Here is a 258,160-nt window from a genome sequence, read left to right as displayed (position 1 = left end):
TATTGCTATATGAAGCTAGTCTGTTTTTGTTTTGTGTGTCTTGCGCTTAATGATTAGTGAATTGATCTCAATTTGATTCATTGCTTTGATTGAGCAGCTCTTTGATTCTTATAATCTTTAGTTGTTTATCAGCGATTCTAAAATCTTAATCCACCACCAGAGTGACCTTTCTTTAATATGTGATAAAGATCAGACAGTTGAAAGGTAAAGAATTTAACTTTGATATTAACACTACAGCATGTTGTTTTAAATAATCTGCTCTTCTGATTTGATCAGATGCCTAGACAAACATGTTTCGCGAACAAACTATAGCAGATTCAGAAAATGAATTTTTTTTAAGTAGGGTGATTACTAAGACAATTTAATAAATTTTATTACCATTTATATCAAATACTTCCTAAAATAAAACTAAGATTTGATAATGAATTGTAGACCAGCAAATCCATGAGCAACATTAATACTTTTAGTCTCACAATTGTTCATCCTAAAACAATCCAACATGATCCAACAAAACACACAAAAGAAACTGAATAAAAAATAAAATGAACTGCAAGACGTATACTCTGCTCCTGTGATTAAGGTGATGTTTTAGAATAGAAATTTCATTTATTTCACAATCATCTTGTATATTTAATACTAATCCAGTTAAACCGTGCATGAACACTTGGCCACTGGTCGTATCTTCATTGCAATAGTCTTAAGGAAGTAGTTCCAGTCCTTCCAAGTTCGCCAAATCACATGAACATTTTCAAACTCGATGGCACCATGAGGTGCATACATCCCAGTGGGATTGGCCATGTGGCAAGCGTTATACCAGAATCCACCCAGAAAGTGCTGAGCACAGTTTTTCCCACTGATCCTGGTCTTTGTCGAAGGTTGTGAACTTCATGTCTGATTTGACAGACTGTCGCCTAGAAGAAGAAAGCAGAAAAAAGCATTGCAAGTTGAAAACAAGAGTCATGCTTTTTCTAAATGTTTTATTCATTGTTGGATTGTTATTGAATTAAAAGTTGCAAAGTAGAACAAAAACATAGATTTATAAATGTATTTAATTTCTTACCAATTCTCACATATTAGCAATGTGGACATTGTTGAAAAATGTTTCGCCGTGTACATCTTAAATTTAATATTGTACCTAGTTTTTGTTAGCATATTTTTGTACATTTCAAACCACTGTTCAGTTTCACCTTGAGTTTTATATTTAAGAACATTTTATTTGTTATGTTAACCTAGACTCTCCCTGGCTTCCTGTTTTAAAAAATAACCTTAATACTAGTTATCCACATTTTGTACAGTTATGTAAGCTCTTTTCATGTCAAGACATTATAACAAGCCATTCTACCTAGATATATTGAAAAACAGACCTTATAGTGTAGAACAGATTACAGGTCCTTCTCAAAATATTAGCATATTGTGATAAAGTTAATTATTTTCCATAATGTCATGATGAAAATTTAACATTCATATATTTTAGATTCATTGCACACTAACTGAAATATTTCAGGTCTTTTATTGTCTTAATACGGATGATTGTGGCATACAGCTCATGAAAACCCAAAATTCCTATCTCACAAAATTAGCATATTTCATCCAACCAATAAAAGAAAAGTGATTTTAATACAAAAAACGTCAACCTTCAAATAATCATGTACAGTTATGCACTCAATACTTGGTCGGGAATCCTTTTGCAGAAATGACTGCTTCAATGCGGCGTGGCATGGAGGCAATCAGCCTGTGGCACTGCTGAGGTCTTATGGAGGCCCAGGATGCTTCGATAGCGGCCTTTAGCTCATCCAGAGTGTTGGGTCTTGAGTCTCTCAACGTTCTCTTCACAATATCCCACAGATTCTCTATGGGGTTCAGGTCAGGAGAGTTGGCAGGCCAATTGAGCACAGTGATACCATGGTCAGTAAACCATTTACCAGTGGTTTTGGCACTGTGAGCAGGTGCCAGGTCGTGCTGAAAAATGAAATCTTCATAAAGCAGATGGAAGCATGAAGTGCTCCAAAATCTCCTGATAGCTAGCTGCATTGACCCTGCCCTTGATAAAACACAGTGGACCAACACCAGCAGCTGACACGGCACCCCAGACCATCACTGACTGTGGGTACTTGACACTGGACTTCTGGCATTTTGGCATTTCCTTCTCCCCAGTCTTCCTCCAGACTCTGGCACCTTGATTTCCGAATGACACGCAGAATTTGCTTTCATCCGAAAAAGTACTTTGGACCACTGAGCAACAGTCCTGTGCTGCTTCTCTGTAGCCCAGGTCAGGCGCTTCTGCCGCTGTTTCTGGTTCAAAAGTGGCTTGACCTGGGGAATGTGGCACCTGTAGCCCATTTTCTGCACACGCCTGTGCACGGTGGCTCTGGATGTTTCTACTCCAGACTCAGTCCACTGCTTCCGCAGGTCCCCCAAGGTCTGGAATCGGCCCTTCTCCACAATCTTCCTCAGGGTCCGGTCACCTCTTCTCGTTGTGCAGCGTTTTCTGCCACACTTTTTCCTTCCCACAGACTTCCCACTGAGGTGCCTTGATACAGCACTCTGGGAACAGCCTATTCGTTCAGAAATTTCTTTCTGTGTCTTACCCTCTTGGTTGAGGGTGTCAATAGTGGCCTTCTGGACAGCAGTCAGGTCGGCAGTCTTACCCATGATTGGGATTTTGAGTGATGAACCAGGCTGGGAGTTTTAAAGGCCTCAGGAATCTTTTGCAGGTGTTTAGAGTTAACTCGTTAATTCAGATGATTAGGTTCATAGCTCGTTTAGAGACCCTTTTAATGATATGCTAATTTTGTGAGATAGGAATTTTGGGTTTTCATGAGCTGTACGCCAAAATCATCCGTATTAAGACAATAAAAGACCTGAAATATTTCAGTTAGTGTGCAATGAATCTAAAATATATGAATGTTAAATTTTCATTATGACATTATGGAAAATAATGAACTTTATCACAATATGCTAATATTTTGAGAAGGACCTGTATATCTGAGGGAGTGCCCTACCACCCTGCAGAGAAAGCTCACTTGAGCCGCTTGTTCTTTTGATCATGACCCAAAGTTCTTGCCTTTAGGTGAGGGTAGGAACGTAGACCGACCACTTTTTGGCTCAGTTCTTTCTTCAATTCAGTTTTATTTATATAGCGCCAATTCACAACATATGTCGTCTCAAGGCACTTTACAAAGTCAGATTCAGTTTATTATGTAAATTGGTTAAAAGTTTTTCTATCTATGGAAACCTAGGCGATTGCATCAAATCAGTGACTTGTAGGATTCACCCCTCTTGGATGAGCATGTAGAGACAGTGGACAGTTGCTTGCATTGACTTTGCAGCAATCCCTCATACTGAACATGCATTTAGCGACAGTGGAGAGGTAAACTCCCTTTTAACAGGAAAAAACCTTCAGCATAACCAGGCTCAGTGTGAGCGGCCATCTGCCATGACCTACTGGGGGTCTGAGAGAACATAGCAGAGACAAAAAAAACACAGAAGCACTGATCCAGTAGTCTTTCTATAGGAAAGAAAAGTGAAACATTAATGGTTATAGTTCCTTTAGTGGTTTCATCTAGGAGAGAAAGACAGCTAAGCAGATGAACTCTGAGCCAGTTTTCAAGTCTAGAGTATGAAAGAGAGCACATACAGTTAGTCACAGTAGAAGCTCAGCCAGTAGCCATTTCTAGGAGAGAAACAGGGCCAAGTGTATAATCTGTATAAGGTAAGCATTAAATTGGTGGCAGCAGCAGCTTGGCCGATGTTCCCCTCCAGGAAGGTGCAACAGCTAAACACAGAGCCAAGTCAGATGTAGCTTCTAGAAAGAGAAAAAACAGAGCGAGAACATAGAGTTAAAAGTTGAAATAACAGCAAATAACACAAAATTGGAGAGTAGTATGAGAACATAGCAGAGAGAGTGAAAGTGGTCATTATGTCCTCCAGCAGTCTTAAGCCTATAGCATCATAACTACAGAGATAGCTCAGGATAACCTAAGCCACTCTAACTATAAGCTTTATCAAAAAGGAAAGTACTTGTACTCGTCGTCTTCTGCTTTATGGGTCGGCGGGGGCAGCAGTCTCAGCAGAGACACCCAGACGTGTCCCATTCCTAGACACCTCCTCCTGCTCCTCCGGAGGGAGAGACATAGTCCCTCCAGCGTGTCCTGGGCCGTCCCCTGGGCCTCCTCTCGGTGGGACGTGCCTGGAACACCTCCAGAGGAAGGCGTCCAGGAGACATCCGTTATAGATTCCTGAGCCACCTCAACTGACACCTCTCGATGTGGAGGAGCAGCGGCTCTACTCCGAGCCCCTCCCAGATGGCCGAGGTCCTCACCCTATCTAAGGGAGTGCCTGACCACCCAACGGAGGAAGCTCATTTCAGCCTCTTGTATCCGGGATCTCGTTCTTTTGGTCATGACCCAAAGTTCATGGCCATAGGTGAGGGTAGGAACGTAGACCGGAATCTCACCTTGCTGGGGGGGAAAGAGCCTGACTCTCCCAGCAGTGACTCTCTTCTACTCTGGAGTGGCCCACAAGGAGAGGCGGCGGGCTGGGGTGGGTTTGCTTGTTGCCCCCCAGCTCAGCCGTCTCGTTTTGGGGTTTACCCCAGTGGATGAGAGGGTCGTATCCCTGCGCCTTCGGGTTTGGGACTGTCGTTTGGACACCCGGGTGAAGAGCGGGGCTGAGCTGTCCACTGATCACCAACTGGTGGTGAGTTGGATCCGCTGGAAGAGGAGAAAGCCGGACAGACTTGGCAGGCCCAAGCGCATAGTGAGGGTCTGCTGGGAATGTCTGGCGGAGCCCTCGGCCAGGGATGTATTCAACTCCCACCTCCGGGAGAGCTTTGACTAGATTCCGGGGGATGTTGGTGACATAGAGTACGAGTGGACCATGTTCTCCACATCTATTGTCGATCCTGCTGCCTGTAGCTGCGGCCGTCCATGGCAATCCCCGAATCCGGTGGTGGACACCGGCAGTAAGAGACGCTGTCAAGCTGAAGAAGGAGTCCTTTCAGCTCTGGTTGGCTTGTGGGACTCCTGAGTTGGCTGACGGGTATCGTGAGGCCAAGCGTGCCGCGGCCCAGGCTGTGGCAGAGGCAAAAACTCAGGCCTGGGAGGAGTTCTGTGAGGCCATGGAGACTGCCGGTTGGCCTTGAAGCGATTCTGGCAAACCATCCGGCGCCTTAAGAGGAGGAAGCAGTGCTTCACCAACACTGTTTACATTGGGGGTGGGAGGCTGCTGACCTCGACTGGGGACATTATCAGGCGGTAGAAGGAGTACTTTGAGGATCTCCTCAATCCTGCCACCACGCATTCCCTGATGGAAGCAGAAGCTGGTGACTCGGGGTTAGACTCTTTCATCACCCAGGTTGAAGTTACAGAGGTGGTAAAAAAGCTCTGTGGTGGCAGGGCTTTGGGGGTGAATGAGATCCGCCATGAGTACCTCAAGTCTCTGGATGTTGTGGGGCTTTCATGGTCGACACGCCTCTTCAACATTGTGCCTCTGGACTGGCAGACTGGGGTGGTGGTCCCCCTTCATAAGAAGGGTGATGGGAGGGTGTGTTCCAACTACAGGGGGATCACACTCCTCAGCCTCCCTGGTAAGGCCTACGCCAGGGTATTGGAGAGGAGAGTCTGGCCAATAGTCGAACCTCGGCTTAAGGAAGAGCAGTGTGGTTTTCGCCCCAGCCGTGGAACACTGGACCAGCTCTATACCCTCTACAGGGTACTTGAGTTTGCCCAACCGGTCCACATGTGTTTTGTGGACCTGGAGAAAGCATTCGACTGTGTCCCTCATGGTGCCCTGTGGGGGGTGCTCCAGGAGTATGGAATTGGGGGCCTTTTATTAGGGGCCATCCGATCTCTGTACAAGCGTAGCAGGAGTTTGGTCTGCATTGCCGGCACTAAGTCGATTCTCTTCTTGTTTCATGTTGGACTCCGGCAGGGCTGCCCTTTGTCACCGGTACTGTTCATAACATTTATGGACAGGATTTCTAGGTGCAGCCAAGGGCCGCAGGAGTCTGGTTTGGGGACCAGTGGATTTTATCTCTTCTTTTTGCAGAAGTCCTGCTGGCCCCCTCTAACCAAGACCTACAGCATGCGCTGGTGCGGTTCGCAGCCGACTGTGAAGCGGCTGGGATGAAGATCAGCTCCTCCAAGTCCGTGACCATAGTTCTTGACCGCGAAAGGGTGGCTTGTCCTCCCAGGTTGGAGGGGAGTTCCTGCCTCAAGTGGAGGAGTTCAAGTATCTCGGGGTCTTGTTCAAAAAGGAAAGTTTTAAGCCTAAAAGTAGACAGGGTGCCTCACAGACTAAAACTGGGACCTGGTTCCACAGGAGAGAAGCCTGATAGCTAAAGGATCTGCCTTTCATTCTACTTCTAGGGACTCTAGGAACCACCAGTAAACCTGCAGTCTGAGAACGAAGTGCTCTGTTAGGAATATATGGATGAATCAGATCTCTGATGTATGAAGGAGCTTGATCAATAAGGGCTTTATATGTGAGAAGGAGAATATTAAGTTATGTTCTTTAACAGGGTTTTTCAGCGTCACTCCTGGACAGGATGTTTCAAATTTTGGCAATATTCTGAAGGTAAAAGAAGAAAATCCTGGAAACTTCTTTAATATGGGATTTAAATGGCATGTCCTGATCAAAAATAACACCAAGGTTTTTTACTTTATTACCAGAGGTCAGTTTATTGCCGCCACATTAATTGATTGACTAAGCAGTTTATTCTTCAAAGATTCTGGTCCAAGCATGACAACTTCTGTCTTGTCTGAATTTAAAAGCAGAAAATTTAAAGTCATCCAAGTTTTTATGTCTTCAAGACATGCTTGTAGTCTATCTAACTGGTTGGGCTCATCAGGACTCATGGATAAATAAAGCTGAGTGTGTCTGAATTTAGAAGCGTTTAGAAGTTCCTTCACTACAAGGAACCGGCACAGCGTTCTCATTAATGCAGTGGCCGCACCAATGTGTCTGTCGATCTCCTGCCCCATTCTCCCCTCACTCATGAAAAAGACCCCGAGATACTTGAACTCCTCCACTTGAGGCACGTGCTCCTCTTGAACCTGAAGAATGCAATCCACCCATTTCCGGTCGAAAACCATTGCCTCGGACTTGGCAGAGCTGATCCTCATCCCACCTGCTTCACACTCGTCTGGAAACAGCCCCAGTGCATGCTGTAGGTCTTGGCTACAGGAGGCCAGCAAGAACACGTAATCTGGAAAAAGAACAGACTAAATCCACTGGTCCAACAAACAGGTCGTTCCTCCCAATCACACCTCTCAAGATGTCACTGTCGTTGGAGTCTGTCAGCACAATGACAGTTCCCAAGAGAGACACTGTCCAGCACCCTCAACATGGAGGCCAAGAAGGTCGGGTTCCCTGCACCACTGCTAGGCCAGTAGGCCAAAACAATAGAAAGAGACCTCTAACCGACCCAATGTGCACAGATAAGCAACCCTCTCATTTACCGGGGTAAACCCCAACACGAGACAGCTGAGTTGGGGAGCCACAAGCAAACCCACCCCAGCCCACCTCCTCTCCCTGCGGGCCACTCCAGAGTAGAAGAGAGTCCAACCTCTCTCGAGGAGCTGGGTTCCAGGGCCCAGGTGAGCCCAACTATTTCTAGCTGATATCTCTCAACCTCCCGCACAAGATCAGGCTCCTTCCCAATTACTGAGGTGACATTCCCTAGAGCTAGTTTAAGCACCAGAGATTGGGTTGTCGAAGTCTCCACCTTCGTCTGCTGCCCGATCCTCTTTGCACCGGTCCCTCACGGTTTCTCCTGCAGATGGTGGGCCCGATTGGTGATGGCCTTGTGTCCCTCGTTTGGCCTTGGCCTGGCCAGGTCCCACGAGGAGTAACTCGGCCCCCAGGCACTCACCGTGAGTCCCGACCCTAGGCCTGGCTCCAGGGTGGGACCCCGGCTCTACCGTACCGGGGAATATCACGTGTCTCATTGTGGTAGTCCTCAACAAGGCTTCTGAAACGCTCTTTGTCTGACCCGTCACCCAAAGCCTGTTTGCCATGGGAGACACTAGCAGGGGCATTTGAGCCCCGGACAACATACCTTCTAGGATCATTCGAGCACTCCACCACATTAAGATGGTGATTCACGGAGGGTTAAAACTGTGCTTTCATCAAATAGTATTTTTGATTATTAGAAAATTGGGCCAACTTATAGGAAAATTAGTAAGAGTTTTGCCAGGTTCTTAGATAATGCTGGGATGCTGGGAGATTTGTACAAAAGACAAACAAAACAAAAAGTGAGCCCCTATTTGGGAAATATTTTAAGCTCAACTCTGGAATGTGATTTAGAGCAGTAAGACCAACCAAGAACATCTATAAGAAATCTTTCATACCAAACACAATGATGTTGCCCAACTGCTGACCATTATTTAGACTTGGTGCCCGTCGTTTGTTGGAGATCTTGTTGTTGGGACCCAGCCATGGATTTCAACGTTAAACTCCGGTACGAACTCTTCTGGAACTTTTCAAAATAAAGTGCATTAACCTTCTTCCGGCACAGTCAGGAAACGGAATAACTGCGGACTGTGACGCCACTACCCAACTAAAAGCACAGCTGTTGCTACATCCGCTCTCTTTCCACACGGCCTCTAGTGGGACCGGTCAGGAGAGGCCCATCGCGCTAATGTCTTTTGCTGGCAAAAAGACATAAACCTTTCAAACTGGATCCAAGAGTGTCATAAGATCACGCGATCATATGCAAAAGTTAAGTAGGAATAAATTGCTGTTTGTGTACCTGGTATTCATTCATGAACGGGTGTAATTAAGGTACAAGCATTGCTTGAGTGATCTGAATAACAAACTCTACTGCAACAGATGAGCTTAATTGCTCAGAACAGCGAGACACTCTCGATCTGTGGAGAGTTTAAGTTTAGCTACATCTCTCTATCATACCTAAATTGCATAACACAACAGGAAATGACAAAAGGCTGATCTTGCAAAGCTATTCATACCCCTAAATATTTATTTTCATTGTATTTTATGTGATGTCTGGTAAAAAAATCCACTGAAGTGTGTTGTGGTAACGAGACAAAAATGTGAAAAGGTTTAGGGTGTGAATAGTTTTTCAATATTTGTACCCTGTAAATGGGCCACTCACAGTCCATCTCCCCCTATCAGTTCCCATGTTGCAGTAGACATGCAGTGGTGTGGTTGGACCTCCTGGGTAGATTGTGTAAACCCCACTGGAGCTCTTGTTGTCATGTTGATAAATGTCATCACAGTCAATCGGCAGGTAAGCCTGGGAATTTGACTGGACTGAGACTGCAAGAAGCAGCTGAGCTAAAATAAATGTCACCTGGAGAGAAGAAAGATTTTACGTTATCTTTATGAACTTGCCAACTTTTACTGCTCATCTCCAAACCGTGCTTCTTCTCCAATTATATGATTTTCACATTCCTTCTGGGTATTTAGCAAAAATAGGTGCAGCCTAAAGCAAAAGCAGAAAGGAACAAACTCTTACATCAGCAGGTGCACTCAGTTATTACACCACCTGGGGTTTCCCTGGAGGAAAGGCTGTAATAACAAAAAATCTCTGGAGCCTAAAGATTAGACAGCCTGCTTTAATTAAATTATCTGATCCTAAACTCTAAAATATCTTTTAAATGTGTCCCCAATCAACTGTCTCCCGTGCTGTTTGTTTACAGAGGATTTCCAGTCTGACAGCAAGTGACCAATGTTCACTCACTGAGGTTCCTGCTAATGAGTAACTAACAACAACCAGTGACACCATAACACCAACCATATTTGATTACATCTTTTAATAATGAACTAGGACAGTCTGGTTTATTTTATACTATAAAACTATATAATAAAACAATATTAGACAGTTAATAGAAAAAAGTTTAAGCTTAAAATTCACACAATTGTTTCATTTTAAGCTAAAAATTGAAGCCATTTAAGAAAAATGCTTATCGCATCTCCTAGTCCTCTAAAAGAGTACAGTAGTTCTCCCACTGTTGCAGCATTTATTTATTTTCATGTGAGTGAATTTAATGTTCTAAATAATTTCTGTGAATCTACTGTAAAAATGTCATACCTGGAACATCATTCTGGAGCAGCTGGATGAGCTTCTCAGTCTGTCTGTCTGTCTGTTGAAACTGATAGTAGTGGGAAAAAGGGCAGTTTTAAAGAGGTACGGGGTGTGTCTGTGGAAAATGCAACCTGCGTAATTTTCTTAGAGCATTATAAACTTAACAAGCCTATTGTTAAGATGGCGCCGCAGATGGTCGCCTCAGCGTGTTGGTGCGCATTGTTTTGTTTTGTTTTTTTGCTTTAAAACGGTCTTCTGTGATGGTACCCGGAGCTCTCTCACCAGAGAAGAACTCATGAACATCAGGGCTACTACACCAGAGGAGTTATTTCCAACTTTTCTGCCAACTGCTCTGGAATTTTTGGACATTCTGGTCAAAGGTGCGCTCACCTTTGTTCACGCGGTGAAACGCCGGAAGAGAGGGAAACGGGCTGGGGTGCTGGTACGACTTCGCCAGCGTGGACTATGAACACCTTTACCTGGAATATTTCTCTCTAACGTGCGCTCACTTTCCAACAAAATTGAGGAACTACAACTGCTGTTGGGGAAAAACAGGGACTTTTATTCATCGGCAGTTTTGTGCTTCACGGAGACGTGGCTGTGTGGATTAATACCGGACTCTGCGCTGCAGCTGGCAGGATTCCAGCTCTACAGAGCGGACAGAGACACGGAACTCTCCGGCAAAGCGAAAGGTGGAGGAATCTGTTTTTACCTCAACAGTGGTTGGTGCAACGACGTGACAGTGATTCAGCAGCACTGTTCTCCAGACTTGGAATCCTTCATCATAAACTGTAAGCCTTTCTATTCCCCCCATGAGTTCGCTTCGTTCATCCTGGTCGGTGTTTACATCCCGCCGCAAGCTAACGTGCAGGTCGCACAGCGCATGCTCGCCGACCAGATACTGAGTGTGGAGCGGACCAACCCGGACTCCTTAGTAATCGTTGTTGGCGACTTTAACAAAGGTAATCTGACCCACAAACTGCCCAAATATAGACAGTTTATAAAATGTCCGACCAGAGAGGACAACATTCTGGATCACTGTTACACCACCATCAGAGACGCTTATCACGCCGTCCCACGTGCTGCACTGGGCCAATCCGACCACATCATGGTCCACCTGATTCCTGCATACAGGCAGAAACTAAAGCTCTGCAAACCTGTTGTGAGGACGACAAGGAAGTGGAGCAGTGAGGCTGTGGAGAATCTACAGGCGTGTTTAGGCTGTACAGACTGGGATGTGTTCAGGACTACTACCAACAGTCTGGACGAGTACACAGAGGCTGTGACTTCCTACATCAGCTTCTGTGAGGACAGCTGTGTACCATCATGCACCAGGGTGAGTTACAACAACGACAAACCCTGGTTCACAGCTAAACTCAGAAGGTTAAGACTGGATAAGGAAGAGGCCTTCAGGAGTGGGGACAAAGACATATACAGAGAGGCCAAGTACAAGTTTGGCAAGGCAGTGAAAGAGGCCAAACGACTGTACTCTGAGAAGCTCCAAAACCAGTTCTCAGCCAACGACTCTGCGTCTGTCTGGAAAGGGCTCAAGCAAATCACCAACTACAAGCCGAAAGCCCCCCACTCCATCAACGACCGACGCCTCGCCAACGACCTGAACGAGTTCTACTGCCGCTTTGAAAGAAAAAGGGACAGTCCTGCAACCATCCCCCACGACACCCCCCAACAGCTGCAGCCACAATCCACCACCCCCACCTCCCCAACCTCAAGAGGGGCCATGGCACCTCCAACCCCCACCCTGAAGTTCCCCCCCACCAGCCTCCTACCCACGCCGAGGACGGCTCTTTCCATCCAGGAGAGGGACGTCAACAAGCTCTTCAGGAGACAGAACCCCCGGAAAGCTGCTGGTCCGGATTCTGTCTCACCAGCCAGCCTGAAGCACTGCGCTGATCAGCTGTCTCCAGTCTTCACAGACATTTTTAACACCTCACTGGAGACATGTCATGTGCCAGCCTGCTTCAAGTCCTCCACCATCGTCCCTGTTCCCATGAAGCCAAGGACCACAGGGCTTAATGACTTCAGACCCGTCGCCCTGACCTCTGTGGTGATGAAGTCCTTTGAGCGCCTTGTGCTCTCACACCTAAAAGACATCACCGACCCCCTCCTGGACCCCCTGCAGTTTGCCTACAGAGCCAACAGGTCTGTAGATGATGCAGTCAACCTAGCCCTTCACTTCATCCTCCGGCACCTGGACTCCACAGGAACCTACGCCAGGATCCTGTTTGTGGATTTCAGCTCTGCCTTCAACACCATCGTCCCAGTTCTGCTACAGGAGAAGCTCTCCCAGCTGAGTGTGCCCGACTCCACCTGCAGGTGGATCACTGACTTCCTGTCTGACAGGAAGCAGCGCGTGAGGCTGGGGAAGTACGTCTCTGACTCCCTGACCATCAGCACCGGTTCCCCCCAAGGCTGTGTTCTCTCTCCTCTGCTCTTCTCCCTGTACACCAACAGCTGCACCTCCAGTCACCAGTCTGTCAAGCTTCTGAAGTTTGCGGACGACACCACCCTGATCAAACTCATCTCTGATGGTGACGAGTCTGCGTACAGATGGGAGGTGGACCATCTGTTGGACTGGTGCAGCCAGAACAACCTTGAGCTCAACGCTCTGAAGACAGTAGAGATGGTTGTGGACTTCAGGCAGAACCCAGCCCCATCTGCCCCCATCACCCTCTGTGACTCCACAATTGACACTGTGGAATCTTTCCACTTCCTGGGAACCATCATCTCCCAGGATCTCAAGTGGGAGCCAAACATCAGCTCCCTCATCAAGAAAGCCCAGCAGAGGATGTTCTTCCTGCGGCAGCTGAAGAAATTCAACCTGCCAAAGACTATGATGGTGCACTTCTACACAGCCATCATTGAGTCCATCCTCACCTCCTCCATCACCATCTGGTACGCCGCTGCTACAGCCAAGGATAAGGGCAGGCTGCAGCGTGTCATTCGGTCTGCTGAGAAGGTGATTGGCTGCAGTCTACTGTCGCTCCAGGAACTGTACACCTCCAGGACCCTGAAGCGGGCAGGGAAGATTCTGGCTGATCCCTCCCACCCCGGTCACAGACTCTTTGAGACTCCCCCCTCTGGCAGGAGGCTGCCGTCCATCCGGACCAAAACCTCACGCCACAAGAACAGTTTTTTTCCATCTGCCACCAGCCTGGTTAACAAAGCCCGGAAACCACCCTGACACTCTCCCTTTCCCCCCCACCCCCCCCTTTCTTTGCAGACAGGACATCTGTAACCTGTAACTCTATGCGTTACATTAATGCTCAGCTTGGACTCCTGCTTTACTTGCACTGCCATACTTGCACAATGATCACCTGCACTGTTGTATTGCTCTTGCATCTTATACTGCTCTATATTTACTCTCACTCACTTAAAACTGTGCACATATATTTATATTATATTGTAGATATGTTTATACTGTTTAATTTGTATTGTATTGCACCGACTACGCCAAAACAAATTCCTTGTATGTCCAAAAACGTACTTGGCAATAAAGCTTTTCTGATTCTGATTCTGATTCTGATTCTGTGTTGAAATCAAACTTCATACTGCAAAAACGTTTAACAATTCTAGGCTTAAAAGAAAGTCAAAAATAAATATATTAAAATGATTGGTTAGAAAGGATGGAAAAAAGTAAAAAGTAAATTAAAAAAGTTAATAATAAAGTAATAAAAATCACTAAATATGTACTGCTTTAATAACAATAAAATTAAGAGCAATATCAAGTTGTGGTTTTTTTTATGTTATTTTTCTAACTTAAAATTTGTTTCAATATTTAGCACAAATAAATAAATAAAAGTTTGTCATTTGTGGAAAATCCAAAAATGATTCAGCTGCTGATTCACTAGATTACTTATCAACAACAGACTGAGTGTTTCCATGGTGTAACAGATGTTATTCAAGGCCATATGCTGTAAAATGAAGCATGTTGTTAGGTTAAATATACATGGGGCAGGGAAGGGAGGGGGCAGAGGGAGCAGAGCGTCATGTTACATAACTTCCAGGAGAAGTTGAAGATAGCCAGCCATCAAAGCCGTGCAGGGGAGCCAGATTCAGAAAAACAATAATTATTTGGGTCAGGCTGACTCTTAATTTTCCTTCAGCTTTGAGAGTCTTGCTGGTGCTTCTCAAAGGCGAAACAAACAGCCAAATTCCTGGTCTTTCGCCAGATCCGAGCGAACAACTTTCTCCAAGATTTATCCAATTTCACCCCTGAGTCCAGAAACCGCAACCTGCCTGCGGTCCTAAGGATCACATCCAGTCTACGATTCAGCTCACGCAACATCTCAGTCTGAGTGTTGATCGCTCTGAAGATCCCATCACACATGCCAGGCAACCTCACAATTGCCAGAACAGCTGCTGACATTCTCCGAATTTCTCGATATGCCAGGTAACCGCTGACTCCAAAAAGCAGAAATCCTGATATCAAACATCCAATTATATACATATCTTCCACATCCTCGACTGACATTATTGACAAACACACAATCCTCCACTTCTGCCAGGAGTCCATTGTGTATCCAGAGAAAAACGTCCCATCCGGGCAAGTGGGCTCTCCCGACCCCTGTTTTCTCGTTGAGAAAATTTGATCAATTGCATTGAGAGACCAGCTGACCAAATCCATATTTTGGAAGAATTTGGAAGATATGCAAAAAGAGGCTCCAAAAAAAAAGACAAAGCACAGGCACATAAAAAGGTGCATTTGTAACATCTGTATGCTGTTGTTTTGTACTCTATTGAATGTTCAACAGAGAAACAGCCTGGGGGAAGAAACTGTCTCTGTGGCGACTGGTTTTAGCGAACAGTGCTCTGTAGCGGCGGCCTGAAGGTAAAACTCTAAACAGTTTATGTGCAGGTTGTGTGTGGGGTCTGCAGAGATTTTAGCAGCTCTTTTCCTGACCCTAGACCTGTATAAGTCTCTGCTGGGCCTTCTTTCGAACAGTGTCTATGTGTGAAGACTATCTCAGGTCCTCAGAGATGGTGGTTCCTAAGAACCTGAAGTGGTCCTCGGCCGATACAATGTTGTTGAGGATGGTGAGGGGGGTGTATGGGGGTGGTCTTCTCCGAAAGTCCACCACCATTTCCACAGTCTTGAGTGGGTTGAGTTCAAAGTAGTTCTGACTGCACCAGTGTACCAGCCGATCCACCTGCTGTCTGTATGCAGACTCATCACGGTCCTGGATCAGTCCAATGACAGTGGTGTCATCTGCAAACTTAAGGAGTTTCATGGATGAGTTTGGTGAGGTGCAGTCATTTGTGTACAGGGAGAAGAGGAGTGGGGATAGAACACACCCCTGGGGGGCACCAGTACTTATTGATGTGGATCGGGAGAAGATGCTCCCCAGTCTCACCTGCTGCTGTCGATCCGTCAGGAAGCTGTTGATCCACTGACAGGTGGAGGCTGGGACATTGATCTGGGTGAGCTTCTGGTGGAGGATGTCTGGTATGATGGTGTTGAAGGCCGAACTGAAGTCTACAAACAGGATCCTGGCGTACGTCCCTGGACGGTTGAGGTGTTGCAGGATGAAGTGTAGGCCTAAGTTGACAGCATCATCTGCCGACCTGTTAGCTTGGTAAGCAAACGGCAAGGGGTCCAGCAGGGGGCCTGTGATGTCACACCAATGCATAGCAATGGTGTGTTATTGCTGTATTTACACTCTCTCCATCCATATCTAGTATCTACATTACGGAATGTAGTTTGAACCTCGAAGAGGTTCTGATGCTGGTGGACGATGTAATGAATTGTGTGGGTACACCCAACAACCAAACATTTAGACTTCTCCACTTCATCTTCGATATGCTTGAGCTTGGACTACAAAATACACAACAAAATGTATTTAAGGGCTAAAAAAGTGTATTGTACATGATATGTCACCTTTAAATACACTGAGGCAGGGTAGGAGAAATGGCAAGGAAACCAGAAGAGCTAATTAGATGGTATGAGTGGCAGCTGAGGAGAGAGACAGGGAGAGCAGCTGAAGGTGGGAGAACTAATTAACCAGGTGGAGAAACCAAAGGAAAAATCCAACAGAAACCTAAGCGTATATAAGTCTAGAAGTAGAATAACCAATATCACAAAAGAATGTACTAATAATGAAAACACCTAAGAGCACAGAGAAACAAAGAAAATAAGTCCTAAAGAAAATAACAAAAAGCAGAGAAATAGTGAAAACACACACAGAAAAGAAATTCAAAATCCAAACACCTAAGGATAGTGACACTGTTTGGTTGATTAGGATTTGAATTTGTTTTTGTGTTTCTTGCTAATCTCTCTTAGCTTAATTTTGGGTGATAGTATAGTTTATTAATTGATTAATCTAAAATAGGATTACTTTGATAATTCATGTCTTTTTCTCCAAATCAAGGGTTAGCAGATTTATGCAACATATCTGCAGTGGCTCATAGCAGTGATGGACACTTGGTGAAATCCCAAGCTTTTGTTATAAAAACTGATTAAACCATGACAAAGCTTTCAAAAGCCGTTCACCACATATAATGTGACATTAATCCTGTACAGTTCAGAAAAAGCTGTTAAATTAAAAAGATACAAAACCTGGATGCATACTGTAATGGGAAGATATAATACATGGCTATCATTTGTGCGTGTTTTCCTTACAAAGATTGAAGTTACGAAACTGTAAAAGTACATCTGTGAAAAAAAACCTCAGAGAGCTCAGAGCACATATGCATGCTGTCATGTATGTGTCCTCCCCCCTGTTTACACTTGAGTCTTTCTGTATCAACATAACTTTTTGAGAAAACAAGTTTTGTTATCTTGAGAAAATGACATGAGAAAATATTTTCAATAAATTCCAATAAAAACAGCTCTTGGCTTCTGTTCTCGTCTATTGTTGAGCTGTATCCTCATTGTAATGCCCTTGACTCTGGATATCCTCTATAAACTGTGCTGCCTCTGATTACTTTGCCACCTGTTCTCAAAGATGCGGGATTCAGACACATGACTTGGTATCAACTCAGACTCCAATCACGGATGTAATGATTTCAGACTTGATTTGATGAAATCATACAAGACTTGGACCTCAATTCAATTCAATTCAAATTCAATTCAATTCAAAAATACTTTATTAATCCCAAAGGGAAATTAAATGTTGTTGTAGCTCATATTATGAAGGTTTCCTCAAAGAGCCGTTGTAGATGCTGATGGCTGTGAGCAGGAAGGATCTCCTGTAGCTCTCCGTCTTACAGCAGATCTGAAGAAGCCTCTGACTGAAGACACTGTTGTTGTAGGACAGTCTCATGAAGAGGATGCTCAGGGTTCTCCATAATGTTCTTCATTTTATGAAGAATCCGTTTTTCCACAATGATCTCCAGAGGTTCCAGAGGAGTCCCCAGAACAGAACCAGCCTTTTTTATCAGCTTGTTGAGCTTTTTTAAGTCCCTGGCTCTGATGCTGCTTCCCCAGCAGATGATGGTAAAAGAGATCACACTCTCCACATCAGACTTATAGAAGATATGCAGCATCTTGCTGCAAACACCAAAGGACCTAAGCTTCCTCAAGAAGTACAGTCTGCTCTGTCCCTTCTTGTAGATGGCTTCACAGTTGCATCTCCACTCTAGTCTGTTGTCCAGGTGAACACCGAGGTATTTATACTCCTCCACCACCTCCACTTCTTCTCCCATGATAGAAACAGTTTTTGACTTATTCCTGTTTCTCTTAAAATCTACAATCATCTCCTTTGTTTTAGTCACATTCAAAATGAGATGATTGTTTCCACACCATGCCACAAAGCGGTCCACCACCTTCCTGTACTCAGCTTCTTGTCCATCTCTGATCCACCCCACGACTGCAGAATCATCCGAGTATTTCTGCAGATGACAGGAGTCTGTCTTGTACTGGAAGTCTGAGGTGTACAGAGTGAAAAGGAATGGTGAGAGTACAGTCCCCTGTGGTGCTCCTGTGCTGCTGACTACCTGGTTAGACTCACAACCATTCAGTCTCACAAACTGTGGTCTGTTTGTCAGGTAGTCTTTGATCCAGGAGATTGTTGAGGCCTCCACCTGAGTCTTCTGGAGTTTCTGACAAAGCAAATCAGGTTGGATTGTATTAAATGCACTGGAGAAATCAAAGACCATGATCCTCACAGTGCTACTGGCTTTGTCCAGATGACAGTGGGTTTGTTGAAGCAGGTGTATGATGGCATCTTCAACTCCAACTCCACAGCGATAAGCAAACTGAAGGGGGTCCTGATGGTTTACTGTTTGCTTACTCAGGTGGGCCAACAGGAGTCTCTCTAGGACCTTCATGATGTGAGATGTCAGGGCAACAGGTCTATAGTCATTGAGGACTGATGGGTGAGTTTTCTTTGGTACCGGAACAAGACAGGAGGTCTTCCATAACACCGGAACCTTCTTCTGGGCCAGGCTAAGGTTGAAGAGGTGCTGCAGAATCCCACAGAGCTGCTCTGTACAGGCCTTCAGGACTCTAGGGCTGACATGATCTGGACCTGCAGCCTTATTCCTATTCAGTCTCTCCAGTTGTCTCTTCACCTGACGTCTTGAGACACACAGGTGGAAGGGGGAGGCAAAGGAAGCATCAGAATCTTCTGATATGGTTGAAGGTAAACATGTAGAAGCAGAAGGGTCTAGGGCTGAGGTGGAAGATAAAAAATGTGAGGTGTTACTGGACAGCTGTGGGTCCTGTGGGTCAAAGGAAGATGGAATGTCTGTTTGGCTGTGAGCAGGAGAGGAGGATGCGAAGCTTGTTTCTGAACTGAACCTATTGAAGAATGTGTTCAGTTCATTGGCTCTGTCCAGACCTCCATTGGTCTGATCATCCTTCTGCTTGAAGCCTGTGATCTTCTTCATCCCTGTCCACACATCTCTGATATTGTTTTGCTGGAGCTTGCTCTCCAGCTTCTTCTTGTACACCTCCTTGCTGTCTCTTATCTTGACTTTAAGTTGCTTCTGTATAATCCTCAATAATTCTCTGTCTCCCTCTCTGAAGGATCTTTTTTTCTTGTTAAGCAGGTCCTTCAGGTCACTGGTGATCCAAGGTTTGTTATTGGGGAAGCATCTCATGATTCTGGTGGGGATGATGTTATCCACACAGAAGTTTATATAGTCGGTTACACACTCAGTCATGGCATTGATGTCCTCTCCATGTGGCTGGCACAGTGCGTCCCATTCTGTAGCCTCAAAGCAACCTTGCAGAGCTTCTTCAGCTTCCTGTGACCATTTTCTCACAGTCCTCTTTATTACAGGTTGCCTCTGAACAAGGGGCTTATATTTCGAGCAGAGAAAAACAAGATTGTGATCTGATTTGCCTAGAGGAGGTCTTGGTGTAGAGATGTATGAGTCCTTGACATTTGCATAAAACAAATCCAATGTTTTGTTTTCTCTGGTAGAGCAGCTGACAAATTGTTGAAATGTTGGAAGTGTAGCAGAGAGTGAAGCATGGTTAAAATCACCAGAAATTGCCACAAAAGCATTGGGGTTTTGTGTCTGTAGCTTAGCAACAACTGAGCTGATGGCATCACATGCAGTGTCAGCAACAGCGGAAGGTGGAACGTAAACTGTTGCCAAAATAACACTGGTGAACTCTCTGGGTAAATAATATGGACGAAAACTTACTGCCAACAGTTCAATATCTGGACTGCAGAGATGACACTTCACAGTTACATGTCCTGGATTACACCATCTGTTGTTCACAAGTACTGCCAGTCCACCTCCTTTACATTTGCCGCTCCTCTTTAAATCTCTGTCTGCTCGTATGGTTAAAAAGCCCGGCAGAGAGACGCTGGAGTCGGGGATATGATCCTGCAGCCATGTCTCAGTAAAACACATGATACTGCATGCCCGGTACTCTGGCTGGGTCCTTTGTAGTGCTTGGAGTTCATCCAACTTGTTTCCCAACGATCTCACATTGCCCATCAAAATCGACGGAAGAGATGGTTTGAACTTCCCCCTTCTCTCTCTTCTCTTAGCTCCTGCTCTGCATCCACGGCGTCTCCTTTTCAACTCATCAGGGATTTAGGGTTGTAGCTGAAGTATTATTTGAGCTTTTGAGATATTAATCAGCTGTTCCCGGTTGTAAGAAACAACCCCGTTGCCATGGCAATGCATCATAACAAATGTCCAAAAATAGAAAGTATTAAGAAAAATCCTCCAAGCTGCACAGCATCCGACACTGGAGTGGACAGTCATCCAAAAAAAATCAACTGTATCCACCACAAGAGGAATAGTTCCCAAAAAAGAATAAATCAGAATCAAAAGTAACAGAGCTACTCCAACCTGCTGCCACCTTGAGCGGCGCAATTCTAGAATATTCTTGTATGACTTCAACAGCAGTGACTTGTGATTAAATGTATACTTGAGTCCTTTGAATTAAAATACTTGATATATTAACCCCAAAATGGTAATGTCATTTAAAAGACTGTCCATTATGCAGTTCTTTAATGTCAACTTCATTCATTTACAGCCAATTTACACTAACAACCCTGTCTTGCATTTTATTGATGTATACTGAACATATAATTAGTCTCATAGCATAATTGCCAAAGTCGTAGTTGACGTTTTCAGAAAACAAGAAAAAAACACAATTTCCAGCAAGTACATTTTATTTTTCATTGAAATTGTAGCAGTAACGCAAAATATGACTAAGGTATAATGCTATGAGGCTAACAATATGCACAACTGCTAAAACTTTGACTTATAGTCATCCATCCACTTGATTGATCTCATAGAGCGTTGAAGTATCATTCACAGACAGACAGAAAGTGATACAGCAAAAGTAACATACCCTGTGCTAACTCAGCAAAATACTGTGAATTTCACATGCTTGTTCCTCATAAACATGCAGCACTCAAAACAGTAACATAACAAAAGTGACACATACTGTAAACATGTCACAGTGCTAGATGTTCCACAAAATCAGCTTCATTCACTCATGTTTAGACCTGGGTAACAGGCAGTTTTTTATATGGCAACATAAATGACAAGACAGTGGGACAGTATACAACACAGCATGTAATCAAGAAGCAGAAATGTCCAGTCTCTGTGCTTTAAGCCTGATTTGAAATAGTCAGAGCATGCAAGGCACACACTAAGCAGATGTTAGCGCCCTATCATATCTTATGAAAATCCATTGCAATGTTCAGAAAAAAAACATTTACTCTTCTGTTTATGTGAGATGATTGTTATGTGCTTTATATGATCTAATGTCATCTGTGTGTAATTTCTCTCTTGTAGTTGCTTAATGTTGAGCTTATTTTTATTTTGCACAATTTATTTTTATTATGGACAAAAATTCTAATTATTTTCTCTGTTTAGCAGTTGCTTGGTTTAAAAAAAACTGAAAATGCAGTATGCTCAGAGCTTCCTAGTCCAAAGTGACACTCATGATGCTGCCCCCACCATGTTTAACAACTGGTATTGTGTTGTTCCGGTGATGCACAGTGTTGTTTTTGTGCCAAACAAAACTTGTGGACTTCTGGCCTAATAGATAAAATGTTGTTTCATCAGACCATAGCACATTCTCCTAGAAGGTTTCTAGAGCATTTTGTCAGGCCTGCATGTTTCTCTTGAAGAAACATGCAGGCCAGTCCATTTGGCAAAGTCTTGCAACTCCTCCAGTGTGACTGTTGGCTGACTGGCAGCTTCCAGAACAGTTTCCATCTTCTCTTACATTCATTTAGGAGAAACATCCAGTTTTTGTAATGTCGCTGTTGCTCCATACTGTCATCATGGATTGTATATAGTCGTCACTGTGCCATGGTGTATATATAATGCCCTAAATTGTATAATGAGATTATTTTGATCCTTTACAACCTCTCTGCAAACTTTTGTGAACAAAATGTAAATAGGCAAGGACAGCTGAACTTTATTTCAGGTCAACCAGATTTACTAAACTTAATGGCAAGTTTAAACCTAAAAAGGTAGGATGCTAAACTCCAATCAAAATGTGCTTTAGCATGGCCTTAGTTTAAGGGGTTGTAGACTTATACAACAAGATTGATGCAGTTTCTGTTTTAAAACTCCCCCCCAAACTTATTTGTTTGTTTTTCCGTTGAGTTATGCAGGAAGGGTGTGTTATGGTGCTGCATGGTGGGGCAGTTGGTAGCACTGTGGAATAGCAACAAGAAGGTCCTCAGTTCGACTCCCGGCTGGGGGTCTTTCTGCATGGAGTTTGCATGATCTCTCTGGGCACTCTGGCTTCCTCCCACAGTCCACAAAACATGACTATTAGGATAATTGGTCTCTCTAAATTGCCCTTAGGTGTGAATGGGTTTGTGCATTGTTGTTTGTCCTGTGTGTCTCTGTGCTGCCCTGCGATGGACTGGCAACCTCCAGGGTGTACCCCAGCTCTCGCCCATAGACTGCTGGAGATAGGCACCAGCTCCCCTGCAACCCACTATGGAAGAAGCGGGTATAGAATATGGTTGGATGGGTGTATTATGGGCTCATTTCATTACACCCCAAAAAATTTGATTTAAGGGAGATTTTGATATCCATTGTGCAAACTCATCTGCATATACACATAGAAACTCCCACATACGTATGTTTTGTTAATACCAGTCAAAACCCTAGTTCATCCCCGTTACCTGTGAAGCCAGTTCTTTTTAAATTTGGTCACACTTGAACATTGCTTAAGATCTGTTCTTAATTTATTCTACAGCTTTAGTCGAGAGAGGCTGGCGCTCTGAATTAAAAAAAAACCTGCTGAATAAAATAAACTTGGTGGAGATTCAGTAATATATAAATTTGTTATATTTAGTGTTGAGATCTGTTTGATATCACAGAATAGATGCTTCAAAATCCCTTTCTGTTCCCCAACATGCAGCCTGGGTTCTTGTCAATAGGCTGTTGATGGCTCTGCTGGGAGAATTTAAGCCAGAAGCAGTGTGATACTGTGAGCAATTAATTGGATGTTGTGCGCAGACCAATATGATTAGACGTGTGAGGAGCTGTGTTACTGAACAGTTGATTGTCCTCTCTTGTTCCCCTATCCTTTCTGATCTCCCTGTTGGAAGAGAAGAGTCAGTAGTGGCTTGATATGAACAGCACAGTTATTGATGTCTCATCTAGAACAGAAAGGGGAAATCAAAGCCACAGGTCATCTGAATCATAAACTGTGAAAAGGTCAATTAAAAAACAATTCCTTGTCTGTTTAGCATGCATCTCTCTGCTTGTGTTTAGCTTCTCTGCTCAGCTTCTGCCTGTGAGTTGCTACATATGTGTCAGACAGGAAGGGTTAAAGGCTTCACTGATTGGCTTGTTTTGCTAGGGTGTGTGAGAGAAGGTGTAAAAAAGCACTACAACTATTTATACTGCTTGAACATTTTCATATTTCATCACAGTACTGGCAACATAGTTTACCAGGATTTATGTAATAGACCAGCACAAAGTAGTCCATAGTTGCAAAAGGGACGGAAAAACCGTACATGGCTTTAATGAGTTTTTACAATTAAGTGTTGTGTTGTTTCCCCTGATTTATTTTCAGTATAAATCCAGCTGTTCTGTGATGGAGTCAGAGGTTTGTCAGAGTACATTTGTGAACAAACAGCATCAAATAGACCAAGGAACATAACAGATACAGTTATGGAAAGGAGAGGCTGCCAAGAGGCTCATGGCAACTCTGGAGGAGCTGCACAGATCTTCACCTCATTTAGAAGAATCCTATAATATGACAGCTGTTTGTGGTGGACTTTACACATTTCTTTCTGGAATAGTGGCAAGAAGAAAGCCATTGATGAAGGGAATCCATTAGAAATCCAGTCTAAAGTTTGCCACAAGGCATGCAGAGAATAAAAGAGGAACAAAGTGCTCTGCTTAGATGAAACCAGAATTTAACTTTTTCACTTACATGCCCAAAGTTATGTGAGGCAGAAAACTTACACTGCACATCGCCAAGAACACACCAGCCCAGTCAAATTCATGAAAGTTAATGGTTTAAATGTGAGAAATGTAAGGCGCATGAATACTTGTGTGTGTGTTTTAGTTTTATGAGAGCACTATGACAACACTCAACCATCTTCTGCTGTCTAGAATGTTGAGGAAACTGCAGCAGTTCTAACTGGAGCTTCTGAGTGCAGTGTTATTGGTTCCTCTTTCACTATTTGCTATATTTTATAGTCAGGGGAAGTGAGAATAATCCTATACTATGGCGCTTATAGTTGGAAAGAAGACTAGTAAACCATTGCAGGACACTAAAGTGACTCTCTTCCCTTTTTAGAAGGCCATGTGTCCTTTAACATTACGTTTTTGTACTCGTTTATAAAGTGTATAAAAAACACTGTCATACCTGGTTCTTGTATCCAATAAAGTGCATTGAAGCACAGGATTGGTTTAACATCCCCAAATTGTTTAAATCCAGAGGTGGGTGTTGACTAGTTACATTTACTCGGTTACATTTACTTGAGTAACTCCTGTAAAAAATAATAATCTTTAGTTTTGTCATTGCAATTGTAAATTACAACAAAATATGTCCTCTGCATTTAACCCATCCGTACAGGGAGCATTGGGCTGCCACTGTGCAGCAACCGGGGAGCTTCCGGTTAAGGGTCTTGCTCAGGGACCCAGAGTAGCAGCACTCCCCGGTGGTGTCCTAAAATGTACTTTTAGGAGTAGTTTACTGCACTGTACTGTTGGGATCCCAGCCATGGGTACAACATGAAGGGCCTGTAAGAACGTTTCTGGAACTTTCAAAGTAAATCGCACGGGGTAATTAATGTACAAGCGTTGCTTGACTTTCTCTCTGAGGTCTATAGAAGCAAATTGTGTTCCAGAGAGTTCCCAGCAGAGACCCTGTCTCTACAACGCCGAGTGGAGCAGTTTTCCCGGTCTGAAGGAAGGACAACAGGACTGCATAAGCATGGCTACAGCAGTAACGTGCAGTTTGGCCGGCCCAACAGAGCGAGCCACCCCACCCCACAGCTTCGGAGGTTAGCTGCAAGTTAACCCTTTGTTCACTGTGAATGCTTTCTTCAACTTTGTCGCCCCGGACAACTTTTCCTCAGCACGGTTCATGTAAGAGGTTGTGTTTTGGGCAGAGAGAAGTACTTTAGAATTAAATTATCTAAACATTTCTCGTTTTATGACGTTTGGCTTTATTTTTGTGTGAAACTCAGCCATCTTAATGGTAGCAGATTATCTGCTCAGCACATGCGCTCAGTTTGTGTGTTCTGTGTTTGTTTTTTTCTTTTGTTAAAGTTGAGACAAACTTTATTGATAGGGTGATTTTAAACACAGATCGGCCAAAACACGCCGTCCACGCTTATGCATTTTAACCCCTTTTATTAATGGTGTTTTAAAGGTATGTGTTTGATTCTGATAATAAGCTATAAGCTTCTTTTGTTAGCTTTAACTGCTAACAGCTAACAACACATGCTTGCCTGCTAAAGATCATTTACCTAAAAAGGTTGTTAGTTTTCAAGCTAGGAAATAATATTTCCCTAAATATTATTTTACTAAACTTGATAACTAATTAAACACCAATTATTGCCCAAGTTGGTTCCAAGACTAACGTAACTTCATTTCCAGATTCTTCAAGATAATCCTTGGTTCTCAAACATATACATTGCATCGTAATGTTGCATCACTCTTTCGGTCATGGTTTTCAACCATCTTTGATCAACTTGTTTATATTGTCCATTAATCTTCGTTATTCTTTAATTCTGCTTGGTAGTTTAGTTGGATTGTTTTAGCATAGTAAAGAGTTTGTTGATTGAAATATGTTTGACTTGAGTTGACTTATTTTTGTTAATAAATTCTTGTATTTTAAGAAATTGTGGCAATTCATTCCATGTGTGTGCAGAGTTTTGCTGTTCAATAATGTCAGAGCTTGGCTCATCCCTTTCAATTTTGTCCTAATGACACCGCCTTACCGGGCTGGTATTCACAGGACAACCCTTAACAGACCGAAATGTTATTTAATAAAATATTAGAGTATTAATATTAAATAACATATTCATAATCACCACAGTACTTTTTACTTTTACATTTTGCAGCAAAACTACTCCTAGTTTAGTACTATTTCTGGATACTCTATCCACCCCGAGTTACTTCACTAAACAAAGAACAAGGACATTTATGTAAAAAAAAATGCACCGGACAGACACAGACCTATACAGTTTGTAACAATAAGACATCTTATGTTTAAAAACGTCATTGCTCTGTTGTAATTCTGTATTTGCTGAGCCTGCTGTGCTAATTGGAGTTCAAGTGAACATACAGTAAGGTGGTATCTATTTTTGTCCGTCTAATTACATAATTGTTCATAAATTAAACCAAATTTTTAGATCACACAGTTACTCAGTGATTGAGTAGCCTTTTTACCAAAAACATTTGTACTTTTACTATTACTAGTATGTTTATAGGTTTTTACTTCTAGTTCAGAAGAAATATATTAAGGTACACCTATTTAAGGTACACATATTTCATTGCTTGTTAACGCAAATAGCAAATTACTCAATCACATGGCAGTGGTAGAGTCGAACTGCAGGTAAAAGTTACGTCAAAACAGGGAAAAACAAGCTTTAAGGATTTCATGCATTGCAATGTTGTTGGTGCCAGACAGGCTGGTCGAAGTATTTCCGAAACTGCTGATTAACTGGAGTTTTCACACATCACCATGCCTCGTTGATGTCAGAGGAGAATGGGCAGACTGGGTTGAGATAATAAAGATAGCTTTAATAAACAACTGTTACAACCAAGGTATACAGAAACCATATCTGAAAGCGCAAAAGATCAAACTAGGAAGCAGTTGGCGCAACAGCAGAAAATCTGCCCACTAAGAACAGGAAACTGAGGTTACAATCCTCTCCAGAGCTGGATAATAACTGGTTTGAAAAAAGCTGCCTGGTCCAATGAGTCTTGATTTCAGCTGTGACTGGTAAGGTAAGAATTTGACAGAAAAAACATGAAAACAAGGATCAATCCTACCTTGGATCAGACGTTCAGGCTGGTGATGCAATGATGTGGGGGATTCTTGGTACATTTTGGGCTTCTTAATGCCAACTAAACATTGTTTACAAACCACAGCTTAGCTGAGTAATGTTGCTGGCCATGTCCATCTCTTGTGTCCATGACCACACTCTACCCATCTTCTGATGGATGGAGACTTCCAGCAGGATCATTCACCATGTTACAAAGATCAAATCTTCTCAGACTGGTTTGCTGAACATGACAATGAGTTTATTTGATTCCAAAAGCCTCCACAGCTGCCAGATTTTATTCCCCTAGGGCACATTTGGAACGTGGTGGAACAGGGAATTTGCTTTATTGATCCAAAGCTCACAAATCTGCAGCAACTATAACACACTTTTACATCATTCTGGACCAAAATCTCAAGGATTTTTATAAGTATAAAAATAGTTTTGTATAGAACCCAGTGAGCCCACAATGTTGCTCCATTTCTTTGCACCACTGGATGGCACTGCTCCTCCTCATGCAAAACTCCCTCTTGCCTTCAGCTCTCCCTCCCCATGTGCAAAGTGCCTCTCTATCTCTTGTCCTTTCCTTGTGTCTCCTCGTCTTATGTGGAGGAAGATTAGAATTGCCAGAGACCACAGCAAGGATTACCAGATCAATATCAAAGACAATCTTTTCCTCCCATCTCTTTTACATGGTATATCTCCCCATTTCCTTCTCTTTAGCTGCCACTCTGTTGCTCTCTGTGGTTAATGTGTGTTTTCACCCTCTGCCCTTCAAGTCACTCATTGCCTCTGGCTGAAGGAAATGAAGGGGATGTTGGTGGGGGTAGGCGATAGCACTAACTAGGGAAAGAAGGAGGCAGATACAGCTGTGAGGGAGAGATGGAAAGGAGATTTAGTTTCCTTTCATTTCTCTGATTCACTGTGACCTGCTTCAACGCACAGCCATAATATGCAGCACTGATACTTTGCTACAAAATTCATAAGAGGCTAAGCTGATCATTGAGAATAGAGTAATATATCCAAAACCACATATTCATACCTGAATGAAAATTATTTTTTAAAACATATCAGTTGTGATTGAAGACTCTTGTTTGTCCATCTGGTTAGTACACAGCGAGGAGGTAAATCCAATCTTACAGAAAGAGGATTTGTCAATAAACTCAGCAGCGAGAATATGGTGATGTGTGTGTGTGTGCGTAAGGAAAAAGGGACATGGAGAGGAACTCATCTTTTATGGATGAGCATTTGTTTAGCACCACTTGCAGCTGTGCTGCTGTTATGTCCCACCTCGGTCACAGTCAACTTATTGATAAAACCCCTCACTGCGTTTAAAATGGTGAAGATTCACCACACAGTACATTATATCCAAAACATGGATTCAAAAACAAGACTTTCAGAAATAAATTTTATAGTGGGTTTTGTGCCCTGTGTGGAGAAGTTTGGTTTGTCTTTGAGGTGCACTGGGTGTGCTTCTCCTTTAGCATGTGACTGGCTCCAGGATCAACTGGCCTTGACAGCAATGAAAGGGTAGGAAGCTCTATTTACTTATTTACAAATGTGCCAAAAATGTTCAAGGCAAAATTTGATTTAAAATAGTTTTCATTTAATCAAGAGGCTTGTTTCTGATTGGAAATGAGACAGGCATCTCTGAAAAGATCAAAACAATTAGAAACAAATCTGTTTTTATTCACAGTTTATAAACTAATTACATTAAAAAATTATTTATACTTCTCTCAATAATAGATGGTATTAACGCAAACAAACCCGCAAACAAACCCTGCTTACCAGCTTTTTGTATGTGTCACTGGTATTTTGGTGATTTACCTTTTATGTTGGCCTCCTTGCCATCACCCTAATCTTTAGCTCCCTCCACAGATTCTCAATCAGATTCAGGTCAGGACTCATTCCCCCAAGGGTATAAATAAAGTTGGACTTAACTGCATTTATTTTCATTTATTGAATTTTTGTTTGTTTGTTTGTTTGTTTTATATAATGATGATGATATTGTATATTTTGTCATGTATTTTATGTATATGCATCAAATTATTATTGTTATTATTCTGGGTTAAAATTTTTGCTAATGCAATTACTACCACTGATGTAATATGATACATATGTTGACCCCTTTAGATACAAGCCCCCTCTGCATCTGTACACCTACATACATACAAAAATGGACCAACACATAAAAAGAAATAATCTACAAACACATAAAACAATTTGACTTTTATTGTCCCCACATGCTCTCTTCCACGTATCAGAATAAAAAGACATGTGAACAAAAATAATTAATTTTATTACTTTTGCTTGGGATCAGAGTTATTTCGTTGAATGGCCATGTTTACTCGACTGTTTTGAGCCTGTGACTAGATCATTTCATGTGCAAATGGTGTGTATGTGTGTTTTAATGCATATGCGCTTCAGCGACCAGCTTGTATCTCAGTAGGACGCAGGAAATGTGTGTTAGTTCAGGAACACTTGATTGCAAGGTACAAGTGCTCTGTGTACCAGCAGGTGAGCAACATGTACATATAATAATAAACAAACACACACGTCCTCACAAAACACACACATACACACATTTTCTGCTTCCCGCTACTTTGAAAACCAACCATACGAAACCCTGTCAGAACCTATGACTTCATCAATGAGTCCAAATATAAAACGCTGAGTAATGCATGAAGCTGTCTATTTATGGATGGATTGGTTCTTTATCAGTTTAAATAAGTCTATGGTTTAATGTTTTACTCTATGACACTTGGAATTGTTTTAGATCCATAATTGTTCTCATAGGGACAGAACTGTACATGTTCTACATGTACAAAGATAGCATGCTGTAGAATAAACTAAAATAAATAAATACATTTATAAATAAAGATTTGAAAAAATGTTTGTAAGTTTTGCTTATCAAGGTTTTTAGGAACATTTAATTAATACTCCACGCTTTTCTGTTTCCAGGGGGTATAAATATGATGCGACAAAGGCTCCTATTTCCTTCAGCCAGTCTTTAAAATAGGAAAGAAATTCAAGTAGAGGTGTGCTAATGTTCCGAAATCAGAAAGTAGCTAAAGGAAAACTGCTAATTGCCCAAAATAAACCATCTCTACAGTCAGAACAATGATTAAAAGGTTTAAAATAACTGGAACAGTGAAAAACAAGGCTGGACAGGGACCCAAGATGATTTTACCAACATGCACCATGACAAGGATGGGAAAGAAGGCATAAAATCTTCAAAGCTCAGTGTTAGATACCTTTTAGATGCTATGCACATGCAAAAAACGTTTCTATCCAACCATCACAAAGATAGCTTTAACTGGAACTTTCTGCTTCACCACTTTGGAACTTTCTGCTAAAATTGAACGTTTGGGATCTGGTGCAGAAAAGCACCTCATGCTCACCTGAGGCCTACGCACAACAGAGGCGCCACATCAGAGCACTTTTTTTGGCACGTGTCAAATAATAACACACATTGGAAGGATCAGAACAGACCTCTGGGTTTTCACCAAATCCAGTCATCCTTTCATGCCAGCAGGCTACCATGAGAAGTTTTTACCATTTATGTTTTGTTCAGTAGAGGCTGATTAATACAGGTTTAAAGGGGTTTGCTCTCTTGGAGCATCAGCTGGCAACTAGACATGGCCAGTGTGCTCTGCATCATAGAAAGTACTAGAGGTGTAGTTTTTGACATATGTCTGACGCCGCTGATGTGCATTATAAACTCTTTTAAATTCCACGCATCCATCGTCTTTTACTTTTCCGAGGTCAAGGAAGAAAACCCAAATATTCCTCGAATATTCCAAATATTCCGAAATTCTACTTATGGAGTACAGCCACTCTATGAAAGTAGCTGATTCCAGCCACTTGTATCTGGGATCTTGTTCTTTCAGTCATAACACATTCAGACCTGAGTAGCACCTATATTACTGGGGGTGAGGCCCCAATCAATCTCTCCATCTCCTGCTACATCCTAACATATTTCATGAAAAAGATACCAAGATTCTTGGCATCTTCAACATGGTCTCTGCTGCAAAAATAAAAACAGGTCATCATTGTCTCTTTCAGCAAGATAATGATCCAAAACATGTGTCTAAGTCAACACAAAATGCTTCACCAGACAAAATCAATCTTCTTTCTTGGCCATTTCAGTTTCCAGATCTAAATCCTGTTAAAAATAAGTGGTGAAGCTAAAGGAAAGAAAACATAGGAGATGACCCAGAACTCTGGATAGAGATTGTGCAAGGAAGAATGGTCAAAGATTCCTGGAAGCTCCAAGACTGGATGTGGAGTTTGTAAAAAGAAATATTTCTTAAATCGGTAACTTTTACCCACTAAATAGATATATTCAGATAAATGAGGTATCAAATGTGAGAGATTATGCACCTGCAAAAAATTCGTTTATTTTATTTAGTTTTATCTTTTCAACATTTTCCTCAGCAGGACAGCATAAATTGCATTAATAAATACATTTATTTGTTGAATGTATTCATATAGATTTTACAATGATTCTATTGATATATACAAGCTGATTAATCTAAAGTAAAAGCATTAATATATGGTTTGAAATTAGTAATAATACTGTATAAGGAATGAAGAAATTACATTCAGGCTCAAGTGAGGATGAAGCATTTCTGGGATCCTGTCATATCAATATGAGTTAAAACACAAAGAAATGTTGCAAGTATCTAAAGTCAACAAACAAATAAATAAATAAGTCGTATTGTTTATTTATCTATTTTCTGTAATATCCACATTTTGTGGGTAAACAAGCAGAGTCAGGAGAATTCAGAAATGACAAGAACAGTAAAACAAAATAAAACAGAGAAACCAAAATGTTTCTTTGTTTTATGTTAACCTTAAATAGATTTACTCATTTACAAAATAAAACAAGCAAAAAATGTTAGCCTATGTATCCAGCTTTGTTTTTGTGCTGCAACTGTTTCATGTTTTTTAATCTGTAAAATGCATATGCTGATTTGTTTGAATATAAAAGTGGCAAAACACAAAACTTTGCAGGTAAGCATTTTTTTAAGTTCTGAAAATAAGGAGGAAATATGCTCCCAGAGCTGAGTCATGCATGAACAAACAATGTTTTGCCTGTGTGACTTTTACTTCAAGCAAAAGTTCATAGTTTTTTTTGAGAGATTTCATACACTTCAAAACAAGAAGTTTTAGCATCCTGTGAACGGCTTAGGGCTGCCTTGCAGCCTGCCGTTGGGTTTGTAGTTGGATAAAAATAACTCCTCTTTTCCACACAGGTTCAACAAACACTGGGCTTCACTTGCTTGTAGGACAGAGATATTTTCAGAATAGGCCAGCCCCAACGTGATGAGTGGATGCAATGTTGGGCTTTTAACGTTTCACAGACTTGAAGCTACAATTTTAAAAACAGAAATTAAGCTAATTTTAGATTTTATGTTATAACACAGATTTGATGAAAATTTAAGCAATGTTGAGAGTGAATCTGCACGATAGGTAGATGCAGGACACTAGGGCTTAAGTCTGAAAATTTAAAGCGTAATTCAAGGAACTGCTGGACTTGAAATATCCTGACCTAATTTAGACCACTTTCAGAGCCAGTGTTTTAAGTCTCTACTAATTTATCAACAACATTAAACATACATGAAACAAAACTCCTGCACAACAGAAGTGATGCTATAGAATAAATCAGAATTTAAAAAACTAAAATTAGAGGAAAAATCTGTTGATTTGCTCCATGATGGTCTAAAAATTCACTTTCATTTTCCAGTTACCAAAAAAAGAATTAAAACATATTAAATACACTCAGTACTGACAACCTAAGGCCTGGATGAAACTACTCCAGATTTTTTTACCTTAATGTTTCTTCCTCCATTTTTTAAAAATATATTAACACAGTCTCTATTAGTCCTCTAAAAAACATTATTACTGTGCATGTGGCACTTTTCGATATGATCCGTTGCTAAAGGTGCCATTAGAACGGAAGCACAAGATAATAAATATGTATATCTTACTATTCTCTCAGATTCCCCATGACCCGCTTGCTGCCCATCACGCTTTGCATTTTTTCAGAGGCATGACAGAATTTGCTTTCAATCAAACAAAGCCCATGTGGAGTTATTCTGTGGCGTCTTCTCTGCCTTTAGCTTGACTACCTGTTTGCTACCTTTAACTACGGCCAACCAGAAAATTTGAAGAAAATGCATCTTCACAAACTGGATGTTTGTTTTATAGAAGCCAACGTGAAGAGAAGAAAAAACAGCTCTAATGGGGTAAAAATGCATTGGAGACCTGTTGCTGGTCAAAGTGGCCTCCATGTTTAGCTTTGACTAGAGCTGTGAGAAATGTTACATCAGAGGAGGCATTGTGGGAGGCACACGCCCATACAAAACATAAAAAGAAGCATCAGTCAAAGTAAGGTGAGTTGTATAGTGTCTGTTTGTGACAGGATGAACCTGTACGATACTAGTTCTGAAGGCCATGTTTGGGCTGTTTGGGTGTTTCCTGTGAAACAGCAGGTTTTGGGGTTAAGGGCGATGCCTCAACTCAAAACTTTTTGATGCCCAAAGCTGAAGCTATTTTTGAATTCTTCTTTTCTGCATCCTGAGTGGATTTGATTTGCATTGGTTGTATACAAGGCCTTTAATGATTCAAACACAACACAAAACACGAAACAATAGGGATGTCACAAGATCATGCCCCAGAATATCAAGAGATATTATAACAGCATATTTCTCAACAAAAGGAAGTTTGGCTTGCAAAGCACTATCCAGTTGCTGTTGGCAACTGACATCAAATGATGAAGTAAGTGTAAACAAGAATATACAGGTGAGTGATTCACACTTGACACCACTGTGTATCTATACTTAAGACTCATATTTTGATGTGAGAAGTGAATCAGTTCTTGAGTTGTCAGATGTGTTGATGGGGTCAATTAATAAAGCCCATTTCTCCATCTGGACGACAGCACCAGATGGAAATGTAAAAGCCTCCACTCCTTTTACGTTGTTTGTGTGGTACTGATGAAACTTATGTATCATCGTAGAAAAAAGAAAAGGTGACCTAGTGACGGACAAGACTTTGCTCAATAATTGCTAAATAAGTATACACAAAGCTAAATAATTCTACATTGAGCAGAGGTGCATGAAAACAGTTTTGTATTTACAAAACCCTTATTCTATGTCTAAAAGCATAAACAGAGAATGTGTTTAAACAATATTTAACTGATTGCTCTCCACATATTCTTTGCAACAGGTCCCATTTACAGAATTGCTGCTGGAAAACTGACAAACATTTCTGAATGTGTAAGTTTTAATACATTGATGTGGTACTGTGAAAGAGCGCTAGTAATGCTAGAGCTTTTTTTCTTGCTCTGCTCTCGGTGGAGGACGCACACGTTTTCTCTCCCTCCCTCTTGCCTGCTTCTGCATCTGCTTTTGTCTGTGTTTTTCTCAGAGCCTCACTTTACATATCTTCCAAACTTGCAAATTATGGATTTGGTCAGCTGGTCTCTCAACGCAATTGATCAAATTGTTTTCACGGGATGACAGGGTAAAGGAGAACCCTCTTGCCCAGCCGGTACATTCTTCTCTGGATACACAATGGATTTCTGGCAACAGTGGAAGAGTTTGTGCTTGACTACAATGTCGGTTGAGAAAACGTTTATACATTTGGATTTTTGATAACAGGATTTCTGCTTTTTGGAGCCGGCGGTTACCTGACTTATCGAGTGAGTAGCAAAACGTGGACAGCTGTTCAAAGCATCCCAAAGCTGCCTGCGATGCTGGATGGAATCTGCAGAGCGATCAATGCTCAGACTGAATTGTTGAGAGTTAAGCTGCAAGCTGGATACGGTCCTTGAACAGAATTGTAGTCTGGAAGCGGCTTTTGGACTCAGAGGTGAAAGGATTTAATCATGGAGAAGGTTGTTCACACCAGAACTACGGGAAAGGAAATTTGGATATTTGGATTTGCAATTGAGAGATAACAGTAAAAACTCTTAAAGTGGTTGGAAATCCACACAACGGCTTGAACCAGAACATTTATTGTTTTTCTAAATCTGGTGCCCCAACGTGGCCATGGCAACTTCTGCTAGGTGGCTATCGACAAAATATCTCCTGGATGTTATGTAAACATGGCGCTCTTTCCCAGCACTCCCGAACAGCTGTGACCCAGATAAGACTTTGAGGTTGATTGAGAAAACTTCCATCTCTCTCCTCAAGGACAATCACACTCTATCTGTGTTGACAGTCTAATTCTTGCACACACACTCAGTTATTTATTCGCACTCCCAGGATTCCACCGCACTCTTGCAAAAACTTTTCTTCTTGTGTGTTGCTTAGCCCTGCACCTAATTGCGTGATTTCATTACTTTTTCATAGATTTTTAGTTTTAACAGAAGTATTACCAGTGAAAACCAAACATTATTAGTAATAGAAAATTTGGACTATAGCTGCTCTTACACCAATGACCCAGCTTTCTTAGTTAGACTACAATGGACTGTTATTACTTAGTTCAACTTCAGTACCAGTAAAAGCAATATATTATTAGCACCTGATGTCTATTGAAGCTGTTTTGTACCAGTGACTCAGCTTCCCTAGTTACAATTCAGTGGAATGATGAGATTATCAATATTATCATCTTCTTTTAGCATAAGATGCTTTATTATTAAGAGTGGCTTGGAACCAATTTCTACCAGTAAATCCGGAAGGATTATTAATTATTATTACTCCCAAGGATTATTAGTGTCATTTGATTTGTCTTTCTGTGTTTGATTTTCTGTATAATTGTAATGTTTTCCTCATGTTCAACGCTTTGAGTGCCTTGTTGCTGAAAATCGTTATATAAATAAACTTGACTTGACTTGACTTAATGCATTTGAATGTTAATAGATGTTGTCAATGTTATTCATGTACAGCAGTGGATTAAATCAAGCATGCTTTTCAAAGTTAGAATTTAGTGGGTGGTTGGGTTCACAGGCACTTTAAGCCTTGGTTCATTATTCCTCACTTGTTTTCATTTTCTGATGGATATTTTTATTAAGACACTCAAAAACTCTTCCAATTTTATTTCAGTCATACAACTGAAAGAAATCTAAGCTGAGTTAAGTCCTATTAAGGAACTGAAGACACAACAGAATCTCCAATAGCTCTCAACTGTTTCATTGGCTTGCGGTGCAGCAAGCATGCACAGTCGAACACACAAACAAATCTGACACAGCTTTGCTGATCTGCACGTGTGTGTGAGAATCTCATTGATATGCATGAGTAAAGGCGTGTTATTGGTCCCTATAAGCTCGTTTGGGCCTAATTAGGTAGAGTAATGAGATAAGAGGAATAGACTAGAAGGCGATGCTCTGATGGATGTGGGAAAGAGGACAGCATCTCAATGAAGTGTCTCTGAGGGAGGGAAAGAGATCAAATTAAAGGATGAAAAGGGAACACGGGAGAAGTTAGTCAGGATGGAGTAATGTCAGGAATCGATAATGCGAGCTGAATGGGAACCTCAGTTTATGTGTCGTTAAAGTCTTTGACAAAGTGGTTCATCTTGACTCTGCTGGAGCTTCATTGTGCTCACTTAAACTTCAGCTGTGTGCATAATCACATTTTTATTTTGCATGTCTGTTTCCATGGAAGTCACTTGCAGATGAGCAGACACATGCCCAAGTAAAGCACTTGATTAGTAGTAATAGCTTTTGTAAGACCCCCTAAAAAGAAATAAACATTTCTCCAGCTATACCAATGCTAAGAATAATAAGGAAGCTTCCATAATAAACTAGACATATTACCAGTCAGTCTCACAAACCCACTTGCCGCTAATTTATAGCAGCACAGCTCACATGTCAAGATTGTAAAGTACTTACATCTGATGTCAACTCAAACAAATTGCAAAAAAGATCAATCTCTGGTGTCCCAACAAAACCCTAAAAACCTGAAAAATCTCACCACCAAACTGAAAAAGATTGAGAAACCAAAATATAAACTCTTTGGGTCCCCTGTATCGAAGCTTTCATAGATCAGTTTATAAGCAGTTATATTGTCTCTGGTAGGCTACCTATCTTTAGGTTAGTATGGTATCAGTGATTTGTTGAAGACCAGATCGATAATACAACTTATAAAAACTCTGGTCATATGAAGTGTCTTGCAAAAGTTTTTATACCTTTTTCTACATTTTGTCGCATTAATTCCACAAACCTCAATGTATTTTATGTAATAAATACTCAACTGTAAAGTGGATGAAAAATGTTTATGGTTTTTTTATTTTTTTATAATTAGAAACTTGAAAAGTATGCATGAATTTGTGTTCAGACCCTTTTATTCCAATGCCTATATTATAAAGCCCATATTTTTGTTCCTCCTTTTGAAATGTAACCTTAGTGTAAATGAACATTGTTATTTGAAGACATTGGTAATGAAACAGCATTATGAAGAGTAATGAACACACTAGAGATTGACTGACATTTAAAGCAGGGTTATGTTTTAAAACAAAATCCCAGGCTCTGAACATCTCACAGAGTTCTGTTTCATGCATCATCCGAAATGGAAAGAATATGACACAACCGCAAACCTACCAAGAGATAGACATTCACCTAAACTGGTAGGCAAGGAGAACATTAATCAGAGATGCACCCGAGAGGTCTATGGTAGATCCACACCTCAGGAGGGAGGTGTGGATCCCACCTGAGGTGTGGATCTCTGCACACTTCAGGTGGGAGACAGTACAACTAGTTATGCACTCTACAAATCCGTCTTTTGTGGAAGGGTGGTAAGAACAAAGCCATTGTTGAAAGAACACCATAAGATGCCCCATTCAGAGTTTACTACAAGCAATGTATGGGGAAAAGATGCTATGTCCAGATTAGAGTAAAATTGAACTGTTTACATGCAAAAAATTAGGGGGACAAAAACAAACACTGTGCGACCCATGTACAGAGGCCTAAGTCCTCGACGCAGGCTGTCGCGGGATTGAATCCTGGCGACTTTAACTGCAAACCCTTCCCCCACTCCCTCCACCATTTTCTAACTGTTAACTGTCGAAAAGTAATAAAATAAAGGCCACTAGTGCCGCAAAACAACATAAAAAAAAGATGAAGGGCATATCAATTGTTAGAATGGCTCAAGGAAATTCCAATTTTATGCTTTTAAAAAATTTTACTATATATTTAAATTTTACCCACTTTTGCTAGTTATGATTGAAATAAATGTTGGAACAAAATTGATTAAGTGTTTTTGCAACAGTTACACTGATTAAGACATATGCCTGAAGTATTGCAGCTGTAATTGTAGTGGGAGTTGGTTCCACACATTATTGATTCAGGGAACGTTGATATAGCAATTGACTGAGCTTTTACTGTGACTAACTCTATGTGCTCTCTTTCAGACTCTAACCTTGAAAACTGGCTCAGAGTTTATCTGTTCTTTCTTTCTAGGTGAAACGACTAAAGGAGCAACATCCATTAACATTTACTTTTCCTTCCCATAGAAAGGACTCCTGGATCAGTGCTTCTTTGTTCTTTTTGTGTCTCTGCTGCTCTGTTCTCTCAAACCCCCAGTCGGTCGTGGCAGATGGCCGCTCACACTGAGCCTGGTTTTGCTGGAGGTTTCTTCCTGTTGAAAGGGAGTTCTTCCTCTCCACTGTCGCTACATGCATGCTCAGTATGAGGGATTGCTGCAAAGTCAACACCAGTGACTGTCCACTGTCTCTACATGCTCATCCAGGAGGAGTGAATGATGCAAGTCACTGACTGGATGCAATCTGCTGGGTTTCCTTAGACAGAAAAACGTTTTATCCAATTTGAATAAATATCTAACCCTGACTACACTGTTCAATGATTAGGATTAATTGGAATGTATGTACCTGACTTTTGTGAAGTGCCTTGAGACAACATGTGTTGTGAATTGGCGCTATATAAATAAATAAACTGAATTGAATTGAATTGAATACATATGCAAACATTGCTTCTCAAATTTCTGTTTGAAAAATATTTTTGAAAATTAATCTTTTCCTTTGACTTCATAATGATGCTGTGCTTTATGTTGGTCTATTCCTTAAAACCCCAATAAAAACATAGAGGTCTGCAGTTGTAACATCACAAAAGTTGGAAATCTTCCAGGACTTTGAATACCTCTGTAAGGCACTGTACCTGCACCTTGAACATATTTAGATTAAACTCTCCTCTGAAATTACATCCCTGTATGTCTATTGGTAAAAATGTTCTAGGTTTTTCCTGGTAGCAGGTTAAGTCTTGCCTCGTAAAACACTTGTGTATTTAGAATTCTACAAGACTCTACAAGAATCTTAGCATATGTGACCTCAAAAATTAAATAACAGTGTTCTGGAAACTCTGCCTCATTTATTATTTTGAAATGCATAAAATAAATGGATTGTATTCAAAGCATGTTCTGAACTATACCTTTATATGTGATATAAATAATGAACAATGAAGAATGTGAAAGGAATTCTCAAGATGTCTTTACACTGGACTAATCCTTCTCCTTCATTTTTATTGATTGAACCAACCTACCTACATTGTAACTGTTTAGTAAACTGTCATGGATAAGATCAAATCTGTGGAGAAAATGTAATTATTTTTCTTCAAAAATAAAAGTAAACTGTATCAGTTTTAGTATTGCACATTCACACAGTCTGCATAAAGATGAGGGCTCACAGACTTACTGACTCTCAGTTTCCAGTACCAGGGAAGTTCAAGAAACTCACATCACACCACACCCAATCCCTGCCTAAATCTTTCAAACTTCACATCCTCTTTTGTTGCGTAATGTGACTCTGATGGCATCTTTTTAGAAAACATGAACTCACTGGCCACTTTGTTAGGGTCCATGTTCACTTGCTTGGTAACACAAACAATGTATCAGCCAATCACAAGACAGCAACTCAATGCACTTAGACATCTGGATGTGGTAAAGATGACTTCCTGAAGTTCATCACAACTGGAAAGAAAGGGGATGTAAGTATCTTTCAATGTGATGTGGTTTATGGTACCAGGCGTACTGGTTTGAGTATTTCAGAAACTGCTTATCTGATGAGTTTTTCCACACACAACCATCTGTCAGGTTTACAGAAACTGGTCTGAAAAAGAGAAAATATCCAGTGAGTGGCAAATTGAGAGGACAAAAAAGCCTTGGTGATGTCAGAGGTCAGAGGATCGTAGACAGGCTGGTTTGAAATGAAAGGAAGGCAATAGTAGGTCAAATTATCACTTGTTACAACGAAAGTACGCAGAATACCATTTTTGAAAGTGCAACACATTGAACCTTGAAGCAGATGGGCTATAGCAGCAGACGACCACATGGGGTACTAATAGCAGGACACAGAAGCTATTATTCCCACGAGCTCAAGAAAACTCGACAGTAACAGGCTGGAGAAACCTTGGCTGCTCAAATGAGTTTTGATTTCAGATTGTTTGGTCATTACTTAGTATAAACAACATGAAACCATGGATCCAGCCAGACATGTATCATTGGATCAGACAGGTGGTGGTGGTGTAATGCTGTGGTTGGATATTTCCTTGGCACATTTTAAGTATTATTTAAATCCCACATCCTACCTGAGTATTATTGCTGACCATATCGGCCCCTTTATGACCTCAGTGTACCCATCTTCTGACAGCTACTTCCAGCAAAGTAAAGCACCAAGTGCCAAAGCTCAAATCATCTCAAAATTGTTTCCTGAACATGACAATGGATCTGTAGCATGTGGGTAAACTGTGAGTTTGTGTATAGCTGTGTAAATTTCATCCATTAAATTATATTTCCCTTTCAAAAAGTGTACACCAAAGGCAGAACAGAGAAAGGAGATTGAAAGTGTTTGCACAAAAGGAAGATGGAAAAAGAGATGTTTTTTCTGGTGAGATTGATTTGCTTTTACATTGGAACAATTCATCACTCTGGGACAACACAGATACAAGCAATTCATTCATGAAATGGAAAAAAACCTATTGTATCAAGATGTATCAAGACTTTCTGGCGCAACCTATACAGTACAGTATGCAGTATATAAAGCTAGCAACATACTCTTTAATTCAGCTTTTAAAATAATTAATCAACATCTCATCTGTTTGCATAAAGCTTTTATATGCAGGACATTATGGGATTATGTGGCAGCGCTCCACTGCTGGGCTGTTGAACGCCTTTACCCGAGATTGTGGGAGCACCACAGCCAATGGACAGTTTTAAATGTGGTCTTAAACTTTTCTTTATCTTTGTTGGGAGATTATGTGATAGACCAACACAAAGTAGAACATGGTGAAAAGAAATCAATCAATCAATTAAATTGTGTTTGTATAGCACTGGGCCAAAGCGCTTTCCACTAGTGCAAGAATAAAAACACAAACTAGAATGGAAACAAATAAAAACAAACAATTTGACAACATTAGTAAAATCAAGTAAAACAAAACAAAACAAAAATCAAGGGATATATGGCCTTAGTTTATTTTACATCTACAGATCTGAAAAGTGTGCATTTGCATTTATATTTAGACCAAAATCTGATACCCTTAAAATCCAGTAAATCCAATTGCCTACAGAAGTCAACAAATTAGAAGTCATCTTGTGTGTGATGTGATCTCAGTGTAAATACAACTGCTCTGTGAAAGCCTTAGAGGTTTGTTAGAGCCCCTTTATGAACAAACAACATCGTTAAGACCACAGAAACACCTGGCAGATCAGGGGTAATGTTGTGGAGAAGTTTAAAGTAGGGTTAGGGTGATTTTATAAAACAATATCCCAAGATTTGAACATCTTTCAGAGCACTGTTCAATCCATCAGCTGAACTGGCCCCACAGATTGTCTACCTAAACTGACAGGCTAGGGAATAAGATAATTTATAAGAGAGATCCGTTGTACCTCTGGTGGAGAGTGCACAGCTGGGAGAATCTGGAAAGCTATAAGTCATAGACTCCAGAAATTTGGCCCTTATGCTGAGAGAAAGCTATCCTGTTTGCGGTTTGTCAAAAGCCATGCGAAGGATCACACATGTAGAAAAAGGTGCTCAGGAAAAATGATACCAAAATTCTATATTTTTGCATGCAACATGCTATATGTGGCAGAAATGCTATATGTGGCACAAAATCCCCACTATGAAACAGGTCAATGGGGTCAGGGAGGCTGGTCAGAGTTGATGGCAAGATTGATGGATACAAAGCAATCCTGGTAGAAAACCAGTTGGAGGTGGCAAAAAACCTGAGGCTGCGGTGGAGGTTCACCTTCAAGCAGAACAGAATATGGAAAGGTTCAACCAGTTTCATTTTGTACATCGTCGTACCTAGCGAAAGCAAAGATCAAATCAAAATGGTTCTGTTTAGCATGTTTGTCCCACTGAACCTCATCAGTTTTTGACAAATAATATTTTCTTGGACCACATAAAATTGTGCTTGATTAAATAATTTAAGTGTAATAAAATAAGTTTTTTAAACTCTGCGTGTTCATTTATATGAGTACAAACCACAAAACCACTTGACTCCACTGAGAATTTATTGAAGACACATTTGCTTGCACAGAGTCACACTAAGGCCCACATAATATTGCAGAGGAAGAGTCCAGATCATTCAGTGCATACATGTTTTATACAATGGACAAAGTGAAACAAAATTACAATCATTGATTAAAAAAGGTGGGGGGTGGAATCCGTGGGTGAAACTTTAGAGTCTACCCCGGGTTATCTTTCATACCGGCTGGTCAAACTGTCTCCTGGTATTCAGATCATTTATTTATGTCAAGAACTTATCTTATGATGCCCAGACCCTGTGCCAGAGTAGGAGCTTATCAATCTGTGTCAGAACTCTGTCTCATAGAATGCGGCTGGCAGCTGTTTTGGCCTCTGAATTATTTATCTCACTACAAGTATTCACAGCAATTGATACACGAGTATCAGGAACAGAAAAACTAAAAGAAAACATAAAATATTAAACAGTGAGTCAAAGATTGCAAAATTGCCACATTTTTGAATACTTTTTCTCACCTTTGAGATAAGAGAAAGGCAAGAGAACATGACTGTATAGCATTTTACCACCAGCAGTCACACTTTTGATTGGTGTGATGTTGATGCTACGCTCATTGTTTTTCTAGCAGCTGCCATTAAAACACTTTTAATCAGCTTAGTTATCAAATGTATCTCTAAGCTTTAGATTAAAATACAGAGGATATGACTCTTTAAAATAAGCTCTGGACAAACTGATTGGATGTTTCTTGCGTGAGTTAAAATGTGAGAATCACGGGTATTGGAGGAAAGATTTAGAAGATGGAAAGCAACAACTGTTCTGTCCTAGGTCTCAATACAGGCTCTGCGGCTTCAATGTATGCTGCAATAATTTGTTGTGTCCTCTAAAGGCCAAACTGGACCTATTTGTATCCAGGTGACCATGATGAAAACCTTGTTATTATCATTCATATGATGGAGAAAGTTGCTGTCTTTATAAATCACTGACTATGCCATAGAGTTTGAGCTGTGTGTACAACCAGTAGGTTACAGCCTGTTTTATACTAAAGTATGTGGTCATAATCAGAGCTCAAATGTGGTACTGCAGTTGTGGTGTGTAATTGTTAAGTGGAAATAAAAAGGAATTAATATGATAGAGTTTATTTCACCTGTTGGGACCACAGCCATGGGTACAACATGAAAGGCCAGTATGAACTTTTCTGGAACTTAAAAAATAAATCGCATTAACCTACTTCCAGCACAGACAGAAAAAGGTAATAACAGCGGACTTCCCGTGACGTCACTGTCTGAATAAAAACCCCGCTTTTGCAACAAACTAACCTCTTCCACGCAGGTCCCCGGAGGAATTGGACGGAGGGACACAGCGTGCTAATGTCTCTTTGCTGGCAAACAGACATTACTCTTCAAACTGGATTCAAGAGTGTCATACGATCACGCGATCATATACACTAAGTTAAAAACTCACAACTCATAAAGATTTCAGCAGAACAAGAATGTGGAAGTATATGGAGCTAAATTGGGGCCATAAAGTTTGTTCAAATGAAAAAAATTTGAACCTGAAAAATAATAGTTTGTTCAGAAGAAAACAATTTGAACCAAAAAAATAAGTTTGTTCAAAAGAAAAAAATTTGAACCTGAAAAATAAAAGTTTGTACAAAAGAAAAAAATATGAACCTGAAAAATAAAAGTTTGTTCAAAAGAAAAACATTTGAACCTGAAAAATTATTTTTGAACCTCCCCCCAAAAAATTTGAAAACTGGAAAAAAAGTTTTTTAATTGAAAAAAAAAAACAGATGTGAAACTGGAAAAAACAAGTTCAAAACTACTTTTCAGATTCAAGTTTTTTTTTCGAACTTGCAGATTTTTTTTTCGGCTTCACACTTTTGGCCTTGTTTTGTCGTGGGGGGCGGGGCCTCAGATCACGGGGGTGGGGAATCATGACTGACAGCTCAACACAGTGGCTGAACAACATATTCCCAGCTGTTGCATTCAGGGACCGTGGGAACTGGAAATATCTGTAATACATCATCGATATTCTATATATATGTGTTTGGTTTTGAAAGATAACATGCTTCACCCATAGAGGCAGCTTACGTGAATACACGACGCGCATCTCAGAGGAGAAAATATGATCTTGACAGATTTGCACAGCATTTTAAGTCCGTGTTGGAGATTTCCCATGCTCTCAACATAAAGCAAAAGAACCGCCAGACTAAGCGGCAGGAATGAAACCAGATGCAAAACGAGCCGGTATTTTCCGAATATTCTTGCATAATTAAGCCTGGACTTGTTTTCACATGGACTGGACTCGGGTTTCGGTTTCTGGTGCATTTTTGATTAAAACGTGTTTGGGCTCCATTTAGGGAAGTGACTCACAGCCAGGCAAACTGGCATACGGGGCAACTGAGGAAATCCCCGGTGGAGTTACAGCCTGATATATATATACAGGTCCTTCTAAAAAAATTAGCATATTGTGATAAAGTTCATTATTTTCTATAATGTAATGATGAAAATTTAACATTCATATATTTTAGATTCATTGCACACTAACTGAAATATTTCAGGTCTTTTATTGTCTTAATACGGATGATTGTGGCATACAGCTCATGAAAACCCAAAATTCCTATCTCACAAAATTAGCATATTTCATCCGACCAATAAAAGAAAAGTGTTTTTAATACAAAAAAACGTCAACCTTCAAATAATCATGTACAGTTATGCACTCAATACTTGGTTGGGAATCCTTTTGCAGAAATGACTGCTTCAGTGCGGCGTGGCATGGAGGCAATCAGCCTGTGGCAATGCTGAGGTCTTATGGAGGCCCAGGATGCTTCGATAGCGGCCTTTAGCTCATCCAGAGTGTTGGGTCTTGAGTCTCTCAACGTTCTATTCACAATATCCCACAGATTCTCTATGGGGTTCAGGTCAGGGGAGTTGGCAGGCCAATTGAGCACAGTGATACCATGGTCAGTAAACCATTTACCAGTGGTTTTGGCACTGTGAGCAGGTGCCAGGTCGTGCTGAAAAATGAAATCTTCATCTCCATAAAGCTTTTCAGCAGATGGAAGCATGAAGTGCTCCAAAATCTCCTGATAGCTAGCTGCATTGACCCTGCCCTTGATAAAACACAGTGGACCAACACCAGCAGCTGACACGGCACCCCAGACCATCACTGACTGTGGGTACTTGACACTGGACTTCTGGCATTTTGGCATTTCCTTCTCCCCAGTCTTCCTCCAGACTCTGGCACCTTGATTTCCGAATGACATGCAGAATTTGCTTTCATCCGAAAAAAGTACTTTGGACCACTGAGCAACAGTCCAGTGCTGCTTCTCTGTAGCCCAGGTCAGGCGCTTCTGCTGCTGTTTCTGGTTCAAAAGTGGCTTGACCTGGGGAATGCGGCACCTGTAGCCCATTTCCTGCACACGCCTGTGCACGGTGGCTCTGGATGTTTCTACTCCAGACTCAGTCCACTGGTTCCGCAGGTCCCCCAAGGTCTGGAATCGGCCCTTCTCCACAATCTTCCTCAGGGTCCGGTCACCTCTTCTCATTGTGCAGCGTTTTCTGCCACACTTTTTCCTTCCCACAGACATCCCACTGAGGTGCCTTGATACAGCACTCTGGGAACAGCCTATTCGTTCAGAAATGTCTTTCTGTGTCTTACCCTCTTGCTTGAGGGTGTCAATAGTGGCCTTCTGGACAGCAGTCAGGTCGGCAGTCTTACCCATGATTGGGGTTTTGAGTGATGAACCAGGCTGGGAGTTTTAAAGGCCTCAGGAATCTTTTGCAGGTGTTTAGAGTTAACTCGTTGATTCAGATGATTAGGTTCATAGCTCGTTTAGAGACCCTTTTAATGATATGCTAATTTTGTGAGATAGGAATTTTGGGTTTTCATGAGCTGTATGCCAAAATCATCCGTATTAAGACAATGAAAGACCTGAAATATTTCAGTTAGTGTGCAATGAATCTAAAATATATGAATGTTAAATTTTCATCATGACATTATGGAAAATAATGAACTTCATCACAATATGCAAATTTTTTGAGAAGGACCTGTATATATACAGGGGTTGGACAATGATGGGAGGTGGACCATCTGTTGGACTGGTGCAGCCAGAACAACCTTGAGCTCAACGCTCTAAAGACAGTGGAGATGGTTGTGAACTTCAGGCAGAACCCAGCCCCACCTGCCCCCATCACCCTCTGTGACTCCACAATTGACACTGTGGAATCTTTCCGCTTCCTGGGAACCATCATCTCCCAGGATCTCAAGTGGGAGCCAAACATCAGCTCCCTCATCAAGAAAGCCCAGCAGAGGATGTTCTTCCTGCGGCAGCTGAAGAAATTCAACCTGCCAAAGACTATGATGGTGCACTTCTACACAGCCATCATTGAGTCCATCCTCACCTCCTCCATCACCATCTGGTACGCCGCTGCTACAGCCAAGGATAAGGGCAGGCTGCAGCGTGTCATTCGGTCTGCTGAGAAGGTGATTGGCTGCAGTCTACTGTCGCTCCAGGAACTGTACACCTCCAGGACCCTGAAGCGGGCAGGGAAGATTCTGGCTGATCCCTCCCACCCCGGTCACAGACTCTTTGAGACTCTCCCCTCTGGCAGGAGGCTGCGGTCCATCCGGACCAAAACCTCACGCCACAAGAACAGTTTTTTCCCATCTGCCACCAGCCTGGTTAACAAAGCCCGGAAACCACCCTGACACTCTCCCTTTCCCCCACACCCCCCCTTTTTTTGCTGACAGGACACTTGTAACTTGTAACTCTATGAGTTACATTAACGCTCAGCTTGGACTCCTGCTTTACTTGCACTGCTTTACTTGCACAATGATCACCTGCACTGTTGTATTGCTCTTGCATCTTATACTGCTCTATATTTACTCTCACTCACTTAAAACTGTGCACATATATTTATATTATATTGTAGATATATTTATACTGTTTAATTTGTACTGTATTGCACCGACTACGCCAAAACAAATTCCTTGTATGTCCAAAAACGTACTTGGCAATAAAGCTTTTCTGATTCTGATTCTGATTCTGATGAAACTGAAATACTTGGTTTTTGACCACAATAATTTATTAGTATGGTGTAGGGCCTCCTTTTGCGGCCAATACAGCGTCAATTCGTCTTGGGAATGACATATACAAGTCCTGCACAGTGGTCAGAGGGATTTTAAGCCATTCTTCTTCTTGCAGGATAGTGGCCAGGTCACTACGTGATAGGGTTAGGGTGCATTTTTGCTGCAAGGCAACAGTGCTACCAACTGTGCCACCGTAAATATATATATTTATTTATTTATTTTTTATTTTTATTTTGTAATAAGTACCACTGTTTGTTTTAGTATCCCGAGCTTTTTTTTCTGATCTCCTCTCTTCATTGTCAGCTCAGCTGGCCGCCCTGCACGTTCATGTGTTACATATCAGCTGTTCGCCAGCGCGCAGCAGAGCTGATCTGCCTGACTGGAGCAGAGGAGAGGTTTGTCCGAGCTGCCCCACCCTGTTGGCGGTCAGACCTCTCGGAGTTTCTCTGATCCTTGGTCCCCAGTAGCGATCACACTCTATCTAACACTGACTCTTAAATGAACAACTCTCAAACAGTTTCTAACTTTCAGCTACTTTAATCTAAATTAGGCAGAGGAATGATTACAGAGATCAGCGCCGAGGCTCGTCTCGGACTGTCGCATCTGTGAAAGGATGAGGAAGAGCCCCGAAAGAAGGTGACATGTAGTTTTATATCTGGCACTCCGATGCAATGGATGTGCCCTCCCTCAGTGTTTATCAGTAGACTATGTGTCACCATTGTGGTGTCTATCTGGTAGGTTGTGTAGTAGCTGGTGTCCATCCTTAATCTAAGTGTGCTGCTGCATTCTAATCAAATCAGTTACAGCCTGCTCCACCATCAAACCCAGTGCCCCAGCCACAGGTCATTCATGACAAACCTTGGGCCGTTTATCCTTGTAATGTGTGTCGATGAGGATTCTTGTCCTATTCTAACAAAAAGGAAACATTAGAACTTATGCTTTATATCATTAAGGTATAACTGGCAAAAACTGCTATGAGTCATATAAATAAAGGTTATCATTAACAGGTTGATATGACATAGTTTAGGGCACAATGGTCCAGAAAAATATCAGCGCCCCAGAAACTGTCGCCTCTTCCGTACTTGATGTCGCGCTCGCCCTGCGTCTGTGCAGGGCGATGGGCCGGTGGTTCAGCTCGTGGGTCGGTGGTTCACAGGCTAACTTGAACCACCGACCCAGAGCTGAATCACCGGCCCAGCGCCCTGCGTCTGTGAAAGGCGGTTATTAAAAACTAAACATTCACAAAATAAGAAATGCCTAAGCCAGCGTTCCACCGGGGATTTCCTCAGTTGCCCCCGTATGCCAGTTTGCCTGGCTGTGAGTCACTTCACTAAATGGAGCCCAAAAACGTTTTAATCAAAAGTGCACCAGAAACCGAAACCCGAGTCCAGTCCATGTGAAAACAAGTCCAGGCTTAATTATGCAAGAATATTCGGAAAATACCGGCTCGTTTTGCCTCTGGTTTCATTCCTGCCGCTTAGTCTGGCGGTTCTTTTGCTTTATGTTGGGAGCATGGGAAATCTCCAACACGGACTTAAAATGCTGTGCAAATCTGTCAAGATCATATTTTCTCCTCTGAGATGCGCGTCATGTATACACGTAAGCTGCTTCTATCGGTGAAGCATGTTATCTTTCAAAACCAAACACATATATATAGAATATCGATGATGTATTACAGATATTTCCAGTTCCCACGGTCCCTGAATGCAACAGCTGTGAATATTTTGTTCAGCCACTGTGTTGAGCTGTCAGTCATAATTTCACACCCCTGCAATCTGAGGTCCCGCCCCCCACGCCAAAACAGGGCCAAAAGTTTGAAGCCAAAAAAAAAATCTGCAAGTTCGAAAAAAAAACTTGAATCTGAAAAGTAGTTTTGTGCGATTTGTTTAAAATCACTTCCAACACTAAACTTGCTCAAAATCTCAGGAAATTATATAGAACATAAAAACAGAAGGAAAAAAGTTTATATATTAGTCAAATAAAAGATGGGCTTTGCAAAATGCCTCAATTACTACATGTGAACTGCAGCCCCACAGACAGGTTGTAGTTAGAGTTGTGAAAATCTGTACATGTGTAGAAATATCTAAAACAAACAGAAAAACCTCTTGGGGGTATGCCTTAAACCCAACAACAATTTAGAAATTTCAGGCCCAATGCCTTATTTTTAAGTTGAACCAGTGTGGGCACAGCTATGAAAATGGGAACAAAAGTGCAAATACCCAAAACAAACAAAGTTGTTTGGAAGTATGCCTTAAACCAAACAGGAAGTTGACCACTGTGGACCAAAGCCGCCATTTCGATCCTAGAGATTTTGACCTGTTGGCTTCAAGCTTGGTCAGAGTAGAAATGGAAAAATTGATCAGAAACATTTTGTTTCATATAAGGATGTAAATTGTAAAAAGTGTTGGCCCTGATATAGAACCTTGAGGGATGCCTTTCTTGATTTACTTTTTTTGGGAAATTCCAAGTGAATCCCCACCCCTCAGGCTCAGAATAGTAAATTATAGTTTTAGCAGCAGGGTTCTTGTTCATCAAACCAAACATTCAAACCTATTGGACAGCTTCATGATGATGTGTTTGACTGAGAATGAGAGGTACCTTTATTGTTGGGGAATAATTCTAACTGGTTGGTTTCTCCTTTCCATTGTGTTTCTAATTCTAGGACAGCAAAGGGAACCCAGGTGGAGCCTGATACCTCTCTTTTCTGTCAGATCCCCATATCCCTTCTGTTAGTCATTTACACCTGACACCTCCTGAACTGCTCCTCTGCAGGTCTTTCAACTTGCATCCTTGTTTAAAGGTTCTCTACATCATTAGTTACCATAATCACTAGCAATCTGTTCACCATTGAACTCAGCTCTGCATCAACACCCAACCTTGAGTTGTTAATCCAAAGCTTACACTTTTCTCTTTTCTCCTCCCTTCCTCAATTCACTACTCCTCCCTCTCCTGTCCCTTTCTTTTAAGTACCCTAAATTATTCATCAGGAATAATATGCGCCCAGGAGACAAAAACCAGATAGCTGAACAGATTCTGAGATTAATAAATAAAAAGGTAGAAATGATATGTCTTCGTATTTGCCCCACACAGAGCAGGGATGTGTTTGCCAATGCATTTGTGTGCTAGCCAGTGTATCCCAGGAAGGAATTCCGGCAGGTCTTCCGGAAAAACACTCCCGTTGTGCAGAAAATCAGTAGAGGTAGTAGATGGAGAGAGGGTAACTTTGCAGAACAGGCAATGCCAAACTGGCTTCGGCCTTGCCAAAGACAGCAGGGAAGAGGACAAATGAAGACAGCAATAGAAATATATAGAGAGAGACAGAAGGGAAGAGATCCACATTTGGATGGAGGGAAATCAAAGTAAATTATCAGGAAATCTGTAGTATGAATCCAACAATATGGTCACTTGTGTCACAAAGAGGGGTGGAAATGTGTGCCAGCTTGTTATGTAACATGTCTGCAAGGGAAATTCATCACAACCCGCAACACTGGGCAAGTTCATCACAGTGACAAATGAGAACTGACTCAAGCATCTATCTTTATACATCCATGACATGAAATAAAAGCAGTTATAAATAGAAAATAAGATAATCTTTATAACTGTTGCATTTGTACATGAAAGAAAAATTTTAGAGAATGAAAATAAAAATATCTTGCATATTGATAAAATAGATAAAAGGTTGGTGTTTCCTTGGCTATAAGTATCAAATACCAGCGTATCTGAAGATCACTGAGCTAATAAATTTGCATGCATAATGTTAAAATTACAGAAAACCAGCATGTTAGCTGAGTCAAAGCAGAAATACCCTGGTGAAAAGGTAAGATTCAAAATACAGAATCAACACATTTTTTATGTAAAAACAGGAGGAAGGATTATACTACACTTGTATGTATGAATGAATGAAGGAATGAATGAATTAAATTCCCTTTTTAGATCAAGTAAACATAAACCTGCGGAAACAGTTTATAAGGGTGAAATATATTAAAACCATGTTGCAATGTGCAGTTATACATAAATAACTGCAAAGGGTCTATAGATCCAAATGAATCTGCAATCATTTGACCTTTTAACAAAGTCGATAATGTTCTGTCTGGAAGATCTCAAGAGTCAGTGCGGGAGTCTCTCCTGTCATGTTGGTGTATAATGCGCTGTCGATTCTAGATAACATAAATACTTTTTGTGTCAATTCAACCTGACAAATTCCCACCGGTCAGTGAGGCAGATCACATGTGTTGCCTGCTGGAATCAAATGAATTATCTCTGACTTAATCTGTTTTAAAAGCATAAAAAATAAATGATGTTTTTCTCTTAACAGAACTGCTTGATACTAAAACTTGAAATAACTAACCTTTTCTCATTTGGTATCTAAAGTTAATACTATATAGACCCATGCTTCATTCTGCACTGCGAAGTTAGCTTATTTTGTGCTGGTAAGGATTATGCACAAGAGCTGGAATTTTTAGGATGTCTTTGTTGTTTTTTCTAAAATGTTGATGAAGTACAAACACTATATCGGGGACCAGCTGAATGATCTCTGGTTTTTGTTGTTGGCTGTCTGAGAGCCCTAAATGAGGAGTGATATGAATAACTGTACTGATTGGAGGGTCACCAAGAAACAAAGCTGTCCTGATCCTGGAGCGGTTGTGTGTCTTATAAAGGTGTCGAAGTTGTTGAAAACTTAGAGTCTGACAGTGAATTTCAAGAAAAGGACGATACTTAGGATCAACTCTTTCCAAACCAAATACAAGCCAAGAGTCAGACTTTGAAAAATAAACCAAACAGCTGTTCAGCTGTTGCCACTAAAATACAGATAAATAAGCAAATAAATACATATCTAGAACAGTAAAGGGTTCATTTTTTTCATTTTTGCCTGGGGATTTATTAAATCCCTTTCTCCCATTATGATAAGCATGTACTAACAGCAAGTTAGGCGATTTGCAAGATACAGTCTTGGTCCCAAGAAAGAGCAGTCATGGTGGGCAATTGTCATTTGCACCGACTACGCCAAAACAAATTCCTTGTATGTCCAAAAACGTACTTGGCAATAAAGCTTTTCTGATTCTGATTCTGATTCTGATTCTGATTTGTCCAACATGTATAATTTGGTCAGACTAAAAAAATGAGTAAAAAAATGTTTGTTTTTTCTACTTGCCTTTCTGGTCAGAACAGCAAAACAACAAAAAAACAAAACAAACAAATATGAAATATTTGAATCTAGATTTTTTTTTCACTTTCCTTTCAGGGCTTCCATACATTGCCCCTCATATGTTGTACAGGCTGGTATGAAAAGACAGATGAAGGACATGGTTACTGTATGTGTTCAACTTGTATTGACTAACCTGATTTCAGTGGGTTAAATTTCTAATGAAATTCAAATAAATAAAAATTTCATATAAAACCTTACTTCAATCCTATCCAGGGTGTACCCTGCCTCTCGCCCGTAGACTGCTGGAGATAGGCACCAGCTCCCCCGCGACCCACTATGGAATAAGCGGTAGAAAATGACTGACTGCTTCAATTTCATATGTATTTATTTGTCACTCATCTTTTATGATTAATTCTGTTAGTGTATATATCAAGTTGGATTTTAGTAAAATTTGATCTGAATGTTATATGCCTAAAGGGCAAATATTAACCAAATGTTGCCTGCAATTCTGATGAGTTAAACACCTGTTGAGCATTTTAAATTTTAAATTATTGGATTGTGTTGAATTAAAAACCCAAAAATGTGGGTCTACCAGATCTTTTTTTTCATTAATTTACATTTATAAATAAAATCACCATTCGAAAACTATATGTATTTACTGTATGTAAGTATGTTACTTTTTGATGATCTGATTCATTTAGGATGACAAAAAAGCAAAAGCAGAGGAGGTTTGTGGAGGAACAGGGAGTATTTTTAGCACTGTCAGTCAAATTAATCAAGCCCAGCCTCTTTAACTTTACGCCCTGATAATCCTGAATATTCCCTAGCTGCTGTACAGACCACCAGTTAAAACATAAATATTTTTACACAGTTATATAATAAACCCTTTCTTAAACCTTACCTGGCAGGTTTCAAGTAGTTTTGTGCATCTGTATCATAGAAACAGGCTTCCAAACAAGAAAAAAGCTCCAAAAACAGAGTTGTCCCTAAAATTGCAGAATGCACTGTAAAACTCCTCTTGGACTGTAAATTCAGCATAGAATGGGAAAAAGGAAGTTTCACTAGCAAGGGCCACGCCTCAAGGAAATAAGTTTAAAGGTTTATTCAAGTAAGAAGTTGAAGGGATGGAAGAACTGGAAGTAAGGATGAGGTCATCTGAGGAGACAAGTCTGAAGGCTTGGTAGGAAGAGACTCATCATGGGAGGTACAGTCTTCTGGATAAAGCCTTCCCAAGCCTGCTTAGGACTCCCCAGATGGAACCTGCAAAAGAAAGAGAAGAGCACAGGATAAAGAAGTAGGGATCAGAAAATGGGATGTAGAGGGATGAGGATGATGGGCTGAGGTAAGAATGGTTTGAGGGTGAGGGAGGGCGGGGTCGAAAGAACGTAACAGACTGTGAAGGTTGGGTGAGTTTGGTATAAGTAGACAGTTGGGTAATTACAGGTGTGGTTGAGGCGTGGCCCCGCTCCCGAACCTAAGTTAACATATTAACTTCATTTGTTCGCAGTCAGTCACCAGTCTTAAAATTTGGGGCAGTGGCCAATAAAATAATGTGGCTGAAATATGTAAGAACAACAAGCTGAAATCGATTCTTATTTAAAAAAGGGAAATATAAGAGAAAATAAATACAGGGCAAATGGATAAAACGCTTGTTTCAGACTAAACTGTGATAAATTGGGATAATAAAGCATAGACAAGTCAAACATAAAGTTATTAATAACAGAAAAAACCCATAAAGGTTGTAAATAATTAATAATGTCATGTACTGTGGATCATTGGATGAAACTAAGGTCTGCACTGGGGTAGAAGATTATGCAGTCTCGGTTGGTGTCATCATGAGAAAAGACCGAAAACCCAAGTGCAGGGTTCCTTGTAGACAGGGAGTACAAAAGTTGGGTGTTTTTCACCAGAACAAGGGCAAAACAATATAAAGTCTGCTGGAAAAGGAAATTAGCAGAAACAGCTAAATAATAATGTGACATAAAACCAAGAAATCAAACAGAGACAAGACGGGAATAATTTAACAAAACAAACACGGGGTCCGTTATTCAAATGTAAATGAAGTAAAATATTAACTGAACATAAATGAGGAGCTTTACAGAATAAAAGAAACAGGAGAAACAAAATTTATAAAAAACGTTAAATCCAAAACTATCCTTATGGTTCATAGTTTGTCTGTAAGCTTTATGCAAAAATAAATGCACAGGTTTCAATCTCATTTTAAAATAATCCATTAAAGTTGATCTTGTCAATAGCTGCATGACAACACTGAAACCTTGTTGGTGATGGCTAGCGTTTGCCACTAAAACACTGCCCATTCTTGTTTTAAAAATAAAACAAGATTTCATAAAAGTTAAAATTGGAGAAAACCTCAACAGTTCAGATACACACAGATTTCATGTTTTTCTTCTTAGAGCTTTCATGTGTTTTTCACAACTTGCTCTGCAAACAACAGCCAGTTAAAAGAAACATTATATTTTGTCTGTTATTCATTTTCAATAAGCTGTAGAAGTCAGATTGAAAACACTAAAGTTAAAGCTTCTCTTTGATCAACATTTTTAGACCTTCATGTACTTCCTGAGAAAGAGCCCTGCTGTTCTTTTCTACTCCAAAGAGCCTATTAATGCCTTTCAGTTCATTATCTTGATCTTTAAGCCCCTGAAATATTGTTACTTTGGTCCACTGTCACAGCTCACACTCTTTAAAGAGTTTTCCTTCTTGAAACAAATATCATATACTTTATGTCCACATACCTGTGAGGGAAGCTAAGCAGCGGGATGTTTCTAAATTCATGAGAAAGTCGAATGAAAACACTGTGCTGGATACAATTTTTTATTTACTTCAAATATCTCAAAGATTACATTTGCAAGGTCATAACATAATAAATAACTATATTCTGTATTCATCTACTGGTGCAGCTACTTGATGTAGCAGCATAGAAAAACAGATATTCTTACAAAAACTGTATACATTTTGCATGAGAATACACGTTATAGCCTAAAAAACTAAAGAAAAAATCAACAAAAACAAAATAATAAAATTTTACTAAGATCGATAGATTTGTAGTTTATAGTTGGGTCATTTTTGCCAGATGTGTCACTGGTGCTGCAATTGTTGGTCCCCACAGACAACCTTGCAAAGTATTCATATTATATGTTACATGTTTTCACAGTACAACTACAAATCACAATGTATATTTTGGGGATTTGATGTGACCAACACATAATAGTGCATGATTGTGAAATGCAGTGAAAATGATACATGGTTCTCAAAATCTTTTCAGATAGAAATCTAAAAAATGCGGCACGCATTTCTGTTTGGCTGCTTCTGACGCCCCTAAACAAAATCCAGTTTGACAAATTGTCTTCAGAAGTCATCAGTAAATAGAGATTTCACCTGTGTAATTTAATCTCAATATAAATACAGCTGTCCTGTGAAAGCATCAGAAGTTTATTAGAGAACATTAGTGAACAAACACCATCAGGGCCATGGAACACAGCAGACTGGTCAGAGAGAAAGTTTTAGAGGTGTTTAAATCAGGGTTAGGTTGTAAACCAATTTCCCAAGAGCATGGCACAACTGCAAACACCAAGACACCTAAACTGACAGGCTAATCAAGGAGAGCATTAATCAGAGAAGCAGGCAAGAGATGCATGATGACTTCTGAGCTATAGAGATTCACAGCTAAGATGGGGGAATTTGCTGACAGCATAAGTTTAGTCGTGCACTTTGTAAATCTGGCCTTACAGGAAGAATGGCAAGAAGAAGGCCATTGTTGAAAGTAAGCCTTTAGAAGTCCTATTTTCAGGCTGCCATAACCCATGTATATGGGACACAGCGAACATGTGGAAGAAGGTGCTCTGGTGGGATGAGACCAAAATTTAACGTTTTGGCCTACATGCAAAATGTTGTAATGTGTAGAGGAAAACTAACACTGCACCTCACCATGAACACAACATTGTCATGATGAAACATGGTGGTGGTGACAGAGCTAGCTGTTTAAGTTGATGCTAAGATTAATTCAACTAAATATAGGCCAAATCTTTGTAAAAAAAAAAACAACAACAAAACTTTCAAATGGTGCAAAATATTTGAAACTGGGACAGACGTACTCCTTCCAGCAGGACAACAACCTTAAACATAAAGCTAGTTACAAAGGAATGGTTTATATTAAAGCATATTTACTGTAGAATGGCCCAGTGAAAGTCTGGACCTAAATTCAGTTGAATATCTGTGAATTGAATATTGCTGTTGGCAAAAAATCTTCATCTAGTCCAAAGATTCTCTAGATGTTTAAAGAGACATACCCTAAATTATTCGCAACTGTAAATGCAGTGAAATGTGGTTCTAAAAGGAATGGACTTGGAGAGCTGAATATAAATATATACATATTTTAATTGTAAAAACATTTTTAAAGCCATCTTTGTTTTTCCATCCACTTTAAGACTATCCCCTAATTTAGGCGCCATTTATAATGACCCAAAAGGATGCTTGGAGTCCAACTTTGGAAACCAGTGTGTTACGTTGAGTTGAGCTTGTACAGAAGTGACACGATATTGTTTTCTAACATCATATGGATAGAGCTGTATATTGAGTGTATTGTAATGGAAAACGGAGAACCCTGACACATTTTTTTTGTTACAGCCAGTATTCCATAGAATGTAGCTATGAACTTTTAAAGCGGTTCTTCTTGTAAATGTCCACCAGGGGCTTCCCTGTGTTACAGTCAGCTAAATGTTGAAAAGGCAGTGAAATGTTGCAGAATGTTTTTTACAGCTACTCTGGGGGTTGAAAAGCAGACTAAAGAGCAAGGCTATGACACGTGCTGAGGATAGGCTACCACTTTAAGTGAAATGTTCTAAGCGCAGTGGACAGACATATTTTGTCAGGGGTTTAGATGAGATGTTAAAAAACTGATTTTTTTGATCATGAAGTACAAAATAATAAATAAATAAAAATGTCTGTGTAATAAATGAAGGATGTTTCCTAACCGTTTTCTAGGCAATGTCCTGCACTCGCTCCACTTAGACACAACATAATCATAGTCACCATGGAAACTGAAAGCCCGTTTGTGATGTTTTCACAAAGTGATCCACATGTAGCTGTGATCCTTTATTATCTTCCATATCTCTGTATTGATCCAGCACTCAGTTACTCTCTTCAGCCAAAATGTTACACACAGTTAGGCTAAAGGACTAGCTGAATTTAGTTCCAGCAAGTCATACCCAACATTGGGAATTTATCCACTTTAATCTAGGATGGCCCACATAATTTTCTACAGAGACTTATGGATAACATTTCTATAGATTCCCCTAATAGTTCAGAGCAACAAACAGCATTTTGTATACTTCAGATAAAATCAGCAGACAGCATCATACATGCAGGAAATTCACTCATAGTCCTCCCAGTTGTATATTGATGGGCAAGTTAATAATTATAAATCAAAAACAATATTTTTTGACATCTTAACCAAATCTCAAGAACTCAAAGCAGATCATGCAAATGCTGTTTTAAAGGGCTTCTAAATGTGATTTTCCTGTCAGACAATTATTTATTTTAGTGCTGTCCAACCTGATAGAAGTGCTTTATGTCATAGATGTTTTGCAAAGCGAAACATGTTGAAATCTGACATGAAAGTAATTGCGTGTACAAAAATGATAAAGGTTTACATAAATAATGTTTACATAAACCGTTTAAACTTTAGGATGGCACATTGGAAAAGAAAATTCACCTTTAAACTGACTCTTCTCTGACACATTGGCTGTACAAACATTAACGGGTCAAATCCATGATTAACTCAGATTTAATGTTTTCAAATCAGTGGAATATGATATGATTCAATGTAATTTGAGACAATGGGTGAAGGAAGGGAATGATACTTTGCAACCGATTCAGAATAACTTTATTTCTTTTATTATAATTCCAGTATAATGGAGTGCAATACATAAAATCTGCCAAGCAACATGATTTGCTCTTTAACCTTTCAGTAACTCCTCCATAACCAGAAAACTGTCTTTTCTACAATACAACCCCCCCAAAAAATAGGTTACGTTTTTAAAAAGGGATCTTTTTAAAAACATTAACCGTTTCGCCTAAAAATGGTAAAATGTTCACATAGTTATATTCACAGCGTGAAGGTTTCAGTGTTGTTTTATTCCACAAACAATAAGACATTAAAAGGTTTAGATCTATTGCGATAAAAAAGTCAAATAATCCATAATTATTAGCAGAATACCTTGTAGCAAATCAGATCAGTGCAAATAAAATTGCATCTTAGTCAGCACTGTGTTAATCCCACCAATGTCCTGCAATTAGGAATTTTGACGTGTTCATTTAGAGTACAAATTACAGAAAAAATAAAATGTTTAATTGCATTGTGAAATGAACACTCATATGCCGTCTGAACAAGTGTTTCAATGAGCAAATAACAAATGTCCAAGTGCAAGTGTATGCAACAGAACGTTCTGTGAGCTGCATTGAATTCCCCCTCGTTCTTGTGTTGGGAAGCAACTGATGAGAGCACAGGGCAGCACCGTTGCAAGGTACCACTAGGTAGGATGGATCAAACAGTAGGATATTTTGTTAGAACACTGTTTAATGAGGTTTTATATCATTAAACTGTGGTAGATAAGAGGAGTGTAAGCAAAGTTTCACACTGGTTTTGAGACTAAACCCCACTGATGAATACTATCACAGAGCAACTACATTTCAGATCTTAAACTAGAGAACATCCGTGGTGAAATGAGGCATCCTAATGAGGTGATAGGAAAAAACATGTGTCAAATGTTGCTTTACCAGCATGATTTTAGTCCAGAAGGTTTCTCAGTTTTTAGTTTATTGTCTTTTGGTTAATTATTCAGCATTCATACAAGAGGTGAGACGCAGAGGTTGCGCTACACTTTTTCGTTGTCTGTCATTTTGACTGACAGAATAAAAAAAAGTCACTTTATTTTTAAAAATAATTATTAAACATTCAATAGCATTTATTTTCATTCATTTTAATTAATTTCAGTCTGAACAAGCTGAACAGAGAATCCACATCAACCAGATAAATACAAGTAACTATTTCTCAGCAGTAACAAAAAACACTGACTGTGGTCCCAGTAACTACATATAAACTATAAAGTTAAACAATTGCACTTAAATGCACTTTAAAAGTGTGAAATATCTTTCATGTTGAGAATGTACAAATCATGTTTCCACTATATGCGGTGACTGTAAGGAGTGATGCAGAGAGGTTGAACACCTCTGAACTAAATGACTGAAATGCTGTTCTGTAATATTTAGAAATATTGAGTTCTTTCTCCAATATATTTGCATGATTTGTAAGAGTATGAAATTTAAACCCGCTGCTTAATCATAAGATGTTTTGAATGTAACTGCATATGGATCTTTACAGTTGCTGAATCACTGCACCAAAGTAACATTTCCATTTCCAAATAAATTAAGGTTGAAATTGCCGTACATCTTCATAATACACATTCTATGTATGTTCATTGATTCAGTTACTAAGGAAATTCATTGAAATTAAAAACTTTTGCTTATTGTGTCAAATATTGCTACTTGATAAAAATGTAATCAGTTATGATTTATTTATTAGAAAGCATTCTTTAAATTGTTTCCCACTACTACTTGGAATATTAGGTAAACCACATGGTCAGGTTGAAGTGAAATGTAACTGAGTGATGAGGCCCTAAAAACTCTTTTCAGTGTTTATTTTGGCACACATTGCATTTTTCTTCTTAAATGGAACTAAACTCCATGTAAAAGAGAAAGACACACACACACACACACAAAAAAAAAAATGCCACCAAAGTAGGCAGTGCCAAGTGTGGGGAAAAGTAGAGGGGATTAAGTGGGGTGTGGTCAGGAGGACAAGGGAAAGTGGCAGCTAGCCTAATTTAGTATATTGAAACATGGAGAATGAGGTGGTAGTTTTTCAGGTGCTCATCTTTTGAGGTGGAGTATTTTTCAGATTTTAAAAATACAAAGACTTAAAAAAGATGTACCTACCTTTTATCCAAATACTGAATCTAAAAACAACTGCTCTTCCAATACGCTTGTATTGTGCAAACTTGTGACTATTAATTGATACCAACCAGTTAATCTTCTAATCCCTAATCAGGACTAATCTTTGTTTCTCCAAGCTGAGGTTTTACTGGTAGCCATCTATTGCAGGTAAAATACTGACTGCTGATAAAAACTTCACAGGGCACAACACCATAAAACTACAAATTATTCCTACAAAGTATATCAAAAGTCACAAGGTTTACATCGCAGGATAAAACATGGGGTATTAAACCCTGGTTGCGGTTTAGCCAAATTTGAAGTCCTAGCAAAACTTTTCTCTGGGTTTGATGGAATTTGGTGTGAAAGATGTTCGGATATTAACTGGTATCTTATTTTGTTTCAAAGTTGTTGTTTTTTTTTTGTTTTGTTTTTTTGTTTACGGGTATTGCTTTTAGCTTGAACTAATGTGAGAATGGCAAGGAGAGGAAAACGAATAGAATTTACCTATCTGGACAACAATGTTCACAAAGGTTGAATGTTTAATAAAATGTCTGTTTGCCACAACCTTCTGAAAGAATGTAATAAGTGTTTGTATTAATAAGCAAAATTGATATTAAAACTGGTGCTGATACAAACCTGGTGCCACCTGCTAAATTGTAGTTAAAAAGTCATGTTGGCTGCCAAGATGGTGGTGAAAGAACTAAACTTGGTGTCAAAACATGAGGCTACATTTTCTTGCATCCATAAATAAATAACTCAGGCTTTCAGTCCTATAAAAGAACGTGTCTGTTCCTTTCTAGAGCTCATTCCATCTGTTAAGTTAACAAAGAGTCAATTTCATAATGTACAGTTTTGTTTTTCTTATGAATCTAAGAAAGATCCCATTTTCAAATTTCATACAGTTTTTTTACACACAAACACACAAACACACAATTGGTGTTGAATTATAACTCTTCCTTTCATGACAGAGATAACAAAAAAATATTAGCAAGGTTTGACAGTAAAGTTTATTGATTGAACAACCATGCTGACTGAACATGTCCACAATCACATTACAAGCCCCGAATATCTCCAACAGGCTCATTGTCAAAACTTGATGCTAAAGTGACTTAAAATTCAGTCTACTGTCTGTATTTTTGTTTTTGACTACCACCCCTCATTTTCCAAAGTCCCCACCTGGTATAGAAATGGAATTACATGGAACGAAATAAGACTGAGCTCAAAAATGTTTAATCTCCTTTTTCTTACCAGCATTAGTGCTGTGATGAAAACTCATCTGTGACCTTCAGACAAGTGTCCGATAACAACGTATTGTGTCTGTAAGTCATTCAGATTTAAACACATACAGTTTTCATTTTCATTGCTGATGTGAATGACCAGTGTGTGTTTCTGTGCGTGTTTGAACTTGCAGTCTCAAATTACATTTTAACATCTTCTGTTGAGTCATATTAGCCGTCACTCTGGATGACGTGGAACAGTGTGACATTGTAGAGCACCTGGTGCCCGTTGTTCCAGGTGTACAACGCCCTCTCTCTAGGGTTGTAGTCCATCATGCTGATGTGGGAGTACTGGTTATGGAAGGGGATGTCAGTATACTCGTATGTTGAGGTGTTGGTGTTGTAGGCGAAGTGGACTTTGGCACCAGCCAGGTGGGAGTTGGTGACATACAGGGTGCCACAAATCATGAAGGCCTCCCCAGCACTGCGCTTCGGAAACCCTGTGTCCCAGCTCTGGAGGACCTCCAATGAACCGGGGTCCAAGCGACTTACCTGAATAGAGAAATGGAATAAATTAGTCTTGCCAGCTCAAACTGTTTCAGACAAATCATCAAAACTGATAGAAGTGCTGAGTTGCTATGGTGATGATGTTTTCATAGCCTCAGCATTTATTTATTGAAAGAAAAGAAGCCTTTTACCTGTAATCATGTGTGCCCTCAGTAAAAAGCAGAAACTAAGTGCACTTGACGAAATATCGAACTCAAGTAGTTTTAACTGGACACACTGTTAGCTTGGGCATTACTGCAGCTTTCTGTCAATATATCTGACAGCAAACAACTTCAGAAATGCAGCCATAGAGAAATCTTTAAACGTGTTTTGTGATTTAAAGAAAATACTGAACTATTATTGATTTTATGTGTGTATGTGAACAAAATACCTTAGTAAACTTAACAATTCAGTAATGTTAAGTTATGATTTTCAATCTATACAACAAAACAATTGCTGTTGAGGGTTATTTGTATACACCAGCCATAAACAAATAAAATTCAATAGCACATTAATGCCCCAGGCGTAACAAAGGACAAACATCTCAAAGGTGAACCTTTACTTACAGGGCTGTCTTTTCAGCGATGGACTGGCAAATCTTTCCTACTATTCTGTTGGGGCTCAGAAGCTGAAAAGTGGGTTTCATATTGTATAACGATACATTCAGCTAACCAGACAAATTATACACAAAATTAACTTAACAAGAACGAGACTATGGGGAGATTTTAACAATATTTTGGAGGTAATCTGAATCTGTTTTGTTTGTTTTTTTCAAATATGTTTAAAAAAAAATATTGTCTCTATTTATGGGGTCCTATTGCCAAAAAGGAATTAGAAATGTCTTTTTGTGATCTCAAATAGGTTTCACAAATCTCTTACAGTACCTCTACTACCTTGAAGTACTAGACGTACTGTGCATAACTGCAGTGTGGATTCCCTAAAAACTGTGAAATAGCTCTGATAGGAAATCCATAAGCAGATGCTAACTTCAGCATTGTTAGCTGCTAAAAGATAGCCAGTCAAGTTATATCACATAGGTCACAAATCATTCATATTCTGTTCTCACTGTTTATTTTGAATTAAAGGTGCGCCCCAAATTCTGCCACAGTTTAAAACTAGTGGGGTCTTCTTCATTGCTAATGTAATCAGCTACTATCGGCTAGTTTGATGTGTGGTCTTTAGATGTCAATCATTTAACTGGTCAACAACGCAAAAGGTACTTTCTGTGTCACTTCAAAATAAGTCTTAACCATAGCTATGGAGTCTCAAAGTAAATTTACTCAACTTATACCTGGGGCACATAATAGTAGCTTAGACAAAAACAGTGCCTGGATATCGCTTCACAAGGCAGACTTTATCGAGAGATATTGTGCAAAGAGATCTCATTACATCCCCAGTGCTTTATATTATTTGGTAAAGAAAGACAGTGATCCTAAAGTAAAACATTTATTCCATTCTGCTATTTCAAACTTAACTCTAGGAAAGATATTTCTTCAGTTTTTTGATTATTCTTTGTTGTGTAATTATGTTTGTCTTCTTTTAGATGAAAGAATTGCGTTCTCTTTTATTATCTTGTGGCCTCTGGGGCATTTTTCTTCCTGTCAAGTTGTCGGCATTGTTTTGAAGCCCATCCATCAATTCTAAGATTATTGTCACACATGCAGACATAAACTCATCCCTCTTTTCTCCAAATGTTTAACAAATAAGTTTTAATTAGCTGCTCTCTGTCTAAACGTGTTTTTACGAATGTGTACGGGGTGACTTTCAGAAGTTACAGAAAACTGCTGATATCAGGGCATCCTGAAAACTGTACCATTATATTTCCTGCATTTGGAATGGAGGTGTAGACGACCCACAGACCCGTCTCGTCAGCCATCAGATCGATGTCAGACGAACCTCCCCAGCTGTAGGGGAAGGTGTTGTTGTATCCAGCTCCACTGAGGCTGCGCTGCAGCAACACACTGCGAGAGCGGAAATGATACTGAACCTACAAAGACACACAGTATTCATTTCAGAATCATGGTTATATGAGCAACCTAGTCATTTTTCATCACAACATACAATGGCATGTGAACTTGGTGAAAGTAAGTCAAATTCAACATAGCACATGACTAAACCTCAGTAGCGTTACCAGCATAAATGGGGAAAGATTTGTAAATAATAACAGCAGAGGGCCTGGTTCGCCAAGAAAACGATGCTCTTGTTTTCAATAAAGTGCTCTTGCACTCTGTCTCAATGCCTACTTCAGAAAGAAAAGGACACTAATAGCATTATTTTATTGCATCAGGTCAGTTAATAATAATTTTACATTGTTGCGTGACCTTTTCCCATGAACACAGCACCCACCAAGTAGTGAGAGAAAAACAGAAACTGTTATATTTTGGTGACCTCATTGGGATTTAACAAAAATGCTTTGGGGCAAAACTGCAAAAGGAAAATGCAGTGAGAAGAAAATCTTTTGGTGAAGCATTTCATAAGTCAACAAGAATAGAATAGAATAGAATAGAATAGAATAGAATAGAATAGAATAGAATAGAATAGAATAGAATAGAATAGAATAGAATTCTTTATTTGTCGTTGCTCCACATTAGTGCAACGACATTTTCAAAACAAAACAAAACAGAACAAAAACAGTGCAGGCCAGTAGTGCAAATTAAAGAAAAATAAATATTAAAAAGTTTAAAAAGTTATAAAGTTATAAAAAGTTTAAAAAAAAAAGTTATAAGAAGGACTTTGCAGGTGGAAAAAAATATATATACAAGAATATTGACAGGTTATTCCAGTATTGCACATGAGGTAGCATATTGCACTTAGTGTTGAAGAAATTGGACGGAATGTATTTACTGTTTATTTACTGATTTATTTACTCTTTATTGATAGTAACAGTTGTTACAGTGTACATGAGGAGTTCAGGGCAACAACAGCTCTCGGAAAAAAGCTGTTTTTCAGTCTGTTTGTCCTTATTGCCCTGAAACGCCTCCCAGAGGGGAGCAGTTGAAAAAGATGGTGACTGGGGTGTGAGGAGTCCCTGATGATGCTGCGGGCTCTCCTGAGGCAGCAGGTGGAGTAAATCTCCTCCAGGGAGGGGCTAGGGCAGCCAGTCAGTCTCTGGGCAATGTTGATGACCCGTTGGAGCTCTCTGCTGTACATCGCAAGTTGTGAGATGTATAGAAGATTTTTTTTTTACGCTATTGAAGCACCTTGTGATTCATATTTAGCATTCAATCTTCTTTACTAGGAGACTGTTAGGATGTCCCACCTTGACTTGGCAATGTTTGCCCAGTATTTATAGTAAACATGCTGTCAGATTGTAGGAATATCATTTGTGCTGCAGATTTCTGTTTCTTCCAGGTTGAGGACTGGACTCTGCCATGGTCATTCCAAAAGTTTACTTATTTATTTCTTTATTTTGGTAAAGCCATACTTTAGTTTTCTGGAAAGTTATATTATGCTGAAAATGAAATCTATGTTTGTCATTAATTTTTCTAGCAATGTTTCTCTAACTACAGTAAAGGAGAGCCACAGTCATGCAACTTTTAGATGCATCCATGGTTAAAAACACCTGTAACAACTTAATTATGAGATAATTATCAGAGAAGGTAATTAAGCCCTTTTGTCCTCATGTTTGGAGCAGGGATGCATTGTGTTGGGGCCATCCATTTTGGTTGCACATTTTGACACACGCAGCTCAACAGACGTCGCAGCTCTGACGTCACCAAGAGTGTAAAACCCAGAGGAGATGAAGTTTCGTTGCCATTTCCCGCCTGTCTAACAGGACAGTGTAATGGAGGCACATATATGGAGAAACAAAGCTCGCAGGTGAACCTTTGCTCCACAAGGCCATTCCCGGAAGAGCTTGAAAGCTGGAAATCTGTCTGATACGAGAAGATCAGAGGATTTATTTACCGATCGAAGACCACGCCGACACCCAGCACAGGTGAAACCCACAAAGGTTCTATTTCCAAGGAGATGAGTTTTTCCTCCATGTGTAATGCAGTCGACTAACGGTTCATAATTTCCCCTCCTGGACGGATAAGAAGTTACTGTTTCTTTTTCCCTTAATTCGATCACGGACACGTGGTCCCCCTCCCCTCCTGTTCTTCAGACCTGATCCATACTCAACTGGTGGAAAGAAGAAATCAACTTCAAAGTAATTTCATTCTTTTCATAATAAACCGGATAGATGCATTTAGAGGTCTGGGCAAGATGAGGCATAGTGAAGGTGATGTAGAATCACCAGTAGTTAATCTAAGGTATTAACTTGTTGCATTCAATACTGATTGAAGTGTTTTATGCTGAGCTGTGTTTTTATTTGCTGTCCAAGCGCTGCTGAATCGTGGTTCATGTTTGTCCGGCTGATCTCAAATCTGTCAGGAGTTAGAAGTTGGACTTTTAAAAGTTTTTCATTCAAAGCAACTGCGGTCTGGGCCTCGCCCGACCACTCTTTGTTCCAGTTTTATTGCTGGAGATTTTCCACTGAGTTCCCGCCTCAGAGTTTATGACTCTTTGTCAAGATTTGGAGCGATCAGCTGATAGTGGCTAAAGGGGCGTGGCCTCACCGTTTTATCAGCTGATACACGTTTTGTCCATAAAGCTACTGGTTTGATCTTCATAGACATCAAATGTTCATATATATTTTTCTTTTATTATCATTGTTAGGTAGTCATTGTTATTCCCTTTGTGTAGAACGGTGCTTGTTAGTTAGGTGAAGGTTTTTGGACCAGAATAATGGTATATCAGGATTATTTGGCTTCAATAAATCTTCATATATATAATTAAGAGAAGCGTTTGTGTTTATTTCGTGCAAGAGTGATTTATCTGTCAAAACAAGGTCGAAGTTCCTCCATCTTCAGTGAAGTGGTTGAATAAACAGTGACAGTTGGTGGTTTTGGTTAATCATTTGTAATTATTAAAGAGCTTTGAGCCCATAATCACAACACCAGAGAATATCTCTGATTTCTATTCGTAAGTAATGATTTTTGGTTAAGAAATTAATATTTTTCAAATTATGATTTTAACTTATAATTCTTGATGAACATTAATTAATCAATAATCATAATCCTTACAATTGAAACATCCTAGCAGTTACACAACTTCCATATGAAGAAAAGTGACCCTGGAGCATGACGCTGCCATCACCATATTTCACTGTAGGCATTTGTGATTTTTCTGCCAAACATTCATTCTGCAGTTTTTTTGGGATATTTTATTTGGTTCTGGAGACTTTTATTTGCAACCAGTAACTGGCAGAGATTCCTGCCAGAGATCTTTTTCATTGCCTCTTAGAAGCTGCCCTCACTAGTTTTCGATTGTGTCTTTTCAAACAGTTTTATAGAAATATCTTTACTTTTATTCATATAACCTTGGGATATTTCCTACATCCTTCTTCTGACTGATACTTTTGACAGAGAGATGCATTTGATCCTTTCTAGCCTCTCTGCAAACCCTAGCTGTAATAATTGGCAAGAAATTAATTTAACTATTTCTTGTCATTGAGTAGATTCCCAGCTACTGATAAATGGTTGGGGACTAAAGAAAACTGAATTCTGTAATTAAATCTAAAAGTGCCTAACCTAATCTTTAGTTTAAGCATGTACGCACATGTATTTATGTTTTATGATCTTCCCAAACAGATGGTATCAGAGCAATTATTCTGTATAGCTATGTACTCTACTAATTTGGGATGTATAAGGAAAGTAAAGAAAAATGTGCTTTACGCTCTGTTTGTAAAGGCTTTGAGAAATAAAGGAATATGAAATCTAAATACATTTTACTCTACTTTGCCATAAAAGTATTTAGCAAATCAGGCCCAGAGAGGTTACATGTATTGTAGCTGCAATTTCATACAATTTGGAAAGACAGAGTATGTGATAGTGTCCCTTAGGCAAAGTGAAGAGTAACTTTTCATCAGCTACCATGATGGTCATTAAAGTGCAACTTAAAAACAGGGCTATAGAAGAAACTTTTAAAGCAATTAAAATGTTATATATAGCTGATCACATCAGCAAAATGTTTTTCACTCATCCACAGGCTCATACCAGGATGTTGCTCTGGTGCTTGTTGTAATAGAGCGACCCATTGTAGACAACATGCCCAGTTCCTGCCCAGGGATGGGGCAACAGGTGCTGCACAAAGTTCTGGCCTTTCGTGAAGTCCCCCATGGTCCTGTACTCCAGTACACGCCTGCCTTTATAGTAGCCATCCATTGACCACACCTGATAGAGACAAAAAAATAATAATCATAAATTTTCATTTTTTGGTGCATTGCAAATTTTTTAGGTACTTTATTTGCTCCATATTTTTCATTTGTTCTTTTTTCCTATCTATTCTTTATAAGTTGTCATATATTAACACCTTTCACTTTTGGTCCACGCCAAGACACTTGCAGCCTGCCTAGTAATTCTTATTTCCAATATATATATTCATTTGTTATCTGAAATCTTTATCTAATTCTTATTTTACTTTCATTCCACTGTGACCTCAGTTTCCACTTTCAGTTCAGCTTTTAACGCGTTGCTTTCGGTTTTATTGTGTGCCTTTGCAATGCATTTTTTTTTTTAGCTTTTTTCATTACAGTTAACTAGTTAACAGTTACATCAAGCTTTTTCCTTGAGCAGTTCTGCATCTGGGTCCTCCTCTGACTATTCCCGCCAAAACACTCTGATCTGACTCATTATTTATCCTGTAAAATTATCTCCAATTGAGTGAATAAATTGATTTAATTTGTAGTCATTTATCATTTTCACTCCTGTTTATCAGCAGTTTGATTAGATAATCTCATAATGTCACCCAAACGCTCTATTTCTGTTGGCCACTACACAATTATCAACAAGTACATTAAACTAAGCAAAAACAATAATAACATTGTTGGACCACTTGTTTGCTGAATATTGGACCATTTGCACGTTGCTGGACGCCACTATGCCTTTCCAACGTCATCGGCCATTTTGTACCGCAGGATAGTCTGTCCTACAAAACCCAGCAGCCACTGCGGCTGATATGACGGGGCCGTCCCAGGTCTGACGTCACAGGAGACAGTATAGGAAGGTGAACATTTGAAAGAAGCTGCTTTTCACGCTGGAGACCAGACCAGCAACTGAAGCGCATCATTTCAGGAGAAGAGTCCCAAGTGGATTTCATTCATTCTCCTTCGTTGGCCAACAAAAAATTCATAAAAAGAGGTTTCTGGAATAAGAAAGCCAGAAATTTCACTTTGCCGATCGAAGACGTGAGTTTAACACGTAACTAAAAAATACCACGGAGTTTCAAGGAGACGGATCGCCACCTTGTTTTATCCTTGCTGGAACTTTCAGAGGCCGCCGTGTCTCACAAGTGTGATTTTACCGTGCAAACACCTGAGAGCAGGTGCGCTGTGAAACTGGAGTGCTATAATAACCTTATGGTGAAAATCAACCATTTTCTTTGTCTTCAACGTTACTGCTTACTGGCTTTCTGCCAAACGTTTTATTACCCTTTGTCCTCGGGGTTTACAACCTTGCTGGGGTGAAAGGTTTATGACTGTATGACTGTGCATCTCACTGAGCTACACTTTCTGGCGGGCTGCGCTCCCAAAGCTTCGTTCCACACCATATTCCCTTTGTCATATTATCATTTTTGCCATAACTGCTGGTTGATTCCTTACCCACTGCTGTTTTGCTTTATTTTGTTTAGTTAGATATTTTACCCCCTTTTTGTGTAGAACTTTGCATGTTTGAGTAGGTGAAGATTATTAAATCGGAAGAGCGGATTGTATCAGGCTGTGATTTAATAAATATTCACATAGATAAAGAGAAGGCGTTTTGTGTTTATTTTGTGCAAGAGTGATTCATCAGTCAAAATAAGGTTAAAAGTTCCCCACGTTTCGGTAGAAACGGTTGATTAAACAGTGACATCTCTGGTAATAGTTACTAATTATTACGGAGTATTTAACGGTTGTAATTATCAAAGGCGTTGAGCCACATTTACAACAACAGAAGACATCTCTGGTCTCGATTCATAAATTAGGATTTTGGTTAAGAAATAAATTTTGTCAAATTATGCTTGTTAATTATAATTCTTGATAAATATTAATTAATCAATAATCATAATTCCAACAACATGACCAACCAATGTTATTCACTCCACCTGACAGAATTAGGACAGGATCTGTCCATTAAAAGTCAGCTAGTCGGCTCCCCACCTCCTTAGCATGCCAAGCTTCGGATATGTAGATGCTTTCAGATAATGTGCAAAAGATGAAACGATTCCGACCCGAGCCATTTTTATCTGAATCTAAAACCAGCAACACTACCTTCAGCATTAAGATGGCCATCATTAGCCACCACAATTTCTGTGTTTTAAAGGCTTTATTGGAGAAACACATATTCATGGTTTCCTTTGGCTGTAGCCAGTCGAAAACAAATCCAAAACACATCACAAAGTTGCTGTTATTAAAGATGTATTCCTTGAAAACGGGCCTTCATTAAAAGTCAGTGTACTGAAGGTTGTCTGCAATAAATCAGAGAATTGCTTGTGTTTATCTCTGTCTGGTAAGTAATTGCTATGTATTTTCCATGATGTTCTAAAAAATCTAATCCTTTCGCAGTCTTTTGCCGCTCCCACTGCGGCGCACCTCAGTGATGTGAGGATTAAAAAGAAAAGACATTATTACAGTTACCAAATAAAGCTGTTCCTTTTCATGATGTTTGAGTTTTGCCCCAGAATAACAAATAATGTAGACACTGACTTACAAAAGTGTTAATTCCTCTTAAGGTTGCTTACATTTTGTCACATTACAACCACATATGTCAATCTATTTTATCAGGATTTAACTTGATACTCTTACGTAAAATGCTGTGCATTTTATTTGTAAATAGCCAGCCTGTGTGTAATTTTATCTCAGTATACATCCAGCTGTTCTGTGAAGGCCTCAGAGGTTTGTTAGAGAACATTAGTGAACAGAGCGCATCTTGAAGACCATTATATCAAAATTATGCAGTAAGAGTTAATCATGAAAAATACAGATACAATACAAGTTTGTGGTTTTAATTAGGCAAAGGCAAAAAGGTTCAAGAGGGATAAATATCTTTGTAAGGTACTTTAACATTTTTTAGATAACAATGAAATAAATTATTGCTCATCCCAGGCATGGAAGATTGTCTTGGACCTAATCTAAGTTCTCTAATTAGGGTGACCCAAATTTATGTTATGGTCTAATGGAAAGTAAAACCGGATCATCAGAATGCAATGAAAAATGGGGTAAAGATATTCATAAGAGGAATTGAAAGAAAGGAGATCAGTTTGAAGTAGCTTCAAGATGGGAGGAAAATTGACTGTCAACAGCGTGGAGGATTAATTACTCAGAGAGGAACTAGAGGTGAAACAGATAAAAGAGAGGAGCAAAGAACATAGGAAGGAGAAATCATTACAGGTGAAACAGATGCTCATTATTCCAGCTGCAGAATGGGAAACGTTTTGAGGACAGAAAAGATGAAGTTAGATCAATTTCATGAGAAATATCTTCTCTCCAGCAGAGCTTGCAGTGAAACTGTTCTTAATTTTCCATGGCAGTATTCAAAATTCAAGTTAAATTAGGGACTATCAGACAAAGGAAAATGATTGCAGACATTTTAGGAGCCTTCAATACCTTTAAGTTTAATTGAAACAGTGTGGAAAGACAATAGAATAGACTGATTGCATTCTCTTCTTCTACTTGCAGCAGTCTGTTCTATCTAAGAAGTTGTTTTTCTGCTGGAATTTCTTTTTGAACAAAAATTCAAAGGAAGAGAAAGCTCTTTGTTTTCCGTAATCATCTCGTGTCTTGATGTGCGGTTTAGTTCATACAAACAACTTCAAGAAACTAACACACTATTATGAGAATATAAAAGTTAGGTGTGAATTTTGTTACACACTTCTTGAAAGAGTTCAGCACTTCTTAATTACTTCTTTACAACTGAAACATTCATAAAATAACCAGAGGCTGCTGGACATATGTGATAAAACCAGAAAAGGTCTTATTTTAAGCAGATACTTACTGTACTATAGGCATTCCAGATACACATCTTTATGTTTCTTTAAACTGTTTAATACCCCTTCTTGAGTCATTTACAGACACAAAGCAATGGCAGAGGTAGCACTCATTTTTAAGAGCAGTTTGTAAATAAACGTTTTGCCTCAAAGACACCACAAAGATGAGTAACCAGGTCAAGTAACTGGTTCAGTTTGTCATGTGTATCCAAATTATGGCATTGCGTGAAAAACAAAAACATTTTGAAATGACGTTTTTAATTTGTTTTCATTTGGTAGTGTTACAGGACCTTACATCTGTGCTCAGGTGTGTCTGTGTCACTCTTTAACTGCCAAAGACACTGTTTGAAGGACATATTCTCTTCTGTGCTGCATCTCTTTGTGCATTCTAAACAGGTTTTGTAAATTAAATTAGTGGAGTATAACACCAAGCATATCAGTATGCGCTCTGCACAATTCAGACAGGATATGTGAACAAATTAAACTAGCATATGCAACAAACACTTTTGAATGAAATGTATTACCTCAACAGCTTTCATCAAGTTCTGCAGAAGTCTGTCAGCTATCATCTATTTAATTCAAGTGTGGAGAATAGGGACATAAGGGTATTAAAGTCCAAATCCCACCCCAGAACAGCATTCGGGATATTTTTGGCTGCAGAAGGTCATTTTGACACTTCCTGAAAAGCAGTCCTTTGTAAGTCCCTGAAACCAAGATCGCTGAACTTGAACAGAAGGTTTTGAAGGCTGATGGTGTTAGGGGTACAGGCCCCGAGACAAATAAAGCCCTACAATAGTTCAGAATATCATGAGGATTTACAGTCAGAGTTGACAGGTAGTATAGTTTTTAGTGTGTGTCTATGAGCTATGAAACTGGTTTTGGAGTTAGAATAGACACCAGAATGCAGATTATATTCTGCCAGCTCACATAAAATGTCATATATGCTAAAAGACAACTGTTCTAATTCACTACATGTAAGAAAATTATAATTAAAATTTACTGTGACCAAGATCTTAGAGGATCACAACAACAAGGTAAAGTAAGACATAACCACTCCAACTTTATAATAGACCGATGCTTTAAACATTCCCTCTGTAACTATGTGATTTCAACAACTAAAAACACATCATTTTTAGCAGGACCTTAAAGATTCATGGCATTATGAAGCAACAGTTAAATGACCTCTTTTTCTTCTCATCATCTTTGATCTCTTTAGTTTTAAATCTTAACCTTTGCTCAATTGTTTCCCCCACCCTGCTCTTCTGATCAACCCATTTCTACTAAATGTCGACATAGGTTTCATTTTCCTCTTTCTTTTCCCAGTTTGAGCCCCGTTTACCAAAATAAATCCTCATCCTTTCCAGCTTGTTTTTCTTCTCCATTTGTATCTCATCCGCAACATCCTTCTCACCATCGACAGAGCCATCTTGACAGATCAGGGGATGTCCACACTTCAGCAGATGTTCTTAAACACTGCGGCAGGTGTGGGCCTGTGTCAGAGTGTGAGTGTAATTTAAGCAGACACACAAACACACACACATAGATTCATACTCTAATGAGCTAATAAAGATTTCATAAATGTCAAACTGGGACCCTGGGCTGACTCTGTAGTCATGGAGACCAACTAATCTGAAACAGACTTTACTCATTTTGACTCACACTGTGTGTGTGTGTGTTTGACCGTGTGTGTGTGTGTGTGGGGGGGGGTTAATGCTAGAAGAAGCTGTTTGTTGTAAAAAAAAAAAAAAGGAATTCTTTGGCAGGGAAATCGATATGCGAAAACATGTTTTCTTTGGCTATAGGACAGATAATTTGTAACAGCTTTCTCCACGGGAGCACAACTGCCATCAAAGTTGCATCTTGTTTTTCACAAGTCGCAGATGGCATTTATACATCTCTGCGCTCTGATTTTCTGGGAACACAGTAAATGCAGTTGATGACAATTAATTTTTTTAAGTCTGTTACCTTAGTTTGTACTGTATCAGAGTATTCAAATAAATCTTTTTTCATTTTTTTATTTAAGTAGGACAGTGGACATTAATCGACACATCAGTATAATATGCCTCAATGTAAATATGCAGGAATTAGCATAATAGCTAAATTTCATCACAAGTCCTAAGGCGGAAAGAAAACAACCTTACACAAATGTACACTTACCTCACATAGAATTTCTTTAAGCAATGCAGAAAACACTCATAACAACGTACTGTAAAAAGGTTAACACAAAACATAAACAGACTCTATACAGTAGGCATCTGTACTTGTATAGTGTTGGACTATGGTTCAATTTGGGAAATTTACATCAGTATTCATGATCATTAAATACGTTGCAAAATCTCAAATAATTCACCACCTACATATTAGGAATAGCAGAGCATGTTGGTCTTCATGTTGGTCCACTCTATAATCACTGACTGCTTATTCTCAAGGGAAATCAGTATATAATCATTTTCAATAAATAATAATAAGCGTTAGGCTGAGGAACCTTTGTCAGATTAAAAGTACCTTTGGAAAATTACATTTTAGCAGGTGTTAAACATTATTTTCATTAAGCCCACATGTCTCTATTAAAATGTTGTTTTATTGATCAGGTGCAAAATGCTAATTATAGATGTTATGTTGTCATTACCTGTAAGCAGAAAATCATCAACATTATAAACAAAGGCTTGAAAAAACTGAGTCTGTGTGTAATCAATCTATATAATGTCACTGAAATAAATTCACTTTTAAAATATTACAATTCATTGAATACAGGTCCTTCTCAAAATATTAGCACATTGTGATAAAGTTCATTATTTTCCATAATGTCATGATGAAAATTTAACATTCATATTTTTTAGATTCATTGCACACTAACTGAAATATTTCAAGTCCTTTATTGTCTTAATACGGATGATTTTGGCATACAGCTCATGAAAACCCAAAATTCCTATCTCACAAAATTAGCATATTTCATCCGACCAAAAAAAGAAAAGTGTTTTTAATACAAAAAACGTCAACCTTCAAATAATCATGTACAGTTATGCACTCAATACTTGGTCGGGAATCCTTTGGCAGAAATGACTGCTTCAATGCGGCGTGGCATGGAGGCAATCAACCTGTGGCACTGCTGAGGTCTTATGGAGGCCCAGGATGCTTCGATAGCGGCCTTTAGCTCATCCAGAGTGTTGGGTCTTGAGTCTCTCAACGTTCTCTTCACAATATCCCACAGATTCTCTATGGGGTTCAGGTCAGGAGAGTTGGCAGGCCAATTGAGCACAGTGATACCATGGTCGGTAAACCATTTACCAGTGGTTTTGGCACTGTGAGCAGGTGCAAGCTCGTGCTGAAAAATGAAAACTTCATCTCCATAAAGCTTTTCAGCAGATAGAAGCATGAAGTGCTCCAAAATCTCCTGATAGCTAGCTGCATTGACCCTGCCCTTGATAAAACACAGTGGACCAACACCAGCAGCTGACACGGCACCCCAGACCATCACTGACTGTGGGTACTTGACACTGGACTTCTGGCATTTTGGCATTTCCTTCTCCCCAGTCTTCCTCCAGACTCTGGCACCTTGATTTCCGAATGACATGCAGAATTTGCTTTCATCCGAAAAAAGTACTTTGGACCACTGAGCAACAGTCCAGTGCTGCTTCTCTGTAGCCCAGGTCAGGCGCTTCTGCCGCTGTTTCTGGTTCAAAAGTGGCTTGACCTGGGGAATGCGGCACCTGTAGCCCATTTCCTGCACACGCCTGTGCATGGTGGCTCTGGATGTTTCTACTCCAGACTCAGTCCACTGCTTCCGCAGGTTCCCCAAGGTCTGGAATCGGCCCTTCTCCACAATCTTCCTCAGAGTTAACTCGTTGATTCAGATGATTAGGTTCATAGCTCGTTTAGAGACCCTTTTAATGATATGCTAATTTTGTGAGATAGGAATTTTGGGTTTTCGTGAGCTGTATGCCAAGCTGTATGCCAAGACAATAAAAGACCTGAAATATTTCAGTTAGTGTGCAATGAATCTAAAATATATGAATGTTAAATTTTCATCATGACATTATGGAAAATAATAAACTTCATCACAATATGCTAATATTTTGAGAAGGACCTGTATAACTGTTTTGTATAGTTTTCCAATCCAGAAACCAATTAGTGTGGATTTTTTTTTAATCAGCTTATAACTCACTGTCTGCTTATACAAAGGCAGAAAAAATATATATTTTAATAGAAAATTGATCCAAGAAGTATGAATCAGTAAAGCAGTTGAATTTAAAAGCCTAATCTTTTCTTTTTGCTTTTATCTTCTGTACACAATAAAAATATATTGGTGCAAATACTTAATTATATCAAGATGATGAGCTTTCTTTCAAGACTTTGCTTTTGTATTTGGCTCCTTTCATGAGCAATGTTGCCTTTTATGCTGTCACTTCAGAGCTTTTACACTCACTGTAGTTCTCACTTTAAACATTAGATACCACTAAACTGAACAAATGAATGTATTTAACAAATAATAGCAGAAGACGACACTAGAGAAGGTGCAGTCCTCTTACACAACTTGGACATTTAAATTGCCAAAGGGAGTCGTTTTAACTGTATGTCAAGCGCCCGAACAATGACAAACTTGACACAGAAAAAGCCTACTTTTGTTACTTTTCATTAATCTCGTAAATTGTACGCAACAGAGGTAACCAGCAAAAGAAAAACACTCACAAAATATCAGTTTTATGGTAAAAGAGCTGATTCAGCCTAAAAAGTTTAGATATGAGAGTTAAAATACCAGCAAAAACAGTGAAGAGTTAATACTCTTGAACATAGCTATATATTGGGAACACAATATTTTTTAGAAATGCAGAAGCATGCTCCAACAAAACATTCGGTTCAGCATATGTTGTGTTTGATATGGAGAAGGATAATTGTGGGGATCAAAGATTAAATTATGTTGGGTCATTAAGCGCATGAAAGCACAGTAGAGGACTCATTGGTTTCCTGCAACTATATCTACCACAACCCAACTACTTTTTTATCTTTTGTCATCTAAGTCTTGTTTTTATCTAGTATTGATCACTGACTGCACTTCCATCAAATAAAACAGCCTAATTCTCTCCAATAAAAAACCTTGTGCACTCATGTTGTGAAGTGGTGGCAAAAGTTGCGTTCTCTTCACTTTAACTTTGTTTTACCTTTTGATTATTTATGCATCATTTTCAGAGTTGAAAATACAGATTTGAGAATACTCAGGGAATCTTGGGGTTACGTGTAGGTATTTTGCTGTCGATGTACCAAATATTCCCTCTGTGGTTATATTCAGCCATGCATGCCTGTAAAACCGAATGTGCTAGTAGACACTACCCAGCTGCTCTTCCTGTTTGGTGAGCACAACTCACACCATGAACAACAACCTTACAAAATGGGTGGTGCTATCCTCATTGAACTGGCTTCCTATTTATTTCAGCATCAATTTTAAAGTTCTCTTCTTTGTTTTAAAGTTCAAAGGCCTTCTGGCAGCATATTTATCCAACCTGATGCACCCATGTGCCCCATCTCTTTCCCTCACGTCAACTGACCAGATGCTGCTGCTGATTCGTAAATCACAGAGGAAATCAAGAGGCAATTGAGCGTTTTCTGTTTATACTCCAAACCTCTGAAAATTTGCTTCCTCTCCAAATATGACAAACTCCCTCAGTTGATGTGTTTAAACCTCTCTTGAAAACACATCCACTGACACATCACTTCCTTGGCTTTTAACCTGGTGTGAGATTAACATTGACTGTTTTTGTTTTTAGGATTTAAATTATTTATTCTGTCTAATGTGCAGCACATTTGTCAACCATGTGTTTTTTAGGTGCTATATAAATAAACATGGTATTGTTTTTTTTTTTTTGTATGAATACCGTGAAGCTGTGGCATATTAATCAAAGTTATCATACCATGAGAATCAGATGCTGGCCCAGCATGTTATGCTCAGAAGTAGATTTAACATCATCGTTTTTATGTGTGAGACTTTTATTTGTTATGACTGTCTTACCTTATCAGTTTCTGACTCCAGTTATTAATAACATTGTAATAAACATCAGCTTTTATTACTAAGTGATCGCTACCACCAATTCTTGTGCTGGAAATGTTTAGCAAGAAGAAGAGGAAAACAAAATTATACACAATTTTCCTTGATGTGACATCATTTTGTTCAGGTAAGCGTTTCTGTCCTTGTCTTTTGTTTGTTTCATATTGTCATATTGTCTCAACACCTGTTTCAAGTTTTGGTTGATTATCCTCCATCTGTGTCTGTCCAGCCATCCCTCTCCAGGTACATCAACTATACTCCCCAAGCTACACCGTTTAATTGTGGGACTTTTATTTGCAGTGTAATGGCGGTGTTTCTTTATTTAATCTGTGTGTTGTGTGGCTATGGGCTGTTGTTATTCATGTCCTACATTGATTTACTAAATTCATAGTGACGTTTTCTTTTTTTTCACTGTTGTAAAATTAAGTAATAATAAATTTCTGTCTTGGAAAGGCAAAAGTTATAAACTCTTCCACTACCTCACAAGATTATATGTAACACATATCTCTCCTGAGATCTTCTGCATACTTTCAAAATAGAAATAACCTTTACGGTCTATAAGTGGGGAAACTCTTTGTAATTTATTTTAACAATCTATGGTTTGAAGCTAAGACATGGCCACATATTAAAAGACTGCTCTTGATCTGACCGCAAGAAACAGATCATTTAATCCACATGCATGTTTTTTGCAACCCTTTATATTTTATTAGATGTAACACAAACATTTAAATTGCTTCAGTCTATTAGCCTCAGAGATTAGAGTTCATGTCCAGCAATGATATCACATCTGCCCTAATTGCGTTCAAATTGCCGGAAACCTTTCAGAATACAGTAATTGTTGTGCTCAGTGACCTTATAGACAACGCAAGTTGATATCAGTCCTTCATGCATTCAAACATTGTAGCAACTGTCATATTAGCTGAGAATTACTCTAGGACACTGGCAACTTTCAAAAGTTTAATTATCTCAAGGAAAACTGTCTCTTTAATTCTCTCAAAGGATGGAGTCTCTGGTCGTAGAGTCCAGACTCTCAGGCTCGCAATCTCCAGGTAGTTGATCTCGGGGGAGGGTCTTGGGCACAACCTGTGGGCCATCGATCCAGAGGGTCAGAAAGTGTGCTCCCAAAGAAAGTTGGAGAGCGGTCAGGCTGGAGGATAGTTGGAGCTTGCAGAGGCAGCCGGTAGATGAGGTCCTGGGTTTCTGTCCGAAGGCGAAGGAAGTGAATCCAGGGTAGTGATCCACACAACCACTCAACGTGGAGCATCAAGAGAAGAATGCTTGTCCTGCAGCTCCTTAAAAACGCTCCAGCTCTAGATTGTATACAGGTGTGCAGTCAGCGCACACCACGCCCACCAGCAAAACCTCTCCGAGAAGACAGGAAGATTACAGCAAAACAGATTGTGACAGCAACACTTTCACCAAAGAGCTTGCTCGGCACTGTATGCAACTGCCTTAATTTAATACAAAGTGACAGAAAACAGTTTAAAAATGCAGCAATTGCCTTTTCAAGCCAGAATTCAAGAAGAGTTCAAACTTAAATTCCTACATTATTAACTTGACTATACAGTTGAAACGACATATTTACATGCAGTATGTAAATTGCTTGTAAATGCCCTCCCTCCACTGGTTGCCCGTGTATTTTAGAATAGGTTTTAAGCTTTTATTTTTGGCTTTTAAAGCTCTTAATGATCTGGGACTGCCATAGGTTTCTGATTTATTGAGTTTATGTGTATGTGGTATATCCCTGAGGTGATCAACCCAGTTCCTCTTGAATGTTTCAAGAACTGAACATAAATATTGGGGTGACCTAGACTCAGACCCAGACACTTTATCATTAAGCATTTGGCCATCTGGTTGGTTCTTTATAAATAAATAAATGAATGAGATCAAATCAAATGAAAAAGACATTTATTTCTCATTGTCTGACAATAAATCAGACTAAACTGTTCCTGTTTTAGGTCGGTAAGGATGATAAAAAAGTATTTATTTTGCCAAAAAACAGTGAATATCTTTTATTTATTTTTTTAGTTACTTTTCCTGTCAGAGATATACATAATATGTAAACAGTATGATGGCTGGGGAAAATACCTTGTTAAGATGCTGGCTGAAACCTGGTAAAATAGAGCCATTACTCACAAAACAATGACTCCTGTATTGACATGGGGTGACAGTCCACTCAGCAAAGAAGAAGCCAATCCTCCAAAAACATACTACTGAAAATGGACTCCAAGCACTTTTGGACAAATAAAAATGAGATACTGTCATTTATGTAGCCTTAATGTGGCAAGCAAAGGGTCAGGAACAAATATTGGTGAACAAATCTAGCATTGTGGTAAAATGTGACCTGAGTCTTAGTAGTAAAATGAGTATGGAGAACAACAGTTTTTAGTCTATAATATTTATACATCAGGCAAATGTAGTTTGATTGTGAAATCGGGTTTGGAGTAAACATGGACCAAAAATTTAGGACAAATAGTTTTCTTTTTTTTCCTCACACTTGCTTTGGAGGAAACTTCACAAGATAACCAGTTTTTAAATCGTACCCAGTGAACAGAATAATACAGGGGTTAGACAATGAAACTGAAACACCTGTCATTTTAGTGTGGGAGGTTTCATGGCTAAATTGGACCAGTCTGGTAGCCAGTCTTCATTGATTGCACATTGCACCAGTAAGAGCAGAGTATGAAGGTTCAATTAGCAGGGTAAGAGCACAGTTTTGCTCAAAATATTGAAATGCACACAACATTATGGGTGACATACCAGAGTTCAAAAGAGGACAAATTGTTGGTGCACGTCTTGCTGGCGCATCTGTGACCAGACAGCAAGTCTTTGTGATGTATCAAGAGCCACGGTATCCAGGGTAATGTCAGCATACCACCAAGAAGGATGAATCACATCCAACAGGATTAACTGTGGACGCAAGAGGAAGCTGTCTGAAAGGGATGTTCGGGTGCTAACCTGGATTGTATCCAAAAAACATAAAACCACGGCTGCCCAAATCACAGCAGAATTAAATGTGCACCTCAACTCTCCTGTTTCCACCAGAACTGTCCATCGGGAGCTCCACAGGGTCAATATACACGGCCGGGTTGCTATAGCCAAACCTTTGGTCACTCATGCCAATGCCAAACGTCGGTTTCAATGGTGCAAGGAGCGCAAATCTCGGGCTGTGGACAATTTGAAACATGTATTGTTCTCTGATGAGTCCACCTTTACTGTTTTCCCCACATCTGGGAGAGTTACAGGGTGGAGAAGCCCCAAAGAAGCGTACCACCCAGACTGTTGCATGTCCAGAGTGAAGCATGGGGGTAGATCAGTGATGGTTTGGGCTGCCATATCATGGCATTCCCTTGGCCCAATACTTGTGCTAGATGGGCGCGTCACTGCCAAGGACTACTGAACCATTCTTGAGGACCATGTGCATCCAATGGTTCAAACATTGTATCCTGAAGGCGGTGCCATGTATCAGGATGACAATGCACCAATACACACAGCAAGACTAGTGAAAGATTGGTTTGATGAACATGAAAGTGAAGTTGAACATCTCCCATGGCCTGCACAGCCACCAGATCTAAATATTATTGAGCCACTTTGGGGTGTTTTGGAGGAGCGAGTCAGGAAACGTTTTCCTCCACTAGTATCACGTAGTGACCTGGCCACTATCCTGCAAGAAGAATGGATTAAAATCCCTCTGACCACTGTGCAGGACTTGTATATGTCATTCCCAAGACAAATTGATGCTGTATTGGCCGCAAAAGGAGGCCCTACACCATACTAATAAATTATTGTGGTCTAAAACCAGGTGTTTCAGTTTCATTGTCCAACCCCTGTACATTATTTCGCCAAAATATTATTTCCCGGTTTGTAACCCAAGCAACCGTAAAGTCAGTTCTGACCCTACCTCATTCAATAAGCCATAACCTTAAACCCCCGAATCCAGTGCAGAACTATATATGCAATACTGATGGTACACTCATGTTTAAAGACGAAAATGTGATGTTATGCACCATCCATACACTGTAGCAGGAAGGTAAAAATAACTATTAAGAAAAAAGATCCATAAAGCTAATAGCAGAACTTGAGAGCTTTCCATACTTATTGTGTTATTTATAGAACAAGCACCAGAAGCAAATCCTGCATTTTCTTAAGCTCTGCTTGTTTTGCTTCCAGAATCCCACACTCTGAATGGGGGACATACATTATAATTATCAATAACCAAGACCGAAGATGAGAAAAGAAGATTCAAACAGACATCAGGAGTGTGAAAGACCAGTGAACTGGAACTAAACTGGTCGTACAACTGGAATACCGATGCTGTGTAAAATCACCTCCCATTACTGGAAAAGCTTAAATTGCACAGGTCAGTGTGGCGATATAAATCACACCTGGCAACAGGGAGACAGTCGCCTTGACAACTAGCTTAATATGCGCTCCCTGAACAGACTCTACTGTTGTGTCTGTCGGGGTTTTGGGTTCAGTGTGTGTGTTTGTGTTTTGTCTGCACATTTGTTTTCAGTTTCTCAGGTGCGCTGGGTGACAGGTGCGACTGATCTGCTGATTGCAGTGGAGGAGTATTTAAGCAGGAGGCTGCCAGCACTTCGATGCCAGAGTGTTTGCCTTCTGTGGTAACAAGCTCAGCCACATCTAAGCTATGCTTTGTTCTTTGTCTCTAAGCTGAGGTTGTTTACGTTCCTTCGCAGGCAGAAACCTGAACCTTCTGATCATTCTTCGTTGAACTTTGACTTCGGTTCCAGAAGTTTCTGGACAATCAAAATTACCTATGTTTGGTGGTTTTTGTTTGGATTTCGTTTCCAAGTACCAAGCTGGCAGCTTTTTGTTATCCTCCATCTCCTGAACCAAGGCAGAAGCGTACCCTGTCCACCCTCCAACACAAGTACTTGAACATTGAATTAACTCCTGAACTCACCAGAACTCACTCTACAGCTCAAGTAAAACCATCTGGATTTCTCCGCTTCGCACACCTGGTTCCCGACTCCCTCTACCCCTGGCGACCTGACTACACTCACTTAGTAAGCCGTTCAACTGTTAATCATAGTAACTTCTCGTTTATTCCGCAACATTATAGTTCTTGTATTCATCAGTTCTCTTCCCCCTCTTTTCATACAGTTGGCGATTCTACCGTTCACGTTCCAGTTTCACTTCTTGTAAATAAAACACTTTTTACTGATTCAGTTGTTGTTCTGAGTGTTCTTCTGTATGTGGGTCAGATCTATCTCGAAGAAAATGACAGAGTCTGTGTGTGCATGCGTCAGAAATGAATAAAGCTTGTAGAGAGTGAAGAAAGAGAGTGCATAACCAAGTCTTGTTGGAAATAAGACAGAGAAAATACATTAAGAACAATGTCAAGCTGCGCAAACACATGAGCAGGTGCACAACCCAGCCTTGTTGGTTTTTTTTATTTACAATCATGCTGGTTTGTGCACTGACTGCTTGAAAGTTTAAACCTGACCTGACCTCAAAAGACAATGGATGACCTGAAAAGTCCTTCCAGGTCATCCATTGTCTCTACTTCATGTAATTTTAAGATCACCAATTATCTTTTCTTTCATCGATAACTATAGTTCCTTTGTGTCAATAAAACCTTGGGTTCAGGTCAATGAAGGTAATCCAGACATCCCTAACCTGAGTGACAGTCTCCAACTCCCAATGAGTACCCAGGCAAGGAGGGATATACAGCTGAAACCAGATATTTACATAAATAAAAAAGCCACATAACCATTTTTTTCTTACTGTATGACACAAATCTGACAACACTTTGATATAAGGTCAGTTAGGATTATAAAAACATATTTCTGCTTTCTAAATATAATGAGTGAGAGAAAAAGCTTCGCTTTGTGCCAAGAATGCAGACATAACCTTTACTTTGGTTTTACAAGACCCAGATAGCTGTACTGCAATCCACCTCCCACACCAAATACACCCTTCAATGGTCCCTGTTTTCCCTTACTAGGTCCATAATCTCCTTGATACAAATCAAAAATATTTCTCTATAGGCTCTGTGAATTATATAAATACTCAGGTTTTTGTCTCCATATCCAAAGAAGCTGCAGTCCTTCTCACCACCTGGTACCTTTCTGTTTCAGGGTTTCCAGAGACACCCAAGCCCTAAATGCCTCCTTATTCAGCCTGTCAGCTTCCATCAGTGTGGTGTCCAAGAGCGGGCCCTCTGGTTGCTGCTTTGGCAGTCACTAAATGACCTTCAGGCCAAATAAAGTGATTCACTATGATTTTGATTAAAAGGAAAATAATTGAGTTATTTCTGCTAAAGGTGTCTCCAAAAGCCATTTAATAACTGGGATTATTCCGTTTATCACTCCATACTTTGGCTTTTGGCATATTTTACTGAACTAAATAATGTTTTTAGTGTGTCAGTGTTTGGGGTGTTTATTACATTTTATGACCTGCAATAAGTCATTTTTAATAATCGCCTGAGACATAAAACATTAGAAATGAAAAAAGATGTTTTCAGTGATTGCCATACGTCTTTTTAAAACCAAACCTACCCTTCCTGTATCCATCATAACTGAATGCCAAACATGAATCTAAATCTATTTTTAGTTGAATTATGAAACCAAGTCTTGATCATTAGGTCTAAAATCTTATACAGCCATTTATCGTGTAACAATCCAACTTTAAGCTTTGTAAACCTACCCTGCTGTCGGAGCTGGGAATCATGGCATCAGTCATCCAGGAGCCAAAGCGGGACCCCGAGGCTCTCACGGTGATTGGGTTGCTAACTGCAGTCAAGCGACCACAACCTAAAAGACCCCAGGAAATGTTAACTGTAAGTTTTGCAAAAGGACTGAGAGTTTAATGAAGTACAAGATTCCAGTTAATTTACAAGGACTCATCACCTACTAATATATTGGCCTTTTGTGAAAAAATAAAAATAAAAATAAAAAATAAAAAATATATATATATACACAGTACAGACCAAATGTTTGGACACACCCTCTCAGTCAAAGAGTTGTCTTTATTTTCATGACTATGAATATTGTAGCTTCACACTGAAGGCATCAAAACTATGAATTAACACATGTGGAATTATATACTGAACAAAAAAGTGTGAAATAACTGAAAATATGTCTTATATTCTAGGTTCTTCAAAGTAGCCACCTTTTGCTTTGATTACTGCTCCACACACTCTTGGCATTCTGTTGATAAACAAAACTATGACCTTAAAATGACACCAAACTCTGTTTTGTATAAAACACATTTTGTAGATTTGACCTGGGGCTGTTAAAAAAGGGTTTGTAATTTCTCTGAGAATTTTGAAACGCTTTCAGCTTGGATCCACATCACTTATAATGGCTTTGACTGCGAAAGCAAGACTGAAACGTCTACATAAATATCTAAAAGCACTGCTGCAGCTTAATGTATTTTTCTGCTTTCTGTTGAGAGGCCCAGTTTCTCCAAACTTTTTTCTTTTCCAAACCAAATCCCTAAATAACTTCCATTTCTGTGTTGATGTAACGTGTCTTGGAAAGCCAGTGATTCTGCTTAAGCATTTTCACAACCACAAACTCGGTGCTTCAGTGGGATTTTTATGTGATGAGCTTTCACAAATAAGTGCAAGATCCCGAGGTAGAAGGCAAACGTAGCATGGTTTACAAAATGCTTTACAAATTAAAATCTTTAATTTGTATTCAGCCTCCTTTGCTCGGATAACCCTAAATTAAATCCAGTGGTCCCAAGTACCTTCCAAGTAGATGGAGTCCACCTGTGTGTAACTTAATATAAGTGTACATAATACAGCTCGTTATTTGTTTGGTGTCTGGAGCTAACAGACTCTCTTGGCACAAACAGGAAGGCAGAGACAACCTTCAGACATACCTGAGCTCAGTAAATACAGGACAAAGGGGGAAACAACTCAATGCAGCTAGTTGTAACTCCACATCTACTTCACAGCCTGGAGGGCAAGAAAGTAAATTAACATACATCCCCAAATGTCAAACCATTCTTTTAACACTGCAACCAATTTTGTTGCTAATTACATTTTTTATTTATTTAATGATGCTGTCATAACCTCCTTACAGAGATGGGATAAAGCTATGATGCAGTAAAAACGGCATCACAGCAGAGCAGTGATTTACAGTGTCACCGCACATTATGTTAGCTCTAGGATTAAGCATATTGGTCAGCTACGGCCTTTCTGTGTGGTTTGCATGATCTGTTCATGGAAATTTAAAGAAAACCTCTAAATGTATGTGATACAGACTGAAACATCCAACTTTTTATACATTCATACATTTGTTCCTTATGCCACCTGGATCATTTGTTTTAGTCACCCTTCTTTGCTCTTTTATTTACTCTCTGAGTTTAAATTAAACATAAAAAAATATTCAGGCAAACATTGAATAAAAAGCCACCCTAACTGGCATTACTCTGCTCCCCAATTAAAAGGTACAGGCCATTGAATTTCTTTTAATGGCAGCCTCAGCAAGATTTTTTCTTTCTGCCCCTCTAACACGTACCAAGTTTGTTCATGCAGCTGTGAAGCCTGGTCTCCAGCAGTAACACCCTTTGTTGAAGTTCCTCATAGTCGTATGCTCCAACCTCCTCCTGAATGCCTGTCAGGATGATCGATAGGTTGAGCAGCTCCATTCGTAAGGTGGCCAGCGTCTGCAGGTCAAATCTGTACTGCTCCACCACTGACAAGAGTGGTTGCAGCTGAGACATCTGCCCCTTTAACTCCTGGTGGTGGAAAAAAGAAGGAATGTAGGGCAGGTTAGAGGAAATCAGCAGCAGAGGGGCATTATTTAGGAAACTCACCCATAGTATCCATGTCTGAAAGTGAATATTAAAACAGGGAGTTCTAGGTGGGCAAAATAGCTGAAGCATTTGCAGTACTCTTGTTATTCAGCTAACATATTCTTTGTTATTCTCAACCTTCGACCTTAAAGCTTGTGAAGCATAAATTGTTAGAGGGTGTACAGAGAAAGGTGGATATCCAAGGCTCATGTATATCCTGCAGGCATTTTTCTTTCACTGCGCTGAATTAAAATGTCCTGTGCATCAGTCATTTCTGCTGGTGCAAAAGAAGCAATGAGTAATTACTCTGGATTCCAGTCTGGTTTGCCTATTTGATGTTCATTTTTATTTTAATGTTTTAACTTGTGTTACATTCATTTATTTTTTTATTAGGTTATATTTCTTTATTATAGGAAAGGCATAAATAGGCCTTTTGGGCTTATGTCTTAGTTTTTTGGAAAATGATAATTTCGCACAATATACTTTCTATTATTTTAAACATGTATGATGTTTTTGTTTTGTTTGTTTGTTCTCACACACAATTTAATTATTTATTTCTCATGATTCATCCTAAGATTCACTCATTCATATTAGTAGATTCTCTCTACCATCTACGATCAACTGATTACAACATATCCTCTTCTAAGACCTTTAATACTTTTTTATTTATTTATTTGCTCAAGGATAAAAAAGAAAAAAAACATAGTATCTTAAAAAATTTCAAAATCAAACATGCAAACAAAATTTGCTGGTTAAAGGTTTTCTCACCACTAGAAAATATATAAAAATGCAAGTCAGTGTATGTAATTCTATACTACGTACTATTATTACTACTGCTGGTAATAATAATAATCACAGTGGATTGATGTATTCTATTTTAATAACGATATTAATAATGATATTAACTCATTATTACAATATAAAAAATATGCATAAAACAGACATTTGGTATCAGCGTGGCGCAATTTCCAGTAGTCTTTATAAACTGAGAGAAATCTTCTTTGACAAATATAATAGACAAAGTACAACAACTCTTAAAACATAATCAAAACAGACCTGGTAACCGCTGTTTCCTTGCCTCTTCACTGTAATGTGCTTGCACAGTTAGATGCATAGTGTAGTTTTATTTTTCTAATCTCTGTCTCTCAGTTTAACACTTATCTACTTACAGGCACAGATTATTGTGTGACCAAAATATAAACAGTAATTAGCTGCCTGGCACTGACATCTTTTAAACTTTCCTCTTCCTAATGAGAAAACCGGCTCACTTAATAATACACATCCATTTGCTCACAGAGGGTGATTTTGTAGAAAGCACTGCCTGGATTCTCAACGTCAGTTCATTTTAATGTAAATACAGATAAACATCAATAGTTGAAGAAGAAATTTCAGTATGGTTCCAAGCTTATTCGTGACAAGCCGTCCATGAATGCACCATGATTAAGTGCTCCTGGGTCTTCCTCACAACAACACTCTTTGGTGTAGATGATTAAAACTCAGCTTCTTCAGGATCCGTGAGGTCTTCAAAATAAAGTCTGAAGAACCTCAAAACCTGTAAGAGGCTATCAAGAAGTATCCCAAACTTTTCTATTTTCTGCGAAGGCATGCTGTCTAGTAAAACTCTGCTTTACAGGAACTGCTCTCTGATTTACAGTCTGTCATCAACTCTGCTCTTCATGATCCTTGAGTATACCAAGGTCAAATCCTGCTGATTTGATTTACTGATTAACTCTTAAAACCCCGTTAAGTTCAGTGTTATGTCATTCCCAAATCCAAATCTCTTGGCCAATTCACCCCTTTCCCTATCTGTACTTCCACTTTTTGCCTTCAGGATGAAGATTTACACTGTGTTCTTCAGTGACAAAATTTACATATTTCATGCAGAACTGAGGAACATTTTCCCTCAAGGGGAGCTCAATGGTTGGCCTGTGTGCACAGGCAGCACAGGTGATTTTCAGCTTTTGATGATGTTGATAATGTATGCCTCTCTTGTCACCTTAAAGTTGACCATGTCATCTTCGGGTTGGCATTAAAAGTAGTAATATTAGGTGAAGGCTCATGCCCTAACTACCAAATGTAATGGATTAAACTGAGATTTTGGGTGGTAGATACAGCAGAGATAAGAGCACTGTGACACTTGTTTTTTTTTTATTCGCTTCTAATTGTAAAAACAGCACTAATGCATACAAGCATGTCACAAATATAAGCGTCAGAAATGCAGTTATGATATTTGTGTCATTTGGCTAAAATCTGTCTTTCTCGGATGTGGTTTCTTGAACAAACTCTTTTCATATTTTAAATAACTTGAACTAAATTGCCCCTCTTGCATTGTTGATGACTTTAATTTCCACACGTTTAGCTGCTGAGATGCTGTGAGTCATGGTTTATTGCTGCCTCCATGCTCACACCTCTTAGCTCTCCTTAGAGAGGAGCTAAGACTAAAGGAAGAAAATGTAAGTGAGGAAGGATAAAAAAAACCCATCATATTAACCAAATGGAAAGCACCCCCAGGACCTGCTGGAGGGAATACACATTCCATCTGGCCTGGGAACACTTCAAAATCCCACAGAAAGAGATGGAGGGGTATGCAGGGGCTGGGCTGCAGTTTGCTCTGACCCAGATAAAGAGCATAAAGCTGATGTATGATTCAATTTTTACAACTTGCAGCAGATTAATCAGGAGCCAGAATGGAGTCTAACCTTACTCTACAAACAGCTTAATGAAGATATGGATCGGGATAAATTATATACACTGCTCAAAAAAATAAAGGGAACACTTAAACAACACAAAATAACTCCAAGTAAATAAACTTCTGTTAAATCAAACTGTCCACTTAGGAAGCAACACTGATTGACAATCAATTTCACATGCTGTTGTGCAAATGGAATACACAACAGGGGGAACTCTTTGGCGATTAGCAAGACACTCAATAAAGGAGTGGTTCTGCAGGTGGGGACCACAGACCACTTCTCAGTGCCTATGCTTTCTGGCTGATGTTTTGGTCACTTTTGAATGTTGGTGGTGCTTTCACACTCGTGGTAGCATGAGACGGACTCTACAACCCACACAAGTGGCTCAGGTAGTGCAACTCATCCAGGATGGCACATCAATACGAGCTGTGGCAAGAAGGTTTGCTGAGTCTGTCAGCGTAGTGTCCAGAGCCTGGAGGCACTACCAGGAGACAGGCCGGTACACCAGGAGATGTGGAGGAGGCCGTAGGAGGGCGACAACCCAGCAGCAGGACCGCTACCTCCGTCTTTGTGCAAGGAGAAACAGGAGGAGCACTGCCAGAGCCCTGCAAAATGATCTCCAGCAGGCCACAAATGTGCATGTGTCTGCACAAATGGTTAGAAACTGACTCCATGAGGATGGTATGAGGGCCCGACGTCCACAAATGGGGGTTGTGCTCACAGCCCAACACCATGCAGGATGCTTGGCATTTGCCAGAGAACACCAGGATTGGCAAATTTGCCACTGGCGCCCTGTGCTCTTCACAGATGAAAGCAGGTTCACACTGAGCACATGTGACAGACGTGACAGAGTCTGGAGACACCATGGAGAGCGATCTGCTGCCTGCAACATCCTTCAGCATGACCGGTTTGGCAATGGGTCAGTAATGGTGTGGGGTGGCATTTCTTTGGAGGGCCACAAAGAGGTAGCCTGACTGCCATTAGGTACCGAGATGAGATCCTCAGATCCCTTGTGAGACCATATGCTGGTGCGGTTGGCCGTGGGTTCCTCCTAATGCAGGACAATGCTAGACCTCATGTGGCTGGAATGTGTCAGCAGTTCCTGCAAGATGAAGACATTGAAGCTATGGACTGGCCCGCCCGTTCCCCAGACCTGAATCTGATTGAGCACATCTGGGACATCATGTCTCGCTCCATTCACCAATGTCACGTTGCACCACAGACTGTCCAGGAGTTGGCGGATGCTTTAGTCCAGGTCTGGGAGGAGATCTCTCAGGAAACCACGCGCCGTCTCATCAGGAGCATGCCCAGGTGTTGTAGGGAGGTCATACAGGCACGTGGAAGCCACACACAATACTGAGCCTCATTTTGACTTGTTTTAAGGATATTACATCAAAGTTGGATCAGCCTGTAGTGTGTTTTTCCACTTTAATTTTGTGTGTGACTCCAAATCCAGGCCTCCATTGGTTAATACATTTGATTTCCATTGATGATTTATGTGTGATTTTGTTGTCAGCACATTCAACTTTGTATAGAACAAAGTATTCAATGAGAATATTTCATTTATTCAAATCTAGGATGTGTTATTTGAGTGTTCCCTTTATTTTTTTGAGGAGTGGATAAGTAGATGGGCATTACTGTAGAAGGATAAAGGGCTTTTACAATCAGCTAGGTATATTATGTAGATGCATATTTATTCTTAAATCCCTGCAAGATAGTTAGTTGTGCAGAGAAACTATTCTGATTTCATATTCAAAGCAAAAGAGGGTTTAAAAGACGACAAAGGCATCATCAGCGTCTCAGAACATCAAACACCCACACTCACATAAACGCAGCAACATACGAAGAAAAGAAATTTGCCAATCGATCTAAACTCTACCCTGCTGATGTAGGAACAATAATCCTCATACTATATCTTTGTTAAGGCACTACAGAATCTCCTAAACATCTTCTGTCATGCCATATATTGAATACTCCATGACAATCACAAACTTCAGTGTATTTTATTAAGATGCCAAAACAAAAAAACATAAGTGCATAATTGTGACCTGAAAGTGACACAGTGTTGCCTGCACTGGTATTCCACCCCTTTGAGTTAATGCTGTGTAGAAACACCTTTTGCTGCAATTATAGCTGCAAGTCTTTTACACAGCTGGAGACACTTTTGCCCACTTTTGTTTTTACATGAAGAGGATGCACAGGGTTCTCCATAATGTTCTTCATTTTATGAAGAATCCTTCTTTGCACAATTATCTCCAGACGTTCCAGAGGAGTCCCCAGAACAGAGCCAGCCTTCTTTTTTAGGTCCCTGGCTCTGATGCTGCTACCCCAGCAGATGATGCCAGAAGAGATCATACTTTCCACAACAGACTTATAGAAGATATGCAGCATCTTGCTGCAAACACCAAAGGACCTAAGCTTCCTCAAGAAGTAAGGTCTGCTCTGTCCCTTCACAGTTGCATCTCCACTCCAGTCCAGTTGTCCAGATGAACACTGATGTTTTTATACTCTTCCCCCACCTCCACTTCTTCTCCCATGATGGAAATATTGATTGACCTATTCCTGTTTCTCTTAAAATCTACAATCATCTCCATTTTGCCACTTTTGCATGAAGGCCAGATGTGTGGTGTGCACAACATGTAGTTGTCCTGTCAATAGTTTCTCCCACCTGAGCCGTGGAGATCTTCCATTGATACTATGAGCCACTTCTATGATTAATGATCATTAAGCTTAGGTGGACAGCCATGTCTTAGTGGAGTGAAGTTGCAAAACACTCTTTCCGTCTTTGGACGGTGGACTGAAAAGGGCTTATGTTTAAGCTAACCCTGCTTTATTCTTCTCCACAACTGTCTCCCTGACCTGTCGGCTATTTCCTTTGGTCTTCATGATGCTGTCTGGTCACTAATGTTCTCCAACAAACCTCTGAGATCATTGTAGAATAATTAAATTTAAAAGGTTTATTCAGCCACAGGAAAACGTCACTCAGGTAAAACTCCACACAGCTTCCGGGAATCACCAAGTCGGGACGGAGAGCCAAACTTTTTGGCCCACCTGGTACTTAGGGGCAGGAGTCCATCTCCAGTTGGTCGTTCTTGACTGAACCAGTGACATTCTGATCATCGACCTCCTGGCCTTTCTCCATATTCTTTGGTACCTTAGGGCAGCCGCTTGGGAGGACAGAACATTAGCCTCTCTCGGGGCTCCACGAAGGGCTTGAACTGAGAAACGTGGAACGTGGGGTGAATCCTCATGGAATTGGGTCATCTCAGCCGTACATCTACAGGGTTGATGATCTTGGAAATTGGGAAAGGTCCAACAAATTGTGGTGCCAATTTCCGGGATTCTACCCTTAATGGTAGGTCCTTGGCGGAGAGCCAAACTTTCTGCCCCACCTGGTACTTAGGGGCAGGGGTCCGTCTCCGGTTGGCCGTTCTTGACTGAACCAGTGACATTCTGATCATCGACCTCCTGGCCTTTCTCCATATTCTTTGGCACCTTGGGGCAGCCACTTGGGCGGACGGAACATTAGCCTCTCTCTCCTGAACTGAAAACATGGGTGGCTGAAACACAACATGAAAAGGGGACAAACCAGTGGCACTTGATTGCATAGAGTTCATGGCGTATTCAACCCTAGCTGGGTTCATATTGAGATTTGATAACACATACAATCACCCGCCACTTTATTAGGTGGCTAGTACCGGGTTAGACCCTTTTGCCTTCAGAACTGCATTAATCCTTGGTGGCATAGATTCAACAAGGTACTGGAAACATTCCTCAGAGAGTTTGGTCCATATTGACATGATAGGATCACACAGATGCTTCGGAGTTGTTGGCTGCACATCCATGATGCGAATCTCCCGTTCCACCACATCCCAAAGGTGCTCTATGGATTGAGATCTGGTGACTGTGGAGGCCATTTCAGTACAGTGAACTCATTGTCATGTTCAAGAAACCAGTCTGAGATGATTCGTGCTTTATGACATGGCGCGTTATCCTGTTGGAAGTAACCATCAGAAGATGTATAGACTGTGGTCATAAAGGGATGGACATGGTCAGCAACAATACTCAGGTAGGCTGTGGCGTTGACACGATGCTCAATTGGTACTAAGGGGCCCAGAGTGTGCCAAGAAAATATCCCCCACATCATTACACCACCACCACCAGCCTGAACTGTTGATACAAGGCAGGATGGATCCATGCTTTCATGTTTTTGACGCCAAATTCTGACCCTACCATCCGAATGTCGCAGCAGAAATCGAGACTCATCAGACCAGGTAACGTTTTTCCAATCTTCTATTGTCCAATTTTGGTGAGCCTGTGTAATTGGAGCCTCAGTTTCCTGTTTTTAGCTAAAAGGAGTGGCACCCGGTGTGGTCTTCTGCTCTTGTAGCCCATCCACCTCAAGGTTCGACGTCTTGTGCATTCAGATATGCTCTTCTGCATGCCTTGGTTGTAATGAGTGGTTATTTGAGTTACTTCTGCCTTTCTATCAACTCGAACCAGTCTGGCAATTCTCCTCTGACCTCTGGCATCAACAAGGCATTTGCACCCACAAAACTGCTGCTCACTGGATATTTTCTCTTTTTTGGACCATTCTCTGTAAACCCTAGAGATGGTAATGCGTGAAAATCCCAGTAGATCAGCGGTTTCTGAAATACTCAGACCAGCCCGTCTGGCACCAACAACCATGCCACGTTCAAAGTCACTTAAATCACCTTTCTTCCCCATTCTGATCCTCGGTTTGAACTGCAGCAGATCGTCTTGACCACGTCTACATGCCTGAATGCATTGAGTTGCTGCCATGTGATTGGCTGATTAGAAATTTGTGTTAACAAGCAGTTTGACAGGTGTACCTAATAAAGTGGCCGGTAAGTGTATGTGGACTATAGTTTCTAAATCTGAGACTCTTAAAGGCAACTGGTTGCACAGGAGTGTATTTAGTGGTACCTCTAGTCGTTATTTAAGTCCCCCTGACGATTATGCACTACTTTTGACTATTGTGGTGGCGGCCGAATGTAAAGAAGTTCAGTCAGTCAGTCATTTTCTACTGCTTATTCCATAGTGGGTCATGGGGGAGCTGGTGCCTATCTCCAGCAGTCTATGGGCGAAAGGCGGGGTACACCCTGGACAGGTTGCCAGTCCATCGCAGGGCAACACACATACAACCATGCACACACTCATTCATACACCTAAGTGGCAATTTAGATTGACCAATTAACCTAACAGGCATGTCTTTGGACTGTTCAAAGAACATTCATTCTTTTGTAAGGCACTGTTTGAGCACAGAGAGAAAACAAGGAGAATTAGAAACTATATGGGAAATTAAGCTTACAAACCTACCTTAGTCTATATGATCAGAGTCCCTGGTTGTCAGCACAATTATTTGCATATAACTGCATGTTCATTAAACATTCATTAAAATGAGCTTTATTACAATTCTGTCAATTATATGGTTTAATAAATTCCAACACATTACCTAATCCATTTTCTGCCTTATTTTTAACTTTATCTTCATTCATAATTCCTCTCTTCTTATTTAGATTTAAATCTGCATCTTCAACCCTCCCTCTTGCAGATAAGAATTCACATATGATGGGAAACCTTTAACCTTATAGTTCCGCTCTTTTCCTGTCCGTCTGTTTATTGTTTCGACCTCCAGCTCTTCATCTCTTTCATTCGCCTTCTCTGTGATAGAAATACTGTTTAGTTATTGATAAACCTACTGTAGTTGGGCATAAATATTCAGGAGTTCTGCCTCATGGTGTGAAGGCAAAAGGCTTATGACTGTGAAAACCCCCCCAAGGAGTAACGAGCACATGTGCACGTGCACACAAACAGTCATATATAAACACGGTGCATAAAGTAACTGAAAACAGACCCCCTGGTTGCTAAGATGATGCTTGGCTTGAGATGAAAAGCAAAATGGATTTAGGGGAAAGCAAAAGTAAGCTATATTTGGGGGAATTAAGGGTTAGTCCTTGTGTGTGTGTTGGTGCGTTACTCCTATTGTGGAGACTTAAGTTTGTTTACATAATCATTATGTAGGTCTTGCCTCCCATTTGGAGAGACATTTAAAGCCCTGTACTGCAAATAATCACATTTCAGAGGATAAATGTGCTGCGGTGTTGCAGTAGGGGTAAGGGAAAGACAAACAATCATTGAGGTATATGTTTTGCAAAGAATGAATAGGGTAATGTAAACAGAATTGTGTATTTATGAGGATAATTTATCATGGCGTTATGTGTACATGCAAATGTTTATGGAATCTCTATCCATGACATCACCGCTTCTTAACTTTCTTTAAAAATACTGTAATGTTAGGTTTGTGATTAGTATTTATTACGAATCAGAAACAGGCGGACCCAAGATTCAGCCAGACACAGTCCTGAAAATTTTAAAGGTTTAAAGGTTCCACACAGCTTCCGGGAATCACCAAGTCGGGGCGGAGAGCCAAACTTTCTGCCCCACCTGGTACTTAGGGGCAGGGGTCCATCTCCAGTTGGCTGTTCTTGACTGAACCAGTGACATTCTGATCATCGACCTCCTGGCCTTTCTCCATATTCTTTGGTACCTTAGGGCAGCCGCTTGGGCGGACGGAACATTAGCCTTTCTCGGGGCTCCACGAAGGGCTTGAACTGAGAAACGTGGAACGTGGGGTGAATCCTCATGGAATTGGGTAATCTCAGCCGTACAGCTACAGGGTTGATGATCTTGGAAATTGGGAAAGGTCCAACAAATCGGAGCGCCAATTTCCGGGATTCTTCCCTTAATGGAAGGTCCTTGGCGGAGAGCCACACTTTCTGCCCCACCTGGTACTTAGGAGCAGGGGTCCGTCTCCGGTTGGCCGTTCTTGACTGAACCAGTGACATTCTGATCATCGACCTCCTGGCCTTTCTTCATATTCTTTGGCACCTTAGGGCAGCCACTTGGGCGGACGGAACATTAGCCTCTCTCTCCTGAACCGAAAACATGGGTGGCTGGAAACCAAACACGACATGAAAAGGGGACAAACCAGTGGCACTTGATTGCATAGAGTTCATGGCATATTCAACCCAGGTCAAATTTTGTGACCACTTGGTCAAGTCTGACTCACATAAGATGCGCAGTTTGGTTTCCACTTCTTGGTTTGCCCTCTCAGTTTGACCATCAGACTGAAGATGAAAACCTGAAGAGAGACTGATAGAAATTCCTAACAAGGAACAGAACTCCTTCCAAAAACGTGACACAAACTGAGGTCCTCTATCAGAAACAATGTCAATAAGAATTCCATGTAGCCTGAAAACGTCTTTGGTCAGTATCTCACCCATCTCCTTCGCAGACGGGAGCTTCTCCAGGGGCACCAGATGAACCATCTTAGAAAATCTGTCAATTATGGTCAGTAGAACAGAGTGACCATTTGACACCGGTAAACCTGTTACAAAGTCCATAGCAATGTATGACCATGGGCGAGGGGGAATGGGCAATGGGTGCAACAACCCTGCAGGGGGGCGACGAGAAGACTTGGCCTGGCAACATTGAGTGCATGCAGAAACAAAGTCTTTGACATCCTTAACCAGCGATGGCCACCAAAACTGAGTTTGAACTGTCTGAATCGTTCTGCTGATTCCAGGATGACAAACGAGACGAGAGCAATGACAAGACTCCAGTACCTTTGGCACAAGGCGTTCAGGAACAAAACAGCGGTCCGGTGGGCATGATGGTGGGATAGGCAGATCCCTAATGGCCTCCTGGACCTCCCTTTCCACCTCAACTCGGGACACAGACAACCAAAAAACAGAGCCCACCTTGCCTGCCTGGGGTTCAGTTGTTTTGCTGATTTCAGGTACTCCAAGTTCTTATGGTCAGTCCACACCATAAATGGCTCCTTAGTCTCCTCCAGCCAATGTCTCCACTCTGTCAATGCCAACTTGACGGCCAGCAACTCTCTGTTTCCCACGTCGTAATTCCGCTCAGCCTGTGACAGAGTCCTTGAGAAGAAGGCACATGGGTGAACACGATCATCCTCAACTCTTTGGCTTAATACAGCTCCGACCCCAGTGCTTGAGGCATCCACTTCCACGATAAACTGTCTCTCAGGGTCAGGAGACTGTAACACTGGAGCTGACGTGAAGAGTTCCTTCAACCTATTGAAGGCCTTCTCTGCATCCTTATTCCACACAAATTTCGCCTTGGAAGAGGTAAGAGCATTCAGGGGAGTAGCAACCAGGCTGTAATTTCTAATAAACCTCCTATAGAAGTTTGCGAAGCCCAGAAATCTTTGAAGCTGCTTGCGATCAGTTGGAATAGGCCATTCCAATACGGCCTTTACTTTGGAGGGGTTGACAAGCACTTGATCTGGGGAAATGATGAAGCCCAAAAAGGAAGTGGTAGTTATGTGAAACTCACATTTTTCTGCCTTGACGAACAACTGGTTTTGCAGAAGACGCAAGAGAACAGCTCTGACATGTTTTCTGTGGGTTTCCAGATCTTGAGAATAAATCAGTATGTCATCAAGATAAACAAATACAAATTGACCCACCATGTCTCTTAGAACATCATTGACCAATGACTGAAAAACTGCAGGAGCGTTAGTAGGTCCAAATGGCATGACCTTTATTCATAATGGCCCGTAGGCATGTTGAAAGCCATTTTCCATTCATCTCCTTCTCTGATTTGGACCAGATGATATGCATTCCTTAGATCCAGCTTAGAAAATATCTTGGCTCCCTGGATCTGATCAAAAGCTGTGTTCATGAATGGTAAGTGGTATCTATTTTTAACTGTTATCTCATTAAGGCCTCTATAATCAATGCATGGTCTCAACGAACCATCCCTCTTCCCAACAAAAAAGAAACCATCACCTGCAGGAGAGGAAGAAAGTTGAATGTGCCCTGCTTTTAATGCCTCATCAACATAATTCTTCATGGCCCTGTGCTCTGGACCATGTATTAGACAATGAATAGATTCTGCCTTTAGGGGGTAATGTGCCAGGAAACAAATCAATAGCACAATCTGTCGGGTGGCAGAGCTGTGGCTTTGATCTTATTAAATACTTCCTTTAAATCATGGTATTCTTGCGGTGCCTTGGATAAATCCGGATAGGTCTCCTAAACCTCCTTCTCCACACTAACCTCCGTAGCAGCAGACAAAAGGCAGTTAGTGGAACATGACTCAGACCAACCCAGAACTTCTTTTTTCTTCCAGTCAATGTGAGGGTTGTGTTTCTGCAACCAGGAGGCCCCTAGGACTACAGGAAGTTCAGGTGAATTAATGATCATGAAAGTTACTTTTTCTTGATGAGTACCTCCAACTGTTAAGGTAATCTCCTCCGTCCTGAGGTGTGAATTGTTCATGCTGTGACCATCCAATGCTAACACTTTACGTGTGTCAGCTGACGGAATAAGTTTTATGCCGTTCTTATTTGCGAATGTTTCGTCCATGAATTCAGTGTCTGCTCCTGAATCAATAAACACGGCCCCCTGGAGAGACAAAGAAGAGGTTTGAAAATGAGCAGGAAACAAAAAGGAGGAGGCAGTAAGTTGACTTCGGCTCAGTAGAGACCTCCCTTCCTCTGCTGAGCATGTCCTTTTAATGGACACCTGAGTGCTAAATGTCCCTTCTCTCCACAGTAAAAACAGAGCTTGAATCTTCTCCCACGATCTTTCTCCTCAGGGGTAATCTTGGTTTTGCCCAATTGCATGGGCTCACAATTCTCAATTTCCTCAGTGAGAGGTGACCGGCTCCTTCTCTCATGCCGGTGTGCAGAACCCTGAGTTAATGATGAGCGACCCTCCTCATGTCGCTTCTCCCTCCTTCTCTCTGCCAGCCGAATATCAATGCGAGCAGCCAGGTCTTCGAGTTGTTTCAGGGAAGAAGGATAGTCACGGGTCGCTAGCTCATCCTTGATGTCTGCGTTTAATCCTTTCATGAATGCATCCATTTGTGCTGCCTCATTCCAACAGCTCTCTGCGGCCAACAAATTAAAGTCAATTATATAGGACGAAACAGGCTAATCACCCGGTTTGACGGACAGTAATCCTCTTGCGGCTTCACAACTTGGAATAACAGGGTCAAAAACTTGAATGAGTTCCTTGGAAACAGTTTCATAGAAGTTACAAGATGCAGACCTGCTATGCCATTCAGCAGTTCCCCACTGTTTTGCCTTTCCTGCCAGCAGAGATATAACAAAAGCCACCTTGGAACGTTCAGTGGGAAAGGATGATGGCTGAATCTCAAAATGAATTTCACACTGAGTTAGGAAAGCTCGACACTGGTCTGGGTCTCCCCTGAACATCTCAGGCGGAGATAGGCGTGGCTCGCTTACCTATGCTGTTATCCGTGTCACTTGGACGTGGTTTCTTTGTTACGGTGGCGGCTCAGCGACAAGATTGCAAGAACGTAATGTGGAAATTATTTCCTCCAAGCCGGATCCCAAGCAGGAAAGGGTCTCATCAACGTGGGTGCGCCACTGTTGTGCTGGCGATGGGTCCATTTTTGGCCAGATTTTTCTATTACGAATCAGAAACAGGCGGACCCAAGATTCAGCCAGACACAGTACTGAAAATTTAAAAGGTTTGTTCAGCCACAGGAAAACATCACTCGGGTAAAACTCCACACAGCTTCCGGGAATCACTGGGGCAGAAGGAGGGATTAGTGACTTGTAGTTTCTCCAGATATTGCAGGGATCAGAAAAGTCACTAACCTGCTTTTGTCTTGAGTAGAACTTGAAAACCAGAGGGGAAACCTCGGTGGGCGGCAGGCAGTGATCTCCACAGCACAGGTAAGATGTGACTTCAGGGTGAATAATCCAAGGGCAAGGCTGGCTCAATAATCCGAGGACAGAAACAGGGTCAATGATCGGAACAAGAGACGTCAGGCAAGGGGCAGGCAGAGGCATTAACCAGATGCAAGAAACAGGGTCGACAACCAAAATCCAAATAGTCCGACAGGGAGCAGGCAGAGAGGCAAAAATCCAAAAGGCAAGGCAAGGTCAAGAAACAATGATCAGACAGGAAGGAACGCTGGATATCTACTCACACGAATGGCTTTCAAAAATCTGGCACCGTCTGCTTGTCAGAGTCAGTATATATCAGGGAAGACACAGGTGCTTGGCATGCCACAGATTGCACTGCACTGCAGCAGTCACCAGGTGCATCTCATCTGCTGATTGCAGCCAGGGAGACAGGGTAGAGCAGACGTGCCAGAATCATAACAGTATTATGAAAACTGATCTTGTTTACTGACATGATTGACAATTTCTTGTGCTAAGCAGACACCGAAATATAGGAAAAGATATTGTTTCAGGGCTGCACGGTGGCCCAGTTTGTAGCATTGGTTCAACTCCTGACCAGGGATCTTTCTGCATGGAGTTTGCATGTCTTTGAAGTATGCACATAGTTCATAATGCATTTCCGTTACATATACTGTATGTGTATTGGGATTAAGGATGCACAATTTAGTGCTACTTGGAAGTGCAAATGCAGAAGTAATATGCTGTACTACTGCTACTCTTTATACATCCTGTGAGTGCCCCATATTGGTCTAAAAATTTATTAGCTGAATCAGTAAGAAAATAAGGTCAGGTCCCCTGCCATGTCGACAGCTTCAAGCAACTCTCAAGGTGAAAGAATCTTCATTGGGGCAGATGAAGTGTCTGCACAGTGTAGCATGACAATAACTAATCTTATTATCTGCTCATTAGTGAGTTCACCATGTAGGGTTTAGTTAAGTTCTAAAGCAGTGGACCATTTACAGTTAAAGCCAAAATAATTCATATCGCTGGCAGATTTGGATCTGAAATTCTTTTTATTCAATCAAGAAGTTTGTTTCTAATAAGAAACGAGACAAGCATAAAAAATATGAAAACCAGTAAAAGGAGTCTCATTTTGAAAGAAAAAAAAATGAATTAAAATTTACAGTTGTCATGTCAAAGATTATTCATACCCTCAATAATTAAAGGAAAATTCTTTATTGGCATTACAAGAATCAAACATCTTATAATGCTGACTGGCTTTTTGCATGTTTGTATACTGGTATTTCAAAGATTTATCTTTGGTTATCCGTGATGAACTAGGAGCCTGTCCAGGGTGTACCCCACTCTTGCCCAATGACTGCTGGAGATTGGAGCCAACCCACATCATTCTGCAGTGGGTAAAGATAATCGTTTGTTGCATTTTTTTTTTTTTTTTTTGGTGATGAGCTGGCCTACACCTTGATCATTAGGATCTTCCAGAGATTTACTATTGGATTAAAAATAGAACTCTGGCTGCGCCATTCCAAATCTTTTGCCACTTTTCAACAAAAGAAACATATCATTAAAATTAAAAGATAGGGTAACTTTAAACCTTAATGTTCCAGGGGTATAAACAATTATGGACCCAACTGTATGCAATATAGTTGATGCCACAGAATTTTTCAATGTGTCCAAAAGAATTTATGGCAACCTGGTTTTGACAGAAATCTAATTTTCATGATACAGTAGGTTGACAGAAATGAGATGTCGGAACATTATTTTCTCAAAAAACATGCAATGCAGATATGTAACAGTATGACAGGGATAAAAATAAGCAATGAAGTCTTTACTCAGAAATTAGAAAAGTCGGCTGGATGGAGCAAAATAACTTTAAACTTTCAGTATTTCTTTCAGTTTAAACAATAAAACCACATGGGTATGTGCATGTAATAGATGCATGTGTCATTTCCTACTAGAAATCAACTTCTTGGTTGAGTGAAAATAATTTAAAATCTAAATCTGCCAGGATGAATGAATAGTTTTGGTCTCAACTGTACAATGTGCCCCACTGATATACAGTCATATTCAATAAATTGAAATATACATTCTTATGAGGCTTGTTGGTCAGATTAAAATCCCCTTTCCAAACAAACAACCTTTAAGCAGGTATTAAACATACTTTTTATTAGTCCCACATTTGTGTATTAAAATATTTTTTATTGGTCTGATATAATGTTCTAATCTTAAATGTCCCATTTTTGTTAGCTGTTTGTGGAAAAATCATTATAATTAACAGAAATAAAGGCTTCAAAATCAATCTGTAAGTAATTAATCTATTTAATATGTTACGCTTCATGTATTTAGTTACTGAAATAAATGCATTTTTAGCACAAAAAGACGTTATTTAAATGGACAAACTCGGTTTATTTTTTCATAAATGTTTTTAGGATATTTAGATGAATATAATAATTACTGTTTGTATTGAAAAGAGCTGACAGCACCAGGATGAAGTATGTACAGCTCTTTTATAATGCCCTATGTTTTTTTGCAAAGCTAAGTCCACCAGTTACTGTGTGTGGCTTTGCCATCACCAAACTAATATCAGCAGAGTCTGATAGAGCTGTCATTAAAAATGTGTTTTAAATATCTGAAACCCATTTGTTCTGTAGTTATTACTGTAGGGTCAATATACTTTGCATTAAACAGATAATTGCTTTAGAACAAATGTTAATAGATTTTTGTTCATTAAATATTATACTATTACAGATATTTTAAGACTTTCATGAACACTTAAAAGTTTTGAAATTCATATCTAATAACCAGAAACATTGCTCAGCTTTACAATAGAATAGAATAGGTTAATTTGACAGGGACTTTGTACATTACTAGCATTGCTAGAAATGCACCACAGTTAGCCAAAAGGCTATTATTCATCTGCAGTCCCTGGACAGAAACAAAACCATGGCTTAAACATTTGTAGTTTTCAAATCAGGTCAGATGCTTTTTGTAGGAAGCTACAACATTTTGCTTTTTGCTTGTTGAGTTTCAAAAATCTTAACATTTCAGACATGTAATGAACCACTTTTACAGTTGATGTCACTGTTCTGATAATTTAGCTTTAATAACTCAGATCCAAACGATCTCATTCTCACATGATGATCTTCCTCCAGTTCTTTTGTTTGCACAGGCGCCTGCCAGTGATAGCGTGGCAGAAAACAGCATAACTGATACGATTAGAACTCCCAAATTAGGAAGGTAAACATATTTAGATTTCTGCCAATAAAGGTGCATACATATCAAGGCTGCTCCTGGGTTTATGCTATATTTTGTTCATCATCACGTATATTATACATTAATATTTACATTTAAGATTCTTTCCAGACAGACCTTTTTCAACAGCCCTTTTGTAGTCCTGCTGGTGGCCCTCCACAACAATTATCTATGAGACTTTTACACATTAGGCTTGAAGCAAGGGAAATTGACAGCTTCATGACAAATTTTGTCTCCTTGGTGAAAGATGCGCACGTTTTTGAGTGCAGGCAGGAAACCTGGGCTTGGCACGCGTGAAATCAATGTTTTCACACCAAAGGTTATGTATTCCCTGCATCGACTGTTTTACTTTATTCATGTGCCTAAGAACCTGACTCTCTACGTGCTGTGGATGCGTAAATATTTGAGTGTTTGTGTGTCTTTTTAATACCTGGAGGCCCTTAGAAGTTAGTGTGCGGGGACTGGCCACATAAGTATGTAAACGACCGTCAACTCCCCTCAGCAGCGGCTCAGAGTCTCGAACATACTGGAGGTCTCTTGATGTTCGCAGGTCCACCACCTCCATGGACTGACTCACATTCTGCACCTGACAGAGAAAACATAAACAGGTAACATGCTAATATAACATGTCCTTTGACTTTGTGTAACCTGTTGCGTGAAATTGAAACGGTTGGCTGATGGGTAGGCACCATTGATTTGTTTACAAGTACCTGAATTTCACTTTAAATACTTCAGGTATGTTTATGTATGCTTAAAAGGCTAGGGCTGTAACAGAATATTCACAGGCAAATCTAAATCAACAAAATGCATGGAGAAAAAAAAGGTTTCTTTGCTCATTTTTTTCAAATACCTTGCAAAGAACCTGCATGCCTGTCAATACAGCACCTTCTCATTTAAAGTAGACTTTATAGATTAAATTAGAGGAAACTACCCATATTTATGTGCATTTCCTGTATGTGAAATGCATGCAGCACCAGATTCTCAAAGGGCAGTGCAGTTAGTGAGACACGGTTAGCACTGCCTTCCATGTTATTGCAGTGTTCTTTGCAGAAAGTCACAGAACAACGGTAGAACATTCTGCTATAGCTTTCCTAGCATTTAATTTTGTGAAGCTTTGTGCTGAGATTCATTTTCTTTGTAGTTTCCATTCAAATAAAAATGCAATAAAACTTTCAACTAATTACAAAATAGATTAAAAAAATGTTAAGGTCTCACACTTGTTTTTACTCTCAAAGCATATTAGAGTTCAGAGTTAAAAAATTTTTATTGTGTGTTCCCTAATAGGATGATGAGACAAGTATGTCTTACATCCATTTTAACAGGAGATACTCATTAAGAGTCTCTCACGAAAACAAGCACTTCTATGCTACTGCTCATTAAGAGTCCTGAGATACTAACAGATGCATCAAACCTTTTTTCATACCAAACATTAGGGAAGAGGAAAAGAAAGTGTGAAAAACTACTATGCAGTGACCCAGATTGCGAATCGTGAATGTAGAAGTGATAAACAAATAAACAAACCCACCCACTCATCTCTTTGCTTCAACTGTGTAAGCTACAGAGGCCAGAGAAGAGCAGACACACCAGAGGGTGCAAAACAGACACACATGCAAATATTCCCACTCACAGCAGGATGCAGGTGTCACTTCCGGAGACATGCTGAGCTAATTAAGATTCATAAACACACAAGCTTCCTGACAAGAACAGTGTTGGGAGAGAAGAGGGGAAGCTGTCTCTGATTGTCCTCATCCTCTGCCATCTATCATTTCCCACCCATTCTGTGTGAAGACTGTATGCATTACAACACCAGCAGCAAATGAGTAAAAGAGTTATAGTTGTTTTGATGTTACTAGTGCTTTGGTTCACTGTTGCTGTAGAGAAAATGCAGCACACCTAAATCCTGATGTTGGATTCTCACAGCCGTGAATGCTATGAGCAATGTTTGCTGGGCCGACGGTGTTTAATAATTCATTGCTCCTTGTCACAAATCATTTTTATCTCTCTCTTGAGGTGTATATTGATAGGAATGTACTTACACAGCCAGATGCACAGTCCCATGTATATGTGCATGCACATTTACACTAAAACAAGGGTATAAATGGTCATTTACTGAGTTTTGCCCTGTAGCACCTAACAAATGGTTTATTTCCCACCTATCAATCAGGGTTTGTTTAAATTTTTAAATCTGCTGGCATGTTGGGTGACTGATAGTCTATAGCGAACTGAACCACTGATGTGTAGAGCCTTACAAATAGTTCATATACCTTGAAGTTTTCACATTTTGTCAAGATACAACAAATGTCAATGTATTGTATTTGTTTAGGATTTTATCTGGTTGACCAAGACATAATTGTTCGTTCGTTCGTTTGTTCGTTCGTTCGTTCGTTTGTTCGTCGTCTTCCGCTTATCCAGGACCGGGTCGCGGGGGCAGCAGACTCAGCAGAGACGCCCAGACGTCCCTCTCTCCAGACACCTGCTCCAGCTCCTCCAGGGGGAGCCCAAGGCGTTCCCAGGCCAGCCGAGAGACATAGTCCCTCCAGCGTGTCCTGGGCCTTCCCCTGGGCCTCCTCCCGGTGGGACGTGCCTGGAACACCTCCCGAGGAAGGCGTCCAGGAGGCATCCGGTATAGATGCCCGAGCCACCTCAACTGGCTCCTCTCAATGTGGAGGAGCAGCGGCTCTACTCCGAGCTCCTCCCGGATGGCCGAGCTCCTCACCCTATCTCTAAGGGAGTGCCCGGCCACCCTACGGAGGAAGCTCATTTCAGCCGCTTGTATCCGTGATCTCGTTCTTTCGGTCATGACCCAAAGTTCATGGCCATAGGTGAGGGTAGGAACGTAGACCGACCGGTAAATTGAGAGCTTTGCTTTTCGGCTCAGCTCTCTCTTCACCACAATGGACCGGCACATCGCCCCCATTACTGTGGCAGCTGCACCGATCCGTCTGTCGATCTCCCGCTCCATTCTTCCCTCACTCGTGAACAAGACCCCGAGATACTTAAACTCCTCCACTTGAGGCAGGAACTCCCCTCCAACCTGAAGAGGACAAGCCACCCTTTTCCGGTCGAGTACCATGGCCTCGGACTTGGAGGAGCTGATCCTCATCCCAGCCGCTTCACACTCGGCTGCGAACCGCCACAGCGCATGCTGTAGGTCTTGGCTAGAGGGGGCCAGCAGGACCACGTCATCCGCAAAAAGAAGAGACGAAATCCACTGGTCCCCAAACCAGACCCCCTCCGGCCCTTGGCTGCGTCTAGAAATCCTGTCCATAAAAGTTATGAACAGGACCGGCGACAAAGGGCAGCCCTGCTGGAGTCCAACATGCACTGGGAACAGGTCCGACTTAGTGCCGGCAATGCGGACCAAACTCCTGCTCTGCTCGTACAGGGACCGGATGGCCCCTAATAAAGGGCCCCCGATTCCATACTCCTGGAGCACCCCCCACAGGGCATCACGAGGGACACAGTCGAATGCCTTCTCCAGGTCCACAAAACACATGTGAACCGGTTGGGCAAACTCCCATGAACCCTCGAGCACCCTGTAGAGGGTATAGAGCTGGTCCAGTGTTCCACGGCTGGGACGAAAACCACACTGTTCCTCCTGAAGCCGAGGTTCGACTATCGGTCGGACTCTCCTCTCCAATACCCTGGCGTAGGCCTTACCAGGGAGGCTGAGGAGTGTGATCCCCCTGTAGTTGGAACACACCCTCCGGTCCCCCTTCTTATAAAGGGGGACCACCACCCCAGTCTGCCAGTCCAGAGGCACTGTCCCCGACCGCCACGCAATGTTGAAGAGGCGTGTCAACCATGACAGCCCTACAACATCCAGACACTTGAGGTACTCAGGGCGGATCTCATCCACCCCCGAAGCCTTGCCACCGCGGAGCTTTTTAACCACCTCGGTGACTTCAGCCTGGGTGATGAAAGAGTCCAACCCCGAGTCCCCAGCCTCTGTTTCCACCACGGAATGCGTGATGGCAGGATTGAGGAGATCCTCGAAGTACTCCTTCCACCGCCCGATAATGTCCTCAGTCGAGGTCAGCAGTCTCCCGCCCCCACTATAAACAGTGTTGGCAAAGCACTGCTTCCCCCTCCTGAGGCGCCGGACGGTTTGCCAGAATCGCTTCGAGGCCAACTGGTAGTCCTTCTCCATGGCCTCACCGAACTCTTCCCAGGCCCGAGTTTTTGCCTCTGCCACAGCCCGGGCCGCAGCACGCTTGGCCTCACGGTACCCGTCAGCCGCCTCAGGAGTCCCACAAGCCAACCACAGCCGATAGGACTCCTTCTTCAGCTTAACAGCATCCCTTACTGCCGGTGTCCACCACCGGGTTCTGGGATTGCCGCCACTACAGGCACCGCAGACCTTACGGCCGCAGCTATGGGCAGCAGCATCGACAATAGATGCAGAGAACATGGTCCACTCGGACTCTATGTCTCCAACATCCCCCGGGATCTGGTCGAAGCTCTCCCGGAGGTGGGAGTTGAATACATCCCTGGCCGAGGGCTCCGCCAGGCGTTCCCAGCAGACCCTCACTATGCGCTTGGGCCTGCCGAGTCTGTCCGGCTTTCTCCTCCTCCAGCGGATCCAACTCACCACCAGGTGATGATCAGTGGACAGCTCAGCCCCTCTCTTCACCCGAGTGTCCAAAACATGCGGCCGAAGGTCTGATGATACGACAACAAAGTCGATCATCGACCTCCTGCCTAGGGTGTCCTGGTGCCAAGTGCACTGATGGACACCCTTATGTTTGAACATGGTGTTCGTTATGGACAATCCGTGACTAGCACAGAAGTCCAATAACAAAACACCACTCGGATTCAGATCGGGGAGGCCATTCCTCCCGATCACGCCTCTCCAGGTGTCACTGTCGTTCCCCACGTGGGCGTTGAAGTCCCCCAGCAGAATAATGGAGTCCCCGGGAGGGGCACTTTCCAGCACCCCCGACAGGGACGCCAAGAAGGCAGGGTACTCTGCACTACCACTCGGCCCGTAAGCTGAAATGATAGTCAGAGACCTCTCCCCAACCCGAAGGCGCAGGGATACAACCCTCTCATCCACTGGGGTAAACCCCAACACGAGACGGCTGAGCTGGGGGGCAACAAGCAAACCCACACCAGCCCGCCGCCTCTCCCCGTGGGCCACTCCAGAGTAGAACAGAGTCCAACCCCTCTCAAGGAGATGGGTTCCAGAGCCCACGCTGTGCGTGGAGGCGAGCCCGACTATTTCTAGTCGATATCTCTCGACCTCCCGCACAAGCTCAGGCTCCTTCCCCCCCAGCGAGGTGACATTCCACGTCCCTAGAGCCAGCCTAAGCATCCAGGGATCGGGCCGTTGAGGTCTCCACCTTCGTCCGCCACCCAATCCTCTTTGCACCGGTCCCTCACGGTTCCCCCTGCAGGTGGTGGGCCCACTGGGGGATGGCCTCGCGTGTCTCGTTCGGGCTTGGCCCGGCCGGGTCCCGCGAGGAGCAACCCGGTCGGGCCAAGACATAATTGTCATATTTTTTATTTATAAAAAAAATATTAATATGTAAAGCTCGACATGTTTAGTCATACATTTGTTTTTAGCCCCCAGAGTCCAAACATTGTAGAATTACCTTACATTTACAGCTGTCAGTCTTTTATGGTAAACCTCACATTTACAGATCTAAAAACTTGAAAGTTTAGCCCAGTGTTCTCTGCAAATAACTCAAGATCAGTCAGACTGGATAGAGAGCATCTGAACAGCGGTTTTCAAGTGTTGTGACAGATTCACAATTTAATTTAGGTATGTACTTTGAATAGGCCATTCTAACACATGAATATGCTTTGATCTAAAACATGCTTCTGTAGCTCTGGTTGAATGTTTAGAGTCGATGTCCTGCTGGAAGGCGAAGCTCTGCCCCAGTCTCGAAACGTTTGCAGCCTTGTAACTGGTTTTCTTCATGGATTGCCCTTTTAGCTCCATCCATTTTGCCACCAACTCTTATCAGCTTTCTTGTCCCTGCTGAACAAAACCATCTTCCCAGCATGATGCTGCCACCAACATTTTTACAGTGTGGATGCTGTGTTAATAGTGATGTGCAATGCGTCTTCAGCCACACATGAAGTTTTACATGTTGTTCAAAAAGTTCAGTTTTGGTCTCATCCGACCAGAGCCCCTTCTGCCACATATTTGCTGTGTCCCCTACATGGCTTGTGACAAAACTAACAACATGACTTTCTTTGCTTTCAACAATTGGATTTCTTCTTGTCACTCTTCCATGAAGATTTGTGGAGTGCATGACTAACAGTTGTCCTCCTAAAAGATTATCCTACCTGAGCTATGGATTTTTTTGAGCTCCACCGGAGTGACCAAGGGCTTCTTGACTGCATCTCTGAATAAGGTTACCTTTGCCCAGCCAGTAGATTTAGGAGGGTGGAAATATTTTTGATAGTTTTACAGTTGTGCCGTGCTTTTTCTCTTTTGTACAAAGAATTAAACAGTGCTGGATGTGATGTTAAAAGCTTGGAATTTTGTTTTATAACCTAACTCTGCTTTAAACTGCTCCACAACTTTATCCCTGACCTGTCTGTTCTTTTGCCTGGAATAAATGGGGCAAAATACAAATGCAGGCCACACTTTTCAGGTTTAATTTGTGCAAAAATGCTAAATGTATTCTTTTCCTCACTTTGCAATTAAACACTGCCTTGTTGTTGGTCTGTTACATAATATTTCATAAATACATTCAAGTTTGTGGTTGTAAAGCAAAAAAAGATAAGAAAAAAAAAAGAAACATAAATACTTTTCCAAAGCATTGTATATTTGGTAGCACACTTAGAAAGATGGTCATTTCTTGAGAGGGGTGAACAAATGTTTCTTTTCCCACACATCTACCAGGGTTTATTTTAAGTTGCAAATCTGCTTTCTTGCTGAGTGACTGGCAGTCTGTAGGGGATTTAGACATTGATGTATCTGTCAGTGAGGCCTGTCAGCGTGTGTTCACGTTCTCCATGTGTCAAAACAAAGAAACAGTCCGGTGAATATTTCATTCCAGTGCGTGATGATTGTGGCATACCACAATGAAAACCCAAAATTCCTATCTCACAAAATTAGCATATTTCATCCGACCAATAAAAGAAAAGTGTTTTTAATACAAAAAACGTCAACCTTCAAATAATCATGTACAGTTATGCACTCAATATTTGGTCGGGAATCCTTTTGCAGAAATGACTGCTTCAGTGCGGCGTGGCATGGAGGCAATCAGCCTGTGGCACTGCTGAGGTCTTATGGAGGCCCAGGATGCTTCGATAGCGGCCTTTAGCTCATCCAGAGTGTCGGGTCTTGAGTCTCTCAACGTTCTCTTCACAATATCCCACAGATTCTCTATGGGGTTCAGGTCAGGAGAGTTGGCAGGCCAATTGAGCACAGTGATACCATGGTCAGTAAACCATTTACCAGTGGTTTTGGCACTGTGAGCAGGTACCAGGTCGTGCTGAAAAATGAAATCTTCATCTCCATAAAGCTTTTCAGCAGATGGAAGCATGAAGTGCTCCAAAATCTCCTGATAGCTAGCTGCATTGACCCTGCCCTTGATAAAACACAGTGGACCAACACCAACAGCTGACACGGCACCCCAGACCATCACTGACTGTGGGTACTTGACACTGGACTTCTGGCATTTTGGTATTTCCTTCTCCCCAGTCTTCCTCCAGACTCTGGCACCTTGATTTCCGAATGACATGCAGAATTTGGACCACTGAGCAACAGTCCATTGCTGCTTCTCTGTAGCCCAGGTCAGGCGCTTCTGCCGCTGTTTCTGGTTCAAAAGTGGCTTGACCTGGGGAATGCGGCACCTGTAGCCCATTTCCTGCACACGCCTGTGCACGATGGCTCTGGATGTTTCTACTCCAGACTCAGTCCACTGCTTCCGCAGGTCCCCCAAGGTCTGGAATCGGCCGTTCTCCACAATCTTCCTCAGGGTCCGGTCACCTCTTCTCGTTGTGCAGCGTTTTTGTGCCACACTTTTTCCTTCCCACAGACTTCCCACTGAGGTGCCTTGATACAGCACTCTGGGAACAGCCTATTCGTTCAGAAATGTCTTTCTGTGTCTTACCCTCTTGCTTGAGGTTGTCAATAGTGGCCTTCTGGACAGCAGTCAGGTTGGCAGTCTTACCCATGATTGGGGTTTTGAGTGATGAACCAGGCTGGGAGTTTTAAAGGCCTCAGGAATCTTTTGCAGGTGTTTAGAGTTAACTCGTTGATTCAGATGATTAGGTTCATAGCTCGTTTAGAGACCCTTTTAATGATATGCTAATTTTGTGAGATAGAAATTTTGGGTTTTCATGAGCTGTATGCCAAAATCATCCATATTAAGACAATAAAAGACCTGAAATATTTCAGTTAGTGTGCAATGAATCTAAAATATATGAATGTTAAATTTTCATCATTACATTATGGAAAATAATGAACTTTATCACAATATGCTAATATTTTGAGAAGGACCTGTACACTGCACTGCAATGCTGATTGCAAACTAAAGCTGGGATGAACTCCAGAATTAGACAAACACAAACACACACCACAAGTGCTCACCTGTTCAGTCAGCAGGCGTAACTGTCTGTTCCGGGGGTCTCGTTTGCACAGGTTTCGTGCTGGGGCAACAACCGTGCACACACACCTGCCGTCCGGATCCGAGGCCGTGCTGTACACCTGCCAACCTTCCTCTGAGCCGGGGTACAATCCCTGCACAAACAAACACACACACACAACACACACAGACACACGCACACACACACAGTGTTAATGAAGTCACTGTAGGTACAGTATGCATGTTACCTTTGCTTTCAAGAGTGCAAGGTACAGAAGCAATTTTAAAAAGCCTTAGCTTTGATTTCCGAGCATGCAAAGGTTACATTAGTTCAGTCTGATGCACATTTTATATGTGTTTAAACTTTTTACACTGTCCCTGATTTAAAGGTTTTAATTATTGAAATTTATCTAAAACTTCAATAACCACGCATTGACCTTTAAAGCACTTTCTGCTTCTATTGTCAACAGCGTTCATGATCATTTAAAGAGGGCATGGAATATTGAACATTTTCCTTTCGCCTGACAGCATCTGTTTGTCTAAAGCTACAAACAGTCTGAAGAAGCACAGTTTGGGTTTGGGAGGAGATCTTGATTTGGAAATTCTTCATTCAGTGAAAGCCTCAGATTTGTATGTCAAAAGAATCTCACATTCACAGTTCTAAGTTGAAATATTTAGCCTTGTTATCTTTATCTTCCCCAATCATCAGTTTTAAATTATGATGAATTCAAATAGATATTTTGGTGATGAAGTCCAACAAATACAGGTCCTTCTCAAAATATTAGCATATTGTGATAAAGTTCATTATTTTCCATAATGTCATGATGAAAATTTAATATTCATATATTTTAGATTCATTGCACACTAACTGAAATATTTCAGGTCTTTTATTGTCTTAATACGGATGATTTTGGCATACAGCTCATGAAAACCCCAAATTCCTATCTCACAAAATTAGCATATCATTAAAAGGGTCTCTAAACGAGCTATGAACCTAATCATCTGAATCAACGAGTTAACTCTAAACACCTGCAAAAGATTCCTGAGGCCTTTAAAACTCCCAGCCTGGTTCATCACTCAAAACCCCAATCATGGGTAAGACTGCCGACCTGACTGCTGTCCAGAAGGCCACTATTGACACCCTCAAGCAAGAGGGTAAGACACAGAAAGAAACTTCTGAACGAATAGGCTGTTCCCAGAGTGCTGTATCAAGGCACCTCAGTGGGAAGTCTGTGGGAAGGAAAAAGTGTGGCAGAAAACGCTGCACAACGAGAAGAGGTGACCGGACCCTGAGGAAGATTGTGGAGAAGGGCCGATTCCAGACCTTGGGGGACCTGTGGAAGCAGTGGACTGAGTCTGGACTAGAAACATCCAGAGCCACCGTGCACAGGCGTGTGCAGGAAATGGGCTACAGGTGCCGCATTCCCCAGGTCAAGCCACTTTTGAACCAGAAACAGCGGCAGAACCGCCTGACCTGGGCTACAGAGAAGCAGCACTGGACTGTTGCTCAGTGGTCCAAAGTATTTTTTTCGGATGAAAGCAAATTCTGCATGACATTCGGAAATCAAGGTGCCAGAGTCTGGAGGAAGACTGGGGAGAAGGAAATGCCAAAATGCCAGAAGTCCAGTGTCAAGTACCCACAGTCAGTGATGGTCTGGGGTGCCGTGTCAGCTGCTGGTGTTGGTCCACTGTGTTTTATCAAGGGCAGGGTCAATGCAGCTAGCTATCAGGAGATTTTGGAGCACTTCATGCTTCCATCTGCTGAAAAGCTTTATGGAGATGAAGATTTCGTTTTTCAGCACGACCTGGCACCTGCTCACAGTGCCAAAACCACTGGTAAATGGTTTACTGACCATGGTATCACTGTGCTCAATTGGCCTGCCAACTCTCCTGACCTGAACCCCATAGAGAATCTGTGGGATATTGTGAAGAGAACGTTGAGAGACTCAAGATCCAACACTCTGGATGAGCTAAAGGCTGCTATCGAAGCATCCTGGGCCTCCATAAGACCTCAGCAGTGCCACAGGCTGATTGCCTCCATGCCACGCCGCATTGAAGCAGTCATTTCTGCCAAAGGATTTCCGACCAAGTATTGAGTGCATAACTGTACATGATTATTTGAAGGTTTACCTTTTTTGTATTAAAAATACTTTTCTTTTATTGGTCGGATGAAATATGCTAATTTTGTGAGATAGGAATTTTGGGTTTTCATGAGCTGTATGCTAAAATCATCCGTATTAAGGCAATAAAAGACCTGAAATATTTCAGTTAGTGTGCAATGAATCTAAAATATATGAATGTAAAATTTTTATCATGACATTATGGAAAATAATGAGCTTTATCACAATATGCTAATATTTTGAGAAGGACCTGTATTGTCATTATCCGTTTGTGTTACATGTTTTAGTTTGAGTTCTTTGTTTGTTTCTCTGCATGTCCCCTGTTTATGTTCTCTGGTTGCTGTTATTGTAGTTTTGCTTATTTAGGATAATGGTTCATTATTGTGTGTAGATATTTATGTTACTTCCCTGGATTTCTCCATGTCCTTGCTCATCTGTGTTAATTAGCCTCCCTCCTTCAGTTGCTTTGCATTCTCCCTTTCACCAGCTGCTCCTCAGTCCATCTGATTAGATCTTTTAGTTCACTGGCCATTTCTCCATCCTGCCTCTGTATTTATACTCTCTGGTTTTTGTTGCTCACCACTGAATCCTCCTGTTGATTACCAGCTTCATTTCACTGTTAACAACCTGCTTCGTGTCTGTTTACCTACCTGTTGCTACCCTGTAAGTTACCAGTTCTACTATAATTAAAACACTTCAACTCACCATGCGGCTCCCGAGCTCTGGTCTCCACATTGATCCATCAGAATAACAAATCCTGACAAATACTTAAAGCGATGATGCCATAACCCTACCTCAAACCTAACCTTTAACCACATCTGATAAACTGTGACTATGATTTTCATTCATTCATCTTCTATACCACTTATTCCATAGTGGGTCACGGGGAAGCTGGTGCCTGTCTCCAGCAGTCTACAGGCGAGAGCCGGGGTACACCCTGGACAGGTTGCCAATCCATCGCAGGGCAACACAGAGACACACACTCATTCACACCTAAGGGCAATTTAGAGAGACCAATTTACCTAACATAGTCATGTTTTTTTTTGACTGTGGGAAGCCAGAGGAAGTCTGAATACCTGGTGAGAACCCATGCACAGGGAGAACATGTAAATTCCATGCAGAAAGACCCACAGCTGGGGGGTTGAACCCAGGACCTTCGTGCTGCAAGGCAACAGCGCTACCAACTGCCACCGTGCAGCCCCATTTTTATTTTATAATTCATGGCTCTGCTTGCTTCATTGTGCTACTTCTTTGTGATCATTCACCTTTCTTGTTATTTAGTTATATATGCCCTAAATAAAGGACAGTTTGCACAATTCAACCTGGAAAGACTCACAAATGGAGAAACAACAGGAAGACGGTTAGAGAGTTTATTAATGAATGATTATTTCTTTGTCACTCGGACCCCGGAGGAAGAAGTAAACGCTGAGGATGAAGTGGATTTGAATAAACATCTTAGGATTATGAGTGGGTACGTCTTCCCCCCTGGGATCCGATCCTGGTGGTGGCATAGGCCTTGGTATATTTGGAAGGAGTTGGGAGCCTATGGTGGAGAAGGGGTGGAGGAGGGTTGAAGCTCAGCAGAAGAGCAGTGTCTTCCATGCAGACTTTGAATTTGTGTTGCAAATATTAGGGTCAAGGAAGTCTGTTACAACAGTTTTAAAATCAGAAATTCAAAGAGGTGAATCCACCACATAAAATGTACTTTTGACAGAGCCAGTAAATATTGGAGTAAATACAGTTCTCTGAGTAAATAAAGTTGTCATGTTGAACATTTCCCCACTGATGTAAAAATATGTGTTTCTGCTCTCAGACCAAAGGCTAGATGTCTTTAAGAGATTAATGAGATAATTGTCTCCCAAAATAAACTGTTTTTGGCCTTTTGAAGCATATTTTGAGCACAAATAAATTTCTTAAGGGGATTTTCAGTGCATCAACTTACAGAAAGAGACAGTTCTTTTTTAAGTGTGTATAAAATGCCATCTATGATGTCATTTAAAAGTAAATTGCAGCTTTTTATATCTATTTTTGGACCTATTTGATGGTGCTAAAATGACAGTTAAAGCTAAAACATGAAAGATCCCGAGCTCTCTCTTGCTGAGATTTTACCAGACTCTCCATTTGACCTACTTACTGTTAACGTTTTAGAACAATGTAAAGGAACCGCTGAGCTCAATCTGATGCTCGCCAGCCTGTCACAGTGATTCGGCTGCAAAGTTGCTCTACAAACCCTCTAGAGAGAGCAATGACAGAGGAGGAAGCTGGGAACAATGGAAGCCTGACAGGAACATGAAGGAGCTTGGTGAGAAACATCTGATTAATCAATCTGTGGGGCTTGGTATGACAACCTTGATGTTCCTTTTGCTATGAGCCTGACAAAGGGAGGGGCGATTTGTTGTGGAAGATGTGGACAAGACAGGAATCTAAGCACTGCTTGTGCTTAGTGCTTTATAGAATTAAAAACAGATGACATTAGATACCTTAGGGCTAATTTCACACATGGGAGAAATGATAAAAATCTACTTTGGAAAGCTCAGCTGATTACAATCAGCCCAAACAAAATGAGGGCATAAAACTATCAGTGCTTCATGTCTGCAGCTAACAAATTGCTTAAATTAATTTTAACATTGCAAGTTATTAAATGCCTAAATCTTATTTCGGGTCACTGATTACCATTCAAGTACTGAATGTGAAAATGATCAGTCAAAATGAAACAAAGCTGAGGGCCAAGCAACCTTCCCTCTTATTTCTTATGCCTCGCTTCAGAAATCACAGCTAAACCAGCGTCAAATACATTTCAAAATATTATATCCAGTTATATCCAATAACAGTTTCTTTTGCTCTGAAACCACTTTCTGAAAGATGGACATCCAGGTCAAACAGGTAATTATGGACTACTTTCTAAACGTATTTCTATTTGCCACAGTGCTTCAGAAACTTACAAACAACTGTTTGAGGGAGTACTTTTTTATTATCAAATCTCCTTATTCATCATTAGGACTAAAACTTTCAGAAGATGTTTTGTTGAACACCAAAAACTAGGTTTTTCATAGATGTATCAAAGTATTTGACACTATTAATTAATGGCAGCTGTTTCACAAGTGTTTTTAGACCAAACTGTTAGCAGGTTTTTAATTTATCCTTGTGTTTGTAACCTGAGTGTGCAATTGCTCAGTTATTTGAATTTTGTTAAAGGTGTGTCTCAAGGTTGTGTTTTAGGACAAACGCTTTTTACAAGTAACATGCAAAGTGTGAACTTTGAGTGTTTTGGTTCATCTGTACAACTTTATTTTGCAGTGCAAATTTATTCAAATTGCTTTTGACATTATTCAGGAGCATGTGTTCCAACTAATACTGGTGTTAAATGCCACAAAAAGGAATACTATGGGTTTGTGCTTACCTTTAAATATCTTGGTATTTTAGGCTTTCTTTTAAGTCCTGTGTTGATGAAACAGCTCCCTCCACAGTTATTTTATTGACAGTACTGATAGAGATGTGTAAAAGAAATTGCTCTTTTTTGTAGCACCTTTTATTCAGTGGGGAATAAATCCCAAGTTAACGAATTGTTGAGTGGAAATAAACAGAGGTGTCAAAATTATTGCTGTTCTAACGAGTCCCATAAAATAATTCTAGCATTAGCCTTTTTTAACCTTATTTTAAGTTTACCAGAGTCTATAAGAACTTTTAAGTTTAATTTTTATTAGCGATCTTATACACCATGAGGTATTAATATAAAGTGAGAAGAAGCCCATTTCTCAAACCCACTTTTTAAAAAACGAAAACACGAGAACACATCATTCAAGTAAGGCAGCTGTGTTTATTTTCACAAATCAAGAAATGTTTATAAAACTTGTCTAAACTTGCAAAAACCTACAGTCAGTAATAATTAATAAAGTTTAGCACAACTGGAACTGGAGCAAACAAGGCTGGACAAAAGTCAAGATTTGTGTTGCCACCATGCACAGGGAAAAGATTACAAAAAAGTCAGTGTTAGAGAAGTGAGTTGCATCTTGGGGTCACCAAGTATCCAATAGAAAAAATATATATAACATAATTTAGGCTTTTAACAGATCTTTACCAGAGGTGCCTATAGGTGATGAGATTAGAACTGTTGGTCCTTTATAAATAAATTTTCCTTTCATACCTCTCATAAACTATGTTGACCATATTTATGTGACTGCACCTCTCTGATGATGGCAGTCACTGTTCATCAGGGAGATCTAGGATTCACTCCAGGAGGTAAACCTCTCTCTCACTGTTGCACTCTGTGCTCTCTGGTTTAACTGGACATTAGTGTCCTACAAGCAGACTTTTGCATTGGTGTAATTTAATTTATAAATCCACCCTTGGCTTTCTACCAGCATATTTATCTTCCTTTATGTCACATAAACAAAGCATCTAAAGCTCACGGTCCAGTCCCTCATTACTTTTAGTGTTCCCTCAGTATGCACAGGGTTTGGCAAAAATGCTTAAAAGTACCCTTCCCCTTTGTCTGACTTGACTGTGATTTCAGGCTTATTTTGAGCACAATGAAAATTTGTTTCCATGTTTAGCACTTTAGTATGCTTTTATTTGTTGCATCCTTTTATATCCAGTACCTCATTTTATGACTGCATAGTTATCTGACATTTCTAAGAAAAACAAATAGACTTAATACAAATAAGGCACATCCTAATAAATTAGAGGATGCAACTCATATATAATATTGATGTTACTGGCTTAGTGGTAGATTGCAACCATGTATTTCTGTTAATTGCAATGATTAAGGCTTACAGCTAATGAATTCTGCATACACAGTGATGGGGGATGATGGCAGAGATTCACAAGGAGTGGATTGTGGCTGGAGTCAGTGCTACAGAACCCATCACACACAGACATATCCAGGACATGGGCTACAACTGTCACATTCCCGAGCCACTCCTCCACTAGAAACAGCATCAAAAGTGCCTTACCTAGGCTAAAAAGAAAAAGGACTGGACTGTTTCAGTGGTACAAAGTCCTCTTTTCAGATTTAAGTAAATTTGCTTTTTATCCAGAAATCAATGTTCTAGAGTTCCAGACTCTGGAAAAGCAGAGAGGCAGATGAATCCGAATATTATGTTTGGTACTGATGGAGTGCCCAAAAGTAGACAGCAAAACTGGAGTATCATGATGAAAATGTATTTTAATAACAGTCCAGAAACTTAATGAAAATGCAGAATTGGAACAAAGACGATTCTACAGGAGAGGAACAGGCATGACCGGGAAATGAAGGAAACTAACAGGATCAAACATATAGGGATGTGATTAATAGGACAAGGACCTGGTGAGTCCAATGAGCAGAATTGTATGGCAGCTATGAAGAGAAGATGACTGGAGTGACTGGTTCCGATCACCCAGGAAGAAGTGATGGCACGGCAGTAAGGGAGGAAATTACATATTAAATTGAAAGCACAGCTTTTTCATGCAGAGCAAGCTCAGAGACGATATATTACATCATCAGCAGCTTACAATGTAAATTTGCCCCAACAAAAAATAAAACACCAGGTATCAAAAACATATGCTGGAATTTATTATTTCTGTCAATTTATTATTTGTTAATGATATGGGCAATATTTTTATCTGATCCAGAAAACTCCATTATGTATGTATCAATCACATGGTCAAAGTAGGTGTCCACTACTCTAGCCAGTAGATCTGAATGGGTCATTCAGAGTATGGCCTGGCTGATGTGTCGTTTGAAATGACATGTAAACCTCACCGACTCGGTGCACCGATTTGAACACCGGGAGGTAAATGGTGCAAACCCACAGAGGGAATGTTGGCATGAAAGTCCGTCCCACAGATCACTACACCAGGTTTCATCCAGTCTAGTGGCAAGTGTCCACAGCCAGTGATGATTTGGGGAGCTATGTCATCTACTGGTGCCTTTCCACAGATCTTCAAGCTTCTACCCTCAAACCTGATGCACACTGGGACCACCTCAGTCACTGAACCTTTGGCTCTGGTCCGAGAGGCTCGCACCAAGCAGCAGGCCCCTTCTGAATTTCCTCAGGAATTTCAGTTTTCATGTACAATTTTTCTGAGAAACTGAATTTTGGGTTTTCAGTAGCTGTGAGAGATAATCATGAAAATCTATGAAGCATCACCCCGTGTGCAATAAATCTATATATGAGGTTCACTTTTTAAACTGATTTATTGAAATGAAAGAACTTCTCAGTATTTTCTAATTTATTGACATGCACCTTAATGTTAAATACTGAAAGAAAATGTTCTTTCAAAATACAAGGATAAGTGGTCAATATGGGTACTGAAAATAATTTTTAGAGTCAAACTGCATTAATACTAAAAGAAATACTGCTGACAAAAGGTAATCAAATAAAAAACTAAGTTTAAATACATGTTCGAAATAATGAAGTTTTATCACTGCAATGCAAACCCAACCAATCTTCATAATATGCATGTTTACATAACCAATGGTTTGAATTTACATCAAGCTTAAAATCTGTTTCTCACTTTGCATGCAACTGGAGAATAACTAGTGTTGATGAAAATACCTCTGTCTTTGCAGTGAAGTATAAAAAATTACAAATAAATAAATGCAGGTTTGCAGAGCACACAACAGCTTTTGGCTTCTGCCAATAAACTGTGAACAAACACAGCTCTCAACCAGCTCCGCTACCATCCTAATATCTCCATCTGTTCTCATTCCGCGTGTTTGTGTGTGGGCGTCCGCTTTCATGAGACCGCTTGTACTTTGCTGAACTTGCAAAGTGCCACCACGCAGCAGATGAGGAAGAGTCTTCCAAGTCGTGCAAAGCCCAACCACAAGACACACACTCGGTTGAGTGTTCATCACTTTATAAGACATCATATTTTCCTGAATTCATTTCTGGAGATAAATACTCACAAAAAATCTATATCCACACATGATTTCCCCTTAATATGGAACAACACACCTTCACTTTGTGATTGTGTAAATAGATGAGGAAAAGCTGGACCACAGAGAAACAGCTATGCATTTGCACAGTATATGTGGAGTTAAGACTCCCATGTGTGCAGTGGAACAGCATCTACACATCAGGGACTGCCAGGGTGTTGCCAGGGCAACCAATCGCTGGTTGTCCCATGGGTGAGTCACCCCCTCCCCTTTCCTCCCCTCTAGAGGAGAAATATCATTCCAGCAAGTCTGAGACAGAGCAATCCTATTAGCCATTTGGTTTTCTGTGTTTCAGTGGCTGCTTATTGTGCATGTGTTCCTTATCAGTCAGAGAAGAGGTTATTTATTGACACATTTTTGTATTTGCACTATTTAATTTGATCCTTTACAATCCTCAAAGCTTTTCTATTTTCTGAAAATGATTTCCAAATCTGCTTTGCATTTTATTTTTTGTTTGAATCGTTTTTTTCTGTAAAAACAAAATATGTATGCAGAATAAACACTCTCTGATCTGGAACTAGATTTCCCAGAGGTTTTTTCTTTCTTATTGGAAAGGCAAACATTTGTCTCATTAAGAACAAAGCATACCACTGTAGAGAGCTTATGCTAGCATTTGCATGGAGAAACAGAAAAAAGAAGCATTTCATCCTTCACTGAAAACTCAAGAAACATTCAGAAAAGCAGGTCATGCAAAAAGCTCTTGCACATTTTTAATGTTAGAAGGTAAATAATTGGTTGCAAGATTTCAGTTCAGCACTTCTATTCATATAATATGTTCTCATATGTTGTGTAGAAAAACAGGGGATACATACGCTGATGATCCGCTCGTGTGTGCCATCAGGGGAGATGATGGTTCCATTGAGTCCAACCAAGGAAGGCAAAGTCTGGGACATCCAGTTAGTTACCATTGCCATGGTGCTGAGCACAGCACCGATCTTCAGCATGGGAACACTCATCCTGACACACACACATTCACACAATTAGAACAAACTCTGCCTCACCAAAGTGTTGGTAGCAATCATCCTAAAACCAGCAGGTAGCTAAGTCTCGCGATGCTACAGGTAAAACATTGTGGAAACCCGCAAGCCTGGAAAAAGGCATCCAACAGAGATTTTCCCCACTGCTGATTTCCAACACGGTCCCAAGTTAGAGAATAAATCCTGATACACAAGCTGCTCCAGATGTGAAGGCAGGTCAGAGCATCCAGTGCTCCCAGAAGCAGCTGTTATTTTTTGTTTTGTTTTTTGTTTTAATGCGTGTGTGGTTTTTGGGCTCCCTCCTTTGTCTGGCACTGAGGAGTTGTGGCAGAGCGCTAGCTGCTCTCTGGTTTTATCCTCTAACTCTCTACTTCCCTCTCTCTTTGGACACACCCCTCCATCCTTTACACAGACTCTTCCTTGTTGTCTCGACTTGTTCATCTCAGCTGCAGAATTTCCTTTAATGCAACATTTAATTAATAAAAGAATCTCAATGCAGGCTGGGAGCCTTAGAATATAAAAATAACCCCCATTCATTAAGTATGTATTTTTTCACTTTCTTCATGTCCCTTTAATGTGTATTTTCTTATTTTTCTCACTTCTTTGAACTACAATGTTCATTTCTTGTCCAGCTGCTGTCATTGCACGCTTGTCTTTTCCGTTTTGTTGATTGTCCTTGCTTTTCTTCTTATTTAGTGCGTGCCTGAAAGAATACACCTTGCTCAGGATTAACTTGTCCCTTATCTGAATATTTGAGGGTTGTGGCTTCACAAACTGAATCAATCCTGCCACCATGTGGTCATTTGTGTAGATAAATGTATAAAACTCGCCTTACATCAACTGTGGCTCTCCTGAGCTTTCATGGACCACAACATTCCTCAAAGTTAGCAATAATAATAATAATAATGATGATAATAATAAAAACATTTAATCAGGACCTGCTTTTGAAGTCTAAATTAAACATTTCTAAAATATAAGTAACTATTAGTCATATTACTTAAGGCTGTCTGATATCCATTATTGTCTGAGTTCATATAAAAAGCAAACATATATTTTTGCATATTTTGTTTTCAATTGAGTTAAGTCTGATATAAATGTACTTTTTCTTTGAGATTATGACTCTCTACATTAATAAAACACTTTTTTTATTTACATTTTCCCACCTTTTTTCTTTTTTTCTGAACAGAAAATAAAGAAATAAAATAAACACATCCTTAGGTTAAAAAAAAGGATACTAGAAAAAATATATTAAAATAAAATATTTAAATAAAATGTATTTACAAAATAAAAAAATAGTTTAGAATTATTATATTATATTGCCTCTCTGTGTTGCCCAGGGATAGACTGGTGACCTATCCAGGGTGAATCCTACCTCTAATTACTGCTGAAGATAGGCACCACTGTTTCATACGTTTTATACTCAAACTCACACTGGTCATGCTGACCTTACAAATAATTGTCATTTTCTCCCACTCCTTCCACTCTGCATTCCTCCTCCAACATTCTCTGAGAGATTTTCTGTATCCAGTCAATGCCTGACTGACTTCAACATGCATCCTAGTCCAAGAGTCAGCCTGAGGGAATTCACAGTTAGTCTATAACCTCTGGGCTAAGAAAAAAGGAAGATGTGCAGTCTTGCATAGAAAAAGGAAAAGGAACAGTGCTGGGTCCAAATGACACCCTGCTGGTCATGCGGCTGATGATTATTGGCAATCTGAGGTAAGCCAGAATGGGTCTATTTATTTATCAGCACATTTATTGAAACAATGCCAAGAAAATGTCCTCAGCTCTAAAAGAAAATAGTAAGTATAACTCTGGTACTTAAAGTGGCTTGGCTGCAAGACAAAGACCAAAGACATTGACACTTATTACACAAAACGTGTGTAGCAGTTGTCTCTCAGTACAAGCACTCTTAATTATGCACGAATGTAAAAGTACATTCCTGTCTTGCCGAAGACATTATTTTTGGGAATATTTTTATCTCTAATAAATGTGTCTAAAATAAACAATGATCACTACCAGAGTTTCAAACCTCAACTTTCTACCAAATCACATTTTTTTGGATTTATTGTATCTAAAGAAATCCTCTCTTTAAGGATCCAGTGACGCTATATGAATTCCCATTTTTGTTCTTTTATAAGTTCTTCTAGAAGTGTTCAGATTTGATGCTATACCTAATAGACACACTTATTCAGAGGACCAAACTTCAGGTATTCTGAGGTGAAGCTAAAAGAACCAGTAGATGTTTCTAAAGAGCCTGAAATATTCAGCTTATTTTTTCTACTATTTATTTATTTATTTACCTTTTTATATCTTACTTTGAAACTATTTTTGACAATGTTTTAGAAGCATATGTTGATTGATACTTCATGAAACACATCAGCTTTTTTGAATCGTTTCATTAAACTTAATTAGGTTGCGACAATTATTAATCCATATTTATAAAATATAGGCATTCTAAATATATACCCGCCACATTTGATTTGATAAATCTGCAAAAACAATAAATAAATGAATATAATGCTCATTTTGTGAGGTTGCATCTCTGTGCGCAAGTGTGATTTTTCTGAACATTTTATGCTTTTTCTTAAAATAAAACCATATAAAAGATCAAATAAAAAGACTGTTAATTTCTTAGCAAATGTGCAAACGTACCTAATCAGCATATGATCCGCTTATTATCTATATATATATATTTATATATATACAGTACAGACCAAAGGTTTGGACACACCTTCTCATTCAAAGAGTTTTCTTTATTTTCATGACTATGAATATTGTAGCTTCACACTGAAGGCATCAAAACTATGAATTAACACATGTGGAATTATATACTGAACAAAAAAGTGTGAAACAACTGAAAATATGTCTTATATTCTAGGTTCTTCAAAGTAGCCACCTTTTGCTTTGATTACTGCTCCACACACTTGGCATTCTGTTGATGAGCTTCAAGAGGTAGTCACCTGAAATGGTTTTCCAACAGTCTTGAAGGAGTTCCCAGAGATGCTTAGCACTTGTTGGCCCTTTTGCCTTCACTCTGCGGTCCAGTTCACCCCAAACCATCTTGATTGGGTTCAGGTCCGGTGACCGTGGAGGCCAGGTCATCTGGCGCAGCACCCCATCACTCTCCTTCTTGGTCAAATAGCCCTTACAAAGCCTGGAGGTGTGTTTGGGATCATTGTCCTGTTGAAAAAATCCATTCCTTGTGTTCTTTAGCCCAAACAAGTCTCTTCTGCGTGTTGCCTGTCCTCAGCAGTGGTTTCCTAGCAGCTATTTTACCAAGAAGGCCTGATTCACACAGTCTCCTCTTACCAGTTGTTCTAGAGATGTGTCTGCTGCTAGAACTCTGTGTGGCATTGACCTGTTCTCTAATCTGAGCTGCTGTTAGCAGAAAAAATATCTTAAGCCTGAATTCTTGACATGGCAGATGTCGAGCTACAAGAATCAGTAACCATACCCTAAAGGTGTTGTGTATGCCTTGGCTTGTTAGCTCTATTTACTCTCACCACCTCTTGATGACTGTGTTGCTTCTAAGTGTGGCTAGTTGAAAAATTCATGTTGGTTCTCAGTGTTTGCTGAAGGTATTTATAATTCTTGTGTATTGAGCAGAGTCTTTACTGAGATCAGACACGGGAAACTTGTTTCTGTTGAAGAGAACAAAGGCATGAGAAAGTATTTATAGTGGGTTAGTTGAATTGTCAGCAGGCAAAAGATGCCCTCAGACATAAAACCTTATAAAACAGCTTATTCAGTTGGAATAATAGGATGTTAAAGTCTAGCAGCTAAAGTCAAGTTTATCAGCTGTTCACTACTCTTTTTGGCATCTTAGCTTCTGTCTTAACTGGTGGCTGAGTATAAATTAAATCATAGAGAAAAGGTCACACCTCTGCTATTATATTCTGGCAGTTCTGAGCACTATATTAGGTATCTATCTATCTATCTATCTATCTATCTATCTATCTATCTATCTATCTATCTATCTATCTATCTATCTATCTATCTATCTATCTATCTATCTATCTATCTATCTATCTATCTATCTATCTATCTATCTATCTATCCATTGTCTATACCTGCTTATCCACGCAGGTTTATGGGGAGTTGGGGGGTGAGGGAGGGGCTGCTGTCTACGGTATCTCCAGCAGTCATTGGTCGAGAGACAGGGTTCACCCTGGACAGTCCATCCCAGGGCAACACAGAGACAGACAGATATCTCATACTTAAGGGTAATTTAGGGACACCAAATAAAAGAACAGTCGTGTTTTTAGTAGATGGGGAAATTATGGGGTACCCAGAGACAACTCACGTATGTATGAGGAGAACAGCCAAACTGGGGTTTGAACCCAATTTGAGGAACATCTGCAAACTTAGATCCATGGTTTCCCCGAGTGAACTTGAGATGATAATACATGCTTTTGTCTCTACACAACTGTATTATTGTAATAGTCTGTTTACCTGTTTTAATGAAAAGGGGCTTTCTCGTCTTCAGGTCGTCCAAAACTCTGCTGCGAGATTATTAACTCGCTCAAACAGAAGAACCCATATAACCCCAGTTTTAAAGTCGCTGCACAGGCTGCCTATCAGATTGAGATTTCATTTTAAAATTCTAGTTTCAGAGCTTTACACAGTCAGCCTCCTTTATACAGTATATCTCTGATTTGATCCAAAGATACAACTCTTGGTGTAGTTTGAGGTCAAAATCTTTTCGTGATTCCCTATACCCGTTTCAGAACTCATGGTGACCGGTCTTTCCATGCTGTTGCACCCAGGCTGTGGAATGCACTGCCTACTTTCTTACAAGGTTTGGACTCCGTTGATGATTTTAAAAACCTGAAGACATTTCTATTTCAACTAAAATTTCAGTTAGAGTTGAGCTTTTATGAATTGCATGTATGCTTGTATTGTGTTTATATTCTGTGCTGTATGTTGTTGTTTATTCTGCTGTGTTGTTCTGTTGTGAAGCATTTTGTGACATCCTGTCTGTGAAAACTTGCTATACAAATACATTTTACTTACTTACCTACTTACTATATACCTGGATTACTGGCAACGAACCTCACCTGTACTCACTTTAACATCCCCATTTTAGTCTTGTTTCCAATTATTCCATTTTCAGTTGATTGAAACATCAACAGTCACATTTAAGCACTAAACTGATTGATTATGTTATACAAGGTGTAGCAATTAAAGAAAATAATTATAATATTTAATGAAAATAGACTGATTGAATCCATTACATCAGTTCAGGCTCCACACACCTACATCTCGAGCATACGTGTGTGTCTGCTGCTCTTTTCAGCTGCCGCTCGAACGGCTACCTCTCTTTCCTGTAAATTATTAAATAGGCAATCATCTCAGATTAAATTCAGTGAGGAGATAAATCGCTTTTAATGCAAAGTAGCAGGACTTCATCTGGGGGCTGAAGACATTGCTATGGTCAGTGAAGGTCAGCCCTTTGTTTCATTCGGTGTGCTGTCTGTTATGGTGAGTAATAACAGAGTGCATTAAAGTACTGACAATGGCGAAGTAATGAAAAAAGGCACTGCAGAGGGAATTTTGAAAAAAGTTCAAGTGGAACTGACTATGAAAAAGTGTGTTTATTTGACCAGGAGAGGCCTTTTAGATTTAAGGAGTAAACCTTTCTATGATGCATTCTTTTAAATCAATGCATCAGTTCAGTACTTGGTCCTTTGCAGTGGTTTATCTCTGGTATTTTGTGCACTTTAAAGATAAATAACTGTAGAAACTGATAGAACTTGAGAAATCATGAGTTTGATTCAACTCCACATTTTAAATATTTACAAAACCTCCAACCAAACCTTTTAAAACCTCCAACCAAACCAGTCTCATCAAAGATGGATGCTTGCTATGGCTGGGTGGAGTGTGAGAGAGCTGGATGAAAACAAAAATGTTTCAGAGTGGCTTATTGCTTTAGCATTATGTATAAATGGATCACTTATGGCTGTTCAGGCATTGATTATGAAGCTCTGACAACTCTGCTGCAGAGGAGATTTCCCTTACAATATACAAGGTTCTGGATTTGTGAAATTTCTCTAATCCACACCAGGCTCAAAATTATTCTCAAATATATGCATTAACTCTCACAAACCAGTCATGTTTTTGGACTGTGGGAGGAAGCCAGAGTACCCGGAAAGAACCCACGCATGCACGGGGAGAACATGTAAACTTCATGCAGAAAGACCCGGGAATCGAACCCAGGAGCTTTGTGCTGCAAGGCAAAAGTGCTACTAGCTGCGCCATCGTGCAGCACAGTGTTAACGATTATTGTTCGGCAAATGTGTCCAAGTATCAACCATCTGACATGAACTGTTGCCTTCAGATGAAAGGAAATGTTCTATGATGTGAAAGAACAACCCCAGAACCCTTAAAGTTCAAAACTGCTATGAACGGGAAACTGCTGAAACACCAGCAGCAGCCCCTGTTCACAGTGAATTAAGAGTTACATCGCACTTAAATGAGAGGGTTTTGGCCAAGAAAAAGTCACCTGCTTCAAAATAACAAGGCGCATTTGTGGTGGATTGAAGGTGGGTCTTCTAAATCTAAGAACATTGTACCAGCTGTCAAGCATGGTGGTGGCAGCATCATGCTAAGTGATCTGTTTTGCTGTCATTAATCCTGGTGTGTTGCACAAATTGGATGGCAATAAAGAAGGAAGACTATCTCAAACTTCTTTAACTTTACCTCAAATATAAAGCTTGATGGTAAAACTTTGGGCAGGCCCCAACCTCAACTCTATTGAAAATTTGTGCACTAAGTTCAACGCCAGGAAACCAGCAATATGAAGACTAGTTGAATGTCCAGACAGAATTGCTTGGTGGACTATGGATCAGAAGTAGCAACAGAGGGTCAGCTTCTTCAGCCTGAAGTTGAAGTCTGTCTCATGATTCTGTGTTGTGGAAAATGTGTATCTACCAAAGAAAGAGATCGATGATTGTCACCCAACCAGCTTTATTATAACCTTGACAAGAGAGAACAGTTTTACAGCATCAGATATGTAATCAGGTGCCCATCCAAAACCGCTCTAACTAGACAAAGTAAGAGAACTCTGTTATAACAGCTTCAAGGTAATCCCAATAGGACTTACTTAGGAGGAACAGAGGTAAGGCCTGTTGTAATTCTTGCCTAGACATGTTGGCAGAGCTCAAATCACAGAGTGGCTCCTGTTAGACTACACTCTGAACCCTATCATGAATTAGTGCTGCAGCAGGTGGGAATTTGAGGGGGAGTGAATACTTTTATCAGATTATGCAGAGTATCAGGTCATAAACCAGGGCACTTAAACCAAGGCACTATCCAGTAAACACCTGGATAGTGGATTCCAAACATTCACTTTACTTACCAGATATGCTCATATCGACCATACAAAGCCAGGTCGCCACCGCATTAAACCTGTTATGCACTTTCAAACATGAAAAGCAATACATAGTTTACACATCAGTGCCACAGCATCCTGTAAGTGTCTCCTCTTAAAGCAACATGCTGTGAGTTCTCTCAGGGTTACAGTATTACTACAACACACAATGAGAAAAGCTAACTCTTTAACTGGGCTTATTAGAGAAGCATGCATTCTAGACATCATGAACATGGAATGTATTAATAATTAAAAGCAGCAACTGTTTTTGTGTGATTTCTCAGTTGTAGGCTTTACACCCTGGGAGAAAGAACACATCCAACTGTTTTGTGTTTGTATAGTCTTTTCGTATGCTTTATATATATATAGATGCCAATGGTACACCTCTGACCAGAACTGTAAGCAAGCAGTATATGACTGCGATTTAAAATTTGCACCGTCAGTGGTTTTAAATTTGTTTTATATGCCACTTGAAAAATAATGCGTTCATGCACTCATTGGGAAGTGGGTGCAACTGGAAGGCCCTGCAACCAAATCACGTTCGTTCTGGCCATAAAGAGGATTTTAAATATGCATATCTTTAAAAGCGACACAGGGGTCAAAATTTCATGTGCGAGAGGTAAATAATTAAAGAAACGAGATTAACTTGTGAAAAGGACAAAGAAATAAACATTAAATCACACTTACTCTTTACCACATTTACCTTTTCCCAGACTGACACTCTGACAGTTAAATTCCATATGACTAACCTTCATGTCATATTATCCATATTTCAGCACTAAAAGCCTCTAAACTGATCATGTGCTCCATCTAATTAAAGTTTAACCACAGTTGGAAAAGTTCCCCTAGTAGATCTGGTTGAGAATACAAGACCAAGGAGAAGTGAGGTGCAGATGGGAGTGATGAAAGACCAAAAAGAAATGGGAAACATGGGGAAACAAGGGAATGATGTACACTCAACTGTAGAAGACACAGAATCCAAAATTACAAACCACACATCTGCAACTTTGCTGAAAGAAGCAGCTAAAAAAAATTTAAGTTAATACAAGAAAATCTAAAATTGTCTTTAGCTCCAACTTTAGCACAAAAAAACAACTTAATAATGTTTGGTTGGAAAACAAGTAGGATTAGATCAAAATTGTTTCATTCCTGTTTCAACATTTTTCTCTTCCATGCTCTTTATAGCGAATGCTGTTTGAATTATTTGGTGTTTGCTCTACAATCTTGTTTTTTTTGGGTTTTTTTTGGTTTTTAGATTTGTTTGTTACTATCCAAATTTCCTTAACTGCCTGTTGGTTCTTTAAGGCTGTTTTGGTTTTGAGTAGGTTTGGATTGGTGTAGTTACATCAAAAAGAAAACATTTTGTGTGTATCTTTACTGAAACTGAGACACTGAATGAATACGTTTTATGTTTCATCATCACTTTTCCAACATCCAGTCACTTCAATGATTCAGCTCAATATTTTAAGAATCACTTACTGGATTGGCAGCAGGTTATTGTCTGAGCTTTATGGATTAATTACCATAAACATTTTATCCCTTGACATGTAGTGCCTTAAACTCTAGAGGAACAAATCTTTCATTCATGTCTTTGTTTCTTGTCTCCAAGGGCTCAGTCTTTATTATAAAGTGCTCTTGAAGATTGATACCTCCACCCAGGAGGTCATGTTTCTTCCAAGATTTATTTTGACTTTGGGATTAAAAAATAAAAATTGGAGCATTTCCAGTTCACAGGATTTCAGTACAAAACCACCTGTCAAAAAGGTAATATTTTACATGTAAAACCTGCCACAGGTATTTAGCCATGTTTCTTCACATTTAGACTCATCACAAAAACTCATCATGGAAATGAATTTAACAATACAAAAAAATATTTTTCATAAATTTGGGCTTTAAAATGTCTGTTTATCTGTATCTTTTTCCAAAGCAAAATGGTAAATATTTTTGGATTTATTGAGAATTTTCTCTAACCTGCAAATGGTCAAACCTTTATATATTTGACCACTCTTTGTGTCAGAACTGAAAGTTCATTTAAATTAGTTTCCTGAGACAGCTGACAAATTTTTTGTGCTTTTAAGGTCAGGGCATTCCAAAGCCCTAATGTTAGTGTGCTTTACCCATCTAAAACTACTTATAGTGAGAGTTGCGGATCTATGTTTCTTTAAACACCCAACTGTGTCCACTGGTGACAAAGAAGGACTACCTCAAATTCTTCTGCTTCATCTCAAATCAACAACTACACAATTGAAAGTCTTGACATCAACTACACTGAACAATGTGTGGAATATGCTGTTTCAATAAACCAGCCTATATGAACTCTACTAATTGTGCAAAAATAGGTGGACAAACATATTGCCAGAATTATGCAAGAATCTTGAGCATGTGTTCAACTTGTTACTGCAGCTTGTTGGTTCCTTGGAGCAAGAAGATCCTGGGCCAAGGGTCTTTCTGCATGGATTTTGCATGTTCACCCTGTGCATGTGTGGGTTCTCTCCGGGTACTTCCACCACAGATTAAAAGCATGACTGTTAGGTTAATTAAGGCATGTATGAAGCGTACTTACATGCGAAAACCTTGCAGCACAATGTTTTTCGCACAACCTGGCATGTACTAACATGAAGGTTGCATAAAAATGTGCGGAGATCCATGCAACTTTTTGATCTGCTGTGAAAATGTGTGGTACGCAAACATTTTCATTTGACAATAATAAACACAAGAGGCCTAAAACTCATCTTAATACAGTGAAACATGACTCCATTCAGCTTTATTAAATTCATGGAGCATCAAACCTGATGCTTTTTTATGAGTTTGGCTCATATTGTTTAAACATGAGTGATGAAACTGAATCACATTTGGCCTCATAGAACAACATAACACACCTCAGAAAACGATGGTGTCATATCCACGGTGGTTGTGTGCAGGCTGGGTGCAGTCTGCGATTTTTGTGCTGTGTTTCTCTCCTCCTACTCAGGGTGTGATTGACAGGTGCTTCTGCGCAGCTGTTGCTCATCTGTGAGCAATCAACCTGGGCTTTAAGAGGAGTGGAGAACCAGAGGGAGGCGTTGGCTCGTTGTCTCACATAGCGTGGTAAACAGCTAGACCTCTGCTACTCTGCAGTAATTTTCACTGTTCTCCTGACCTTTTGTGTTTTCTCCTCTGCCTCTTAGGAAGACGTGTTTACCGAAGATTCTATGGATTTTTTTGTGCCTCCGGTTAATTTTTGCCATGTCCTGAGGATCAAGGAAATTCAAGCCTCGACGTCTCGGCTGTTAGCCTCCAATCTGCCTCCTTCCCGGATCCAGGTTTCTAGAGTTTTGGTTCACCTGCATCTGACAACCTTCCACCTGCCTGTCCACCCTCCCACGGTGAATACCCCCTTTTATAGAAAGGATAGAAAAAAGAGAAACACTGAATCTGAAGAATCTGGAAACATTTTCCCTTCAGCTGCACCCACCTGCCAACCTCAACCATTGTGGAACAGAATTATTCCTCCCAGGCTTAGGTGAGAGTTCTGCCTTTGTAAGTCAAAACCAAAGAAACTGTTTAGTAATTTTGCCATCTTATGCAGGATTTCTCTAAGCCTCTCTTTTCTCCCTCAGTGAGATCCCAATCCTGTTGCTGATCCAGTCCTGGTTCCAGATCACATTTACTCCTGTAAAACCTAACAAATTGTTAAAACACTGCCTTGGTTCACTCGTGGTTGTTATTCAGTCTGGTGAAAACCCATTATGACAGATGGAAACAACTTCAGCTGGATATGAACTGTAAAACTGTAAATGTACTTTCATTCTCACTGTGTTGGATCAGCAGATTAATTCCAAACAAGTCAGGGTTTGATGATTCCTAAGATGGACAAGATTCACACAATCACACATGTCCATAAATAGGTGCGTATGGTTGAGCATAATTCTGAAACGACGGCAACTTTGGCACAGATGAAGGACCTCGCAAATGGAAGAAGTCGGAGGGAGCGCGTTGTTTTCAAAGATCGTACTAATCCGCTGGCACTTGATGATGCATGGCTTATCAGCCGGTTAGAGCTTTTCAGAGGGAACTGACTGACAGGTCGGGTATTTAACAATGATCCCTGAGCCGTGCCATGCCACCCATATGGGACTGCCTTATCCGTATGTTGCTTAGATAGAAAGTTCCGCATACTATTTGCAGCGAGTGGCCGATTTCTGTCTGTAATCAGAGCCATGGACTGCACTCTTACTGCTATAAGGGCCCCATCTGTACGTGAATGAGCTTTTGTGAATAGAAATTTAATTCAAGATATGTGCAATCTTTTTGTGCTACACACATGTCTCACAAATGCAATGGCACGTTGGCCTCAACTCATGATTCATTTATACTATAATTATAATTATTCTAATTATATTAGTTGTGTTGGAAACAAACCTCAATTTTCTATTTTTTAAGTGACGTCCTGAATGGTTGTAAAGATTTAAAGTACTTCTGTAGTGTGTGTGGTGACAGTCTTCCTAATAGAAAAGTGGGAGGCATATTCACCACATTATTGTGATCAACACTGAGCTAGGATTGAGCTCCATGCAGCAGCTAAACAGCGCTGTTTGGGTTTGATGCACACGTTGTAGAACTAAACAAGTTCGAGCCGACAAACGTTTTATTTTCAGTCAGGCTTGATACGCTAATGTCATTCAAAACATTGTTGGTTTACTGAAATTCACCACAAAACTCTCTCATCATGTGTAGACACAGTCTGTCTTGGTGTTTTTCCACCGAAAGGAACCAGTTCGGTTCTTTGAGCATCACAGCACCGTTTCCATGGTTATTTGGACATGTGCTGGGTGACTTCCTGCTATTTATACTACTTTGCATATATATTTATGGGCAGAGAACGGGTGATCCAAGCGCCACGTGCAACTATGCCAAATTCACCGTAAAGTGGGATGTCTGAGGGCTATGTGTGCGGTGACATGTCTATGCACAATTTTGTACATCTGTATTTTTTTGTGCAGCTCAAGTTTCAGAATTTCTCTCTACCGCAAACTTTTAGTATGAAAGCTGTGCACTCTTTCGTACCCCAGGTCTCTCTAAATTGCCCCAAGGTGTGAGTTTCTGAGCATGGTTGTTTGTACTGTGCATCTCTGTTGCCCTGTGATGGGCTGGCGATCTGTCCCAGGTGAACCCCGCCTCTCGCCCAATGACCACTGGACATTGTCACCCAACTATGTAAGGACAAGTGGGTATAGACAATGAAGGCCTGTCCAGGGTGTACCCCGCCTCTCGCCCATAGACTGCTGGAGATAGGCACCAGCTCCCCCGCGACCCACTATGGAATAAGTGGTAGAAAATGACTGACTGACTGACTGGTTGTATGTACACACACATACTTGACTCAGTTTCACCAGTATGTTTAGGACAGTGGTGATTGCTCTAAGACTGCAAGGGAAGCTCAGCTTCCCCTAAAATGTCAAAAAATAAGTGATCAAATATATACTGTTGTGTGTACATGTCATTGACTAAATATGCGCTCAACCTTTGTTCAGAATCAGCTTCTTATCACTGGTAACGACACAGCTTTCCTCTCACTCATTCCCGCAGCTTCACAGTTCTTTAAACAGTGAGTTCAATAGCGAAGCTAAAATGCTGGGCTTTGTCCTGCCCATCGGACACTCAGCGTCTCTGGGGGTCTATGGGGCAGTGGGCTGGCCTCAGTTGGCCCGGACGCTCAGCTTCTGCATGATGATTGGATGATCTGTCTGATGCTGAATCCCTTTTTGATTGACAGCGAAATGAGCGAACTTCCCCTCCTTGAAAGACCAGCAACCGCCACTGGTTTAAGAGGAATGGGCCAAGATTACAGCAAACCATTGTTACAAGCTTGTGGAAGGATAGCTAAAACCTTTGACCCGATCATACAGTATAAAAGGCCACTATACACAATACTACAGAAATACAGAATATGTAAACTATTGAATTTGTGGCATTTACCAAATAAAAATAAGAATATATATAAGAACAAATAGAAATAGTCCAAAAGTTTAGTCTCATCTAATTTTTTTTTTCATAATCATTCCACTGTGACAAAAGTGTTTGCATTATTACAACCCAAACATGAATTTGGCATTCATGACCTTAATGAGTGTACAGCAAACTTATGTTTGTTTGTACATTAAAGTCAGAGATATTTTAGTTTTACAAACAGTTCCAAACTGGCCTGAAATATGAACATGAATGACACATATTTAAAAACATTTTGTCAGGGATGGTAAAAAGCAACAGATTGCTTTTCATGTTCTCTTTTCTTATTGGTTGCATTCAGTAAAACATGATCATAATAATTTACATGTACATTTTGTGCTTTTATTAAAACACATTAATCACTTTTCCAAACAAATATGCTAAGAACAACTTTGAGCAAATGATGTTACAACAGTTTGATTTGTTATATTGACAAAATATCAAACAATGTTTCACAACATATATATATATATATATATATATATATATATAAATCTATTCCCCAAATCCCTTTTACAAAGAATTGTACTCCATGAGGACCTACATAATAGCACCATGATGTATTACACTTTGAAATCCATGAATCAGCCACAACTTTAAAACCACTGCCGTAATGATGAGTTGGTATCTTCCCTAAGACAGCTCCAACTTTTCACTGAATCACTGTAGGAAATTTGTGTTGTCCCTGACTCTGAGTTGATGACAACTGATCCTTCCGTTTATGCAAGCAACAGGTGACCCATATGGAACACCAGATGCCCTATCAAATGTTGATTTAAATGACACCTTGGCCTCTGTTTATGTTCTCTCAACTCTTTCTGCAGAGTTTCTCAGATGTTGCAGGGTGCATCATTACAAGGATGCCCTCATACCGATCGGAGTGATTTAAGATTAGACATTTGCCGTTAGTGATTCTCAAATATATGTTCAGGACACTGTGAACATGTTCTTTTGATGGTGACAGACATTTTGTCCCTAGCTGCTGCAGGACACCCTTAATAAGCTGCAGCAACATGAGGTTAGCTAGCTTAAGGAAGCTGCTAAATTGATATACAGATATATCTGACTCAACACTTACAGTTACAGTCCTAAAGAAACGCAACATCTTGTTCCTGCTGACAATGTTTTCATGCAGAGTTCTTTGCTGACGTGCATGGCTAAATTTTTCATGCTTCCTTTCTGTTTCGATAGGACTCATTGATAATTCAGCTAGTCAAGTGGTTGCAGTTAATTGTGTGTGAACAAAACCTCACAGGAAAAGTTGTTCTTCTTTATGCAAAAAGGGGCACATGAGGGCTCCACCCCTCTGATTGAAAAAGGAGAAGTAAAGGAGTCCGTGTGGAATGATCAGAAATGTTTGTCAGAGCTCTCTGATGATGGTGCTTTTGTAGTGTGTGGTAATAAATTTCATATTTATCATGATTGTGTGGTTTCTCAAATTGATTACATGAACCCATTTTAATGTTTTGTATTTATGAATTTGAAATGTGGTCTCACAAGATTTTAAGGTGCTTGCATTTCATTCAGCTGCACATGGACCAGACGGCATGTCAGGTATAGATACACCATCTATACTTGTTGTTTTTTTTAATACATTTTATATTAATGGTTATTAAATGAATTGTGCCTTGGAATGTCAAGTTATTAGTTTGACTTTCATGTTTTTGTAGTTTCAAATGCACGGTGTCCTGCTGTCCTTTTTGAGTTAATTCGAATAAATTGTTTGTCTTTGTCTGTCCGTCAGGCTTTGCACAGCTTGTAGACCAGATGACCTGGAAGTGTGTCTTGTAAGGGGGACTGACTACTTTTCTTTGTTTTATTTTGTCTTTTATGTCCTCCTCTCCATTTGAAACCAGTCGCAATGTTTAGCCACAAGCCCTTATGCATAGGAGACTTTATCCTGTTGGTGTAATTCAGGAGTAAAGTCATTTTTGATACTGAAATTTGCTGTGTTGCTGTGTTAGTGTTAGTGTTAACTTTGCTGTGATATTTTGAATTGCTGTGTTTTTTCAGATTGATGTCAGGGCCTCCTTTGACTTTCAGGACATTGTGGAGTATAAAGTTCTGTCTGGAATAACTAGAGCTTTAAGTGCAACGTTTATGTAGCATTTTTTTTCCATACTGTTACCTTGATTGAGTAACTTGACTTTTTGTGTTGAACTTGCTTAGCAACATTTAAAAACTTAATCCAAGTCTTTGGAAGTCATGAGATTTATTGACTATCCTTACCCCCGAACTGACAGCTGTCTAGGGATATGTGAGCAGAGCACAGAGAAGGTGGCATCACACAGACAAACCAAAGGCTGCAGCACCCAATACAGTCTTTCACTGTTAACATTATTGCAAAGGGTGAAAGACACATAAACTGTTATAAACCTATACTTGTAAGATTTATGATATAACATGCCAGCCTGTAATGTAGTTTTGACACAGGGATCTGTGGCTGCACAAAACACAGCCGCATGGCTTGAAGGCTAACACTGTAATTGCAGTTGACCTAAAATCACAAACAGTCTACTAACAACAGTGACAGAGTTTAGACCAGCGTGTTATTTAAAATGTCCTGATAAGGACATACCAGATATGACATTGTTAACTATTACATCAAAGAGAATCATTGCGAAGAGATCACAAATCAATGTTTTTATATTTCACATGAAAGTGGTTTTAATGTTGTGGCTCATTATTGAAATATAATTAACTCATAATTACAACCACATAATTACAACAAACAAAACAAAGCAACAAATCGAGGTTTGATGACAACAAAAAGTGTCTTAAACTGTTCAAAGGCACAAATGTATTGTTGAATTGAAATACATTTTATGAAAGACACCGGTTGTTGTTGATATGTATTATTGAAATAAAATATCAAACGATTGATGATTTACATTACTAAGAATTTAGGGCAGATGTAATTTTAGCAGCTTTGAGAGGAGAAGCAAATAGGATTTAAATGTAAACTTAAGTATCTTTTTTCTGTTGAATTTGTTCTTTGGATAGCTCAAAAGGAAAAAAACCGAGCAGGCTTGCTGGAATATATTCAGCTATTGTGTTATTTGCTGAAAGTCTGGCTCTCTCTCACTCTACTGAAGACTAATTTGACAACTCTGCGAATTCAGGCAAGCAGACTATTTCTCTGTGCATGTCTAGTAAAAGGTTAGCTTCTTCTTTGTGATTTCTCAATCAGATTTATGCAACAATATACACAATAAACTATTATAAAACCTATTTGTGAATTAGTTTGAGTCAATTTACTGGATTATACTGGATCGTGAGCAGAACACAGTCTTCAAAAACAAAAGCAAAGAAATGTGGCAGTGAAGATGTTAACAAAGGTGTGTCCTTCTCTCTATAACACAGCTTTAAGTCCACAGTGAGTCGAGTCATTGTAGCATCCATTAAGAGTGAATGTGTAAAACACAAACAGAATGAATGTGTGAGTAAAAGAGTGGTCGTCTGAACCAGGAAACATTGTTTATTGTACGAATTAAATATTTGGTCTTGAAAGTTGCGTTCTCCCTGCATGTAAAAAGTGTCCATGGCTCTTTTGTATTAAATTAATACCGTTATTGGTTTCCCGCAATTGTTAACCATTGAAGCAAACCGGGCCAACTTGGAAACCAAATTTCTGGTTCCCATTCCCAAAATCAGACACAGCTACATCGATGATGGGGAGTGTCTGGGACACCGGAGAGTCAAATTCCAAAATCGTCCTCTCCTGTCCTGAGCGTGTCTGCAGAATATCAAACAATTAAAAACAACGTGCATTTCTGCATGTTTGCTTTAATGCTATATCACTGCGTCACTCACCTGGCAGCCGTCATACAGTGCACTGACGTAATGCGTGTTCTCATGAGTCAGCTCTTCCCCGCTGCTGCCTCTGAAACGTAGTGCATGTTCGTGACTGTAGGTGGCAGTGTGCAGCCAGGCGGCAGAGTTGAGGCAGTGGTAGGTGAAAGTCTGCTTGGCTGTTGCACTGAGAAGCTTCAGGAAGGTCAGCTGAACGATGTGGATTGAGACACCATCTGACGCAGAGTAGGAAAACTGGAAGAGAAGAAGAGAATGACAGAAGTACACTGATAGGATAAAGTCATTGTCAAATACGGCAGAGAAACAATGAAAACAAAAGATTTGATCCACAGTGCCGTGCAAAACTATTAATTTTCCTTACTTTTTTCCCCAATTTGTCACACTACACACACCAACTTCAGTGTATTTTATCGCAATTTGACATGATAGACCAACACAATGTGGTGCATAATTGTGAAGTAGAAGCAGAATTATATATGATTTAACAATGTTTTACAAATTAAACCATGAAGGGTTTGACCTGCAATCTGTATTCTGGCCCCTGAGTCAGTATAGAACCCCCTTTCACAGCAAGTCTTTCAGGGTATGTTTCGTCTAGCTGTGTTTAGTGACTGAAGTCTTTCATTGCAAAATAAGTCACGCTCAGTCAGTGTCAAGGATTGCTGGTTTCTTGCTGACCAAAGCACAAACAGGAACTTGGGAGCCGCATGGTGAGTAGAGGTGTTTAATGATAACTGAACTTAGAATAAAATAAATAAAATTAAGTATGGAGGCAGGGATGAGAATTGACCAATGAACCAGAAGAGCTAATCAGGTGAAATGTGGAGCAGCTGGGGCAGAGAGAATGCAGAGCAACTCAAGGAAGAAGGCTAATTAACACTAATGAGTAGAAACACAGAGAAATCCAGGGGAGTAACAGGAAAGCAACTGTAGATTGATTCAGAACACCAAAACACAAAATAATGCAAAACACCTAACAACAACAAGCATAAGGAACATAACTAAAGAAGGCAAAACCAAAAAATAAAACGTAAAAAACTTATCCAAATACCCACAAAAGAAATTATAATCTCAGTCACAAAATTCATTCTTATGTTTATAACCACAGTCATAGCCACTGCTAGCCTGGAAAACAGCCCATTTCAAGAAGCCAGTTTCTATCCTCAGATATCATCTGACTTAACAAACTCCTGTGACAATCATCCTTTTCTTTGTGTTTCCTGTGGTGTTGTTTCTTGTTATGTTTATAAGAGGGTCTATGGGAGGAGGGAGGGAAACAGAGAGAGGGATTTGTGCCATATATGTTATATCTAGGATCTATTTATATCTGCAGCTTGGAATATGTAATGACGTGTGAAAAAGATTATTGTCCCTATGGGACAATAAAGTCTGTCTGTCTGTCTGTCTGTCTGTCTGTCTGTCTGTCTGTCTGTCTATGAAAGAAAACTGTGATGAGGACAGTCTTGTCATTTTCTAGCAGCACCCTCACACAGAACATCAGGGTTGTATTTGTTTAGTTGAGGATATATCAGCAGAACTAATCTTTGTCTTCACTGACTAAAAGTCTTCCCTCAGACCTTAGAATTAGCTGTTGCCTGTAATTGTGGAAACTGATGCTAAAATAAGCATAGCTGTTATTCTGGTAATTTATGGTCCTTACCAAACCAGTACTTTCTTTAAAAGCATCCTCAGGGCTGCGGCAAGCGTATCAATCAGTCCAGACTTTTAACCTATTCACTTGACTAATGTCCAGCATGGGAACAAACCAATCTGCACGGACAACTATCACATTTCCTCCCTGTTGTCATGGAAAAGAGCACTATGCTATTTTAGATTAAAAAGAATTTATAATTACAAAAAAAATAAGTTCTGTTGCATGCATCACAAAATTTTCTTTGAATATATTTTCCAAAAACCTAGTAAGAATAATTTATCACATTGTACCTGTTTTCCTTTCCGGAATTTACTGTACCAGGTGCCTGATTTTTCCCCTTTCCAGGCTGCTAATTTCACCTGATGGAAACAAACAACATAAAGTTAGTTTGTACTGCAATAAAACAGGAGGTGATTTAACAAACTCTTACTACAAGCTGTATAAACTAACCGACTGGAACTTTTTGTCAGGGTACAAACACGTTTCCCCCTGCGCAGTAAAGTTACAGAAAGCTTTAAAGGCATCCCTGTGGCAGCCCTGGTTGGGGTCGATCCAGTAGTCCCCTGCAAAGCAACAAACACAAATTCATCAAAAGGAAATTAATGTTATACAGATGCAAAAGAGAAGAAGTCTGGTAGTCATGATCTGAAAAGACCATAAAGTAATAAATTACCACTGGGGAGCTCTGGGTGGAGGAGCCAGAGCTCTTTGCAGGTGCGTGCGGGGCTATGGTATGTCCCCTGTGGATTACGAAGACCCTCCACCTCAACTTTCATTGATGAAAGTGAAGCAAACACTTCTTCCATGCCTTGACCCTCTTTAGCCTTCTCCAAACCATCCTGCTCGGCCTGGTCACCTTGCATCCAGCCTTCCTCCTCTCCTCCGTCTATGGTCTCCTCCTCCTCCTCAAACGCAGCACCATTCACCACAGTTTGAGTTCTTCTTCTTCTTCCTTGCTCTGGCAGATGTGAAAGACCAAAAGCAGCCCGTCCCTTAGGAGAGGAAAACAAAGAGGAAATTGAGGCAGAGCTTAAATGAATACAGACACTTTGTTGAAAAGTAGAACAGAGGTGACTGCACTCATATGTCTAAAAATAAAATAAACTTTAGCAATGTAATGTAATTTTGTAAGCAGAACTCACTGGTGGTCCTGGAAGCCCTGCAGGGCCAGTATCTCCTCTGGGACCAACTGGACCCTAAATAAGAAACAATGTAATGCATTTTGGATTGTACTGTGGGGCAGCTAAGATAGAGTGTGATAACAAGGAATAATGAAATCATGACAAGCAATGAACATCAACTGTACCTGGTTTCCTTTGGAGCCTTTTTGACCAATAGTACCCTATTAGAAAATGTGAGGGGTTGAAAAGGGTTGAAAGCACAAATGCAGGAGTATTTCTACAGAAAATTATCAGGTTAACAAATGTGGGGCAACTTTGCAAGCTGTGTGATGGCCTAGTTTACTCACAGACAGCCCTGTTGGGCCAGGAGGTCCAGGTGGGCCCGGTGGGCCGACAGGGCCCTGGTTTTTATACAAGGAAAACAAACTATTAGCAAAGAAGAGTAGCTCTAATGGAAACCAAAATATATTGAAATAACTGCTGTCACTGTAACTGCTTTTATTATTTATCATAAGGTTTCTTCTTGTTTCTAGTTTAGAGCTTTTTTTCAGCGATTGTAAAAAAGCAAGAAAGGTTGTCTTTTATTTGGGTTTATGTTTTGATTAAATCATTAATTTAAAGAGAAGTTTTAACAAGAGGGCAACAAGGATAATATACTAATGAATATTTGCTGTTCTTTAAGTGTATTAGATTAATTATTTTTCTAAACTCAGTGAAAAAAAGTTTGAAATCACTGGGATTTTAATATTTAATAAAATCGTTGCGACTGTAATCTTTCCCATAATCGAGCAGCACTAGCGGGGCGACAATGCTTATTTTTTATTTTTGTCACAACACGACTTACTGTAACTGATCTGAATTGTGCTGAATTACCATAAAGCTGTATCAAAACACAAGGTAAACATGCCAAGTGTATGTGTTCAGAATTAAAAAAAAGCTACGCAGGTTTTAGGTGACATGTCATCACATTCTAGTTGTTTTTTTAAAGATGGATAATCCTGTGTTGCAGCATCATATTATCTGACCTGCAGAAACTCTGTTTGAGACATAAATCTGTTAGTGTCGAGAGGCAACAGATCGGAGCGTTTGCAGCATCCTGAACGTCACTGGTGAGTAACTGAGACGCAGGGATGAAATGTAGTGAGTTATTATCCTGCACTTTAGTCGACTGAGGTGTCCGGCTAATAATGGTTTGGAACAAGTGGCTAATCTTAAATGATTTAGCTCTATATAAGGGATAAAAAAGCCAGATCTGGAGATCTACAGCCCTAAGATTTGCAAGCATGTATTTCCATTTTGCTTCTATTTAAATTCTGAATGTTTCCTGAAACAATTTCAGTAGAAAACAATAATTGTTCTGTTTTGGAACACAGGTTTGTGTGAAAGTGTGAGTGCGTTCAGCACCTCATCTCCTTTTGGACCTTGGAGGCCTTGGTTTCCTGGGAGGCCTCTGTCACCCTTCTCTCCAATGTCTCCTGGAGGTCCTATCAGTCCAATCAGTCCACCATGACCCTGCATTGATATCACGAATGAGGCTAAAAACAACTGACGTGAAAATATTGCAGTGAAAGAAAGTGTGTGTATTAATAATGAACCTTGTCTCCCTTCCTGCCGGGGTCTCCCTTCAGTCCAGGTAGACCTGGTGGACCCTAAAGAGTTAAACGTTATGGAGTCAAATGCAGTTTGTTGAAAGCTTAAAATCGTGGATCTCAACCCCTGGTCCAACAATGTCAGTGTCCTTCAACTTTTGAATGTGTTCCTGGTCCAACATACCTGCATCAAGTGGCTAAATTGCTTCCTCAGCATTTAGCCATGTTCTACATAGTCTATCTGATGACCTAATTGTTTGATTCAGGTGTGCTTAAGCAGAGACACACCTAAAAACTGTAGGACATCGGCCATCAGAGGCTGGAGTTTGAGACACCTGCTTTGGATGATCCCACCTAACTATCTCACCTTGTCCCAGGACCTTGCACTGAGGTAAGCAAATGGAAAGTAACTGAAAGATCCAATTTGTTTTGAAATTACAATAAAAATATCACACATTTTGGTTACAACTATCTCTTGTTCAGAAAAAATATATTTTGTAAAAGTGCATATTTTTATTTAGCTCGATTTGCCTTAACTGACATTTTTACATTGATTGATCTTACCATTGGACCTGGTGGACCTGTTTGACCTGGTGGCCCATTTAAACCCTGCTCGCCCTGATGGACACACACACACAAAACAAGAAAATTATTGAGCAGCAGCTTTTATCCTTCTTTTTTTCTATTTGTAAACACAGACTTACTGCAGGGCCAGGGATTCCTCTCAGGCCCTGGGGGCCAGGTTTCCCTGGATGCCCCTGAGAACCTCTGGGTCCTGTCTTCCCAATGGGACCCTCCAGTCCAAGAGCGCCCTGAAACAGGAGAAACATGGGACACCCTCAAAGATTGGCTTAAGAGTTTTTTTCTTTAGAAGAGATGTTTCAATCATTTACCTTTGTTCCTTTCAAGCCTTCTTTACCTTCCTTCCCTGGTTTCCCTAAGTGACCCTGAACATTTACAGGTGTGTTGAATGTAGCAGGACATCATTTAAATGATGAAACTTTAAACTGAGAGTATTTCAGAAGAACAAACAGGCTACAATAAGAGACACAAACCCTTCGTCCAGGAGGCCCAGATGGTCCAGGTTCCCCCGTCGGCCCTGGGGGTCCCTGAGAAATCCAAAGAATCAGGTTACGTTGTGTGATAACATCACCTTTTATGATAACTGACGGAACGTTTCTAAGGATGTCAAAGTTCATAGGTCACAAAGAGAGACATACAGATTTCCCAGGTTCTCCTGTGTCTCCTTTAGATCCAGGAAGGCCGTCTACACCCTAACAGGAAGAGAAAATTATGGGCAGAGGCAATCTAAACTTCAAAACATGCAGAACTGCATTTAAAAAACAGCAGAGTAGAAAAACTATTAAGAAAAAAACAGCTAGGGCTTTACAAAAAGTTTGTGCAAAACAATGGGTAAACTGCAAATATGTAGTGAATTGCACACAAATAGCAAACAAGCCGAACACGTTTAAAACAAATATGCAAATGCACACAAATATTTTGATTGCCATTGTATTTATTTGTTTTTTATTTTCTTTTTATTTGTTTGGAACAGCTCATTATCTTTCACTGGCAAACTTGTAAGCATGTACTTAAAAATGTTAATGAATAGAATAAATAAGAAATACATTCATTAAACAAATTGTATACTTTGTCATTTTTGTAGTTTCTTAAGGTGCTAATATAAAAGCTGCAACGTATGTATGTAAATGTACTTAAACAGCTGTGGTTAGGTATCAAAAGACTTGTTTCTAGACCTTTATCTCATCCGTAATTAAAAAATCTTGTTTAATCAAAGTTCAACTAAGTAAATACTTTTTTTAAATTTTCCTTTAAAATGAAATTTTAGTTTACATTTGTTTTTAAAGTGTACAGGTACATATATCAATGAAATGTTCTCATGCAAACAACTTATGATTCTAAAAAATATAGAATAAGTTTGTAATATGTATGGCTGTAATGTATTAATCTTCCATCAGTGCTTTCCAGAAGTGGAACAAGGTCATTACTTCCTAAGTTACAAGTTAATGACAGGAAACAAACGATACGGATAAACATTTCGTTTTCACTATTACGGTAGATTTTTGACTTTAATAAAAGCATCAAGTAATTTCAAGTAGAGACGCTCAAGTCAAAGTCAGGTCACAAGTTATTAGTAATAAAGTCAAAGTCGAGTCGTAAGTCTTTTCTAATATAACAAAGTCAAGTGTCAAGTAAAAGTCCACACCTCCAGTGCTTTCCCAGAACTTTAAAATTGGATTCACTTTTTTTAAAATGTTTGCTTTATAAGAATGAAGTAAACAGACGAACAATTAGCATTTTACAGATGATTTAAAGAAGACAGCAAGAATAATTTGCAATTTCAAACAAGCACTCACGTTGGGTCCAGCCTCTCCCTGCTGTCCGAGGTCACCAGTCAGACCGATAGGACCCTGTGGAAAGAAGAAACTTCAAAAATATTATACAATACTCCATGTTTCAGGGATACCCCCTATAGTCTAAACACTTATTTTGTTCATTTAACAATGTTAATGTACAATTGCCAAGAAATTTTAAAGGTACAGTTAAACCCAAAATTAGTCATTAAACAAAGAAGCTTGATTCTGATAGAAAAAGAGATGGACATCTATAAAACAATGTTAAAAGAGTATCCATTTTGAAAAGAAAATCTTTTTTGTGTAGTTATTTACATTTTATTAATAATTTTCATGTAAAAAATAGTTTTACCCCTCTTTATAATCAATAGAACAATCTTTATTTGCATTACAACAATCAAACCCTTCTTATAATTGCTGACCAGCTTTTTGCATGTTTTTACATGTATTTTGAAGATTTATCTTTAAGGATGAGCTCCAGGTCTGTGTGGTTGGGGGACCTCCTTGCCATCAACCCAATCTTTAGCTTCATCCACCGATTCTTTATTGGATTCTCTGCCAGGACTCTGGCTGGGCCACTCCAAAACAGTAATATATTACTTATACTGTAAGCAGACAATTATGAGTTAACTTTAGAAAAGCAAGTATATTTTTCTTATCCTGGGACCAGTGCAGCAAATGGACCAAGACAACTGCTGACCTCAGCACAGAGGAACCGGAGGAACTAAAGTAACCACCTCCGCAATTTTATTAAGGAGCCTCATAAATTACAGTGTCATAAGCAGCAATTAATTATGTCAAGGACACCCTTACATTCTAAAAGTACACAACAAGCAAGATATTTACAGTGTGCATTAATGTGGTTCAATTAGTTAACACCCTGGATATTACATATCAATTTCCTCTTTTTGTTTTGCTGTCACTCAACAGGTCTATGGCTCAAACTAAGCATGAATTAATGTGAATACCCCTATGCATGGATTCATTGACTCAGTGTGTGGTAAACAGCAAGTATACCCATTGTTGGTTCTATTTTTAAAATTTTAAATGCTCTGGTTTTTACAAGGTTCTAAAAATATTTAAATATAACATTAAGTGTACAAAACTGAACATAGCAGATTTCAGGATATCATTTATTGAATAAAGATGAAGCTACAGTGGAAAAGTTGTTCAAATAATTTATACCCTGAAAATCTAACAGTGTCTTTTTTTCAATTACCTTTTGTATCATTTGTTGAAAATCTAATTTACAAAAAACATACATTTTTATTTATTATAATTATTACTATATATAGATATAATCTATCTAAAATAAGTGCAATATTTTTTTATTTAGGGGCTTTTTACCATACCATTTCTGTGGCAGTAAACATCAAAATTGGCCTCAGGTTGATCAAAAATATATGGTGCAGCAGTGTATTAACCTATGTATTATACCTATGTATATACAGCTTTATTGCACCTAAGATGGTGCAATAAAGCTGTATATATCTGAGTGGAAAGTCGTTGTTCACATGAACTAATGATAATATAAACTGAGGCTTGTGCACACCGAGCTATGAAAAGACTTTAACTGAGGCAAGTGAGGCTTGTAGTTCTCTTGTGTACTCCTGGATTATTGTCGATGAGCTCTTGGAATAATTTTGGTAGAGCGGCTACTCCTGGGAAGGTTCACCACTGTTCTGCTTTCTCTATTTGTTGCTCTTACTGTGGTTTGCTGGACGCCACGGAGTGCTGTAAGTAAAACTGAACTTTTGTAGTCAATCATAATTATTTAATGATTTAACCAGAAGGTGCCAAACATTCGCAAACACTTGATGGAATGTGTTACCCTTATTTTATCACATAGTGCTATGTAGGTTTGGATGGCTCATTTTTTCCTTAATGAATGAAATCGCCATTTGAAAACTGCTTCTTGTATTTACCCAGGTTATCGCTGTCTAATTTAAAATTAGTTTGATGATCTAAAACATTTATGAGTGACAAAGGTGCATAAAAAGAAGAAACCTGTGAGGGGGTAAATACTTTTTAACAGCACTGTGTGTTACATTAAAACAGCAATTCTAAAAGACATACACAAACTTGTTCATACATGTAAACTTGATATATGTTTTAATATTATATTTACAACCATTCATTTGGTATTTCTTCAATTCTGTAAACATGTTTGTACATTTTCATGTACAACTAATGTTGTTTGTGTATTTTACAGTGTTTCATTGTATAGAACAACGTACAGTACACAAAGTGAGTGTCTCTTACAGCATTGCCCTTTGCTCCGTCTTCTCCTGGAATGCCCCTGGCCCCTGGAGGACCAGCTGCTCCTGGAGGGCCCGTATCTCCTTTTTCGCCTTGATCTCCTTTGTCACCCTGTAAGTTATAGGAGAGTAGTGAGTAAACGTAAAGTGTGGGAGACGAATAAGAGAGGACTGCACACTCAAGGCAATTAAATTAACTGTAAAATCTATTTTAATCCAAAGACCTGTTGACCAAAAGCCAAACAAACTCACCAGCCTTCCTGGAATACCGACTGGTCCAGGGTCACCGGCTTCACCGTCCTCTCCCTAAGAGAAAAAAAATTAGTTGCAAAGAGTATAAAAAGTTTAACGAGGATAACAAAACAATATTAACAGATATCAGAGATTATTCCTTGTTTTACCTTCTCCCCGACAACACCGGGCTGCCCAATCATCCCAGGTCTACCAGTTTGTCCCTGTGCCACACAGATCATGGGTATTACCTTAGAATTTAGTTCTGGAAGGATTAAAGATCCATAATGGCATAAAGCATTACCAGTCCTCCGATTGGTCCTTGAGCACCATTAGGGCCTTGTAGTCCAGGTGGACCCTAAAGCCATGGGATGAAGAATTAATCAGAGTAATTTTACCAATTATTTGCAAAATTAAAAAAACGTGTAGTAAGAAACATGTATATAAAGAGAATAAAAGCTCACCATCAGACCAACATGTCCACTATCTCCCTTTTCTCCAGGTAAGCCAGGCATTCCCTTGGATTAAACATACAGTATTAATTGACTGAAATAAAACCAAATCAAGAGCCTTCAAGGACCCTTACAATAACAAATCTAACCTGTAATCCTCTCGGCCCTCTGGAGCCCTTAAAACCACGGGGTCCCTCGTCTCCTTTGGGACCGTACATGCCCTGCTGGCCTCGAGGACCTGCCAGTCCGTCTAAACCCTGTTACACAAATAGAGCCAGGCGTGAACACAATTAGGATGAGCGATATCTAGTGACATTAGAGTGACTTCAGGGACAATGAATTGATTAGTACTAATGTGAAGAACCTCTAATGTATTTGTTAAACATGCTGAAAACTACATTTGCAGTAGTTGCTCTCTTGCCACTAATTACATGTGAGGAATTATACCATTGTGATCATGTAGTGAAAATGATTAGAGAAGAGGTGAAAAACTCACTGGAAGTCCTGGCTGACCAACTGGCCCCTGAGTGCCAGTAGGACCTGAGGGGCCCTGTTGAGATAGCACCAAAGAATAATACATGATTGGATCAGCTGACCCTAACAGTTCATGTTGAAGTATTTCCCCAGCTCCATACTCACCGCTTCCCCTTTGTCTCCTTTGCTGCCTTTCTGTCCGGGTCCTCCCTGCTCTCCCTGTGGACACAAACGCACAACCTATGTCTGCATGGCAAACACCATAGACATAAACCAAGAGAGCAGTGGATGACCTGACAATTGTCAGCTTGACCGGCACGGAATGGTGACCAGCTAGTCAGAAACCTAAAAATCCAATCTTTCTTTCAATTAATGAACACACCATACCAAGGGCTAACATACCAGGTTAAAAGAACAGTTTTCAATATGGAAATTGTTACTGAGGAACAAAGACTCAAATATAAAATGTTTTTGGTATCATTGAGTTGTTTAACATGAAATCAGAAGAAACACAACCGTTGTGAGAATCTATTTAACAGAAAGCTGTGTTTTCTACAGCAATATGCCAGCTGTTCATTCTGGCTGCTAATTTTAAACAGGGGCTCATGATTCAGCAGATAACAGGAAGGCTCAACCAATTATGGTAAAGTTGTTCTGTTTTAGTCTTTTGAGCTCTGACTGTTGTAGAACATGCAGAATGTGGAAATGTTGGTAGCTTTGTGGAGATCTCAGAATGAGGGTAAGGGTCTACAGTACTCATGGAGACTGCTGTTTCCAGTAAATAATGCTAACTATGAAAACCTTGCTAACTGCTAGCTTACAATGCTAAAGACGGTTATTAATCAAAGACAAAAGCATTACAGAATTGACTTTTGGTGTGACGCTTTAGAAGGAAGGGAAGAAAAGTGCGTTTTGAATGCTGTTAATTATAGCTGTTAAAGATTAATCAGAATAAGCTATAATCTGTATTAGGACATGCGAGCTGAGTCAGAGAGAACGGATATTGACCACAAAACCTTTATTAGGGATTTTCCAGTGGTAACCCATCCTTCATGCTTTACCTTATCCCCATCATCCCCAGAAGGTCCTGCAGGCCCTGTTGCTCCAGGCATTCCTACCGGGCCCTGATCCCCATCTTTACCTGCCGGTCCAATCGGGCCCTTCTCTCCCTGAGACAAATAATCCGCAAATTTTAAAGTGTGTGATTAGGATACAAACTATGCAGACAAAAAAATTACATATGCAAGTTGTTCTTTTCATATTCTCTGTTTGAGATTGTTTTCTAAAATAACATCTAATGCCACCAGACAAAATGATTCAAATAAAAACTACAGCATCGCAAAAAGTATGCTGATAATTACAGGCTCCCCCTTCTCTCCCATTGGTCCTGGTCCTCCAACCGCTCCTGCACGACCAGGCTGTCCAATTGCGCCAGCTGGTCCCGGAGGTCCCCTTTCTCCTGATGGCCCCTACAGACAACATAAAAGCCCTTTAAATATATTCATGTGCAAAAGTACTGGGACAAAAAAAGTATGCACACCTGCAGAAATCCTGATAAAGGAGTTAAAGTGAATATGAACTGTGAATCAGAACTGTTGTGTTTTAACTCACCGCAGATCCGGGCGATCCACCAGGTCCTGTAGCTCCTTTCAGACCAGGAGGTCCCTGTAAATGTCCATCAAGCATTTTATTTTACACTAAATAGCAGTAAATTCTACAAGAGCTTCACAAAAATATGAACATGGATGTACAGTATGTTAGCAGTTATGCATGTGCGTATGTGGTACCATAACTCCAGGAGCTCCTCTGCTCCCTCTGAACCCTTTCAGTCCTGTTGGACCACTCTTTCCAGATGTCCCAGGTAAACCAGGATCCCCCTAAAACAAAAGTGGATATGGGTATACAGTATAAATTGAAAAATAAAGTATAAATTGAATAATTAGAACATAAATAATTAGTCTGTGAAACAATGATATTTGTCTGCATCTGACCTTTCCACCTTCTTTCCCTGCAGCTCCAGGTAAACCGTGCTCTCCAGGCACACCTGGTGCTCCCGGGTGACCTCGGTCCCCTGTTGGTCCAGGTTCCCCTGATTTACCCTAAAACCCACATCATACGTCAGTTCAGTCATTCTCAATAACAGTAATAGGATATAATAATTTAGTTATATTGGACAACATGTACTGTAAATTGGTGTTGAATATAAAAATGCCTGAGTAGAAATGGAGTGTATTGAAATAACCTCAACTGAGTAAGAAATTTGACTGAATTGGAATGTATATATTGCTGTATGTAACTGGATATAAATTGAACCTATTTAACTAGAATAAACGGAATTATTTTTGAATTGAACTGCATTGAATTTAAATGCATTGAAATTAATTGAAATCACATGGAAAAACTTGTATTGAAATAACTTGAAATAAATTCAGTTTAATGAACTAAAATTGCTTGAATTTGATTAAATTGAATACAAATAAGTTCAATTAAATTGAACTGAATTGAAAGTCAATAAACTGCTACTTTAATTGAACATATTTATATTGAATTGAATTACACTGAAATAAATTAGGCAAAATTAAGTGGAACCGATTTAAACTGATCTGAAATAATATGCATTAAAATAAATTGAAATGAATTTATCTTTCTTACCTGAATGGGGTTCAACCGAGAGATTTAATGCAGTTAGATTTAAATGAACTGAACTAGAACGAATTGAGTTGACACCAACTGAACTGAGGAAATGTATTGGAATGTTTTTGAATTGAATTCAATGTAATGCAACAATAAAATATTGAATTTGATTAAACTGAATTTAAAATGTAATTAAATTTTACTGTAAAAACTAATTTAACTGAGTTAAACTGAATTTAATTTATTTAAACAGAACTAAAATAAGCAGTATTGCTATTGAATTGAACTGAACTGAGTAAGATTGAACTGAGTTAGATTAAAGTGATTTGAAGTAAACGAATTGAACTGAGTCCTAAAGCACAACAATGGACAAATTTTAAATTACAACAACACATTCAAACAGTTGCACCTACTTGTGGTCCAACCACACCTGAAGGCCCTGGAGGTCCTGTTTTTCCTTGAAAGCCCTGAAAAAAAGTTGGTTATTAAATACTGATAGTAGGTGTGAAGTCCTTTTAGACTACCTCATTAGGTCATAATTGAAATGTGATTAAGACCAACACTCCCAGCTGGTTCAAGATGTGATCTTCATGCTGCTAATAGCCATTTCTGAGGCCAGGAGAAGGTTATTGTTCTAAGTTTAGGGTTTGACTTGGATGGAAGAATGAGAGAAGGTGGAAGTCAATGATTTGTCGTGATTAGGAAGTCTGGGCAAGTGCTTCTTAGGTGGATGTGTATGGAGAAAAAAATCTATTTTTCCTCATAACCTTTCATACTGTCACTCACTGGCTCTCCTCTTTGACCCGGATGACCCGGAAGTCCATCCTTCCCTGCTGGACCCTTTAAACACGAACCCACAAAGACAGAGACAAAATGGCATTCAAAATAAATACATAAATAGCAGCTGAAAACACAAAAAAAAAAAACATTGACGCTAAATCTAGAAAATGTAAAATACTGTACTAGTATTTTTATGTTAATCATTATAATGCAGTGTTTAAAATATAACAAACATTCTCTTTCTGTAAAATAAAGTCTACTAAAACTAATTTCACATTGAGCTGTGTCAGTAACGTTTAGTGGATTCAAATTAGTGAAGCCAGAGAGTAAAAACAGAGAAGCTGATATTAAACTGTCAGGGTTTGTGTAGCGGAGGACCCTGGAATGCAGACGAGCAGGCAGCATGACGTTAAGTGAAATGATTTTATTAACAAAACTTACTATGGACGGTGAAGGCAAAAACAGACATGGGCAGGATGGCAAGACAGGTTTGGCATAATCAAAGGACAAGACATGAACAGAGAGAGTGATCGGAACAGAACAGTTGTGTATATATGGAGCAAGAACCAGGTGAAACGAGAAGACTGAATGCTAGATACAGGTGAACCAAATGAAGATAATTGAAAACAGGCAGGACAGAACAAAACGTGGCTGGAGCAGAACAGAGACTCTTGAATACAAACTAATAGAAATACAACTAGTAAACTATGAAATTAAAGCTTAACCAGATCCAAAAACCTAACTTGACAAAACATGAACTGGAAGACAAACACTAAAGCATGACCAGGAAAATAACAGAAGCATGATTCAAAACCAATGAAGAATAATAAGAAGAAGAACACAAAAACACCCACAAATCATGACATAAACAGCAACAACTGTGGACATTACTTCTATAAAGAATAATACCAAGTCAGCGTCACAATAAATATGTATTTTTTTAATTTGTTTATATTGTCTTTTGTGCTATTTTAAAATTTGCTGATTAGTACTTTACTCAAGAGACCTCTCAAGGAGCTGTTAAAACACAGTTTGTTGTACCGTGCGTTTGCACACTGCATTGACGATAAAGTGCATTCTATTCTATTCTATTCTATTCTATTCTATTCTATTCTATAGAGTTAGCAGGACAATCCAAATCTTCATTTGGGCTGTCATTTTTAATTTATGGGTTAGAAGATGCCCCTGTCTATGGCAAAGGAAGCTTTGTTTGCAATAACAGGTACATGAATGTGGTTACAACTTCATGGTCAGCAAAGGTTTACAAAGTGGTAATTGCTAAAACTTTGTTTGAAATGGATGAAGTTAAACAATGGTTTAACACTGGTTGTGATTCTGGTTCACAGATCTCACTGATCTACTGACAGCCAAAATGTACACATTCAATTTCCTGTAAAAAAATAAAAATCAGGATGTAAGAAAGATCTTTGTATGTTATATGTTTCCCAGCTCCAAATTTGTGCATCTGTTTAACTTTTTCTAAAAGAAATTGGGTCTTATAATTGCTTACGCTTGATCCTTTAGGTCCAGGTTCTCCGTTCATTCCTTGTGGCCCTTGAGGTCCCTAAAAACCAAAAACACAGAATGAACCAATAAAAAAGTGGTTAATCCATCACTTGGTACTCCTCTAAGTAGTTTACAGTGCAATGTTTTGCTCACATTGCAGCCACAAAGTGATTTCATCTGACCGACCAATGCAAAAATAGTCCATATTTGTGAAGTGGACGTAAGATGATTTAGGGTTTTCAAACCTTTTCACAAATAAAAACATCAAAAGTGTGACATGAATTTTTTAAGCTTCTCTAAGTCAATACTTTCTGTCATGGAGTGACATTTTGGACTTGTTGGTTTATTTTGTAATTTTGATTCTCCTTATGGCTCTTTGTTTATTTCTTAAGTTATTGTTTCTATGTTCCCCTCTAGTTTCTCTGTTTACTTTAGTTCATAGTTATTCTAGTTCTTTATTTCCTCCTCTGATTTATTCTCTTGCTTAGTTTGTGTTTTCTGTTTTAGTCCTTTCACCCATCCTCAGCCTTTGTATTTGTTTCACCTGTTCCTTGTCACACCTGTTCCCTGTTTCTTTGATTACCTGCCTTTTGCTCTGTGCTCTGTGTATATTAGTTGTTCTGTTTGTTTAGTTCCTCGCTGGTTCCTTGTTTCTATGTCGGTGATGTCTATGCTTCGTTTATGCTATGTTTCTATGCTACGTTTCTATGTCTATGCTTTGTTCATGCTTCGTTTATGCTACGCTTTGGATACCTATGCTTCGTTTGGACTATGCTATGCCTCGCTATGAGTACCTGCAGCTGTGCGCAAGTTTTGATCTAGTCCTTGTCTCATCCCTGCAGTGTGTTTTGTTACCTTTTGGACTTTTATGAATAAACAAGGAAGTAACTATGATGCGGCTACCGAGCTCTTGTCTGCGCTTTGGTCCAACCCACAGTCCTTCTCCGACATTTTCATTGTATTACACCTACAAGTATTATGGGATATTTTTCTCTAGCTTTGCACATCTAGAGTTAAATTTGGTCTATTCTTACTTGCAAAGTAACTCAGGCTCACTTTAGCTCCATCCAGCTTCACATTTCTGTCCCTGCTAAAGAAAAGCATCACCACAGCATGATTCTGCCACCACTGTGTTTCACTGGGGAAATGGTCTATTCAGAGTAATGTGTACTTGTAGTTTTCAACCACACGTTTTTTTGGCAAACAGAAAACGTGAAATCAAATTATTTTCATTCATCGCTTTCTTCTTGTTACTCTTCCATAAAGGCCAGATTTGTAGAGTGGTCAGATAATAGCTTTGCTGTCACCACATTCTTCCACATGAGCTGTGGATATCTGCAGCTTCTCCAGAGATACCATGGGTCTCCTGACTACTTCTTTGAAAAGTCATCTCCATGCCGGTCAGTTTAGGTGGGGGACATGACTAGACACAAGTGGGCTTGTGCTCTACTATTTTTATTTTCAGATGATTGACAGAAGAGTGCTCAGTGAGCTGTTCACCTAAGCCTTTTGTTTCTTCACTGATGCTCTAGCAAATATCTGAGGCTTTCACAGAATCAGCTGTCTTTATATTGAGATTAAATCATCCACAGTTGGATCCTAACTACTAATTAGATGACTTCTGAGAGTAATGGGTTGCACTGGACATTATTTAGGGGGTATCAGGGTATAGGTGGGTTCAAAACAAATATAAACCAGACTTTTCAGATTTTTATTTGAAAATTAGGACCATGAATCATATTTCTTCCACATCAAAATAACATGCTCTGTTGATCTATCACATAATATCCCAATAAAATATACACTGACATTTGCATTTCTAATATGCAAAATGTTTGAGGCACTCTATATTTTACCCTCTCTCCAGGAGATCCTGGGGGACCGTCATGTCCTGAGGCACCCTGAGATGATACGAGAGGGAAGAAGAACGTACAGAGGTGACAGCTGGAAGTGCAGAAACAAAGTAACAGAAACATGTTGCTGCTAGCTGAGGTGAGAGTCAGCGGACCTTTTCTCCTGGTTTTCCTGTAGGACCTCTCACCCCTCTGGCTCCTCGGGCACCCTGCCAAAGATAAAACATAAAATAAAACAGTTTGACACAAAATGAAAGGTGTTGCTTAGAAACTGTGCTGACATGAGAAGGAAGTTGTTTCAAAAACAGAGAAAAACCTCCCAGGCTGAATAAATTTGATCTATTTTAATGGAATACTCCATTACTTTCCTATATTTTTCACAAATCAGCCTGTGTGACTGACTTCTAAGAATAGATGGGTATAATAGATATCATAATGACTAGATCGGTACTTTTTCAGTATTAAAAAGATTTGATAAAAAAGGAAACATTTCCAGAACCACAAAGGAAAGAAAATAAAAAGCCCCGACAGGTTAGTGATAATAAGAGAGTTAGTTGCTTGTTTATGTTTAAGGTTCTGAATGTCAAGCAATATGAGGTGAACATCTAATGGTCAAGACTCACATTTGGACCTCTCTGGCCTGCACCTCCTGCTTGTCCTGCAGGACCCTGGTAAATGAGACAGAAACAAGAGAATTGTTAAATAAAGTAAGGATTCCCCAGTTCATACAACAGCTCTAAGTTCAAAACGCTCCACTTACTTTCTTCCCTTTCTCTCCAGGAGCTCCCAGAGCACCAGGAAACCCATCAGAGCCCTGCAAAGGAAGAAGACAAACATAAACTTCATCTGCTGCAGATGTATCATTAAATAATGCCTATTTCTCCATTTATATGACCTTGGGTCCCTGTCGTCCTGGATATCCAGGTAAACCAGGAACCCCCAGTTTCCCCTAAAATACAATACCAGTTGAGTGACTTCACAGAGAAAGTGGTTTAAGACTGCTCTGTTATTTATTGCCCTTATACATCATGTACCTTTTCTCCAGAAATACCAGCAGGACCGGTCTCTCCCTGAGGACCCAACTGACCTTTGGGACCTTCAGATCCATCTTCCCCTCGAGACCCTACAGGTCCATTGTCTCCAACGTCCCCTTTTGCCCCCATCTCCCCCTTTGCCCCTGGAAAACCATCTTCTCCCTGCAGAGAAAACCAATAGAATAAAACTGTAAAACTGAATATCATGCATGTATACTTTAGTTTATATATATGTTTAAAATAGTAATTCTAGACAGGTTGATGTGCTGAATGTGGAAACATGATGCCAGTTCTGTGACTTTTTACCTTCTCTCCCTTGCTTCCCTTTAATCCCCTGATTCCATCTGCACCCTGTCATTCAAGAAAATGCAAAAAGGAATCAGGAAACATAGAATAATATCATAGGCTTTCTTACTGCAGTATTTGGTGAGAGGAAACGTAAAACCACAGAAACCAACACAAGGAAAATGACTGTACCAGTCTCTGGTGAAGAAATCATCTCCACAGCTTAATGCTGCCACCACCACGTTTCACCATGTCGATGGTGTGTTCAAAGTGATGTGCAGTTTTAGTTTTCCAACAAACAGTGTTTTGCATGTAGGTCAAAGGTCAATTCTTGGTCTGATCTGACTAGACCACTGTCTTTCACATGTTTGCTGTGTACCCTACACGGCTTTTTACAAACTGCAAACAGACTTCTATCAGCTTTCTTTTAACGATGGTTTTCTTGTAGAAGGTCTTGATAAGTAAATGTTTGTACAGCAGACCCGGTGCCAAAGGGCGGGTCTGGGTGGCCGGGCCCCCCCATTCAGGTATGTGGGCCCGCCCAAGACAGATTACAAACCACTTGTAAATTTAATTGCAACTATGCAATGTATTCACCCAAGACAACCAGCAGAGGGCGCTTAAATTGGACTTTGGAGGCGGTAAAGAAGACACTTTGATACGTTAGTATGCCAAAGTGGGCTTTGGCTGTGTCCAAATTCAGGGGATGCATCCATCGAAGGCTGCATTTTAGGACAATTACGTCATAGCGAGATGACAAAGGCTGTCCAAATTCGAAGGCTCCTCCAAGAGTGACCAACAAATGTGCCCTTTTTTCCCCAGATTTTAAGAATGGGGGTGTATCCTTCGTGACCCACCCTATCCCATAATTCATTGTGGGTCGTAGTGGTGCTGGTCATAGTTCAAACGGAAGTAGTAATGGCAGAGGAGATAGCGAAGCTATGAATAAAGCTGGATATATTACGTTTTCTATGAAACACAATTAACTTTTGTTCATGTTTTTAGGCATGAATTTAGCTGTGTTAAACTGAAATATCTATTCGGTTTACCAAGATATCGCTTAATTGCAAAAGTGCTCGAGGTGTTTGGAGATTGCCACTCCCACTGCTTTAACAGCCGGCTCGCCTCGTCAGCTGTAAGCTGACCGGGCGGTCGAGGTTATGTTAGTGTTTAAGCTGTTGTAATATACTTTATTTAGTATTGTTTGATATATCTATAACCATAAAGGGTATTTTAAACATTTTAAATGGCTGATTATTGAGCGAGAATAAAATTAAAAGATAAAAAAACAAGAATATTTTGAAGAAAACAGTTGGTAGCACTGTTGCCTTGCAGCAAGAAGGTCCTGGGTTCAATTCCCGGGGTCTTTCTGCATGGAGTTTGCATGTTCTCCCCGTGCATGCGTGGGTTCTCACCGGGTACTCCGGCTTCCTCCCACAGTCCAAAGACATGCCTGTTAGGTTAATTGGTCATTCTAAATTGCCCTTAGGTGCATGAATGAGTGTGTGCATGGTTGTTTGTGTGTTGCCCTGTGATGGACTGGCGACCTGTCCAGGGTGTACCCTGCCTCTCGCCCATAGACTACTGGAGATAGGCACCAGCTCCCCTGCGACTATGGAATAAGCGGTAGAAAATGACTGACTGACTGACTGACTGACTGACTGACTGACTGACTGATTATAAGATAATGCAGTGCTGATTAGTTTCTAAGATTTCTGCAACGTAAGTTAACGTTTATGCAAACCTGAGCATAAATACTTAGCATATTCTGGTGACTGATGCACACTTACATGTTGCTGTTTACAGTAAATCATTATTCTTAATTTTGTATTAATAAACAACATGGTTATTTCATTTAAATTGCTAGATAAAAGCTTATTTATGTATTTATATTAAATAAAAATACTGTTTGCAGGGCCTCCCCAAAATTAGCCACAGCCACCCCAGATAAATTCCTTTGGAGCTGGGTCTGTTTCGCAGAAGGAAATCACAAAGTGCTTCACTAAGACAGAGCATAAAAAGTAAAACATTACAAAATACGCAGATACACAGATAGCTAAAAGCAATTACATAAAAAAAGTAATTACATTAAAGCAATTACATACATAATATTCAAAAAGTTCTTAAGCAGATGCATGTTTGAAAAAGAATCTCTTTAGCTGCTTTTTAAGGAAGTCCAGACACCCAAGAAGTTTGTTCCACAGTTGAGGTCCAACAGTCTGGTCCTTGGGACTACAGGTCCTTCTCAAAATATTAGCATATTGTGATAAAGCTAATTATTTTCCATAATGTCATGATGAAAATTTTACATTCATATATTTTAGATTCATTGCACACTAACTGAAATATTTCAGGTCTTTTATTGCCTTAATACGGATGATTTTGGCATACAGCTCATGAAAACCCAAAATTCCTATCTCACAAAATTAGCATATTTCATCCGACCAATAAAAGAAAAGTATTTTTAATACAAAAAAGGTAAACCTTCAAATAATCATGTACAGTTATGCACTCAATACTTGGTCGGAAATCCTTTGGCAGAAATGACTGCTTCAATGCGGCGTGGCATGGAGGCAATCAGCCTGTGGCACTGCTGAGGTCTTATGGAGGCCCAGGATGCTTCGATAGCAGCCTTTAGCTCATCCAGAGTGTTGGATCTTGAGTCTCTCAACGTTCTCTTCACAATATCCCACAGATTCTCTATGGGCTTCAGGTCAGGAGAGTTGGCAGGCCAATTGAGCACAGTGATACCATGGTCAGTAAACCATTTACCAGTGGTTTTGGCACTGTGAGCAGGTGCCAGGTCGTGCTGAAAAACGAAATCTTCATCTCCATAAAGCTTTTCAGCAGATGGAAGCATGAAGTGCTCCAAAATCTCCTGATAGCTAGCTGCATTGACCCTGCCCTTGATAAAACACAGTGGACCAACACCAGCAGCTGACACGGCACCCCAGACCATCACTGACTGTGGGTACTTGACACTGGACTTCTGGCATTTTGGCATTTCCTTCTCCCCAGTCTTCCTCCAGACTCTGGCACCTTGATTTCCGAATGTCATGCAGAATTTGCTTTCATCCGAAAAAAATACTTTGGACCACTGAGCAACAGTCCAGTGCTGCTTCTCTGTAGCCCAGGTCAGGCGGTTCTGCCGCTGTTTCTGGTTCAAAAGTGGCTTGACCTGGGGAATGCGGCACCTGTAGCCCATTTCCTGCACACGCCTGTGCACGGTGGCTCTGGATGTTTCTAGTCCAGACTCAGTCCACTGCTTCCACAGGTCCCCCAAGGTCTGGAATCGGCCCTTCTCCACAATCTTCCTCAGGGTCCGGTCACCTCTTCTCGTTGTGCAGCGTTTTCTGCCACACTTTTTCCTTCCCACAGACTTCCCACTGAGGTGCCTTGATACAGCACTCTGGGAACAGCCTATTCGTTCAGAAATTTCTTTCTGTGTCTTACCCTCTTGCTTGAGGGTGTAAATAGTGGCCTTCTGGACAGCAGTCAGGTCGGCAGTCTTACCCATGATTGGGGTTTTGAGTGATGAACCAGGCTGGGAGTTTTAAAGGCCTCAGGAATCTTTTGCAGGTGTTTAGAGTTAACTCGTTGATTCAGATGATTAGGTTCATAGCTCGTTTAGAGACCCTTTTAATGATATGCTAATTTTGTGAGATAGGAATTTTGGGTTTTCATGAGCTGTATGCCAAAATCATCCGTATTAAGACAATAAAAGACCTGAAATATTTCAGTTAGTGTGCAATGAATCTAAAATATATGAATATTAAATTTTCATCATGACATTATGGAAAATAATGAACTTTATCACAATATGCTAATATTTTGAGAAGGACCTGTACAAGTAGATTTTTAGGACCTGAGGACTCTAGTTGGAGTATATGGTTTTAGCAATACAGTAATTTAAGAAAGAGCTTGACCTTGCAGAGCCCTGAAATTAAGAATTTTAAACTTCTTTGTTCCAGTTGAAAAACTTTCTGCAGAGTTTTGGGCAGACTGAACATGATAAAGAGTCTTTTTCCGTTGCTAGGTGGAAAAAGTGCATTACAGTGGTCTAGGCGAGACCAAATACAGACATAACCAGTCATCTGAAGTTCCTATCTCGACACCAAACTTCTTAGATTAGAAATATTTCTAAAATAATAAAAAACTGTTGTTTTGACCAATCGTCAACAGAAATTAATCAGTGGAAAACAAATTCCTTAAGCTTTGGTGGGCAGCAGAATTCAAATATCTAATCTGTTGCACAATCATGATGATTAATGATGCGGTTTTTTCAGTAATTCTCTGAAAATCTTCTCAGACCTTCGTATAACAGCTGGATGTATGCGGAGATTGCATTCCAGACAGGCACACTCTATTTATTTATATTAGTGGATTTTATTTGGATGTATCAGAGAACAATGAGGCTTAAAAAACAAATGCATGCCTGTTTTGCTGATTATTTTGTTGTAAAATGATTAAACATATAAAGGTTCATGGTGTTTCAGTACTTTTGCAAAGCACTGTAAACCTGTTTGTAGAAAGTAAATAAAAAACCTTCTATTTTGCATTTCCTACCTTAACTCCCCGTTGTCCAGGATATCCTACAGGTCCCTGCACTCCTGGAGGACCCTAACATCCAACATAGACTCATGTTGAAAACAACTCATATTGTAAACAGTTATAGCATTAAAACTGCAAAAAAAAAAAAGTGCTTAGAGGCTTACTGGCAGTCCCTTTTCACCCGGAGTGCCTTCTTTTCCAGGGTGACCCTGTAGACAAGCGGACAAGCAGTTAGAGGTGTAACTGTGATTGTTATGTTGGGAGTAGAGACTCAGGAATGCATCAAGGATCTGTAGAAATATGGAACATGAAACATGTACATACTGGGGGCCCGTCATTTCCAGGTAAGCCCCGCATCCCTTTCTTCCCTTGAGGTCCCTGCAAGACAGAGAGAAATTAATCCATTAAGAGCTCTCATCCAAGAGAAAAAAATCACTAACTAAAACTTACCTTCTCTCCTGGTAGTCCTACTAAGCCCTGAGGGCCAGGAAAACCCTGCAGATGCAATCCCACATTAATCTTTAAACCTAAATCATGGAATTTACTTTAAGAATGTTTTTCTTTGGCACATACAATGATTCCAGGGTTGCCTTGTTGTCCGGGCGCTCCGATTTCTCCTGGCTGTCCCTGTTACGGAAAATAATTAAGGTAAAGGTAGTGACCTAATCAAGCAGCTTCAGTGTCACATGTTTTTATTTTACTCACTATGTTGCCTTTTGAACCTTGCACCCCGTCAATCCCATGAATTCCCTATGAGGAGAGACAGGATGGCATTCAAACAAAAACAGACATTTTCTTCCGTATCCTGAAATCTATAAGGTGTACTTTCTGTTTACTGGTTTTTAAGTATCATGAACCTTTTAATATAGCATTGTTATTGCATTGCCTGGTACTTCTGATAAACGGCTTTGAAGCCCCGCTGGGAACTGAATTGAATTAAACAAAAAATGTTGAGCCGAGCCACTGATGTAAATGTGCTTCTCCCCGGCTTGACTCCTTTACTGCTTAATGAACCAGCATCCAAAGTGTTTATGTTAAATATACAAAGGAAACGGTGTTATCTGATGCTGACAAGATCTTACTCGTGTTGCTACAAGCGCAAACATCAGTTACACAAAACTGAAGAAACGGCTTCGGGCGAGTAAACAGCCATTTTCTCAGATGAAATAAGAACTGCATAAAACACTGTTAACAGTCCAAGAACTGCTTTAACATTGTGATGAGTAGGTAGACCCCAAAGATTAAAGCTGCTTAGCTGCAGAGAAACATTACAACCAAACACGGAAACCCAGCAGCAGAGTCTGTTGTCTGTGATAGAGTTTAGTGTGTGTAAAAGTGAATCTCATGTGCAGCACTCGTTAAGCTGGTATGGAAATAGTTTACACTTACCTGTGGGCCTGGGTTTCCAGGACGACCTCTGGGGCCATTCAGACCTCTGGGACCCTTGATTTTAAAGTTAGATAAGGACACAAAGTTGAAAATGTGTCCCCTTAAGGAACAATCTTCTTGAGCTCTTATAAGGGACCAAATTTATGAAGACCTGGAGATTTTGGGTTTTGGTTACTTCATGTAGATCACTTTTATACGCAAGACAATTAGAACTAATTAATTTTTTAATCATTAAAATGAAGCCTTGTCTATTTATTGTTTTACTGAAAATGCACAATTTATTTCTGTCTTTTCTGAGCAGTTGCAGATCAATGTTAGGCTTTTCTGAATGAAAGGGAATAGCCAGTATCTCCCATACCTATATTAAAGGATCTGAGTTTTTCTTTGTGACTTTATTTTTGCTTGCTTGTCTATCTGGTACTTACTTGTTGATATATACAGTATACAGTACAACATGTACGAGTATATACAATTTCAAATTATACAGTACCATGAGTTATTTATTCTCGTTTGATTTTGTTTGTTTATTATAAATGATGTTCCGATCCGACCACAAGTACTGGATAAGGGACAGAACATTCCCAATGCAATCCCGGTCGTTGGAGTAATGTTTTCTGTCAGCTGCACCTTCATGGAATTGTGGGCCACATTTTATGTGGCTAATATTTAAAGAATTTGCCTGTTTTGTACACAGCTTGCAAAACTGTTATCATCGAATCATATTGAAATAGAGGGTAAACATGCAAAAAGCAAACTGCGCTACATGAAAACATCAGAGACTTTACTGAAGACTGTAACTTTACAGTTGAAACTAGATATTTACAGACATTGAACAATTCTGACTGACAATAAATTATTATAAATTCAAAGTTTCTTGTTTTAGGTCAGTTAGGACTACCAAAATTATTTCAATTAGCTAAATGCAGAGAGAATTGTTGTATGACTTTCAAGTCAGACAGAGCGCTACAGGAGATCCTTCCTGCCCACAACCATCAGCATCTACAACGGCTCTTTGAAGAAACCTACATAAGGAGCTTCAACAACATTTCATTTCCCTTTGGGATTAATAAAGTATTTTTGAATTTGAATTGAAGTCAAATTGATAAGGAATAGCTAAAATATGTGCAGTAAGGAACAAACTATCCTCACTTTTAGACTCAGCAATAAACTGGATCATTCTAATCGCATCGTTGGTTTGAGGGTTTCTGGTATAATTATAGTTCCTGTTTGAAGTAAAGTTTAAATCTGTTTAGAAGAAAAAAAACAACATAAATGTTCACCACTACTATAAACAATTGATATGTTTTTCTTTAACAATAATTCATGAACACTCACAGCATCACCTGGTTGTCCTCTTGGCCCTGCTGGCCCTTGGGAGCCCTGTAAATACATAGATGAATGAAAATTCCTTAGTCCTCACATAGAAACATCTTCATTATTACAAATACCTACACCTGCTATGATTTCTTACCTTTTCTCCCACCTCTCCTGGAGAACCTACAGGCCCTGGCTTCCCCCTGTCCCCCTGAAAAAATATTACAAGCAGATAATTGGATTGTGGACTTGATACCCCTTACTCGTTCATCTCTATTTGAATACCTTGTGTCCTTTATTTCCTGGAAGGCCAGGTAAGCCATCAAAGCCCCGATCTCCCTAAGAAAGGCACAAAACAGGGGTAAGGCCATATGAAATAGATGAAATAGAAGAAGAAATGTGCATCTGCGACTTTAGTGCACCTTCGCTCCAGTTTCTCCTATTGCACCACGGGCCCCGTCTGAACCTCCCCGACCCTAATAACATACACATACACAAATAAACTATATAATAATAGATTATTCATCATTTAAGGTACATTTTCACAACTACTCAGTGGAATATGATAATGACAAAAGATGCAGCATGTAAAATATCCTCACCCGTTTTCCAGGTCTTCCATTCTGACCTGGAATACCCGTCAGTCCTGGAGGACCCTGAGAGAGAAATAGGTGAGATAAAACATGAGATATGAGATAAAAACATGTCAACTGGTGTAATTTGAAAGTGTTTTTCTGACAACAAAGGTAAGCCCACCGGTGATCCCATTTCACCACTGCTCCCTTTCAGCCCCGAGGGTCCTGATGCACCCTGAGAAAAAACAATTCACAAATAAATCAATCTAGATTTTATCACATTTTATTAGACCAAATAACACAAAAAGAAACTTGTATTACAAACTACAAATACAAATATGAAAATGAGGAGAATCTATGCAGAAAATAAAGCCTGCATACAGTCGTAAAAAATAAACCTTGTTTTACTAATTTAAAGAAATATATCAATCTGAGGAAAGTTTGCCCCTCTCCTCACTTTCAGCTGTGAGATGTCTGAAGGGTTTTTAGCTTCAAGTCACCCCACAACAAATCAAAAGGAAAAAGATCTGAGCTTTGACTCCATTATGGGACTTTTCATTTTTTAATTAAAAGCCAGTCTTTGGTGGATTTACCGATGTTTTGAGTCATTGTCATGTTGCAGGGTCTAGTTCTGCTTCAGCTTTAATTTTTTTTATAGATGGTTCCTCATACATGGTAGAATTCATGATGGATTTTATGATGGTGAGCTGGTCAGGTCTTGGTGCAGCAAAGCCTCCTTAACCATGACACTTCCACCTCTGTGCTTTATAGCTGGTATGAGGTTATTTTCCTGGAAGGTTATCTGTTCTGGTGTCCAATTAGACCATTATGTCCAAAGAACATTATTTTAGGAGTTCTGGTCTTTGTCTTTTCTGGCAAATTTCAGTCAGAGTTTTGTGTTGTTCTCATGGAGCAAATGTTTCCCCCTTGCTCACCTGCCATTAAGCTTAAACTTCAAACATCAACAGAATCAAGAGCCTGCTGTATATTTCATGATGACATTTTAGGATTTCTAAAGACCTGAGGTCTGCTTTCAGGTTGAACAAGCTTGGACTGCCAGATCTGGGCATATTGGAAGTTTATTTCTGAATGTTCTTCAACTATAGACAATTTTCCTTACGGTGGAGTGGCTAATTTAAAATTCATTGGAAACCTCTTCAAACCCCTTTCCAGACTCATAAGCTGCTATAATCTTCTTTCTGAGAGGTCTCAGACAGCTCTTTGCATCTCACCATGGTTTTCACTCTCCCTTCAACTGTCATGAGCACACCAAACTAAATATCTGAGGTTTAAACAGGGAAAACATCCCTTAAAATGCTGAGTAATAATTTTCTCACCCTGAGCATCTGATGTAATAACTCTGTCTATAACTTTTGCCAGCTGATGTGGGAATAAATGTCGGGGTGTCCTAATTTATTCCTCCCCAGCATTTACATTTTTAATTTCATTTTACAGAACTTTTTTAGTTGCCTTTTCTTCAGTTTCAATAGTTGGTTTATTTTAAAAAACTTTTTCAGCATTGTTAAAATTGATATTAAATATCCTTATGTCAGAAAAACACATTTGGACTAATTCTTCACTTGACTATATAGTATTTACAGTTTATTTACATTATTTATAAACTATATTGAAATGTACCAATTTCTTTGCACATTTAAATTTTAAACGAATGCAAAAAAACATGTCAGTTTTATCAAAGCTATCCTTGCCCATGACACTTATTTAAAACATTTTCTTTTCTTGTAGGTAGACCCTGAGATTTCTTTTAGATTTTGCATATGCACTTATATAATATTTACGTATGTAACAGTTCTTCAAGCCTTCCGAAGGTCTTTCAAAGTTTTTGTTATGGAATTTAGCAACATTACAGGAGATTTGGCAGTGTATGCCTAATCAATTAGGAAAATGGACAAAGTGGGGGACAATAAAACTGTCTGGCCTAAAAACAACTGTCCAAAAAATTATTAATGGAAATAAATGCAGCAAAGAACTGACACAGCTCCTTAAGCTGATCATCTACTGCATGGCACATTTTCTTCTAATAGCTTTTTGAGAATTGTTGCTTATAAGATACTGTTTGATGCCTTTCAAACTGTGTTATCTTTGACATCTTTTATAGATTCAACCAAAGAAATAAGAACAAATTGTTCCTTTCACTACTTTCAACAAATAACCTAAAGGTCCAATTTATTCATTTATTTGTGATTTTGTTTTGCCAAGTTTACTGGTATATGTAGACAATGGTTGATCGCTTGAGTTTAGGAGCCTTGTTATGAATGAAAGATTCAGATCAAAACCAAGTGGATTTCAAACAAACAAAGGAAATGCTCATCATATTACAGTAGGATACAGTACTGTTTTGAGTGAAGACAGCAGCCAAAGGTTACAACAAAACTTTAAAATCCTGAAGAGGTGTTGGCCTACACCAGCTGTTCCCAAACTTTTCAGCTTTCGACCAACAAAACAACGGTGAAAGAGACTCGTGATCCGGACTTTCCAATAAGTCACTTAAACAGGGGTGCAGTGTCAACACTAACAGCAACAGCAGCTAATATACAGATTTTATCTATTTGTAAGTAACGCTTTTGTCTGTTCGAACATTTAAACCACATATTGGCTTTTCTGTCATAATTTTTGTTATTGATTTGAATTTTTTAGAGGATATCATCACCCCAGGCCTGTTCATTTGCAACCCCGAGTTTGGCCGTGGCCTCCAACTTTAAGGACCACTTGTCTGGACCACATTAAAAGATCATAGGTCTGGTTCCTTGAAAAACAAGGAAAGATATGAAGAAATTAAGAATGACTCAAGACATTTTCACAGTACTGTTTTAAATGATTAAATATTCAAATAAATTCAAAGTGAATGGATATATACATCTTGTTTTTTAAACTAACATTCAGCTTCAAGATGTTTTTTTTACCTTTTGTACATTCATGTAAGTAACAACACATTCAGGGTGACTCACCAGTGGTCCAGGTCTTCCTCTGAGACCCAGTGGCCCTGGAGGACCCTTCATTGCCAACTGGGAGAGAAGCTTAGTTTTATTTATCCTCAAAAATGGCTGATTTAAATCAGTTGTGGTGTGATGCAGTATAATATCATGTTTGTGTACCTTTGTCTGTTGCAGGATGGCCTGAGCTTGAGCCTCCTGTGCAGAAACAACAGCACCTGTCCTCGGGTCACCACCTGACTGGAACTAAAGACCAGAGAAAACAATAACTCAACACTCCTCCTAGTGGCCACTATAATCCAGTGTTGGCAAAGATTTGCTTAAGGAGACACTGTCCACAGTGGAACCAAATGAAACAAAAAATTGACATAAATTAGGGCAGAAACACAATATGTTGTTTCAATCCAGTATTCAAAAGGTCAGGATTATGTACATCCAAATCATGATATAAAATGTGCAAGCCCTGATAACCAGCAATTTAATGAGATTACTGCAATACATATCATATACTATTAAATACGATTAAATAGGTAATCAAAGTTACTGGAAAGCCTTAAAGACAGACAGACAGACAGACAGACAGTTAGTATACTCTTAACAGTCTCCAACAGTCTCATTTTTCAGTGATAACTGTGAAACTTTTCCATTTGCCCTCAGGAGCTTCTGTAAGTTAATAGCACCACAGCCACAGCAACTCGACAGCAGCTTGCAGGGCCTCTAGGAACACAGTAACATCTGCCTGTTACCGGTATGAGCATTATGTTTCCTGGGGGACCTGGGATCCCATCAGCACCATTAAGGCCCGGCCGCCCTGGGGGACCCTAATAGCACACAGAGAAATGAGGACAGTTACAAGGAGACAGTGTGTTCAAACACTCATTCAGCACATGGACGGCAGTCCCAACCAGTTCTCCAGGGTCTCCTCGAGGTCCTACTGGTCCTGTGATTCCCGGAGTCCCCGGTTCTCCCTGCATATGATCAGAAAAGAAACATTTAGTGAATAAAAATTATGTTGTTTATCTTCAAAAACCTATTGTGCATTTTCTGCTGTTGTTGTGAAGTCTGAACCTGAACAGCCTGGATCTGAATAAAGAGGTGCTGTACCTGAAGACAAATGTGTTTCTAGTTACAAGTCGCACAGCGAAGCTCACTAACCTCAGGTCCTGGAGGTCCATATGGTCCTGTAATCTGGGTTCCCTGTAAAAGAAGAAAAAAACACCAAAACAAAGGTTTTTGATGATTCTGTAGCATAAAAGCTCATTTTAACACATATATTGCTGTAAAAAACAGTTTTCTCCCTTTCTAGATTTGCTTTTTTGCTACAAATAAATGTTTCAGATCATCAAACAAACTGAATCAAATAAGGATAGCCAGAGTTAATCCAAACTGTAGTTTTCAAATGACGATTTCATTTATGAAGGCCAAAGCTATCCAAACCCACCAGGCCCTGGAAAAAAGTAATTGTCCGTGAAACCTAACTAGTTGTGCCTTCCTCTGAAACAACTGTCATCAACCATTAGCAGAAACTGGCAATGAATCTTTTACATCACTGAGGAGGAATTTTAGCCTAGCATCTCTGCAGAATTGCTTTAATTTAACCTGTCAGACAGATTCTATCAAGGTGATTTCTTATATTAATGGACAGGTATTAATAAGCCCTGGGTGTCCCTACTAAAAGCTGGGGGACAATTACTTTCTCACATAGGTCGAGGTTGGCTAATGGATCCCCTTATAAAATCATTTTTTGAAAATGTCATTTTGTAATTACACTGTTTATCTCTGTCTCAGTGTCTCAAATATTTTGGTGTGGCAAAACAGCAAAAACAAAAGAAATCTGTAGAAAATGTCTGTTTTTTCACATCACCGTATAAAGTCTGACGAGCGTTATTCTTAAGACTTTTGCTGATATTTGAGAAAGTATTGGTTTTGGTGTATACATTAATATGAGAGTGCAAAAACACATTTTAGAATAGGATCCCTTTAATTTGTGAATTTAACAAATATAAGCAAAAGATTCTGTCTGGGATACATTTATTGTTTTGACAGAGATTTCAAATCCATGCAACATATTTATTTTGTGTTTTTGGTGGTGGTGAGGGTTACGGGTAACAAGCATTTGATAATATTGTTGGATTGCAAATCATCTTAACTGATCAATCCGAACTCAAAATCAAGGTACATTGTACACCTATGCAACAAATAAAATTGTAAATTCAAATTTTATCCGATTCCCTTAATGTCATAATTCAGCTATCTATTTTAAATGATGCAATTAGAAAAGTCAGTCAGTCACTTTCTACCGCTTCTTCCATACTGGGTCGCGGGTAAGCTGGTGCCTATCTCCAGCAGTCTATGGGCAGGAGGGTATACTCTGAACAGCTCGCCAGTCCATCGCTTAAATAATAGTCAGAGTAATAAGTAAAATATTTAATTAACTGGAATGGTGACAAAGAAGGATGGACGAGGACCAAAGTTTATTTGCCACCTCAAACAGTGAGCCGGTTTGTAAGAGAGGAAAATAACCCCCAGAGCTGCAGCTCTTGGCAACAAAAATACAGCAAAAGGTTATGCTACTGGAAAAAAAGAGATTAATTTAATTTAAGGCTTTTTACACATTTTTATTGGGGTGTCAATGTGGAGGATGCTGTTCATATATTTATTAGTTAAACTATGTGAACAAAACATATGACTACTGTTAAACCTCTGACATGCTGAGATCAGTTTATAACAGTGCAGACTTTCACTGTCTTTTGGGGTTGTTGTTGTTGTAAACCTTTTGATTCTCTGTGTGGTTTTCTTACCAGCCCCAGATAGCCTGGCTCTCCTTTCTCTCCTTTCTCTGGTAAATTCTGATTATTAAAAAATGTTACAGAAATACAAACATCATTACTATATATGACAAATTTTGTTTTATTTATTTTACACCTAAATAAACATTATATCACCTGTGTGTTTAGCAAGTACTCCCGTTCTCTCTCTGCAGGTCCATAGCGTTCGTCGCCTTCTTCATCGTACTCCTCGTACTCGTTCACATGGTAATAGTTTGTTGTGTTGTCATAGTCCTCGTACTCTACGAACTACGCAAAACACGTTTACAAGTGGTCAAATCCTGAAGGAAAAGCTGAGGGATTACAGAAACTAAATTCATTGGTCATTGTTCTTCCCACTGAGTCTCACCTCATACTCGGTCACATTAGGGCCTGCAGTCACAGTGGACACAGAGATGTCATCATAGAAGACGCTGTAGTCAAACTCTTCCACTATGCGTTTCTTTGGTGTTTCCTCTTCCTAAAGACCAGAAAAGAATGAAAATAGAGAACATAAATCTTAATTAACATATAGTTTATTAAGCTGAGTTTTGTGAAACATAAAGTCCTGTTACCCATTTATCTCTATGTATATTGCATGTGTATTAGGATGAACAAAAGAAACAGCCTTTGGCGCTACATCCTCTCAAATAGATATGCATCACTCGATAAAGAGGACACAAATCGAATATAAATGTTCCATCTGTAACTGATTCACTGTCTTTTGCTGCAAATGATGAATGGATTGTTTTCTTGACCAAATAAACTTTTATCAAACAATATGCCGATTGGCCAATTTGTGCCTACAGAAGAAGCACAAAGGTGGCATTTCTTTACTTTCTTCAAAGATCCTCTACGCAGGAAATATAGTGGGACTTTGTAAAAGAAAACAGGTAAAAGGGGCAAATTTTTCCTCAACCACTGAAAAGAGTCTTTGTGTTGGACCCAATCTAGTCAACTGAGGGTCTTATTGATGAGCACAACAATTTTCAGATAAGGAAATTTGTGGTTTTACTGTGTATTTACTTTAATATGGCCGCACTCAGAACAAAACATCTGCTGATGTCCGCAGGTTGTGTTATCAATTAAAAACGTCTCTTCAGACCATGCTCAACAACTTGAAAGGGAGCAGTGATACTGATTGGGACAGTTTTTGGGATTCACTAAAAAGAGGTTCATTAGTGCTGGGTATTATGTAAAAAGATCTTCTTTGTTTGGATTGTTGTAACTGCAACCTGTAATGTGTTGCTTTGTTTGTTTTTTTTCCCTGGTAACTGGAAATAGGGTGGGAGGATGGGGGTGCACCAGCCCTTATGTTGTCTGTTTTGTTTTACAAAATGTTCTAAAAATTAAGAAAAACTTTAATTACAAAAGAAACCTCTCTTCAAACAATCGTTATGCAAGTTTACGCATGGTAGTTAGCTGCCGCAGGAACTTGACTTTTCTTCGTATCTAAGCCAAACTAGCCAACTCTAGAGCTGCCATCTGATTATGATTCTCCATGTGAGTAGCATTAGCTTAAAGTGACTTTGAAGGACCAAATGAGATGTTGGTATGCAAAGTTTTACTTTAAACAGGGTTAGGGAGGCCTAATAAATGCTGCGCTTGGAGTACCATTTAACATCTAGTAATAAATTAAGGGAGTTTTCAACTTCTCAAGTAAAACTCAGACTGACATTGTGAAGGAAAGTGAAAACCACACATTCACTGCATATCTCAATGATATAGAAAGGGCTATTCTGGTATCGGAAGTGTTGGAGGACAAAAGAACGCTGAAGTGTGGCACAGAGTTACAATGCTGTTCAGAACCACAGCAGATTTACAACAGCTAATTGAATGCTTCCAGACTTGGGGTGTCACATGCGTCCATTCACCACAGTAGATAATGACAGGCAGACCAGGCATGTCATAAAGTGCTTTTAAATCCCCATAGTTTGGTGCCAGTTTGATAGATCTCCAACCTACTCTTTACAACATTTTTCCTGACTCTCCTCCTCACTGGTTAAATCACCATATAAATCTTCACCTCATTTATGCTAATGACATTGACATTACTAAATTTTCTATTGTGTTACACACTTATGCCTGAGCTAGGCATTCCAGATGAAACGTCATCACACTTTGGGAACTTTCGGCAGCCTTTTCCAACATTTTGACATATTTTTCTTTTCTATACAGAAAGAAAATAAATACCTATTGTGGGCTAGATGGCTAAACCCAGCTGAAGACAAAACGTAGTAAAAACTATGATATATGCCTTAAATAAATGCTTAGTTTTATGTTTTATATTCATTCTTTTCGTAAATTGCAGTTCTGGCATTGCCTCAGAGTAAAAGTTAAACCCAATAAAGAGTATGTGTTGAGTCGTAAGCCAGGTGGTAAATCAAACAATAGCAGAAGAAAGTGATTTGAAACTCTTCAGTGACTCTGGAGCACTGATCCACAGAAATAGGCAAAAAATACCAAAACCTAAAGCCACATTGTGTGCTTTGATTCTAGATACAGCCAGGCGGATGAAAAGTAAAAGACATCTTAAAATATTTCATTGTTGAGATGCTTCAGGGTATTTATGCAGCAGACCAGTAACATCTTCTAAGTTATGGATGAAGTGCATGAGTCTTCTTAGAAAGGAACCTACCTCTTCAGTCTCTACTAAAATGCTGTCATAAGGTAAGGATGCATCACAGTCTGGGATGTAGTCTCGACAGTAGGTCTCTGCTGCTCGAGGATCATCGACTAGCAGCAGTTGCTGGATTTGTCCCTATTTAAGAAAAGGAAAAACACACAAAAAAAACTTTAGAAATCCAGGACCATTAGATCTCACTAAACAGCATGGGATTAATAAAATAAATGACACAGCAGACGCACATGTCTGTCATGTTTGATCTCTAAATGTGTTCATATAGTCAGATCAAAGTGGCTCAACATGCTGCTTTTATTGTCGCTCTGCAGTTAATCATCTCCAGAGTTTAAGGCTCTAGTGGTGCCAGCACATTGCTTCAACAAAATAGCTATCTTTTCCTCCCTCTGTTTTACACGTACATATACATGAGCAGTCCGAGCCAAATACAGCAAGGAGCTACATGGCTGAACAGATGTCCCACCTGACAAGTCATAAGGTCCGTCAAAATTATCTGAGGCTGCAATCAGCAAACCAGAGAAGATGCTCATAAACATCCAGAGAGAGTAAGCAGCAGAGTTTAGATTGTGTTAATGTCTTAAATACTCACTGATGAGCTCAAAAGGTAAATATTCCCATTAAAATGTTACTACACACCTCCGGCATGTATAGGTTCTGGGTATTGAAGATGGTTGCAATTTATCCCTACAACCACTTGAGGGCGGTGTAGAGAGATAAGCTTTCATATCTTTTTTTTTTATAAATTATATGGCAGATTAATCAATCAAGCAGTTACAACCAGAGACATCTTATTGCTTTTTTATACTTTACTTCAAATGTGACTGATTTTTAGTATAATATTTTAAACTGGTCTTTTAATACTGCACATTCTTCATGGTTAATGAAGGTCTTTCATTGTTTGGACTTACTTTCTGTCCAGTCCTGTGTGTGCCTTAAAAATGTGCACAGTGGACAAGAAGATAAAATAAGACCAGTCATCGTTAAAAATAACTTTCTTCAGCAAATGTTAAGTATCGGAAAGGTATTCTTTTAAGAATTAAAAAAAGAAAAGCTAAGAAAGATCTGTATTGTTTAGATAATCATGTTTGCTACATTTTTAACAAACGGCTGTTTCTGAATAACCTTGTTGATGCTAAAATACATTTTTCTGTTAGTCAAACTGTTAAAGTTGGTATTTTTAATAGATTAAACTAGAAATACAAGAACAAACTTTCTCTGTGACACCCTGCCTGTAACAAAGTGCCTAAACATCTCATGTATTTACTATTTGCTGTCTGTTATGTGTAGACAGAAAACTAGGGTATTTGCTTAAATATAGATGCCTTAATGTGCCCAGATAATTAAGATATCAATGTGATTTAACAAACCAAAACATTTCTCTGAAATAGGTCAACTTTTGTACTGAAAATGAGTGAAAAAGCAGCTAAAACCCATAGAAAATCTTAAAAAGATCTTCCTTAAACAGGTGGAAATATGTTTCAAGACCACTAAAAACATAACAAGAAGGTTTGTGTTCTTGAAGGCAAAATCAATCAGGAATGACCAAACAACATAAGTCTTAATATCTTTTTGTGCCTACTTCACATACTAAAAGCCAGCTGATGACACTGGGTAACAGAACACCCAGGCCCTCACCCCAACCTGCCACTCGCCTCACATCTCAACTTCTCACCTCACAGGTGGTGGGACCACAAGGAGGTGACCTCCTATAAAGGGCTGAAACAGGTCGAGCCCCAGACTAGCCTCCCCTTCCCCCTATGACTTGCATTGGGACGGTGTCCTGGCCTCGCTATTATGGACGAGGTATGCCGTTCATCATGGTCTTCCTTCACCGAGCTCTTTGAGGTCAGTTTCTCTAAGCCTGAGGCGGAGGAGCTCAAGTATCTTGATTTCTTGCTCACTAGTGATAGTGGCAAAGAGCAGAGGATGGAAAGAATGATGGGGGCCCTGTTTGTAGCAATGGAAGCACTGCTCCAGTCTGTTGTACTGAATAAAGAGCTAAAAGAAGCTAAAACAATTTTACTGGTTTGTCTATGTTACAGCCCTTACCTAAGGTCAGGAGACGTGGATCATGGCCAAATGAGAAGAACGCAGATAAAAGAAGCTTCATAAGGTTTCTGGGAGACAGAGTTAGAGGCTGGATCACCGGGAAGAGTTTAGAGTAGAGCAGCTGCACCCTAGCATTGAATCACCTCAATGAACACATTAACCTGCATCAGGTTCTTATGTGGTTAAGGGTTCTGATCAGATTGTGTCCTGGGTGCCTCCCTTTTGATATTTTTCTGGAAGGAGACCAGAAGCAAGCCTAGATGTTCCTAGAGGGATTACATTATCCCATCTGGCCTGGGAAGACCTTGGGATTCCCCAGAAATAGCTGGAGAGTGTCAGTGCCAAGAAAACTACGGGCCAGGTTATCTGATTCTCATTGATCAACAGGCGATCTCAGCATGAACTGAATTCAAACAAGCTAGAAGAACAAAAACTGTTACCACACAGATCATTCAAACAAAGTTCAGCAAAATTATATAGATGTTTTAGAATGGCCAAGGAAATAATGATCAACTTTAATGTGGAAGAAACAACAAACATGTGGAAGAAGCTGGTCTGGTCATTTGAGACCAAAATGTAACTTTTTGGCTAACTAACAGTGCACCCTGAACACCCCATTCCTACTATGAAACATAGTGTTGGTAGCATCATGATGCTGGGATGTTTTTCTTCTACAGTGAACCTGGTCATAATTGGTGGAAAGACTAGACATTGGGAAATGTAGGAAGATCTGTTACATGCAGAAAAAAACTTAGACTTAGACTTCAACAATTCTAAACAGATAGCCAGAGGTACAAATAAATGGTTTAGATCATGTGTTAAAAAGTCCAGTCCTAAATCTAATTGTAAATCTGTGGCAATACTTTAAAAATGTTGTTCACAGCCATTCTCCCTCCCATCTGAATGAGTTACAGCTGTTCTGCAAAGTAAACTAGGCAAGTAACGTAAAGCTGATTAAAGCAAACCCCAAATGGCAGTTATGGTTGAGGTGCAAACACACCCTCCATTTCTGCTACCTGTATGACCCCTTCTCTTTTCCAATGGTTATAATCAGTCTGACAGAGGGAGGTATCCCAATCATTGTGGTTTTTAGTATAACTATGACCATCAGTGGGACATTGTTGTAAATAAGCTCCCTTTAACTAAAAAAAAAATTATCTGAAATGTTTGTAATCTGTATTCATGTAATGTGACATAGCGAAAGATTGCTCTACGGCGGCAGCCTCGGAGCTTCGCTCTCTCTTTGTTTTTGTATTTTGTGTGTTTTTATGTTTTTCGAGTCACAGTACTGTGGTCTCAGGCCACAATTCTGTGGTCTCATTCAGTAGAGAGGAACTTCTCAACATCAGAGAGTCCTCTCTTGGGATTTTTTCACCATCTTTCATCGATCCGAGGTTCACTGAGCTCCTGGCATGCGGAGCTGCGGCACTATACGGGATACTGCGCCGAAAGCGTCGGAGGGGAAAGCGTGCTGGCGCTGGTAAAGCTCCGCAAAAGAGGACTTCGCACACCACTGCCTTCAATCCACCCGCTCTCTAAGCAACAAGATGGACGAGCTGCTTCTTGTCACCGGTAAAAACACGGACCTCCACGGATCAGCGGTTCTCTGCTTCACCGAGACATGGCTGAGTGAAAACATCCTGGACTGTGCACTGCTGATGCCGGACTTCCAGCTGTTCAGAGCGGATCGCAACGCGGAGCTATCTGGGAAGAGGCGAGGAGGCGGAATCTGCTTTTATATAAATGAAGGTTGGTGTAGAGACATAAAAGTGCTGGGAAAACATGTAGTCCGGATCTGGAGTCATTTTCCATAATCTGTAAACCGTTTTATTCACCGAGAGAGTTTTCCTCGTTTATAATAATCGGCTCATATTTTCCACCGCATGGCTGCACTTCTGCTGCTGAAAAACATCTCACTGAGCTGATTACAGACATGGAGAAAAAACACACGGACTCTTTCATCATAATACCGGGAGATTTTAACAGCGCAAACCTCTCAAATGAACTCCCCAAATACAGACAGCATATTAAGTGTCCCACCAGAGACAAAAACACACTGGACCATTGTTACACAGCTTTAAATGACTCATATCATGCTGTTACCAGGGCTGCTCTGGGTTTTTCAGATCATTATCTAATCCACCTCATCCCAACCTACAGACAGAGACTAAGAGCTTCCAAACCCAAGGTTCACACTGTTAAGAAGTGGACTGAGGAATCAAAGCAGATGCTATAGGCCTGCTTTGAATGCATAGACTGGACTGTTTTTGAAACCTCAGCCACTGACTTAAACCAACTAACTGATGTGGTGACATCATACATCAGTTTCTGTGAGGACATGTGTGTGCAGACCAAGACCTTCTGCACCTTTGGGAATAACAAGCCATGGTTTACTCCACACCTCAGGAATCTGCGCAGGGAAAAGGAAGAAGCTCACAGCAGTGGAGATCGGGCACGGTACAAGCAGGCCAGGAACAGACTAACAAAAGAGATCAAAGCAGCCAAGAGAAGCTACAGTGAGAAGCTTAAGAACAGCCTTTCTACTGGTGGCACTTCAGCTGTATGGACTGGTCTGAGAAACCTGACTGCCTACAGGAGCCCCCCCCACCCTTCCTGAACAGAGTCCTCGCCTGGCGAACCGTCTGAATGGCTTCTACTGCAGACATGACAAGAAGCCATTCACACCTCAAACCATCTCCTCTACATCCCATTCAGGAACAAATTTGACCCGTAAAACAACCAACCCCCTACCTTCAGATCCTCTGCCTGCACTAAAGATCTCCAAGGAAGATGTAAATAGGCTCTTTCAGCGCATGAAAACAAAGAAAGCTGGAGGACCTGATAACGTCTCCCCATCATCTCTGAAAGCCTGTGCAAATCAACTCGCCCCGATCTTCACAAGGATCTTCAACAAATCACTGGAGAAATGTGAGGTCCCCTCCTGCTTCAAACGATCAACCATCATCCCGGTGCCCAAGAAACCCACCATCCTAGGATTAAATGACTACAGGCCTGTAGCCCTGACGTCTGTGGTCATGAAATCCTTTGAGCGGCTGGTGTTGAAGCACCTGAAAGGCATCACAGGCCCCCTGCTGGACCCCCTGCAATTTGCTTACCGAGCAAATAGGTCAGCAGATGATGCTGTTAATTTAGGTCTACAACTACATCCTGCAACACCTCGACCGTCCAGGGACGTACGCCAGGATCCTGTTTGTAGACTTCAGCTCGGCCTTCAACACCATCATACCAGACATCCTCCACCAGAAGCTCAACCTGCTCAACGTCCCAGCCTCCACCTGTCAGTGGATCAACAGCTTCCTGACGGACCGACAGCAGTAGGTGAGACTGGGGAGCATCTTTTCCCGATCCAGATCAATAAGTACTGGTGCCCCCAGGGGTGTGTTCTATCCCCACTCCTCTTCTCTCTGTACACAAATGACTGCACCTCATCGGACTCGTCCGTGAAACTCCTTAAGTTTGCAAATGACACCACTGTCAGTGGACTGATCCAGGACGGTGATGAGTCAGCATACAGACAGCAGGTGGATCGGCTGGTACACTGGTGCGGTCAGAACTACCTTGAACTCAACCCACTCAAGACTGTGGAAATGGTGGTGGACTTTTGGAGAACACCACCCCCATACACCCCCCTCACCATCCTCAACAACACTGTATCGGCTGTGGACCACTTCAGGTTCTTAGGAACCACCATCTCTGAGGACCGGAGATGGTCTTCACACATAGACACCGTTCGAAAGAAGGCCCAGCAGAGACTGTACTTCCTGAGACAACTCAAGAAGTTCAACCTTCCACAGGAGCTGCTGGTCATCTTCTACACTGCCATCATTCAGTCTTTCCTGTCTTCATCCATCTCAGTGTGGTTTGGCTCATCCACAAAACAGGACAGGTCCAGACTGCAACAAATAATCAGGACCTCAGAGAGAATAATCAGGGCTGACCTTCCCTCCATCCAGGACTTATACAGGTCAAGGGTCAGGAAAAGAGCTGCTAAAATCTCTGCAGACCCCACACACCCTGCACATAAACTGTTCAGAGCTTTACCTTCAGGCCGCCGCTACAGAGCACTGTTTACTAAAACCAGCCGCCACAGAGACAGTTTCTTCCCCCAGGCTGTTTCTTTGTTGAACATTCAATAGAGTACAAAACAACAGCATACAGATGTTGCAAATGCACCTTTTTATTTATATATGTGTATATTGTACATTGTAAATTTGTATATTCTGTAATGCAAAAGCAAAACCAAAGAGCAAAGTGTACCGGAATCAAATTCCTTGTTTGTATGTATGAACTTGGCAATAAAGCTGATTCTGATTCTGATTCTGATTCTGATTCTACAACTCTCCTTCCTTCTGCTCTCGGTGGGGTCAGACGCTTTTCCACTCTCTCCTTGATCCTCCCCCATTTTTTGCCCTGCTTCAGCTTTTTGTCTATGTTTTTCTTAGAGCCTCTGTTCGCATATCCTCCTAATGTTCATTATGGATTTGGTCAGCTGGTCTCTCAACGCAATCGATCAGATTTTCTGGATGGGAAGACCGGGTAAAGGGGAACCCTCTTATCCAGACGGGACGTTCTTCTCCAGATACACAATGGATTCCTGGCAGCAGTGGAAGATTGTGTGCCTGACAACAATGTCAGTCGAGGACGTGGAAGATTTGTACATAATTGGATTTCTGATACAGGATTTCTACTTTTTGGAGTTGGCGGTTACCTGGCTTATCGAACATCAGCAGCTGTTCAAAGCACTCCAAAGCTGCCTGGATGTTTGAAGGGATTTTTAGAGCTCTCAGCTCTCAGACTGATATGTTAAGAGAGCAGAATCGCAAGCTGGACGCGATCCTTGAACAGAATCGCAGGCTGGCTGCGTTTCCCGGACACAAAGGTGATATGATTTAATCTTGGAGAAAGTTGTAAGCTCAAGATCTACGGAAGTACCAGAAATTTGGCTATTTGGATTTGAAATTGAGAAATACCAGTAAGACTTTGAAGGCAGACGGAAAATCACAGCCGGCCTGAACCAAAACATTTATTGCTTGTCTAATTAGGTGCCCCGATACGGCCTTCACAGGCTTCTTATCAAAACATTTCTCCTGGATGTTCTGTAAATACGACGCTCTGCCCCAGCAACCCCCCTCATCTGTGAACTGAACTGTATGGCCATTTGATAAAACTTCCATCTCTTTTTCAAGGACAATGGCACCTTCGTCAGTGTTGACAGTCTAATTCTTTGCACACATCATACTTAAATATTGGCACCCTCACGAGTCCACCATGCCCCTGCAAAATCTTTGCTTATGTGTGTTGCTTTCCCATGCTCCTTATTTTTTACCTAAATGTGGATTTCATTTCTTCATTTCTTCTCCTTTTCATAGATTTTCAGATTTAACAGTGAAAGGAAAATAGTACTAGTTTCTTAAAAATTTGAACAAAAGTGGTTTTTACACCAGTGACTCAGCTTCCTTAGTTAGAACTCAGTGATTGCTTAGTTAAATTTAAATGGATGCAAATGACTACAACTGTGTTTATACCAGCGAACCCAAGGATTATTCTCTCTTAGCACAAGATGCTTTCCACTACATAGAGGACTTAATGATATAATTACCTCTTTAGAAAGATTGGTTTATTACCAGCTCTTACCAGTAAAACCCAAAGGATTATTAATGTTATCTATATCATTGTAATGTTGGCCAGAGAGTTTTAGATTTCTCAGAAGGATTCATAGATTTTTAGATATCTTAGAAGGATTGGAGTATCATTTAATTTGTTTTTCTGTGTCTGTATCTGTATTTATTTTCTTTGTGATTGTATTGTAATTGTATGTACATCACTTTGAGTGTCTCGTTACTGAAAAGCGCTATATAAATAAACTTACCTTACCTTACCTTACCTTACAACATTGACATAGGAGGGCTGACTACTTAGTCCCACACTTTTAAGATTTATATTTGTAACAGCAATTTAAAAGGCGTGTGTCGTTTTCCTTCCACCTCACAATTATGTGACTCACGACACGACAACCACCCAGTGTCAGCATATTACATAAAATCCTAATAAAACACATCAAAGTTTATGTTTGTAACACAACAAAATGTAAAATTAATTGTTTTGCAACAATTTACCTTTGCATATTAATGAGATAACTAACAATGTATTTTTGATTGACTCACATCCTACTCATGTTTAATATTTTTTTTAAAACATTGTGAACACTCACCTCAAACACCTCCTCGTCCAGCAGACGGGTTCCAAACACTGTAACTCCATCAGTGCTGACGATGGGATCAGAACCTCTGAGCAGGTCCAGAGTCTCTACCTTCTCACAGTCTAAGTAGAGAGTCACTGACTGGCCCTCCACACTGTAGGCGATTCTGTGCCACCTGTAAACAAAGAACAGAGTGAAATTCATCTGTATTATGCCTTTGATGCAACATAAATTTGTTTGTCCTGTTGTGTTTTTGTAGTACTTAGAGTACTGTGAGGTATTTATTTTCCCTGTGAATGATTTACTAGCTAAATCTGCCATTTACTTTTATTCATATGCATTATTAATGTTATTGTGCTGAATAAAGAAATGCAACACAAAAATAATAAGTGTGTAATCTATAAATGTCTGTGTAGTTACCCACTTGCCATCAGCCAGGTTGATCTTTCTGAAGGTGGGGTAAAGTTCTGGAGTCGGCTGACCCTCGTGGTCCTCATACAGGAAAACAGGAGAGCGAGCGAGTTCTAAACCCAGCTGCTGTGTGCCCTGAGGTTCACCAGAAGCAGAAAGGTTTTAAGGAAATATATTTAATCTGATATTTTCATATGTGATAATTTTGCATGACATTTTTTTACATTTGATTATCTACACAATTTGGTCTTTATTCCAAATACATTAAATAGAAGTACTATTATATAGAGACTCATAATCAGTTCTAACCAAATCTTTAAGAAGTAACTATACTACAGCGGGATTTTAGCATCACAATTTACCATTTCCTGTACATACCTGCTTGTCATAGAGAGAGAGAAGAAAAACTTGTGATCCCTTTACAGCTTTAACTGTCGTCATGAGTGAGAAATCAACAGGAAAGGGCAAATCTGGAGGCCAGGAAAGGAAAAAAAGAACACAATTAAGCAAGTTGTTTTCCATCACTAAATGAACCCCTTGGAGTTTTATCAAAAGTTAACCTGGAAACAGCTGTTTGGTGGGTGCGCTAAGCTGAATCTTCTTGTTGATCTTAAAGGAAAGGTCGGTTTCCTCTCGTCCCTTCCTGCTGGTGCACAGTCCTGCCTCCAGTGACACACCCTCCATGTCTTCCGAAAGCTCAAGTGTCTTTATGAGGTCAATAGGATTAGCTAAAAAGACAGGAAACACAACACCACTATAACTTATTGGTGTTTGTGGGTTTTATGATTTATCAGGCTAGAAGAGCCATAACATAAAAAAAAAAAGAAAAACATTTTAGTAAAACATCTAAATCTCCATATTCATGACTTTTGAGGGGTTCTTGTAGAGTCAATTTTATATTTGTAACAAGCATAAAAACGCTCCAGTTTTGCATTTGAATAAGATGATCAGCGTCACCTGTCAGTGGTGCTTATGTTTTAGCTTACTTGTAAAGTTTACCATTACATTGTCCAAAGATTACCACCAAAAATAAAGGAACACACACAAATAACTGCTGGGTTAATGCTGTTGTTGTTTTAACCAAACATTGGGTTTTGGGCTGGAGAAGAAGCTAGAAGAAGCTTCATCATTCTTTACCATTAAGAGATTTAAAAGCAAATAAAAGAACTTTAAAACAGATCCTGAAATGTACATGTAGCCAATGAAGTGAAATTGAAATGGGGGTAATGTGTTCAGATTTTCTTGTTCCAGTTAAAAGCCATGTTGCAGCATTTTGCACAACATGCAGGCGCCTAATAGACACATTGGTAAAGCGCGCAACACTTGTATGGAGGCTACAGTCTTTGACGCAGCCATCACAGGTTCATATCCCAGCCCGTTGACCTTTGCTGCATGTCTTCCCCTCTCTCCACCTCATTTCCTGTCAGTAAACGTACAAAATAAAGGCCACTAATGGCACAAAAAAAGAAGGTCTAGTGGGCCAATCATCTGTGGGAAGGAATGTTGAGGTCTGGTGTCTGGTGTTGTACTGTTTTCCTGTGCTGTAATCTGGATTTTGGCACAACTTTTTACAGTAAAACATCAGTTTCTGCAACAGCATGCCGTCATATTCAGTAAATTTCAATATTAAGATAAAGTTAATTCATTAAGTGAAACAAAATCAATTACGCACAGATTGATTTTTCAAACCTTTCTTTTCCTCAGTTAAGATTATTTTTCTCTTACAGCTAATAAAACAAAATTTTTTAATAGGATATTACATTAGACCAATAAAAAACATTTTTAATACAGAGATGTCAGCTCAACGTAAAATATGTTTAATACCTACTTAAAGGTTGTTTTTTCAGAAGGTACGTTTAATCTGGCAATCGGAATGCATGTTTTGATTTATTAAATAAGACTGTGTTCTATAAACTTTAGCTTTTTCACTATTTTGTCAGTTATAGTTTTTAAATTGCAGCAGAGGCAAATGCCTAAGTAATGAAACCAAAACAACTGCACTTACACAACAAGCTCAGTGGCACACACGTTAACATCTGCATATAATAAATTAAACATTTGATGCAGCAGTTTGAATAACTAATTAATTGAAAATGTATTTTCTTAAGGAAAACAATAATAAGCTTTCACTATTTTTTACCCAAAATTTTCTGCAGTGCAGGCTGATATGATTGCCTGATCCCTTCCTAAACATCAACACCTGTGACAGTGTTTAGTAAATCTCTAAGAATCAGTAAAACTGATCATCAAAGCTGAACTGTTCTGCTGCTTGTCGTTGTATATACTTTCTTTGCAACTCCATGACGAATCCAACACACAGGCACTTCGACAAATAGTTGTGCACATCCAGAATCTGTCAACCTTACCTCTCAGAGAAAATCTGAAAAAAAAAAAACTCACACACTGAAAACATTCAAACTCAAACCACACAGTTTGACACAGGACTTTCTGCTGCAAGGAGACAACAGTGCAAAAAACTACTACACCGTGCAAGCTGAAAAATCTCAAAACTGACTTGTTGAACTAATCAGTTTTCTATAAGAAAATGCAAAACCTGAATATGCAGCTGGTAAACTGCAGTGTACCTTTATGTGGACGACCAGAACACATTGGTAAAAAACTTTAAAGGAATCCCACAACAACATTCATCTTGCCACACTTCATAAAAGCATAAATGCATAAAAGTCACTGTAACAAATGCATTTTTACAAGGACATGGTACAGCCAAGTAAAAGAAATACAAACAAGGGCACACAGAAAGTAAAAGAACCATATGTGTTTAAAAGTGTGTCCTTAGTTGGGATTTGAGCCCCAATCAACATGTGCAAACATTTGAATATCGGCTCTGCCTGGATAGACTAAACAAAGTAAAGATGAACCATGAAAGTGGGCTTTAAAGGGAGGAGAAATCTGTAACATATTGAAAGTGGAGAGAGATGGAGACAGGGAGAGAGCTGATAGAAGGAATAATAGAAAGCATTGGAGAGGAGGGCATGCCTCTACTAGAGTGGCTTCTTTTTACACACATTTCAGAGGCTTACGTAAACCCTCCATCTCCATCTGCCCAACACCTTTAGACACACGCAGACTCATGTGCATGTGAAGGCACACATCAAGCTGGAAAGATATCAAAGTCTGAGTGCCAGATGTAGTTAATGTCGTTTATTTGGAGTTTATCCGTCTGTTCATCCGTGTGTCTACATGTCAGCTTGTAATTCTGTCCACCATCGGCCTGGCATCATGTCTAGCAATTAATGCAATGAAATTTTGGCACTGAATCATGTAACTTTAGTGACAAACATCTGTTGACAATTGAATTATTTGCTCAGAGTTCTTGCATGAGAATAAATTGTAATTAATCATGTTTTTCATACCCATGTAACTGGTTTAATAAAATTCATTAAACCAGTTTTGCATCAGATTTTAAAAGATGCAATTAATCATCAGTTTTATTTCACATTGTTCTGTCTGTTGTTTTGTTGCATGTTTGTGCTTGTTTGCTTTTGTTTAGCCAAATATTACACAAAAAGATTTGTATCAGTCTCATATTTGTATGATTTGTTGCTTGACAAGTTATAGGAAACAATAACCACAGCTGGTTGCAATTCTCACTAATTCTGACCCAAATTTATTTGTTGGAAAACTTGAAAAGTGAATTGCATCACCATGTTTCATTGAATAAATCCAAAAAAGATAGAGTGTCTTGCAAGAATATTCATAACCCTTCAACTTTTTCACATTTTGTCATGTTAGACCTATAGACTCCAATGAATTTTACAGGGATTTTAACAAGAAGCAGTGCCTAACTGATGTGGAAGGAAAACAACAAATGGTCTTGAAATTTTTCTCAAATACAAATGTGAAAAGTGTATTTTATTTGTATTCATCCCCTTTATATCTGAATAACCTACCTTCAGTAGTTAATGAATTAGTAAATGCAGTCCAAGTGTCAAAGTAAATCTCAGTAGAACTGGAGTTACTCTGTGAAGGCCTCAGAGGTTTGTTAAAAAATATAAGTGAACCAACAGCAAAATGAAGACCAAGGGAGACAACCAAGAGCTCAGGGAGAAACCTGTTAGGTTTAGAGCCGGGTAAAATCTCAAGACTTGAAATTCCCCTAGGGCTCTGTTTAGTCCATAGCTTGAAAATGGAAAGAGTTTTTACTGCAAGTCAAATGTTACATAACCTTTTGCAAAAAGACAACTGATCATTTTTGAAAAATATCTACTATCGAAAATCTGTTGCATGGTGACGCTGTTGGTAGCATTGTTCCCTTGCAGCAAGAAGGTCTTCATCAAGCAGGTCTCACTGGGGCTGAGAACAGAGCTGAAATGTGACGTGAACAGGCACAATGGCAAGTGTGGACCTGAACCCGGATCCGAAAACCAAAAGCCGTGGCAGTGGTTCGAAATCATTGTTGGAGGACATGATGCGCAACGGTGAGTGTTTATTTTACTGTACTTGAAATGTATCTCATGTTTAGTAGGTTCAGCACAGTGCATGACGCTGATGGCTGGAGGTGGGGCTTCAAGCGATAGCTCCAGCCGTCAGTGGGTCAGTGAATACACAGAATAGAGAGAGATCAAGTAGAGTGGAGCCATGAATGGAAAAGAGGCATGAAATGCCCTTAGGTATGAGTGTGTGTGCATGGCTGTTTGTCCTGTGTGTCTTTGTGTTGTCCAGGGTGCAGCCTGCCTCTCGCCCAGTGACCCCTGGAGATGAGCACCAGCTCCTCTATGAGCCTGGATGGATGGATGGATGGATGGATGGATGGATGGATGGATGGATGGATGGATGGATGGATGGATGGATGGATGGATGGATGGATGGATGGATGGATGGATGGATGGATGGATGGATGGATGGATGTTTCTGGAAAAAAAATAGTTTCCATTCTAATGACATGAAACATAGGTCTGATAGGTCTGGTACTTTTACTCTCATTCTGTTGTGGAAATTCAATGCAATTATTCCATGAAAAAAATGAAAAAGCGCTCAATCCATTAGTTGGATGCAGAAGCAGGTTACAGGCCCCTGACCTAAACTGTCAGGCATGCCAAACCATCTAGAGCATAAATTATAAAACGGCCAAGAGTCCATTGTTACTCTGGAGGAGCTATAGAGATCCATAATTGAAGGGTAAGAATCTGTCGCCTGGACAACTTGCAGTCTCTACAAATCTGGCCTTTAAGGGAGTGGCAGAAAAAAAGATACTGAGAAAGAAACGCTACACATCACCTTGAACACACCCCTCTTTACAAGGAAACATGGTGGTGGCCACATAATGCTGTGGGGATAGTTTACTTCAAGTATGTTCATGTGTTAGAATTGCCTAGTCAAAGTCCATACCCTAAAATCAAGTGGGAATGATGCTCACAAACACTCTGTCCAATCAGACTACTCTTCTGCTATTTAATCTCTATACATAAAAATATTAGAATATGCATTTAAAACTTTTGAGATTTTTGTTTGCAAGAAATTATAAAAAACATAAATCATTTTCTTCATTTCACAACTATGCACCATTTTCTGTTGATCTATTGCAAAAAATCCAACAAAATACATTAAAGTTTGTGGTTTATTGTAACAAAATGTAAAAAGAAGTTATATTGGTTTGAATACATTTGCAAGATGTGTGTTGAAGACTTTTGCATTCACATGTGTTGTGAACTGGTTAACTGAATTTAATTTAAAAAACATTGTTAAAAGTTCCACATCAGAGTCGTGACAAAGCATATTAAAACCAATAAATGTATCTTAATTTTTTTCTGAGAGACCCTTTACTTTTACAAGAAGTGATAAAATAAATATGCATTTTATTTTTCACTTCAGATTTTAATATAACCAGATGATAAGCGCTTTTGTTACAGCTATACCTTTTCTGCACAGTAGATCCTGGCATGCACACATGCCAGACACACTGCTCCTAATTAGCTCACAGTTTTCACTCATACATACCACAATATGAACTGCTGCACTGACATCTGAATGCATTGAAAGACAAGATGAAACATGGCCCTTATTTTTCTTTACATGTACAATAAAACTCTGGGTTTACATTTCCTTTTGTTACTCATTGATAAGAAAACCCAGGTTCAAAACAACATCCATATAACTTGCGCATGCAAATCCACTCAGTGCACATAGGCTGTTTTATTCATATACATAAGGATGTTCTGGTTTTTGTCAGCTGCTGCTGGTGTTGTCCTGAGGCTCTGAAGTTGTGTGTGAGGGGACTATGATCAACATGCACACACATGCAGAGTACGTTATGAGCTTAAATGAAAAGTAGAAAAACTGTCTTGTATTTTGAGCAGAAACATACAGTTCTTCCAGGTGGGGCTGGATGAGTCACTTTAAATATCTACATGTAAATCTTAGTAAGGTGTAATACCTGCAGCAAAGAAGACTCTGGTCTAAAATCGTACATATTAAAATGGATTAACATGGCTGAAGTCCATGCTCCAAAGTAAGTATTCTGTGCTCCGGTGGTCATTTGTACTCACTCCAGTGCAAACAACAAATGAGGTGTAGGCCCATGAGCTGCATTTGTAATTTTTAATTATCATAATAACCACCATTTTTATTTCAATTACTTAGCTCTGGTATCATTGTGGGTGCTATTTAAGAAGCAAAAAAACATTGTCTGGTTCAGGTCTAATTTTACACAGAATATTGGCAAAATACCTGCGAACCTTTAAATATAAAGAAATATCTGACCGTTTTGGACAGACTGGCTTCTTCAAAAGTTGCTCTGTTTTTTTAATGGAGATGTGGCTGTAGTTTCTGAATGTTTGTCCTCATAATCAAATATCAAATATCACAACTGGACCTTTAAAACTGTAGGTAGAGGTAGAAAAAGAAGAAATATGCTAAATTTTCAGTGTACAGTAAACAGTGGTACACTAAGTAAAGGGAATGTATTAGTGAAATGAAAAGTAACCATTTGCCCGAAAACAGATGTCTTCTGCTTTAGCTTTTTTATTACACTCAAATGATTCAGACTTACAAACAAATTATAATATCAGTGAAGGCAATCTGAGAAAACACAAAATATAGTTTTTCAAATGACGAGTTATTTCATTCAAGGAAAAAGTCTGTCCAAATGTGAAAAATCAACCATCCCTCTTAGTAAATCATGAATTGACTATCATTAGCACATTTTTTGGAAAGCTGGTTGTAACAGTTGTATGGACGTATCTGACAATATGAAGTAGGCTAAAATGTGCAAAAAGTAACACATAATGTCCTGATCTATACAAATTGGAGAACAGATGACAAAATCATTGACATCAGTCTGAAAATGGTTACAAATTAATTTCTAAGATGTTCAGACTCAAGAGAACCACAATGAGAGCCTTTATCCGGAAACAGAGAAAACATGGAACAGTGGTGAACCTCCCCAGGAATGAACAGCTAACCAAAATTACTCCAAGAGAGCATTGACAAGTTATTCAGGAGGTCACAGAAGAACACAGAATAACATCTAAAGCACCACAGGCCTCATCTGCCTCAGTTAAGGCCTCTGTTCACAAATAAATAATAAGAAAGAGACTGGGCAAAAATGGGCATCCATGAGAGAGTTCCGAGACCAAAAACACTGCTGAGAAAAAAAGAACGCAGAGCCTTCCTCACCTTTTTCAAAAATACACTGCTCAGATGGGAACACTCAAATAACACATCCTAGATCTGAATGAATGAAATATTCTCATTGAATACTTTGTTCTGTACAAAGTTAAATGTGCTGACAACAAAATCACACAAAAATCATCAATGGAAATCAAATTTATTAACCAATGGAGGCCTGGATTTGGAGTCACACACAAAATTAAAGTGGAAAAACACACTACAGGCTGATCCAACTTTGATGTAATGTCCTTAAAACAAGTCAAAATGAGGCTCAGTATTGTGTGTGACCTCCATGTGTCTGTATGACCTCCCTACAACACCTGGGCATGCTCCTGATGAGACGGCGGATGGTCTCCTGAGGGATCTCCTCCCAGACCTGGACTAAAGCATCCGCCAACGCCTGGACAGTCTGTGGTACAACGTGACGTTGGTGGACGGAGCGAGACATGGTGTCCCAGATGTGCTCAATCGGATTCAGGTCTGGGGAACGGGTGGGCCAGTCCATAGCTTCAATGTCTTCATCTTGCAGGAACTGCTGACACACTCCAGCCACATGAGGTCTAGCATTGTCCTGCAATAGGAGGAACCCAGGGCCAACCACACCAGCATATGGTCTCACAAGGGGTCTGAGGATCTCATCTCGGTACCTAATGACAGTCAGGCTACCTCTGGCGAGCACATGGAAAGAAATGCCACCCCACACCATTACTGACCCACTGCCAAACCGGTCATGCTGAAGGATGTTGCAGGCAGCAGATCGCTCTCCAACGTGTCTCCAGACTCTGTCACGTCTGTCACATGTGCTCAGTGTGAACCTGCTTTCATCTGTGAAGAGCACAGGGCGCCAGTGGCGAATTTGCCAATCCTGGTGTTCTCTGGCAAATGCCAAGCATCCTGCACGGTGTTGGGCTGTGAGCACAACCCCCATTTGTGGACGTCGGGCCCTCATACCATCCTCATAGAGTCGGTTTCTAACCGTTTGTGCAGACACATGCACATTTGTGGCCTGCTGGAGGTCATTTTGCAGGGCTCTGGCATTGCTCCTCCTGTTCCTCCTTGCACAAAGGCGGAGGTAGTGGTTCTGCTGCTGGGTTGTTGCCCTCCTACGTCCTCCTCCACATCTCCTGGTGTACTGGCCTGTCTCCTGGTAGCGCCTCCAGGCTCTGGACACTACGCTGACAGACATAGCAAACCTTCTTGCCACAGCTCTCATTGATGTGCCATCCTGGATGAGCTGCACTACCTGAGCCACTTGTGTGGGTTGTAGAGTCCGTCTCATGCTACCACGAGTGTGAAAGCACCACCAACATTCAAAAGTGACCAAAGCATCAGCCAGAAAGCATAGGTACTGAGAAGTGGTCTGTGGTCCTCACCTGCAGAACCACTCCTTTATTGAGTGTCTTGCTAATCGCCAAATATTTCCCCCTGTTGTCTATTCCATTTGCACAACAACATGTGAAATTCATTGTCAATCAGTGTTGCTTCCTAAGTGGACAGTTTGATTTCACAGAAGTTTATTTACTTGGAGTTATATTGTGTTGTTTAAGAGTTCCCTTTATTTTTTTGAGCAGTGTATATTAATGATCCCCAAGACTATTGAGAGAAATATGTGTGGACTGATGAGACAAAAGCAGAATTTTTCAAAGATGTGCTTTCTGTCTCAAGTGGTTTAAAACTGACACAGCATTCACAAAAAGAACATCATACCATATAATTGGCTCTGACAAAAAATAATAATAATAATTAAAGGTTTTGAGGTGGCCTAGTCAAAATCTGGGCTTACAATCTATTGAGATGATATAGGTTAAAGCGGTGGTTCATGTTAAAAACCCTCCCAGTGTGGCTAAATTAAACGATTCTGTAAAGACGCGTGGAACAAGATACCGCCACAGCACTGTAAAAGACTAGGTGGCACTTATCACAAACTCTTGATAGAATTAGCGGTCACCCAGGGGGTAAAAAACAGTAATTAGGTTTCGGGAACAATTACTTTTTCACATAGGGCCAGGTAGGTTTCTTTAGCTTTTATAACACATTTCAGCAACAAGACAATTCGAAGTGCTTTACATGATTAAAAAAGTACTTTGCAGTGATGAAAAAACATAAAAAGTAGTGGCAAGCAGTGGCCTCATAAAGGAAAGTAAAACAAAAAAAGTAAAGTAAAGAAAAGTTGGACTACAGACTTAAATTAATGAAATTTAATATTTTAGGGCTGAATGAGCCCCCTGTCAGAAAATGTTATGTTTTAGCCCATTCATTGATGCACCCAGTGTCACAGAGTGACATTTTTGGACTCTTGTTTGTGGCTTTGTGTTTGTTTACCTGTTGCTTACATTTTTCTATTTTGGTTTTTGTATCATGTTTTTCTTTTCTCCCTCTTCCGCCTCCTAGTGTTTACTACTTAAGTTCTTTTATGGTTGTTTTCTTATTACTTTGTATGGATTATTATTATTATTATTATTATTGTAATTATTATAATTCTTGGTCTTCCCTGGATTCTCTAGTTTTATTTCTCTTTAGTATCTTTGTGGTTAATTGTGTTTTATTTGTTCCTTTGCACTCTTCTTGTTTACTAGTTTATTTTCTGTTTCCTTTCCAGTTATTTCAGTCAGTGTGGTTAGGTTTGTTTACTTATGTATTCAGGTTTTCTTCATGGGTTCTTTGTTTGTTCTTAGGTTGTTATTGTTGTTCCTATGTTCCCTCTAGTTTCTCTGTTTACTTTAGTCATGATTATTCTAGTTTTCTCATTCCCCATTTGATTATATATCTTTGTCTATATGTTTGTTTGGTCTGTGTTTCTGTTTATTGTTTATTAGTTACTTTGCCCATCCTCAGCCTTTGTATTTGATTTACCTGTTCCTTCTGCTTCCCTGCCTCCTTGTCACACCTGTTCCCTGTTTCGATGATTACCTGCCCTTTGTTATCTCACAGTATATAAGTTGGTTTTGTGTCATTGTTCGTTGCTGGTTCCTTGTGTTCGTCACACCTCGTTCTTGTCCATGATTATGCTTTGTTTTTTGCCACGTCTTGCCTTGGGAAACCTGCAGTGATAATGCTACGTTTTTCGACTTTGTAAATAAATCTTTGAATTACAAAGATGATCCTGCCGAGCTCTTGTCTGCACTTTGGTCCGACCCAAAACCACATTGTGAAACCCGGTGCTTTTTGGTCCATATTTTTTTAGCAAAAAAACCAAACGTTTCTCCCTCGGGAGGAGGCAGTTCCGTAGAACTGTTCTGGCCAATTACGCGTAATGGGGGAATATTCCTTTAAAACTTGTCCTCCTTTAGACCAGGAGTCAAAAGCCTCACTGCACACGAGGTCCATTAACATAAAACCAGACGTTTCTCCCTGGGGAGGAGGCAGCTCCTTAAAACTGCTTTGACCCATTATGCGTCTCTATAATGGGGAATATTCCTTTTAAAACCAGTCAACGCCTGGACCAAGAGTCAGAGACTTCCTGGTGTTCTGTACCTTTCCCTAATGTCTTCTAGGACAGCCCAGCTCAGCCACGGTCTTTTGGGGAGGGGTCATTTATAGTGAACTGCTTCTCACTGTGGACAGTGAGGTCCTTTACGCTATCTGTTCCATGGTGGAAAATCCAAGTTAACCTCTATCTCCAGTAGAAACTTTTACCCATACTGTTATGAATTGGGATTGTTTGGTTTTTGGTTTTGGCTTTTTTCCTTATGTTTTTCACTGTTCAAGTTTTGAATCATGCTTCTGTATATTATTTTCCTGTTTATGCTTTTGTTACATGTTTTTCTAGTTATAGTGCTATTAGTTTGTTTCCTTGGATTTGCGTTCTGTTCAAGCCATGTTTTGCTCCTGTCACATTGTGTTCTCTGTTAATCAACTTTATTCGGTTCACCTGCACCTAGTTAATCTGTCTTGCTTCACCTGGTTCACACTCCATTTATACACACCTGTTCTGTTTACACATCGCGGAAACATTTCTCAAACCAAGTCTTGTTTTTTTGATCATGCCATGCCTGTCTTGCCTGCCCGTTTGTTGTTTTGTTCCTGCCTCCTGCTGTGAGTGAGTTTTTCTTATTAAACCTTTTCACTTATCATCACGCTGCCTGCTCGTCTGCATTCTGGGGTCCTATATCTCGCAAACCTTAACACATACATTTTAGTTAGTAGTTTAAACAAAAGAATCACAAGCCAATCGAAACAAATGGGGTTTTAACCTTGATTTAAAAGAACTCAGGGATTCAGCATTCTTGCAGTTTTCTGGAAGTTTGCTCCAGATTAGTGGAGCATGAGAACTGAATGCTGCTTCTCCATGTTTGCTTCTGATTCTGGGCATGCAGAGTAAACCAGAAGACCTGAGTGTTCTGGAAGGTTGATACAACAGCAATAAATCTTTAATGTACTTTGGTGCTAAGCCATCCAGTGATTTATAAACTAACAGAAGTACATTTAATCCTCTGAGATACAGGGATCCAGTGTAAGTAACTTTAGAACTGGAGTGATGTGCTCTACTTTCTTAGTTTTAGTGAGAACGCGGGCAGCAGCGTTCTGAATCAGCTGCAGATGCCTGACTTTTTAGTCAGACCTGTGAAGACACTGTTGCAGTAATCAATTCGCATAAAGGCAAACACATGGATGAATTTTTCGAGGTCCGGCAAGGACATTAGTCCTGTAATCCTGGAAATGTTCTTCAGGTGATAAAAGGCTGACTTAGCGGCTGTCTTGATGTGTCTCCAGAGGTTCAGGTCTTAGTCCATCACTACACCCAGATTTCGGGCCTGATAAGTAGTTTCTAGCTGTAATAACTGAAGGTGTGTGCTGACTCTTGATGGCTCCTCCTTTGGTCCAAAAATACTGTTTTTAGTTTTGTTTTTATTCGACTGAAGAAAATGATGACACATCCATGCATTTATTTGTTCTATGCATCTATCTAACGCTTGAATTGGTTTGTAGTCACCTGGTGACATTGTAACGTAGAGCTGTGTATCATCTGTGTAGTTATGGTAATTATTTTATTTGTTTTAATCCGAGCCAGGAGGAGCATGTAGATATTAAATAGGAGGGCTCCCAGGATGGAACCTTGGAACCTGTCCTTTAAGTAAGCTTCACACCCGTCAAGTATCAGAATCCCCGACCCAGTTTTCCAGTCTGTCTAGTAATATAACATGATCAACAGTGTTGAATGCTGCACTGAGGTTCAATAATATTAGCACTGTGGTTCTTCCACAGTCTGCATTTATGCGGCTGTCATTGACCACCTTGACATGGGCAGACTCAATACTGTGTTGAGAACAGAAACCTGACTGGAAGACGTCAAAGCGGCTGGTCATTATACAAAAGCTATTTAACTGTTGAAACACAGCTTTTTCAATAACTTTACTGATGAATGGGAGATTTGTGATGGGCCTGTAATTTTGTAATAGCAACTTGTCCATATTATTCTTGTCATAATTTGTTTGAGTTTTAGTTTTTGGGTTCTCTGATTATTATCATGTTCCCCAAGTCATGTTTGGTGCCTTGCCACTGTTTGTTTTCCAGGTGGTTCTTCTGTTCATTCCTTAGATTTAGATCTCTAATTCTTGTATTCTGTTCATGGTGCATACTGTTGTTGTTGTTCTCTTATATCTGTAAGATTTTCTCTCCATTAGTTTGTATCCATAGACTTCTGTTTTTTTCGTGCCATGTTTTGTTTTCACTCTCTGCCTCAGCCAACTCAATCAGCTTCATCTGGTCCACCTGTTCATGCCAATCAGTTTGTGTTTTCACCTGTGTCTTGCCCTTTAAATACTTCTCTTTTCTGTTTACTCCTCCCTGGATTATTTTGCTATTTTCCTGTCGACTGTAGCAAAAAAGCCATGAGCATTATTAATGTTTTTGTTGATGGTTCAAGAAAATAAAGATTCCCTTGCAACTAGTTCCCATTCATTTATCAAAATTGTTATGAAAATAAGTCTTAGAAAATATACTGATAATAGTATTATGACCAGTTAGCATACTGATTATGTCATCCTTTAACATATGCAAGCTCACCTTTACCTGCTTATTTAAATGTATTCATTTATCTGCTGTGCTCACAGAAACTTTGATTTTCCACCAACAGAGCGGTTCTCATTCACCTGTTTCACTGCCTAATTTTCAGGAAATTAAATGAGTAGGAAATTTGGAGGGAATTTTTGCTTATTAGGAGTACATTTTTAACTGCAGCCAATTTCAACGCATCACAGGGTTAGTGTCCCTAATTAATAAAATTCTGTCATAAATAAAAGATTTTCTCGCTGTTGTTTTAGGTTTACTTCCCTGCGTGATGTTCAATGAGAAGTAACAGAAAACATTAGGTTTAGCTTCACTGGTTAGTCATTTATGCTATACAGTGCCTTGCGAAGGTATTCAGCCCTCTTGAACTTTTCAACCTCTTGCCACATTTCAGGCTTCAAACATAAAGATATAAAATTCTAATTTTTTGTGAAGAATCAACAACAAGTGGGACACAATCGTGAAGTTGAATGAAATTTATTGGATGTGTCAAACTTGTTTAACAAATAAAAAACTGAAAAGTGGGGCGTGCAATATTATTTGGCCCCCTTTGCATTAATACTTTGTAGCTCCACCCTTTGCTGCAATTACAGCTGCAAGTCACTTGGGGTATGTCTCTATCAGTTTTGCACATCGAGAGACTGAAATTCTTGCCCATTCCAACTTTTTTAACAAATAAAAAACTGAAAAGTGGGGCTTGCAATATTATTCGGCCCCTTTACTTTCAGTGCAGCAAACTCACTCCAGAAGTTCAGTGAGGATCTCTGAATGATCCAATGTTGTCCCAAATGACTGATGAAAATAAATAGAATCCACCTGTGTGTAATCAAGTCTCCGTATAAATGCACCTGCTCTGTGATAGTCTCAGGGTTCTGTTCAAAGCGCAGAGAACATCATGAAGACCAAGGAACACACCAGGCAGGTACGAGATACTGTTGTGGAGATGTTTAAAGCCGGATTTGGATACAAAAAGATTTCCCAAGCTTTAAACATCCCAAGGAGCACTGTGCAAGCAATCATATTGAAATGGAAGGAGTATCAGACCACTGCAAATCTACCAAGACCCGGCCGTCCCTCTAAACGTTCATCTTGAACAAGGAGAAGACTGATCAGAGACGCAGCCAAGAGGCCCATAATCACTCTGGATGACCTGCAGAGATCTACAGCTGAGGTGGGAGAGTCTGTCCATAGGACAACAATCAGTCGTACACTGCACAAATCTGGCCTTTTTGGAAGAATGGCAAGAAGAAAGCCATTTCTCAAAGATATCCATAAAAAGGCTCATTTAAAGTTTGCCACAAGCCACCTGGGAGACGCACCAAACATGTGGAAGAAGTTGCTCTGGTCAGATGAAACCAAAATCAATCTGTTTGGCCACAATGCAAAACGATATGTTTGGCGTAAAAGCAACACAGCTCATCACCCTGAACACACCATCCCCACTGTCAAACATGGTGGTGGCAGCATCATGGTTTGGGCCTGCTTTTCATCAGCAGGGACAGGGAAGATGGTCAAAATTGATGGGAAGATGGATGGGGCCAAATACAGGACCATTCTGGAAGAAAACCTGTTGGAGTCTGCAAGAGACCTGAGACTGGGACGGAGATTTATCTTCCAACAAGACAATGATCCAAAACATAAAGCCAAATCTACAATGGAATGGTTCACAAATAAACGTATCCAGGTGTTGGAATGGCCAAGTCAAAGTCCAGACCTGAATCCAATCGAGAATCTGTGGAAAGAGCTGAAGATTGTTGTTCACGAACGCTCTCCATCCAACCTCACTGAGATCGAGCTGTTTTGCAAGGAAGAATGGGCAAGAATTTCAGTCTCTCGATGTGCAAAACTGATAGAGACAAACCCCAAGCGACTTGCAGCTGTAATTGCAGCAAAGGGTGGCGCTACAAAGTATTAACACAAGGGGGCCGAATAATATTGCACGCCCCACTTTTCAGTTTTTTATTTGTTAAACAAGTTTGACACATCCAATAAATTTCATTCCACTTCACGATTGTGTCCAACTTGTTGTTGATTCTTCACAAAAAATTTGAATTTTACATCTTTATGTTTGAAGCCTGAAATGTGGCAAGAGGTTGAAAGGTTCAAGGGGGCCGAATACTTTCGCAAGGCACTGTACCTGCAAACTAAAGCCACAGCTTGTCTCACTCCCTGTCTGCAGCAGGTTCCCAAACAATAACAACAGAAACGTGCTGAATGGTATGATGGCTAGACATCTCCATATTGGTTATACTTGCTTATACTGTAATTTGAACAAATGCATAAGGGACATTTATGTATCTGGAATTTGTACCCAAGACTGAACTGGACTATTCCTGATACCTTCCATGATTTCTTTTGATTTTCCATGAATTCACACAGAGAAGCAGCATATTTGAGGTATGCCCTAAAATACACCCACAATTGTGCTTTAAATTAATTATTGAATATTAATAATTTAACATATCAGAAGCTAACAAAGCCATGTCATCATCCTATGTGCTTTCTCAAATTGTTTAAAGGCAGAGTCATTTTATGTGAACTCTTGAATTTAAAAGCGATTAAAATGATCGCAAAATTCTGATTTAGGTCATTCTAACAGACCTAAAACAGACCTAAAATGTTTGTCTGATTTAACTTCGGACAATGAGAAAAAAGGTTATGTTCTACTGTAACTATAGGGTTTTAGCTGTGTGTTTGTAAACCCACTTCTGGTAAAAACATTGAGACATGTGAAATATATTTAGTCTCAGACTGGTAGTAAACACAAAAAAAATTATTACCCACAGCAATGTTTTCCGTCCTGATTTGCACCAAAACATTATGCCCTGTGCCAATCCACCATAACTTGATGACACTTCATGTATTTGCTTTGGTAACAAATGACAACATTGCTATGCCTCAAACTCAGCCCACGTGTTGGTAGAAAATCTGTCTAGATCAGGGAAGCAGAAATATACACTGACCAAACTGGCACGGGATTAAAAGACACCAGAGATCGTCTGGAAGCCAGATGTGTGGCTCTGTGTGTGTGTGTGTGTGTGTGTGTGTGTGTGTGTGTGTGTGTGTGTGTGTGTGTGTGTGTGTGTGTTCCTGTCTTGGCATCACAGTGAGAACCATTTTCCCGATTTCTCCATCAAATTGAGGACCGTTTGTACCAAAGTGAGGACATTTTGCTGGTCCTCACGACCTATTTTGCTAACGGTTAGGTTTAGGACTAAGGTGTGAATTGAGTTTAGGTTAAGGTTAGGGTTAGGCATGCACTGGTAATGGTTAGGTTTAGGGTTATTGTCAGGGTTAGGGCATAGAAAGGGTTGAAAATGACTGAAAATCAATGGAAGTCAATGGGAGTCAACACATGGTCCTCACTACATATAGTAAAACAAGAGTGTGTGTGTGTGTGTGTGTGTGTGTGTGTGTGTTTGTGTGTGTGTGTGTGTGTGTGTGTGTATGAGAGACTTAACACCAGGTGAGTCCTTTAATCGTGTGCATGCATTGGTGTCTATTGTGAACGAGTGTTAGTGATTAGTCCGTCATTATCTCAGTAACGGCGAAGAATGCAACAACATACTTTGCTGCGGAAGCAGAAATCTGGGTTGGTTGAGCCTCCCACACTGACTGCACAAAAACATAAAACCATACACCACAGATCCAGCACTGAAACTTAAATCCCTCTCAGAATCCTTGCCCCAGGTAGCTGGCACAGCTGTTCTTTTTCTTGCTCATGTTCTTCTCCTGGAGCTTGTCTCAAGATATCCCTCTGAATAACTTGACGTGATTTCACTCCAAGACCACAAATGATAAAAAAGAGAGATGAAAACCAGATGGATTGAGATATATAGAGGAAAGAAATAGAGAGCAGCAATGAATGAGACAGAGGGTACATATGCTTATTTTCCCCACTGTTCAGAATCAGAATCAGTTTAATTGGGCAAATCTGTGCACACAAATAAGGAATTTGGTTCTATTTTCTTCTCATTGAAAACATTAAATATAAATATATAAAAAGGGAGGGTTTTTTGTAAATATGGATCTGATCAGTCAGACAAGCATTTCTCTACATTAGTTCTTGATTTTGGAGTCAGAATGAAGGATGCAACAACCACATGTACAGACAGACAGTCACCTTAAAGAATTAAATGAATCACAGCTAAAATCACAGCTCATTTCTAATACAAACAATTCAGTAGGAATCCTAGCAAATAACAAAGGGTTTCTTTGGCCAAACTTCCCTCAAAGACTGCATCAATATTTGTGCATCACAGGGTTCATCACTTTATGTGGCTCTGGCTTCTGTTATTGTTGGATGTCGCATCTTATGGTGGCTTTGATATTTAGAGGACAAAGAGTGAACATTTGAGAAATTTATAGCATTAGAGTGTCATAAACATTGTCTTTGCATTGAAGCTTCACAAGGTTTTACCAAAAACTAATATAAACAGATAGGTCTTAATTAATTCATAACATGATGTCTTGATTGATGTTCACAGGCTGCCACTGCTTTACAAGCTAAAAAGAAATCAGAATTTTTCCAGGGTTATTGAAGGACTGATAATTAATGGTTTAGGAGCCAAAATATCATATCAAGATTTTCTGTGGTGCAATTATAATCACTATTTAATCACAATGTCCCCATATAAAAGCATCGTTCTTCAATAACACATGTCAAGTAGAACTGACATTCAGTAGAAATATTAACATGCCTAAATTTCAAGAACTCTGTCACAAACTCTTTACTAACTCAAACAAATCACAACACTGTACGTCCACGCGTGCTCAAAACGGACATCCAGTGGACATGTCCACACAAATCTCAATTTTTATGTCCGCGTACGCAGTGCCACACAATAAACTGCTCGGTGGGTAAAATCTCCACATCAAACGCCTTTGTATGTGACACACAGGTATTTAAAAAATGACTTAATCTGAATTTTTGCAGACAAAGGTTTTTCTTAAACTCAGATGTTTACTTTGGGCCAGATAAATGTGCTTCTTTTGTCATCTACATAAATTACCTTTTTAAATGTTACATTTTCATCAAAGTGTTCCACTCCTGAGGCTCCATTGTCTTTATTCTTATATTTCAAAAAAGGAAAGTGGTATAAAGTTGATTTTACTAAATCTTAGTCAAATGCTAAAATCCTAAAACACATTTATTTTATTATGCCAAGAGCTTTCGAAACATTTTTTTTAACTTGTTCCTTCTTTTATGAACCTGTTCTCTTTTATCATCTTTTCAGCCCTTCATTCCACTTCTGAAGAAATTTGTCCTGCCAAAAATAATAAAAGAAACACTTTTCAACACAGTCTTTTGTTCTACATGTGAGACATTATAGCAGTTCTTACTATTAAACACTTTGAGAGGAAAGGGTGTTAAGTTGTGATGTTTAAAATATAGCATAGAGCCTCATCCTGGACCTTATCAGTACTAATATTACAGTTATTAATAACTGTATACATATAGTATGTATGTCTCACCTTCAGTAAAACTGTATCCTTGTTTAATTAGTTTAGTTTATATAATATTACATGTGTAATTCAGAGAAATAAAATAGTTCACTAATCAATGGTCCACCTGTGATTAATTGCTATGATTTATTTCTTAATTATATTGTATCTTTAAACCCAGAGCTGTATGTTTAAAATCAGCACAGAAGATATGAAAGAGAAGAGGGAAGTTTACTTTTGAACTTTCTACTACGTCTTACTGGAAACAGGAGATATTTTCCTGGTTTATTGAGCAACACTTTTTTTCTGTCTACATGTAGAACTAGACTATAAGACTGGCTGCAGCCATGAGATCAATGTGTTGATCTGAAGGACTTTAAATCTGTTTAGCTAGCTAGGATTAAATGCTTTTATTTTGACTGAAGTAAAGGACCAGATATTTTCACATTATGATGCAAATCCCACTAGACGCTCACAGAGAAGGTTGCTACTGTTTTCTATCACAGATCATTTAACTTCACCTGTAGCTCAGGTGAAAGTTCCTCATCATGACCCTGAAGATGCTCATTAGAGTGAACCTCCACCTCATGTCTTGCTGGGTGAATCAGTGATTAGCTGTAACTTACAATTAGCCCATTCCGAGTCAGCATTAAGGTTTTACCGCAATCTTCGTCTGGGTTATACCGCTCGACATCCACCTGCTCCTGCACACACACACTCACCAGGATCCCACTCTCCGGTTGGCTCCGCGGTTGCTCTGAAATGAGGCCTGTTTGAGACGCTCAGTTTAAATAAGTGCGCAAATAGCTATTTTTTGTCTTCTCCTTTTAACTCATTGTCAGGTTAGGTGGAGTGGGACGTGATTATATGGAGCACAATTGAAAAAATCTGATTGTTTTTAGATAAAAATGTAATGTCCAATACCATTTTGTGGCTGCATCTTTTTAATACTTCTAAATTTCTTCTATCAAGAAGTCAGGATGCCCAGGTCTGACTTCGCACCTGCGGAGTCTGCACAGGGTCCACGAGGCTCATAACATGCTCAGCTATGTTCTGCCCTTTAGCATGACAGTCTTGAGGTGTTTGCATTTTGATTTTCTTTTGTGTGTATATGTTAATTTATCTGGGCAAGGCATTGTTAGTTTAGTTAGCTTCTGTCAGAATCTGAGTCTGTGTGTGTGTGTGTGTGTGTGTGTGTGTGTGTGTGTGTGTGTGTGTGTGTGTGTGTGTGTGCGTGTGTGTGTGTGTGTGTGTGTTTGGTGTACTTGTCTACATAACCATTCAGTGTTTCAGATGGTCCTGGAGTTCTCAGGTGCGCTGGATGACAGGTGTCTCCTATCTGCTGATTGCTTGGAGGAGTACTTAAGCAGGAGGCTGCCAGCACTTCGATGCCAGAGTGTTTGCCTCAGTGGTAACAAACTCAGCCTCTACTGATCTTTTGCTTCGTTTTTGAACTTCAAGTAACTTTGTATTTTGTTTCCACGCAGGTTTTCACCTGAGGCTTTGTTTACCTTGCTGAGTTCCAACTTCGTTCCAGAGTTTCTCTGAGCATCTGGATTATCAACTACTGAGTTAAGGATCTACAGGTCCTTCTCAAAATATTAGCATATTGTGATAAAGTTCATTATTTTCCATAATGTCATGATGAAAATTTAACATTCATATATTTTAGATTCATTGCACACTAACTGAAATATTTCAGGTCTTTTATTGTCTTAATACGGATGATTTTGGCATACAGCTCATGAAAACCCAAAATTCCCATCTCACAAAATTAGCATATCATTAAAAGGGTCTCTAAACGAGCTATGAACCTAATCATCTGAATCAACGAGTTAACTCTAAACACCTGCAAAAAATTCCTGAGGCCTTTAAAACTCCCAGCCTGGTTCATCACTCAAAACCCCAATCATGGGTAAGACTGCCGACCTGACTGCTGTCCAGAAGGCCACTATTGACACCCTCAAGCAAGAGGGTAAGACACAGAAAGAAATTTCTGAACGAATAGGCTGTTCCCAGAGTGCTGTATCAAGGCACCTCAGTGGGAAGTCTGTGGGAAGGAAAAAGTGTGGCAGAAAACGCTGCACAACGAGAAGAGGTGACCGGACCCTGAGGAAGATTGTGGAGAAGGGCCGATTCCAGACCTTGGGGGACCTGCGGAAGCAGTGGACTGAGTCTGGAGTAGAAACATCCAGAGCCACCGTGCACAGGCGTGTGCAGGAAATGGGCTACAGGTGCCGCATTCCCCAGGTCAAGCCACTTTTGAACCAGAAACAGCGGCAGAAGCGCCTGACCTGGGCTACAGAGAAGCAGCACTGGACTGTTGCTCTGTGGTCCAAAGTACTTTTTTCAGATGAAAGCAAATTCTGCATGTCATTCGGAAATCAAGGTGCCAGAGTCTGGAGGAAGACTGGGGAGAAGGAAATGCCAAAATGCCAGAAGTCCAGTGTCAAGTACCCACAGTCAGTGATGGTCTGGGGTGCCGTGTCAGCTGCTGGTGTTGGTCCACTGTGTTTTATCAAGGGCAGGGTCAATGCAGCTAGCTATCAGGAGATTTTGGAGCACTTCATGCTTCCATCTGCTGAAAAGCTTTATGGAGATGAAGATTTCGTTTTTCAGCACGACCTGGCACCTGCTCACAGTGCCAAAACCACTGGTAAATGGTTTACTGACCATGGTATCAATGTGCTCAATTGGCCTGCCAACTCTCCTGACCTGAACCCCATAGAGAATCTGTGGGATATTGTGAAGAGAACGTTGAGAGACTCAAGACCCAACACTCTGGATGAGCTAAAGGCCGCTATCGAAGCATCCTGGGCCTCCATAAGACCTCAGCAGTGCCACAGGCTGATTGCCTCCATGCCACGCCGCATTGAAGCAGTCATTTCTGCCAAAGGATTCCAGACCAAGTATTGAGTGCATAACTGTACATGATTATTTGAAGGTTGACGTTTTTTGTATTAAAAACACTTTTCTTTTATTGGTCGGATGAAATATGCTAATTTTGTGAGATAGGAATTTTGGGTTTTCATGAGCTGTATGCCAAAATCATCCGTATTAAGACAATAAAAGACCTGAAATATTTCAGTTAGTGTGCAATGAATCTAAAATATATGAATGTTTATCACAATATGCTAATATTTTGAGAAGGACCTGTATATTCCTGTGGATTTCTCTCACTACCGTCTGTACCTTTCGGACACGGAACAAGCTGGCGGCATCCCATTTCCTCCAACTCCAGGACCCAGGTATCAGCGTACTCTGTCCCTTCCTCCATCTCAAACATCGGCACCTGAGCTCCATTTGGCTGGCACCAAGATCACAACAAAAAAGACAACTGAACGATCTTCCTTCACAAGTTAAGACTCTGAATCTCTCAACCCCTGATGGTTCAAGCTACAACAATTTAGTCAGCCATTTCTCAGATCTAAGTAATCAGTTACTTCATATCATTCGTTTGTTCACCAGTCCATTCTTCTTCCTTCCCGTACAGTTGGTGTTTCCAGTCCTCATCCCAGACTACTTTGCTGATGATAAAATAAAATCCGTAAAACTTTCTCTTGTGAGTGTTCTCTGTATGTGGGTCAGATCTATACCGAAAATGACAGCTTCCTAGTTTATTTTTGTGTTCTTTGTACTTTAGTTATTTTCTGTTAGGTCCCTGTTACACATTTTCCCAGGGTCTGTTCAGCTCCTCTGTGTTAGTTAGTTCCCTCCCTCAAATTTTCTGCTTTCCTTCTGCCTCAGCTGATCCTCAATATCCTCCTGATTACTCCCATGTCAATCTCCACATTTCTCAGTGTATAAGCTCACCTGTTGTCATTGCTTATCTCTGGATTCTACTGGTGTTCCTGTCTGTGTTACCGTGTTTACTTGTGTTGTCAAAGTCCGTCTTTTTCTTTATTAAATATTCTAGATTTTAGCCATCACTAAATATAGTTTTTTTTTGTTTTTTAAGATATTTTCCAAAAGTAACAACTGTAATAATGCTAAAGTAATAGTGGTATTCATTAAAATCTATAATTTCATCCTTGTTACACAACATTCATAAAACCAAAGGAAATGGATGAAAATGAAACTGGTGTATTTAATGAAGAGCATAGAACTGCAAAGCACAAAATGTTCCCAATAGTATGGTCTCTTGCATGTGTTGAGTTTTGGAGGGTGCACCATCTTCCTCCTATCTTGAACTGTTTACAGCATCAAGGTACACCAAGGTTTTAAAAAAGTAAGTTTCAAAACTGCAAACATTTTCACCACACTCTACAGTTAAAAGTCTGCATATGGAGATGTCAGAGTGACCAGTTTTCTCCAGCTGCATGGATCACAAAGACAAAACATCTGATTGGGCAGTTTTATGCTCCTCATTAAGTAGGACAAGTTTGCAAATGTCTGCTTCCTGATCCAACATAACTGTGCACCAGTGCACAAAGCAAGGACTACAACACATGGATGAGCAAGTTTGGTGTGCAAGAACTTGACTAGCCTGCACAGAATTCTGACCCAAATAAACACCTTTGGGGTGAATGAGAGCGGAGACTGTGAGCCAGGCCTTCTCATCCAACACCAGCGTATGAACTCAGAAAGGCAATTCTGAAAGGCCAAAAATTTCAACAGTCATAGTCCTTCCTCTGGAATGGATTTTGATCCATATCGATTTGATAGCATCACCCAGTTGCTGCTGATTTGTTCCCTCAATAATATGAATCTCGTTACATAACATCCTATGGGTGCACTATTGAACTGACATCGAGTTGCCCTTGAGCACAGAAGGTGTGGGTGATAAAACGGCATTAGATGGTCAAGGATTAGATTTGTTGACAATATCTGCCAAAGCAGAGAAATGTCAGGATCAATTAAGGAAAAATTAAGCAGAAAAATAATGTTAGTGCCATGGGGTTGTGCTATTGTCTTTGGTTAACACTGAACAAATTTGTTCAACTAAAATAGCCTTTTAACTTGTAAATACTTAGTTAGCTACAGGTTATGTTTAAAGTGTAGACTTTGACCAAAGAATTGACCAGATAATATAAATAAGCAATATTCTATGCACTCCATAAACTGGTACAACTTTTTAACCCAGTTTCTTGATTTATGCTTTTGGGGTTTGGTGGTTTAACTAAACATTGAAATAAAAACTGTGACCCAGTATCTTGGGTTAGAGAAAATAACTTGTTCTAGCTGACTAGTCTAGTCACTGGAAACCAGTGACTAGACTTCACTGGACCTCTTCCACAGGCAAAATTATGGTAAATTTCAATTATTCACTTATTTCAATTTCTCCAGTGCATACTAGAAAAAGCTTTTTTTGACTTATGATAACATTAGCTTTTTAGCAGCTAAGTAGTTGGCCCAGGTAATGGTGAACTATGTTCAACATTCACACATCAAAGCTACTCAAAGTCAATACGAAGAGGCAACAGTTTTACAGTGTTAAGTTTAGACATTAATTTTGTAATACAAATTCAAAAAGAGCCTTTTTGGACATTATGAGGTTGTCATCTTCATTGTTTTAATCTGATAATATTTAATACAGAAATAAACGGGGGAAAAAAAATCATTGATTTTAAGCTAAATATTACTTGATTATTATTCCATGTTATGGGGGAGTCTTTTCAACCTACTTTTTAGGAGCCTTAACGTTAGCCATCTGTCATTTAAACCAGCTTCCGTGGTTGCAAATCTAACCTTGTTCCCGTATGTAAAATTATTTCAGGGCTGGATTGGGCAGTTTGAATCATATTGGTGCAGTGACTGTGGCTCAATGGTAAGAGTAGTCATTTTGCAATCTGAAAGTTGTCGGTTCGGTTCCCATGGGCAAGGCACTTAACCCCAAGTTGCCTACCAATCTGCATATTGATGTATGTATGTGTCTGTGTTTGTACGTGTGACTGGTTGACATACTGAACCCACAAATTATCTTCTGTTGTATTAATGTTATGCTTTTTTCTGCAAAAAAAAAAGATGCCAAAAGCCATAAATTGTGCCTTATGGAAATGTGAAACATAGATGGTTCATGTTGAAGAATTCACTAGCCTGCCCTTATCCTAAAAATATACATTTAAAGCTTCTGTGAGTGTGACATAACTGCAGAAAGCCAAAGAAATCTGTGTTTACATCCACTACAGTGGAAACCAAACAGAATACTTTTCCAGCAGTAAATTGAATGGGTCCTGCAGGAAGCTGACTTTTACACAATAACCCAGTAATGTAAAGTTTGTGAGACACCTCAGGCCATGACATGATTGACCGTAACCTGACCAAATTGCTTAGAGGTTTACAATCATATTTTAGACCCAACCTGAATTGCTGACAGGCCAGTGTATGGCTGCAGATGACAGTAGCAAATGTAAAAACAGACAATAAAATAAAGACAAATAAATATATAAGTATCTGCCCAATAATTGTGGAATAAAATTGAAAATGGAAAAACACACAAGGCTTTTTTCTAAAGAATTGCAATTAACATGGACATCTAAAGAGGCAGTGATTGGTTGACCTAACATAACCTTAAAAGGTTTTGGGGTCACATTTGTCATTTCAGTAATAACCTGCACTGACAGCGTGTTGTTTGAACATGTGCATATCACTACAGTGCTATAACAAAAATTCCTTACGTTTCTGCTTATTGTGTCACATTTGAATCTTTCAGACCGTCAAACAAATTTTAACACAAAACAAAGAAAAGCTGAATAAAAACCAAATGCAAGTTCCAAAAAATGATTTAATTTATTTAGGAAAATGCAAACTAAACTTACCAAATGCCATGGGAAAAAGTAAACCCTTTGTTAAATCAAAAATTAGTTCCAGTTAACCCGTTTTTTAAGATGAGTTTAATTTCATTAGTTTCACCATGGCCTGTTTTGTGCCAGACCTGTGATCTCAGAAAGAACTTTAATAGAGACAACCTGAAGTAGGCTAGAACAACTTGAAAAACCACATTTCATGCCTTGATCTAAAGGAATTCAGAAACAAAAGAAAAACAAATTTATTTACATCTATCAGTCTGGAAATGGTTACAATGTCATGTCTAAGGCTTTTGGACTCCAGCAAACCACAGTAAGAGAAATGATCCACAAATGCAAAAACCATGGGATAGTACTGAATCTTCCAAGTAGTGCCCAGCAAACCAAAACTACTCCAAGAGAGATCACTGACGACTCATTCAGGAGGTCACAAAGGAACCCAGAGCTTGCTGAATAGGTGTGTCAGTGAACATCAGTTTCCATGTTCTGGCACTGATTGTCAATTGGGTTTCGGTCTGAACTTTGACTGAGCCATTCTTGCACATTTTGATCTTAACCATTCCATTACAGTGATGGCTGTATGTTTAAGATCCTTGTTTTAATGTGAGGTTTACTGTGGTGGCCTAGTGGTTAGAACAGGAGGTTTGTGTTCCAGAGGGGACACAAGGGGCCAGGTTTGTATCCCACAGATTACCACTCTGGGACCCTGAGCAAGACCCTTAGCCCCAGAATGCTCCCCGGGCGCCGCACAATGGCAGTCCACTGCTCCCTGTAAGGGATGGGTTAAATGCAGAGGACAAATTTTGTTGTAATGTGTTTGTGTTGGTCATATCACATAAAATCCTAATAATATACACTAAAGTTTTCCTTTATGTGTTTTATTGTAATACATGGCAAGGCACTTTGTACAATCCCATGCATTTTATTTTGAGTGGAGATCATGTATATTTAAAAGTTGTTCACATCATGTACTTCAAAATAAACCCACAAGGGAAACCATTTAATCCAGTGTTTTTAGGAAGACTGCCATTGACTCCTGGCATTCTAAGAGCATGGCTCACAGCGATGACTGTAAACCTGTGGCATCATAACCAAACATCAATCCTGGAAACTCCTTTAAAGATTCATTCTCTTAAAATCTGCCTGTGAAGAGTTCTCTAAAGATTGGACATTCATGAGACCATTGTTCATGTTGCATAGTGTCTTTCTTCTTTTTTTTTTTTTTTTTAAAAAGGACGTTTAAGATTAAGTTTTGCTTAAGACTTTTTTGGACAGTGACCTAAAAATGTCTTTCCAAGCTTCTATCATTGTTGGAAAGATGCTAAATGCCCACTTTGATTTAACCCTATAATCATCAGTGACACCTCTAACTACCCCTGCAGATAAAAGTCCTCCTCATCTGGTTCCAGTGCTGCAGCAGAAAGCATCCCAAATGCAGCTCACCCAACAGCTCACTTCAATTTGCCTGGGTCTGTTCCACATTACCCAGCCGAGGAGGCTAAATATCCTGAAGTGCTTCAGTATGAAGATACAGCAGCAGGTATGGTAGAACAAGTCTAGACACATATAAGGCCTATACTTCTCCAGACTGTCTTGTGCATCTGGCTCTTGGAGCCATGAAATGGGTCGCTCAGTTCATAAAGTTTTAAGGCAAACCCCTACCTTTTATAATGACATAACCCCTTATAAAAAAGCCTATTTGTTTTACCCCTGTGAGTTGTAATTGGAAGGTTTTTATAACTGGGAAATATTATAATCACTTGTCCCTAAATAATAAACAAACCAAACTTAAGCAACGTCTCTGTGCATGTATTATTTTGTATTAGACCAAGTTCTATCAACTTAGCTGGGGGGAGGGGGGTGCAAGGCAGGTGTTGCAAAAGCACAAGGGAAAGAATAGATTGGATTTAGTTGGAACCATTTAGACTTTTTATTTATGTCTGATCAGGCAAAAATAATTTGGAAAAAGAAAAGTTTTAAACAAACATATAGAAATAATCGTGGATGTTTGAGCCTACCTGCGTTTGAAATACAGAATAAAGTGACGCTCAGCAGCAGCAGCGGCGGCCGCATCTTTGTGCCGCTCATTATTCTCCATCGATCCACCATCCTGCATTTAAAGCCAATGATATTGATCACCAATAATAACTCCCTCCAGGCGGGACCCGTGCGATGAGATGCTCTGCGCGAGCTTCAGCTACTCACACGTGCGTCTGGGCGCGCGCTCCGACAGCTGGCTGTTAAGAGCGCGCGTGCATCGAAGCCGATTTAGAATATGATGTCAGATCAAAGTCAGATCTTTGACTTCTCTTCCAAGTCTTTCAGCTCTGAGTGGTTGAACACAGCAGTCCAGCGGGAATTAAAAGGGACATCTAGGAAGGTGATTTCTCCTACATCCTCAGAGAATATTCCTCACTTTCTCTTCCCTCCTCCACGGGCCGACGCCTCCCTCCACAGAGAGATTTGGGACTGGTGGGGCTGGACACAATAATAATTACAAAGCGTGTCATCGTTCAAATAATTGCGGGGTTGTGATGCATTTTTCTACCCTGCACTTTCAAATTCCATCTTATAAGATATACTTGCCACAGTGTTCTATAAAACCAGTCAAACATCACTTTAGATATTTGTACCAAAAGTAAGAAAAACTAACTGGTCTATTGTGTCTTTGCTGTAGAGTATGAAAAACTTAAATCATCTCTGTTACTGCCATGCAAGTGTATGGTGGAGGCAGTGAGATGTTTGGGGTGCATCCATGTTGGGTTTGGGTCTTGTTTTCTTTTTCATGAAACCAGATTGCATTTGATCATCTAGTTCAAAATCAAGGATTTCAGAACTGAAGATTTCAGACTAATTAAACCTTAACTATATTGTTCTACATTGAACAGAGTTTAAGAAAACCTTTATTCTGTTTGCAGAAATAGGCATTATATACTCCTTAGATAGCATAATGAGATTTATATCTATGTCTTTTTAAGTGTCTCAGAAAATAAGAAAATTACGTAAGATGTAAAAAGGAATACTTTGTTGGACCTCCTTTTGCATGAATTACTGCATCAATGCGGCATGACATGGAGGAGATCAGCCTATGGTTTTGCTGAGGCGTTATGGAAGCCCAGTTACTTTGATAAAGGCCTTCATGTCATCTGCATTATTAGTTGTCTGCTATCTCTCATCTTCCTCTTGAAAAAAGATCTCTATGGAGCTCAGTTCAGGCGAGTTTGTTGGCCAATCAAGCACAGTACACCATAGTCATTGAACGAGCTTTTAGTACTTTGGCAGTGTGGGTTGGTACCAAGTCCTGTTGGAAAATGAAATCCATAAAGCTTGTCAGCAGAAGGAGGCCAGACATGCTCTAAAATGTCCTGAAAGATGGTTGCATTGCCTGTGGACTTAAAAAAACACAGTGAACCAACACCAGAACATAAAATGCCACCACAAATCATCACTCACTGTGGAAACTTCATTACTGGACTTCAAGCAACCTGGATTCTGTGCTACTCAGGGACCTTGATTTCCATATGAAATGCAAACTTTAAGTTCATCTGAAAAGAGGACTTTGGACCACAGAACAACAGTCTAGTCTCTAGTTCAGGTGTGGCTTGACACGAGGAATGCAACATTTGTAGCCCAAGTGTAGGATTTGCCGGTGCGTAGTGGATAATGATGCACAGACTCAAGCCTCAGTGCTTTCCTTGTGAAGCTTCCCCAAATTCCTGAATGGATTTTGCTCTGCAATCCTCACTGGAACTGTTCAATTGTGCCTTTGCTATAACAATGCTAGAGTATGAAAAACTTAAATCATCTCTGTTACTGCCATGCAGTTTTTGGTGGAGGCAGTGTGATGGTTTGGGGTGGCATCCATGTTGGGTTTCGGTCTTGTTTTTTTTTTATGAAACCAGACTTTTTACATGTACAGTATATATACTGTACATGTAAAAACATGCTAATTGTGGGCTGGTGTTACATACAACTGTGTCAGAATTTATCAGCCGCAATGTTCAGAATCCTGGCAGCATAGTTTATCCTTGATCTATAAAGGATCTGAAACAGTGAGAACTTGTTCCACAGTGGATTCATTCTTTCTTTATGTCAATTTTGTCTTTGAAGATGCACACAAGCCCATGAGTGAGCGCAGCATGCTGGGACAGGACAGCGTTGCTGCCCAAGTAATAAAAATATGCTGCTGCTTCCAAATTCCACTGCCTGTCTGTCTTTGCCCACACCTGACTCTCTTCAAACACAGAGAAGTGCTTTTCAGATATGCACATGCAGTTCAACGCAAAAGGATGACCCCTTGTTAGAGGAGTTCATACTCCTCTATCCATAAGATCGAAAGGTCAGAGAAGAACATTAGAATACTCTTTATGAGCTTTTAGCTAAGTTTACAGAAGAAACAGGAGAAGATGAACTCAGTTCATGCACATATATGCAAACAAGTGTCAGTTCTTCTTTTGGCCATCATTCTATTTGTCTGTTGTACAGAAGGATTTTTATTATTAGAGGAAATGGATATAAATGGGGGAAGAAGCTGCTGAAGTCCAACAAAAAACAACAGAAAAACCTGAAAACTATCTATTAAGACCACTTTAACAGATTATAGGGAATTTTGGTGTTTTGGAATTAGAATATATATAAAAAGAAGAAAGACTAAAGATCAGAAAAAAGTATTTTGAATAACGTGTGCCTTTAATTAATTAGCTATTTCTTTTGGACTCATTTGGTTTGCTCTATGATTTTTAAGAAGAATTTGAGAGATATGGTTTCACATTTGGAGACATTTGGCTTATTAGTCATGTGTCTTGTACATTACAAGATTAAACATAAAGATACTGTTAATGTATTGAATAATAATTAATGTGAGTTCATGTTTTTGGAACAGCAGTGGTTTTGTTACAGAACTGCGGTTTCAGGCGTGCAGACAGTGACTGCGGGAAACATAGATTCCAGGCATTTTTCCAGTTCCCTTCCTCCTGCTTTAGGTAGCGCGAAAACCTATGACTGCCAGCTACAATCAAGAGGGGTTTGTGTTTCTCTGTCTATGTGTGTGTGTGTGTGTGTGTGTGTGTGTGTTGTAATTGTTTATTTGCAGTGGCGGTACTTGTTATAGAGGATGTTCTGCTTATCTATCTATCTATCTATCTATCTATCTATCTATCTATCTATCTATCTATCTATCTATCTATCTATCTAGGTATCAATCTATCAAAAATGTTTCAGATCATAAAAATTGCCGTTTTCACATGACAATTTTCTCTATTAAAGTAAAAAGTCTATCCTGGTCCTATGTGAAAAAGTAAAATCTGGTCATGCCACCCTTGCCAGCAACAGCTGCAATAACTGACAATCAGACTTTTTGTGTGGAGGAATAGCTCCACTGGATAGCTTTTGTGCATGAAGGGCCTATTTAAGGTCATGCCACACCATTCCAATTAGCTTTAGATTTTAAGACTTTGACTAGCCCACTCCAAAGCCTTATTTGTTTTTTGATCATTGAAGAGGTGGACCTGCTGGTAAGATAATACTCTTTGACCTGCTGCGTAATCCAAGTGTGCTTAAGCCTAAAGTCTATAACTGACACCTTCCTACAAGATTTTCTGGTATAGTTCAATCAATTAACAGCACATCATGCACATCTGAAGCAGACATAGACCCATCACACCACCACTACTATGTTTTCATCAGACAGGATGCACACCTTCCTAAAAATTACAGTCCAAAGAATATTTTCTGAAAAGTCTTAGGGATCATCAAGAATGTTATTTTTGGCCTTGTGAAAAACTTCCATGGATGCAGTTTTTGCAGGGTCTCTTTCTTACTGGTGAATCACAAATACTGACCCTAACTGTGGCAATAGATTCCTGTAGTGTTTTCATTGTAGTTCTTGGCTCTTTTGTGACTTCTTGCATGAGTGTTTGATGCACTCCTGGGGTAATTTTGGTATGCTGACCACATCTGGGAAAGTTCACCAGTTTTGCACGTGTTCTGCATTTGTGGAAAAGCCTTCAAAATGGCTTTGTAACCCTTTCCAGACTGATAGATGTCAGTAAATTGCTTTCTCATCTGTTCTTGAAATTTCTTTAGATCTTCTTTAGAGGTGTGTAGCATCTTTTTGCCTACTTCATGTTGTCATGTTGTGATGTTTGACTGTACACGTCTGGCAATATTTGGGCCTGGTAGTGGATATTGAAATTTAATTTAGCAATTCAAAAATGTTTTATATGATAATTTATGGATTTTAGAATGTATTTTGCATTTACTTGGGTTATCTAAAGTAAATTGGTGTGTTTGGTTGTGTGTGTATGTGTGTGTGGTAGCAAATAGAGGCTTGCTTCCAGAATGTTATTCATGGAAGAATTGCCACAGTTTATTTGTCTATGAAAGAAATCTGCAATATCACAGCTTTTAGCGAAGACATACCTTCTTCTTAGAACAATAAGTATACTGCCCACTAGATGGCGCCAAATCACGTTTTAGTGGTTCTGAGGTGCTGCCATCCACACATTTCACACTTTTTTTCTTTCTTTAACATTCTGGCTTAGTTTGCTTGTACCTGTGAGGCAGTCAGAAACTAAATGCCATGTCATACATATCAACACATTCTGTTGGGCCTGGTTTGAGTTTTTTACCCTACTGTCTGTTCTGAAGGGACATCCCCCTAGATAATCCCAGGCTTGCTGTGGTTGATCGCTCTGTCCATGTGACCCACTCTCTGTGTTTTATCCTCTTACTGCAGGTCTCACTTCAGGTCAGCATTCATTCTGCTGGTCTTCCAGTTTGCAAACAGAGCAGGATTGGCAACTGAATCATGGTGAGTTCTGAACAGAAAGTGGTGCTGATCACCGGCTGCTCCTCCGGGATCGGCCTGAGGATGGCTGTGATGTTGGCCAAGGATGAGAAGCAGCGATATCACGGTGAGTTTATGGAAGGATGAGATTTAACACAAAAGTGTTACATAGGGTAAATGATTATGAAAGGCAACTCTGTTTAGCTGATGCAGATTTACTGTTTCTTTTAAATCGGTCAAAAGAAAGAAAACAACACTATCTAAATAATTTATCTACATAAAGACAAAGCAAACCTCTGCTCTGACAACATCACTATTTCCACAAAAGGTCAGAGGTCAACTGAGTTCCATACAAGCTTACAATTCAGCAGATGCAAATGTAAATAAAGCAGACTCCCATGTCTTTACGTAAAAGTCTGGCAAATATATTCTTTGATCATATCATGTGTGACAACATAAAAAGTTCATCTTTGTAAGATGTCAATATGCCTGTCTAGCATGTTTTCAGACATGTTGCGTTTATTCAAGTGACACAAACATAGAGAATTTGCCAGATGCACGAGTTATAAAACAACAGCAGAGCGTTAATTGGGTTACATGTCATGCATAAATGTATCTAAGGTCCAAAGAAAACGAAGTGTAAATAAAGTCAACATTGAAACACATGCACCACCAACTCTATCATAATTAGAAATTATATTTCTAGTTAAAATAGACCACTGTAAATAAACATCATTGCTTATGATTGCAAAAACATAATTACCCTATAACAGAAATAGAAAGGTTGTGCCAAACAATTGTACACGTTTGACATTTTTTCAGAATAAAGGACTAACCAAGCGTTAATTTATTTAGGAAACCCCTTCAGGCATGGTTTGTCTCACAGATTGATAGAAATCCTCTGTGGAGGCAGTTTGGAAAAGGCAGAGCATACCCACAAAAAATGAGCACATTCCACTGGAAAAAGTGTAGGGCTTTCAACATAAACTTTTTCAATGAGTTAAAATTGACTGAAATTGTTTAGTGGAAATATAGCAGTGTCATGGTTTATACGTAATATTTTGGATTTAGTTTGTAATTGTTTTCTGAATGCCTTCGTACAGTTAAACCATTTTGACCCTTTGTAACCTCTCTGCAAACTATGTTTCTCCTAGAGAAATCCAAATGAGAAAGAGGAAATTTGATCAAAAGTATCATTTGTAAAGTACTTCAGGGTGTACGCATTTATTCAACCAGGTTACTGCTGTTTTTTCCCTCGTTTGTTTTCCTCTTGAGCAGTATAGGATAGATACTTATAATGGGTCCATCTATTTTCTATACCCGATTCTTCCGTACAGGGTTGCGGGGAGCTGGTGCCTATCTCCAGCAGTCTACGGGTGAGAGGTGGGGTACCCCCTGGACAGGTCACCAGTCCATCGCATGGCAACACAGAGACACACAGAACAAACAACCAAGCACACAACCATTCTCTCCTAGGTGCAATTTAGAGAGACCAATTAACAGTCATGTTTTTGGACTGTGTGGAGGAAGCCGGAATACACAGAGAGAACCCATGCATGCATGGGGAGAACATGCAAACTCCATGCAGAGCTGGGAGTCAAATCCAGGACCTTCTTGCTACCAACAATGCCACCGTGCAGCCGTGGAAAATATTTGAGATTATTTCTCAAAGTCTATTTTTTTTATTTTAACAGGCATGTGTACTCTTTTAAGAGCCACTGTGAAAAGCTGCAATCAGCCAAGCAGAACCGCACAGATCCAGACACTGAACAGAAGCTGCTCATTCCAAATCACTAACTTTAAATCCACCAGAATCAATAGTTTATTTATGGTTATATATGTGTACGCCTGTTAGATTAGAGCCAGGAAGGAATGATACTCTCCTAGTACAGAAATGATTAATTGAATTATGAGGCAATCATTTTGAAAGTAACCTTCACATCCCAGTTTACCAAGACCACCACACATCATTTATTGTTTTCCCAGATTCGCCTTTTTTCTGTAGTGTCCTTAAATACATCAATATAAAATGTTCATTAAAACTAAAATAGCAACTTTAACCAAGTTTTATGTTTAATTCTTTTTATTAAATATTTGTCAGTTACTAGAAAATTGGAAAAAACTTTATTTATTAAAAACAAGCAAAGGAAATAATTTTAGAAATGTTCAGTTATAGCATCTTCCAGTGTGAGCTGCAGAATATTTTGTTCATAGTTTTAAGTGTGTTATTGTCACTGAGGACTGACTCTAAATAAGTGTCCAGCGTAAAGAAAAGCTCCCAGCTCAGTGCACCTCACTAAAACTCTGCCTTCATCCTCTTGGTCCTAAAATAGCCCTCAGACACTTAAATCCCCAAACAATAGTTGAAAAGAGACTGCAAAGCCCCGCTTTGACTAATTACTGCCTGGTTCGTTGAGTTTGATTCTGGATCACAGGTTAAATAGGGCTGTTTTTAGAATGGGCTGGAGTTGTGAGCAACATGTGTGCATAACAGCTGATACTGCTATGTAAAGTGGTTGCTTTAACGGAGCTGCTTATGCACAATGAGAGCTTCTTAAGGTTTATTTTTACTATACTTACTATCTTTAGAGGCAGTGCTTTTTGTTACTGTATCAAACCAAGATCTTCGGGGATTGTTGGTGAGGCTTGCAGCCCCCTACTAAATCCTTTCATGCGCCTAAAAGAGGTTATAAGAACAGGTTCCAGGGAAAACATTTCTCTATAACGTGTTTTCAAACACATTATAGAAGAGAAGGCATTCGACTGTGTCCATCGTGGTGCCCTGTGGGGTTGCTCCAGGAGTACGTAGTCGGGGGCCTTTATTAGGGGCCCTCCGGTCTCTGTACAAGCAGAGCAGGAGTTAGGTCCGCATTGCCGGCACTAAGTCGGACCTGTTCCCGGTGCATGTTGGACTCTGGCAGGGGTGCCCTTTGTCACCGGTCCTGTTCATAACTTTTATGGACAGGATTTCTAGGCGAAGCCAAGGGCCGGAGGGAGTCTGGTTTATGGACCAGTGGATTTCGTCTCTTCTTTTTGCAGATGACGTGGTCTTGCTGGCCCCCTCTTGCCAAGACCTACAGCATGCTCTGGGGTGGTTCGCAGCCGAGTGTGAGGCGGCTGGGTTGAAGATCAGCTCCTCCAAGTCTGAGGCCATGATTCTCGTTCACTTCAGGTTGGAGGGGAGTTCCTGCCTCAAGTGGAGGAGCTCGACAGACAGACTGGTGCGGCTGCCGCAGTAATGGGGGCACTGTGCCAGTCCATTGTGTGCAGAGAGAGGTGAGCCGGAAAGCGAAGCTCTCGATTTACCAGTCGGTCTACGTTCCTACCCTCACCTATGGCTATGAAGTTTGGGTCATGACCGTAAGAACGAGATCCCAGATTCAAGAGGCTGAATTGAGCTTCCTCCATAGGGTTGCCGGACACTCCCTTAGAAATAGGATGAGGAGCTCGGCCATCCGGGAGGAGCTCGGAGTAGAGCCGCTGCTCCTCCACATCAAGAGGAGCCAGTTGAGGTGGCTCTGGCATCTATACCGGATGCCTCCTGGACGCCTTCCTCGGGAGGTGTTCCAGGCACGTCCCACCGGGAGGAGGCCCAGTGGACGGCCCAGGACACGCTGGAAGGACTATCTCTCTCGGCTGGCCTGGGAACGCCTTGGGCTCCCCCCAGAGGAGCTGGAAGAAGTGTCTGGGGAGACGGACGTCTGGGTGTCTCTTCTGAGTCTGCTGCCCCCGCAACCCGGTCCCGGATAAAGCGGAAGATGACGAGTACGAGTATAAGTGTTTTTAAATATGTTCAATGCTCAAAATAAAAGTGGAAGAATAAAGTGGAAAAATCCGCTATTAGGATATTAAAGCGATACACTTCCACTTTATTGATTAGTCCCAGACCAATTAATAGCTACAACTCTTTTGAATATTGATTTCTAAGGAATTCCTCATCCAAATTGCAAAGCACTAAAACCACTTCTGTTTGTTGTTTTGTACCGTCCACCCGGCCCGTACTCTCAATTTTTAGATCAGTTTTCAGACCTTTTTGTCAGGACTTGGACTTTGTTTGTGTTTAGTCACTTATGTATATATTTTGTATTTTGGTAGTCGTGTTGTTTTAGTTACTCCCTTTCACTCCTGATTGTTTGTTTCCCCCCCTAGTGTTGTCACCCTCCTCGTTCATTGCTCCTTTGGTTATGGTTGCTTTCTTATTTTTGACTTAGGATGGTTTTCTCTTTGTCATTTTTGCTATTATTATTATTATTATTATTATTATTATTATTATTTGTACTCTGTTTATCTTATTTCACCAGCCCCTCTGGTTAGGTTATGTCTACTTATTGTTTACTTTTTGTTTATTTACATCCTAGTCCTCATGTTCTCTGCTTCCCTTCCTGTCAGTTCAGTCTGTGTGGTGTTAGGTTTGCTGTATGGGTTACTTGTTCGTTCTTAGGTTATGGTGTTTCTTATGTTCTCTCTAGTTTCTTCTTTACTCTCATGCTTCATTTGGTTATTTGTTTATAGCTTTGTTTCAGTATTGCTTATTAGTCCCTTCGTCATGTTTTAATCTATGTACTGTTTTCACCTGTTCCCTCTGCCTTCCTGCCTCCTCATTACACCTGTTCTTAGTTCCTTGATTACCTGCCTATGTTCTCGTTCTGTATATTAGTTGGTTTTGTTTCATTGTCCTTTGCTGGTTCCTCTCGTTCACTACCCTCGTCCATGCCTTGAGTTCCGCATGTTCCTGCAGTGTCTTTGTAAGTTGTGGATCGCTACTCTGGTCAGTACCTGCAGTGTTTTTTGTTACTTTTCATTTTTTGAATAAAGCTAAAGACTGCTTGAAATGCTGCTGCCAAGCTCTTGCCTGCGCTTCGATCCACCCACAAGCCACACTGTGACACTTTTATCTGATTTAGTGTTAAATACCAATAAGGTTATTATAGTGGGGGATTTTAACATTCATGTTGACACTGAAAGTGATAGCCTAAATATAGCGTTTAATGCTATCTTAGACTCAATTGGCTTTGCTCAAAACATTAACAAACCTACCCACCTTTGTCTTCATTCTCTGGACCTTGTGCTGACATATGGCATTGAATGTAAAGAAAAAACAATATTTTCTCATAACCCTGTCCTGTATGACCATTTTTTAATAACCTTTGAATTTAATTTAACGGAGTACTCCACACCTGAAAGAAAATGTCATTATAGTAGATCATTATCGGACAGTGCTGTAACAACCTTTAAAGAATCTGTTCTACTTTAATGCTCTGTCTGTGGTAATCATTCAGAAACCACCAATAAAGCCAGCATCATGTAGAACATCAAATTAGTGTCATCATCCCACACCTGACACATCTGGCTGCTGACCACCAACTGCTTCAAAGTGCAGTGATATGTTGTCTCGATTAACCCCATCCAATGTGTGTTATTGGGTGTCATATTATCCGTCTCAAATCTGTGAACATTTACACAGCAATGACCTGTTTGAAGAGTTTCAGTCAGGCTTCAGAGCTCATCATAGCACTGAAACAGCTCTGCTGAATGTCATTGATGATATTCTCCAGGCCTTAGATAATGGACTTGTGTCTGTACTGGTTCTGTTAGATCTCAGTGTTGCATTTGATACAGTCGATCACAATACTCTCTTAGAAAGACTGGAATATGCTGTAGGGATCAGGGAAACAGCACTACGCTGGTTTAAATCATATTTGTCTGACAGATTCTAGTTTGTTCATGTAAATGATAAATCATCAAAATATGATGTAATTTAAAGTCATCCAAGTTTTTTTGTCTTCAAGACATGCTTTTAGTCTATCTAACTGGTTGGGCTCATCAGGATTTATGGATAAGTAAAGCTGAGTATCATCAGCATAAAAGTGAAAATTTATCCTATGCTGCCTGATAATTTTACCCATTGGAAGTATATATATACAGGGGCTGGACAATGGAACTGAAACACCTGTCATTTTAGTGTGGGAGGTTTCATGGCTAAATTGGACCAGCCTGGTAGCCAGTCTTCGTTGATTGCACATTGCACCAGTAAGAGCAGAGTGTGAAGGTTCAATTAGCAGGGTAAGAGCACAGTTTTGCTCAAAATATTGAAATGCACAAAACATTATGGGTGACATACCAGAGTTCAAAAGAGGACAAATTGTTGGTGCACGTCTTGCTGACGCATCTGTGACCAAGACAGCAAGTCTTTGTGATGTATCAAGACCCACGGTATCCAGGGTAATGTCAGCATACCACCAAGAAGGACGAACCACATCCAACAGGATTAACTGAGGGCGCAAGAGGAAGCTGTCTGAAAGGGATATTCGGGTGCTAACCCGGATTGTATCCAAAAAACATAAAACCACGGCTTCCCAAATCACAGCAGAATTAAATGTGCACCTCAACCCTCCTGTTTCCACCAGAACTGTCCGTCGGGAGCTCCACAGGGTCAATATACACGGCCGGGCTGCTATAGCCAAACCTTTGGTCACTCATGCCGGTGCCAAACGTCGGTTTCAATGGCGCAAGGAGCGCAAATCTTGGGCTGTGGACAATGTGAAACAAGTATTGTTATCTTGTGAGTCCACTTTTACTGTTTTCCCCACATCCGGGAGAGTTACGGTGTGGAGAAGCCCCAAAGAAGCGTACCACCCAGACTGTTGCATGCCCAGAGTGAACCATGGGGGTGGATCAGTGATGGTTTGGGCTGCCATATCATGGCATTCCCTTGGCCCAATACTTGTGCTAGATGGTCACTGCCAAGGAATACCGAATCATTCTTGAGGACCATGTGCATCCAATGGTTCAAACATTGTATCCTGAAGGCGGTGCCGTGTATCAGGATGACAATGCACCAATACACACAGCAAGACTGGTGAAAGATTGGTTTGATGAACATGAAAGTGAAGTTGAACATCTCCCATGGCCTCCACAGTCACCAGATCTAAATATTATTGAGCCACTTTGGGGTGTTTTGGAGGAGCGAGTCAGGAAATGTTTTCCTCTACCAGTATCACGTAGTGACCTGGCCACTATCCTGCAAGAAGAATGGCTTAAAATCCCTCTGACCACTGTGCAGGACTTGTATATGTCATTCCCAAGACGAATTGACGCTGTATTGGCCGCAAAAGGAGGCCCTACACCATACTAATAAATTATTGTGGTCTAAAACCAGGTGTTTCAGTTTCATTGTCCAACCCCTGTATATATATATATATATATATATATATATATAGTGAAGAGAATTGGCCCAAGCACTGAACCCTGTGGTACTCCACAATTAATCCTGGAGTTTAAAGATGATTTATCATTTACATGAACAAACTAGAATCTGTCAGACAAATAGGATTTAAACCAGCATAGGGCTGTTTCCCTGATCCCTACAGCATATTCCAGCAAGTTGCCTAATCATCATTTGTTTACAGCAGCGCCCTGAAGATGCTATGCTGGTTAATCCTGTCCCAAACACACAATTGGAAGCTGTCTGTGGAAAAAGTATGATGAAGAAAAGAAGGATCGTACAAAGATAAAGGAAATTAAAATGATTAGAATTTGACAGGGATTCAAGGACATTTTTGATTGCCCCATGACAATAATTGAGGACACTCAAAAAAAACATACATTAAAGAGTTGTTTATTTATTCACAGCAACTTGCTCTTGAAAGCCTTTCAGACAAACTGTGGGCCTATAAGAACATGAATAATAATTTTTTTCATGTTTTCAGTAATAGCCACAATGCGAGACCTGAAACGCAAAGACAAGCTGGTGGAAGCTGCCGGGGACGCATATGGAAAAACTCTTTTTCTTGCTGTGCTGGATGTCTGCAATGATGAATCTGTCAAACAGTGCATTAACGGCATCAAAGATCGACATGTGGATGTCCTTAGTAAGTCAAATATAAGACATTTTTAACATTGAAATGTCTAAAATATATGGTAATCACACGTGGATCTTTCTTTACCTCCTGGTTTCCTCATCCTAACCAGTCAACAATGCCGGTATTGGTCTGGTGGGTCCAATAGAAAGCATTCCTATCGAAGAGATGAAGAAAGTCTTTGAGACTAATTTCTTTGGGGTCATCAGGATGATCAAAGAAGTGATGCCAGATATGAAGAAAAGAAGAGCGGGACACATCATTGTGGTTAGCAGCGTGATGGGACTGCAAGGTGAGCAGCGATGCTAAACAATACAGAGAAAAATGCCAACTTTACTTTAATGGATGTTTTGGACAATTTGCAAAGGGAAACATTGATGGATTAAGAGGCTAATTTTATCCATAAAGTTTTTCCACAGACTGAAATCAAATCTGATTTTCTTCAGGGATTGTGTTTAATGATGTCTACGCTGCTTCCAAGTTTGCCATGGAGGGCTTTTGCGAGAGTCTGGCTGTGCAGCTTTTGAAGTTTAACGTCATGTAAGTATCGGTGATGGCATTTTAAGAGGCTTTAAGTTGAATGCTCCTGTTAAAAGATAGTATTCTTATGAAACATGTTGACAATTTTGTTGTTTTGATGACCAAAGAGCTATACACTTAGGCTATTTTAAATATTCTGTCCTTCTGTCAACTCATCGCATTTTTAAAGCAACCTTATTTAATCACACATTTTACACCCAAGTCTTAATTTAAAGTTGTCTGATACAGTTTAATTACTGCTGTGTTTCTTTGCAAAATCATTTTGGCTTGCTAGTTTTAACGGGGCTCCAGAATGAAATATTTTGAAAGTTTTTGTTTTTTTAAGAAACACACAAGATTAATGGTTACAAGGAAGAAATTCTGCCCAGGCTATTTCCATGGATCCAAATGAGTCTGGAAGCTCCCAGTTCAATTTCCAAGGTTGTAATTTATCAATACAAATAGCAAAAGGCACAACCTGCTGGGCTACAGGACACTATGAGGGAGCGAGATTCGTTCTGAGATGCTGAAGACTCTAAACATTATTGGGCAGCTTTGGTTGATGTGTCTCTTCGTACATCAAAAACTGGGACAATATTTGTAGAGTCGAAGACTGGGGTGGTGCAGTCACTGATCCTGTTTCTGATCGGCCAAGGGCCGGATCTCATGGCTTAGTTGTGAACACGAGGCTGTCTGGTTTAAAGAACCTCAGGGTCTAAGAATTGCCCTCTGTTGGAGTCTTCAGAACACTACCTTCAGTAAACTATGGAATGCTTCACAGCTGACTGTAAAGCTGCTGAAACCAGAACAAACGTGGATTGTTTCTTCCTCTTAGAGGTTCTCTACCTCATGTGAAGGGGTTCAAGTACCTTGGTGTCTTGTTCACCAGTAATAGCAGGATGTAGCAGGAGGTCGAAAGATGTAGTGAAAAATGTGCTGGGCCAAAAAGTTGATCTCTACATTCTGACCCTCACCTATGGATCATGACTTAAAGCACAGTATTCCAGATATATAGCAATTAAAATGAACTTCCTTTATAAATTGTCTGGACTCAGCCTTAGACATAAGATGCAAAACTCTGTCATCCAGGGAAGTTTTACATAGAGACCCTGTTCCTCAGCATCTAGTGGCATCGGTTTAGGTGGTTCGAGCATTTGATACTTCCTGGGTGAATCCCTTTGGAGGTTTTCAGGGCAGGAAACACTGGGAAGAGAACCTGGAGCAGACTGTGAGCTCAATGGAAGGACTATCTTCTCTTTCTGATCTGGGAACATCTTGGATTCCCTAGAATTAACTTAGAGTCAGTATATCACCATGTTGGTATATATGTGCAGAAATACAAAGATAGAATTTAGCAGCAGTAGTGTGCAACATGAGGTAGGAAAAGTATGAAAAGTTTTTATGTAATTGTCATTGTTTTTGGAATTGATCTGACCCACATACAGAAGTACACTCCGGAGAACAAAAATCAGTAAAATAATGTTTTATTGTGCAACAAGTAATCAGGAACATGAACGAGTGAATCTCCAACTGTATGGAAGGAAGGAGAAGAGAACTGGTGAGGCAAGGAACTAAATGAGGCAGAACTAATGATAGATAACTAAGTTGAATAAGTGAACGGCTTACTAAGTAGATGCAGTCAGGTCGCCAGGGGTTGAGGGATTCTGGGTCTCGGTTTACAGAGCAGAGTTCGTTCTGTTGTTTCCTCTGGTGCTGTTTGAGGGAGACTGGAAAAACCATGTAGTTATCCAATATGCAGATGCTTACGTTGGAAGGTGGACAGGGTACGCTTAATGTCTTGATCCAAGAAACAGAAGAATCAGGAAGGCTGCCAGCCAGAGCAAAATCCAGTTGAAGTCAGTAGTTCAGGAAACAAAGTCCTCAAAAACGTAGGAAGTCTTAACCCACAGAACTTCTGAGACTGAAGTCTGTGTTCAGCGAGGTAAATCCAAGAACCAGGGTTTCAGCCTGCAAAGGAGCATAAACAAAGGTACTTGGAGCACAAAAACGACGCTTAGACTAGAGGTGGCTGAGTTCGTTACCACTGTAGTCAAACACTCTCGCGTCGAAGTCCTGGCAGCCTCCTGCTTAAATACTCCTCATGCAATCAGCAGAATAAGACGCACCTGTCCCCCAGCGCACCTGAGAACTCCAGCACCATCTGGGAAACTGAACACAATGTTGCAAGCACAATGTACACAAAACGACAACCCAAACCCCGACAGTAATGATGAGTGTGTGTGGTATGTTTATAAGAAACTTGCTGAAAGTGCTGAGCGTTACACATTTCTGTTTAGATATATCCATCAGCCAGTGGTATTAGCCCAGGAGAGGGCTCTAACAGACATAGACTTATCACATTTAGGCTACCATACCACACTCTACTGTCAATAGTGATATAGAGTGATAGTGAGAGACAATACTAATTTGTTTAAATAAATGGGTAATTAAGCTAGACATAATTTAGGACAGGGTCAGTCCTAAAGGTCTATGATCATTTTTCACAACTTCCAATTTTGGGGATTAATGTTTTTTTAATATACAAATACACTGTATTAAATATAGTGGCATTGTTTTTATTGTTGTAATCGTCTCTTTCTCTGAACGTATCTGCTCACAGCCTGTCGTTGATTGAGCCAGGACCAGTGCACACAGAATTTGAAGCAAAGATGATTCAGGATGTGAAACAGAAGGAGTATCCTGGAGCAGACCCTGATACTGTGCATTACTTCAAGAACATCTATCTTCCTTCCTCTGTGGACATCTTTGAGGCACTTGGACAAACGCCTGATGACATTGCAAGAGTAAGATTGTTGCTCTTTATCAATGCAACTGCACTTCTGTTAGATCTTTTAGGTGTGTAAATATGTTTCCTTTTTTGCAGTGCATCAAGAAAGTGATTGAAGCGAGCCGACCACGTTTCCGAAATCTGACCAATCCGCTGTACACACCACTCGTTGCACTGAAATACGCTGATGAAACTGGAGGGCTGTCTGTTCACACTTTCTACCACATGCTCTTTAACATGGGCTCTCTGATGCATGTCAGTGTGATGGCTATGAAGTATCTCACCTGTGGATGTCTGAGGAAAAGGACAATTTCACCAAGCTAAAAACTAACAGATTATGCAAAGCACTTTCTTTTTGTTTTCATACAATCATAAAAATAACATATTTCAAACATCTTAAAGTCTGGGATATGCTTGCTGTTGTAGAATATACAGTACATGTTGTATGTGTTGTTCTCACAGTATTCTCTTGTGGATAAGATTTCATGTTTGTTTAGAGACAGCACTGGGGTTAAATCCTACATAATTTGCCATCATATTCAGTGCCAAATTAGAAAACTTGTTAAATTTCCTTAAAACAAAGTAAGCAACCAGAGTCATGTATGTGAGTAATGAAGATGTTTGGATGGTAGTTGCTACATGCTGCAACACAGGACAAAACAAAACAAATGTAAAAAAAAAAAAACAACAACAAAAAACAAAACACTATTGTTTTAGAAATTACACAAGATTTGAGAAAGAATTGAAAGATGACAGATTACATATAACATATTAAAATGAAAACAAACATTTTTTAGAAGCAAAAATGCTGCTGAGATAGACTAAAAAAAGATGCATGATAGTTTTTTAGAATTAAATTAGGGAACGATTGGGAATGTTGGACAGGGAGAAGTTGTGAGCCTCTGAGATTTCTCTGTTTTCAATTGTCCCCTAGGTTCAGTAACAAGTAGGTTACATGCTGCTGTAGCTTTTTAACATGTTTTCTGAAACATGTTTTGTAAATGTTTTTGGCCAGCATTGCAGTGGAATTGTTGCTATTTTAAATTAAGTCACTTGCTAAACATTGCAAGCCATCTTTTTGACAAATTGTCTTTCTAGTTTTTAATTGGTGCATTTAGGTACCCGCCTACCTTGTTATTGAATGTAGCAGTTTATATTATGTGGAACATACCTTTAAAAGGAACTAAAACCACACTGGTAACAGTTGGCTTTTTAAAAAAAAATAATAATAATAATAGGGAGAATTAAACATCTTGTAGTTTCAAAACCTTTGTTGTGTATTAGTTTTTAACATTGTTACACATATATGTGAATGTCTGTATTTATTTGAGCATGTAGGCCTATAAATTTTGACCCTGTGTGGTTCAGAGAAAATCCCTGATAAACTGCAACTTGTTCAACTGATTGTTGTTTATAAAAATCTTTTAGGTTGCAAATAAACAGGTCAAATAAAAAAATCAAACACGGAAAGTATGGTGGGGGACACCTCCTACGGCTATGTGGACTCCATATTGTGAATGGCATTTTTGATGAAACACATACAAAATGCTATGTATTTTACAAATAAGTAAGAATATATTTTGCGCAAGTCGTTTTACCGGAATCAAAGAAATGTTCATGCGTCTAAGGTCTTACTTCTCAACTTAAGCATTAGCGTTTGTGTTGGTCGTACTGCCTTATTTTTGTTTTCAAGTCTTTGTCTTAGATGTCGTGTTATTATTGCTACTAAATGAACATGTATCACTGTAAATACAATTATTTATCATTGTTAACTCAACGTAAACCTTAACGCTTCTTTAATTCGGAAAACAGTTGAACTTGCCTCTCACAATATGGCGGATGCGATGAGGAAAAGCAGATCGAGTCATCTGGACTCCATTGGTGATGCCTGTTTGAGTCGCGGGAACTAGATCAATACCCGGCTAATCGAGCAGTAAAGTAAACTTTCATAAACAAGCTAACGGATGTGTTCAAATTAAACGCTTAACTTTGACATGACGTAAAAGGCAAGTTTACCTTTATATGCCTTCGTCTGCAGCCATATTTAACTGTTGCTGTTAGTTGTTAAAGTTAATGTTCGTACCGAAAATAACACTTTGTCGTTGGCTTGTTATTATTTGTGGTAACGCCGCAGATAAGTGTATTAAGAATATGTTTATAACCTAAACAAAGATGGGACATAACATCGTGATTTGGTGATACGTAAGGTCGTGTTGACTGAGCAGGATGGATTCCAATATTAGTGATGTTCTGCACAGTGAGGAGCAGCTGAGGAATACGCTGCACTGTGATGACAAGGAGAAGGTAATTTACCGTTTTCTACACACTTCGGTTGCATGGTATTCTGCTACATAACTTATTCATGTTATTTCTAATCAGCTTCGTAGGAAACTGGCACATTTGCAAAGGGAGTATCTCGAGACGGCCCAGAAGCTAAAGGTGAGAGACTCATTCTTTCACTGCAAGGTAGCAGAAAGCAGGAGTAGATATGAAAGTGACTTTATCCTTTCAATAATATAGTGCCTTTTTAAATTGGAAGGACAATTATTCAATGTTTTCCTTCTTTTTTCTTTTTCTTTTTTTTTTTTTACAAATGGAAATCTGAAAGGTGTGGAGTGTGCTGCAATTTTTGCCCAATCTTATTTCCAAATAACAGATACCCTCCAAGAGTAACACATAATTATGCTTCGAATTAAACCATTCTATTTTAGCTGTGGCATTTTTGGGGTCTTTCACAAGCTGTAAATTTAATCTCCATCCAGTCTTTTGCAGCCTTCCAACATATATTATTTCACAGTTTCTCTGTATTTCTCTCCATCCAAATTCCCATTAACTCTAACTGCCTTTCATTGTACCAGCTGAACAAAAGCATCCCCACAGCAGAAAGCTGCAACCCTGTTTCACCATGGAGACGGTGTGTTCATGTCTATGTGCGCTGTTAGTTTTCTGCTACACATAGCATTTTGCATGTAAGCCTTGAAGTTCAGTTTTGGACTGATCTGACCAGAGCAAATTCTTTCACGTTTCCTGTGTCGCCCACATGGCTTGTGGCATACTTTAAACAGGACCTCTTATAGGTTTCGTTCAACAGTTGTTTCTTCTTGATACTTTTAAAAAAAAACTAATTGTCTACTAATTGTGACTCACAGTTGTCCTTTCAACACATTCTTCCACCTGAGCTGTAGCTCCCTGCACCTCCACCAAAGCCAGGGCCTCTTGGGTGCTTTTCTAATCAGTGCTCCCCTTGCCCAGCAGGTCAGTTTAGGTGGACAGCCATGTTTTCGTAGGTTTGCAGTTGTACCATACTCTTTCCGTTTTCAGGTAATGGAGTGAACAGAGATCTGTCAGATATTCAAGGGTTGGGATATTATTTTATAATAACCCTAATTTAAACATTTCCGCAACTTTACCTCTGACCTGTCTCCTGTGTTCCTTGGTCTTCATGATGCTCTTTGTTCAGTAATGTTTTCTAACAAACCTCTGAGGCCTTCATAGAAGAGCTGAGATTAAATTATTGAGAGGTAGACACTTTTTAATAACTGTCTTATAAGGCAGTTAGCTGCACTGTGCTTTACTTAGGAGTGTGAGAGAAAATTAGCTGAATATAAACGTGATGTTTTTTGTGATGTTTTGTGATCCATAGCTCCTTGTCTTATTGGATGATTTTAAAAGACGAACAGTTATTAGAAAGGTTATGAAATGGTAAATCAGAATATCATATTTGTATGTAAATGAATCCATGTAGCTCTTATTAGCAAACATGATACTTACTTTTTGAGGGTAAATCGCAATGAAACCTGGCTTATTTTAAACTGAGATTATATTTTTAACATTCAATTGAACGTTCTAAGTGGATCAGATCTCCTTATGCAGTTGACAAGATCAGTTAGCTTTCGTTTCTGTTCACACACAACATGATTAATTAAATTAAGTTGTTTTGAAGGAGCGATAGTTTGAGAACCTTTCTCTAACATTTTAAGAAAATTAATCTCCAATTCCAAGCAGAGAACAGTGAAAAAACAGCATTTTGTGTTTAGCTTCTCAGCACAGCAGTAAAACTGAAATGGGGCCAAAATGTTCGCTTTGAGCCAAATTGCTGCTTCATCAAGGAAAATGGTGGAAAATGCTTTTTGTCTTACACTCATGCGGATTCCCACACAGCGTGCCGAGCGTTTGGACGCAGTGAGGAGGCACGTGAAAAGTAGGATTTCTCTGCAGAAACAGCAAGACCAGAGCGTTCCAGAGGTCACACCAAACTCTTCTATCAACCCCTCCTCATTCATAATTAACACAAACAATTCAAGCATCCTAGGCTCAGCACAGTCTCAGGGTAAGTCTGACTTAATCTAACCTAGTATCTCTTACTGTACAATTTCATTGGTATTGCAGCTAACCATAAACTTATGAGTACTACTCTGATGTTTTAGCAGTCGCAGTAGATTCGGATACATCCAGGAGGCAACAGGTAATAAGATTCTCGCTCCCTGGAGATCCTACTTGCCCACAAACCCCAGATCCCAGCAATGACGTCGCTAGAAGCCACAGACCCAGCCCGGCCTTGCGTCTGCGGTCGAAACGTAGCCGTTTACTCTGGGAAAAGAGGAATGCCGACGCTCTCCAAAGCTCGAACGATGGCAAACGGCAGCAAGAGCAGACTGAAAGGACTGAAAACGCAAGAACTGCAGAGCAGGAATGGACGATCAAGAAAGAAGATGTCTTCAATGAAAGCGAAGAGCTGTTTTCTGGCCCAGAATTTGAGTCCCCCTCTCTGTTGCTCACACACTGGAGTACACAAGAACACACCAACACCGGGCATAAAATGGGGAAGGAGAACCAAAGACCCCAGGAAGAAAGAGGAAAGGAGACTGATCTGGACGTTAATGGAAAAGTTGGTGAGCCTGCTTTAACCACAGAAGAAGGACAAAATGTTAGAAAAAACAATTCAGTGAATAATGAGATAGGGGAGGATAGTGTCAGGCAAAGTGCAGAGAGAGAAACGGTGGCATGTGAAGAGGGCAGCCATGAAAACATTGAGCAAAATGCTGCCCAGACGACAGGAATTGAAAAACATGAGGATTTTGTGGAAATAAAAGAGGAAAAGAATCAGATCACGGCAGATGAAAAAGCTGTCAGCCTCCTAGACTCCTGCACATTAGTGGAAGGACTACTTTTCCCTGTGGAGTACTACGTTCGCACCACAAGGCGAATGACACTTTCCCAGAGCCAGCCGGACGTGCAGGCTGTCATACTGTCTCAGCTGAGCGCGGGGCGGCACCGCAGGAGCCGCGGCAGGAGAACAGACAGGGACGTACAGCGGTCAGACCGGCACACTCAGACGGATTTATCTTCTCCAACAACTCTGCCCACATCTCTGGAGCCATTTCCTGCTAATACTTCTAAAGATTTTAGTCAGAGATCCAGTGACATTTCAGGCTCTGTCATTCCAGAAGCTCCTTTTTCACCTCCAGTCCTCAGCGTCCGTCCACCCAGAGGAAGGAGGAAAGGTAGAGGCACAGGTAAGGGGAGACCTCAGAGACCACAGCTTCTTAAACAAGGATGTGAACAAACCACAGGAGATCCCCAAGCCCCCAGCACCTCTGAACTTTCTCCCCGGTTTATCCATCAAGCTGATGACACAAACACCTGCATAAAACCATTGCAGTCACCCACCCACAGCTGTCCAGCTCTACCTTCTTCTTCAGTCAGTGGAGCTCCAACCAGTTTCACTGCTGAACACCAGGAGAAGGTCTATCCCATCTTTCTGAAGAGCACCATCAGTAGACCCCAACAGATGAACACAGGTAAACCTTGGGTGTACACACATTTAGTGGGGGTTCTGCAGAAAAATACTGCCTTACCCAGATAAAATGGTTAGGTTGTGTAATTTTAAGCTTTTTGCTAAATAATCTATTAATCCTTTAAATTGAATTGAACTTTCTAAATAGAACAAAACCAATCGCCATATAAACATAAATTTTGTTCTTCTTTTCCAGTGCCTTGTGAAAATATTTATACCCCTTGAACTTTTATGCATTCTGACACATTATAGCCAATAACCGCATATCTATTGAGATTTTGAAAGCCCAACACAAAGTATTGCATCACGGTGCAGTGCAAATTCCAAAAACATTGGACAAAGGGTTAATAGTTTATAGAACCGCCTTTTGCTGCAGTTAAATCTGTCTCAGTCTTTTTGGCCACACGTCGAACAGCTTTCCACTTCTAGAAGCTGATGTTTTAGCCCATTCTTTGCAAAATAGCTCAGGTTCGGTCAGATTGGATGACGAGCATCCAAGTTAGCATAGTTTGATTTATGTCTGGACTTTGACTAGGCCATTTTAGCATGAAAATACTTAGGACTGTACGATCTTAGCTCTGACTGTGTTTCAACACACTTTTTCTTCTTGCCAGTCTTTTCTAAAGGCCAGATTTGTAGAATGCATTAATATCAGTTTTCCTGTTGACACCTAAGCTTCGGATCCTCCAGCTCTTCCAAAGAACCCACCAGCTCCAATCACATCACTCTTTGCTGTGTACATTACTACTGAGGGAAGATAAGTGAAAGGTAGCTATTTTCAGCATGAGGGATTGTTTAGAAATGGAGCAGAAAACGTAGGAACCTACTTGACAGGAAACCGTATTCCTTTACAACATGTTGAGACATGTCTGCGATTTATTTAGGCTGCGAGAAAGCCAGAGAGAGCAAGACATCTTGAAAATAACAGGAAGGAAAAAAAACGTGCAGCAAAACTGCCCTGTTTTTATTTTTATTTTATTTTTTTGCATATGGAGCTTTTAACCTCAGTCTGTCATGGATCAAGCTGGATTTGGAAATGTTGGCAGCCTTTTGAACATCTCAGAATCAAGTGTCTACATTCCCTAGTGTCAGTTCTTTTATATTCTTATATTGTGGTTCTTAAAGTGAAATATCAGTCACTAACAGTAGCATCACGGAAATCAGCCACAAATTTCTGATCGTAGTATCTGCAGTTTGATGCAGACTGTCAAGATTTTAGCCCAAATATAAACTTGCTAATACTTTTTTCTTCAAGTCATAAACTCTATTTTTCCCTTTTTAATTTGTGTCCTGCAGGCAACCCAGAGTGGCAGTCTCTTCTCCTGCCCTCCTTATATCCATCGTCTGAAACATCTCAGCTTTCTCTTCCCTCTCTGATCAGCCGCGTGAAGAGCCTGGACATCCTGCAAGATTTTCACCTCCCTGATGACCAGTTTGCCTCCTTGAAGCTGCACAAGCTCTGTCAGGTTGCCGTGGAATCGGGCCTCGAACATTTCTCGACCCCGTCACACAACACGCGGAGACGCTCTCACTTCCTGTACAGCGCCATGGATCCACCGACGCCATGCTCCCTCCCGCTCAGTCTCACGCCTACAATCACAAATTCCCCCTGTCCGAATGAGAGCGAGCAGACATCTGCACAGACGGGTCCGAATGAGAGCGAGCAGACATCTGCACAGACGGGTCCGAATGAGAGCGAGCAGACATCTGCACAGACGGGTCCGAATGAGAGCGAGCAGACATCTGCACAGACAGAAACTTCCGGAACTACTGTGGAGCTCAGTGCAGCCAGTCTTAACAGCTCAACAGAAACCGTTTCAGTGGTGCAGGAGTTTACTGAATGCTGTAAACTCAAAGAGCATGAAACTGTGACTCAGACCTGCACAGTCCTCAGAAGTTCAGATAAATCTAAAAACTGTGTTGGACCGCAAGCTCAGTGCAATGTAGACACAACGGTGTGCAAAGAAAATGATGTTGAGCATTTAGATGAGCCAAAAGTGGATCAGTCTACATCTGAAAAATATGTTCCTTTAGAAAATCCCGTAGCTACAAATCCCCAATTCGAAGACAGATGCATCACTGAGAACGTCTCCTTGGATTTCTCTGAAAGTAAAACAGCAGAGGAGGCTCCTATCAGCTGCACAGATTCACAAGTATGTAAAGACGCTGCAGCAAAGTCGCCTGTAAATAACCTAAACCTGCAATATTCTTCAGAGGGTTTTGAAGAACCTACTAAAACAGACTTTTCCAAAGACAGAATGATTAAAAACAAGGCCTCTCAGTTCCTGTTTAAGTCTCCTCTGGACTCAGTGCAATCTCCCTTTACAGCCCCTTACCTTCCCTCATCTGCCAGCCCGGTCCTGCCCTCCCTGGGAATCACCCCTAATGCCGCCCTCCTAACTTCCTGCCCCTCTGCTCCTTCTCTCTCTCTGCCTCCACCTCACAGCCCGTCCACACAGGATCTGTCTCCTCCGGATCATTCTCCTGGCCTGTCCATCACCTCCCTCCCTGCCAGCCTTTCTTCTCCCTCTCTCTGCAGTCAGATTCAGGGTTTATCAGAGCCTCCAGCTTCAAGCGATCGGGGTGACGGAGATGAACCTGCCGCCTGCCCAACTCCGTCCAGGATCCAGTTACAAAGCTCAGCCGGGGAGATGGGAATGACAACAGAGGGAGTTGCAGAGAAATGGTTACTGAGATGCACACACACACTGGAGGTACAAACTTTGGTTACTTGTGGTTACCTTGAGTTTTAAATTCTTTATTCAGTAAAAAGCTATATGTCCCGCCTCTTCGGTCTTCTTTTTCGGGGTAAACTGATGTGTAACAATCATCTTGACTTGAGTTTTTGTGCATTTTAGGCACCAGCAGGAGGCTCTCTGGTGGATGTGTGCTGTGTTTCGGGCCCATCGGGCAGTTTGTGTGTTGCAGCAGCAGGAAAGTGGGCGGTGTGCCTGTGGAGCCAGACTTCCGAATCTGACTGGAGCCTCAAACACACTTGGACCTTCAGTGAGGTGACTTATTCGGTTTAGGGTTTTTTTACCCCCCACACCAGTTCCAATACTGGGACTGCCTGCACCAGGAGCTGGAGGGAGGCTCATGGTGACCAATAACAAATCCACGTTCTAAATTTAAAATTCTAGATATTGTTTGTGGGTCAATAAACTTTCCAGGCCCTCGCTGAGAGCTACAAACCTTGCTTCCATATTTATTAATGAAAGCTGTGAAGGTGTTTTATTATGCCAGGTATTGCAGGTATAATCCTGTTTTTAAAAAAAACTTGTTATCTGCTGTTTGCGGGACAGCGGTTAAATACTGATTGGAGAGCAGTTGTTCAAGATCGTATAAGGGGTTCAAAACACCAAATGTTGTTGAAATAAGCGATAATAAATTAGGCAGATGGAACATCTGTTTGCAGGGAGACCTGTTAGTCCCTTTCCTGGGTATGTCGGTGTGGCTCTTAGAGCTTTGGTTATCCCTGTTGGCTGTGCACTTTTTTCTACCAGAGGTTTTCTGTCCACTCAACTTCCCATTAATATGCTTGGAGACAGGACTCAGCCAGATAATTTAGCAGTGGTTTTTGTGGTGCACCCTTCTCGTGGAGTGTGTTATTGGTTTTGTAGGCCGTAATATAACATTTCTGTCCTTATCCTTTTTTTAATGGTGTTTTGTAATGTTCTAATTCACTAAGAAACAGAATTTTGGTTTCTCGTTACATAATAACCATAAAAAAAAAACATTTTACAAATTAAGGCTTGAAATACTGCAGTGTGATCTATACAATACTACAGTATTTTCCCTTTTTCTCCAGCAGAACAGCTGGACAGCAGTGCAGCTGTTCAGTTATGGTGTCTTAATGGCTGAGAAAATCTGAAACATTTATTGATTCTGACATCAATTTGCTTTGTCTTTGCAGCCTGTGATTAACGTGTTTCCTGTCCCAGACTCTGCTGGTCTGCTGTTCGTGTCTCTGGGTCAGCTGGAAATAAGAGAGCTAAGGTAAAACTCTGTATTTTACGACACTTTGCCTGGTGATAGAGGTCAGAGGGTTCAGTGGCGCCGATTGTGTGGCAGCCTTACTTCTGCCAGTCTGCCCAAGGGCAGCTGTGGCTTCAATGTACAGGTCCTTCTCAAAATATTAGCATATTGTGATAAAGTTCATTATTTTCCATAATGTCATGATGAAAATTTTACATTCATATATTTTAGATTCATTGCACACTAACTGAAATATTTCAGGTCTTTTATTGTCTTAATACGGATGATTTTGGCATACAGCTCATGAAAACCCAAAATTCCTATCTCACAAAATTAGCATATTTCATCCGACCAATAAAAGAAAAGTATTTTTAATACAAAAAACGTCAACCTTCAAATAATCATGTACAGTTATGCACTCAATACTTGGTCAGAAATCCTTTGGCAGAAATGACTGCTTCAATGCGGCGTGGCATGGAGGCAATCAGCCTGTGGCACTGCTGAGGTCTTATGGAGGCCCAGGATGCTTCGATAGCAGCCTTTAGCTCATCCAGAGTGTTGGGTCTTGAGTCTCTCAACGTTCTCTTCACAATATCCCACAGATTCTCTATGGGGTTCAGGTCAGGAGAGTTGGCAGGCCAATTGAGCACAGTGATACCATGGTCAGTAAACCATTTACCAGTGGTTTTGGCACTGTGAGCAGGTGCCAGGTCGTGCTGAAAAATGAAATCTTCATCTCCATAAAGCTTTTCAGCAGATAGAAGCATGAAGTGCTCCAAAATCTCCTGATAGCTAGCTGCATTGATCCTGCCCTTGATAAAACACAGTGGACCAACACCAGCAGCTGACACGGCACCCCAGACCATCACTGACTGTGGGTACTTGACACTGGACTTCTGGCATTTTGGCATTTCCTTCTCCCCAGTCTTCCTCCAGACTCTGGCACCTTGATTTCCGAATGACATGCAGAATTTGCTTTCATCCGAAAAAAATACTTTGGACCACTGAGCAACAGTCCAGTGCTGCTTCTCTGTAGCCCAGGTCAGGCGCTTCTGCCGCTGTTTCTGGTTCAAAAGTGGCTTGACCTGGGGAATGCGGCACCTGTAGCCCATTTCCTGCACACGCCTGTGCACGGTGGCTCTGGATGTTTCTAGTCCAGACTCAGTCCACTGCTTCCACAGGTCCCCCAAGGTCTGGAATCGGCCCTTCTCCACAATCTTCCTCAGGGTCCGGTCACCTCTTCTCGTTGTGCAGCGTTTTCTGCCACACTTTTTCCTTCCCACAGACTTCCCACTGAGGTGCCTTGATACAGCACTCTGGGAACAGCCTATTCGTTCAGAAATTTCTTTCTGTGTCTTACCCTCTTGCTTGAGGGTGTCAATAGTGGCCTTCTGGACAGCAGTCAGGTCGGCAGTCTTACCCATGATTGGGGTTTTGAGTGATGAACCAGGCTGGGAGTTTTAAAGGCCTCAGGAATCTTATGCAGGTGTTTAGAGTTAACTCGTTGATTCAGATGATTAGGTTCATAGCTCGTTTAGAGACCCTTTTAATGATATGCTAATTTTGTGAGATAGGAATTTTGGGTTTTCATGAGCTGTATGCCAAAATCATCCATATTAAGACAATAAAAGACCTGAAATATTTCAGTTAGTGTGCAATGAATCTAAAATATATGAATATTAAATTTTCATCATGACATTATGGAAAATAATGAACTTTATCACAATATGCTAATATTTTGAGAAGGACCTGTAGCTTAGCACTGTCAGTGTGTGAAAAGGTGGATGACTGATTGTTGTGTAAAGTGCTTTGGAGTCCTCAGACTTGATAAAGCACTCTACAAGTGCAGCCGTTTGCCGTTTCCTGCTGTGGAAATTTGAGTTGTTTTGCCCAGAGATAAGGCTAATTACTATTAGTATTACATACTGATAAGAATGTATTTTTCTCTGCATTTATGCAGGGTTTCCATCGAGTCTTAAAAGTCCTAAAATGTTTATTTATCTCAATTTTAAAATCTTCAATACATCCGGGTTATACATATTTACATTGTTACGTCTGAAATTTGTCCCTTAGTTTCTTTATTTCTCCTTCCATTGCCTTCATGCTAAATGAAGCTTAGAAATAAACTGAATCTCCATGATAACTGTACACTGTGATTTAAGGCTATTAATCAAGGTTTAAATGTAATGCTGAAAAATATTAACTTAACTTAGATTCATCCTACTTCACTTATTAAGTTAAATATAATTTATTAAACTGTATTTTTATTTTATTTTTTAACTTTTATTGCTTTTTACTTTTGAGATAACCTTGTGTGTCCTGAAAAGGCACCTTTAAGCAAAATGTATTATTATTATTATTATTAATAATAATCCAAAAAACTTATTTTTGTTTAGCAGGAATTGAGAAATCCTTTAGTTTTACTGTATAAGAAATTGTCCTGACAGGCCTGAAAAATAGCTGTACAGGGTAACAATGCATACACATAAATATGTGTGTCTAGGGATATTTGAATGTGGCAATAATAGCCAGTTCTGTTTCTACTTCACAGACTTCACCTTCCTCTGATTTCTTCTTACGTTTAAAATTTGGTGTATTTTGAGATTCAAACTGTTCTTTTTTAAAAAGACAAAAAAGTTCAGCCCCACGTAAAGATGCCATAAACCGGCCTGTAACCTTTAAAAGCTTCTGTGTGTTGCTTCATTTTGCAGAATGCTGTCATGTTGCAGCCTCAGGCAGACGCTGATATGTGAGGGCATCATCCAGGCAGTGGTTGGCTTGTACAGCTCCAGACTGGTTACCTCCTCCGATTCGGCCGCAGGCTCCACCCTGCAGGTGTTTACGCTGTCAGACAGCAGCGGGTAAGGCAGAATCAGTCCCGTCTCATGGCGCTGATACCCATACGTTTCAATGCTAACCTTCTGTGTCTTTCAGTCTACTGAGTTCTCAGTCTCTCGTGTCTCCTGGTGTTTGCGTGAGCGCGCTCGCTCTAGTAGAGGGACTCCCTGACGCTCTCACTGGTGCAGATGAGGGAGGACACATTTTCATCTGGTAAGTGATATTGGGCTGAAGCTTTGACCAGTTCAAAAATCAACCACCACAGTTTCTTTTGCTTGTTTTTGCTTCCCTCTAGTGTCAAAAAGAAGATTTGTATGGTTTAATTCTGGACATTTCAATGTAAAAACAGTGATTTGCATTCATAAGTGGTGCATTGCAAAAATGTCTCCCCCCTAAACTTTTTCACATTTTGTAACGTTACAACCACATGATTTAGTGTGGTGGAACAATGTAAAACAGCTCATGATAAAATAGGGAAAGGAAAATGACATGATTCTCAGAATTTATTTTCACAAATATATATCTAAAAAAAAAAAACTCCCTTACTCTAAAACCTCTAAATACAATCCTGTCCAACCAATCACCTTCAAAGTCACCTAGTTCAGTGTTTTTCAGCCCTGGTTCTAGAGCCACGCTGTCCTGCATGTTTTAGACACACCTGATTCAGATGATTGCAGCTCAGCAGAAGCCTGTTAATCAGCCATCAATTGAAATCAGGTGTGCTGAAGGAGGGAACCATCTAAAACACGCAGTGCAGTGTGCCCTGAGAACCAGGGTTGAGAAACACTGACCTAATTAGTACATAGAGTCCAGCGTTGTTATACAGCTGTTCTGTGAAGCCCTCAGAAGTTTGTTAGGGCACATTAGTCGGGGTCCACCACAGTCTGGAATGTGATTTCAGTATTTCAGACTTTATTCCCTTTATTTATGCCATTGTCTAAATGTTGTCACTTTGTACCTCGTTTCTCCCTTGGTCCTTCCTTTCTTCATTATATATTTCTTTCTGTCCTTTTTTCCTCCTTCTCTAATATCATTCTATACTTTCTTCCTTTATCCTTCTTTCCTTCTTGTGTCTTTCCTTCCCCCTTCATATTCTTCCTTCTTAGTTGCCTTCCTTCTTTGTGTCCTTCCCAGCTCCCTTGTCTTTCTTTCATTCCTTCCTTCCTTGTGCCCTACATTCGTTCCTTTTGTCTCCTTCATTTCTTTTCACCCTTGTGCCCTTCTTTCCTATCCTTCTCGTTTCCTTTCTAGTGCCCTAATTTATTTCCTTCCTGTGTTGAGTCCATCCTTCCTGGCATCTTTCCTTCATTCTTTGCCTTGTTTTTGTCCTGTCTTCCTATCGGTTTGTGTCCTTCCTTCTGTCCATCCTACGTTCTTTCCTTATGTCCTGCCTACCTTATGTCCTGCCTGCCCCCCCTCAATTATTTCCTTCCTATTTGCTTCCTTCCTTTCTTCCTGCTTGCTTGCTTCCTCTTTCCTTCCTGCTGCCTGCTTTCTTTCCTTTTAATGTTCTTTCCTGTTTCCATATTTAAAGCCCCACAGTAGAAAGATCTGCAGTAAATATATTGTAAACATTGACAGTAACACTTTAAAATGATTTTAAAGGAGTGAGAACTCGAAGTTGAGTCTGGAAAAGTCTGGGATTTCTATATGAAATGCATTTAGGAACTGTGTCCGGCCACCTAAACTAATAAGCTGAACAATAAAAGCGTTAATAAGAGAAGCAGCCAAGAGGTCCATTGTAACGCTGGAGGAGCACTACATCCCATCATGCTGTGGGGAAGCAGGTGAGAAAGAAGCTGGTCAGTTAATGGGAAATTTATCGAGATAATTACCAAAATCCGGAAAGAAAACCTGTTAGAGGCTGAAAAGTCCTCAGACTGAGATAAGAGGGTCACCTTCCAGCAGGATAACCAAACCAAACATACAGCCGTAGGTACAACTGAATGGTTTCGATAAAAGCATATCATGTGCCAATCAAACACCCTAACCCTAAACCCAATTGAGAATCTTTGACAAAGATGCTCTCCATGCAAACTCACTTATTCTGAGCTATTTTATGAAGAAGAAGAAGCAAAGATTTGAGTCTCTTGGTGCTCTAACATTCTTTCGCTGGAAACTAATTATTTTCTGTCATTTTCTGGTTTAAGGAATTTAAAGACCGGCCAGCTGCTGAGCAGAGTGCTGCTTGAACAGGGTTTATCAAACACACCCTGTCTCAGAGCTTACTCCTACTGTGTAAGTAGCCAGCAGCTCTTGAAATGACTGCAGGGTGGGAATGATTGCCATTATGTGTGTGGGTTTTTTGTTTTTTTTTTATGTTGCGTTTGTCATTGTACAGGGAGTGTTATTAGTTCTGCTGCAACATCAGTTTCTAAGCTCCCTGGACCAAGAAGAGAAAAATCACATGTCTTCAGAAGAAAAGATGAAGCCAGCTCTGCTCTCTTTGGTTGGCATCAATCCTCTAAGTGGAAAATCTGTCTTGGTTACTCGGCTGTGTCCTCCAAAAGGCTGGACTGGAAGGTGAGATGAAGAAAGGTGGAGGACGAGGTTCATATATGCTTGTTTGGCACACATTCGTGTAATGCGCACCTCTTCTCCCTTTGCCCTGCAGGCTGTGTGAAGTTGACGTTAACAGCTCCAGAATAGTGGGCCTGAGTCAGAGCGGGTGTGTCTGCGTGTGGGAGCTCGGAGAAGGGGGAACGTCCAAGACAATGGAGGCTCCGGAGGATGAGGACTGGCAGCTGGTCCGATGGGGGGAAGGGGACACGCTGGTGATCGGACATCAGAACGGAGACGTTTCTTTACGTTCCTACAGCGTGGGACGTCAAGCAGAAGCTAGAACTGACACTAAAACACTGCTGCTGTGACATCGATGCAGACTTCAACATAATGCAACATTAGAATAGGCTATAGTGCCCAATTTAAACGGAAGTTTACTCTCTTATTTAGATCCATTATCAGCCAGGGCCGTCCGTTCCCTTGCACAAATGTCTCTACATGTCCAGACGGCTGCAACTGTAGATAACGGATGTATTTTAATGCTGTAAACTCTCATAAACAGCAAGAGGAAACTCCTGTTTTTATTGTACAGGTAAAACACAGTAACCCTATTTGACTGAAGATCTTTACTTTTTAAACCTGTACTTTCCCTTTTTTCTTTTCTCATTGCTCATTCACATTTTTTAGCTGTTCTTTGCTTATGTGTAAGAATATTGTTTATAATTAAAGAAGGAAAAAAATGATTTTTACAGGTTGTATTAAAATTTCTGTTAAACATTCATTATTTTTTGTATCCTGTTTCATTTCCGCTGTGGCTGAAAGGTTGAAATCTAGCTTTATATGAAGATGACCAGCTGGGTTTTTTAGGCCCTTTAGCTGGTGCACAATAATCTACATTAATCCAGCAACTCCAAAACAGCCAAAACAAAACTTTTTCAGATTTTGTGGCTCCAGTGGCCTTAATTATGAGCTGATGAAGCATTAAATGACAAGAACTGGGAACAGCCCAGGATAGCTGCAGTGAGGGTTGACAGCTTGATCAGATGCTGTACCTGCTCCATTCACTCACCAAAGTGGTTCCCCAATTAATATGCAGTTTTCTTGGATATTAACCTTTATTTTACTCATTTTATGTCCAACCTAATCAGTTTAATGTGGATATATTCAGGAATTCTGAACATTTGAGTAGAAAACATCTATGTAGCTGAATATAGACATATGGTCGACAGGATAATGTGGAAGACCACTGGACGTGACGTCCAGCAGACGGTCATTGACAGCCCCACAATGAGGGTAAGCCCCAAAAGGCCATGCCAAATTAGCTGCTGTATCCAAGCATATTAATGGAAAATTGAGTGGAGGGGAAAATTAGAAAAAATTGGGGGAGATTAAAAATGAGTGGATTGTCCTTGTAGTTGGCGCTTCAAGAGTCCAGGAAGTTGGCAACAACTGCTGCATTCCTTGAGAGAAGCCCCTCCTGACCCAAATTTCCCTTTGGGATGAATAAAGTATTTTTTTATTTGAGACAGCTTAAGATTCATCTTATCTTGGTCAAAGAGAAAAAGAGCAGGATTGTAGCTCAGTTTTCCTTTTCAAAATTCCATACGTTTACAGAATCAGATTTCTAATTTTTTCTGGCAGTTTTACAACATTTTGGACACTTAAGTAGAAAACATTTTCTTAACTGATGTAGAGCTGAAACAATCAGATTAACGATTATTGAAATAACTAATTTAGTAATCGAATCATCTTTAACTGGAGTATATAGACTCTAAACATGCCATTTGCTCAAAGAACAACCCACTCCGGGCAGTAATTAGGCCAAAATTGTTCAAGAAATATATACATTTGCATTAAAGATGAAAAACCTTCTTTGTAAATATGCTCCATCCAGAAATCCTCAAGTGGCATTGCTTTTGCTTCACCTTGTTCAAATTTTGTGAAATATCTCCTATGAAGCACCTTTTGCTATCCAATTATTAATTGATTAATCGACAGATCAATCAGTAAGTAAAATAATCGTTAGTTGCAGCCCTAAACTGATGTATTTTATGTATGTTCCACAAATGGAAGAACCTTATGCTGAATTTGAATCATGGTCCACATTGTGGTAAAGGACCATTTCACTTTTTTTTTCTTTGGCATATGTACAAAAAGCTATTTTTTAAATAATACCAATATTAATCCTTGGCCAACAATCTAAACCAGTCCCTGTTTAAAAACCTTGTGTTCTTTTAAGTCAAAGTGCTGGATTTATCTGTCAGTAACTCAAACCCAAAACAATCAGTAAGTAGGACAAAAACAGACATCCTGATGTGCCAAATCCAATATAAAAGACAACCTAATTATAAATCAAAGAATAAAGTCAGAATTCTCTCTTTTACATAACAAATTAGGGGAAAAGTCTGCAATTTTTTGCAGTCTTAAAAAGTAGCTAAATCAAATTCTGTACTTTTCTGTATAGGATCCCTGGTAGTCTAAAGTCCTCTATTCAGATGATGGTAAATTTCAGATCTCATGTGGAAATTCAGATCCAGAAGCCTGGATGAAGAATGGAGAAGCACAGAAACCAAATCAGTTGAAGTTTTAATAATCACGATTATTGAAATAATAATCGAGGTGCCATGTCATCTCTGGTGTTGGTCCACTGCATTTGAGTCCAAATTCCATGCAGCCATCTACCATGATATTTTCATGCTTCTTTCTCCTGACGAGCTTTAAGGAGATGCTGATTTCATTTTCCAGCTGGACTTGGTACCTGTCTACACTGCCAAAGGTACCAAACACAGGTTCAATGACCATCTTCAATTCAATTCAGTTCAGTTTTATTTATATAGCGCCAATTCACAACACATGTTGTCTCAAGGCACTTCACAAAAGGTTTGGAATGGTGCGGGTTTGTTGGGGAGGTTAGAATATAATACTGAGTGTTAGAGTTTGGTTATTTTGGAATGGGCTATGTGTAGGGGTACAAAGTAAAACAAACTGATAAAGTGTGTCCATGTAGAGTCCACTGGTGGCCATTGTTATACTAAAAACCACAAGGAGTGGGTATACCTCTCTCTGTCAGTGATTGTAACCATTGGAAAAGAGAAGGGGTCACACATGTAGCAGAAATGGAGGGTGTGTTTGCACCTCAATCATTACTGAGCCGGTTTAGGCCGAACCCGACTCTCCTTACTCCATCCAACTGGAAAGGAAGAGATAAAAATAATTGGAGTGTATTTCCTGTTGCATTGTGTGAAAGGTGGGTAACTTTAAAATGGACTAAGTCAATTCAAACGAATCATATTGATTTCATGTCCGGTACATACATTCCAATTAATCCTAACTATCGAACAGTGCAGTCAGATTCAATTTATTCATTTATTGATAAATGTTATGGAGCTTGATTGGCTGGCAAACTCACTTGAGCTTCAGAAATCTATATTTTTAACAGGACGATGAGACACATGAACCAACACAGACTAACTGAATGGCACCATCAAAGCAAACTGGGCTTCCTAAACACCTCGGCAGAACCGCAGGCTGCTTAGCTCCATGGCACATTGCATTGATGCAGTAACTCATACATTCTGATAACCAGCTGGTTTATGTAGATATTTAAAACCTTTCAATGGGAAGGTGTACTTTCTCCAGGAACGTCTACACACAACAAACCTGAGCCATTGATCTAAAAGTCAGAAAAATTGGACCATTTCAAAACAATCTTTATTTAAACTTGGGCAGAGGTAAACCATCTTTAAAATGTAAGCATACTTAGCAGTATGTACAATTTGTACATCTTGTTGGAAACTCATCTAGAACTTAAAAAAAATTAAGAACAGGGAGAATGTACATGATAAAGACATATTAACAGGTTCTAAGTCTCTACACAGAACACAGATAAAACCCAAACACAGAAAGAGGAGCACACCAGAGTTGCCTTTTTTCAAATCCACCTCCATGTCGAAGAACAAGTCCGACATGTTTCCCTCTGGGGAGCTCAAACGAAAGACGACAGTGCCAAAAAAACATATCCTGGATTTTAACAAAGATTTTCACTTTTACTTCCAAGACTTGAATGTACAAGATTATCCACAGCGCTGTTCATAATACAGCAGCTATGTTTTCTTTAAAAAGGTAAGCTTCATTAAAAAAAGTCAATTTAAGAGTGAAAACTGTCAAAAGCAGAAACTTAAAAAAAAAAACAAAAAAACAGGAAATGATATGTGATTTTTGACATAGGAAAGGGTTTTCATGGTACGGGTCGTGTTGGGGTGAGATAAGTCACTGCCTGCCTCGATAAAAACTGAATTTAAAGTTCCGAGGCACCGACAGACAGTGATTGAAGCCTTTTGGAGGAAAAACTTTAATGTGCCGCAGAGGAGGACTTGCTGTCCAGCAGTTTCTCCACCATGAGCTTGGCGTAACGCAAGCGGCTGGCCAGCTCCCTACAGCAGCCGAACTCCTCCAGCAGAGACAGCTTGTAGGTGCGGAAGTCCCGCTTCTCGTCGATGTAGGTCACAGCACCCATCAGTGGGCACAGGATCAGCTTGGTGTGGTCCTGGAAAACCAGATAAGGAGTTGATCATGAAGCGTTGTAAAGAATGAGGACAGATAACAGAGGAGGGTAGCGACAAGGATCAAGTCTAACCTGGAAGAAGTTTATCTGGACCGTGCCGTTGCTGAGGTGCAAGACGATGGCACTCTTCGTTCTGAACCACAGCGAAAGGTATGGCAGCCGCGCGAGCTCGTCCCCTTCCCGCCGAGCCACGTTGGCACCAGCTTTTAGCAGGTGCTCGCTCATGTAGTTACGGAAGTACTTAAGCAACGTTATCTAGAAGGAGAGAAGACAAATTTATCCAGCACCACACAGAGAATAAAGGTTTCCGTAAAGACAGCTAGAAAACCATTTCTCAACAACCAGATTGAATCAAACTAACTGGACATTTATGGTATCATTTCCAGTTTCCAATACTCAGACAATAATGCAAAGGCTCTCTCTGAACTTATGGTAGATTTTGCTATAGTGGTGAGGCTTTCAATATGAAACCTGCAAACCATCAGACTGTAAAGACATCAATTCAGTCAGATCGACAGAGCTAAAAGAGAGACAGAAAAAAAAGATTGAAAGAGCAAACATTTTTCTACTCTATTTTCTTTATCCATTCTCAACTAGACCTGATAATGACCTAAATTCCAGACTGAGGAGGAAACCTAGTAAAACTACTGACCTTCTTGTTGAGAGTAGCAGGGAACGAGCGGACACTCATGTAGGACTCGGCTGCTGTCTTGTCGATGTACTGCAGGCTGTCTCCGTCCGTGTACATGATGAGACGAGTGTAATCGTTGAACAGAACGCCCACGCTGTTGTCACACAGCTGATAGCCTAAAAACAGACATTTAAAGCCCTTGATGAGGAAAGTTTAACTTTAAAAAAAAAAAAAAATACATACCTGTAAAATCAAAACATTTGTTTTTCTCTAAACTACCCCAAGCACATCTTAACTACTGTCTTTCAGGAGATCAGAGCCTTTATCTAATTTTAACAGTAGCATTCCTTTATCAAGCTGACTGTTCAACAAGTAGCAAATATTTTTATTCAAACCAAATCCTGTGAACATTTACACCTGCCGATTAACTGAAGGCATATCTTAAAACCTATTTATATTTGATTGACCTTCTTTCAGACCTCAGTGATAAGATATATTGCCTTGCACACAGGAAACTGCAGCCCTGTTAGCCGTTAGTTTGAAATTGAATGGACAATTTTGTGGGAGCTTTCTACTTTCATCCTAAAGAGTGTTTAGAACATTCTGGTGCCTTGAGTAAAAAAAAAAAAAAAACGTTTGTTTACCACAGTTTAATCATCTGCAGATTTCACAAATCCTTAGAGGTCAAAGTGCTGAAGTTGGCTTCTGATTTGGGAAGGTGATGTAGGAATATTTCACTGCAGTTTTTGGTATCAAGACCAACTTCAGCACCATTCCAAAACTTTAACGCTTAAACTGATCAAATGTGGACTGGACCATCTCCTACTAAATATAGACTATTTAAAAGAGTTTGTAGATACCTTTATTTTGTTTGCATTAATAATAATAATAAAAAAGTCCCAATGCTTCATTTGGTATCTAAACCTGACCCCGTTTAAAAGGTCTGATCTAAGAGGGTCCAGATAAAAATGACTCTTTATCTTTAAACCATGATGTAGCAAATCAAAGAAAGGGAAATCTACAGGTAAATGTAAAACTGATATATATAAGAAATAAGGCCTGGAAACGTTTGCATTGACAGGTGGACATTAGTCTCATACCTACCCAGTCCATATTTGTCTGAGTAGTCAACCCATTTGCTGATCCAGAAAATGGGAATACATGCAGGATCCTCTGCTTCCTCTGAGGAGAAAAAAAAAAAACAAACAAAAAAAAAACCAATCAAAACACTGAATGCAGAACCGACAGACTTAAAACCAACATTAAAGCTTCTAAAAGTTGTTCTTTTACATTTGACACAGGCAGCCCAAAAAACAAAGAGTGTGGGCCAACCTTGTCGGACGACAACCTTCTCCGATGGCTTGGAGGCCATGATGCTGTTGAGCTGCTGCAGCATGTCTTTCAGGTGGTTTTCCGATGGTTCAGCCTCCCTACAAATAGAATACAAGTGAGAATAATTGTCATGTCCACAATATATTGAAAACACAGATAGAAACCCTGATCCCAGTCTTGCAGGACAGCACTTGTCTTACTTTGGCACCGGCTCATCTATCACCTCCATTTTCTCTGTCCCACCTGAAAACAGAATAATAAAAAAAACATCAATAATCATCTGAAAAAAAAAAAAAAAAGTTATAAACACTCCTTTAATTTCCCAGGCCTGTAGAGGCTAAGTGAGGCGAGACTGGTTACCCTTGTTGTTCAAAGGAGTGAGGGGACGTCGCTGGCCCAGCTCTGCAGCGGTGGAGGGGACGATAGAGAACCGTGGGGGCACAGTGAGGCATGTGGTGGGCAGGCGCAGCGGTATGTAACCTGATGTGAAGAACTCGTCCTCTTGCAGCTGAGTGATAGTTGGCCTCTGAGCAGGATCGGCATGCAGCATCCTCTTGATGAGCGAGGCTGCCGCTGGGTTGATGTGCTGTATACAGTTCAGGTTATTTATACACGTCGTCAACAACTGTTTTTATGCAACTTTATGGAGAATATTGTATGCTCCGTTCAGCGATCTTACCCAGGGGATGACGTAGTTGTTTTTCTTAATGCGACTGTAGGTTTCCTTCAGGCAGGACGTCTCAAACGGGGGCTTACCCACCAGCAACGTGTACCTGAGAGAGCAGACAGGGAGAACAGATTATTGCACTGGATCATTATCTGTTGCCATGTGTGACTGTAGTCCCAAACTTACAGTATGCAGCCAAGTGACCAGACATCCACTTCATAACTGTGGCCTTTTTTACAGAGCACTTCGGGTGCGATGTAGTTAGGCGTTCCACACAACGTCTTTTTCCGTTCGCCATCAAACTCGATCTTTGTGGCCAAGCCAAAGTCCCCTACAAAAGAAAGAAACATGGTATTTTTTGTGTTAAGATAACAAGCCAACAGAAATGTGTTAAAGATGCCATGCAGTGGTATCTTTTTCCCCCCAAACAAATATACACCAACGTGCCAAGTATGGATTTCCACTGAAAGATTACACAAAATACAAAGTTTAGAAATTTAAACTCAATTCTGTTTGGTATGTTTAAGGTCGATGACATCACAACGGGCAAAATATTTGAGCTGACTGCAGGCATTAAACATCATGTTGGAGGAGCAACTTTTGATAAAATTAAAGATGCTGAAGCATTTGAAATCCAAAGGGTTCAACTCTAATCAGTTTCCTCGTTTGATGTCAAAGGTCACGTAACTTGAAGGTTTTTAGGCATTTAGGATGTGTGTTGATTAAATAATATGCAACAAAATATCAAGAGACAGATAAACAAACCGTGACACTTTCTAGATATGACAAACTATAACTAAGTGAGTTTGAGTTTAAATAAAAGTGCATCCAATAGTTTTAGTGTTTTCTACTGAAATAAAAAGTTTTATTAGTGCTCAGTCTGTAAAAACCATATTCACAATAAGTACCTATCTTGACATCCATGTCATCATTGAGGAAGATGTTCCCCAGCTTCAGGTCTCGGTGAATGACTCTATTGTTGTGCAGGTAGTGGACTCCCTTCAGCAACTGGGTCATGTAGTACCGGGCCTCTGGCTCTGTGACAGCCTTACGACGCTTGTGGAGCTCCAACAGGGACTGGAAAAGGACGGTTTTGATAAGCAAACATTCCTTTCAGAAATTTCAGTTGATTAAACAGTAAACCTGGAGGGACTATGGCAGTATTTTATTAAAACGTACCATTTGTTTTATTTAAGTGTTAAAACAAAGATACATGTTGCTATGTTTAAATGACATTCTATTTCCACACACTTTAAAAGTCAGAGGCTTGTTAACCTTCGGTATTTTTAATTATTACACTTACCCTTCTCCTGCAGATTTCCAGGACCACAAAGACAAAGTCGTCGTCCTCAAAGAAACCGTGGAAGCCCACGACGTTCGCGTGATTAAGGCTTTTATGAATGGCGATTTCAGACGTCATCTTTTCCCTCTGGTGCTGCTTTAAGATCAGAGCTTTAGGCACGACTTTCCCAGCAAAGACCTGGTTCGTCTCCACGTCTGTGATTTCGTAGCATTTGGCGAAGCCCCCCTTTCCCAGGAACCTTCCTCTCGTGTATCTCTTCGTGGTGCGGGGATCAACCAGGATATCTGGAATCTCTTTCAGAGGCGCCGACTTCGGATCGGAAAGTCCGGATACAGGAGCTGGCTTCGCAACACCAGCACTCATTTTGGGTTGAAGGAGCTTTTCGATTATTTTAAAGAAAAATATACGAGCTAAGCGGTTCGACAAAGTGATTAAAGTTAACCCCAACTCAACCGACGTTAGTTTAGCCTGGAAAGCTAGCTTCGTTTCACTCACATTCGGATTTAAATGAAAACTAACACTCTTTTTGCGCAAGCATTCATTAATACAACATTAAACCATTAATGCGACGCATAACAAGCTACAGTTTTTTTTTTAAAGACATCAAATGATTCTGCAGACCTGTCCTACGGTGGTTACTCGGCTGTCCTGTCCTGCCTTATGACAACAGTTTTCGGTAGAAGTTTAAAATGCTGCCTCTGTCGTTATCGCGCTCTCTGATTGGGCCACACGATTTGAATTGTAGGGCGTTGCAGCAATGCATCGTGGGACTTGATGCGAAAATAGCCTATCGCTGAACGAGAAAATCACATCGGCCTCGTGATTGGGTGATCGCAAACTCGTTGGTTGTCTATGGTTTCCTGGAGAAAGAGATCATGGGAAATGAAGTACAAATGGAATTTTAACAGTGCAGTTGGAATCGTGATTTATATCACAAAGATTAGCGTATTTTTCACAAACAAGTAATAGTGTTATTTTATTGTGAATAATAGTTTGCAAAAATATTGACAACATCCATGAAAAATATCTTGAAAAACCAAATTCACAAGAGTACTTGGAAAACAAATTGCAAGGGGTTGAAAGTGAAAGAGTTGTTTATCAGATCAGTGATTTCCAACGTTGGGCTTAAGGTCCCCATGGAACTTGAGATGTTCACATATTGTCTTGAATCTCTAAAGATTTGGTGATGACATTTTATTTGTTATACAGTACAGACCAAATGTTTGGACACACCATCTCATTCAAAGAGTTGTCTTTATTTTCATGACTATGAATATTGTAGCTTCACACTGAAAGCATCAAAACTATGAATTAACACATGTGGAATTATATACTGAACACAAAAGTGTGAAACAACTGAAAATATGTCTTATATTCTAGGTTCTTCAAAGTAGCCACCTTTTGCTTTGATTACTGCTCCACACACTCTTGGCATTCTGTTGATGAGCTTCAAGAGGTAGTCACCTAAAATGGTTTTCACTTCACAGGTGTGCCCTGTCAGGTTTAATAAGTGGGATTTCCAGCCTTATAAATGGGGTTGGGACCATCAGTTGTGTTGTGCAGGAGGTGGATACAGTACACAGCTGATAGTCCTACTGAATAGACTGTTAGAATTTGTATTATGGCAAGAAAAAAGCAGCTAAGTAAAGAAAAACGAGTGGCCATCATTACTTTAAGAAAGGAAGGTCAGTCAGTCCGAACAATTGGGAAAACTTTTAAAGTGTCCCCAAGTGCAGTCGCAAAAACCAACAAGCGCTACAAAGAAACTGGCTCACATGAGGACCGCCCCAGGAAAGGAAGACCAAGAGTCACCTCTGCTGCGGACGATAAGTTCATTCGCGTCACCAGCCTCAGAAATCGCCTCAGAAATCGCAGGTTAACAGCAGCTCAGATTAGAGAACAGGTCAATGCCACACAGAGTTCTAGCAGCAGACACATCTCTAGAACAACTGTTAAGAGGAGACTGTGTGAATCAGGCCTTCATGGTAAAATAGCTGCTAGGAAACCACTGCTGAGGACAGGCAACAAGCCGAAGAGACTTGTTTGGGCTAAAGAACACAAGGAACGGACATTAGACCAGTGGAAATCTGTGCTTTGGTCTGATGAGTCCAAGTTTCAGATCTTTGGTTCCAACCACCGTGTCTTTGTGCGGCGCAGAAGAGGTGAACGGATGGACTCTACATGCCTGGTTCCCACCGTGAAGCATGGAGGAGGAGGTGTGATGGTGTGGGGGTGCTTTGCTGGTGACACTGTTGGGGATTTATTCAAAATTGAAGGCATACTGAACCAGCATTGCTACCACAGCATCTTGCAGCGGCATGCTATTCCATCCGGATTGCGTTTAGTTGGACCATCATTTATTTTTCAACAGGACAATGACCCCTAACACACCTCCAGGCTGTGTAAGGGCTATTTGACCAAGAAGGAGAGTGATAGGGTGCTATGCCAGATGACCTGGCCTCCACAGTCACCGGACCTGAACCCAATCGAGATGGTTTGGGTTGAGCTGGACTGCAGAGTGAAGGCAAAAGGGCCAACAAATGCTAAGCATCTCTGGGAACTCCTTCAAGACTGTTGGAAAACCATTTCAGGTGACTACCTCTTGAAGCTCATCAACAGCATGCCAAGAGTGTGTGGAGCAGTAATCAAAGCAAAAGGTGGCTACTTTGAAGAACCTAGAATATAAGACATATTTTCAGTTGTTTCACACTTTTTTGTTCAGTATATAATTCCACATGTGTTAATTCATAGTTTTGATGCCTTCAATGTGAAGCTACAATATTCATAGTCATGAAAATAAAGAAAACTCTTTGAATGAGAAGGTGTGTCCAAACTTTTGGTCTGTACTGTATGTCCTAGAGTTGAAACAGCTTTGGTTTGGTCCCTTGCCAATTTGTATCCCCATCTGACAAACATGATCCCATTTTACCCCTTCTTACTTTCACATTGTATTTGTAAAACAGAATTTTTTACCAACATGCTGAAACCATGATACTTTATCAGAGTCAAATGACGCAAACTATGATCAAACCCTTTCAAGAAATAGAAAGTCTTTTTCCCAATTTTTAGAATATAATCTGTGATTAAATTAAAATATACACTACATTTGAGCATAATTATGACTATTTAGCTACAAAATTCATTAAAATAATTCACTACAAAGAGAAATAACTTACACTGATCAGTTTATGTAGCCTACCTAGATACAAAACGGTTTATTTAAAGGAACATAAAAGCAGGACAGGGCGAAATGGCAACATGTAAATGCCAAATTAAGGTAATTAGCCACTAGGTACATTTACTCAGGGCTAGTTGTAACAACAGAGAAAAACAGTAGTCACAAAGTGCATAAAAGTAGTATAAATGGTTGTTGCAGTTAATAATTTTAGCATGTTATTATTTCAATGGCTGACAAGAAGCAATTGTATGTATGTAAGTGGCTTTGGGTCAATTTATCCCTGAACCACCCTGAATCACTGAAAAACAATGGTTCAAGTGAATTTTTAAAAACTAAAAATTAACATGATATTCATGCCCATGGTAAGCATATGTAATATTTTCTCTGATTTTTAAACTTGAATCTGATAAGTAGTTTTTATGTGTTGTTACACATTTTACAAGAATGCTACATTGATCAGATTTAACATATAAAGTCTTTAACATAGAACATCTAAATGTTCATTTAGTATCTATATAAGAGCAAAATGTAATGTTTTGAATAAAAAATGATTGCAAGATATCTTGGGTGCTAGATTGTGTTTTAAAATGGGAGAGTGGTTGCTACATTTGCTCCATTGTTCAGGTTTCTATGTAAGATACAATTAAAAATGTGTTTTGATGTCAGAGAATGACATAAGGCTTCCTTGTCCTATATTACCTAGCAGGGTAAGGCTAACTAAGACACTAAGAAACAAATTTACCTCTACAAGTTTTAAATACTGTCAACTGCCTCTACAAAATAACTGGCTGTTCAGAGTCATAATTCTGATCATTGTGCTTTTAGAAATCTGAAACAGAATTATTTTGTTTCGTCAAGTGTGTCTCAAATACAAAACATGTGTCTGTTTGTAGGTTCATGAGTTCGCAAAGTGCAGAAACTATATTATTTACGTGACAGACTTTTTAGGGATGTAAATGTTGCCTTGTGCCCCTGCAGGAGCAAAGGAATGATAATATTAAAAATAAATCATTATCATTATTACCACTCCTTCTTTAAATGAATAAGACAATATTATGAGAACTAACCAGCAGCTACTCACACACATAGTGATTATAAATACATTTCATAAATGGGCTTAGTTTTTTACTTTGTGATCTGTATGTGAAATAATCTAGCTGTTTTCTCACGTAAACATCATAAAGTTGCAGGAAAGCAAATACGTTTCCATTCTGTACCTGTGTAGATGTCCTTCACCTGAGCAGGTTCTTTGTTTGGTAACGTCGTATCTATGTCATAAGTCATAAGTCCAAATGGAATGATTAAAAAGCACTATTGCCAATCATTGAACTTGGTTTTAACTATTGCTCACATTACCCACACTAGATGGCAGCACTGGACACTTAAAGAGTTACGGTTTTAGCTCTGATTCCCTAAAATTACAGAGGTAGCAGCTGCAACTGTTCAACACTACACATGCATTTACACATTATATCAAGGCTAGATAGCAGTAAATTATAAAATAAAGGACAGTATTAATACAATGGCACGCATTTAGACTGAATAATACCGTGGTTAGCATCCAATTTAAAGTTCAACTGTCTGACTTTCTGGGGCCAACAAATGTCTAACATTAAACCATTTTACCCTGAACTATTAAATGTGCATTCACTGGAATAAGTCAGTTATCGTGTTTTACAAATTAAATAATTGCACAAACTTGGAATTCTAAAACTGCTGTGCATTACAATTAACATGTTTTTTGTTACTAAAATAGCCTAAAAATAAAAATAGAAAAGTCACATTTTTAGTAATTGAACAGATTTTGTTTGCAAGGTGCGTTTATAGTGCAAGGTTTGGAACTGTTGTTAGTATTTGCATAACTCTTTCTGTTGTGTCAAAATATACATGAGTGGTGTTCGATATGTGTGGCAGTGGGTTAAGAGTCATGCACTCTCCTTTTCTGCAGGATATTACAGTCAATCTGTTGTTGCTGGTGTGGTTGTGATGTATCATCTTTGTGTGTCTGTGCATTTTTGCCTTGACTACACAGCTTTTGACTTGGTGATGCAAGATTTCTTGAGCTTATTACTCTTTGTGTGTCTGTTTCTTCTCTGCAGATTTACGCCCCTCAAGCACAATTTCTGCTATTTCCATGGCAACATGAAGTGATCCTGCAGAAAATGAAAAAGGATGTTAGTTTGTCTGGGCACTAGGACATGTTAAGTTTAGCTCAACGAATGGCTGCTTTTTTTCTTTTTTCTCCATGGCGGCTTAGAGACGAGTTTTCACTGCAGGAGCACAAAGAAAGTGGAGAAGGTTACCTCTAGCTTTCCCTACCCTGCCCACAGATCTGCTCAGTTAAACCTTGGGGGAGGATATATTGTAGGCTCCCACACACAGTATTAGCAAAACCATGAAAAATTATTTTATTTTTTAAGAGTAAAATTCTTGCTATAGTAAGAAAACAGCAGTGAAGGGTTTTTATGTGTGTTACAAGGCTTTATGAAGTGTTTTCAATTTGGTCTGAAAAAAAGCCTTAAAGCCGGTATGAGAAATAGAGAGAACAGAGGTCTGAGCATTTGCGTGCATGGATGTTAGTCTTGTGTGTTTTTTGGTTACCCTTTGATGGATCAGCAACCTGTCCAGGGTGTACCCTGGTCAACTGCCCTTTAAATGCAGGAGATGGACAACCCGGAAGAGGTCAAGCAGGTGTAAAAAAATGAATCTATGGATGCAGGGCTGGCCCAAGGTTGTTTGGTGTCTAAAGCAGAATTACATTTTGGCCCCTCTTCCTGTTAAGAACATCATCACCACTAACAACATTTTACAACCCCAATGCCAATGCCAATGAAGTTGGGACGTTGTGTAAAATGTAAATAAAAACAGAATACAGTAATTTGCTAATCCTGTTCAACCTATATGCTATTGAAACCACTACAAAGACAAGATATTTAATGTTAAAACTACAATTTGTTTATGTTGTTTTGGAAATATTCACATGTTACAAAAAAGTTACAGGGGCAACAAAAGACAGGGAGAGTTGAGGAATGCTCCAAAAACACCTGTTTGGTACATTCCACAGGTGAACTGGTTAAATGGAAACAGTTGAGTGTCATGATTGGGTATAAAAGGGGCCTCCCCGAAAGGCTCAGTCGTTCATAAGCAAGGACGTGACGAGGTTCACCAGGTTGGGACCCCAGCCATGGGTACAACATGAAGGGCCAGTAAGAACTTTTCTGGAACTTTCAAAATAAATCGCATTAACCTACTGACGTCACTGTCCGAATAAAAACCCCGCTTTTGCAACAAACTGACCTCTTCCACGCAGGTCCCCAAAGGAACTGGATGGAGGGACACAGCGTGCTAATGTCTCTTTGCAGGCAAACAGACATAACTCTTCAAACTGGATCCAAGAGTGTCATATGATCACGCGATCATATTAATTTTGTTTTTATATCTGGTATTCATTCATGAACGGGGATAATTAAGGTACAAGCTGGCTTGACTTTTCTCTCTGAGGTCTACAGAAGCAAACTGTGTTCCAGAGAGTTCCCACCAGAGACCCTGTCTCTACGACGCCGAGTGGAGTAGTTTTCCCAGTCTGAAGGAAGGACATTGGGGCCGCATCACCGTGGCTACAGCTGTAACGTGCAGTTTGGCCGGCCGACAGAGCGATCCACCCCACAGCTACGGAAGTTAGCTGCAAGTTAACCCTTTGTTCACTGTGGAAGCTTTCTTCAACTTCGTCGCCCTGGACAAATTTTCCTCAGCACGGTTCACATAAGAGGTTGTGTTTTGGGCAGAGAGAAGTAGTTTAGAATGAAATAATCCAAACTATTTTAGTTTTATGATGTCTGGTTTTGTTTATGTTGAAAACTCAGCCATCTTAGTGGTAGCAGATTATCTGCTCAGCACATGTGCTCAGTTTATGTGTTCTGTGTTTGTGTTTTTTTAAAGTTGAGACAAACTTTATTTAAAGGGACATTAATAATCCTTTGGGTTTTACTGGTAAGAGCTGGTTCTAAAACAATCTTTCTAAAGAGGTAATTATATCATTAAGTCCTCTATGTAGGGGAAAGCATCTTGTGCTGAGAGAGAATGATCCTTGGGTTCGCTGGTATAATGCAGTTGCAGTCCCATAATTGAAATTTAACTAAGCAATCACTGAGTTCTAACTAAGGAAGCTGAGTCACTGGTGTAAAAACATCTTTTGTTCAAATTTTTAAGAAACTAGTATTATTTTCCTTTCACTGTTAAATCTGAAAATCTATGAAAAGGAGAAGAAATGAAGAAATGAAATCCACATTTAGGTAAAAAATAAGGAGCATTGGAAAGCAACACACATAAGCAAAGATTTTGCAGGGGCATGGTGGACTCGTGAGGGTGCCAATATTTAAGTATGATCATGTGTGCAAAGAATTAGACTGTCAACACTGACGAAGGTGCCATTGTCCTTGAAAAAGAGATGGAAGTTTTATCAAATGGCCATACAGTTCAGTTCACAGATGAGGGGGGTTGCTGGGGCAGAGCGTCGTATTTACAGAACATCCAGGAGAAATGTTTTGATAAGAAGCCTGTGAAGGCCGTATCGGGGCACCTAATTAGACAAACAATAAATGTTTTGGTTCAGGCCAAATAAAAGACAGCAATAAAAAATAAAAAAAAAGCCATAAACTGTCAGGTACAACCAGACACAGAGTTAATATCAACAACTAAGTCATATAAACTGGCTTTACTGAACATTAGATCTCTGTCAGGAAAATCATTTTTAATCAATGATTTCATGACTGACCACGATCTTGATGTTATGTCTTTAACAGAA

General features: G+C 40.0%; 5 protein-coding genes and 2 long non-coding RNA genes across 9 annotated transcripts; 3 read left to right on the top strand and 4 right to left on the bottom strand.

Moving 5' to 3' along the window:
- Positions 1–61,633: 61,633 nt before the first annotated feature.
- On the bottom strand, positions 61,634–122,780 carry LOC124868506 (noelin-2-like). The gene is made up of 8 exons (XM_047365880.1): positions 122,293–122,780; positions 112,447–112,596; positions 104,326–104,481; positions 86,948–87,167; positions 85,125–85,231; positions 68,446–68,622; positions 64,221–64,394; positions 61,634–62,413 (listed from the first exon to the last, which is right to left on the bottom strand). Exons 1-8 carry the CDS (start codon positions 122,434–122,436, stop codon positions 62,093–62,095), a joined length of 1,449 nt encoding a protein of 482 aa, XP_047221836.1. The 5' UTR covers positions 122,437–122,780; the 3' UTR covers positions 61,634–62,092.
- Positions 122,781–132,784: 10,004 nt separating this feature from the next.
- Positions 132,785–134,659, top strand: LOC124868872. The gene is made up of 2 exons (XR_007038422.1): positions 132,785–133,331; positions 133,429–134,659. It is a non-coding gene; the product is annotated as an uncharacterized LOC124868872 (long non-coding RNA).
- Positions 134,660–135,830: 1,171 nt separating this feature from the next.
- Positions 135,831–211,275, bottom strand: LOC124868642 (collagen alpha-1(XI) chain-like). Its single transcript, XM_047366111.1, has 66 exons — positions 210,635–211,275; positions 183,348–183,515; positions 183,166–183,257; positions 182,801–182,922; positions 182,389–182,551; positions 174,105–174,227; positions 171,837–171,947; positions 171,605–171,736; positions 171,461–171,508; positions 169,815–169,856; positions 169,565–169,627; positions 169,406–169,480; positions 168,822–168,905; positions 168,675–168,731; positions 165,887–165,940; positions 165,733–165,786; positions 165,553–165,606; positions 165,416–165,469; positions 165,288–165,341; positions 165,152–165,196; positions 163,817–163,870; positions 163,133–163,177; positions 163,001–163,054; positions 162,878–162,922; positions 162,752–162,805; positions 162,592–162,636; positions 162,443–162,496; positions 157,898–157,942; positions 157,592–157,753; positions 157,453–157,506; positions 157,318–157,371; positions 157,181–157,225; positions 156,713–156,766; positions 156,561–156,605; positions 154,709–154,762; positions 153,205–153,258; positions 152,832–152,885; positions 151,776–151,883; positions 151,572–151,661; positions 151,396–151,449; positions 151,146–151,253; positions 150,846–150,953; positions 149,950–150,003; positions 149,807–149,860; positions 149,460–149,567; positions 149,323–149,376; positions 149,163–149,216; positions 149,029–149,082; positions 148,880–148,933; positions 148,632–148,739; positions 146,373–146,426; positions 145,215–145,268; positions 145,050–145,103; positions 144,888–144,941; positions 144,699–144,806; positions 144,559–144,612; positions 144,001–144,054; positions 143,810–143,917; positions 142,753–142,806; positions 142,591–142,626; positions 142,427–142,480; positions 141,958–142,276; positions 141,735–141,847; positions 141,575–141,643; positions 139,631–139,864; positions 135,831–139,553 (listed from the first exon to the last, which is right to left on the bottom strand). Exons 1-66 carry the CDS (start codon positions 210,723–210,725, stop codon positions 139,407–139,409), a joined length of 5,232 nt encoding a protein of 1,743 aa, XP_047222067.1. The 5' UTR covers positions 210,726–211,275; the 3' UTR covers positions 135,831–139,406.
- Positions 211,276–215,359: 4,084 nt separating this feature from the next.
- LOC124869093 (retinol dehydrogenase 8-like) lies at positions 215,360–227,973 on the top strand. Of its 2 annotated transcripts, none has more exons than XM_047366826.1 (6): positions 215,360–215,530; positions 223,113–223,274; positions 223,375–223,554; positions 223,709–223,802; positions 226,402–226,585; positions 226,666–227,973. In XM_047366826.1, the coding sequence occupies exons 1-6, from the start codon at positions 215,425–215,427 to the stop codon at positions 226,891–226,893; spliced, it is 954 nt and encodes a 317-aa protein (XP_047222782.1). In that variant the 5' UTR covers positions 215,360–215,424; the 3' UTR covers positions 226,894–227,973. The 2 variants fall into 2 exon arrangements, with proteins under 2 accessions (XP_047222782.1, XP_047222783.1); XM_047366827.1 differs by lacking the exon at positions 215,360–215,530 and adding an exon at positions 219,935–220,171.
- On the bottom strand, positions 225,142–226,372 carry LOC124869095. Its single transcript, XR_007038481.1, has 3 exons — positions 225,824–226,372; positions 225,408–225,749; positions 225,142–225,311 (listed from the first exon to the last, which is right to left on the bottom strand). It is a non-coding gene; the product is annotated as an uncharacterized LOC124869095 (long non-coding RNA).
- A 219-nt stretch (positions 227,974–228,192) lies between the features above and the next one.
- palb2 (partner and localizer of BRCA2) lies at positions 228,193–242,462 on the top strand. 2 transcript variants are annotated; one of them, XM_047366825.1, is made up of 12 exons: positions 228,193–228,873; positions 228,949–229,008; positions 230,731–230,899; positions 231,000–232,370; positions 233,663–235,080; positions 235,225–235,377; positions 236,280–236,362; positions 239,053–239,202; positions 239,276–239,392; positions 241,330–241,417; positions 241,521–241,702; positions 241,794–242,462. In XM_047366825.1, exons 1-12 carry the CDS (start codon positions 228,796–228,798, stop codon positions 242,047–242,049), a joined length of 4,125 nt encoding a protein of 1,374 aa, XP_047222781.1. In that variant the 5' UTR covers positions 228,193–228,795; the 3' UTR covers positions 242,050–242,462. The 2 variants fall into 2 exon arrangements, with proteins under 2 accessions (XP_047222781.1, XP_047222780.1); XM_047366824.1 differs by having other exon boundaries at positions 228,194–228,873; positions 230,997–232,370.
- Positions 242,463–245,375: 2,913 nt separating this feature from the next.
- On the bottom strand, positions 245,376–250,881 carry plk1 (polo-like kinase 1 (Drosophila)). The gene is made up of 11 exons (XM_047364461.1): positions 250,179–250,881; positions 249,784–249,952; positions 249,062–249,206; positions 248,888–248,981; positions 248,569–248,794; positions 248,409–248,451; positions 248,209–248,306; positions 247,981–248,058; positions 246,898–247,052; positions 246,318–246,500; positions 245,376–246,227 (listed from the first exon to the last, which is right to left on the bottom strand). Exons 1-11 carry the CDS (start codon positions 250,539–250,541, stop codon positions 246,033–246,035), a joined length of 1,749 nt encoding a protein of 582 aa, XP_047220417.1. The 5' UTR covers positions 250,542–250,881; the 3' UTR covers positions 245,376–246,032.
- Between the last annotated feature and the right edge of the window lie 7,279 nt (positions 250,882–258,160).

Source organism: Girardinichthys multiradiatus, chromosome 5, assembly GCF_021462225.1.
Source record: "Girardinichthys multiradiatus isolate DD_20200921_A chromosome 5, DD_fGirMul_XY1, whole genome shotgun sequence".
Classification (NCBI taxonomy): Eukaryota; Metazoa; Chordata; class Actinopteri; order Cyprinodontiformes; family Goodeidae; genus Girardinichthys; species Girardinichthys multiradiatus.
The sequence above is the reverse complement of the archived record's forward strand: the minus strand, read 5'-3'. Positions and strand labels throughout refer to the sequence as shown.

Excerpts from the sequence above, each read along its gene's own strand:
- plk1 (XM_047364461.1), bottom strand. The coding sequence starts at position 250,541 with ATGAGTGCTGGTGTTGCGAAGCCAGCTCCTGTATCCGGACTTTCCGAT. Across the intron at positions 249,207-249,783 it reads TGACATGGATGTCAAGATAG|GGGACTTTGGCTTGGCCACA; the intron begins GTACTTATTGTG and ends TTTCTTTTGTAG. Across the intron at positions 248,982-249,061 it reads TGGTCACTTGGCTGCATACT|GTACACGTTGCTGGTGGGTA; the intron begins GTAAGTTTGGGA and ends CTGCTCTCTCAG.
- LOC124869093 (XM_047366826.1), top strand. The coding sequence starts at position 215,425 with ATGGTGAGTTCTGAACAGAAAGTGGTGCTGATCACCGGCTGCTCCTCC. Across the intron at positions 215,531-223,112 it reads TGAGAAGCAGCGATATCACG|TAATAGCCACAATGCGAGAC; the intron begins GTGAGTTTATGG and ends TCATGTTTTCAG. Across the intron at positions 226,586-226,665 it reads CGCCTGATGACATTGCAAGA|TGCATCAAGAAAGTGATTGA; the intron begins GTAAGATTGTTG and ends CCTTTTTTGCAG.
- palb2 (XM_047366824.1), top strand. The coding sequence starts at position 228,796 with ATGGATTCCAATATTAGTGATGTTCTGCACAGTGAGGAGCAGCTGAGG. Across the intron at positions 241,418-241,520 it reads TCAGAGCTTACTCCTACTGT|GGAGTGTTATTAGTTCTGCT; the intron begins GTAAGTAGCCAG and ends GTCATTGTACAG. Across the intron at positions 241,703-241,793 it reads CCAAAAGGCTGGACTGGAAG|GCTGTGTGAAGTTGACGTTA; the intron begins GTGAGATGAAGA and ends TTTGCCCTGCAG.
- LOC124868506 (XM_047365880.1), bottom strand. The coding sequence starts at position 122,436 with ATGAGTGTTCCCATGCTGAAGATCGGTGCTGTGCTCAGCACCATGGCA. Across the intron at positions 112,597-122,292 it reads CACACGAGCGGATCATCAGC|GGATTGTACCCCGGCTCAGA; the intron begins GTATGTATCCCC and ends TTGTTTGTGCAG. Across the intron at positions 62,414-64,220 it reads CAAATGCAGGAAATATAATG|GTAAGTCGCTTGGACCCCGG; the intron begins GTACAGTTTTCA and ends TTCTCTATTCAG.
- LOC124868642 (XM_047366111.1), bottom strand. The coding sequence starts at position 210,725 with ATGGTGGATCGATGGAGAATAATGAGCGGCACAAAGATGCGGCCGCCG. Across the intron at positions 157,754-157,897 it reads AGGGAAGCAAGGGAGAGAAG|GGAGAAGATGGTTTTCCAGG; the intron begins GTAAAAAGTCAC and ends TTTTCTCTGCAG. Across the intron at positions 156,606-156,712 it reads CAGGAAAACCAGGAGAAAAG|GGTGCCTCAGGACATGACGG; the intron begins GTCCGCTGACTC and ends GTATCATCTCAG.